This window comes from Heterocephalus glaber, unplaced genomic scaffold (genome assembly GCF_053883595.1).
Source record: "Heterocephalus glaber isolate CG9 unplaced genomic scaffold, H.glaber_assembly_v1.0 deba00000621, whole genome shotgun sequence".
In the NCBI taxonomy this organism is placed as follows: Eukaryota; Metazoa; Chordata; class Mammalia; order Rodentia; family Bathyergidae; genus Heterocephalus; species Heterocephalus glaber.
The window spans coordinates 18,118,011-18,406,368 of NW_028258153.1; the positions used below are offsets into that span (position 1 = coordinate 18,118,011).

The 288,358-nt window shown below is 38.0% G+C and overlaps 1 protein-coding gene across 7 annotated transcripts; it reads right to left on the minus strand.

The window, feature by feature from the left end:
• Positions 1–7,513: 7,513 nt before the first annotated feature.
• On the minus strand, positions 7,514–235,401 carry Adam23 (ADAM metallopeptidase domain 23). Of its 7 annotated transcripts, none has more exons than XM_087206240.1 (26): positions 194,301–194,785; positions 192,941–193,158; positions 157,334–157,410; positions 96,000–96,063; positions 80,385–80,467; positions 79,048–79,111; positions 76,193–76,265; positions 75,279–75,352; positions 73,347–73,412; positions 66,317–66,388; positions 63,638–63,801; positions 62,413–62,497; positions 61,399–61,489; positions 58,959–59,007; positions 56,133–56,232; positions 49,265–49,336; positions 48,576–48,665; positions 47,139–47,240; positions 42,148–42,198; positions 41,418–41,481; positions 40,053–40,158; positions 36,051–36,170; positions 33,919–34,087; positions 30,855–30,966; positions 22,729–22,819; positions 7,514–10,994 (listed from the first exon to the last, which is right to left on the minus strand). In XM_087206240.1, exons 1-26 carry the CDS (start codon positions 194,500–194,502, stop codon positions 10,946–10,948), a joined length of 2,508 nt encoding a protein of 835 aa, XP_087062366.1. In that variant the 5' UTR covers positions 194,503–194,785; the 3' UTR covers positions 7,514–10,945. The 7 variants fall into 7 exon arrangements, with proteins under 7 accessions (XP_087062366.1, XP_087062368.1, XP_087062365.1 ...); XM_087206242.1 differs by having other exon boundaries at positions 7,592–10,994; positions 47,160–47,240; positions 194,301–194,784; XM_087206239.1 differs by lacking the exon at positions 22,729–22,819 and adding an exon at positions 17,949–18,039 and having other exon boundaries at positions 7,592–10,994; positions 194,301–194,784.
• Between the last annotated feature and the right edge of the window lie 52,957 nt (positions 235,402–288,358).

A 288,358-nucleotide genomic window follows, 5' to 3' on the forward strand; every position in this document is an offset into this window, starting at 1 on the left:
GTGAAAATTGAGGAAAGAAGATTGGACAGAGAGATAATTTTCCATACAGGCCCAAGCTCCTCTGGAGCTGGAATGACTTTCCAGAGCTCTCCTGAGATGGGGTGACAGGGGAGGGCCTTGGTAGCCCCATGTTGAGCTCTAGATGAAGCCCACTTTGAGGAAGGCAGTTTTCTTCACCAGAAGCAGCTCTCCTCAAAAGGCTAGCAGCTGATGCTCACCTTCCCATGGCACTCTCAGCAGAACAAGGAGTAAGAACTCTGTCAGTCACACTTTTATATCTCAAAAGCAAATCTGAGCAACCCTCATGGCACTCATTAGCGACCTCACCTCCACCATCCCCCAAGGGGCAGTGGCACCTGTGCTGTAGTCTGAGCATGTCCCCTAACAGTTCATGTGTTAGAAACCTTAATCCTTTAATGTGACAATGTAGGGAGGTGGGGCCTAGTGATAGGTACTTAGATCACAGGGGTGGAGCTCTCATGAATGGATTAATGCTTGTGGTGGTTAAGATTGAACCTGACTGGCTTGGGAGCTACCCACGGAATTGGTGTAGCACACTTCTGGGTGAGTCATGGATGGATAAACTTGGGTACTCTCTCTGGTCCCTGGACCCTTTCTCTCTAGCATTGTTCTCCTGTTCTGCTTCCTGGCTGCCATGAACTAATCATGTTTCCTCAGCCATGTCCTTTCACCATATCTCTGCCTTGGAGTCAGCCAACAGTAAACTGAATCCCCCAAAACTGGGAGCCAAATTAACCTCTCCTCCTCTAAGCTGCAGGTGTCAGGTATTGTGTCACAGTAATGGGAAAGTTGACTAATACAATTGTAAGACCAAGGGCCTTACCAAACGCTCCAAGGAGCTGACTGCAGCGAAGAACACCCGGGAAGGAACACACCGGACAAGTTGGAAAGTAAAACAGACCTTTATTAGTCTGGCCAGACGGCACTCCCAAAGCAAAGTAGCTTAGAGAGGCAACTGGCTCAGAGTCCGAGGCTGTTTTTATAAGGGGTTGCAGGGGAAGTTAGCAAGCAGAACTTACAGAAAAGAGAAAAAAAATGTTGATGGTCAAAAGATGTTTGTAGATTGTCTTATAGATAGCTGTGTCCAGAACATCGGTTTCGGACAAACAAGGAGTTGGGTAATTTACTTAGGAACTCTATGTTTGTTACAGATTTTATCTAGTGTCCCAGAACTAACAAGCACATTTTAACCATTAACTCACAATCAGTCACTATGTTGGGGCTGGGGGAGCTTTTATGATTACAGAGTTATGCGGTCCCACATAATCTTGAGTGAGTGAGTTCTCTCTTGCAGGACTGGATTAGTTACTGAGAGAGCTAGTTGCTGAAAGGATGTCCAGCCCTTATGTTTTGCCTCTTTCACAAGTTTTGCACACTAGCTTTTCACTCTTCCATGAGTTCAACCAGCATGAGACCTTCACTATTTGTAGCCACTTGATCTTGGACTTTCTAGCCTCCAGCAGTTAGAAAAATAAACCTCTTTTATTCTAGTATAGCAACAGAAAATGAAATAAGACAGACTGCTAGCCATGTCTCAGTACCCCTTTCTAACCTTTCTTCAGTAATAATTCTGATTACATTTTCTCACTTCTTTTGCAACTAGATTGCTTAAGTGACTAAGTTCTGACCAATACGTGTGATAAAAAGTGATTGGTATCTAGAGGCCTTCCCCTCCTTTCTCTCCTGCTTCCTGGAAGGCAGCCAGGGTAGTGGGATATGTGACAGCTCATGTTTTTCCATGAGATGGAAGCTGGTGCTATGATTCCACAGTAAGAAGATGGAACAGTATATGGAGCCACCATATTCCACTATGCAAGACAGGAAAACTATCTTGTGTTAAGTCCCTGGCATCATTGTCATAGTCACTTCAGCTGAACCTGAATATCCTTCCTGGAGTATTCAAGTTCAGTTGGAGAAGTAACTTGATTCTCAATTTCCAGATGTCCATAGTTCCCCAATCATTCAGATGCAAGTATAAATGCTAACTTCTTCATAGAAGTGTGCTGATCTGCCCCCTATGCCCCTCTGGAAGGAACTATATGCTTCTGCTGAAGTTCCATTATTCACCTATATTTTCCTAAGTATGACACTTCTGTCATAAATGGGATCCTTTTCCCATTTCTCAGCTCCTCTACCAATATATAGTATCTGGTAAGGCAGCATCTGAGCATAATTCTGACCCACGGTGCCCACCAAAGAAGCTTACTTAGTAGATATTTGCATTATGTGTTGCTCAATGAAGTTCTTAATATGGAATTAAAAGTGGTATTCTTATAATTTTTCATTCATTAGTTTCACTCATCAGAAACGTCAGAAAAGTCCCATTACTTTTCATTCTTATCTCATTATATCTCATTCTCATCCTTGCAGATACTTGGTTCCTTTTTAGGTACAGTGATTTAGGAATTAACTTTCAATCCTTCTTGGTGTCTTGCTATTCTCTCTCTCTCTCTCTCTCTCTCTCTCTCTCTCTCTCTCTCTCAATTCCAATAAAAGGTTAGAATTTACATATATAAGATGAAGTGTTTGCAAAACACAACCCTACCATTGCCTCCCTCTCCTGTTGGTTGGCAAGGAGTAATGGCTCCAGCAGAGTCATCCACCAAGAATTCTCTCTGAGGATCTCCTGCTGCCACCCTCCTGCTCATTTCTTTGTCATATTGCTATGTTCCATATTTTCCTGGGTCAAGAAAAGAACTCAGAATTGGCCCTGCTACACCCTAGAATGGTGATCTCAAGGAAGGTGCTAAGCCTCTCCAAATGCAAGTTTTACCAATTATCAAGTGGGAGTAAAAGAAGGGCAATCAAGTGATGTGAACAGAGCATGAGCTCTGGAACCTAAAATACGGGCTTCATACCAGCTCCACCACTAAGTGGAGTTCCTGCACTTTCAGTACATACTTAGAATGTTATGGACGACTCAGAAAAGATATGATGAAAAGGTAACACTTGAGGTGGTACCCAAATGCATTTGATGGGATTGTGGGAAGGAGAGGAAGGTTTTCTAAAAGTGTAAATAGGTTAAGAGGTTCCAAAGTACTACCTTACCCTAAAGATACTGACCCATCCTTTTCTATTTTTTTTTTTTTTTTGGTACCAGGGATCAAACTCGGGTCCTTGCGCTTGCACAGCAGGTGGCAAAACCACTGAGCTAAATCCCCGGCCCCCATCCTTTTCTGAAAGGAAAACATAGAACACAGGAGTACACACACACACACACACAAACACACACACACACACACACACACACACACACACACACACACAGTGAGCCAGGAATGGAAACAGACTCCTTGAGGGAATCACAGGCTACCTAGCTTTGTAAGTGGTTTCTGTGGTTGTGTGAAAAAACAAGAAATTAAAGAGTGTTGAAGAAATTAACAAAATATTGAGATTATCTTGTGATTATTAAATTGATATAAATTTTCTCCTTTAAATTTTGTTTTCCAATTGTCTCCCAATTTTCTACATTTAAACTTCCATAAATAATCATAAAACAATACTTAAAATAGTTGTTCCTGCTGTGTTTTTCAGCTTCTGTATTTCTTTGTTCAAGTATCCTTTTATTTCCCTTCATCCAGAAAATTATATGGAGAATGACTAATTAATCCCTTTATCCAACTGACCATCAGAGTTAAGCTGGAAAGGGTGTCTTAAGATTTATTTGGATATAGTCAGGTACTTCTGGTTGCCAGGTAGGAGACATCCACAATCAACTACAGCACTGTCATGAGGCTCAGGATTTAGGCAGCAGCAGAGACGACTTAGTGAGCACTGAGACAGAGCCTTAACAAGTATTCAGCAATAAGCAGAGACAAAGCCTCTCTGCTAATGCAGGGTTAGATCATCTCCCACAAATGAATAATGTGGGTACACAGAACACCACCCAAATGAAGTATCTTTGGTAGGTGTTCCTTGATACTCTGTGGCTTTCAGTACCTGCTCCTTAGCCACATAAAGCAACTGTAAATCAGCACTGAAAGTGGCAGGCTCAAGGGACTGCCTGCATGACTCCTGTTTCACATGGCACCCTGTTTCCATGACTGGAAGCAAGGCCATGCCCATAGGCATATTCATTAGAGCTATCAGATGATTTCAGGGACTTCACATGAGAATGTCCTATTATTTTAGGCAGAAGTTAAATACTTGGGGCCAATAGGCTCAATCCTATGTGAAGACAGGGTCCCTTTGCACCATCTTGATCCACACAGAATTTTAAAAGTATGATGGGCTTTGCCATTTAAATAATAATTTTACATAAACATCTGGACTTCTGGCTTCTCTAGAAAAATAAATGGATTGGACATTTAAAGGTCTAACTTTAAACCATGTAGTGTAGTGACAGTTGCTGGAGCTGAGTAAAAGCTGCTTACTTCGGGACAGTGCCTGCTTCCCAGCTTACCCTCACCTCACTTGTCCCATGTACTGACTGCCACTCTGTTCACCTTGGGAACTGACTCTCTAGAAAACTTCGGGGTGTTGTGACCCTTGCATTGTGGCCAAATATGTAGAAAAGGCAATTTAAACCTACTGTGCTTATCATTCACCATCTCTACTGGAGCTACAATGGCTCTCCAAGGCTCTGTCTCTTGCTATAAAACAATGGCTGCCCTGATGTCATTTACAATCCAAGTTGCCTTTTTCTGTCTTCATCCTGTGACCAAGTCCTACTCTGCTGCACACTCATTTACCTCCTGAAGGCTGGAAGCTATTTCAAGCTCCAAAGAGATCTGAAGAACTCTTGATCACTCCGGATGAAATTTTTTTTGTCGTTTTGCCTTTTTTGTAGCACCAATTGATTTACTGAGCCAATTTGGCTCTCAATGACTTTCGGTATGGAAAGTCCTGGAAATGACCAATTAGTCAGATAATTGTTCTTCTAAAGGTGGACTCTGCCAGGTCACATGTATGGTCATTACAGTAACATCAGGGCATGTATGTGCTCATGTGCAATCAGCTGGGAAGGGAGCATCAGAAAGTTCCAGCAGGACAGGTGCTTCATGTGATGAGACCATGTCATTTTCTTTCTCTCCAGAAGTCAGACATGTGACCAAGAGCTTACTCTCCTCAGAGGAGCCAGACCTGCAGATAGGTTTCTGCAAAGGCTGAGGAAGGGTAAACTTCCCTCCAAGGCATTACAGATAAACAAAACCTAACTTTGGTGGGCTGGAGGTGTGCCTACACTTGAAAAATGATTTTCATCCTTCATTAATGAAGACTTACTAAATGATGCTTTAAAGGTGTTTATTGTTCTTATCCACGCTCTCACTCCAGAATGAGATTAGCCAGGAATCTATGCTAAGAAAATACTAGATGTCTGTACATCAGGTCAAGAAGTGGTCTTTGTCATTAATGATAGCCTTGGGCCTTGGAGACTGATTCGCGATAAGCATGGTAGTGGGAAAACATCTAAAAATATAAGGTTCTTAGATCTCAATCTTGATACAAGACACTTAGATATCTGGAGTAAATAATTAGAGATGAATATTATCAGTTGTTCTACTTCCAAGCCATTGATGAATAGACTCCCTCCCCTCAAAGTGAGTGAGCCCTGACTGAACTTAACAACAAGGGATCCTGGTATTGGTCCAATTGCACAGGCACAGCCTTTTGCTCAAACATTACCTCCTCACTGAAGCCCTCCTGGTCCCAAGATCAAAGTGGAAAGTCTTTTTCCTCTCTCCTTCTGAAAACACCTAATACCTACATCTATTAGGGGACTAATCATCAATGAGTCTTTGGAGCCCGGCCGGCATAGTACTGCTGTAGGATTCTAACTGATCAAGTGTTTGTGAAAGGTAGGCAGGGAAGATGGAAAAGGAGGGGAGGCAGAGAAAGCATGAGAAAACAGGCTGAGTGGATCTGTCATGTAGCTCTACTTACCCCCAAGGTCTGGTTCCTCCTGCAGGTCTTTGTACAAATTGCTTCCTGTGCCTTAAGTATGCTTTTATTTTATTACAGTGGGGGAAGTCTTGTTAACGTTCAAGATAGTTCAAAACTCACTTGTTTCAGAAAGCCTTTCTGTATCCTCTCATCTGCCTGTCAGTTCTTTCTCTTCACTTCCAGTTCTCATTTTGCTTTGTTTTCCTATGACTTTGGGATCCGAGATTTTTATTTTTAAAACAATATATATCAATATAATCTTGCTGCTAACCTGTGAGCAATTTGATGACAAGGATTTTCTTTTGTTTCTTCAATTTCTAGGAGTTCCTGGCATAGATTTCCAGAAGGCTTAATAAATATTTGTTGAATGAATAAATTATTGAGAAGTTCCTAACCTTGGCACATTAACCTTAAGGGCACCTACTTTAAATTTTAAGTTATTTAGGAATCCCATCTTGAGCACATAGATTATCTACTTAATTATTCACACCAAATTTTTAACTCTAAGGCAGCTCTTCTATTATCTAGAGAGTTTCTGGTTTCTGTGTCAACTTTTTCAATCAGTTATCCAGGGAGCACAGAGCAGACTCATTTCAATGACAACCTCAAAAAACAGAGTGACTTAAAGGACAATAAGCAAAAAAAGCAGATCACTCCTTTAAAGTCAAATATAAATGACACTCTAATATGCTTTTTGAAATATAACATTCATGCTATTTATAAATGTTTCTGTACTTCCTTTATTACATGAAATGAATTATGGATAATAAATTATGGACCAAGAGTTGATAGAAGATTATTCAGACTTGGGTAGAAGAGGCTTTTTTAGGTGAACTTTAAGTAGCTAAGAAAGGATGAGAGCCAGTGAAGCTAGAAAAATCAACAGGAGTGAGGTCATAAAGGCAGGCAGAACCGTAAGCCACATTACAAAGTCTGGAATGTATCCTACCGGAAATGGAGAGTCCTACAAGACTTTTCTAGAAGGAAGATGTCATCAATTAGCACCTGTGTGTGTCACTGTGGCACCTTACTTTTATACAACATACAGGTGACACGTAAGACCAAACTGAGGGATAGCAGTGACAAGAAAGTCATGAAGAAAGAATACAACACAGTGATCAATTTCATGTGAACACTAAGGAAGTACCTTCTTTTGAATATTTTGATAATGTAATGTGCATAATCAGATTTTCTTCTATTTTTAATAGCTTTTTAAATAATAGTTATAAATGTGATAGTAAGAAAAGTATGGCTATTATTACTAAGTAGCTACCTTTTAAACTCAGAAGAGAAACTTAAAAATTTTCAAATAATAAATAATTCAAAAAATTGATAATCATATGATCCTAAGCTGGTTTTCTTCTTTCTCATTTATAAGGAGCAAAGAATTTGCAATGAATCCAATAGCACTGATTCCTAATCAGGAATGTGTTTATCATTCATCAAAGATTTTATTTTGCTCATTTATTGCTTAAATCTTCAGTAAGCCTTTGATTGAGGCTGGTGTTAAAACCATGATGCTAACAGGCACACGGCCGTTTAACCAACGACGCAAGAGAAGACAGAAAAGGGACGGAAGAAAAAAATGATCAAAGCATAAAGCTACACATTCTACATTAACCGAAGTTTTAATACAGACTAAAAGATGCATACAATGACGACTGAATCTCCATTCAGAGGCAGCCAACAAGATATAAATGAATTTATTAACTTCAAACAAAACTTTAGGTTGTACACTTACAAAATTACAAACCATTTAAAAATAAAAATTAACAATGAAAGCAACAATGACTATAAAACATGATGGGATGATGAAAGAAAGAATTCAAGTATTGTTTGTAAAGTTCCTCAGACATCAGTCTTGAAAAGCGTGTGCATTTCCCATCTTTGCATAGTAAAAAACAAACAAAAAAAGCCCCACACACATCACTTGATAAAACTCCACAGCTCTATGTGACGTATGTTTCATAACATGCACCTATGTGTACTGCTCATTGGTCTAGCAGGAGTAGCTCTAGTTCAGTGGGCTCATGCACTATCCCAGGTGAGTGATGACATTAGCGCATGTCTCCTCATCCAGGTGTCATTGATTATCACAGCAAAAGTACAGCAGGTGAAATGGGAACCTGGTCATCACTTAACACTCTTGTTGGGTAACATTAAACAGTAACATGCTTGTGCTTTGAGCTCAAATAAAAAGGAGTATCTACACCACAAAAATTGGCAAATGAATGTCATATGCAAGAGAAAATACAGCGAAGAGTTTGAAACTACATAACCTAACACCACCAAAAATAACTGTAATCCATTGTTTACAATATGGTTGCATTACCTTTCATATTCACACACAAAGCTTAAAGCTTGTGTATTTTACATATACACACAAATAATTTAACATTGGAGCATAGGTTTGGTTACCTATGAAACTGCCAGCATAATGAAAAGTTACACTGACATTTTTCATATGTACATAATATTTGGGGACCACTGTGGTCTGATTTAAAACATAACATCGCACATTTACAATGTTGTTCATGAAATGCTCAAAAGCTAATAATTAAGATTTATTTTGTAACCACCATGGTTTTATGTCTATTAAGTCAACACGGTGCCTCTGGAATTGAAATGAAATGTGGGTGGTGCAGTTAGCAGCAGCTTCGTATCTCCCAGTGAAGAAGATCCCACCAAGCAGTGCAAGGCAGGGAGAGATACCAAGTCTTCTGAGTTTCCTCCAACCTTCCTCTGAGCTGAAAGAGCCATCACTTCTCAGTAAAGGGATACAACCTGTGTCTTATGAAGCCAAGAGTAAGGCTGATAAACCTTATATATAGCCCTGTTATTATGATATAAACAGAGAGCAAGTTCTAGAGAAAGACTGCATACCTGTGTAGCACCTATTACTCAGAAAGCAATAATAGGATTAAGATGTTACGGTCTATGGTTCCTTATAGAAATTAAAGTTTCTGCTCTATGATCATGACAATCCTATAGTTAAAAATTCCTTGGAAGGGGGGAATACCACCGGTTTAATCAGTATGTTTCAGAACATTATCCTTTCCAAAGTCAAAGAAAAAGGTGTAAAAGTGAAGTCATGAATCTGGCTTTTTTCAGCCACCAATTTATACCACGAGTAGCACAACTGCATGTCTCGCTCCTAAAAAGAGGACACTGGTGAAGTGGGTAGGGGTGGGGAGGTGGAGCTCTCTGGGGCCTTCAATTAAACTCATCTCTGGACGGATGCTTACTGAAGTGACTTTGTAGAAGTCTGTACATTCAAAACAAAGCTAGGACCAAATTTCTTTATTAACTTGTTCACTTGACACTTGAATGGAAGCTATCTTGACCATAAATCGAAGAAATTAGTGAAAGTTAAGGAAACTCAGTGGGACTTGGGAACCTCAAGATTGCATCTGCAAATCTGCCTGGAGGGAATAGAATGTGTATCTGTCCATAGTAGAATCCCGTTACAATCCAGCACAACATTCCAGGGTCCACATAGTCCTGTGGGTCAATCAAGGTTTCCTGGAAACACCGCATACCAAAGTACAGCCTGTTTTCACAACGCGGAGAAGCAGGTTAATTGCTGCTTCTGTCCCATTACCACTTTAACAATGGGGTTCTACCATATAGATTTTGAAGCAGTAAAATGAAGCATGAATGAAATATTGACAATAGATATGAATAAAATGGAAAGCTTAATTTTTTCCAAGCTTTCAACATTTAAAATTTTTTTTTTTATTTAAGGCTTTAAGTTTATCCTCCTTTCACATTAAAGACAGGGAAAGAAAATTGTCACAACCAAAAATTAAAATCATGAGCTTGGCACTTCTGTGATTAATTTGAGAGGGTGTCTACTTTCTTACAGTATATACAGGTTTATGACATTAAAAATTTTAGAGACTTGTGAGTACATCTATTTTCATTTACATAATTTTTTGTTTTTGATATGGGTTACTTTGTTGTTTGTGTCCCCCATTTGTTTATTTTTCGTTTCAAACATACTAACATTAAGTTGCACCTGTTTTGTGCCCAAACTCCCTGCATCTGTGGCCACATTTGTCTTTTTAAACAACAATCATTAGACGTGTTACGAGAGAGGACAGGGACAAAAAAGGAAAGAAAGAACAAGAGGAAAGAAACAAAAAAGATGGGGAGCAAGCAACAAACAAATTTACAGAGAATCTTTACAAGAAAAAGATTTCAATTCAGACAAGTGAAAATGATGTGTCGAAATCTCTTATTTCCATATTTACATTTATAAAAGAACTGTACAATAGCATCATTGTTCAAATTCCAGCTCCCATTTCAAAGATGGTTGGTCCAGGGAAAAAAATAATAATAATGGGGGAAATGAATCAACAAGAGCACAGTCCCACTGAGTTCTGCCATGGGCTGGGCCAAAATGGGGAGTGGGGGTCACAGGGTATGGGGAAGGGGCTGGGGGCAGGGGTGCAGGAGAGGTTCACCAGGCCCAGGCAGTTTCTGTATGTTCATCTGTCATCTTCTCCTACTGAATCCCACTGTAGGTTTTGCGAAGGATTGGCTTGCTAGCTTGTTGGTGTATATATGCCATGCAGTTTTTACCCTTTTGAAAATTGGATCTTCATGCCACTGGAGTTTGTCATTGTTAATAAAAGAAAAAAAATCATGCCAGATCATTTTGAAGACACAAGTGCCAGCAGGCTGAGGGGAAAAATCATTTGCTATTTTAATGGGTCTTTTATTGCACTTAATTTTTTTTGTTCCTTTCTCCCTTAGTTAGGAGGAAAAAAAAAAAGATTCTGAACAGTTCTTTTCATAACACGATCTTTTAAACTCCCCCCGCCCCCCGTACTGACAGATCGTAGGAGGGGTTCTTTGAAATTATTTCCAAAAGGGACAGTTTTCTTTTACCCCCATCCTTGTCACCCCAACTTTGGCTCTGTAGTCATGACCACTCAAAGTTCTGGTTTCAAGACTTAATAGTTCTGGAAACATTGCTGGAAGTAGATCATACCCAGAACCCAACAGTGCAAGGTGGTGAGCGTCCAGTGCAGTTGATTCAGATGGGGCCTTGCTGAGTAGGATCAAATCTCCTCTTCTTGACATTTCTTCCAGAGCGCGTCAAAAGAAGATGCAAGCAGAGGGGAGAGAAATCCACAATATTAATCAGATGATGATGAGAGAAAGGTGATGATAATGACAATAATGCTAGTTTCAGAGCAAAGTAATCAACTCACACAGAGGCAGTCTCCAAAATAACTGGAAACACAAAGACGTTAATGCTTTCAAATGTCTTTACCCCTCCCCACTAGACTGCGCAGTTTTGTGAAGATCAAAAGACATTTCACATTGCTCATTTTCAATCACAATGAAACTCTGCAACCTATTTGGTCTTATTTCAGAAGAAAACGACATCGCGCTAATTCACTAGATGAAAATGATTACAGGGAGCACCCTTACATGTAAGGGGCTTCACGGGAGGAGCTGAGAAGAATTCTGAAGGTCTTATCGTTACTTCCCTCCAATCCCCAGAGCTCTGCGCCAGTGGACTGGCCTTTGCCAATGTGGCAAAAAAAATGCCTTGCTCTACTAAATTCTCTTCTGCCGTGGGTGTGTGAGCTCTTACTCCTCTATGGAACAAGCATTTTTCAAACTAGAAAGTTGAAAAGCAGAGTGCACAGTTAGATGGTACACTCAAAGGAGCATGGACACAGGTTTGGGTTAGTTAAGCAATGCAGCAATTTAGCACAGTTGAAAATAAGCAAGTTAAAATGCCTTTCTCACAGTGTCCAGTCTCCTAAAAAGTGGTTCCTATGTTTGAAAAGAGAAAAGAAAGAACCAGCAAGACACTACAACACCAAAAGTTGTCTGTAACCTCCCCATGGTCTGGCTTCATGTGGGGCATCAAGCAAGGGGCTCATGCATTGGTCTGCATACTGGCGAGTGCAATGCTCTGCCACTGAAGTATCATGCAATGCTGGAGACTGAGGTGTCCCCAGATCCCTCCTTCCCTTGCCCCTCACTCAGGGCCTAATAACCAAAACCTTCACAATAGAGTCCTCCTCCCCAATCAGTAATTTAAAATAAACACACCACCAAAGCTCAAATATGCAGAAAGGCATCCTGCGTTCTTATTGTTCCCAAAATGACCACTTTGATGCTTCTCTTTTGAACTAGCAAACAAACACTTTAAAATAAACTTCTGTTCCCTTAAAAGTTTTCATTGAAACACCTTCAGGAATGGCCTATGTATGTGGTATGAGATGGGTTGACCTACTGGGTAATCCACTGCAGCAAACACTATTTGAAACAGAGCTACTTGTTTTGCTTCACAATAGCCACCAAGTCTTCTTTTGAGTCAGTATTCTTAAAAGCAAGCAATGGTGATACTTGCTGCCCAGAAAACAAGGGGGGCAAATGGGAAGCCTCCCGCAATGTATCTCCCAGTGAGTCAGTTAGCTGTGAGGCACAGATCTGTGTCTGCTGCCCAAACCCATCCTCCCTGAAGTAGATTTTGAGGGCCACGTTTCCCCTTTGTGAGTCAGATGGGACAGACACCAACTACCTGGGCTTGAGAAATGACCTGTAGGGACCAGGGGTCCCTACTTAGTTAGCTATACATTGCTAGAATTCAGGAGAAATGTTAAGCATCTCTTCAATTTATCTGAATGCAGAAGAAAGAGCAAACCAAGCTTGCAATGTGCATGTAGGTGATTATACTGCCTGATCTAAATTTTGTAATCCAAATGCAAGAAAGGTCAGATAAACTGCCATGTCCAAGGTGATTTTTCAATGAAGATATGAAACTCCACTTAAGCCTAACATGACACCCAGGCAACCTCTGGTATGCAAAAGTGTATGAACCTTTTAAAAGGCTTTTGAAGCTTAGACTGCATTTTTTAATAGAGTGATGTTCTATTGGTGACTAGGTTCCTCGGTCAGGCCAAGGAGGCAAACCACCCTGTAGAAACATGTGTCTTCATTGCAAAATATGTATCCGTGGGAGGGGGATGCAGGTCCTTTGCTCTTCCACTGTTGCTCCAGATGGGGAAAGGCATGCTGCAGTCCAGGGGAGAGGAAACAAGTGACAAGGATGGAAAAGGGACACCCTGCAGGAAGATGACTGCCAAGCCTCCCACTTAAAAATGTAGAACCCACTATGGGCTACTGTCTGTCGAGAAGGGCCTGTCCTGATTTTGGGGGGTTTTTTCTTCAATTTTAATGTGAAAGCACAACTATTGTGGGTAGGCCCCTGCTGTCTCCTATTGCTTCTTCTGAAAACTCTTTGCTCAGTAGAATTCTAAAGGCAATTAACTTTCTTATGACCTGTGAGGTATTTCTGGGTCATTATAAAATACTAGCGTGCTCTATAAAACTCACAGTGACACAGTTTTCATCATTTTTTGCTACTTCCAAAGTATCTGGACTTCTGTCTCTAACATATATATTATATACACATGAGCATCTATACAAAATTAAAACTCTAGGTAATAATAGCCATCCCAGAGCTATAAAGCTTCCAGCTCTCCTATACTTATCTACTGCTATCACATTCTCATTTTTCCTATGCTGAATCCCCCTGCCCACTCCCAAGGACCCCTCACCAAATCCCTCCCAGGCCACCTTAGACTGAGTTCATACCCAGGGTGGCTGGATCAAGGAAATGCATTGTATCTTCCTGGCTAACCTAGCACCAACACCACCTGCTAAAGTTGGAATGAAAAAGTGCCTCAACCGGGAGCACAAGGCATTAGGGAATCTGGTTCTGCACTGGAATATGGTCATGGAACTTAGAAAAACAGCAGTCTACTTATCCTCTTTATGGAGAAACCAAATAAAATTTGTTCCATTTTCTAATTGTATAAAAATAAAACATCCTCTCCTCCCCTACAAAGGCATTTGATTTAAATATATATGTATATGTATATATAATTAGCAAAATTAAATTACTTTCTTAGGTACAGCCCTTTAAATTTCATTTTTAAAAATTTTTTTTCTTTTTTTTAAAATTTCATTTTATAGGAGCACACAGACCATCTTTTCCTTAGCATGTCTAACAAAATGGAACATAGGTCAAAAAATAATCTCTTAGAGCCAAAGTCAGGCTAAGTGTGAACTTGTAGCCCTAGTGACTTCTCAGAGAGAGAAAGGAAACCACATATTACTCACATTACTCACAAACTTGCAATAATTACTCATGTAGTAAATGAAGATGTTGACTCTCAGGAGCTGCTCTGGGAGGCCAGCACAGCCACTGTTGGAAGTGATGGAAACCCACTTTGTAACTGGACCCCACAGAGAGCAGCAGTGCGACAGTGGGAGATATGATGGGGCTCCACAGAGCAAGATGTTATAATATGGTGGCAAAGCTCAATATGCAGCCTGGAATCTGCGTGACCTGAACTGCCAACAAACTGACACTGTTAACGTTTTATGTTCTTTTCCTAGCATCAGTAAGAGTTTCTCTTTTTCTATTACCATAAACTATGTTGTTGATAAATATTGTGTGCATAGAAATAGCCACAGTGCTCATCTCTAAATGCCTGTATGTAAATTTGGGAATGTCAGATCAATAGCCTTGCCCAAAGTAATAATATAATCCTGTTCATTTTTAAATACATATATGAAATTCTCATTTCATTTTTCCTAAGCTTTGAGGAAGACACTACTAAAATGATCTATCATCTGCTTGATTTGTTTTAATATCCAGCAAAAACAACGAGCCTAATAGTTTAATTGAGAGCATTATCATTTCACGTTAGGTAGGCATCCAGTGCTTCCATGAGTCAACCAGGACAAGAGGTTAAGAATCTTCTGTGTCACAGACTCATAAATGTATGCTCCGTGTAGGTGATGAAGAGGAAAAGGAGCTTAGGGTGAATAGAAATAAAGGCAGATACAGGGGAAAGGTGGATAAATTGTGTGCCTCGTGCCTATCTTCATTTTCTAGGGATTTCTTGGAGTAAATGTGAAGACCCTAAACATCTGGGAATCTGTATACTAAATCATCCTGTAGTATCCTCACACTCCTGGATTATGGAGTGTGGGTTGCATCAAGGTTACTAAGCTATACCCACCACTTGACTCAACATGTCAGAATATGTAAAAGTATAATCACTCACCAAATAAAGAATTATTTCTTTTTAAAAATTCTACAACCTTCCTGTAGAAGTCTTGTTTGCATTAACCAAAGTTTTTAAGATTCTGCTATTTTTGTTGAAAAGAGGTAACCAAATTTTTAATTTCAAATCACAATAATTGATAAATCATCATCACTTTACACACAAGGGCACGCATTCATACATGCACCCACACTCATATAGTCATGCTTTCTGTCATGTATTTTTGTTCTAAAAAATATCATTTAAGAAAAGAGTTATAAAGAAAGACAGGTAATGTCAGGGATCACAGAATAGCTGTATTTCTATTTATACTTGTGTATTTGAGCAGATCACAGGTGGTAAGCTACTTCTCCCACATCTCAGAGTACTATACCTAAGGAATGTCACATTAAGAAAGAATAATATCTTCTCTGGGCAATTAATAAATTTTGCTTTAATCTAAAAACTTACATGTACTCATATTCTTCAGGTGATTTTGCTCATTTCTCCTCTAGTAATAAAAACACAATTTCAAGATGGATTCCCAATAGCAGTATTTAGAGCAATCTTTGTTACAAACTATATTCACTTCAGATCCTAAAGGAACCTGTTTTTTATTTACATTGAGCTTAAAGAAATACTTAAAGGCTTTCAGTTCAACTAACAAAAAATTGTACTTCCTAATTATCTGTAAATTAATAGTCTCCAAAATTGCCCAAGAGGTGGGCAAACCTAAACACTATCATTCAGCAACAAAAGTCTTTTATTGCAAGGTAAAAGTAATTATTTAAGGCTTAGTACAAACCACACAGCTACCATTAAAGTGTAAAGCAAATCAGGTAGCAATTAATACTCAGCATGAAGTGCAGAGGATTCTCCAGATTCAATACTAAAGCAGAGAATTATTCTTAGTCTTCATTTTTCTTGCTAGGTGGCGTGAAAATATTTACTTCACATTTCCGTATGCCATTCCAATTTCCCTTAAGGTGATCATTAGAGTCAGAGGGCAGGGGCACTGACCTACCTACATAACAATCCCCAAGAGGCAGGCAGCAGAAGCTGGCCCTGACCTTGAGATGTGACTGAGTGCCAGTCCCCTGCCTTTTCTCCTGCTCTTCTGATGATTAGACTCCTCTCTTGGATAAAAATCATCTGTACAGGGCCTAATCCACTTATATACACAGTGATAAAGGCTTCTCCATTTGTCCCCAAAGAAACATGCAATTCAAGCTGTGAGCTAGGCCAGGCCACCGTTTTGAGGTCCTGCTACCGAATCGTGTGCTTTTATCTCCAAATGCCAAAATGGTCAATTTGACCTTGCACATGGCTGTCTGGCAAGGATGCAGAGTGGTTCTGAGACTGAAGTTTCTTACTGCCAAGAAGGCACACACCTGGGCGCACTTAGAAAAAGGGCAAAGGCACTTTATAAAATCACAGAGAATGTTATTACTATAATGACATTAGTTATGGGACACTAAGAAAAGGCTTTGCTGGAATAAGGCCAGCCCGAACAAAACTACAATTTCGATGAGATGCCACACAGGTGACTATCTGGGTGATTTGTCTTGTTGAAGTCATAAGAAATCCAAATATCACTTGCCCATTGTGTGTGTGTTTGCGAACACACTGATGTCAAAACTACTGTTTCACTAAACAAGTTCAAATTTATAAATATTTCTGCAGAAAAGAAGTATCATTTGATAATACCCTTCCAAGTTGAAGTCACTCAAAAAAAGTATGCCTACTCATTAAATCTTCATATGATAACAAGTTAGCAGAAAATGTTGAATTTACTTAAATCACCTGGGGGGGATTTTTTTTTTATAACTTAGATGGAGTGTTGGGGAAGGAGATAGAAAGAGAACTAAGATGTGTTATGTACATGTGCAACTGCCCACAATGAATGTAATCAGTATGTACTGCAAATATGTATAAAATATATATTATATAAATATATATTTTTTTAAATAACATTTTAGCTAGTTTAAATATATTGAATTCAGGATTCCAAAATAAAATAAAGTTCATAATTTAAGACAATTATTCGATTAGTTTAGGACAAAAGCTTCCTCAATTGTGTAACTGGATGGAGGTAAAGTGGGTTTTGAATGTGGCTACTGGTCCTATTTTCCACTTGTTTCAATAGATCTAGTTGAAACTTAATTTATCACAGAATATTTGGCACAAGAGGGCTTACTGACAAATCATCATAATCAACTCAAAAAAGGTGCAAACAAGTGATTATCCAATGAATCTGAGGTACCTCCAAACTAGATAAATCGGTTTTTAAATTTCTAATGATAAATAAGGTTTATTTTCAATTATTTAGCATAGTCTATTAAAGTAATCTCAGATGAGTGATTAATGTGCAACCCAATCTAAAAGGTCACTATGAAAATACATGATGCCTGTCAGTCATGTCAACATCAGCAGTTAATTAGAAAATATTAAGTGTCACAGAGCCAATGATTTCAAATTCGAATTTTAAACCAATTCAGTTAGCTAGGAAATTAATGAAAATATTTTTTATAAATAAAAAAATTTTCAAATCACAAAGTTACATATTACACATGAAAAATAATGACCATCTGTTTACTGAGGTTGTGAAAATTTCAATGGAATATAAACCAGTTTTATATAGATATAAACACTTTTGTTTCCAATCTATATTTCCTTGTCTGAGTATAAATGAAAGGCTCTCAGAAGGCGTGTTCCAGTAATGAGCTAAATAATTTCTGCTTTGTTTTCGAACAGCTGCCTATGAATTTCTTCTATTTTTCATGTTTTTCCACTTGCCTGATATTTCAGACTTCCAGTTTCTTCTTTTCTAACCTACCTCTGAGTAAAAGTGTTTATTTGCAGTTTTACTGTTAAAATCTTGTAGCAGGAACTCAAAACTTGGTTATGTAAGCAGAAAAGAGAAGCGCCAGAACCACTGAGAAGACATGCGGCATTGCTTACTTAAATCCCCAGCCTGTGCCCCCAAGGACAATAGCTGCTACCAGGATGGCACCAGCGATGGAGCCTATTATGAGATTGGTGGCACTAGGACCTGTGACAAAGGACCACGGGAAGAAAGTCATATGAGCCAACCACTTTGGATACCACAGGCAAAGGCAATTTCAGGAAGTAAATACCCTGTTGTACAAGATCACTTAACATTTAAATCACCTTTATTTACTTAGCTTAATCACACTTCAGATGCCAGTCAGTGATTGCTTGGATCTATATCCCTTTAAATCTAAAATTTCTGCACCGTTGACAATCAAGTTCCATTAAATTCATCTTTCACAGAATTTGAAGCAAATAGGCCCCGTTGCCATTCTGTGTGCCTTTTGTCTCTTCCTTCCCCTCCCCCAATATCATAAATCAAACAAGCAAATGCACATAAAGAACACAATTGCATTAGAATTGGCTCAATTTGACTGACAAATAGGACATGAAAAGAGGGAAAATTATTCTTCTAAAGTGCTCTTCCAAGCAACACAAAGTTGTCTGGATGCTTATCATTATTATTATTATTATTCTACATTTGGGGACGGTTAAACTTCAGAAGTCAGAAAGGAAGACCAATAAAGACCTGACCAGAAAGCTTTGCTCTCAAATACTTCTCAGTTCTTAGTGTTAAACACCAAAATGAAATTCCAAAGGCAAGACGTAAAAGAAGCATACAATTAACTTGTGTAATTGTGAGGGGAAAAGAATGCCTTAGATTCAATGAGAATACCTTTTAAATTCTCATTTACTACTACAAGAAATTTGAAGCTTGGTGATACAAAAAAAAGTGGGGGGAGTTAGTAGAAAAACAGCACGAAAGACAACACAGATAGTTTCTGTCAGTTGCCAAATAATTGATAACAAATTCCAGGAACTCCACTCCTCTCCCTGGCTCAAAATTTTAAAATCTAAGAACTGTTAAATTTATTACAAGAATTATATTAAATCTTACATCCTCCAGGACATTAATATGCAGGTACAATGTCGCCTCACCACAAAATACTTTCAGTCCTAACTATATATAAGGTGTGTTCCCAAAAGACAGTGTTTACAGTAAAAAGATTCATTGTCGTGAATCCTCCTCAAAATATCCTCCCTAGCTTGCAGACTTATTCCACCATTTTTGCCATTTTCTGAAGCAGTTCTGGAAGTCTTTTTGTAAGGGTCTTCAGTTGCACTGTTATAGCTGCCTTGATGTCTTGAATCAATTCAAAACATTATCTGTCATGGTCATTTTGACTTTGGGGAAAAGCCAGAAGTCACATGGTGTCAGATCTGGTGAACAAGGTGGATGAGGATGCTGTAATGTTTTTGTGAGCCTGCCTTACTGCTGAATGATCCTTGGTTGCAGCATTCACCATGTATTTTAATCACACCTTATAAACACACTCATGAAAGAGGACTTCCTGAACTGCTTCAGAAAGTGGGAAGAACGGTGGGATAAGTGTGTTCAAACAAAGGGAGAATATTTTGTTTTTTGGGTTTTTTTGGTACTGGGGATCGAACTCGGGTCCTTGTGCTTGTGCAGCAGGAGGCGAAACCACTGAGCTAAATCCCCGGCAAAGGGAGAATATTTTGAGGGGAACTGACGGCGATGTGTCTTTTACTGTAATAAATTTTAAAATTTAAATATTCATCGTACACTTGGATCAGACCTTGTATCCCTGTTCCAGAAGTCACAAGGCCAATTATACTAATTTTCCTAAAATCTTCAAGTTCATATATACTTCCCTTTCTGTGTAAAAAGTTCTCTTTTCTGCTCACATCAGTGCCCTCAACTGTGTACATAAATGGATGCCACTTTCAGCTGCACTAAAACTGTGTGCATGATGTTTATAGCCAGACACTGGGTGTGAGCGGGCAGGTGGAGGATGGCTGCAATGGAGTCCCAGGGATGCAGCTCTCTTCCAGTTCCTGGGCTATGTCTGATATGGTATTAAAACAGAGGTTCTACAGAACTCGAGTCTCAGTAGCCTTTAGAGATCAAGCAATAATAGTAAATAATAATAATCAGAGCAATAAAAGCACTTAAACATCGAATGCTTACTATGCACAAGGGCAGTTCTGAGCATGTGCCATATTTTGTAGCGCTTGATTACCACAAAACCTATGAGGTAGGAATTATGATTATCCCCATCCAACAGATGAAGGAACAGAGGCTTCTAGAAGTTAATAAGGGATGGAGGCAAGATCTGTCTGACTCTAAAACTTATTCTATAAAGCAAGGCTCAGCAAACTACAGCTCATCAAATCTGCACTCACTACTTGTTCTTACAGACATCTGCTTGGAACACAGCCATGCTTACTCGTTTACACACTGTTTGTGGCTGCTGTTTTGCTAAGACAGCAATGTTGGGAAGTTATAGCAGACACCCTGTAGTCTACCATCTGGCCCTTTATAGAACCTTTGCTAATCCTTGCTCTGATGAAACTTTATTCCATTTACACATATTTCCTTCCTACATTTCAACAGGGGATCAATTTTTGAATTAAAAAAATTTTTATCACCATGTATACATACTATACTTTGGATAATTTGTACTTTGTAGCTCAAAAAGATAGATTGGGATGAGACTCATTACATAATCCATGTGAAATAATTCCCGATCCATGATTATAAACTGAGAAGTAGAAATAAGAAAAAAAATTAACCAAGTTTGATCCCTGGTACCAAAAAAAAGAAAAAAAATTAAATCTGTCCATGGAATCTTTAGTGACTAAATGAACATGACACTATCAGCTAATTCAGGAAGTGTTAAGACATTCTATAGTGTAGTATTTGAATTTTATTTTTAAAAAACTATATCTACTTAGCAATTATGAAAACGTGGAATTGTAAGGAAAAAATAAGTAAACTAGTTGGTAAAAAGAGTCTTTAAAACAAGAATGATAATAAATCTTTCTTAGAAAAAAATATTTATACACTTATACAAACTTACCTGACACAACCAGAAATAGCAACAAACCAACAACACCGAAAGAGGATGGATGGAAATGAATGCTGGCAACAAGGACTAGGTTATACAACATTTTTTACTTTGCCCATCTCTAAGGCTTAAAGGAAGGACTTTTAAAACTTACTCCTCCAATTAGCATATTTCAGGACACCAAAATTATGGTCAATAAGTAATATATAAGCACACTGGGGTGGTTTTTAGAAAACTGCCTTTCTTTTTCTGAAGAATTTCATATAAATGTATGGGTAGAATTGTTCCATGGGGAGAAAAGTTACTGTTTTAAATAATCTAGCCAAGAGCCCTAAGGTGATATTTTACAGGACAAAGTTCTTGTTATTTCTAAATAGTTTATCTCTATTGCATACTTTATTCCTAACCAATAAAGAAACAAAATCTCTTTTCCAGTATTTCTCCTGCCTACTAGGTTTACAGTCCATTCTGATGGGCATGAATTAAAAGATTCAAGGCTGGTCAAAGTCTTTCCTTCTAGAGGAGGAAAGATTCATGCCATTTTCAGCAAAATGTGACCTGTCACCTGCTCCCTTCATAATGCTATCCTGGTGCCTGGATCTCCCAACTTCAAGAACGTAAGAAGAGAATCCACATGTTGTAATAAATGGCACCAAGTTGGACCATGTCCATTGCTATTACCATGCCCATGATTTGAGCTGGTCCAGTAAAGGGTATCTGGTGATCCTTAAGATACCAGTATTTCAGTTCTGGTCTACTGTGAATGTTACCACATCACTAGCAGAGTAAATAGAGAAGAGTGTGTGAAGGGCTACTTCTGCCATTCGTAAATGCTCTTTCTATAATTAGGAAGAAATTCCAGTAATTTTTCAGCCTACAGTTGAGCAACCTTGTTAAGTAGTATCCCAGAGAATGCATGGCTACTCTGATGATACAGATCACGTGCAGAGCCACCTAAATAAAGGCAGCAGACTTACCGGGCAAATGGCACTCAGCACCTTTATTTGTACACTGAATATTTTTAAGACAAACCACTATATGAACTGCAGCTGTTCATTTAAGGTGGTGCTGGTCCAGATTAAATGTTTTGACTCTTAATGCTCCTTGCTCCCAAATATTTACTTAAACTTCAATCTGAATTATTAACCCATTTTATAAGAAAAAACAGGTAATATCCTAAATATCTTCTTTTAGAAAACTGAGCTGAAGCCCCTATATCATTCTAAATAAATGGAGGAAAAAATTTAATGGCTATCATTCTTATTATCTTTTAAAAGTGTTATAGCTGGGGCCGGGGATTTAGCTCAGTGGTTCAGCCACCTGCCCCAAAAGCGCAAGGATCTGAGATCAATCCCCGGTACCAAAAAAAAAAAAAAAAGAAAAGAAAAGTGTTATAGCTGTGGATAACTCCTAATTGTATACATGGATTTGTCTGGTGAAGAATAAATTCATTGTAACAAAGAAAACACTCATATAAAAGAATGTTTGCCAATAAATAGTTTGAAGGTTTTTTTAAAGGTCTGTAATTTTAATATTACTTTTACAAATGGAGAAGCAATGGAAGTTTTGGACTATTGCCTTGAGAATAGAACAGAAGCACCCCAGTGTTGTTTTATGCCCCACATTGTTCCAGACAGGAGAAGGTTCTATATTGCACAAGAGAAACACAGGACACAAACACATCCAAACCACACCACAAATTTTACCAGCACAGGAAACACAGTCAACGTGACAAAACATGGAGGGGTTGGGTACCAAGCATCGCCTTGCACACCAGGCACCAAACAAAACACTCTGAAACTCAGAAGGATGCTTACTCTATTCCCCACCCTGTGCCTCCAAAAATCACCCCCAGGGCCAGAATGGTGCCGGCCACAGCCCCTATGAGCCTGCTTGTAGCCATGTTCACTGTGTGGAGGGAAAATGGAGATTTTTTTTAACAGAGGAAAACAACACACTGATTTCACTGACATACAAAATACCCTCAGTAGGAAATGCTTTGAAAGTAAGTTAAATACAGAAATCTGTTTTCCAATCTTGAAATTAAGACTGGCAGATACTTTAAAGATATTTGAGGATAAATTTAAATTTACCTTCAAACTCCACATAGCCTAAAACATAAACTCTTACAAATACTTTTAAACACAAAAATGATCCAATTTGAGTCACATTTCCTACCAAGTATGAGATAAAACTAAAATGAAATTTAAACTGCATAATAGCAAATCTACTTTAATGACAAAAATGATGAACCATTGATATATTTTTCACAAAGTTCTAAAAGTGTAAAATTTACTTAAAATCTTTTCCAAATTCAGAATATCTCATTCAGTTTTGTGAAAATCCTTTGAAATTTAAAAGAGTAGCTTTAAAATTAAGTGCATCTTATCTGTGACCTTATTCAAAGGTACATTTCAATTACTATGTCAAGTTTTGGATTTCTGTCTTAGAATGTGGACACTTAGTTTTTTGCTATAGCCATGCTTGGAGAGAATGTTTGGGTCTCTGGAAAACTGCACCAGATGTGCAGGCTGCCAAGTGGTTTATTGCTGCAGAGCAGGATGCCACAGCTTCCAGATACTGTGTCAGAAAAGAGGCCAGGAATGAGTAGCAGTCTCCGACGTTTTCTCTACACGGATAACATGGAGTTTGGTTTTAAAGGAAGAAGGCAGATTATTTAGGGTTGTGAATGTGTGACTGCACAGATGTGTGGATGCATAGTCCCTTATCGCCTATGCAAATCAACAGTACTGCCTTTAGTCACCTCATCCATGAAAACAGATCTGCTTCACACAAATTGTGCTATAAAACAGTGAAACAAAACAAAGAACCAGAACTGAAACTCGAAGTCACAGTTTTTTAAGGCTTTGTACAGGGTTCATTGACTTTTTTTCCTGCAGTACTGGGGACTGAACCCAGGCCCTTGAGCATGCGAGGCAAGTGCCCCGCTACAGAGACATACGCCCAGCTCTCACCGACCTTCTTAGCAAATTTTCTACCTAAAGACAAGAGAGGACTTGGCTCTCTGACCCCATTGAGCAACTGCATAATAACTGTATTTTAGGGCCAGGGATTTAGCTCAGTGGTGACGCCACTTGCCTCGCAAGCGCAAGGTCCTGAGTTCGATCCCCGGTACCAAAAACAAAACAAAATAAAAATAACTGCATTTTATTAAAGATATAATATGAATGAGAGGCTAGTGTTATAAACTGGGTACAACTTGAATTGTCCTAAAAACAAAACAAAACAAAACAAAACAAACAAAAGATAGCAGATACAACAAAACTCTATTGAACCTATTGAGGGGAAAAGGAAAAAGACCAACATATAAGGAGGACTAATTTTTTCCAAATGTGACAATGCATTATAATTCAAAACAATCCAAACTACAGTTCAGATTTTCAAATTATGGAGGCAAACACTGGGATGGAAAGGTACTCCAAATATAAAGTTTCAATGTTTAAGACCCTAAAAATCATTGCTTTCAGAACCCTAAATTAACTAATACAGATTATTTTATAACGTTTTTTTCCAGTACCTGGATCAAACTCAGGATCTTGCACTTGCAATGCAGGCGAGATGCCACTGAGCTAAATCCCGGCCCTATTTTATAACTTTTTTAGCTTAAGTCATATCCATTAGACTCAGAGCAGAAGCGGGTGAAAGTCCTATTAGCTTTTCAATTTTTATGTAAGCTATATCTGATAAATTGTAGGAAAAACATAAAATGGGATGCTAAATGAATGTTTGTTAATTTTTTTAAATTATAACTACAAAAGATGAAAAATATTTTTAAAAAGGCTTTTGTATGTGCTATGGTATAATTTTTCACGGCGGGAATAAGACAGTTAGGCAGCCCACCCTGCAAGTGTTACAATCTCAGTCAGGGAACAAGAAACTTATCTAGATACTTAAACAGATATAGTCTGTAATCTCCACTGAGAAAAAATAATTATCTTCAAATTCTTAACTGATAAGTACTCCTAACAGAGTAAGATAAAAGAAAGCTGAAAAATAGCTTTTTCAGAAATGCACTCTACAATTCTGCTCTCCCTACCTCTTGCTAGTTTTAGTTCTGGTACACTGAAAACCATGTAAAGATCCATCGGATTCTGTGTCATGATAGTGAACAATTAGTTACCTCTTTAAGTGCTGGCTAAGCATGTTTTTAGTTTGACTGATTTAATTGAGTGGCCTTCAGGTGGGTAGATTTTTAGAGCAGACATACTTGAGAATGGAGGTTGTAGCTATTTTCATAGCTACAAGGATTTATCATGTCACTAAAAAAACTTTCTTGGTTCTGTGGGGGCCTATGATGTAGCTTTACTTCAATATGTGGTTATTATATAATTGCATTTTTTCATTCATTCACTTACTCATTTATTCATTACTAATTGGCTTCTTTTCTCCCAGGCATTATTCTGAACACATGATGATGTACCTTATTTTTCTTCTCATCCTACCAAACCTGAAGACAGAGTTCTTAATGCTTCCAGCTAACAGCACAATCTTCATATCAGGAGTTTAACTTTGCCCTCTGACACAATTGCCTGTCATTATAAAGTGTCTTGTGGACCCTGTAAATTACCTAGCAGTGTTTTCATGTTTATTTCAGTTACGGGTTTATCATTTTTACCCTTGGTAACTGCTCTCTGAGTCCTACTAAACAGTGGAATTTTTGATCAGCCTGTAATAGTAAAATATAAACTAAATTTTCTCTTGTCTAAGATTCTCTATTTTATATGTAGAATTCCTCCACAGACAAGTCATGCTTCAGATATTTAGATACTGCACTCTTTTGAAACTGAGTGGCTGTTTTCTTTGAGTTCCTGAAACAGGATGGTGCACTATTTCATTCATGTGATTCCAATGGTCAAACGTGTCTAAAATCCTGTGTCCCTTAATCTTTCAAAAGGAAGAGGCAACAAAAGCCATCATTGGTCTTTATAAACCAATGGTCTTTCTTCAAGGATTTGTAATTTTGCTAAAACTTAGGATGAGAAATAATACTAAATAAAACTTATACTTCATAGTAAAATACTGGCATCACAATCAGAGATTTTATCTTGCTCCAAATTTCAATATATTAGACATATCTTTGACCTCCTTACTGTTTTCCATGAAATTAAAAAAATAAAGTCCTTTTTTGATATATTGGGACAAATGTCTGAATGGATGGACAATAAATTATTTCATTAAGAATATTACATCAAGGGCTGGTGGCAGAGCTCAGTGTTAGAACACTTGCCTAGCATGCACGGTTATATTCACAAAAAAGAATGTGATTTTGATTTATGCTATGAAAATATGGAGTTTTTCTCAAACTCATAGTTACTAAAACATTTTAAAACTTGGCAATTCCTTAAGTTATTGATGAGACCATGATTAATGAGAAAAATGGCTAGGTAACACATAATTATACACAAACACAATCATATATGATAATCTTATCTAATATACAATATGAATTATAAAATCAAAGATTTGTACACTCACAAAGTCATCAAAAGGACAGGTGCAAAAGGTAAATGTAAATACTAAATACTTGAGTAATTATTAAAATGTAGAAAACATTTTCAAAATTCTAAATTTTAATGATTCTTTAATTCCATATTAAGCATAAATGACAAGTTACTGACCAGTTAATAAGCTTAATCATTGCTTAGTTTCACCCTTTATACTTATCACTGTACCCAAAGAACTAGCAGAATAACTTAATTCAGCTTTCAATGAGGCTGTACGGAATAACAGAAAATAATGTGACAGGCTCAAGCTAAGGTGATTAAATTTTATTTTTGTCTTTATCACTAATTAGCTGCTAAGCCTGATAATTAAGTTAGTTTTCTCATTTATAAAACAATAGGGCTGGACTGAACTGCCTAGAGGGGACTTTTTATCTCTGATTTGATGGCTGTGGTCTTGATTGAAGGGCCTGGCCCAGGCTTCCTAGGGGCAATGTTTCTGCCCATACATATATCACGGAAAACATTTCATGTGATCCAGTTTCTTCTCTTCCCTCATATGTTAATGCCATGATAAACTCAAATGAGAGATGTTCCACTGTATTCCACTATAATCACCATGCAAAGATGTCTATGAATTGCCAAAAATAAAGTATACTGGACATGGATCTACTTAGAGCAAGTGGAAATTCTTTTAAGCAAAGTTAAAATGTATTCTACCCTTGTAGAAAATTTCTTTCAGTGATTTCAGTGGAAACAAGTTGAGAAAAGAGGGATAAGAGAATTTTAATCTATGGAATAAATGACAATGTAGAAAAATGAAGGAAATAATATGTAATAGAAAGTCTTTTTGAAAATTCTTACTCTGGAACCTGGTGGGACAGCTCAGTGGCAGAGCACTTGCCTAGCACAGAGAGGCCCTGAGTTCAATTCCCAGCACCACAAAAAAGAAAGAAAATTTTTATTTATGGCATTTGTGCTTCAAGATCCTATTTCTTGTCTTTTGATAATTTTTGTTTGAGAAGCTGGGGTGATACCCCAGTAGGTTTTACTATGGGTCCACTGTGAACAACCTTAGCAAGTACAATGACTACAGTGGCAATGACTATGTGGATGTTTTGAGTCTCTACCCAGATAGAGAAACTGAATTTCTTATTCTTTCTTTTTTTTTTGGTATCAGGGATTGAACTCGGGTCCTTGCGCTTGCACAGCAGGCAGCGGAACCACTGAGCTAAATCCCTGGCCCTTAACTGAATTTCTTTTCTTTCTGCAACTTATAATTAAAAAGAAATAACCATTTTAGATATCCCCCAATCATAATATAATAATATGATAGAAAGGGAGTCACAGAATTCACCTTTAGTTTTGCTGATTTGATCTTGATCCAAAGGGCTACAGTTCTGTGCAACTGAATGCCCAGATTAATGATTTTTTAAAAAAGGAATATTTTCATTATGTTTCTTCAATTTTTATCCATATCAAGAAAGTGCATTAAATAAGAGTAAGTATTTTTAGTACCCTCTCACTGCATCTGTACAGAATATGTTTGTCTATGGATGTGACTAGCCAGGTCTGCTGAGTGCCGCTTATATGTGGCAAGCACTGGAGAGGGCCCAAATAGTGTGCTGAATAAAGTAAGGGCCACCAAACCAATCAGATCTCGAGAAACAAGATACAGTGTGCAGTTATGGAGAAAAACTTGGGAACTCAAACGCTGCAGAACCTACAGTCAGAACCGTACTGATTGCATCAATACTGTGAGCTCATTACCTAAAGTCAACACAGGAAATAGATATGAATAAACTTCAAATCAGCACAAACATGCAGCACTTCATTTCTTTTACATATTCTCAAATGGAAGTAATGAAATATTTACTGACTGTCCACTATGTGCCAGAGATGTACTCTCTTTTAAATTTTAGACAGTCAATTAATGGATAAAAATAAATGGAAAGTGCATTCTCTTTGCATCTTCTCTTAACCAGAATATTAAAAATAAAATCCTAAAATCTACAACAAAGTTTTAAATGTTTGACTTCTGTTCTTTCTCATTTCATTAGTATATTAATAGGTTTTTCTAAAGAAATGAAAAGATATAAGTAATCATTACTGATGAAACTATTGTTTAGTTATACTAAAACTGCTTAGTTTTTCTGGAAATATAATGACTTACAAAAATTTCTGATCTTAATTTCTATTAATGACTTCTTTTCAACTTAATCAACATTATTAGAAATTCAGAAGAATTTTAACAATATTGATACCAATGGATGTCTTTATTCTATGATTCACTGTCTTCTCTAAGAATAAAAAAAGAAAAACTTGCAAAAGAAAAGAAATACATCAAAATGCCTACATTCACTACCCATGAGTTCTGAAATTAAGGAAGATTATTACTGCTTTTTAAATCTTTTCTGAATTTTCTATAAGGAGCATATACTTTCCTTATGTTTTCTACTGTAGAACTTTTCTGCAACAAATATTTATGACTTGAATAATCAAAAAGTTATTTTCTTAAAGACAGTTTAAAATGCCACCATATTAAATAAGAGAAAACAAAACAAAAGGCAGCTGTGAGTACCCTCTCCTGTAGCACATAGTGTTTGCTTTATGTCCCCAAAGTTAACTTTTCTTGGGACAGGTAGGTGACGGGAGTGGGGAATAGCTAGAACCAGACAATTAATATCCCCTACTGTATCTAAAGAAGGGCAGAGGAAGCACAGGTCTGCACCGGCATCTTTATACATCACCAGAGGGAACTGCATCTAGATCTTTTGTTGTTGTTGTTTTTTGTGGGGTTTTTTTGGTACCGGGGATCGAACTCGGGTCCTTGCACTTGTGAGGCAGGCGACGGAACCGCTGGGCTAAATCCCCAGCCCATGTTGTTGTTGTTGTTTTTAAACAGACATGTATGGAGAGAATAAACTGCTGCTTCTCTTGTCAGAGCCTAAGTCTCCAAATCTAACTTCTGAAGGGGATCCAAGAATGTTTTGTTCTAGTTTTAAAGCAACAAAAGACTAAATGTAAGATGGAATGGGTTTGCTTTCAGAAATAGAAAAAAGAGCAGAAATAGACTGTGAAGCTGTGATAATGATAATGACTCTTATACAAAATTTTAATATCCTGGACATGTTAAGCAAGTTCATGATATGTGGTTGTTTTGGTTTTTGTTTTTTGTGGTACCGAGGATCGAGCTCGAATCCTTGCGCTTGTGCAGCAGGCGGCGAAACCACTGAGCTAAATCTCTGGCCCTATGATATGTGTTTTGTCATATCTACTTTACAGAACAATTCACGTGCATTCAAACAAGCCCACATCTCTTCAGGTACTGCAGCTACCAAGCTTTCTCTGCTTATGGGGTCACTTTCCTATACAGATTACACTTAAGTGCAGAGTTTATTTAAATGAATTTTTAGTCAAAATAAAGCTGATCAACATGATACTATTTCTCATGTGCTTTTCTACCTGAAGGAGGAAAGTATGACAGTTATTTAGAAACTACTGAGAGCAGTATCATGAAAAGGAAGCTGATCTACAATGTCATGACTGTATTTCAAAACTGATTCTGGCTGGGCATGCTGTCATATACCTGTAATCCCAAGACTCTAGCAGGCTGAGGCAGGAAAATTGCAAGTTTTTAGCCCAGCCTAGTGACTTAACCAAGACCTTGTCTCAAAAAGTATAAAAAATGGGGGCTAGAGATATAGCTCAGTGTGAAGGCCCAGGGTTCAACCCCCAGTATCACACAAACAAAACATTTTGTTTCTAGTAATCCTTAGTTTCTCAGGTAGAGTGCTATAGATGCTGTGGTAAGCCTATTCCTAGACATAACAAAGACAGCATGAGTCTAAGATTAGGCTTGTGGGTCGGTCCTGATCCCACTGTGACCTCTGGTTGCCTGGGTAACACATAGTATGTCATCTGACCTCAGGGCCTAAGCGTCCTGTCACACAAACAGAGGGCAGTATGAGGTAGCCACTGAGACTTCTAATTCTACAATTCTAATTTTTCTCCTCTTAATAACTGATTAAAACAAAGATATGGACCGTTCATGTTTTCTCTCAAGAACTAAAGTCCTTCTCAATCAAAAAGTGTTTCTAAGGAGCATGGGAGACTACAACTCCCTCTGAATGGATACAAATATTGAAGAATAAAAAGACTATCTATCAGAAAACTAGCATAGCTTAGACAAAAGTATAAAATCATTAGCATTTGTGATTATGGGAAAATGAAGACATTTAAAGGAGAGAAAGGAAACTGGATTAAAGGATATCTGTATATTTTTACTTCTTAATCTCAGTTCTAGGCTAAGAAGTAATTCAAAAACATTTTTAAAAACATGACAGACATTGAATTATTATTTTTGCAACAAGATGCATTATATATTTTAATGGAAAAATAGATATTCTTTATGTGCCTCCTTTCTAATCTAGTGTGCCTGAATGCAGTATGCAATGGATTAAAACTGAAATCACACAAACCCTTAGGTCCTTCGTCCTTAGGTGGGTGAAGATTCCTAACTGGATCCCGGATGCTGCAGTCTGTCCCTGCCCAGGTGAAGTCACAGATGCAGGTGGCTTCATTACTACACACCTGTGAAGAAAGAACGGAGATTGGGCACTTCCACCGTGCTGTGCAGAACTGCAGTGATCAGTGTAAAGAACACATGGGGGAGGGAGGGAGTGTTACAAATTATCTGGAATTTTCTCTAAGTTTCCATGTTTTTAGCAGTAGACAAGGGGTTAATGATACACAGATCAAACTCTGCATCTTTTTTCTGTTAATTATAGAAAAATATAAGTTAAAATAAAAAGTTAAAATTTGTATCATGCATGATAATATTGTTTATGCACACAAATGTCAGAGAAAGTATTTTTTTAGAAACAGTTTTTTCTGGGAAGATATGTAAAATCATATGTACAATGTCAAGTGACATTGCTGGCAATAAAAGGCCATGAACCATAAATCACCAGCTCATTGGTAAATGACCATGCCCAACCTCAAGCTCATTTGGTGGCACTTTCCCTGCCAAATAAGGAGTCCTGCCAGGCATGGATTAACCCTTCCTCAGTCAGTCAGCCTGCAGACCTTGGAGTGACCTTTGTCTCTGCTCTTTGGGAACCACATAGCAAGCTCAAATGGACTTGTAATTTAGATGAAATAACTAACCATTTGCAAGCTAAAGAGAAGGGTGTTTAAGCCCTTATTTCCCTGTGAAATACTTTCAGAGACAGGTATCAAAGATGATTATCAAATTTAGAAGTTGAATATGAAATGTTTCAATACCATGATTATGGTGTTGAATATGGCTGATTCTGATCTTTTTTTTTGGTACCGGGGATCGAACTCAGGTCCTTGTGCTTCCAAGGCAGGTGGCGGAACCACTGAGCTAAATCCCCGGCCCTGATTCTGATCTTTTTAAAGCAAGATAAAAAGTGGAAGGGTAGTAGGAAAGAAGTAAGGGTCTTTTTATGCATTAAGATCTATGTTTTTAGAGTACTGGAATTCCTGAAAAGCCTGTCCAATGATTTGAAGTCAGCAATTACTGAACATTTAATCTGTGCCAAGTACCTATGCTAAGGACTTTACATAGAGCATCTTACTTAATCCGCACCCCAGCATGCTGAGGACTAAGCAAGGGGAAGTGGTTTAGACAAAGTCACTGCACTAGGAAGAAGATCCTATGATTCTCTCTAGCCCCCAAATCCATGCTCTTAAATCACAATGTTGTGCTGTCTCCCTATGAGCCTTCACTTCAACAAACCCCAAACTCTAGATCATCACCGGACCCACATTTCCTGGGTCTTTCCACCTTCTACTCCATATCAACTGCCTATCTATCTATTTTAGACTGCTTTTCCCTTCATTCCAAGGTGTCTCTATATTATTCCTCTCAGTATTTTTAATATTTCTCTCTTTTCCATTTCTGATGCCTGTATAAATTTTTAAATATCTCAAGTTTATTATTTCATTTTAAAAATTAATTTTATTAGTACATTTTAGATACATACTAATAACATTCACCATATGGAATTTGTACCTGTACATGATATTTCTTTTTTTTTTTTTTTTTTTGGTACCTGGTATCGAACTCGGGACCTTGTGTTTACGAGACAGGCACCAGAACCACTGAGCTAAATCCCTGGCCCAATATTTCTTGATTCTTCTTTTTTTCCCCCTTTCCCTCCTCTCCTTTCAACCCTTCTTCTCCTCATTTACAAAAGCTTTGTTTCCACTTTTTCCTTCTATTAAATAACTATTAAAACTTGTTTTTTGATATAATGCTTACATTTTCTAGTAAGCAAAACTTGCCCAAACACTGTTCACAGAATTAAAGATACATGCAGATGTGAATAGAGACAACATTTTCTCTTTGGCTGACAAGAGTCCAAGCATAACTGTAAATATGTGAATATCATCCATGTTCTAACATCTAGTCTAGTGTGACCTTGCTCACATAGATATTCAGTATGTGCATACTCATCTGAATGGGAGTAACTGAGACAGTTTGTTTTGGGTTATGCACGATAGCCATATGAGGTCTACAGTTCCTTTAAGAACCATATCAATTTTATTCCACCTTTTAAATGTTGTGATGATTAATTTTACATGGAGACTTGGCTTGGCCATGGAATGCCTCATTAAACATTGTTTCTGGATGTGTCTGCCATCTGTGAGCATGGCTCCAGATAAACTGGCATTTGAATCAGTGGACTCCATTAGGCAGATGCTCTTCTCAATACGGGTGGGCGCTGCCCAATCCACTGAGAACCTGAATAGAGCAAAAAGGAGGAGAAAGAGAAATTCACCCCCTTTTTTTTTTTTTCCACTTCACTGCTTGAGCTGGAACATTTCATCTAATGTTCTCCAGCCCTAGGACTGGGATTTATACCACTGGCCCAGCTGATTCTCAGGCCTTTGGATTTAGTCTAAATTTTGGACTTGCTTTCCTGGCTCTCCATTTTTTCTAATGTGCAGTGCTAGAGATGGAACCCAGGGCTTTGCACATGTTTGGCAAACACTCTACCACTGAGATACATTTTTTTTTCACTTTGAGACAGGGCCTTGCTAAATTGCCCAAGATAACTTGAACTTATAATTCTCCTGCCTTGCCTTCCAAAAGTAGCTGGGATTACAGGAGTACATGCCTGGTTTGGCTCTCCATTTTATAGACAGCTAATTGTAGGTCTTCTCAACCCTCAAAATAATGTAAGCCAATTTCTTATAATATATTCCTTTTATAATTATACAGATATATAGATATAGATAGATAGACCTACTGATTCTGTTTTTCTGCAGAATCCTACTACAGATGTTAAATTATATCTGGAAAATGTGGAGAATACAAATAGCCAGTGATATGAAAAACAAAAAAATTAACACATAGTTTATTCTTAGCAGATAAAAGTACTAAGAAAATAATTATAATCAGTGCATAGATACTGGCAATAGTTACTATAGGAAAATAGCAGAAGTGTAATTACTGCGAACTCTCAGGATGCCAGGCAGGGAAGAGTTTGAGCCAAAAGATTGGTGCTTACTTACCCCATGGCCTGAGCAGACTTTACCCTTGGAATCAAGTGGGCAGCTGCTCATATTTAGGGCTTGAATCTGTAGGCACTTTCGATCTAAACACATCATGGATGGGCCACACGGTGTGCCATCTTCTACATAGCCCACATCTGTATCATCATCTAAAACTACATGAGCACCACTAAAAGGAGAAAGATATCCACACAACCATTAGCACTGTAATTATAAATACAACATCAGCATGAGTAAGCTTGCTCTTCATGAAACTGAAGAGCCTGTGTGAGGACAGAGGTTTCTCTTAGCATCCTTCCACTCTTCTCTTCTTTTTTCTTAATAAAAAAAAACTGTCATCTGCACACATGTGTTTGAACTTTTCACTTGTTTTCCAACACCCAATATTAAGACTAAGGGAGAGGCGTTTGTATAAGAACAAAGCAGCAAATCTGCCATTAGATCTCCAAAGCTTCCAGATGTGGCATCATAGAAAAAACCAGATGTTGAGCAAAAACAGCAAATGAAAATATTTTGAAAATTATTATTTTTACTTCAGAGGATTTGACTATTCATAATTGAAAAAATAAAAAAACTAGTTGTTCTCTATTGATATGCCTAAAATTTCAAAGGAGCAACTTGAACTTGAATGATAAACAATGCTATAATTACTAACAGTATCTTGCTGAATATTTTATAGACATGCTAGTTTAGAAAACAATATAACTTAACTAGGCTATTAAAGATAAGTGAAAATGTACACATACAAAGAAAGCTGTGTGCATCAAAGTAACTAACTTTGAAGACTATAAATTTAATCCAAGAATGATCTTATTGTCTCAAAACCTGCTCAGCCTATAAAGTCATTTAAAAAGAGAAGAAAACAGCAATCATTTGTCTAAGACAACATTATCCAATTTGAAATCCAATCAATTTATTAAAATTACTTTTACATAATTCCAAATCTTACATCTGCTCATATAAGATGAAAGTTTGGCATTCTGGAGATACAAAAAATAAAAGTGCAGATGGTGAACACAAAGTTGTAGGGAAATCTCAAAAGCATATAGACAACAAATCTTTAGGTAAGAGAGTGGTATCTCAGAACTACGAAGGGAATGATACTTACTTGGAATAAGACTGCCCAGCTTAAAAAGACAATAAAGCTCATAACTATGAGTCTTGTACTCACAAGATAACTAAATATGAAATATGTGCTGACAACTATAAATAACATTTTAATAAATATTTTGTATATATGATCAGCTATGTGTCAAAGCTATATTCTAAACTAGACACATGCTACATAAAGTATAGCTTAAAACTTTTTTGTCATAAGAATAAAACATATACATCATGTACAAATAGTGACATATTTCAATGATCAAAATTTTAATCATGGGCTAAAATGAATGCAGACTTGGTATTTCTATTAAAAAATCTGAAGTCAGAAATGATCCAAAATCTGAAACTTTCTGAGCACTATTATGATACCACAAGTGGAAAATTTCACATTTGACCATGTACCTCATGTTCACTTAGGTGGAAACTAAAGAAAGTTAACTTGAAAATAAATAATGATTATGAGGGATTTGGAAGAGTTCTGGAGTAGATGAGGAGGGTGGAGGTTAGTTGGTTGTACATAACCAATGTATACTGTATGGTTGTATGCAAACATAACACTGAACTCCATGCATATGTACAATTTATACTTTATGTTGATAAAATAAATTTAAAATATAAATTAAAAATTACCTTCAGTTTTATGTATAAAGTATATATGTATAAGTGTATATAGAATATAAATTAATTTCTAAGATATCTCATATAAGCAAGCATCCCAAACACCAGATCACTTCTGGTCCCAAGAATCTGTGATGAAGGATATTTAACCTTTAATAATTCTGTTTGTAAGATTATGATTTGAAAGAATGCCTCACTATGAATAACTTGCACAATTTTGAGCAAATTTAATTTGCAAGTCAGTACACTATCTTTTTTTAATACACTACCTTTTTAAGTGACTCTCAATATGAAAGGGAAGTCAACTTTTCTCTTGTAATAAATAGAAAAACTTTGATTTTTTTCAAAATTAATTTTTGCAATTTGTAGTTCTTATGTTTTATGAAGTTTTCCAATATTGAATATGTTACCTGCAGTCAATAACTCGACCTTGATGGTAGAAGGAAGTTGGGATGATCTCTCCATGAAGCTGACCAATACGGGGCACTCGAGTGAGATTGGTACAAAGTAAAAATCCGCAGAACACATCACTGAACATGTTTAAAAAAAGAGAGATCGAGACAGGAGGAATCAAGCTCAAAAAATAATCAAAACACTTCAGTTCACATATATTCATAATGTCGAAACATTTTCTTTCCTTTAAAATAAAAACATTTGTTCAGATATTTGGGGTTGGCTATGACCCCCTTCTTCCCGTCAAGAAGTCCACAGTTCAGTTTAGGGGAATTATGCATACAGCCCTGAAGATGGACTATGCCTGGTCTAAGCTAGTCATGGAGATCCCATTTCCTGCACAACCTTTCCTATGCATTCCTCCTCCCCAGTCTCTAGAGCTAAAAACAGGACAGAGCTACAGGGATTGGAGAAAAATTCAGCTAGAGAACTGCTTACCGGTTTTGGTTAATGGATAAAAGATTAAAGCCTAACAAGAGAAAAATCTTTTGCTCCTATTTCTACTTTCTTCCTGTGAATCTGCAGTTTATGCGTCTACTTTAAAATCATGACTTCACAAGCACCAGGAAAAAACTAACAGTGTAAGGATTACACAAGAGTAGAAATCATTTAGGTCCTTGGGAATATTGTTATATGACTCACCCGTCATGAGGACAACTACTTCCAGTCTACTGATTAAGTAAACAATGAGTCTTCAAAAATGCATAAAGAGCCGGGGATTTAGCTCTGTGGTTCCCATGCCTGCCTTGCAAACACAAGAACCCGAGTTCGATCCCCGGTACAAAAAAAAAAATGCATAAAGAACTGAAATATTACATCATTGAAAAGGGAATCAATGCCTGATAAATGTATAAAAATGTGCTAAATTCCATTTAGAACCTGGGAAATGCAAATTAAAACAATGGTAATAGTCACACTCACCAGAAAAGATAAAAGTAAAAAATCTGTGAGAATGTGGTACAACAAATTCTAATATACATATGACTGATGGTAGGATTTTTACCCCATTTTTAGAAAACAGTTTAATATCATCTAGTGATGCTGAAAATATTCACTCCCTATGACTTAGCAAATTTTCTACTGGGTACAGACCTAAGAGAAATGTGTACAAATGTGCTCTACGTTACATGCAGAAGAATGCTGGCAGCAGTATAGCTTCTAATGGGCAACACACAGAAATAAATCAAATGTCCATCAACATAGAATGGAGAACTAAATTGTAGTGTGTTCACATGTGCATGTACAAAAAGGAAATAAATGAACAATGAAAATGAAGAGCATATTATGAAAAAACTGTTAAAGTACTCAATTATGAACAAAACTCTTGAAAGGGTGAACTTCAGAAGCAAAATATAAAATAATACATAAGTATTAGGGATGAAAACTTAGGAAATAAAACTATAGAAAAGCAAGAAAGTAACTGTCACAAAAGTCAGGATGAAGGGACCTCCAAGAAAGAGATAGGGAGCTGACATGGGGAAGGAGACATTATTTCTGGGATGTGGCTGCATTCTAGTACTTGACCCAACTAGGACTTGCATGGGAGTTCACATCATAAATATCTGCAGGAAAGTATACTTGTGTTATTAGTATGGCTTGTGTCTAGATATTCCCCCAAAGCCTCATGCAGTCATAGGTGGGGCTTTTTCAGAGGTGGCTGGATCTAGAGTGTATGATTGCTTCGTGGTGCAATGCTAGGATTAAGGGTGCTCCAATTAAGGGTGTGTGATTACTAAATCAGTCCACTGACTGTTTGGGACTACCCTAATCCTGCTGACCTGGATACAATATAAGGGGCAGAAAGAGGCTTGTCTGGTCTCGCTTACTTTGCTAGCTTCTGCTCACTATGAACTATTTCTCCTCTATGATGCCAGTCTGCCATGGAGCAGAGCCTTGGAGCAAGCCAATATGGACTGAAAATTCTACAAACTGTGAGCTAAATAAACCTTTTCCCCTTTAACTTTAGGTGTTTGGTATTTTGTCTCAGTGACAAAAGAAAAGTAACTGAGACCATTATTCACTTGTCAGTTTATATATTATGTTTCATATTTTTTAAAGTTTCAGAAATATATACTAATTTTCCTTAACTCATTGCGGACTGGATATTCTATTACCAGATATTGAAAAGATCTCTTTCACCATCATCTAATCCAATGCCTCCCAAAGTTAGATACAGGGCAATGAACAGATTTGTCTAAGACATGGAGCTAATGAATAAAGGTAATGAAATTCAGAATGGCCCAACTCACAGATTTTGACTACTTCAATCCTTTCCTACTCCCTGACACCTCAATAACTGAGCATCAACATCTTGGAAGATCTATGCTTTACTTGAAAGACATTAGATGGGAAGTTCTGTCCTCCATTACTTTTATTTAGTTTTAAAGAAACTATAGCCAAAGATTTGTTGCCTCCTAAGGCCTCTTTCACCATCAAAGGCTATACGCAATTGCAAAGTTTCTTAAAGAACAGAGGTAATTAACTAGAAAAATAAAACCTTCCTTAAATCCTTGCATTGCTTCAAAATTGAGAAGGAAATCCTCATTGCTATGGAAAGAAAATATAAGACCTTTGACTTATAACTTAATGGTTCCATAGTCCAAAGCCACTAAATTAAACTGAATAAACTCCTAAACCACAATTATAACTTTCCTCAACCAACCAAAGGGAAACAGAACCAATGTTCTCTGAAAGAGTCTCATTTTCCTGGGTAGAGATACCTTTCAATATTCACTAACCAGGTGCTTTTCAGAAGGGAAAAGTCTCAAATATAGATATCAGATGACTAATATCAAATCAAAGGGGGCCCCATTTGTGAGATGATTACAAATGTATGTCATTTGACTATTAAAAGACTCCAGAAGTGATTAGGTCATGGGGCACTGTATTTATCAGTACAATAAATCCACTGATGCTCACAGTTGAAGGTGCTATTAGGAGGGAGGGCACATTAGAGTTGGGTCACTAGGGGTGTGGCTTTAGTCATCATATCTCTCGATGGCACTCTTCCCTTATTCTGCTTCCTGGCTGCCATAAGTTGATCAACTTTCCTCCAACAGGCCCTTTTGCCATGTCATTTCTGCCTTGGAGCCAGACAACTGTGGACTGAACCCTCTGAGACCATGAGCCAAGTTGTGGTGTGTCAGATATTTTGTCCCGGCAATGAAAAATAATACAACACAGTATATTATTATTTTACTTTGAGGAATCCTCAAAATATTCACTGTCTACATTATTTGCCTTTTAAACTTTGCAAAATAGTACTTTTTTTTCTCCTTAAAACTTTTTTTTTTTTAAATTTCATTGGTACATTTTAGGTATTCAATATAATGACATTCATCATTGGAAATTTGCACCTTTACATAATCTCTCTTGGTTCTTATTTTTCACCCTTCCTCTGCTCTCTCTTCAACCCCTCCATCTCTATTTACAAAGATTTTGTTTCCATTTTCTCATATTAATTCCATTCCCTTCATTCCTTTCCCCTACCCCTCCCATTTCCCCTTCCCCTTTGCCCTTTTCTTCCTATTTCACATTGTCTATTATACCTTTTAGTCCTTATTTACCACATATTCTAGCAAAAGTTGAGAATTAAAACCTAACATTCATTTGTAATACTTGGGCAAAATATGCTTCAAAAGGAGAATCAGGTAACATGGAGCATATGATAAATTTTCTGACTTCTACAGAAAGGGTGTGAGTCTATAGCACAATGACAGTTTACTCTGTTGTCATTTGCCTCTACGTATGCCAAAATATTCTTAAAATATACACTCTAAATTTTTTTTTTTGGTACCGGAGATCGAACTCAGGACCTTGCACTTGCGAGGCAGGCAGCAGCACCACTGAGCTCAATCCCTGGCCCTCACACTAAATTTTTGAATATCTGAGCACTTATAAAACCAGAAGCAGCATTTATTTGGGCTTATTCTGCACTTGCATGCAGGTTTCCCACTCACTGTTTGCTGCACTGGACCCAGCGGTCTCCATCTTTCCCACAGTTGCCCTTCTCGGTGCCTTCTGTGTTCAGCTTTTCATAGCAGAACTTGTCCGACCCTGCAGCTTCTTTTGGAGATGAGCATGAAAAGAAAATTAACTTTAGTTCTCATCGTTATCCAAAACCAGTAAGATGTCACTAAATGTTCTAACAACTGATTCTCTGGGAAAAAGAAAAAAAAATCCTGACATGTACCATTTAATAATTTCTATGGTGTAAATATCACAGGGCTGATTTCAGGCTACCAATGTGAGGTCCACTCAGTTATCAAATCCTGGGAAATTTAACAAATGGTTCTTGTGACCTTACTCAAAAAACTCCAACACAACATTATATTTAATGTGAGAAACAAACTTCCTGCTAATTCTTGTTAGTGGGTATGAGGATGGGCAGTGGTAAGGCTCATCAGCAAGAATCAATGAAGTGACATACAGAACACTTACAAACACTTACTCCTGTTTTACATTAATATTAGAAGATTAATTATAAAGTCTTAGCCCACTGAGATTTTATATTGCTACTTGGGTTTTGATATTTAAATTTTTTTAAAAGACCATATATTTCAATTATCTTCCCTCTATCAAAACCAAAGCATGGAATATAAATCTCACAGATAAATGACACTTGCCATACACTGAAATTGCTTATTGCCAGAGGTTCTTTGCTTTTGTGTGCTTTCTTTCTTTCCCTTTGAGGGTACCCAGCTTCTGCAGCAAGGCTGACCCATTTCTCAAGCTCCCCATCTGATCCTCAAGAACTGAAGCCATTGGTGAGGCATGGTAAATGTCAGAAAGAGAGTATGTGTATTAACATTTGGGGAATGTTCTGAGATTTATGACTGTCTACAGATCTACTCCTTAGGAAGAATGTGCAGAACTGAGATACTGCATGGAAGAATTTTTTAAATAAGTCTAGTATTTTTCTAGGTTAAAGACACAGGAAACTAACTGGTAGGGATGGGAAGGGTAAATGTTAAGGCCAAGGCACAAAGTAAGCCATGCAAGTAGCTAGACGATGAATTTCACTGAGTAACACTCTTCAGTTCCAATGACAGACAAGTCCTTGGGGTGAGGAGTCGTTTTCTAGTTTTTGTGTTGTTATTATTATTTGGCAGCGGAGGCTGAGGATATAATCCACGCCTTTCCTGCACCATACCACTGAGCGGTGTAGATTTTGTGACTAAGAGTCACAGTTCACTTTATTCTCACTCTTTTCTAGATTTCTTTAAATCACTATAAGCTGTGCATTTCTGTCAACAAAGCTGAAAGAGAAGTGAAATGTAGAGGAAGAGGAGCGTGTGACCATCGAGCAGGAAGACGCAACCTACTTGTGCCCCAGATGTACTGACACTGGTTGTCCCTGGTCTTGCACTCGCCATTGTAGCAGCGGCCCTAGGGACAAGAGCACACGTGGAGTGAGGCACATGTGACTAGCACTGTTTTTCTTACAATTCTGACTGTGAACAAGGTCTCCTGCTGGTTGGGTGAGGTAAGGTTTTTCACTCCATACGCCTATATTTCTATAGTGACCAATAAGAACATGAACTTAACAGATGCTTAAGACACTACACATTTAAAATTTAAAACTCAGAACAGATCTCATAATATAGCTCTCTAAAGCCAAGTCATGACCTAAAATTTTAAATTTTCATGGAAAGCAAAAGATGGTACATTTCTTTGATACTTAAATGTTTCTTAGCTTCTTATATATGTGAATGCTGGGGTTATACCATTCAAAAAAAACATGTTATAGCAGATTACCATATTTTCCCATAACAGACAGGCTGAAGTGATCTAAAGATAGTCACAGCTCAGTAAATTAGACTCTGCACTGTGTAACTATTGTATCTCTTTTCTTTTCCCTCATTCTGGATAATTTGTCACCAGAGTTAAATATCTTTAATAATCGGTATGACATAAAACAACTCTGAGTTAGAACTACAATGCAATAATTTACTTGAGTAATTTCCTTCCAAAGTTACATTTATCAAAAAGGAAAAAAAATCTTTCAAACTTATGTTTTTTAAAATTAAATTAAAAATGTAAAGCCTAGAATACCTGATTTTGATTGCAGGCATATCCATCTTGTTTATGAAGATTTGGTGGGCACTGAAAAATATTATCTTTTCAATTAATGTACAGTGTGTCCAGGACTTCCAAATAATGTGCTCAAAATATAAAAATGAGAAAAAGTACAAGCATGATAAATATATAATTAGAAAACTTTTGAATAACACACATAAAGTCCTTAAGTTATCCAAATGAATTCTATCACTGATAGAAATAAATAAAAAAGAAAATTAGGTCCATGCAATGAATGCTTATACTTTTTATTTACCATGAGATGGACTAGAATAACAAATTATATTCACTTGTCTACAGAGATCAAAGTAGAAGGAATTATAATGGACAGTGAAGGAAATGAATCAGCTTGTTATGTAGGAGTGGACCTATTCAGGAACTAATTTACAAGACCTCGCTATGCTCTGTGAAAATGTCAAGTCTGCATTTAACACCATGACACATACCTATGGGTTGCTTTTCTGAAACAGAAGAAACACTCGGCCTTTCAACTCAATGTAATTGCTGTAATAGCCGTGACATTTCTGACCCCTCAAAGTGATGTGATGATTATTTCTTTTTACAGATCCATTTAACAAATCACTTCTTAAATTTTTCTTTTTGGAACCAGAAACCAGACTCAGGACCTTGCGCTTGCCAGGCAGATGTGACGCCACTGAGTTAAATCTCTGGCTTAAATATTTTTTATTGGTATACATTAGTTATACAGATCAATGGATTTAATTTTGGGAGATTTGTACATGCATATGAATACTTGGATCATTTTTACCTGCCCCCATCACTGCTTTGTGCTTCCCTCTCCCTCCTCTTTAATCAAATTAATTTTAAAAATATATCTTCACTTCTTCCCCAAAAGTTATCCTGAATAAGTGAAGTTAAATTTTCTGCACATTTAAGAGAGCTGAGAAAAGGTCAGTTCAAAGGCTCTTGCTACCATGTTCAAAATACAAAGGAGAAAATTTACACAGGTGTGACAAGTAAATGGGAAACAGAAATAAATATGCACTAGGATCCTCCCTCATTCTTCACCTCCTCAGTAAATGATCCTCCATCCTTCCATCCTTCCAGTTTTTCAAGACAAAACCCACAGAGACAGCCCCTATTCCTCATTCTTTCACACTTCCCACCCCATCTGTCAACAAATCCTGATGGCTTCAAGATATCCCAGACCTGACCACCTTTCTCCATCTCCACTGCTAACCCCCTGTCCAGGCCACTGCCATCTCTATCTGTATTCCAGGGGGCTGGCAGCCTCCTACCTGATCCTCTGCTTCCCCTGTGGTCTCACCATAGTCTAGAATTTCACTAGAGTGGTCCCTTTAAGAACTATGAATGCCAGATCACGCTGCTTCTCTGCTCAAAACCTTTAAATGACTTCCCAACTTACTCACTGGCCTCCAGTCGTCATTCCTCGTGATCTGCCCCTCTCCACCTGGCTCTGTCGTCTCTCTGATCTCATTTCCTGCCGCTGTCCCCTCTCTATGTGACTCTTCACGATCGCTAAGCCTACAGCCAGCCCACACACTTGGCCTCTGCTGCCCCTTCAATCTCACCCAGGACTTTCGCATGCTTCACTCCATCCTTTCTTTGGCAGCTTTGCGTAAATATCATCACCTCAAAGAGGCCTTTTCTAATCATGCTTTGTAAAACCACACCTCCCTCCGAGGCTGGCATTCTCTGTTCCCTGTTTTATTTCTTCTCCTTAGCAAGTGGCAATTCATACATTTTACTTATTTATTGTTGTTCCTGTCATCATGTGAGCTCCACACAGGCAGGACTGTATCCTTTGTTCCCTGCTGCCTTCCTGGCACCCAGAACAATACCAGGCACATGGCAGGTGCTCAATTACTATTAAGAAAATGCACGCACCACCCATACAGATGCAACTAACTTATTCTAAAGGCAAAAGATTTATGCGATCTGAAGAGAAACCAGAGTAATTAATTTATTCTATCCTCCACATGTCAGGCAGTTTATCAGGTTCATCACAGAAAGGCAATGGAACTAGTTTAGCATTCCTAAGGAGCAGTAACCTACGAGTGAACACTGCAAGATAAAATGCTGTGGAGTTCTGTGTCATTCTAAAGAATAACTGCCTCTCACACATGCTCCATTCACTGCAGTTTTTCATTCAACCTTTCTGTGAATATTCCAAGGATGCAATTATCGGCACTGAAATCTGAAATACTGGGCCAACGGCATTGCTGCAGAGATCCCTGTGCATCTTTCATCTCTACCCACTCACTCAGAACACAGTCATTACCTCATTAATCAACTATCATTAATTATTCACTTACTCTAAAACTAATGCAACCACAGTAAACAGGAATGCAAACAAAATGGTGCTACTAGAGTAGACACTTCAGAGTCTAAAATTAATTTGTCATATTCACTTTCATAATATTTCAAGCAGGAAAAATGTGTAGAATTCTTCAGTAATAAAAAGAAGTCCTTATAAACTGCCATAGCCATGTGTGATAAGATTTCTAATCAATTCGTTTTTGGTTTAGGCTAAAAAAGCTAGTTGTTTATCACTGAAACATTTATTATCTTATGGGGCTTTGTATATTCTCAAGATTTTTAAAACGGAAGAAGCATAATCTGAGTATTTTGTTCTGCCTGTGAATTGTGCTCAAGTTCCGTCTGTACATGTCATGCCATCCCTATTTTGAGGCAGGCTTCAATAGTGTAGAAGCACTTAAGTGTATTATACTACCCATTTAGATGACTTATCTCACAGCACTAACAAAAACCATTTCCCACATTTTCAAATATATTTATCATATCATCCTACATTTTTCACCAAGGATTTCTCTCGATGTACATGTATTGTTTATTCTGCCATAACGTGAATTTAAGTGGCTCAGGGATATCAGTAAATGCTAATAAGCAAAAACATGCAGTAAAAGATAAAGTCCAAATACTGCCTAGAGACACAGATTTGCAGAGATTCTATATTCTTAAAAATTATTAGCATTAATTGCATTCAAGGTTTACTGTCTCTTACAGAATATAAGAAAATTTTGAAAGATTTACTCCAATTATTTATTTTGGATTCCTTCTGAACATCTTTAAAAATTATTTCCAAGGGAAAATTCTATGCTAATATACCAGTAAGAAATTAACAGTACAACTCTCACCTTATGCACACAATAAAAAGAAAAATATATTTTTCTTTGACAATAAAATAGAATGAACAAGAGTCCCCATTAGAAAAGCCTTATTTCTGATAAATTCCATGACAATTCAAGTGTTAAAGACTGAAGTAAAAAAACTTCTAAAAGGACTGAGTACAGAGAACTAAACCTCACATGTGGATTATAAAAATAATATTATTCTACAAAACTAAAAATATAACTCAGTGAAACAGTATGTCAGGATTGTCAGCACACTTGTCATGAAAGTACAACCCACAATTCTTATACTCTATCATTATATTTTAGAAAAATTGCAAAGAAATTTGTTTATATATTTAAAAGTACTCCTGGGAACGTATCCTCAGGACTAAGGTTAACACTGAATAAGAAACATTTCTAAAAATGCACAAAAGTATTCACTTCCATACTAATAAAACAATGAAAACTGCCAAAATCTAAATATTCACCACTAGGTGGTAAATCAACTAATAAATCCACATGACAGATTCTCATAGGATCAAGAAAAGGATATTTATTTTAAAAACTGTATAACTGTACAAGAAAATGCACCCGCCCCCCATCAGTGCTGGGGATTGAATCAGGCCCTCTAGCATACTAGGTAAACCTCAGGGAAATACTTTTAAAGTAATGTCAAAATGTAAATGAAGGTAGAATGAAATTCAAAATCCTTAGCATGGCCTACAAGCCCTAACCTGCCCTGATTCCTAAAATCCTTTTTGAACCTCTTTTGCTATCCTCTGGCTATTCATGCCTTCATGCCATTTCCTGAAGGAACCAAGCTTCTGCACCTAAGGATTCCTGATTAGCACCCTCTTATTTGTGTCTCTAGTTAGACACTACCTTCTCCAGGAAGACACACCGAATGCCCCCACCGACCTTTCTTTCACATGACCTTATCTTATGCCATCTCACAGTTTTGTTTATTTGTCTTCCTGTACTAGACAGAAGGTAAATTCCATACAAACAAGGCCTTATAAATCTTGTTCCCGCCCACTTGTATCTGGCATTTACAGCAGAGCTTGACACACAGCCAACAAATGTTTGAGTAACAAATACTTAATGTAATATAAAGAAAGAACATAAAAAGTACATGAAGAGAGAATTCTAGAAGGCAACACTAACTAAAATGTTATATTAATTTTAATGGACAGAAAATGATGCCAAACCATAGAGGCCACAGAGCCAGCGCTATGTACAGGAAAAGAGGCAGCAACAGAAACCAAGGGAGGCGGCCCTTGTTTCCAGTCCTACTTCGGTCAGAGCACCGCTGCTTGCTCTTTGTTTTCTACATTGGGCTCCCACTCACACTTTGGTAAAAGCAAGGGTTTGTAGCTTTAAAATGGTTGAAAACAGCTTACTAGTGCTTTATTAATGTAAATGTACTATTTAATATACTGGGGCCAAGAAAAATTCAATTACCTAGATATATATAAATCATATAAAGAAAAGAGGAAGAAGGGTTGGAGGGAGGGGAGGGGGAGGAAATGAAAATGAAAAGAATTAAGATGTGTTATGCACATGTACAGATCCCCATGATGAATGTGATCACCATGTACTGCAAACATGTCCTTAAAAAATAAAATATAAAAAAACGAAATAAAAAAGAGAACTGTTTATGAAGGGGATATCTAGAAGAAGAAGAAGAAGAAAAGGATATAGGTCCAAAAACAACATACCAAACTTTTTCAAAATAAAAGAATGTCAAAGAGGTAGAAATAACCAGAAACCAAAATAAAACCTAAAAGAAATCAAAGCATGTTCACACATGGAATCTATATTGCAAGCTTTAAAATGTGTACCAAGTATTACCTGAGACATAGTTTGCCATACCTGGCCAGAGTCTCCAGTACAATATTCAGTAATATCACACCCGTTCACAGCGTCCCGACATTCATATCCTCGAGGCTGAAACTGCAAATCAAAACCCAACATTAGGAGCTAGTATCAATTAATATTTCAAAAAGTTGTGATTCTAGGGCTGGGGATATAGCTCAGTGGCACCGCACCTGCCTGGAAAGTGCAAGGTCCTGAGTTCAATCCCCAGTAGCGGGAAAAAAAAGCTATGATTCTTATATTCCCTAACAATCCCTATGCTTTCTCATAACCACCACCAAACCTTTTTCATGAATTAGTGAAAGAGGTCCAGAATAGAAACAAAGCCCCAGATGCTGCCTTCTATACTAAAGATGAATTGTCAATCAAGATATTAAATGTCAGGATTCAAAACCCACTGTCTCTGAATATTATTTTAAAATAATTCCAATGTGATGGGAATCACATAAAGAAGAAACACTGGTTTGGTGTAAGACAAAGAAGCAAAACACTGCAATAAAAACATTTAAGATCTCTCTGAAAAATTGACACACATACACAGTCTTCACTAAGTTATCCATTAGCATGAATATTAATCTTACCTTAGCTAAACAGACACGATAAAATGACAGTGAATTCATATAAATCATCTACAGTGATGCCAGTGACTGCCTATAATATGCAAAACATTTTGTTTGTCTGGGGAGAGGATGGATAAAAGATAAAAGCCTCAAGTAATTTATAATCTGCTAAGGGGCAAGAGCAACAACAAGCTATGCTAGAATCTTTTAGAATATCCTAATGTGTAATATCCCTTGGTATAGAAAAATAATAAAATCATGGAATTTTATGATTGTAAGGATTAACACAGATCTTCTATATGAGAAAAACATTAAAAATGCCTTTTGAAACTAACAGGAGGTCACTGCAAATGGAAGACTGTGTCCACACATACACAGACTGTGCACCTAAAAACGTACATAATTACATCTTTATCTAGCTTTCCTGACTTAATAGAGGATTCAAAAAGCCAAGTGGGAAAATATGGGCACTAGCTTTTATGCTCTGGGTCTAGAGCAAGTTTTGAAAAAAAAATGTTAAGAGCAGGTCATATTATTTAAAAGATCATAAAAACTGTTCCTCTCTGACAATTTAATTTGATTCTGTGTTAATAGAGTGACTCTCAATATTTATTTTGGAATCCATATGGTATATTTTCTTAAGGAGGCATTGTAGGATAAGGCAATGGGTAGTGAATAACAGAAAAGGTAAACGTGACCCACAGAAGTTAAGTGAAATTATTGATTCTACAAAATTACCAGGCCAATCAATATGCATAAATTTCTGACAAGCTACCCAAATGCTCAATATGCATACTGAGATAGTAGGCTAATCTGTCAATTAAAAGAAAGATGAAAGTATCAGGGAACTCACAAGGCATGAGGTATTGTTACAGCAAGGCCCGTCACTGCAGTGGGCCCCATTGGAGAGAGAGCATTTCTTACAGCACAATCCGTAGCATTCCTAGAGAAAAAATTGCATTAAGAGTAAGCCAGGAACCTTACCCACTGTTCATTTAACATACTCCATGCATGTGACTTATGTGCAATCCAAATAAATACACTTACATAATAAGCAAATATTTTAGGAAAGAATTAGTCACTTTAAACAATGACAGACTCTTTTCTGTCATATTTCTCAATAGAGTATGATCTAGAAAGGGCACCTCTATCAAAGAATATGCTTATTTCTTAACAGACCTTCCCAACCCTGTTAGCTGTATTACATCCTTAATATCCAGTTTAGTTTTAAAGGGGCAAAAATAATACACAACATTGAAAACTATTTCATGATTTTGTAAAACTTATCTAAGATGAGTATGAGCTAAGAATTTTTAAGAGGAAGAGAATTTGACTAGAGCAATCCAACAGGCTTTTTCAGGCAAAGCTGTAAGGATGTGACTAATCCTAACTTGTCTGAGCTGGGCAGGAACATTAATCAGAGCAATGGGAAAGGAAGGCAATGAGACCATAGTGAATAATACCATGGACCTCTCCCTACTGCTGTTCTTGTTACCTCTGAGAAAGGGTTTTCTAACGGTAGAGAAGGCCTTTTATACCTACCACATGGAAGCCACAATCACATTCCTCCCCAGATTCTACATATCCATTTCCACATTCTGTTGGCTCAAACAGCTGAAAGAGATAAGGGACATAAAAGAAAAATGTTTTATCACAGAAAATAAACAGTCAACTGGGCCACATGCATGGCCCTATAATCAGCTATCTGCAGTGTGGTATTCGCCTGTGAGGTTTTAGTATGGCATCTTACACATGTCTGTGTGAGAAATATTGTGCACTTATTAATAATACTTCCAAAAACATTCGAAAGGGGGTGATATCTCTTGGGTGTTTCATTGATGGTGGGCTCTAGGGATGAATTCTAGCATTAGAGTTAGTTTTTATGGAGACGGGCTGTCAAGAGGAATACATCACTTTTCATATTTGCTAATGGAACTAAAATGCATTGCTAATAAGACGCATAGATATCTCATTTGCTAACTTGACTCAAAGCAGCTGAAAAGACATAAAAAAATGTCAAAAAGATGAATATGCTTCAGTCCCAGCAAAATATGACACATTTAATCAAGTAAGTTTAAATGAACTTAGAAAACAATGTTGCTAGAAATCCAAGCCCATCACTCTCATTGAAAAGAAATCTGGATTATCTGAAGCATATTAGGTAAACATATAGACACATGGATGAATATACTGAAACCTCTCAATCATTGCTGGATTAGTGGAAGAGTCAAACTCCTAATATAATCCACCCTACTAATGCTATGAACTTGCTTCCAGATAAATGTTCAGTTGACTGATTGTAAGAAAAAAGCCTATTTGATAGCACGGCTCCCAGCGCAGAGGAGGTGAGCCAATCCCAGCACCCAGGAGGACGATCCCCGGCCACCATAGCACCACTCCCAGCACAGAGGAGGTGAGCCGCACAGGCGCCAACAGCACACCACCCCCCTACCATCGAAATGAGAAGACACGTACACAAGCCTCAAAAGCAGACTTCCAGATCACCTACAGCCACCCCAAAGGGAAACAAGATGGAGCAATCTGGTACTCAAACACCTGGACTCCCTGAAATGGCAACAAAAGAGGATCTGGAAAAAATGACATCAGAAATAATTTCTCAGATAATAGCAGATATTGTGCCCATACTGCAAGACATGATTAATAAATCTAGAGAGGACACAGATTAAAAAAAAATAGAGGAGCTGCAGAACATGATGGAATCCCAACATAGGAAACAAATGGAATCCATAAAACACAAACAAACAGATTTCCAGGAGATTAAAAACTCCACTGAGGAAGTGGGAGGAGTACAGGAAAAGGAAAGAAGGGAAAAGAAAAAATATGAGGAAAGGAAAAAAATGGAAACAGTCTTTGCAAATAGGGAAGGGTGGAGGGGGTGAAGGGAGGGCAGGGGGAGGGGAAAAAAGTAAGAACCAAGACACTCATGTAATGGTACAAGATCTCAAATGATGTATGTAACTATATTTTATACCTAAAATGTACCAATAAACTTAATGGGGGGGGACTGCATTGAAAGCTTACACAGCAGAATGAGCCAATGTGACGACAGAATTTCAGATAGAGAAGATAAGATTGCAATTAGTGACCAGGAAAAGAAAAATTGCTTTAAAATTGTAAGGGACCACAAGAAATCAATCCAGTAGCTTCTAGACAATGCAAAGAAGAATAACATAAGACTGATGGAGTCAATGAAGAAAGAGGAGAGATTGCAGATGACATAAAAAAACTCTTCACAGAAGTGATCACAGAAAACTTTCCAAGCAGGGGAAAAGAACTTGACATACAGATAAGTGAGGTATACAGGACTCCAACTAGCCTTGATCAAGAAAAACCTACACATAGGCATATAATTGTTAAGATTCCAGAAACCCAACAGAAGAACAAAATTCTACAAGCAGTGAGAGAAAAGAAACAAATCACATACAAAGGAAAGCCCATCAGAATCACAGCAGACTTCTCAATGCAAACCCTCAAGGCAAGAAGAGCTTGGAGTGATGTATTTCAAGCCCTAAAGGAAAACAGCCTCCAACCCAGATTGATGTACCCTGCAAAACTATCTTTCAAAGTTGATGGAAAAATAAGATACTTTTATGACAAAGGGCACCTCAGGAACTTCATGAATACCAAATCAGCACTCCAAAAAATTTTAGACAAAATCCTAGGAAAACAGAACGAAGACCACAATCCCAGGAAGCCCAGCAAAATGAATCCATTGTCCGCGACAAGAAATTAAATGCAAAGGGGGAGAACCCAACAAAAAGAAAAAGTCATGACAAGCATAAGTCAATACATATCAGTTATAACCATCAATTCACCAATCAAAAGAAATAGACTGGCAGAATGGGTCAAGAAGCAAGATCCAACAATATGCTGCATACGAGAAAAACACTTAATTCAAAAATAAACTCATAGACTGAAAGTTAAAGGGTGGAAAACAATACTCTATATGACAGTAACCCCCAAAAAAGCAGGAGTAGCTATCTTCTTTGCAGATCAAGTGGATTTCAAACTAAAATCTGAAACACTTGAGGTCCCAAGAATTTCAGATAAGGGGTAGTCAACTTGTATGCACAAATCTATTGTGAACATGTTTTCATTCCTCGTAAGTAAAAATTTAAGAACAGAACTGTTGGTTCTTAAGAGTAATACAAGGAATTTCTATATTGTTTTCCAAAGTGGTTTTATCACTTTGCATTCACATTAGCAGTATTCAAAAGGTCTAACTGGTTCACACCTAACCTGACATCTGTTCTTTTAAAACTTTTAACTTCATCTCCCTAATGAGTGTATACTACAATCTTGTTATTGTACTGATCAGTATTTTTCTGATTTTAGTGTTGCACACCTTTCCTTGTGCTTTACTGGTTATTTATCACCTTCCTGTGTCTACTTTTTAATTGTGTTATCTATGAATGAGCTGCAAGGGTTCTTTATATATTCTGGCCATAGGTTACATGTATTATAAATATGGTCTGTTTAAGGACTTTTCATTTTCTTAACGATGTCATTTAGAGTTCTAAATTTTGATGGAATCTCATTTATCAGTTTTTTTCTTTTATATATCATGTTTTTCGTATCCTAGGAAATTCTTGTCTACCCTAAATTCATGAACATTTTCCCTTATAATTTCTTCTTAAAGTTTTATAATTTTAGTCTTTCATATTTAAGTTCATAGATCCTTTCAAGTTATCTTTATGTATGGAAATAAAGAGTTGAGGTTAATTTTTTACATACAGATAACAGGTGTTCTAGTACCATTTGCTGAAAACACTATCTTGCCTTTGCTGTTGAGTTGAGTTTATGTTCTATAAAATGTTAATGTTCAATAATCTTTCAAAACTCAGTGGACCATATATGTGTGGTTCTATTTCCAGATTTTCTGTTTTATTCCAATGATCTATATGTCTTTCCTATGCCAACACTGCCTTGATTACTGTAGCTTTAGAGGAAGTCTTAAAATTAGGTAATAAGGGCCGGGGATTTAGCTCAGTGGTTCAGTTGCCTGCCTCGCAAGCACAAGGTCCTGAGTTTGATCCCCAGTACCAAAAAAAAAATTAGGTAATAAATGTCTTCCAACACTGCTTTTTTTTCTTTTTTGTTCTTTTAACTTCTCTAGGTCCTTTGTACCCCTACATAACTTTTAAATTTCAATATCCAATTCTTCATCTATAGCAAGTATACATAGCCCTGAACTTTTATATATACTTTGTGTTTTCTAATCCTGCTAAATTCAAGTACAAGTTCTAGGGGCTCCTAGAGATTTCTTAGTATTTTCTCTGTAGATGATCATTTCATCTACATATAAAGATTTTACTTCTACCTTACTAATCCTTTGTTTATTGTTTCTTTTTATTGGCAGACTATTTTGGTTTGGGCCTAGGTTTCAAAGTTTAATGGACAGATGAAGAGTACGAATATCTGCCCTTGTTCCCTACCTTAGGGAGAAAGCATTGTATCTTTTCCATTCATATAAGTCATTTTTGCTGAAGTATGGAGTACATGTCTTATCCATTGAGAAGGTTCTGTTCTACTTCTAGTCTCCTGATAGCTTTTACCATGAACAGCTGTAGAATTTAGTCCAATACTTTTTCTGCAACTACTGACAGGATCATATGACTTTTTCCTTTCTTCTGTTAAAATGATGACTTTTGGGAGTGGATCTTCCAATGCTGAACCAACACTGCCATCCCTATAACAAAACCACTTTCTACATCCTGCCGGATCTGACTTCTAATAGTTTGTTTTGTTAAACAAATTTTTATCTATGTTCATACTTTTTTCTTCTATTATCTTTATCCAGTTTTAGTATTAGCACAATGTTGATTTCCTAAAATGAAGGGAGACGTGTTCCTTCTTTTTTCTGCTTTAAATGTTTGATAAAATTCATCATTTAAAATGTATATGAGCCTGTTGTTGTCATATAGGTAGGTTTTCAAGCTAGGAATATACCTTCTTTAATAGGTGCTCTTCAAATTTTATATTTCCTCCAGAGTAAGTTTCATTAATTTGTCTTCCAAGGTACTTCTTAACAGTTGTCAAATTTATTTCAAAAAGGATTTTTGTAATATCCTTTCTATATCCTTTTAAATTCTGTAAAAGCTGTGGTAATGTCCTCTAAATTTTGATATTGTAATTTAAAAAATTTATAATTGATATTGTGTAATAGGAAGAAAAGGTCTAAAGGAGTAGGGAAGTGGGAGAGGTAGGGGAAAGGAAAGAAGGGAAAAGAAAAAATATGAGAAAAGGAAAAAAAATGGAAACAAAGTCTTTGAAAATAGGGAAGGGTGGAGGGGGTGAAGGGAGGGCAAGGGAAGGGGAGAAAATAAGAACCAAGATACTCATGTAATGGTACAAGATCCCAGCGAAGAATATAACTATTTTATATCTAAAATGTATCAATAAACTTAATGAGGAAAAAAAAGAAAAAAGCTTATTTCCCATCTCTCAAGGCAGAAATTCTTGGGGCATGATCATCACCCCTGGGTGAAAACTGGAGCAGCCATCCCAACACAAATGCTTCAAGCCATGCCTATGAGAGGGAGAGAAAAGCTCTACCCCAGAAGCTATCTATACCCTGAGGAAAGTTTACCTTCCACTGAGTCCACCCAGGGAAGACTTGATCTTCCTCCTACTTCCAGGGAGACATAACTATTTTAAGAAGCAAGCAAAGTTTCCAGGCACACTGGGTGGGACTCCTGTATAAGAAGTCCAATTAGGGCTAGAAAATCGATACCCTAATCACTATTGCTATTTGGATCAGCAGGAAGGAGAAAACAGAAATGGGAAAGGCCAGCCAGAACATGAGGAGCACTTTGCATCAGGCCCTCCAATCCCTCACTCTTAGAGCTGTCTCCATCCTGAGAGGGGTCAGTACCACAAACCAGACAGAAAACATGGCAGTTGGGAAGATTCCCAAAGCACAGAAAGTGCCCACATAGATACTGTGAACATAACACACATATACACACATGTTCATTGACTAAAAACACTTGGAAAAAAATCTGTTCTCTGACACACAGATAAACTATTCTACTGGGAACCATAGAACTCCTTTTTTAACCACTGTAATATATACTTTAAAAAGGGAAGTAATTCCATATTTACTAACTTTCAAAAATGAAGTTGCCTAGAACTTACTTTGATATAGGATACCTACTATGGGACAATTTTCTTCCTACTCACAGCAAATTTGAGAAATGCAATGATGAATCGCTATGCACATATTAAAACCTTAACCTTTCCAAACCACTCAGTGCTGTTTCTTGGGCACAGTGCTCATAATTAGCTGGTACACTGCAAACTAGGTAAAATTAGCCAGGTACACTGTGCCTCAAAAATGCCACCAGCTAGGGCTGAGGATTCATCTCAGTGTCACCGCGCCTGCCTCACAAGTACAATATCCTGAGTTCAATCCCCAGTACACACACACAAAAAAAAATCCCAGCAGCTCTTATTAGGTCTTTACTACCGATTTCATCCATTTCAAACACTTTGAGACTTTCAGACTTCTATGCCCTGAGATCAATGTCAGGCAAGGTGGGCAGCCTACTTTGATGATGGAAGGTCACTTTCAAAGCCCTACTTCTTTTTCCACAGCTTTACTGAGATTTTACATAGAGGTGAGACATCAAGCTACTGTCTCCTGGCTCCAGCAGTATCACTTAATGAGGAGTATGGAATAAATTATTCTGTCATTTATTCACATTAAACACCGACTTTTTTTAGAAAAGGTTAACATGAATCCACTGCTCTCTCAATTTGCAGAATATTAAGCATTTTGTAAGCAATGAACTATATTTGACCTATGAAGTAGTGTGTTAAAGGAAATTTATGGCATCCATAAATACTTTGGATCATTTTATGGCTGCCTGATACTAGTAACGTTTCCTAGTAATGCTTCCTACCTGGGAGAAGAGACTACCACCACCACCATCCCCAAAAAGGGAGGAGAAGGAGAAGGAAGGAAAAGAGGAGGAAGACAGGAGGGTGAGGAAGAAAAGAAAATAGTAATTAGGTCCCTAGAAAGAGTATCAAGGAGAAATGAAATTTTTACCAGATAAATGGATTAAAGTAATATTTAATCTTAATCTAACCCATGCCTCTTAGAAGCAAGATGAAAACAATCTAGCAGGAAATTTTCAAAGATATTTTAACTGAAGGATTTTTCCTTTGGGGAGGGTTTGGGAGTACAGCTAGCACTGAACTGAATATTAATTTAGAATTTGATGATTCACTTAAAGAGGACTCAATCTTCCACATGACAGAGTTTCTGTAATTAAATATTAATCTGACTGACAAGTAACCAGCTTTCTGAAGCAAGAATCTGATATCTGGTACTGTTCCACTGTGAAACACTGAAGAAAAAAACTACACCTTCTAAGTTACTGACCTTTGTTGGTCTGTTGAAAAGACAGGCTCCACCCCCTCTCTGTAAAAAGTCTCTGTACTCCAAAATGCTACATTTCGAGAATTTTCGGGAATGGGAAACACTGAAAAAACAAAAAATTGATTATGTAAATAAGTTACCAAGAGCAGTCATCAGAGAGGAAAATTAAAACCCCTGAATCAAAACAAAATGTTCGTTCGGAGCCAAATGAATCTACTTGAATTTTGACAAGTCACTTATATCCAAATTGCTAAGCAAGTTTGTTTCTTGGAATTTATAAAAATAGAAATACAAGGAAAAAATCACAGAATTAGGGGCTAAGTTACATCCCCCTAAGTGAACGAGTCCTCTTATGATCTTACTTAAAATAATTTTTTTAAATTCACTATAAAATGTCTTCAACTAAGCTGTATTTTAAAATGTAATCGTTTTTATTTTCCATGTCTCAATAAAAATGAACACTTTTTTGACACTATCCTGAGTCTACTAGACTTGACTCCGGAGGGTATCATTGGAAGGCCTGATTTCTTATAGACTTGTAATTCAGGCTTTGACAATGCAACTCAGGTAAATAAGGAAACCCTAAAGAAATGCGTTAGAGATTATACATATACACATTTGAGGTGTAATCAAAACATATAGCAAATGTTTAAATAAAAAATTTACAAATTTATTAGAATAAAAGTCACATTGTCATGATCCCCCTGAAAATATTACTCTGTGATTCAAACACACCTGTCCCATTGTCCTGCCTTTTTGTGAAGCAGTTCTCAAGACCTCTCATGTGTGTCTTTTTAAGGCTACCTTGATGATCTCAATCAATTCAAAACATTTATGGAGATTTCTGTCAAATAAAAACATTACCATACATCTTCACCTGCCTTATTTACCAGATCTGGCATAGTGTGACCTCTGGCTTTTCCTCAAAGTCAAAATGACCCTAAAAGTAAGCATACTGAGTTGATCCAGGACATCAAGGGACCACGACAGTGCAACTAAAGACACTCACAAAAGCAGGCTTCTGGAACTGCTTCAGGAACTGCTTCAGAAAGTGGCAAGAACAACGGGATAGGAGTGTTCAAGTAAGGGGGAGAATTTTTTTTTTGTTACTGGGGATCGAACTTGGAACCTTGCACTTTCAAGGCAGGCAGCAGAACCACTGAGCTAAATCTCCGGCCCCAAGGGGGGAGAATTTTGAGAGGCTTAATGGCAATGTGTCTTTTACTATAATTTAAATATTCACCATATTTTATCATACCATATATATATATATATATATATATATATACACACACAAAAAAAAAAACACAACCAGAATTAGGGTAAAATCCCATGAATAAGTTCCTTATTCCTAATTTCAAATGCTCTTGAGTGATATTCATGATTTACCAGGAATGTAAAAGTGAGCCTCTGTGATTTACTTAACCAAATTAACACCTCTATATCAGTATATAGGCGCATATTTTACACATGGTCAGCTGAATCTTACATACTGATTCATCAGGAATATTTGTAGTATTACTTGATTCAAGAGTGATGGGCCACTTATTTCAGGATATAATCCAATAGTTTTATGTATTGTCATATATGAGGACAGTTTATGGAAGTAAAACCAGCCACTGTTGATAGTGATCAGAGATCTCATAAAAGAATCATACAGAAATGTATACTAGAAAAAATATACATTAACTTTAAACAGTCTCTTTTTGTGGTTATACTAACCCAAGGTTAGTATATCCTATGAGTAGTCAGATCAAAAACTCATTTAGAAATTGAGAGTTTAAAAAACAAGACAGCTTCCTATAAAACCAAGGATATAAATGGTGCTGCCTTCTGACAGCTGTCCTCAGGAAGCGCGCATATGCCATAAACTACTAAACTGTGGAGCCAAAGTCATGCAACCATGGAAGCTAGGAGTTTCACCTTTAAACTATCTTCCTAGAAAAATGTTCTAAAGTTACACAGACAGATGGCTGACAGTGCAAACCCTCTTATGCCCAGGAACTGGAGTCCTGGGAAGGTATAGTGTAAGAAAAAGGAAGAGGCTCTATACAAATAGGTGGGAGGTCTCAGGCGGCCAAGCCCAGAGGGACTAAGGTAGTACCAGAAATTGCCAAGGTATTGTGCAGATATCTAGCATGAGCCAAAGAAGCAGAAGAGACACATGGGTAAGGAAACCTGTCCCATCTCCTGGGAATGGCTATAGTTAGGAACCTGGAACAGGGGCTCACATGGACCAAGGGTCCCCGGGAAAAGGTAACACTGTCAGGCCTGGGTTCACTGAAGCAAGTTCCCAAAGTATTTCCAAATGAAAAGAGAAGACTAGTGAGTAAAGATTCAAATGCCTACTACTAAAAGGTTAATTTAGACACAATAAATCTGACTTGATAAAAAAAAGCTTTATCAATTCCATAAGAAGCATAGCACAATTTTTATTACTGTAAACACATATAGTTACAAGTTCCTTAAAATGTAAATTGATGACCAAATTATTTTCACTGACTGCTTCAGGCAAGCAAACAACTTTTATTCTGAGTGTACTAAAAAATTAATGTCTCTCCTAAATTTAGAAGCATTTAGTAATGTGCTTCTTTTAAGAGTTAAGAAGTAGCTAATACATTTTACTTTGATCATTAACCTTAAGTAAAGAAAAAAATTAAAATGTACAGTGAATTAGCCCTGTCAGCTTCAAAATATCAGAGAATTAATTATTGAATTTATATTAAGTCCTTAGCCTAAAATGCCAGTACTCAAGAGACCGTGTCTCTAATTATATTTGGCAATTTTAGCAAAGGTCATATATCAAATGCATTCGTAATAAAAACATACCCTGTTTCCTCCATGATGCAGCCACCCCAGGACTCTGTGCAGTCACATTCTAATCCAATGAAATCATAACGGCAACAGAGGAAAAAAGGAGCAACAAAAAAGTCACATCTTTAATTTGCATCACAGTTCCTATAAAAAAAATCTTTATTATCAATTCCACGTCAAATAGATACAGAAACTAAAGCCTCTCAGTGCAAAATGTGTTTCATTTAAGTCAATATTTCCTCTTCCTTTCCAGAAGTATAAGTTGTACCTAAGAAAACAGTTAGCATCAGATAAAATCATGTCTGTCTTTATTATAACTTGGACAACTCAGTGTGGGTCCTCATTCCAACATTTAGTGAGAAGGGCCCTGGGCTAGAACTTGCAATGCCCCAATTGCCATCTAAGTTCTAGCATATGAAAGACTCCTAAAAACAAGTGACAAGGAATCTCTTGGGTTTCCGGTTTCTACTTCTATATGGGAATAAGGTCTCTCTGCTCATCTCGCAGTATGGTCCTCGGGTTCACACACATGGTGCACTTCTGTGCTTGCTATGAATCCCACAAATTATCACTGAAGTCCTTCTAACAGAACACATCAAAAGAGAAGAGAATTGAACTCCCTACAGTCAAAGTCAGCCTTAGCCAGAGACCAGAAGAACACTATGCTAAAAAGTCTCATAAAAGAGAGGAATCTAAAATAGAAGTGCAAGAGCTGGGGATTTAGCTCAGTGGTTACGCCCCCTGTCTCACAAGGGAAAGGACCCGAGTTCGATCCCCAATACCAAAAAAAAAAAATAGAAGTGTACATAGTCACCTAAGTAGCAATTATCAATTTAATGTAGATTAAGAGATTGACATAATGATACTGTGGTGGCTCTTCCTTTCATTTATTTTTCCTGTTCTCTTCTATCATAGATAAAGATGTTTTTAAAGAAATACTTCTAAGTGGTTTTTTAAAAACAGATTTTAGAAGTAATGAAATAGCTAGCTAAACAAACAATTCACAAAGGAATAAAGAATTGTAGAAAGGAAGAAACCACAAGAGGCACTGGGTATGAACTCAACTTCTCACTCTACTCCACTATCCAACTCAATAACCCAAGCACGACCCTCCAGGACTGTCAAACAATGTTATAAATCTAGTGACAACTTCTGATTTGAAGGTATCTATGCCAGCTGACAAAAGTTTACCCACCCTCTTTAATATGGAACGTGTATTTCCTTGGGAAAGCAAATACTCTGAGAAGACAGTAAATGTTAGCTAGTGGGGATCTGCAAGATGCCTCCAGACAGCTGTGATGACTCCATGCTCAATCACTTAATACTCATAAAGGGAATCAAAAAGGCCATGGTTGTACATTTTGTTTAATTTCTATAATTATGCATTAATGACCCAAAGTATCAAATGTAGAATAAAGGTAAAGTAGTTTTTCTTTTTCTTGAGGAGGCTAGAGTAATAATGTCTCATATTGTCTCATATTGACACAGACGGGAAGGGATTTCCACTTAATTTCTAGTTCAGTGCATAATATGAGTAAACATGGCTTCTCATTCCACAAGACTATATTATGACATTTGTAGATCTTCACTTTGCCTTCTGCCACAGAAATTATATTTTCTACTGTGTTGCCATGAAGGGGAATATAACTCAGGCTGGACTTTTTTCTAATTTTAAAAGAAGTTAGAGATTTTCATGGGCCTCTAAAACTATGGTAGGTCCTAGACACTTTGCTCACTGGATAAATCAGTCCTGTCTTTGCATCTCTTGTTTGATTAATGAAAAAAGTGCCAGCTAATTGTCATTCGTCATGCTTTTTAACTGCATGGGGTCCATGGACTCCTGTCTGGACTCTTTCTTGGACCTGTCTATGCATCACAGGAGAATTCTCTCCTTGGCCACCCACCCCAAATTTAAAAGGCCTGGAGGCAGCTCAGTTTAGGCAGTGGTGGTGAACCTATAGCACGTGTGCCACCACAGGTATTTGTTAGCACTGAAAGCTCTAAAAGGTTGGCCATCATTGGTCTAGGGGGACCTTCTTTCACTTTTCTGATGCAACTGAGTAGGTGACTTTAGAGTTTAAATATGCACTTCTTCTTGACTCTAGATCTACCTATTTCCCAATTTACTATTACTAAACTTGTATGGAGCGTCTTCTAGTATCTTGTGTCTACTCTCAAATGGCTAGAACCCAGGGGGCCGTATTCACCCCAACATTCTGCCATGTGAGAAAGAACTAACTCACAGCCTAAGAAACTGGGTGTGATTTCATGGTTTTGAAAGGAAAATTTCTTTATCCCAAATAGATTAAGAAGTACTTCAAGTTTCTCATTTTATAAATCATTTAGAGGAAGGATACATAAAATTAAACTACAATGATTGAGGAATGAAAACTTTATCTACAGGACATGCATTATACAGACAGAATAGCACACAAAGTAAGGTCAATGTACATACTTGGCTTCCTGCTCGAAGGTTCCCATTGGATCCCAAGGTTTTGAGCCAGGCTTTGTGATAAAACTTGTGCCACTGCCATTGGAAGACCATACTGTTTTTCAGAGTTGAAAGTGTGTGGGAAACATTTGAGAAAGTGCACAAAGCTAGTTATTATTTCTTAGTTGTCACCATATATCATCTCAGTTCCTTAAGCAGAGCCTTACTACATCTAGGGATGCCATATGCTCCTTATCACTTCTTCCTCCCAACTGGGCCCAAGAAACAGAAAGCCCCTCCTGTGTGGCACCTCTTGGGACCTGAAGCTCTCACATGGAAACACAAAATACAAGTCACAAAAGGCTGTGCTCCAGTTCAACTTATACCAAACTAAGAAGTTCAGCTTACTATAAATACACCAAGAGGTCCCCACCAATCCATGGCTATTAGGATAACCTGATACAACAAGTCCCAGTAGTAACAAGGATTTAAATAGAGTTGCTTGGGGATTTTAGGTGCTTTTGCCAACTAAAAATTTTCTTTATAAATATAAATTTATTAAAAAATCAAACAATGATTAAGAAATGTTTATTATGACACATTCTACAAGTAAGTAGAAGACTTAAAATGAAAAAATAGATATAGGGAGAAAAATATGAATATCATGAATTCTTTTATTTAAATGAGATAAATCTAATGTGTAGAAGAGCATTGTGACTTTAAAAAACATTATAAGGAATGGATTAATAAACTTATAAAAATTCAGCATCTTATGTCTAGAGCCCTAAAAATCTATGGGCCAATTTTTGGTTTGCATTTGCTTGATAAATATGTAAAACTATCATTATGTTAACCAAGGATACTACCATAAACCCAAAGGACCACTTTGGCTTCTATTTACTAATGCAAGGCACTCGAGCTACATTCTTGATGTCCTCATTCAAAGCAAGCATGAGAAGGATGTAAATTAGGTCATAAGGAAGAAGGAGATAGGCTGCAAAGATAAAGGTCTACTTAAAGAAAATCGATAAAATTTACCTCATTCACACCAACCCCTCTTGTGTGAGAACAGACACCTCCAAAGTAACTTAGGCTGCTTCTCTTATAGTGGAATGTCACACGCCTTAAGAAAAAAAAAGAGTGTTTTAAGAAAACCCAATGTAGGGACCGAAATATATCCACTGTCCTGCACTGAAAAGCCCAAAATCATCTTCTCCAGGAAATCAAAAATTATATTTTAAAGACATTTAAATTTATGTTGTAAATATACCTTTAAATAGAAGGAAATAATGGAAACAAAGCTTCTGTAAATAGGGAGGGGTGGAGGGGTAGGAGGGAAGGAAGGAGAATGGGAAAAAAAGAAGACCCAAGATATAGTATGTACAGGTACAAATTCCTTATGACGAACGTGATCATAATGTCCACCTAAACTGTACCAATAAGCTCAATAAATAAAAAAAATTTTAAGTTAATGTATTAACCTCAGTTGAGCAAGCATTAACTGAGAACAAGTAAGCACCATGCTCTGACACAGGAATTAAGGACAGAAAGATAAACAGACCACAGCCCTTGACCTTTTTCTACTAGAGAATACTTTGTAGTTATACAAAATATTGCTAATTATTATAAACTGATAACAAAAACAGAGAAAAGAAAATAAAGGGTAAAGATGAAAAGGAGGAAGGAGTACTTGAATTGGTGTAGCTTAGAGTGATGTTTGAAAACAGCTTTGCTGTGAGTAGGGAAGGGAACAGCTTATTACAGCAAAAAGAAAACATAATACACCTTTTCCTAGGTGACAGAAACTCAACTGGATTCTGTGATCCATTTGAAAAGACTACATTTCCCAGCACTCTTGCAGCTAAGTGTGGTCACGAAGCTGAGCTCTAGCAAATTATTGGGTGGTGAAATTGTTACATGCAGGCTTTCAGGAAATCTGCTTTACCAAAGTGGACTCAGCTGGGTGGACTTCCCTTTTTGCTCTTCCCCAGCCTGTAATGCAGGTTAGAACACCAGCAGCAGCCCAGACTATGAGGTGACCTTGAACAGGTGAGTTCCGTGCTCTGAAGCTAGAGCTCACAGCCATAGCAACACCAGGATCCCATCTCTGGAATCCATTTCCACGCTTCTTACACAATGCAGAGGGGCCATGGCAATCATGTTCAAGTCACTGTTTTCTGGTATGTCATTTAACTAATACAATAAGGGAATATAGATAAACTTCAAAGCAAAGGCTATGATAAAAGCCTAAACAGGTACATACGAGATGAGATGCACAGCATCAGCGTGCTGCTTGATGCGCTGCCGGTATTTGGAGAACTCATGGAGCATTTGCACAGGGTTGGTGGTGATATCAATATGATCCTTCTCAGTCCAGGTCTCTACAGCCACCAGGACAACCCTGGTATTGAGCTGCTCCTTGTAAATCTGAGGGTAGACAACAGGACAGGTGCAGGAGGAAAACACTGGGTCAAACATGCATCATCAGTGAGTCAGTCAGTGGAAGGACAGGAAGGGGGAGGTGAGAGAACACGGGGTCAGAATTAGCTCATCAGAGAGAATTGACTTCTCCTTTCTCTTTTCCAAGAACGAAAGTAAAAAAGAAAGAACAATCACACGATCCAGTCTCATGTTAAATATTCTCCTGTAATGTTATTTCCACCCTAGGTCAGCACCTTTTGTAGCCTGGCATCTTAAAAGGATAGATAGATCAATAGATAGTAGGGATGTAGCGGTGTTAAGATCAGGACAGAACATAAAGTGAAAAGGATTCAGCAAAATTATCTTTCTAAATCTCACAGGAGATAACAGATTGGGGCCAAGTGTACTGGCTCTAAGAGCAATACAACCAGTTATTCCTGCAGGATTGGAGCAGTTCACCAAAAAAAAGTGGGCTGCTTGCTCTTGGAGCCATGATTCATGAAAAGCAAAATAACACAGAGTCATGGATCTACGGCCAAAGGAAAGAAAAGAGCAGGCTTCTAACGTCCACCTCACCTGCCCACACGGTGGCGTCACTCACAATATTTACACTGTTACCCTTCTGTTCTCCTCTACTTTGGGGCCAGTGACTTAATTTATTCACACAATTAAGCAATTTCAATGAATGCTATTATTCTGTCCTATTTTCAAACCAATTAAGAAAACAATGAGTGATCTTCGAACACACTGAAAAAAGGGACTATTAGTATGCCTAAATCAAACTGTAGCTACAATGTCTTTACACAAAAGTGAGTTAAGCTTAATGTCTTTTAAAAATTAGTGGTCAGCTTAGGAATCTTATATGGTAACACAAAAATTAAATTTTGCAAGACGTGATTCTATTTACCAATGCTGAAATGACTAACACAGAGATGCTACCAAGTAAACAGCTTTTGCAGGAGAAAAGATGCATTTAAGGTTCTCTTTTCTATATTTCCTCATAGCTTTCCTTTAAGATTGACAAGAACTGAAATTAAGGAAAAGATAATAAAACCAGATGTAAATTGGCTCTCAAATGTTCAATCTTAACTTCATATTACATATTCTATGCACATCCACTTATATTATAATTTTGCTCAGCTGTGCCTACCAGGCACATAACATATGCTGGTGCACAAAACATGTTATGAATATTTACATGACTGGTGGTTTGGGGCTGTTTAAAATGCAGAAAGGAAAGCAGCCTCTTGGAGTAAATAAATACCATTTAGGTGTTTGGCAAGTTATAAAACGGGTTTTTTTCACAGTGAGGAGGGAACATTCAATAGATACCAGATAAAAATGTGTTTAGCTGAATAAAATAGCACTTTACATTAGAATATATAAAGTAGTACGCTGTATTTATGTTAATTATTTGTTGAATAATTAGTTATGAATTATTTATTGAAACATAATATATAATATTCAGGTCTATGGAGTTCCCACCTAAGGCAAGAGAAAGGAAGGAAACCTTAACATTCTTTGTAACTCACAAAACAAGAGAAGGAAAAATATATCAATAGTAAAGATTTGTTGTTAGAATACTCAGACTCTGAAGGAGATATATACTTTATTGTTTCATATTTGTTTTATTTGGAGAGTGTACCATTCTAGAAATAAAGCCTGAAACATTCCACTATGGGAACACTAAGATAATAAATTTGCATTCCTTAAAGAAGTTTTCTATCTTATCTATATTCTCAGAACAGTCTACCTGGATCAATTAGTACTTCTCTACTAACACCCTGTATCCCGCCCTGGTACCAGGGACCGAACTCAGGACCTTGTGCTTGTGAGGCAGGCGACGGCACCACTGAGCTAAACCTACGGCCCACTAACATTTGGTATTTAAGAAAAGCTAAACTGAGGGCCAGGGATTTAGCTCAGTGGTGCTGCCGCCTGCCTTGCAAGCGCAAGGTCCTGAGTTTGATCCCTGATACCAAAAAAAAGCTGAACTGTTTTTAACAAAGTCTTATTTACTAAGTATTACTTTCACTCTTTTGGGTAGCTAATTTTGTCCATTATTTTCTGTCCCCCATTGAGCTCTGGTAACAATAAGATATAGTTTAGAAGCAATGTTACACAATTAATTTTAATAAGAATTTTTAATTATTTAAGGAAATGTAAATGCTAACTACCCTGATCTGACCATGATACACTGTACAAGTATCAAATCATCACACTTCATTTCATAATATGTACAATTAAAATTGTAATAAATAAAAATAAATGTAAAAGAAAGAAGCAATGCCAATGACTTTTTAGAATCCTGAGAATAACTCAATAGTCCCTTGAAACTCTGATAATATTACTATCTCTGAAGCCAACTATCCTATAATTTCTTAGTCAGATGAACTAAGGGATTGCATTTTTATTTTTATGCCAGAAATGGCTAGAATAACAAGTGGGCAGATAGAGCTAGGGATATAAACCAGGCCATTTTGGTAAAAAAAAATCGGTTGAAGAAAACCTAGATACTTACAGAATCCACAAGGTTGACCACAGATTTTGCAAAGTTGTTGGTATGTGCATGAGAAGAGCGATGCTTCTTATACTGAAGGAAAAAGAAGATGTACCAATCACTGCCAAAGCTTAATTTGATGGTAAATTTCAAAATTCTGTAAAAGCAGAAATCTCTTAGCAATAGTAGAAATAAGGATTAAAAATACAGAATTTAGTTTGTGCAATACAGGATATGATGGTGCTCCCCCTCACCCCAAAGAAAACCCCCCTCAGCTTACGCAGCAAAAACCTTATCTAAAACATCCACAGTGTTCCAGGTGATGGACAAGGCCTATTGGAATCTGTGGGATAAGCTTTACACCTCAGAAGTAACTTTTTCATTCAGTCTTCATGCGATCCTTTTGCTTTTACTGAAACAGGATTTCATACATCATAAAGGGGTTAGACCAAAAAATAGCCTCCTTTGCACATCTTCCTCACTTTAACTCAACAACTTGCAGATCAGGAAAATTCCTTACACAGCACCTTATGCAGTAGACCATGACATGGAATGCATCTGCTCTGCATTTAGTATATTCCTTCAGAAGAACACCTCCTCCAAACAAAGCTTTTTACAAAGAGGGGACAAAAGGAAAATGAAGTGTGCTGATAGCAGGTGACTGGTTATGATTATTTAGGAAAATTAAGTAAATTAATAGAATCATTCTACATCAACATCTGCAGGGCTATCTTTGTTGTTTTGTTTTGTTGCTGTGCGGAGATAGAAATCCAGGACTCAGAAGTGTTCAGCAAACTGAGCTACACCCTCAGTTGGAGTGCTATGTTTTTAGTAAGAAGACACAGACTTTGCTCAACAAGCCTCTAAGAGGACATTTGAATACTGAAGTCTCCACGGGAAAATCTTGCCCTCTACTGGTCCATGAGGCTATGGTGATTTTTAAAATTGAGGAAAAAGAAAAGCATACCAATTCAGATTTACACTACAAGTCTTCAAGTTTTGACTTCAATTATAATTACTAAATAATGTATTTTTTATAAATATTAAAAATTTTTCTAGACTGGAACATTATATCCTTTTTTCTCATTTACCCACTTTCACTCTATGAATGTGTCAGACTTCTTTCATGTCATTTGCTCTACATTTGTGATGTTTCCTAGATAAAGAAAGTTCTCTTATACTTATATATCTAATGTTCATTTCTTAACACAGAGAATACTGATGACCTATCATAAGCATGTGATCAATTGATTAATAATGTGTTAGTAATAGCATTCATTAATTCAAAAACTATTGGTATCACGTTACTATTATCAATCATGTTGTTGTTATCACTGTGCATCATAACTTGACCCAAACTGTTCTTTTCAAGCTTCACTACAAGCACATAAGTAGGTCATAAAACATCACATTAATCTAAACTATTTCAGGCACCTTAACACTTTTTAAATTTAGAATTATGAAGTTTCTGCAAATAGTTTAGTATTTCAAGTTGCTTATCAAATTCTACAAGTTGAAAAATTTCAGATACCTTTCGAGAATGAAAACAAAAGTCTCCACATTAAGTTCCTTTGGGGTTTTCCACTAGACAGAGGCAACAGTTGCACAACATTGTCAAGATACTAAATGCCACTGGATAATATACATCACAAAAAGAAAAAAATATTAGCTGACGCCTATTCTTAATTAGTATTACATACATATTAAGATGAATTTTATTTAGCTTCTCAATATAAATTTGTCCTTTGTGGGGATATCTTTTTTTACACTATTATGGTCACAGAAAATATGGCTTGTGAATTTAAGGTTAATGAAGTCTTAAAAACTACCAAAATGTTATTTTTTTTCATTTATTTCATATTTGTAATTTTCAAGTCTCTGATTCTCTTTTGGGAAAGAGAACTCTGCCTACTGTGTAGGGAGTGAATCAGAGGGAATAGGAATGCAAGCGGACAGACCTGTGGAGAAATGCTGCAACAGTGCAGGTAAAAGGTAGTGTAGGCAGGATGCTGCAGGGAGAAGAGAGTGGAATCAAACACCATGAAGGTGGACTCCGAAGCCTTGTTGACCTATTAGAGATGGAAAATGAGGAAGGAGAAGAAAAAAGGGAGAAGTCCCAGGTTTTGAACCTGGATAAAGAGTGGTGGAGCCATTCAAAATCATGAGAAAGGCCAGGTGAAAAGCATCACATGGTGAAACAGCAAGTATGCTAGCTCCAGGCTCTTGTCCTCTTCTTATAAAGCCACTAATGCCACCATGGCGGTTCCACCCTCCATACCTCATCTAATCCTAGTTACTTCTCGAAGACTCTACCATCAAATACTATTAACTTATGGATTTGAGGATTCAGTTTTCTACTCAGGAACTTTTGGGAGGCACATTCAAACCACCACAGAAACTTAAAGTTCTGAATCAGAAATGCTAAATGTGAGATGTTTATTCAATACTGAATGAGGTGACAAGCAGGCAGTTGTATATATGGGCATGAAACTCCAAACATTAGAGCTATGGGGCCAGGGATTTAGCTCAGTGGTTTCGCTGCCTGTTGCTCAAGCACAAGGACCCAAGTTTGATCCCCGGTACCAAAAAAAACCACAAAGATTAGAGCTATAATGTAGGAAGTAAAGAGTTTAAAGTCATGATACTACTTACAGACTTGAGCCTGGATGTTGATATTCAGAAAGAGAGAAAATAGAAAGAGAAAACCCAAACCAAAACATGAGGCACTCTTATAATTCTAGGGATTAAATTTAAAAGATTTAAATAAAATAGCCAGTGAGGTACAAGAGCTATATGTCACAGAAGCTGAGCGATGAAGAGAACGCTTCTAAAAAGAGTAGCTGATGGCCCAATGCTGCTGGAAGAGTATGTAAAGACAGAACAATGACTATCAGATGCGTTAACTTGGGGCGCCCTTTAATTGAACATCAAGTCCTAGGACTAGCTAGGTGTTCTACAACAACAAATATTCACTCCTCACAGCTCTGTGAGGTGTATTATCTGAAAATAACTTATCCAAGATCACGTGGCTGAAATTCAAAACCTACTCTAGGTTGAGACAGGAGAGAAATGTGTTCAGTTAAAAATCCTTATTACCGTAAATAGTTTATGTATATTCTCAACAAATCACAATTATTAATGAGAACATATAATTTGTTAGGTATATATAAAATATAGCATTATTTGAGTGAGAAAAACCAAATGAGATTTAAATTGAAAAAGTTTGTGCTTATTGGCTTATACTTAAGAATACAGCAAAAATGTACGCAAAACACCTGCTTTTCACACACTTTACAATATCTCAACAAATTCTCTATTATGATAAGGTTTTAATATTCACTTTTAGCTTAAGAGACTCAAAGAAATGTTTGCAGACTCTTCATCAATGCTGCAATTAGTTCTCAAATTAGGTTCTGTCAGCCAGGTACTAAAATGCTTTCTGGAAAATGGAGAAATTTTTCTTCCTAATTGAAAGGTACCCACAATGTGAAGCTTCTTTAAAATAAGATATGTGCATTTTTCAGGCATCCAATATTAGGTTACTCTGAATTACAGAAGCAAGCCTGAATGCAAATGTAGGCAAAATGTTTCTATTTCCCCCATGAATAAGAACTAATTTTGCAAATAAAGAAAAATGTGCAATCTCTACTTAGGATAAAACTTACCTTCACATTTTCTTATCACTGAAAACAATTTACATTTAAACTGGCAAATTTGTTTTCACTCCCTGAGCAAATAAAATCTTTAAGAAATTTGCCTTTTGAAAATATTGAAATTAAAACTTACTTTCAACCCAAAGGTAATAGTTATCAAAACAACTGCTACCTCACATGGTATAAACATTGTAAGATGTACATTCTCGGTGGGATGATTACTCTAAAGCCCAAGAGCAAATCTCCAAGCATTAAAAAAATAGATGTGCTAGATATTTTAGTTCAGTTAGACTTCTAGCATTTGAATTTAAGTATCTGATTTATGTTCTGATTTACTACATTTTTGGTGTTTCGTGGGAATTATATTTAAATACTATCCTCACTTTATAAAAAGAATACCTCTAAAAAGTACCTTTTTTCAACTCTCAAAAGAAACTTCTTAAAAAACGACTCATTTGGGGCCTGGGATTTAGCTCAGTGGCACTCTGCCTGCTTCACAAGTGCAAGGTCCTGAGTTCGATCCCCAGTGCCAAAAACAAAAACAAACCAAAAATTAAAAAAAAATTTTAAAAATGACTTATTTATTTGGGATTATAATAGACAAAAATATACAGTTACCTGGTCTTTAAGCAAAATGAATATTCTTAGTTCTACTCGTCAAAAAATAGTATTTCTTTATGATAATAGGAATCATCTTAGGTAATTTCTTTCTACTTTAGGCATTGTTGCCACTCAAAGTAAAAGCTTTCTTCTTGTTTTCTCCTTCACTTTTTAACATACATTCCCTTCAAATTTTTTAGTACAAATTACAGTTCTTTTTTTTCCTGGCCTCAAAGACAGATGAATATATCATGGCAAGTTCTCACTCTTTTAACAATAATTCTAATAAGACGAATTACCATGATTTATTGGTTTAAAATGTATTTCTTTAAATTAAAAGATGTGAGAGTCTGAATAAGGTAACATCATCACAGAATATATAGTGCGATGTATGTAAGTTTTCTATATATATAAAATAATATTTTAAGAAGGGTGTTATTTTATTAAATATAAGATGGAGAGGCCTGGGGATTTAGCTCAGTGTTCCAGCGCCTGCCTCGCAAGCACAAGGTCCCGAGTTTGATCCCCGGTACCAAAAGAAAAAAAAAAAGAAAGATGGAGACAAGATTATTTAAATATTTATCAGTTATAAAGGTTAAAAAATAAACTGAAGGGGGCTGGTGGCATAGCTCAGTAATAGAGTGCTTGCGTAGCCTACATAAGGTCCTGGGTTCAATCCTCAATCACCACCCCCCAAAATAAATGAATACATTCAAAGTATATTTAAAATATTTACAAATTATCAGGTTGAAAAATGTATTGTTTCCTGTTTTGCATGGTTATTGGAATCTGTTCTCTGATATCTTCATTTCCTTTCATACATAGTACAATGGCACAAAAAAATTCAGAATTGAAAGTCAAGGTTTGAGAACTGATTCTATAGATTCCTAACTATTTGGAGCACACTTCATATGTTTAAAGGTATGCATATATCTTAATTACTGTCTTAACTACTTTAAAAGTTTATAATGGATACTGAGGAAAGCTTAGGCTTCTAAAGCCATAATTTCATAACATGCTTAGATTTGAGAAGCTGGAAATACATATCAATGTCCCAATCCCCAAAAACAATTCTGATGAAAAGCCTTATTAATGTCCTTCAGAAACTCATATTTTAGCCTTTGTTATCTGGAATCCCTGCCTACAAATTTGGTTTTCCTTCCCACCAGGGAAGCCTACTCTAAACTGTATGTAATTCTGATATATTCTGCTTCTTATTGACATATCTCAAGAAATGTATTCAAAGGCTGCTGGAACAGAAAATAGATTTGCATAGGAAAATTAGAGAAATCTTGAGAAAAAACTTTATATTCAACACAACTGAATTGGTGTTTGGTGATTAATTTAAATATCCATTAAAGGAGGAGACTCAACATTTAAGTATAAATTAAGTTGTCATTTTTAAAATGTAATGCAGCAAGCACTTGAGTAGGATCTGCTAATTAAAATTGCAAGTTGTCATTTTAGCATGTATCACAACTTTATTACTCTATTAATCTAATTTTGGACTCCTGAAAGTATAACAAGGATTTAACAGTACAAGGCAATCTGAATTCTTGCTCCAGTTTTTTTACATGTTTTTCACCCACATTTGACTTTTAAACATTTTTATAGATTCTCACCTTCATAGTCTTTCCAGAAATGCAACTTCATTTTCATAAAAAACAACTACACTTAGCATATGCAATTTTTAGAATTAAATTGCATAACTATGACAAAAATAACAACTAGTCTAAACAGTTTGGAGAGTGTGGCAATAATGTTGAAGCCAGATCTTCCCAGTTCACAAGAGACAACTGGACACATCTTTGCCTACTTCTTCAATTAATGATCTCACTTAGGTAGAGTGAAATCAGCCATAGTGGGAATATTTATACAACTGAGATCAGCAAACATAAATCCCAACCTCGAGAACAGACTGTTAAAATTTACCAGCACACCAACACAGTTGGGCATGGTGGCACATAACCATGGACCAAGACCCTTCTGCATGCTCTAGGCTTCAACCAAGACATCGCACAGGGGAAGGGCTAAGGAAAGTACAGTTAAGAGAGTTTCTACTTTATCTTCAAGAAGAGCAACTGGAGAGGGATGATTTTCATATTTCTTTAGAGTATTACTGAAATGTCACATTCAATCGTATTTTACTTCCACAGGTGTAACACAAGATTAATCATCCATCCAATGTTTAACAAAATAAATCATTGGTTAAAGACAGGCATTCTGCCTATATCTTTATTTTGTGTTTATCTCCTATAATTATATTTGTCATAAATAGTAAGTTAAAAATAACATATTAACAGAACATAGGCATGGAATAAAATTAGGAATCAGTGACCAAACATAGATGAAGAAAAGCAGAGAATGAGAATGTTGAATGAAGACAAATGAAAGATGTCAATTAGCTAAAGCTATTAATTATAATCATTATTTAACAGGGGGAAAATACAGAGTTGTGAAAACTCTACAAACCTCAGTGTCTCTGAACATCAAGAAATAAATCAAGATGTTTAATATTGCCAAAAAATTAAGTGTCTAAATATCTAGGTTTAATGAGTAACAGATAATAAATTAAGGTGAAATATATTCTTTCTTAAGTAAGCTTAAGACATATATTCTTTCTTAAGCAAAAAACCTCCTGATTCTCATGCCTGTAATCCCAGCACTCAGGAGGCTGAGGCAGGAGGATCAACACAAGTTCGAGGCCAGCCTGGGCTACATAGTGAGACCCTGTCTCAAAAAAAACAAAAACAAAAACAAAAACAAACAAACAAAAAACAACAATTCTGTATTCTTACCGTTTTGTGATCATTAACAATCATAAGCTCCAAATACTTCATTTCTTCAAATACACCACGAGATGGCTGAGGAAAATAAAAATATATGATCAGAAGAGTGGATGATATAAAATATCTCTAATATTTCTGTTAAGTTGTAGACCAACATTGAATATCAGAACCCTATGCTGCCTACTTTATAAATACCTCAGAAGAAACATGGTCTTGTGGAAATTGTTTTTTAAGGCAACAATAAAGTATTGAGAAACATTCAGGTATTCAGGCAAGTATTGTGTTTAATTACCTATAACATACTCATTAGGAAAGGAAACCCTTGTTGTTTTTATGGAACATTTATGTGTAAAATTATTTTACAGAAAATGTATTAGCATAATACTATTACATCAATCTCAATTTCTTTGAAAAAAATACCAGTTCTTAACCACACAACTTCTCAAAGGAAGAAAAACTGGCAATTATTATATTCTAAATTCTTCTAAATTTTAATCATTATTAGTCCTTTAAGAGTAAGCACCAAGTATCCTTTTTTTTCCCCTTTTTTCGCTACCAGGAATCAAACTCAGGACCTGTGCTTACAAAGCAGGCGCAGGTGCCACTGAGCTAAATCCCCGGCCCAGCACCAAATATTTCTGTTTTGTAGTTGAAAAAACAACAGTGGCAGCTCTCTTTCCCTTATGTAGAGAGTCACTGATCAGTTCAGAAGACTATGATGAAAGGAAAGTCTATATAAAACTCACTATGACCAACTGGAATTTCAAGAGTAAGCAAAAAGAGATCTCTAACTGAAATCAACAACAAAAAATGTACCCAGAGTCTCATAGAAAAGAGGATGATCTAACCTTGAAGTATGTTTTTTATGTCTGGGATTCTAATTTTTTTACACATAAAAAATACATTCAGCAAAACATTATCTAAAATGTACAATTTCTACTACAATTACTTATTAAGTTATCTAGTAAATTACCATGCAATACATAAGCAGTGGAATTAATTCTTGGTTGGATAGCATTCACCATGTAATTACTAGACAGCCCCCATCATTACAGCTTTCTAATCTATTATAAAAAAGAGCAGGAACACAGCATTAGTTACAAAGCCCCTGTTCTCGCACTAATATATGTGAGGTACACTGTAATTGCTGAGTATGTAACATGATTTTTATTTAGTAACTGTCATATCGCTAATGGTCAGATTCATTCTGTTCTGAAAAACATATCTGGCTTCAAAGGTTAGTATAACCAAGTTTTTAATTTGAAAGAAATACAAATATGTTAGTCAGCATTTCAAAATCTACCTCTTTCCCCTACATTTTTGTTGACAGAAATGCTTCATATGATGCTGCTCTATCACTCTCTACCAAAAAAAAATCCTGCTGTACTTTCAATAGAAAAAAGTACTATAATTTTCATAACAAAACACATTTAAAACAGAGCTAAAACTCTCTCTCTCCCTCTCTTTCTCTCTCTCCCTCTCTTTCTCTCTCTCCCTCTGTGTGTGTGTGTGTGTGTGTGTGTGTGTGTGTGTGTGTGTGTACTGGGGCTAGAACCCAGGGCCTTCACAGTGAGCGACATCCCCAGCCCTGTTTAAATTTTGTTAAACTTTGAACAGGGTCTCACTTAGGTCATTGAGTTGCCCAGACTGGGCTTGAACTTGCAATCCTCCTACCTCAGCCTCCCAGAATGCTGGGATTACAGGCATGCATTACTAAAACAATTCATTCTTTATATGACATCAAGGTTTATAGGACATTGTAATCACTTAAAATAACTAATAGGGGAAGGTGAATAAAAAGCAGTGTGCTCACAAAGCTCAAGTCTTGGGCCTTTTAGTTTGTCATTTTGGTTTGGAGAGATAATTCCCCAAATCTGAGCTGTGCTCAGGACACAGATATTGTGTGGTGATAGACACACAACTAAAACAGGCCACACTCACACTTGCTGCTCTCTTCCTTCTCCTCAGCCACTGTAATTCAGAGAGAAAAGGCCACTGGTCTCTGCTTTCTATACCTGTGTAAGAGAAAAACAACACAAAATGCATACTTGACTACATTCCAGCAGGAGGATGTTGTTAAAATATTCCACAATGGAACAGCAGCATCGATAATGTATGTCACCACAGAACCAAGATAAACTAAGATGACAAATGACACTGGTCATCAAACATTTCATGTTCTCATGGCCACAGAATTCAAATATGTGTCTTTCTTCCAAGCATGATGAAAAACACAAGCTGTTCAAGTTTCAGTCGAACCATGTTTGACCTACATCTACCTAATAATTCCCAAAAGTTTAAGAGAATCCTACTATGCTTAATTAATTTAGAATTTAAGATAATGTATGAGATAAGCTTTTGTATAAATGATTAGAAACTTCGGGCTCTAATCTACAGGAATAGCAGCATCACATACCCCACCAAACCAAAAGAAGTCTTTGCCCACACTGGCATGGGTCAGACATCTCAGAGAGCTCACCAGAGGGCGCAACACAAACCCGCTACAGACCCGGAAACCTGGGAAAGTTTAAGAAGAATCCTGCTGTGCATCACTTTCCAACCTTGGCCACACTCTCTGGGTCCCAAAGCACCTCTACTCTGGGCTGTCAACTACAATCTTTCCAATTTGCCGGGGATTTAGCTCAGTGGTTCTGGCGCCTGCCTCCCAAACTGAGGACCCAAGTTCGATCCCCGGTACCAAAAAAAAAAAAAAAAACTACAGTCTTTCCTGAGGGTTCAGCTCACTGTACCTATTGCCCAGCCACACTTCATACCCAGATCTCAGATCAGTTCCACCTCCTGACAAGCAAGTGCCCACAACTTCAAACGCAATGGCTATTTGAATTAAAACTTACTGAGGTTCTTCATTTGCTTAGAATATTCTCCCACCAAGGTCTTCTGGATTACATGTGGTCGACCTGTGCTTTTCTGCAACACAAACAGTTATAAGCAATGAAAAAGCAACACGTGAACGAGCCTCTATGGAACAGCATTAGAACTTTATTTAATGTCCTTCCCCAAATAGGAACATTTATATGTCAAACTTGAGCTATCAAAAGTAAAAAGTATAGGTCCTATTGAAATATTAATTTTAAATAAAACAGAGCATCCTCCACTTGCCCCAGTTTAAATAAAAGTATAATTTTTTTAGTTATTCTTAAACTTCAGCATTCTTCATGAAAGAGACAGAAAAAGGTCAATAAACTATGAAAAATGCTGAATTGCCTTCAAAATGCAAATTTTTTAAAAAAACAAAGTACCAATTTTTGCCATCCATCAAATTGGGAAAGATTTTAAAAATACGATACCCATAGCCTTATTACAGTTGCAAGGCAAAAAGCACTCTCACACATGGTAGAAGGAAATTCATAGCATAGCTTGTCTATTAACAACATTGAAAATACTCTTCTCCTATGAGCTGAAAATTTTATTTTTAGAAATGATTTATTACTGTTATTATTCTATAGGCTTACATTAGTGAATGCATAGAATGTCCCAGACAGTGTTCATACACTACCTAATTTATTCTTCATAAGAACCCCATACAACGCATATTCATCCCTATTTAACAAGATAATTGAGATAAAGATAATTGAGATTAAAGATAATTGAGACGTAGAGAGATACATTACTGAATTAAATTACATTATAAAATAATGACCCCAAAATTTATTTTAAAATACACATGGAAATATAAATACTATATCACTGAAGAACTGGAAGAATGCATACTAAAAGGTAAAGGGAAGTTATCTTGGGGGATGGAAAAATAGGTAATTTCTATTTAATTATTTTTGTTTTGCTTTTCCAAATTTCCTGTAATATATTAATTTCATAGTCAGAAAAATAGTTATAAAAAGAACCCTTTGAATATACAACATAATAATCTAAAATGCTGTGACTTATTTTTTGCTTGAAAGAAAGTGTGAATTCTCATCAAAAGTATCTCATCCGTATTATTTGACTTATTTGAAGCATACCAAAATTAATAACAATAATGTGAATGTCAAAAATTCTAAATTCAATTACAGTAATCTCTTAATTCTGGTAACAGGTGAAAAGATACCTAGAGAAATGAAATTCTCAACTGGATTAGCAGTACAATATTTAAAACCAACTAATTGAACATTTCAAGCACTGTTCTGGAAGAGAATAAATCATTACGTGAACAAAAGGCAGGCAGTAGGGAGGAAGAAAGGCAAAAAGAGAAGATAATAAGCATATAATAATCAGCCCCTGAACAATATAATTATTTCTACAATATAAAAGCAATTTTTAAACATTATAAAAATAATACTATATATACACATATATATCTTTCAAACAGTTTAACAGACACTATAACATTCATTTAATAAATTCACTGAATCTGCAAAATTGCCCTCCTTAGGGAGGCAATGAAAAAATTACCTTATTTACATTTTTTTTTAATTCTAGAGTCTAAATAATTATTATTTTGGATTGTTTGTTTTGATCTTTGGGATTTTTTTTTTAATAGGCAACAAAGCTATGGATCAAACCCATAATCCAAAGTCAGATCTTTTAGCTGAAGGAATCCAACAACTTTGCTGTAAACAGTTTATTTATCTACTAGTGGAGTAAGAAAAAAAAAATCCCACTTAATCAAAATATCTTAAGCCAGTTGGGTTGTCTTAATATCTGGTAATTTTTACAGTTACTAGTTTTAAAATGATACAAACAGTCAAACAACCATTTTCAATTTAATGACTTTTCTGCCTCAAATTTAAAGTTTATCCTATATTCATATAAACATTGCCCAAAGAGAAAATAAATGTCTGTTCAACTATTGTTATCAACAGCCTAGATAACTATTACCTGTTCCAAAATTTATTTTACTCAAATTTGAAATCTCCAAAGATTAAATACTACTTTCTGCTCCCCATCAAATAATTACAATATTCTGGCTCTTATCATTCTTGGAAATATTCTTCCCATTATCAGCTCTTTTCACTGATCTGACTTTGCTTCTGCCTGTCCATGTCTTCATCTCCTACTATCTTGCCTCTTGCTCACTCCTTTCTGGCCTAAGCAGGTACTCCAGTTCCTTAAACACAGTAAAGATACTTCTGCCTCAGGATATTCCCATTTGCTCAACACTGGAATGTTCTTCCAACTCTGTGATTTCCTTAAGGTCTTTATTCAAAACCCACCTTCTCTCTGTGGCCTTCCCTATCAAAATATAGAAAAGTGCAAGCCTCTTCTCAATTTTCCTGGCTTCATTTTTTTTCATTAGCCAGTGTTATTATCTAAAATGTCATACTGTATGTAATTCCTTACTAACCCTGTGTGTTCTTTACCTGCCCCTGCAGACTAGAAGCTCCATTAAGTCCACACTCTACATCTAGTCACTAATATATACCTAGCACCTAAAATGGTAGCCAGCAAGTAGTAAGCCCTCAATATAATACCCGATGAATATATATCGAATTTTTAATTTGGTTGCATTTTATTGGTAAGCAACAGTAATAGAGTATCTGAATAAGTGTGATGCTTCTAATTGTCCCTTACCGGTGTGTGGGTCTGACAAGTGCAACTTCTGACTTCAACACTCACAGTACCATTCTAAGTTTGACATGAGGTAACATGCATAAATATACTTTGAAATCTATACTTATTTTCTCTTTACTGCTCAAAGGTAAAGATGCTTGAAGAGTCGAACACAAGAAGGAAACAGATGTGGTAGACTCACTTCATCATGAACCAGGTCCAGGGGCTCTATCATGTACACAGAGGTGCTGTCTTCAAACATTCCACTGCAGCACAAGAGACCACACAGGAGACATTAAGAAACACTACACATGGCAAGAAATAGCAAGTGAACATTTTGATTATGTCTTTCAAGCAAAGAGTGCATCTGAACAAATAGCTTTATACTGACTCACATCTAATCCAAGTATCTATATGGACTCCCACTGTGGTCCCAGAACTCTACTACAGAGCCTCCAGGCTAAGAAAAGTGTAAAAGTGTATACCAATAACAGACAAATGATAATTAGTTTTTGATGTTAGATAAACCAATTAGAACATTAATCTGGGACAAGATTGGATTGACAGTATCTTGGGTTATTACAAAACCATATACAACTTTAACAAATTTTCTAGTTACATGTAGGTAAATCCAGTGTCATCTAGATGAAAATAGACAAGTCCTTTGTATAAACATTATCGAAAACCATCTGATTCTAAAGAAATAAACAGAAGTATCTTTATAAGTTGTGAATTGCCAAGGCACAGCATGATTTTATGGCACATAAATCACATTTCATTTTGAGAGACATGAGATTTTTTAATAAAGTTTCAAGATCCTTTTTCAACACATGAAAAAACTAGGTCTTTGCATACGGTACTGCTGTGTTTGTGTCCAAAAGGTGCCTACAGATGTTATTTTAAGATCCTGCCTGCAAATCAATGCATGAGATCCTCTTTGCCAGCCCACCCTTGCCTAGTTAACCGCTAGCTATACTTAGGTCTAATCCAGGGGATCCCAGTGTGTGTGTGTGTGTGTGTGTGTGTGTGTGTGTGTGTGTGTGTGTCTCCCTCCCTCTCTCTCTCTCTCTCGCGCTTCCTGGTTATGTAGCAAGAGGTTTTCTTGCGTCATGGACACCCACCATGATGTGCTACCTCGCCACAGGCCCAATAACAACAGGGCCAATCAGTCATGGACAGGAACCTCCACAACTGTGAGCTAAAAGAACCCTTCTCTCTGTATAAATGATCATCTCAGATATTTTGTTATAGTAACAAAAAGCTAACTAATATGCCCCAGTCCTCTCCTTCCCTTTTACATCTATCAAAATGTCACTTAAATATTAATCTGTGCAATCATTTGTTTAATCTCTGAATCTCTTCAAAACCCTTAAGTGTTCAAGAAGAGACCTTGACTCCTGGGGAACGACTCCATATCCAGTTCCTAATATGGAACAGGGACAGAGGAGTCCCTAAGGTAGTTATGCGGGGAAGGACAGGAGGAGTGAACAGATGACAGCAAGCTTCAAGGGAAGGGGACCCGATGAGAGTCCCACGTACTGAAGTCCATTGCACGTCGACAGAGCCGCCTTGGAATCTCTGACACCCCTGATGCTTCCATGATAGTAACAGTGCTCTCCACCCTGCAAAGCAGAAAGTTTGACTATTTATATTTTATGCATTGTGAGTTTATATATAGTTCTATGGAGCAAAAAAGTGCACTATGTATTAATAATCCTAGAAACTCCTATTTGAAATCATGATTAGGACCACGTAATTTTTAAACATTTCCATAACAACCATATATATATATTAAATTTAATGAAGAAGTGACTTTAAAGGGAATGATGCCAATGTAAGTAATACAATTTATATACATTTCTTAAGCATGGATTATACAAGTAGATACTGGTACTGTTACACAACAGTTTTCTTCCTCCCTCCCTCCCCATCACCAAAACAATCACTTTTAACTTTCCACACTGTTTCTTCTGGTGTTCACCTATGTATTTTGAATAGAATGTTTATACTGCTACATCCTAGTTTATTGGGTTTCAGAAATCATCTTCCTGGTACAGGGTCATGAAAATCCTCTTGTCCCCAGTACATTCCAATACACATCACTGGTCTTGGGTTACACTGCTACTTTTTATTCATATTATGACTCTGCAAATATTTTTCACAACTGTGCTACTATAATCACATTTACTTTTTTGCTCCATTTTTAATTTTTAAGAAGTTTTGCTTGATTTTCTTGATTATTTTTCCATGTAGTTAGCACTTATACATCCCCATTATCTGAGAGTACTCTAAACTCTTCAATAAAATCAAACATCAGGTAATATCTCATGCCTGTTTTGTTCCTGGACACATTCCTCTTGATTCTTTTCACCCTCAGACTTTGGTCTGTCTATTCCTTCAATTCCTTTCATCCTCAGGCTTCAATCTATCTGTTGCTTTCATAGCTCTATGCATAGCCTCCCTCATGACTTCTCAGGAGCATCACTCTGGGAACCCCCTTTACCTGCCTTCTGTATTGGATCCCATGGACCTATATCTTCCCCATCATGACCCTCAACCTTCCTTTTCTCAGAGGCACAAACCCTCTGGTATTTTCATGCAAAAACATTTGTGTAAGATAAATTTGATGAGAACCTGCCTAGAAGGAACATTTCCTTTTCAACCCTCATAGTGGATCCATTAATTTGGGTGGGTAGAAAATACCAGATTGAATATTATTTTCTCGCGTCATTTCAAAGGCCTTATGTACACTCTTCTGGTTTCTAATGTTGCTATTGAAAATTGGAAATTATTCTACTATTAGATATTTTCCATAAACCTTACTGCTTCTCTTTAAGAAGACTTTGGGAGATCTTACTCAATCATTTTCATGAAATCTCATGATGCTCCTTTGTTTAGGTCTTTGCTTCCTCACTGTATTGAGCACTCTATGACACCTTCAGTCATCATGCAATTCAGTTCTGAGAAGTCACCTGCATTATTTCTCTGATAATTCCCTCTTCTCCACAAACTGAACTCCTCCTCCAGACTACTAGGGAAGGAATAACCATCTGCCTAATGGGGTTGGAAGTAGATCAGGGGTTTGGTTACTTCCGAGGAAGATATATAGATATCTATATATAGATATATATATAGTTATAGTTACAGTTATAGTTATGGTTTGTGTCTAGATGTCTCCCCCAAAGCCTCATGTGGTCATAGGCTATTTTGGAGGTGGCTGAATCTAGAATGTGTGATTGATTCATGGGGGGGCTAGGTCCAGGGGAACTAGGATTAAGGGCTTGAGTACTACCTGTCCGAGGTAGTCTGAATAAGATAAAAGGGGCAGGGAGATGCTGTTAAGATCCCTTGTTGGCCTGGGGATTTAGCTCAGTGGTTTCGCCGCCTGCTGCGCAAGCACAAGGACCCGAGTTCAATCCCCGGTACCAAAAAAAAAAAAAAAAAAGATCCCTTGTTGCTTTGCTACCTTCTGGTTGCCTTGAACTGTTTCTCCTCTGGAAACCCTGTCTGACATGCCAACCTGCCTTGCAGCCAGCTGAATATGGACCGAGACCTCTACAAATTGTAAACAAAATAAACCCTTTCCCCTTTAACTTTGGGTGTCAAGTGTTTTGTCTCAGCAATGAGAGAAAAGTTACATATATATAATATATAAAACTTTTAATATATATTATATGTAATATATAACTTTTAAATATATTATATATAAAGTAATATATAAAGTAATAATATATATTATTACTTTATATATTACTCATAATATTATATATATTATATATATATATATCTTTAAACTGCCAAGTAGCTTATTCTGAAGTGTTCCACAAGACAAGCAAACATTTCTAATAAATTTTAACTTGATAAACAAGTGATGTCTTGCAATATGAGTAGTATGTGATGCATAACATCACATGATCACAACTCAGCTAATGGTTCCTCTCTTTCTCTCTCTCTCTCTCTCCCCCTACCATTCCAGGACTATGTGTGATGTCTTCCAACAGCAAGAGGTTATGGAGGAGATCTCATCTGCAGAGGAGGAGAAAAAGGTGGAGAAATCCCTCATTTCAAATGAGATTAGGCAAATGTACAAAATGTGGGAAACAGTGCAAAATTTTGTAGAATAGTAAGGCTGTAGTCATGTGAACAATGAATCTGTTTAATGACAATGCAATGTCACATTTCCACAAAATCCTCAAAAGCAGGCAAAAGCAAATGTCATTAGATAGATTCCTTGCTAAAGTTGCACAAAAAGAAGATTCCATTGAGCCAACAGACAGAAGTGATTCCATTAGTGATAGTGACATCATCCTACACAATAACCCTCCTTTCTTTTCTCCCTCACACCAGCCATGAAAGTTTTTAAAGGTAAGTGGTTAATTTATTTTTCTTTATATTTTGTATTTTCTTTATTGTTTAGTATTATAATCATTTTTCTATGAATATTTTTTGATTATGGAACAAATCATCTGAGTTTCCATTAGGTCTTATGGGGAAATTCACTTTAATATACAAGTGCTTTGGACTACAAGCATTTTTCCAAAATATATACATATATATTTTGTTTTCAAATAATAAATTTGCATTGAACATTGACTTGTATATGATATGCCAAGTTCTATCTGTGTATTTAACTCTGGTACTTAAAAAGACAAATGGTATCACACATCTCATCAATTTGAGATCCAGGTCAATATTCGGCCGTTACATTTCAGACTCTTCACATGCTCCTGAAAACAACCATGGGAAATTGTAAATTCCATCGAACTGATCATTTAGCACTTGTAACACACCAAAAAGCTCTCTATGTTAAGGGATTATTAGAACAGTATGGCAAATATGCCTACTTAACCTTTCTAAGAAAAGCTGAGATACTTCCAGATTTTCCTGAAAATATGCTTTTCCCCATGAAATAGCAAGTCCTTTCTTAGACCTAAGTTTCATTCACTTGCCCTGGCAAATGAAAGCTGATTCCCTCTCGCTATCAAGGTCATTGTTACCTGTTTGAATTAAAGTAGGTTATTATGCAAAGGAAATGGCTGAGTTCCCTATATACTGGAATGTGAATCATCATATTTTTTAGACTGTTAAGTAGACTGAAGGTAACATCCAAGCACTGATGTTTATCATAATAAGAAAGCTTTAATATCTAAAATGTGGAGTTATATTAAGCACCATAAGCAATTTGCTAGTTTCTAATTTACTCAGTATTAGATTTTCTGAGTTTCTTATCAAATTTATGCCAAATTTTTAAGAAATATTATGTAATAATACTATTTGGCAACTCTCCAGTCAAACTCTTGTGAATACCATTGTAAAGTAATATCTTGAGGTATTCTGTATAAAACAAACCCTGAAAAAAATTTAAAAATAAACCCTGAGAGAAAACAGGCAACTCCTCTTGGTGACAAGCATAATAGTAGTGGGCCAGCACAGAAAGGCCACTCCCAGGGGGCCTCATTCCCAGGGAAATTGGATGCTCAGCTCCAGAGGTTTCCACCCAAAGACTCAGCAACCTTAAAAAATCACTATCTGGGGCTCGGGATTTAGCTCAGTGGTTCTAACACCTGCTGTGCAAGCGCAAGGACCCAAGTTCGATCCCCAGTACCAAAAACAAAATAAAACAAACAAACAAAAAATTACTGTCTATGACCTTTGGGAGACAGGCATGAAGTGTTAAAAGACTCTTCCCACAACAGCAAAAGCCCATATTGAATTCTGCATCTTCAGGTTCTCAAGTTAGTGTCTCTTTTTCCAGTTAGAAAGGCTTCTGATCTTTCAGGATGGCTGGCTAGTGTCAACTCCCCAGTGGTGGTCACAGACTCAAGATTAGAAAAATAGCAGGAAGGAGAACCAAAAAGGGCAAATTTGACACACAATGCAAGGCACTGCGAGTCCCCATAAACATCAGCATTTTCAGATCTAAAACTTTTCAGTTAATTACATTCAACAAAAATGAAGAGTCTGGGGCCAGGGATTTAGCTCAGTGGCACGGTGCCTGCTTTGTAAGCACAAGGTCCTGAGTTTGATCTCCAGTACTCCCCCCCGCAAAAAAGGGGAGTCTGATAAGTGGCACGTATTGCCTAGTCAGAGAAAGTTAAAAGTCCTATTAAGTCTGCTCCCTAGTTGTCTCAGCCAACCACTTTCACCTAGCTCAACACTACAAAGTCAAATTATGTGCAAATCCTAACTCTGCTCCACCAGGTTGCCAAGCTCAAAACCCCACTGGAAGCTATCAGGGCTACTTTTCAATGAGACCTGGAAGCTGTGTGCATCTCTTAAAGCACCTCCTAATAAGAAGGCTGGAGGTAGGATTTTGCAACTTTAGTAATAATAACTAGGAGAAGAAAAGAGGGTTCTGCGATCCTACTGATCTCATAATAGGTAGTTCTTGATTCTACTCACTTTAATGAAAATAGAACCATCTCTATTCCTTCTCACTTAAGTAACAGTTATGGAATTAAAAGGACATAAACCCACAAGGACAAAGGTAAGAGAGGAGACAACAGCAGATGAGAGATGTCCATAAAATTTTAGGACATAGAAAAAAAAGCACAGAGATGAGGTACGCTTCTCTTAGGTTGAGTTTTTTTGTGCCCTGCCAAGTCCTTTTGGAGAAAGCCAAAAAGAAGCAAATCGACATTTAATATTTTTTAATTGCCCCAGCTTTGCATCTGTTTAATTATCTCATCTGCCTCAGTAAAGTTCAATCAGTAAGTTTTTATTTTCATAATCTAACAACCTCCCACAAACCTGGGCATTCCTGGTGACCAAGCCCTGATTGATATTTTTCAATTGTTTCCTGAAGGTGTCATAAGCATTTGAAAATGAACTTAGCTAGGAAATGTGTATGACAGAATATCCAGGTTCTGAATAAATAAAAATGATAGTACTATACGCAAGTGATTATTCTCCATACATATTTTTAAATATTTCAAATTTATCATACAATAGGGTGTTTCAATTTATTTTAAAAATCAGTAGCCTGTTAGCAAAAGAGAAGTAGAAAAGGGGCATGTTTTACTGGACACATATACCTGAATTTGAATACTACAGAATAAAAAAATTAAAAATAAAAATTTAAGACCTCAGTACCAATTTAATTATTTATCCTCATCAAATTCAGTGAGAAAAAAAATGTTCTTGCAGTATTTGTTGATAAAGTATTAGAACAGTTGGACTATACCAATGCTACATAAATTTTTTTTTTTTTTTTGGTACCGGGGATTGAACTCGGGAACTTGTGCTTTCGAGGCAGGCGCCAGAACCACTGAGCTAAATCCCCAGCCCGCTACATAAATTTTTTTTTTCCGCTACATAAATTTTTAATAGTTCCTTAAATTATACTGTTCAAACTTAAAATAGCTTTGTGAGGACCCAGTGATACCTGCTATCTTTATTTCATGGTGTCATTTTTTACCCCATGATTCTTTCATACTCTCTAATGTACTCAGAATATTGCCAAGGGCAACACTTTGAATGATTATCAATAATAACTAAAAACTTAAACAACCAATAATTTTGCATCTAATATAAGTAATTTAAGTGTAGATATTCCCTATTATTACTTAAATTGTTTATTTACCCAGTGGTGAGCAATTTTTTTTTTTTTTGATACCGGGAATCAAATTTGGGTCCTTGCACTTGCGCAGCAGGCAGCGAAACCACTGAGCTAAATCCCCGGCCCAGCGAGCAATTTTTAAAGTTATTAATTCGAGGCTACAAAAACAATCCCAGTGTACACATAAGAAAAAGATTCATTTTAATTCAGCATAAAGGTGAGAATAGGAGCTTTAAAGTAGCTAACTTTTTGGTTGGGAACAGAAAACACAAATATGAATTTTTAAATCTAATTACATAGAATGCTGAGAATTGAGATAAATAATCTGAGAAAATTCATAAAATATTAGTACAGGAAGAAGGAATGGGAAAAAGGGGGAAAAACAGAACCAATAGAAGGGAAGAAAGAAAAGCTCTGAGAAGACAGGCAAACATATGTGACTGAAACCCCAGCACCCAACCTTGGCAGCAGCGCCAGGCTTTAATCTGTTGTGGCAATGCCCACCCCTCCTCCTCATGCACAGCTGGCTTCCTTACCCTCCGGTTCAGTATCCTGGGATTAAACCAACAGCAGGCTGAAAATACTCAGAAAAAAAGCAACATCTGTACTGAACATTTATCAACCTTTCTTCTTTCATTATTCCCTAAACAATACAGCACAGCAATTTCCACAACATTTACATGGTATTAGGTGGTGTAAGTCATCTAGAGATGATTTAAAGTATATGGGAGGAAAAGAGAATTAAGATATGTTGTGCATACATACTAACTCCACACAAGGAATGCAAACACTATGTACTCCAAACACATAAGTATATGGGAGGATCTGCATTGGTTACATGCAAATACTATACCATTTTACATAAGGAACTTGAGCACCTATAGGTTGTAGTGGGATCCTGAAAACAGTCCCCTGAGGACACCGAGGGATGACTGTGTTGGACAGGGTCTTGGGGACACTTTTAAATCTCCTCTGCTCTGAACTGATGACTGCTTCTGGGCAGGAGCCATGCCCACAGTGTCCTACCCCACCTGACAACAATCCCTGCTCTACCACTGCCAAGAAGTGGGTTCAGCTGAGCCATGATAAGGATTTGAAAAGGAAACCATTGAGAACATCTCCAGGTTATAGTGATAAAGAAAAAAGCAAAGGTGAGAACAGAAAATAGAACCCTCAGAGGCAGGGATTTGCATCTAGTTCACTGGTATATCTCCAACAGCAACTAGGTCATAAGAGCTAAACTAATATTCTTCAAGGTTTTAAAAATTGTATTTATGGGGCCCGGGATTCAGCTCAGTGGTTCTGGTGCCTGCCTCGCAAGCGCAAGGTCCCAAGTTGGATCCCTGGTACCAAAAAAAAAAAAAATTGTATTTATGTATGGTATACATAGAAAACATGAAATATATATATTCAATAATATATTACTATAGTAAAGCAAATTAACATGTGTTAACACCCCCACAGGGTTACCTTTTGTGACTAGGATAAGGGCTCCTAACATCTACTTTCTTAGCAAATTTTTGTCACACAGTGTAGTATTAATTACTATAGTTCTCATACTGGATGGAAGTATTCATCTTACATTTATACACTACATAACTGCAACTCTGTAAGGACCGTCAGCTCCCCATGCCCTGCCCTTGGGTGGCGGTCAGGGTGGAATATCAACTACTGGCTTTGCAACCTGCCCAGAGGACTGCTGGCACATACTTCTGGGTGTGTCTGGGTGGGTCATGAAGGAGTGAGCAGCACTGGGGTCCAGGTCTGGTCCCTGGGCCCTTCCTCTCTGGCACTGTTCCTCTGCCCTGCTTCCAGGCTACTATGAACTAAGTATCTTAGCTCTACCATGCCCTCTGCCATGATATTGCTGCCTTGGGGCCAGCTGACCATGAGCTGTATTCCCTTAAAATATGACACAAAGTAAGCCTCTTCTCCTTTAAATTGTGGGTGTTAGGTATTTGTGCGTCAGCAATGGGAAAGCTGACTAACAGACCTGGTAATCCTGGTTTTACTGTTTCTGTGTATAGCTTTTTTTTCTTTTAGATTCTACATATAAGTGAAGTAATACAGTACTTTTCTTTCTATGTCTAGCTTATTTCACTGAAGACAAATGTAATGGAATATCATTCAACCTAAACAAAGGAGACTCCCCTATTTGTAACAACATGGGTGGAACTGGAGGACATGTTTAATGAGTGAATAGGAATGGCTCACTCATGAGCCTAAGTGACAACTCCAGGCTAAGGGACTCTTCTTTGTTGAAGAAGGTGGGTTAATAACTCTATCTCCAACCTGAAAAGTGCTCTATTTTCTTTTGAGATATAATTGACAAACTATAAAAGTTATTCTTTTAGAGCACACAATTCAGTGATATTTTAGTATATAGAGTTATGCAACCATTACCACTAATTCCAGAATATTTTCATCACCCCTCAAAGAAATCCCGTACCCATTAGCCTCATTCCCCCATTCCTCTTTCCTTCCAACCTACCAGTCCCTGGCAACCACAAATCTACTTTCAGTCTCTACAGTTTTGCCTATTCTGCAGATTTCAAATAAAAAAACCATACACTATGTGGTCCTTTGTGTCTGGCTTCTTTCCCTTAATATGATGTTTACAGGAGTCATTGATGTCGTAGCATGCACCCTATTGCACCCCTTTCCAGGACTGAATAGTATTCTACTGTGTAGGTATGCCACATTTTCTTTCTTCATTAATCCATTAATGAACATTTGGGATGTCTGCACTTTTTGGTATTACGAAAAATGCTGCTACATTTTATGTACAAGATTCTGTGTAGATATGTTTGTCGTTGACTTGGATATATAGCTAGGAGTGAAATTGCTGAGTCATATGTAACACTATGCTAAACTTTTTGAGGAACTGCCAAACTGTTTTGTGTAAAAGTTCTAAATTCTCCACAATCTCAATAGCACTTATCAATGTCCATCTTCTTAATTATAGCCATTCTAGTGCATGTGAAGTGGAACCCATGCAAGTTTAAAACCAAATGAGTAATACAAGAATGAATCAGAGATGGAAATATCACCTTCTTATTAATAAAGCTATACTAGAGGAGGGGCTGAGTTGAGAATCTAGCAGGCCTGCTAATGCTACAGTCCTAAGTCGGGCAGATTGACCTACCCAGGCATAGCCAATAAAAAACATCCCTCACCTCTCAACTCACAGGGCCTGCATATAAATGAAAGCAAAGAATAGAAGAGAGAATATTCACTTCCTATAAGTAGGTGGATCTTACCCCCAAAAAAGGGGAAGAAATGATGCAGAAACATGCTCAACTCCTTTTCCACTAGTTAATTCATTCTTCCTTTCATGGGCAAAGTGATCAAGGGAACTAAATAAAGCCAGGGTAGGAAAACAGGCCAGGAGAGGACATTTTTCCCATCTAATAATAATGGCGAATACGAAGGTTAGTGGGAAATTGGGAGATTTCAGCCATCTATTCAGTCACACACTGCTGGACAGGTGGTAGTTTCTCTTATACACTGAAAAGAAGCTAAAGTATTAGTAAACACTTAAAAATATGTACTACTGGCTCACCTAAAAGAGATTTAACAGAAGTGTGACTATATCAAACTAAAAAGCTCTGTACAGGGCCAGGGATTTAGCTCAGTGGTTCCAGAGCCTGCCTTGCAAGCACAAGGTCCCAAGTTTGATCCCCAGTACCAAAAAAAAAAAAAAAAAAAAAGCTCTGTACAGCAAAGGAAACAACAAAAGAGTGAAGAAACGGCCCGACCTTTGGAATGGGAGAAAATATTTACAAACCATGTATCTGATAAGGGATTAATATTCAAAATACATAAGGAATTCAACTCAAAAGCAAATAAACAAATAACTCAATTAAAAATGGGCAATAGGTATTTCATAACAGAAGACATAAAATGGCCAATAGGTACATAAAAAGGTGTTCAACATCACTAATTATGATGGAAATGCAAATATAAACCACATTTTTCAACCTCTCTAGTTCCTCTGTTTACTATACATGGAAAGGAGTCTTTTTAGCCCACTTTCATCCAATAAAAATAAAAGCCAGGGTGGGGGATTTAGCTCAGTAGTGCTGCAGCCTGCCTCAAAAGCACAAGATCCAAGTTCAATGCCCGGTACCAAACAAAAGGTAAAAGCCAAGCCAAGACTTTAAACCCTTCCTAGCTAGTGTGACAAGGTGCTGCTGGTAGCAAAGCAGAAAAATCTACACAATTCTCTTCAAAGTATAGATGCATCATTTTGTTCGCAACCAATCCCCAGAATATTTTAAGTGTCCACATTTAGATTTAACTTCAAAGCCAAATTGGCTGCTTGTGACTCCATTCTTCTCCAGTCATGTGAAAAATACACTGTGTGTGGCTCTGGCAGGTGCATGTATTTTGTGCATATATACGTTTTCTATACAGTTGAAGATTTGGGGGAAAAAAAAGTTACGTAGTGTGTAAAAACAAGTTTAACCTAGTCATTCTTACATATCAATTTCCCTTCCTAGTACTCTATACCAAGGTTCTCTTAAACAATATGAAAGGCAATCTTTCTAATTCATTTTTAAAATGCTTTTAAAATTGTGCATTTAATGTTAGTGGGAGTGTGAATTTATGCAAGTTTTTGAAAAGAAAAATTGCCGATATGTGCCAAAAGTCGTTTAAAAATGTACAAATTCTTTGACCCAAAAAGGTTCCATTCTCAAAATTAACCCATAAGCAATTATTAAGGATGTATTTAGAATGTATCTGAAAGGCTTTTCCTTAGGACTATTTGTATAGTGCAAAACAGAACACAATCTAAATGACTATGAGATTTTAAAATTACAACAAATGAATCAGAAAGGCTGGGGGCGTGACTTGGAGTAGAGTGTTTGCCTATTATCTGTGAGGTCCTGGGTTCAATACTTGGTTTCTCCATAGTGCAAAAAAAAAAAAACAAAGGAGGAGGAGGAGGAGGAGGAAAGAGGAGGAGGAGGAAGGAGGAGGAGGAAAGAGGAGGAGGAAGGAGGAGGAGGAAGGAGGAGGAGGAAGGAGGAGGAGGAGGAGAAGGAGGAGGAGGAGGAGAAGGAGAAGGAGAAGAAGAAATTAGAAAGAATATCACAGTTTTTAAAATAAAGGTCTAAAAAATTATACAAGCATACTAAAATATTATCATTAGAAGTTTAAAATCGGGCTACAGAATTGTGTATACTATATCACCATGGAGATTGGGAATGGATATATAAACACAGACACATGAAAAACAGGCTGTCACCATTAACTCATTATCTATTAATCAAGCAAGTTTGGGTAAATGCCTTGTGTAGAGAAAATGGGTCATAAATGAAAGGAAGGGAATGAACACAAAAACAAATTGCAGTGAACACATCTTCTCTTGCCAGAGCTGACATTACCTTTTGTTATAAATTTTCATTACAATCAGTAGGAGGCCTAGATTGTCTTATTAATGATAAGGCCTCCTTTTGGGACCTCAAAAGACCTCTGGAGGCCAATTAGCTATTCTGCTTCTGGACATGGTGAGAAGGTGGGATCAGGTTACTGCAGCCTGCAAGGTGGCTCATTTGCTGAGTCTATAAAGTTCTCGCGCAGTCTCATCTACCCAGCCTCATGATTCAGCATCTGCAGTGTGCAGGGCACTGGCACAGCTGACAGAAGCTATGGTTTGTAGAAATGCCAGGAAGCACCGTCTCCACACTTGATTTAGTGCTGCTACTCACTTTCCACAGCATTCACTTTCAGGGATATTCAACAACCCTCAGGATGCATCCCACAGCAAGAATTGATAAAAAATAAAATAAAACACCAACGTTCTGAAAGCATGGCATACTACTTGAAGGCTGAAACACACTTCAAATTACAAGTGTGCCCTAAAATCAGGAACAAGACAAGGATGTCCACTATCACCACTCTTGTTCAATATACTTCTGGAAACATTAGCCACGGCAATTAGACAAGAGAAAGAAATAAAACGAATAAAGATAGGAAATGAAGAAGTCAAATTGTCATTATTTGCAGATGACATGATACTCTATATAGAAGACCCCAAGAACTTCACCAAGTCTTCTAGACTTAATAACCAAATTCAGTCAAGTAGCTGGTTACAAGGTCAACACACAAAAATCAATAGCTTTCCTCTACACCAATGACAGACTCACTGAGAGAGAAATAGGGCAAATAATTCCTTTCACAATAGCATCCAAAAAACTGAAATCCTAGGAATCAACCTAACAAAAGAAATCGAAGACCTCTTCTCTGAAAACTATGGCACTCTGAAAAGAGAGATTGAAGATGCTATCAGAAAATGGACAGACATCCCCTGCTCCTGGGTAGGAAGGATTAATATAGTGAAAATGGCCATACTTCCAAAACTGCTATATAGATTTAATGCAATTCCAATTGAGATCCCAGCAGCATACTTCATAGACCTTGAGAAAACAATCCAAAAATTCATTTGGATCAAGAAGAGACCCAGAAGAGCAAAAGCAATTCTAGGTAACAGAGACATGGCAGGGGGTATCACAATCCCCAACCTGCAACTCTACTACAAAGCTACTGTGATAAAAACAGCATGGTACTGGCAAAGGAACAGACCTGAGGACCAGTGGAACAGATTAGAAGATGCAGAAACAATGCCAGACACACTCAGCCATCTCATCGTCGATCAAGGAGCCAAACACCCTCACTGGAGGAAAGATAGCCTCTTTAATAAATGGTGCTGGAAAAATTGGGCTTCAACTTGCCAAAGATTAAAACTAGACCTATATCTCTCACCATGCACTAAACTAAAATCAAAGTGGATTACAGATCTAAATATTAAAATAGAAACTCTGAACCAGGTGGAACAGAGGTTAGGTAGAACCCTTGAAGACATTGGTGTAGGAAAAGATTTTATGAACAAAACCTCAGTTGTCCGTGAACTAGCACAAACAATCAACAAGTGGGATCTCTTCTTATTAAAAGGCTTCTGCACAGCAAGAGAAACCACCAGCAGTGTGAAGAGACAACCCACAATGTGGGAAAAAAATCTTCACCTGCTCTTCCTCAGACAAAGGTCTACTATCTCAAATCTACAAAGAATTTAAAAAGATCAAACCTCCCAAATTTAAAGACCCAATCCACAAATGGGCATCTGAAATGAACAGACATTTCTCAGACAAGGAAGTAGAAATAGCAAATAAATACACGAAAAAATGTTCAACATCACTGGTCATTCGAGAGATGCAAATGAAAACAACGCTGAGATTCCACTTCACTCCAGAAGGAATGGCTGCTATCATGAAATCCACCAAAAACAAACGCTGGCAGGGCCGCGGGGAGAGAGGAACCCTGCTCCACTGCTGGTGGGAGTGTAGACTGGTGCAACCACTGTGGAAATCAGTATGGAGATACCTCAAAGAACTAGGACTAGAAGTCCCATTTGACCCCGCTATTCCACTGCTGGGGATCTTCCCCAAAGAATTAAAAGAATCATACCACAGTGATATATGTGCACCCATGTTCATAGCAGCACAGTTTGTAATAGCTAAAACTTGGAAACAGCCCAAATGCCCATCAACTGAAGAATGGATCAAGAAAATGTGGTTTTTTTATAAAATGGAGTACTACTCAGCTATAAAAAATGAGAAATTAGAGACATTTATAGCTAAGTGGATGCACACTGAGGCGATACTCTTAAGTGAAATAAATAGGACACACATGTATAAATACCAAATAGTTTCTCTGGTGTGAGAAACTGAAGTGTAAATAAGGACTAAATGTATAATAGGTAATGTGAAATAGGAAGAAAAGGGGCAAAGGGGAAGGAAGTGGGAGGGATAGGGGAAAGGATAGAAGGGAATGGGATTAATATGAGAAAATGGAAAAATAGGAACAAAGTCTTTGTAAATAGGGAGGACTGGAGGGGTTGAAGGGAGGGCTGGGCAAGGGTGAAAAATAAGAACCAAGAGAGACTATGTAAAGGTGCAAATTTCCAATGATGAATGTCATTATATTGTATACCTAAAATCTACCAATGATTAGAATGAATAATCGATCATGCAAAATAGGAAGAAAAGGTCCAAAGGGGTAGGGGTAGTGGGAGGGGCAGGGGAAAGGAAAGAAGGGAAAGGAAAAATGATGAGAAATGGAAAAAATGGAAATAAAGTCTTTGTAAATAGGGAAGAGTGGAAGGGGTGAAGGGAGGGCTAGGAATGGGGAAAAAATAAAAACCAAGATGCATTATGTAAAGGTACAATTCCCAATGAGAAATGTAATTGTGTTGTATACCTACAATGTACCAATAAAAGAATTTAATTTAAAAAAAACCAAAAAAAACAAATTACAAGTGTGCCCACCATTAATTGGACAATAATAAATACTGAGAAATGTCATGGTCCCCTTCAGCAATATTTACAATTAGGTCACCTATAAATATTGCTGAAAGGCTACAGATGAAAGCTCCTGGTTCTCCCTGCTGCAGAACTCAGCAGGTCCACACGTAAAAGGTGCCACTTTTTGCCTGACTCTCTCATTGGCAATCTCCAAGAAAACACATCCAATGATGTTTCCCCACTTTGTTTTGTTCCCTCTTTCCTCCTAAGCTTATAGTATCCATGGACACTGCTTAAACTCAATGGCTGGCTGGGCACTACCTAAAAGTCAATTTCTTTCTCTAGTCATTCTACAGATTTTCACCCTGACTGGTAGAGATCATTGTCTTTCCTACATACAAATAATCTCTCTATTGCTTTAATTTAAACCTACTTGCTACTTACTGATCCCCCATGAAGAGAAGAAAGCTAATTTCCAACAGAAGGAAATCAAGTGATGACCTTTATGCTAAAACATTTGATTTACCCTCTCTTTGCCTCAATCACCTCCTTTGTAAAACAGCAATAATAGTATGTACCTCATTGCATTGTTGAGAAGATTAGGAATGAGAATACTTCCTAAATCTCACCACACCCTGTCCTTCTTGGACACTAAAGTCACTTGCACTAAATGGTCATTCTAGTAGTCCATGTAGTCTTAAGATTCAGACACAAGAACTGTGAGGGCCCAGCTGAGCGTCCCTAATCTGAAAATTAGAAGTCTAAAATGTTCCAAAACTTTTTGAGAGCTGAGATCATACCATAAGTGGAAAATTTAATGCAAAAAATTATTTTAAATATTGTATGAACAGCTATATGCATAAGGTCGCGTGAAACATAAATGAGTTTTGAGGTTTGACTCAGGCCCCATCCTCATAACATCTCATTATGTTTATACAAATATTCCAAAATACCCCCAAAATCTGGGCCCCTTCTGGTCCCAAGCATTTCAGGAAAGGGATACCCAACCTGTACTTTAAGGTGCTGATATGGAGCCATGCAGCTCTTTATACCATTACATAAAGTACTATACACATAACCCAAATGATATTTATTGTCCTGAATAGATAGAATCTCTGGGGTTATCTGAAACATTTGCAAATTTTTAAAAATTCCTCAATCAAAATAGCACCCTTGTTTAGGTGATCAAGTGACTCTAATGAGATAGACATGAGAACAATGCAGGGTGCACTGTCAGTTCTGTCACGAGCATACTTACACTACGGGGTTTCCAGACACTTTTAAACATACCTTAGAGTACTGTGGTTTCCCATTTTCGTAGTGAATCTCCACATAATCAGAAGACAGCAAACCACTACCAAGAGAAAAAAAAGAGAGTGATTTTGGATCTAACACAGTAGAGATGGATGTGACAAATGGACATGAGGGACATGCAGACCACAAATAGTTTCAGTCCACAGTTAGTACAAAACAGGTTACCATCAAGAGTCTCAAACACTGTCCAGAAAGAAATCATTTCTCAGTCTGTTAAAAGAAAAATAGAAGACATAGACAACTTAAGGGTAACTCCTTATACTCAGCATCTAATTGCTATGAGATGTTATAAAAAATAGTGATTATTTAAAGTTTAAAAATTTATTATAGTACAAGACACGTTGTCACTAATCCCCTGCAAAATGCTGCCCCTCGCTTCAGACACATTTATGTCATAACTCTTGCCGCCTTCTGAAGCAGCTCTGGAAGTCCTCTTTCATGAGAGTCTTTAGTTATGCTCTTGTGGCTGCCTGATGTTCTGAATCCATTCAAGACTTTTACCTTTTATGGTTATTTTGACTTTGGGAAAGAGCTAGAAGTCATACGGTGCCATATCCAATGAATAAGGTAGATGAGGACACAAGGTACTGTTTTTAAGAGCCTGCCTTTCCATTCGATGGCACTTGGCATCAGCATTCTCTGTTTTTTTATCATGTCTTATAAAGATACTCATGAAAGAGGACTTCCAGAACTGGTTCAGAAAGTGAAAAGAACAACTGGATAAGTCTGTTCAAAGCAAGGGAGAGTATTCTGAGAAAGATTAATGGCAATGTGTCTTTTACTGCAATCCTTTTTTCTTTAAATATTCACCACATATTTTGATCAACCCTTGTATGCCAATTAAAATGGAACAAACTAAGCTACAAGTAGGGGAAAGATAGGCCCTATCAAAAAAAATCCTACAATTATACTCTAAATAGTTGAAATTTCATAAAATGTAATCACTGAGGAAGAACAAGCATCACAACTATTTTCAGGGTAGGCTGGATATTAAGCATCTGCAGCTACTCAGATCTTATCACCTAAGAAGCCACAGGCAATATGTAAACAAATGAGTGTGTCTGGATTCCAATAAAGCTTTATTTATAGATACTGAAATTTTAATTCCACACAATTTTAGTGTGTTATGAAATATCATTCTGTTTCAGATTTTTTTCCAACCATTTAAAAATGTAAAGAACATTCTTAGCTTGCAATCTGTACAAAAATAGGTATGGCTGGATTTGGTACTGTGCGCTATAGTTGTCTGACTCCTAACATAAAATAATGGTTAGGAACACAGATTTTGAGACAGACAGAGCAAGACATAAAACCTCAGCCCAGATCCTTATTTGTGGTGTGACCATGGGCAAGTTCCCTGACACGATGGCAAATGAAGATGTTCAAAAGTGTGGGGCCGGGGATTTAGCTCAGCGGTTCCGCCACCTGACTCAAAGTGCAAGGTCCCGAGTCCGATCCTCGGTACCAAAAAAAAAAAGTGTGACCCTTGCAGGACACTGTGAATGTTAAATGAAGCCATAAACATTGAGCCCTTGACCCATAATACAGCACCAAGGGCTCACTATCGGGCACTGTGGCTGTCACTTTCATTCCTTTAACTCAAGCCCTTAAAATGCACATTTCCCTATGTAATGTGGAGAATAAAAATTTGTGTCTCCTGAACGGCCCTAGATTAGGGCCTCTGGATTCCTGTTTGGGCTCTGCCACTGGGAATGATGATAACAAATGATAATTTGCATTTATTGACTACTTACTATGCCTGGGCATTGTCTGAAGAGCTACAAAAGCATTAATTTATTCAATCCTAATGGTAACTGATAGACAATCTCACCTAGTCACATACCCTTATTTTACATCTTTGTTTCCTCTTCTACATAATGAAGGGCTGGAGCAGAAGACTTTTCAAGTCTATTTCCACTCTGACATTCTGACTTTCTATAATTCTGCCTAATAGTAGGTTCTTTTGCTAGGAAACCTGGACACTTCCTCTTTAAGTGAAGAATAGGAAGATTCTATGATTTTGCATCATTTTTCAAGAGCCATACTGAGTACCTTCTAAAATGACCCAGTGAAAAGACCTGGAAAGGGATGAACTGGAACCAGTGTGCAGTTAACTGGAGGCCTCGTGTGTGCAACCAGCAACACAGAGATAAAGGATAAGCTTATACTTAGACGTGCTTTCCTCTTGAAATTGTGAATCAAATGCTTATCAACTACTGATTCTACATCTGTAACTAAATTATAGAGGTCTACATCTCTTTTTTAAAAATCTAAGTAATGGTGAAAGTAATGGCAATACTTAACTCTCTATAATGGAAATACCTGTCAGGGGCAGAAATTTCTCTTACTGCTAATCCACTATACCAGCCAGCAGCTCTGTGAGTGCACACAAATAGGGCTGGGGGTGGGAACACTTCTCTAAAGAAATCTTCTGCAGCACTGCAAGCAGAGAGGTTTCTCCAGCTGTATCCTAACTGCATCTCTCTGTGGGTAATTCATTATTTTCAAATTTTTCAACCACAATCACTGGAGCATGTCTAATTGTTGGAAACAAAGTTATTTAGACCACTGTTTTTGCTTGTCATTGAAGGAAAGATAAAGGCATCCTAACCATTCATTATCAAATCTGATAAAGGTCACTTTAATTATTCTATTTCCTTTTTTTATAGAGACTCTTCACTCATGGCCAAACCTATTTCGAATAACTCCTGCATTTGAGACTCTCGAAGAAAAAAAATAGCTACTTTTCAGACACCAACAGGAGCACAGCCACCCCACCATTCCACTTCCTATAAGGAGCAGACACCCACATCTCCTACATTCTTTCTTTTTGTCTGACCACAGCCATAGCGGCACCCCAAGTGCCTGGCACACTTCACTGCCTGGTGCACAGCAGGCCTATGGCCCATGTCCACCAGTTGAGCAGACATCTTCCAGCACCTGCTACATCCTACGCCTGTACCACATGCTGGGAAAACAGAGTGAAGAATGCAACTCTCTCAAATGGAAACTGAGCAAAATCAGCACATGTACATAAGGCTGGCCATCCCCCCCTTAAATATTGTAATCTCCAAGAAAGTGAATGAATGCCTACTGAAATGTAATCTAATTAATTATAAAAGTGTTGAAGTAATAGGAGTTTTGATGATGGACAAGTAGCACTGAAAAGGAACACTGAAAATGATTAACTGTGCGGTCACGTTTGTCCTCAGCCAGGCAGAAAAGAACAGGTACTCCCTGTCGGTATGTCTGCAGATGAGCTGTCTGGCAATTGTTGGGGCAGATGTTCTGCAAGTCATCTTTGCACTCTTTAGTTTCCCTAGTAGAATTTCCTGTTGGAAACAATATTCTGACAAGCCAATACTGGTCGACTTAGTAATGTGCATGTAAACATAAACTGACATTTTACTTTGTTTATCGGCCAGTCAAATGCTTGGTTTAGAGGAACCCATCAAAGAGACTTTCAGAAGATAACAGGTTTCTCATGCAGGTTCTCTAGGGAAAGACCTTCAGAAGTGCAGGGATAAATGTAGGAGGGAAGTTCAACCAGATGGAAGAGGATGAAAGAACTTAAGTGAGGGAACTGAAATCCACTCACTCTGCACCTTCATGTGAATCTGCACCACAAAGTCATGAAAAAAACATGAACTCTAGATCAGGATAGATGCAATTTTAATTAAAATGTGGAGGATGAGGGTAATTACTTGAAGATGCTGAACTCTAAGAGCAAGAGAACACAAAGACTACTAAAAAATTGCAAACAAGCCAAAAATCAAGTAAATAAAGGGAACTGTGGCAGAAATAATGCTGTGCATCCACCAAATGCCATTCCATTTTTCCCTTTCTGGCAGAATTAAGATCACATTTAGCAGCTTCCTTGCAGTTGGGTTAGAGCAGGGGACTGGATTGTGGCTCTGAGAAATGGGAAAGTGATGTCTGTCCCTCTAGTGTGACCATTAAAATCCCTGCATGACCATCCAAGCTCCTTTTCCATGGCAAACCTGGGCACCACCTGTTGCAGATGGCATAGCTACAAGATGGATGCAGTTTATTCCTCCGACATTATTTGAAGAAGAGCTACCTAGAGGAGCCACTCAATATGCATTCAATCATAACGTGAGGGAAAGCTAAAATTTTAGGGTTAAGTCTCAGATTTCATGGCTAGTACCAAAACATTGTCTAAACTATCCTAATTCCAGGATTTATCACAAAGAAACCATTTAGAAATTTATGTTCATAGAGTTTCATAATCATCAGCAAAGACAGGAGGAGCTGTTACTACATCCGGACTGCTACTATATCTTCACACAATGAGAGAATCCTTGAATTTTTCATGTATCCAAACAAAACAGATAAATCAACACCCAAGTGGTCAAAACTCCCAAAATTTTATATCTACCATTACAAAAAGGCTCATTAAGGACAAGTCAAGAATCTCAGTAACTGGAAAAGGTACTTACAAACATTCTCTAGTGCCAAAAAAAACTTATTAACCAAGAAGGGTAAATAAATTCTAATTTTTTTGGAAAATAACTTGAATCCCTAACTTTAAGAGAAGAAAAGAGCCATATGCTTTCTTTGAGACAATCATGGTTAGGAAAGTTTGAAGGTGGACTAATCAAACAAAATAATTGCTGGGAAGGAGATACCATGGATTGCATCGATCAGTTAAAAAAAAAACTCCTAGGAAAGATGTATTATGAAATGCACTGAACCACAAAGGAAACTATTTGTTCTACATGAATTAAAAATCATTCATTTCCATGTTAAAAAAAAAAAAACAAGCTTCTCTAGAAGTCTTTTCTAGTCCTAAAATCTACGTTTTCTACAATTATTTGTTGAGCCCTCAGCCTGTGTCTAAAAAGGAGACAGAATTAGCTCTTCCTCAGGGCCGCGGGGGTCAATGAGGCAGCCCTTCCTGAGAAAGGGTAGGTACAAGTTTCAGAGAACAGCAGCAAGCACCAAGGCATGACAGCCTGGTGGCCAAACAATGAATCATGCTTCCCAGAGCATTTCTGGGAATGGAAAGAGGCCTATTAATAACTATGCCAGGACAATGGATACACATAAACCAGCAAGGACTGTCCTGGGAAAACTGGGACGTATGGTCACCCACCTTAACAGCCACATTGCAGGAAGGGACACACACTGAGTTCTACATGAAAGGCCAAGCAAGTCTACACGGGAAAACACAATGAGATGCCACTGAGCCAAAAGTCTGTATGTCTCCTCTGTTGCTACTTCAGGGTTCTGTGATTATAGCCACTATTTGAGCACAGCCTTGAGGAGGCACCTTGTTTTTTTCCCCAGTTTGTAACTTCACAATGCAACAGTCTGAGATGGGAGTCAGCACGCTATGGGCCCCTTTCACTGTAAACAACGAGACCATCAGGTCTCCACCAGTCATGCTCTCTGCCAAATAATGTGTTTGTTTAAGTTTAAAAGTATCACAAATGTTCTAATTCAATTCTCAGTGGTTAAAACATATCAGTCTTTCTACATGGATACGGGAATCAAACAAAGAATGAAAAAAGTGAATGACAGCTAGAAACGGAGGCCATGAGTTCCCATTTTCAGGATGCAGTCACCTAATTACCTACCACTTGACAGTGCTTGTTACCTTATTAACACACCTGAATAGCCCATGACCCATTCCCCCAGGATCCCTTGCCAACCTTTCTCACTAGGTCTCACATTCATTCATTTAAGGACAACCAGTGCTGGTCACCATGGAAAGTCTCAACTTTACAGAGCCTAGAACAGGAAGACATTGTGTGATGGTACCACACCCACTCCATCTTTCCATTAAAAAATCTTTCTTTTCTCTTTTATACACAAAAGATATTTTTAATTTGTCAGATAATTACTTTAGGTGGTAATGAAGACAGACATCAAATTTTAACTCAATACATTCATACAAGCATAAACTTGTTACCTATAATGTACTGCTTTTCTTTTGGAAAATACTTATCAGTAAAATGGTTTTTCAATTACTACTTTTCTAAAGTTTTAGGAAAAAGTTTGACTCCTTCTACCTAAAGAAGCTTTTATATCAAAAGTTGTTTCAGCTAGAAAATATGTACTCCTGTGAGTGTAAACAATAAAATAAAGCTTTTAAGATGGGTTTAAAGATTATACCCATGGAGAGGCTGAGATTTAAGAGTGCAGCAATGATATATGAAGTGGCTGAAAGTAATTATAGGTTGAATAGAGGCTTTGTGTTGAGTTAGACAAAGGTGGAATGCTAAGCAAGAGCTGAAGAGTGTGGGCATATTTCACAGGAACAGAGCTTCAGGCAGAACAATCTAGTAACAGTAGATGTAGGGGCTTATGTTTCTTTGGGGTCACAAGAAGAATTTAATGAATTAAACTACATGAGAAATTGCAGCCAAAATTTCAATGTGTAAGCACTCCTGTTTCTCAAGTGATGAGCCATGCACCACAATAAAGCTTAGAAAACCCTTGTATTCTTAAGACACAGGGCTGCAAGTTAGTAACAAAATGAAGAAAATAAGAGTTAGAAGAGGAATATGGGATGAATTTGAAGTGATATTAAAGCTGAGAGTCCTCACTCAATGGCTTGATCAGCCAACAAGAGCCAACTGATAGTTTCTTTTTGAGAACATGGCATCAGACCACAGGAAGGGACTACAGCTTCACTGCTGAGAACACCAGTGATTTTGCAAGAAAACCAGTAATTTTAAGGTTTCTCTATGATAGATGACAGATTTAGTTTTTTCTCCATAAGTCATGAAAAAATATTTTGAACATAGAAAACTGAATCCAAATAAATATGCACATCGTTTGAATCCAGTTACATATGACTAAAATGCTTTAATGTGCAAATTCCTAAGCTAATAATAAGTATTACAGTTTGGTGAATATTGCTAATCGAGGTACTTTTCTGACATGCCTAATATTTGTTAACACAACTTTTAAATCAGGTGTTATACATAGTAAAATTACAGAGAACAAAAGAGGAGGATCCATTATCAACCTTGACCTCTGCTAGCCTTGTCCGAAAGAAGCAACTCACTTCCAAATACAGTTCTTGTCAATTCAAGAAAAAGAACTCTCCACTTTTATCATTTTTCAAACTATTCAGAAAAGCTGCATGTTTGTTTCTACAGCATTATGTTTTCCCAAGATATGCATGAAATAATTACAACCATAAAAAAGGAACCCATGAAAATCTATCAGAAATAGAGTTAAGAAAAATAGTTGGGTACATGACAAATATGCAGAAGGAAAACATAATTCCATGAAAATCAGCAAAAACAATTTAGAAATCATCTAGGGGGCATTTCTAACAATGATAACAAATTTTGTACACATGGACATATGTAGGTGTGTATATATATCCATACATACATGTGTTTACCCACATACATATTTATAGACAATCTATGAGTAAACTTGGGTTTAAATAAATGTGAAGAAATGTACAAATGAAGTTAACTGAAGATCCTTAGTAAGAAACATAAAATTCATCACCAAATGAATCATAGTCCCTGATTCTCCACAGGAACATTTTATATTATAAAAATGTTTATTATCCCCAGCCTACTCTGTAGTTTTACTCTAATTCCAAATACAATCAAAGAAAAATTTTTTAACTTGACAAAATGATTCTTTAGTCAATCTTAAAGGAAAAAATGTTTAAGACTAACTCAAATATTTTCCAAATAAAAAAGGAGTAACAAAAAGTACCTGACACTATATTATAATAACTAAAAAAATAGAACACTAGCCTAATTAGACACTCAGCCCAAAAGGGAAAACAAAAAGTCCAGAGATTCAAGTTCATATCAAAACCTTAATATGTGATAATGAGGTCATCTTATATCTGCAAGAAACAAAAAGTAGTGAAGAATAAATATGTTTCAGATAATTGACTAAACATTTGAATAAAGTTAGATTCCTGGATCACACATGATATCAAACTGAGAATATATGTATTAAGGTTACATCTGTTTTAATAAAGCCACAAATTTACTATGCAAATACAACTGAACATTGGTGGGAGAGGCTTTTTAACATATGGTGTTAAGCCCAAAAGTCATAAAGAAAAACATAGATAAGATTATAAGAGGGACCAGGGATTTAGCTCGGTGGTTGCCTGCCTGGCAAGCACAAGGTCCTGAGTTCAATCCCAGGACCCCCCACCCCAGAAAAGATTATGAGAAACTGTAAGCTTCTACAGATAATAAAACATATGTATCCCATAAGAAAATTTCAAAACAAATACAGAAAAACTTGTAAAATATATGAAAAACAAAGGATTACTATCCTTAATAGAAGATTTTAAAAACAAAAAACAAATAAAAATAACCCAGCAGAAAAGTGGGTGAAAGACATTCACAAAATAGAATACTACAAAGTGCAACTCATGAAAAAACAAGGAATACTAATGGTGATCAATCAAATACAAATGTACAATTGTGCTACACATAAAAGGCCGTAAATTAGAATAACATAAGGGACCATTTTCCCCTATCAGTTTAAAAAATTAAAATGAATGATAATAGCAAGTGCTGTCAAGGATATAGGAAAACTGGTACTCCAGAGGGCAATTTGGCAATGGATATCAAAAGCCTTGTAAGCACAATTGTCCTTTAACCCACAAGTTCTACTTAGAAGGATTTAAAAACTAAATAACTGAACAAAAGCAAATACACACATAAATGTAGATGTGAATAGCTGTATATCTGCTTTTACACACTTGGAAAGATGTTCACAACACCATTCAATGAAAAAAACAAATGAGACAATACTGTGATAATTTTTAAGGTATGTTTATGTGTGTATTTTCACACATAGAAAAATATCTGAAAAAATATCTCAAGGTGATTATATTCTCAGGGCCAAAATGAGACAAAGAAACATGATAAATAATAAACAAACCATCAAGCAGATCCCAAAGGGGAAATGAATTTCAACTAATATCAGGAGTGCTCTAGTGAGGAAGTAGGGCTTAGGCGGGTTCCATGACACAATTTGGACAGGGAAATTTGGGCAGAAAAGAGCAGACCCTACAGTCAGGGACCACAATGCAAAGAAATTATCCTTTGGTCCTTCAATTATTTTGGAAAAGGGTCATGATTTTACATACACTACAACTAATTTCTTTAACCACAGAAAAGTCCAGGAGGCACATTCAGTACCATCAGCCAGAGCATGGTTGATGGGGGGGATGGGGACAGATTTGGGACCAGACAGTACACACATGTAAACAAGGACTTGGGATTTCCAAAGGCAAGGCCACCCTAGGATGGTAACTCGAACATGGAAGGCTATTTATAAAAGCTGAAAGCAAGCAATGCATTCTGTGTCCACAGTGGCTGCAAAGACTAGGGCCTGAGAAGGGCTGAACACAGATAAGGTTCTTTTACTGGGTCAATTAGAGCCATCAGCAAAGTAATTAATGTTAGCAGCAGGAGAGAACAGCAAGAAATCAGCAAAGACGCTAGGAACAGACCTTTCCACATATAAAAACCTGTAGCTTTAACTTTCCTTCACTCATTCAATTAATGGCTAAAGATGGAATGATAGGGAAAAAAGACCAGAATGAAAGAAATGAGTAACAAAGATTTTAATTTTTACCAAAATGTTTCCATTTCTTCAAATACTTTTATTTATAAATTGTAGATGTATACCCTAAAATTTGTCTATTCAAATGCTAGTACACACTTTGCAGTTTTATGCTGTTTAAATAAAGAGTAAGATTTTTGTAGAACCACAACTGTCTTTTCTGTGTTCCTTCCTCTCTTTTTGCTCTTCCTAGGCAGAGTCTAACCCTTGACATCTACTGGGGCCACCACAACTTGTGCAGTATAGCTGGTGGCTTAACCAAGACGCAAGATCCCTCCAAATCAAGTCCCTCAGACACACTGGCTGAAGAGGAAGCTGCATATTCTAATAAAGGTAAAGCCATGGAAACTGTCACCTAGATTTCTTTGCACCATTCAGAAAACAATGTTTGGTGCAATCATGGTCGCCTGCATACACAGACCACAGGGAAGTCTAGAGACAATAGAGTCTCTCCTAATTAGGAGATCTGTTTAAGAAATTGTCACAGAAACATACTTCTGCAGTAATATCAAACATTATGAAAAATAATAACAAAGCATAGCAAAAAGAAGAAGAAAGGGAAGGAAGATGAGAAAATTTTAATGGCTTCTGCATGCAAATATAAAGTTACTATCATACAAAGCAGCACCTATTTTTTTAAATTACCATTTAGAAAAATGACCTTCAAACAAACGAACCTTCTGAGTACATTTAATGGCATCAAAAAAATTACTCACTGGGCCTTCAATTACTTTGAAAAAGGATCGTGATTTTACCTACAGCGCAATTAATTTCTTTAACCATAGAGAATTTTTATTCTCCCATTATGTAAAATTTTAAAATAATAATAAGATAACACACTTCTGAAAATTACAGAATTTATTAAAAGAGCTACCATTCATTTGTAACTATTTTAGAAAAGGGAATTTCTCAACTAGTGTGGATTCTCAAAGTCAGTGTTATTTACTAGAGTGCTGGTGGGACCTTTTTATTTCACTCACTGTTGCTTTTTCAGTCATGGAAGATTAGCTGAACTAAATAAGCACCCAGGAGCTGACTGGCTCTGGGGTATGGAAGATGTCCCTAATACTGTAGAGCAAGCTTTCTCCTTACAAGAAACAAGAATTTTGGATTATAGGATATCTAAGGAAACTTCTGCATCTAAAACAGTGAATGTGGGCATGACTGTCATCATCTCTTATCCTAGAAATGAACCTGTGCTGAGCTGTAAGTTGCACATTGTTAACGTACACATCCCATCTATTTCTTACATGCTTTGTCAAATAATTAGCAGCACTGAGATGACCACAGGACAAGATTTTCCAGAAGTGCTGGAAGAACAGTTCCACTTCTGTTACCTACATACTGTAAAGTAATTCTACATACTTCTGTGTACTTGAACCAAAAGACAATGCCCTAATTCCAAGATATAAAATATCTCTTTCTACAGATTAGATTAATAATTAACAAAAAACTTTACATACAAACTAATCTGAGAGCTAATGATCAAGATTTGATAAAGCTACTATGTATATTAAAATCAACCTATTTAAGTGGCCTGATGAAAATCAGGTAACACAATTATAAAAATCATTACTTAATTATGACTAAAGTAAATTAAAAACCTTAGAGGCATATGAACATATGCTATCACAGAGACACTAAAAACCAAGAACAACAAGGAAAAATTAGTACTCATCCTGTAAATATATCTTATAATAAGCAAATTTGGAGAGCATGTCACTCTGAAATATATGTATTAAATAGTGATTAAAGGTAAATAATTTAATCTACTCCAGTCTAATTATACAGTCTAGACATTTTGCATAATACTGAAAATGAATCTTTATCTTTTTTTTGGTACCAGGGACTGAACTTGGGACCTTGCGCTTGCAAGGCAGGCACCGGAACCACTGACCTAAAACCCCGCCCTGAATTTTTATCTTTTAAAAGTGACACAGACCATTATTTACACTTGATGCTCTAAAAAAGTCTTAAAATCACTTAAAAAATTTATAGGTAGACACATTTCTTTTGTTAATATACATATGGTACGACAATAATAAAATAAAATCAGTGGTGGTAAAGAAAAAAAAAATGCAGAGCAGAGCTATAAGTCAGAGCTTCATGACAATTTCTATAAATGAGCTTTCTTCCTCTAGCCAGACAACTTTCATTAAATGATATTAAAATTTCAGTCCACATGGACAATCTTACAGTCACAAAATACCTCTCAAAGTTTAGATAAAAAGAACAACCTTTATAAGACTCCAGAAGAAGCCAAATCCCAGAGAGACTGACACAGAAAAAAAAAGGAGAAACTATTCTATTTAGGCCTTTCAGGGGGTCTATTTTTAATCTTAAAACCAGACATTTTTAGAACCCTGGTGGAAATTCTAACATTAACTGCATGTGATCCATAGTGAATTTACTAAGCATCAATCTAAGTTCCAGGACCATGAGTGGTTAGGATTGGAGCAAACAGTAAAACAGAAAAGATCCTAATATGCTGACTCACACCCATGAAAGCCATACTGAAGTTGATGACTCATGGTGGACTACTGCAGGAAGAATCCAGAAGCTGGCCATCAGGTAGAGTCAAAACCTGGGGTCAAGAAGACAGTCAGGAGTAGAAATGCCTATAAAATATGGAGATCCTACCCACCTGCACTCACTAGAAAAGCCAATAAGCTTCCCACACCACCATACCACAGAAAGGGTAGATATCACAGAGGCCTAGTACAGCTGCCTACTGGGTGGGCATTCTAAAATGTTTTATCAACAAGGAATGGACAAGTCAGAAGCTCAGAATAAACAAAACACGAGACCAGATGGCACCTAACAATCTAGACAGAAGAACCACTGGAACCTTAGAATCCTACAGGCAGAGTTCAGCTCCTGGTGAGCAATGACATTGTAGCACATGGCCATAGTGGCAGAGTCAGTGAGGTTAAAAGCAGCTCCTGATACACAAGTTGAGTGTACCACACAGGACACTTCCAGCTATTCTTATATCTGACTAAAGCATTCTAGGGGTCGGCACATTGAATATTTCCATTATATATGTTTGAGTCTTTCTTTTTACATTAATTTTAAGTTGAGTAAGTGTATTAGTCAGCTTTGTGTTACTACAATGAAATACCTGAGGCAGCTAAATTTATAAATAGGAAAAGGTTATTTAGCTCATACTTTTGGAGGCTGAAAGTCCATATAGTGAGGAGAGGGTTCTGGTATGGTAAGGGGGTAAGGGCAGATTGTGGAGGGCAATGGCAGGATCACAGGCTGGGGCAACTAGTCATATCATGAGCAAGGCCCATGTGGTATGGAACACCTTACACTGCCAAACAGGAAGTCGGAGAGCGACGGACTGAGAGTCCCTTCAGGGCACACCCCCAATAACATAAGGACCCACCTCCCAAAGGTTCATCATCCACAAACAGCACCACCTTGGGTACCAAGCCTTTAATCACAGTGGACCTTAGGGAGCACAATTAAACAAGTAAGTCATAGCCAGTCTATAGCAGTAAGAAAGCTGGAATGGCTGAAACCATTCAAGGGTATTCCTATGAGCATTCAGTGCTCTCCAAACATTCATATATGGAAGCCTTATTCCTCAAGGGAATAGTATTAGGAGTTGGGGTTTTTGGGAGAGAACTCAATGGGGTCATAAGAGAGGAGTCCTCATGGTGAGACTAGTGACCAGACAGCATGCCATGGCCTGGGTTCAACCCCTGTCCCATAAAGGGGTGGGGACCTCTTCCTCCTCCCCACAATATAAGCACACAGCAAGAAAACAGCCAGGAAAAGGCAAGACAGGGAACCAGAAAAAGGCCTTCGCCAGCAATTAAATCTGTTAGCACCTAGAGCCTGGACTTCTCAGCTATCAGAACTGTGAACAATAAATGTCAATTGTTTAAGCCACTCCATTTATGGTATTTTTTATAGTATCTTCAGCAGACTAAGATGAGTGTGAATCTGCTCAATCCTAAATAAATCTTTCTTTATGGAATACTAGAAATAATCATGCATCTATTCTACTATTACTGAAATTTCTATTGTTATCACTTTTTATCACTATTTTTTACTTTTTGGGATTAAAAAGTCCCAAATATCTAAGCTTTAAGCTGAGAAGTTATTGGAGATGGAAGGTAAAGACATAGGACACACAGAGAGCTTCTAAGATATGAGTTCTATTTGCCAACCTGAATGGTGGAAATACAAGAATGTCCATTTTATTATTATTCTTTAAATTGCACAAATATACTTTTCCTTCATTTATATCTAGATTATATAACTTCAATAAATTAGAGGAAAAGGAACCCGAAATATCTATAGCTAATAGAAACAGAAGAGCTCAGTTCAATTCTGACATTTTGAATTTTGAATATGAGACAAGTAGAGCCAGAAACAGACCGTGGAGAAGGCACCTGGAATTAGAAAGCTGTCACTACTAAGACCAGAGGGGAAAAACTAAAGTACATGTGGGAGGCAAAAGCACAGAGAACAAAAGGCAACTTTCTCCCTCTCCAAAAATAGCAGGCCTCTCGGGCCACTTTTAGATGCCAGAGTGCATGTAGGAGTCCATTTCTATTAAAAGAGTAAAACTTAGAAACGGAAAAGAAGTTCTTGGAGGACAGCAAAGTAAAATTCAGAGACTCACAAAATAACACATCAGACAGGATTTGAACTGCATCTGACTTACTTGCCAAAATAGTTCACCCTCACACTAGAAAGCTGAGGGAGGGGAAAATTAAACCAGTGAGACCAGCAGGCTCCTTCCCACGCGGGTTGCCTGTGGAAGTGTGCAGAAGAGCAGACTGGGTGTGCATGGTGCAGTGCTAAGCAAACCCCACAGAGAGCACTGCTGTGGCAAAACTGGTTTCAAAATACAATGGCAAAGGGCCAGGGATTTAGCTCAGTGGTTTCGCCACCTGCTACGCAAGTGCAAGGACCCGAGTTTGATCCCCGGTACCAGAAAAAAAAAAATACAATGGCAAGTGACAGCGTCTTTTACTCTTCACTGGGAGAACTGATAAGATTAAATTTGATATTTTTAAAATTTTGCAATCACCAGAACTGCCATGGCTGAAAATTATTGATCTGTTGTTCAGACAGTAAATCTAAAATATAGTTTTGAATTTATAATGACAAGAAATGCCATCCCTTTCTCATTCCCACAGTCTCTCGCTGTATTTAGAAATGTCTTTATACACAGGAAGGCAAAATTCATGTATGGCAGCACCACCAATGTGTCCGATGAAAAGCAGCACCTATGACCATGAATATACTGAGATTTACTCAGTAATGCAGCCTAAGCCACTTCCAGGTCCTTTTTGCTCAAGAAGATAAAGCCTTTTTTGGACAAAAGAAGACAGGTCACCAAAAGGTTGTGATAAATGTATGCAAATGAGCATGTTGACAAAGCCAGGTATGGTGGGGCACACCTGTCATCCTAGCACCTTGGGAGACTGAGGCACAAGGGTCACAAGTTTGAGCCCAGCCCGGGCAACTGAGCAACTTAATAAGACCCTGTCTCAAAACAAAACAAAACATTTAAAACAAAAAGAAATAAAAATATAAAGTCTTTTTTAGAATTCCTCTTTCCTCATCAAAGACAATGTAGTACAATGTTGGAATATTAAGAACATCCAAGAATTCTGAAGAGAATTATTCTAAGAGTATTTTTACGTGCATAATCAGAGGGTCCGATCAGTATTACAAATTGCTCTACTTTTATATATAATTTTTAAAATTCTAAGACCACGTAATGGCACTTAATAGCCTTTTCAGATGATTAATAATATCTAAAACCAGAAGACATTTGTGAAATGGCTAATAATTTAAACACCCACATGAAACTGCAATCCAGAATCAGAAAGGATGTGAAAATGGCATAATGAGGCTTTTTTTCCTTTTTTCAGTGCTTCATACCTGATCACTCCTCTAATTCTTAACAAGAAAAGCATTTTAGCTTGCTCATCTTTTAAAAAGATATTAAGCACCTTGTTTAAAAATTTGAAAGATGGGCCTGGGATTTAGCTCAGTGGTTCCGCCACTTGCCTCCCAAGCGCAAGGTCCTGAGTTTGATGCCCCAGTACCAAAAGAACAAAAAATATGAAAGATAACTTTAAATTTTTACACTTGTCTTTAATTGACATATAATGATATATATTTATGGGGACAGTGTGATAATTCAATACATGTTTGCAATGTGTGATGATCAAGTCAGGATGATTAGCATTTCCCTCTTTACTTAGTCATTTATCATTTCTTTGTGTTGGAAATCTCCAAAGTCCTCTTCTAGTATTTTATAAAATACATAAGCTGTTATGAACCATAGTTGCCCTACTGTGCTACAGAACATTAGAACAACTTTCTTCTCCTATCTAAGGGTATTTTGGGGTCACCTTATTCTCACCTACACCTTACCCTTCCTGGCCGCTAGTGATCACTATTCTACTCTTTTCTACAAAGTCAACTTGTTTGGGTCCCATGTATAAGTAAAAAAAAATAACTCTAATCTTTTACACCATTACCACAGGTGATGCTTATTAGCATGTGGTTATCAGTTCTCTTTAGATCTTTGGAGTTGACATATTGTGACACTTCCCATTGCTGCCTGAGCTTTACAACATGTGACATCAAAATTTTTTACAACATGTGACATCAAAAGTTTTCTCTGCCTATGAGGTGTGATCCAAAAATACAGTGTATGTTCAATTAAAATTTTTTATTACAGTATAAGACATGTTGCCATTAATCCCCCTCAAAATATTCTCCTCACTCTGAATACACTTATTCCATCATACTTGCCACTTAAAGCAGTTCCAGAAGTCCTATTTCATGAGTGTCTTTAGTTGTGCTGTTGTGGCTATGTCAATGTCCTGAATTCATTCAGAATGTTTACCTTTCGTGGTTATTTTGATTTTGGAGCCAAAAGTTACACAGTGTCAGATCCAGCAAAGAACGTACGTGATGACAAAACTGTCATGTTTTTACTCCTGCCTTCACGTTGGATGGCACTCAGCAGTAACATTCACCTTATTTTTTATCACTCTTCATAAAGACACTCAAAAAAGAGGACTTCCAGAGCTGCTTCAGAAAGTGGCAAGAATGAAGACAGAAGAGTGTTTGAAGAAAAGGGAACATTGGGGGAAGGTTAACGGCAATGTGTCTTTTACTGCAATACACTGTATATAAAGAGTTACCATATTTATCAATCACCCTCTGTACTGTTGGATAACTCAGTGAACTTCTAGCTAACAAACCCTCATTGCTGTAAGTCATCTATTCTAGAAGCCCAGGGCTATCCAGGAAAAACAGAATGGTCAAAACACTTTCAAGGACTAAAAATGTTTCTCTCCCTCTCGTTGTCTTAGACTATTGTTAACTTTTCCGTATTTAGATTCCTTACATAGATATGTTCCTCCAAAAAAATTTTTAAAAGGAACAAAAAAAATACTGCATATTCCCTATGGAAAGAGATGACTCTCAGTTCAAGCTACTAAAAACTATGAAGCTACAAACCGTGAAGTCTGAACCAACACATGCCTCACAGAACCTGAACAGGACAGAGGACCTCTGGAAGGTGAAGTGAGGGATGATGGGAGAGAAGAGCAGACTGATCAAAACAACAAACCCCAAGGACCTGCGCACCCCTGGCTCATTCCTCCCTCTCTGTCTACTTTCAATCTCCTCCTCACGCTGGGCTTCAGCTAACAGCAATTTCCATGCACAGATGAATTGTAACATAAAGAAGAGAGAACAGGCACTTAGGCCTAGGCATGGACACTGAAGAAGAAAGAAGAAAAATGGCAAAGTCCAAAGGAGATGAAGGACATGCACCACAAAAAAAAAAGGACACGTTCAGATATGAAGGCCTCAAAGAAATTACAGAAATAACCTCTTTTTTAAAAGAAGTTCAGTGGTATATCATAAAAGAAGATAAAACAGGAGCTGATAAAACTCAGGAAAATGAAATAAAAAATAATTACAATGATTATAAATTAGAAAAGAAAAAAGAATGAAACAGTCAGGAATCCATGGTACAATGATACAGAGGTGATGTTGACAAACTGGATAACTTAAGCACACTACTGAAGCTCCTGATTAGAACATTAAAATATTTGGAAGACAAAAAATATAACAATATAACTGCTAAAATCAAAGAAAATCTTGAATTTACATCTCAAAAAGGCAAATCATGTTCCCGGAAAAACTGATAAGGTACCACGAACATGAATGGTGTTATTAATCCTGGTGATATGTTACCGATAAGGAAAAGTTATGTGAACATCTAAGGTGGAAAAGACAAGCTCACTAAAGAGGGGAAATGAGGTTGTCTCAGACTCATTCCCAGCAATTCTCAAGGCTAAGGACAGTGAAGTCATTTCTATAAAGGCCCAGAGGAAGGAGAATTCAAAATCATATCCAGGCAAGTTATTCTTCAAGTATAAGGGCAACAAATAAGCACTTCCTTAAAAATAAACTTATGAAATACAACACTCAAAACTCTGTCTTAGATAACGTACTTTTCAGTTCATTCTAGTTAAGCAAAACACAAATAACTCAAAAGAAATGGAGAAATCACAGTAAAAGAACTCAAACTATGCCTTTTAGGTTATTTTAAGAAGTAATATTTATGGTGAGGATTGTGGCTATTGAACAAAATACAAATCTTATAAACCTTAACAAGGTAAAAAGAATATTAAAACTAAAAAGTATGAAAGAAGGGCCGTGGGTTTAGCTCAGTGGTTTCGCTGCCTGCTGCACAAGCGCAAGGACCCAAGTTCGATCCCCAGTACCAAAAAAAAAAAAAGTATGAAAAAAAATGGAGGAGGTACTAGTGTATTAATTTCTTCTTTTAAATTTATAATCTAGTTGAGATATTTCTTTTTAAATCATTCCACACAGGATCTGCATAACTTTCCTAGAATTTTTTCAGTGAGTAAAGTCTTTTGTTAGGAAGAAATATTTATCTTTCAGAAATGCCTTTAATTTCAGTTATTTTTTTCTTTTAAATTTAATATTCACGAAATTAAAATTTTGTTACATTTAGGTAGCTATATTTAAAATACAATACAGCCATGATGCTGAGCCTTTTAGAGCTTTCAATGATAACAAACAGCCCACTGCAGCAGGTTCACTACCACTGTTATGGAGTAAACCCATTTTTCAACTATCCACCAAGTCTTCTATCAGCATACATAGAGAGTGCTCTAAATTAAGTTTATAAATATAAGTAAGTTACTTCCAAGCTGAAATTATTTTTTTACTTTCCTTGTGCTTTTTCGTATTGTCCTGAAATTTGATAATGAGCAACATCTTTTTAACCAAAAAATACAATATTTCTTTCCCCCTAAAAAATTGCTTTTGATTTAGCAACTATTCTTCTGTGACTCAGAAGTGAAAAGATTACTTTCAATGAAAAAAGAAACTTAAGCATCCTTGCTAGCCGCTTTTTCTGTGATGGTTCAGTAACAACAGGTCTATAACATTGAGGATGAATTACTGACAGCATAGTCGTTGCTGCCATTTTGATTCGCCCTTGCTTTTGGTGAAAATCAACAAGACTGAATCTTATTGGTGAACTTGGTGAGAAAATATAACTCCACAGAGCTACTAAAAAGCTTTTTGTTTCAAGTCTTATATTGTTGCTCACTTCTCGGAAATAAGAAAAGGTCTTTATGGCTCAACTATAAAGACTACTTGTACATTAAGGTAAATGGACAACATTTTTTTAATATTTTTATTGTAAGGCAAATATCCGGCAAAACAGAGCTGGAAGTGATAGGGATGAAAGATATGGAAAGTATAATCACTGAAGAAACTGTCAAACATGGGCATGGCTTCCTGTTATAGAGGAAAGTGATAAACAAGGCAGTTTTTTAAAAAGGGAGGAAAATTACATCTTTATCTCTTCTTCCTCAACCCAAAATACACTTCCTTCCACTAGAAAACAGGAAATCCACGCTGCAAGCTGTGCTCTATAATCCCTATCCCCTCTCAGTTTGACAATGTAAGGGAAAAAAGTCTATCAGGGAAAAAAGAACACTTCTGAAAAGCTTTAAAATGCCTATAGCCTTAAGCCTCTTGGTATACTGCTGAGCCCAAACACAAACATAATACTATGACTTGAAAATATTCAGCACTGGACATTCTGACAAAACCTCATTAAGGGAGTCACGCGGAACATGCCGAATCAGCCCACTGCAGACAGGTAGGTCTGCACACGCTCTACCGAGGTCCCGCGTGTTCCACGCCCAATCAGCCCCACGCCCTGTCAACAATCCACTGGACCCCACCCACCCACCCAGTTCCTCTGTACAGCCACCTGGTTCCACAGTACAAAGACACAGAGGACACCAGACCACCAGACCACAGTACTGAGTCCGACTGCTCCCAGGCAAGAGGTAGAGGCTTCTGAGCCACTGTCCCACTGCTGCTGGTCCAGAGGAAGGGGCTCCCCGGCCACCATCCCTCCTGCTGCTCCCAGCCCAGAGGAAAGGTCTTTTGGGCCACCTTCTGTCCCGCTGCTCCTGGCCCAGAGGAAGGGGCTTCCAGGCCACCATCCCTCCCACTGCTCCCGGCCCAGAGGTAGGGGCTTCTGAGCCGCCATCCTACTGCTCCTGGACCAGAGGAAGGGGCTTCACAGCCACCATCCCTCCTGCTGCTCCCAGCCCCTGTCCCACCTCTCCCAGCTCAGAGGAGGTAATCTGTGCAGTCGAAATGAGAAAACACTTAAATAAGTCTCAAAACCAGACTTCCAGATCACCTACAGCAATCCCAAAGGGATATGAGATGGAACACTCTGATACTCAACCACCTGGACCCACTGAACTGGCAACAAAAGGGGATCTGGAAAAAATGAAATTAGAAATAATTTCTCAGATAACAGGAGAAATTGTGCCCATAGTGCAAGACATGATTAATAAATCTAGAGAGGAGCTCAGGAACATGATGGAATCCCAACATAGGAAACAAATGGAATCCATAAAAGAGATGCAAATAGATTTCCAGGGCATGAAAAACTCCACTGAAAGTCTACACAGCAGAATGAGCCAATGTGAGGACAGAATTTCAGATATAGAAGATAAGACTGCAATTAGTGACCAGGAAAAGAAAAATTGCTTCAAAATTATAAGGGAACATGAGAAATCAATCCAACAGCTGTAAGATGATGAAAAGAAGAATAACATAAGACTGACTGGAGTCAATGAAGAAACAGGAGAGAGTGGAGATGACATAAAAAAATCTCTTCACAGAAATAATGGCAGAAAACTTCCCAAGCAGGAGAAAAGAGCTTGACATACAGGTAAGTGAGGCATGTAGGACTCCAAATAGCCTTAATCAAAAAAAATCTACACATAGGCATATAATTGTCAAGATTCCAGAAAACCAACAGAAGAACAAAGTTCTACAAGCAGTTAGAGGAAAGAAATAAATCACATACAAAGCAAAGGCCATCAGAATCACAGCAGACTTCTCAACACAAACCATCAAGGCAAGAAGAGCTTGGAGTGACATATTCCAAGCCCTAAAAGAAAACAGCCTTCAACCCAGATTGATCTACCCTGCAAAACTATCTTTCAAAATGGATGGAGAAATAAGATACTTTCATGACAAAGAGCACCTTAGGAACTTCATGAATAACAAACCAGCACTCCAAAGAATTTTACACAATATCCTACAAACAGACATTGAGGATCACAACCCCAGGAAGCAAAGCAGAATGAACCCATCTGGCATGACAAGAAATTAAATGGAAAGGGGGAGAACCCAACAAAAAGAAAAAGTCATGGCAATGACAAGTCAATACGTTTCAGTTATAACCATCAATGTTAATGGTCTCAATTCACCAATCAAAAGAAATAGACTGGCAGAATGGGTCAAGAAGCAAAATCCAACAATATGCTGCATACAAGAAACACACTTCATTCAAAAGGAAACTCATAGACTGAAAGTTAAAGGGTGGAAAACAATACTCCGTGCGACAGGACCTAAAAAAAAGCAGGAGTAGCTATCCTCTTTGCAGATCAAGTAGATTTCAAACCAACACTGATTAAGAGAGATGAAGAAGGACACTACATCCTTGTAAAGGGAACAATCCAAAAGGAAGAGATGACAATCATAAATGTCTATGCACCAAACACTAGTGCACCCAACTATATAAAACAAATACTAACAGACATGAAAAGTCATCTGTGTACTAATATAATAGTAGTGGGGGACCTCAATGCCCCACTGTCACAAATAGATCAACTAGACTAAAAATAAGTAATGAAATACTAGAACTCAATCAAACTCTTGAACAAATGAGCTTAACAGATGTTTACAGAGTCTTCCACCCCACAAAATCAGAATACACATTCTTCTCAGCTGCACGTGGGTCATTCTCCAAAATAGACCACATACTCACACACAGAACATGTTTAAGGAAGTGCAAAGGAATTGAAGTTATCCCCTGTATATTATCAGACCATAGTGCGATGAAATTGGAGATCCATAGCAAAAGAAACTCAAAAAATTTCATAAACACGTGGAAATTGAACAACACACTTCTGAAAAACCAATGGGTCACAGAGGAAATTAAAGAAGAAATCAGACAGTTCCTTCAATTAAATGACAATGACAATAAAACATATCGGAATCTATGGGACCCAATGAAAGCTGTCTTATGAGGGAAATTCATAGCAGTGAATGCACATATTAGGAAAACAGAATGAGCTCAATTAAACAACCTGATGCTGAACCTCAAGCTTCTAGAAAAAGAAGAACAGAACAACCCCAGAGCTCATACAAGAAAGGAGAAATCAATGCAATGGAGACTAAGAGAATGATACAAAAAATCAACGAAGCCAAGAGTTGGTTCTTTGAAAGAATCAACAAAATTGACAAAACCTTAGCCAACCTTGTCAGAAAAAGGAAAGAAGAGGCCAAAATCCATGCAATTAGGAATGAAAAGAATGAAATTACAACAGACCCTGCAGAAATACAGAGGATCATCAATACCTACTTCCAGAATTTATATGCCAATAAGATGGACAACACAGAAGAAACAGACAGATTCCTAGATACATATGAATTACCAAAGTTGAATGAAGAAGACCTAAAAATTCTGAACAACCCAATATCAACCAATGAAATTGAAAATGTAATTAAAAACTTATCAACTAAGAAAAGCCTGGCCTGATGGCTTCACTGCTGAATTCTACAAGACATTTAGAGAGGAACTACTGCCACTACTGTTTAAACTCTTCAATGAAACCGAAAGGGAAGCAATGCTCCCAAATCCATTCCTGGAAGCAAGCATCACCTTGATCCTCAAAGCAGAGAAAGACCCAACTGAAAAGGAGAACTATAGGCCAATCTCACTAATGAACATAGATGCAAAAATCCTTAATAAGATAATGGCAAACAGAATGCAGAAGATCATAAAGAAGATCATACACCCTGATCAAGTGGGATTCATCCCAGGGATGCAAGGATGGTTCAACATACGCAAATCAATCAATGTAATACACTATATCAATGGAGCCAAGGACAAAAACCATGATTATCTCCATAGACGCAGAAAAAGCATTTGACAAAATCCAACATGCATTTATGATAAAAAAAAAAAAACCTACAAAAAATTGGAATAGATGGTCTCTACCTCAAACTGATAGAAGCCATCTATGAAAAACCAACAGCCAATATTATACTAAATGGTCAAAAACTGAAATCCTTCACACTCAAATCAGGAACAAGACAAGGATATCCACTATCACCACTTTTGTTCAATATAATTCTGGAAACATTAGCCACGGCAATTAGACAAGAGAAAGAAATAAAACGAATAAAGATAGGAAATGAAGAAGTCAAACTGTCATTATTTGCAGATGACATGATACTCTATATAGAAGACCCCAAGAACTCCACCAAAAGTCTTCTAGACTTAATAACCAAATTCAGTCAAGTAGCTGGTTACAAGGTCAACACACAAAAATCAATAGCTTTCCTCTACACCAATGACAGACTCACTGAGAGAGAAATAGGGCAAATAATTCCTTTCACAATAGCATCCAAAAAACTGAAATCCTAGGAATCAACCTAACAAAAGAAATTGAAGACCTCTTCTCTGAAAACTATGGCACTCTGAAAAGAGAGATTGAAGATGCTATCAGAAAATGGACAGACATCCCCTGCTCCTGGGTAGGAAGGATTAATATAGTGAAAATGGCCATACTTCCAAAACTGCTATATAGATTTAATGCAATTCCAATTGAGATCCCAGCAGCATACTTCATGGACCTTGAGAAAACAATCCAAAAATTCATTTGGATCAAGAAGAGACCCAGAAGAGCAAAAGCAATTCTAGGTAACAGAGACATGGCAGGGGGTATCACAATCCCCAACCTGCAACTCTACTACAAAGCTACTGTGATAAAAACAGCATGGTACTGGCAAAGAAACAGACTTGAGGACCAGTGGAACAGATTAGAAGATGCAGAAACAACGCCAGACACACTCAGCCATCTCATCTTCGATAAAGGAGCCAAACACCCTCACTGGAGGAAAGATAGCCTCTTTAATAAATGGTGCTGGAAAAATTGGGCTTCAACTTGCCAAAGATTAAAACTAGACCTGTATCTCTCACCATGCACTAAACTAAAATCAAAATGGATTACAGATCTAAATATTAAAATAGAAACTCTGAACCAGTTGGAACAGAGGTTAGGTAGAACTCTTGAAGACATCAGTGTAGGAAAAGATTTTATGAACAAAACCTCAGTTGTCCGTGAACTAGCACAAACAATCAACAAGTGGGATCTCTTCTTATTAAAAGGCTTCTGCACAGCAAGAGAAACCACCAGCAGTGTGAAGAGACAACCCACAATGTGGGAAAAAATCTTCACCTGCTCTTCCTCAGACAAAGGTCTACTATCTCAAATCTACAAAGAATTTAAAAAGATCAGCCCTCCCAAATTTAAAGACCGAATCTGAAAATGGGCATCTGAAATGAACAGACATTTCTCAGACAAGGAAGTAGAAATAGCAAATAAATACATGAAAAAATGTTCAACATCACTGGTCATTCAAGAGATGCAAATGAAAACAACGCTGAGATTCCACTTCACTCCAGAAGGAATGGCTGCTATCATGAAATCCACCAAAAACAAACGCTGGCAGGGCCGTGGGGAAAGAGGAACCCTGCTCCACTGCTGGTGGGAGTGTAGACTGGTGCAAGCACTGTGGAAATCAGCATGGAGATACCTCAAAGAACTAGGACTGGAAGTCCCATTTGACCCCGCTATTCCACTGCTGGGGATCTTCCCCAAAGAATTAAAAGAATCATACCACAGTGATATATGTGCACCCATGTTCATAGCAGCACAGTTTGTAATAGCTAAAACTTGGAAACAGCCCAAATGCCCATCAACTGGAGACTGGATCAAGAAAATGTGGGGGGTTTTTATAAAATGGAGTACTACTCAGCTATAAAAAATGAGAAATTAGAGACATTTATAGCTAAGTAGTTGCACATTGAGGTGATACTCTTAAGTGAAATAAATAGGACACACATGTATAAATACCAAATAGTTTCTCTGGTGTGAGAAACTGAAGTGTAAATAAGGACTAAATGTATAATAGGTAATGTGAAATAGGAAGAAAAGGGGCAAAGGGGAAGAAAGTGGGAGGGCTAGGGAAAAGGATAGAAGGGAATTGGATTAATATGAGAAAATGGAAAAATAGGAACAAAATCTTTGTAAATAGGGAAGACTGGAGGGGTTGAAGGGAGGGCTGGGCAAGGGTGAAAAATAAGAGCCAAGAGAGACTATGTAAAGGTGCAAATTTCCAATGATGAATGTCATTATATTGTATACCTAAAATCTACCAATGATTAGAATGAATAATCGATAATGCAAAATAGGAAGAAAAGGTCCAAAGGGGTAGGGGTAGTGGGAGGGGCAGGGGAAAGGAAAGAAGGGAAAGGAAAAATGATGAGAAATGGAAAAAATGGAAATAAAGTCTTTGTAAATAGGGAAGGGTGGAGGGGGTGAAGGGAGGGCTAGGAATGGGGAAAAAATAAGAACCAAGATGCATCATGTAAAGGTACAATTCCCAATGAGAAATGTAATTGTGTTGTTGTATACCTACAATGTACCAATAAAAGAATTTAATGAAAAAAAAAAACAAACCTCATTAAGTGTGCTTTGAATGAAACTGTGAAAAAACCCTACAATAAATCCTACTGTACAAGGATCTGACTGCATCTTATCATGCAAAATGCAACAGCTTTATTCTTTGTCAAAACTTTAAATATACTGTACTTTCTGACAGCTAACGTGAATGTTGAAAGGCAAGAATTCTTAAAACAGATGTGAATTTCCCTTTATCGTAAGACAAAGTACAGTCTGATCCCATGTTTTTCAGATCCCCTGATCAACTTTTTCATTTTTAAACATGATTTCAGCCTTCCTTCTCCTTTTCAGTTTTACTTCTAGGTTTACACATCATTAATTCTGACAAATGCCTGCTGTTTGGTAACAACACACAAGTATAATTAACTGGAAAACAAGATTTTTCTCATTCCACTTAGACAAAATTGAGGATTATAACTGCCCACCTGTGTAAGAACTACACTTTTGTAAATCTGAAAGAAGTTTTTAAAAATGTTTCCACATAATAATAAAGCATAAGAGGGCCAGGGATTTAGCTCAGTGGTTCCACCGCCTGTGCTTGCAAGCGTAGAGTTCAATCCCCGGTACCAAAAAAATAAATAAATAAAGTATAAAAGGTTTTATCCTTCAGACAGCTAATAGCCGTACAAATGAAAAGACCAAATCTGTAATCCTGGAAACGAAAATCCAATTGCTGGGCATCTGTTTACATGCAAATACAGATCTCAAGCTACCGCTGAGAAAATGTTTGAAAAGAGTAATCCCCAGAGCATGGTAACCTAGGAACATTAAAGTATGTTAAAAGCTAGTACTTGAGTAGGTGGATCAGCCCTGGAAAAGACTCCTAAATCAAAGTTCTCCTCTACCTAGCAGAACACCAACCTCTCAACAAAGTTCAGGAATGCAAATCAAGACTCCCACATTACACCTTTCACTTCTACCTGCATTCCCACACTGTTCCCACCCTGCTTCCCCTGCCATCTTTTAGGTTAACTAATCCCTTCCCAAAAGTCTTCTCCTCTGCAAAATGTTCTCAAATATGACAAAACAATAACCTCTGATTGGGAAAGACTCTAGTGGTGAGGAAGGAAATGAATAGCCTACAGAATAGTGGTAAGAAAGTCCATGGAGCCTAGCGGTCTCTAAGAGACATATTAAAGAAACAACTTCTTCTTGCATGAAAACTCTAAGCTTTAAATCTAATTCTTCTTAGCATGATGATCCATTTTATAAAGTGTCAATGCACAACTAAAGAATGGAACTTCCTAGAAATCAATGTGAAGTCACACTGCTCACATAAAACTAATCCTTCTTCCCTTTCCCTACTATCCCCTTTCTCTTCTTCCCCCCCATTTCCTCTTCCTTTTTTCTTTCTCCTTCTTCCTCCTCCTCTTCTTCTCTTCTCTTTCTTTCTCTTCTCTTTCTTCCCTCCCTCCTTCTCCCCAAGTGAAGATCCAGATTACCTCCACACTTACAGCTAGATGGGACTGCCCTTGTAGAAATCCAAGGGACCTCTGGAGCCAGATACTGCTAAATTCCAGGACTTAAATGTTTAAATTTAACATGGGAGACTAATTCTCTCTTGCCTTGGAGCCATCATTTGTAAACAGGTGTTGACAGTAACTAGCTTGCTGGCATTGTTCTCTCTGTACTAGGAAGAGAGAATGGTAAGAGCTAGGGGCTGGAAGTGCAGAGTCCTGGGTTCCAGAACTCAACACATTCCAGGGTGATCTTAGACAAAAGAGTTCACTACCAAATTCTAGGATCTTCATTTGTAAATGGTGCAATTTGGTGGGACCTCTATGAGAGCACATTTCAAAGTATGTGTCAATAGCTACATTTCTAAAGTTATTCTGTTTAGGCATTTAGATATTTGACCCATTTTATTTTAGTTTACTACATTGTGAGAGCTATGGGTCTTGATACAATCTTCTGCATGTGGAAAGCCAGTTTTCCCAGCACCATTTGTCAAAGAGGCTACCAGCCATTAAGGAAATGCAAATTTAAACAACATGAGATTCCATCTTAGTTCTGAAAGAATGGCTATCATCAAAAAAAAAAAAAAATGCTGGCAAGGATGGAAGAATAAAGAACCCTTCTACATTGGTGGTGGGAATGTAAGCTACTACAACCATTACAGGAATCAGTAGAGACATTCCTCAAAAACCTAAAAATAGAAATTCTACCTGACCCAGCTATTTCCCTGTTAAGTATCTTTCCAAAAGAGTTAAAGACATAATATTTCAGTGGTACATAAATATCCATGTTTACAGCAGCACAATTTACAACAGCTAAATCTTGGAAGCAGCCTACATGTCCAACAATAGATGAATGAATAATGAAAGTGTGATATTTATATACAATGGAGTACCACTCTGCCATAAAGAAGAATAAACTTGAGTTATATGTAGGAAAATGGTTGTAACTTGAGACTACAATGTTAAGTGAAGTGAATCAGATACACAAGCTTAAATATCACATGGTTTCTCTTATATGAAAAACCAAAAATACAAATTAAGAGCGAAATAAAAGAGAAATAATAGGAAATGGGGAGAACAATCTTTTACAAAAGGGAAAGGGATCACAAGATGGAGGGAGGAGGTAGAGAAGGAAGGGGAAAGGAATGAGAAAAGAATGAAGATGTATTATGTACATGTACCAACTCACCATGAGGAATGTAATCATTATATGCGGCAAACATGTACTAATAAAAAAAAAGTTATTTAAAATCCTTTGTTTACCAGACTTTAGATTACTGATACTGTTAAGCACCTGGAATACAGTGAGGACACAAATCAAAAAGGCTTATATGGCCTTCAAAATCACTATTTTAAAGGCAGGGTATCTTTTATATGTGGACAAAGGAGACTTCAAGTCTTTATTTAAGGTTACTAAATCTTGAGCTACACAAAATCCTAATAATTTTTCATTTCTTATTCTGGCTCTAACAAATTAAAAGAAACAAATTAGTAAGAGCCAGGCTGAATGACAGATTCACCTCTTGCTTCCAATAAGAATCCAAGAAATGTGATGTCTTACTGGTCAAGCAGAGAAAACAATAACCTTGCATATAAAAAAGTAAAATGACATCTGATATAGTCTATGCAAAAAACAGAAAAGTATCTGGCAGATGTCAGAGGATTTTTTAAATGCCTTTCTAAAAGTTCAACATATTAAAGCATAAACTTTAGACATTTGGAAAACACATTCAATGTGAAACAGTTCATTCCCAGCAGCTCTGTATACATTAAAAATAGTTCTTTTTGTGTTTTAGGTGACAGAAAAAAATAGGTCAAAATTTACATAGTTGCAGCATACACAATTGTGTAAGTGAAGCCATGGTAATTTTGAGTGCATTTTAAATAGAACCTTATACTTTCAATCAAGTGCTCCCATGAGTAGCAAAACAGAAAATAGGATTTTGCTTGTAAAGCCTAACCCCAGTCATCAATAAGGCCAAGAACAGAATCAACTTAAGACAGAATTCTTGCAAGAGAAACTCATTACTGGTCAGGGAATTAAAAGCATAACCTGCCAAAGGAAACAAACATGAGTTTAGTGCCAATTATACAGGCAGGTCCCATCCACATACTGTTCTGAAGTAAGCCCTCTCATTAATCTCGGTTCACACTTCAGTAAACTAAGGCTGAAAGTGGCCCATGACTTCCCCCAGTGGCAGGATCAAAATGCAAATCAAACATTTTTCTACAAATCTAAAGCATCCCTTCCACCACACCACACTATCTGCTCACTTATTACCCAAATACTGATGGAGCCTGTATCTTGTGCTGGACACAGATGTAGGTACTACTTCTTCCTGCTTCCCTATATCACCTCATACCTACTGTCATCTAACCTTCAGACCTGCACCTTCTTAATTTGTCTATTGTAAGACATTATCCTTTCGAATTCATGAATTTTATTCTGCAGGTTTCAGGGCTCTCTTGGCACACTTAGCTTTAAATAAATAAGAATCTAATCCTTTGGAGTGAATATGCTTTTTCCTTTTAATTTTGCCAACTTTTCAAATTGACATCATGATGATGTTGGGCCACAGGGTGCACTGAAGAGTAGATTTCTGTACCCCTAAGGGTCACAATGGCTTGTCAAGATTAATGCAACCCTATGGGAAGTAATTTATACTGAAGGAGGTACTTCTTCACCTTTTAAGGTTTAATCCTATATTTTGGAAATAATTAATAAAAATAAGCAATTAACTTCTCAACATAAAATAATCATGTTCAGAGGAAAAAAAATCACTTGGCCCATCCCACAAACAAAATGAAATTTGAACACCCTACTGAGCATGATGCTTTGCTCACAAGCAGACTGGTGGCCTCTCTGGAAGACAATACTGCATTACTGCACCCAACTGCATACATGCAGTACTCCTGACCCTGAGTACATGCACCAGAGATGATCCACCACGGATGTGTGGTCTATGTGCACACTGGCTCATGCATAACATTATAATATGGCTCATAGTTATAGAGAGCCAAAGAGAATGCAGATTTCTCTCCCTGGGGGAATGAAAGAAAATGGGATGCACTCCATAAGATACTCTGCCACAGTTAGATTTAATAGAAAAACACATACACAGTTACTGACATAGATCTTTAAATACTATGTTGAGTAGAGATCTACAGCATAACACTGTTTATGTGAAATAAAATTCATGTCCACAAATTCTGGGCTGCCATACCACCACCCACAGCACCTAGGAGCAGAGCCACCCCCGGGGCAAAGGAAGTGAGCTGCGCAGGCACCAGCAGCACAAACCCCTCTCCCCCCCCAGCTGAAATGAGAAGACACATAAACAAGTCTTAAAACCAGACTTCCAAATCACCTAAAGCAACCACAAAAGGAAACGATATAGAACACTCTGATACTCAACCACCTGGACTCCCTGAACTGGCAACAAATGAGGATCTGGAAAAAAAGAAATCAGAAATAATTTCTCAGATAACAGCAGAGATTGTGCCAATAGTGCAAGGCATGATTAATAAATATAGAGAGGAGCTCAGGAACATGATGGAATCTCAACAAAGGAAACACATGGAATGCATAAAACAGATGCAAACAGATTTCCAGGAGATTAAAAACTCCATTGAAAGCTTGTGCAGTAAAATGAGCCAATGTGAGGACAGAATTTCAGATATAGAAGATAAGATTGCAATTAGTGACCGGGAAAAGAAAAATTGCTTTAAAATACTAAGGGACCACAAGAAATCAATCCAGTAGCTGCTAGACAATGCAAAGAAGAATAACATAAGACTGACTGGATTCAATGAAGAAAAAGCAGAGCGTGCAGATGACATAAAAAAACTGTTCATGGAACTAATGGCAGAAAACTTCCCAAGCAGGGGAAAAGAACTTGACATACAGATAAGTAAGGCATATAAGACTTCAACTAGCCTTGATCAAAAAAAATCTACACATAGGCATATAATAGTTAAGATTCCAGAAAACTAACAGAACAAAATTCTACAAGCAGAGAAAAGAAACAAACCACATACAAAGGAAAGCCCATCAGAATCACAAAAGACTTCTCAGTGCAAACCCTCAAGGCAAGAAGAGCTTGGAGTGAAGTATAGCAAGCCCTAAAGGAAAACAGCCTCCAACCCAGATTGATGTACCCTGCAAAACTATCTTTCAAAATTGATGGAGAAATAAGATACTTTCATGACAAAGAGCACCTTAGGAACTTCATGAATACCAAACCAGCACTCCAAAAAAATTTAGACAATATCCTAGGGAAATACAATGAGGATCACAACCCCAGGAAACCCAGCAGAACGAATCCATTAAGCATGTCAAGAAATTAAACGCAAAGGGGGATAATCCAACAAAAAAGAAAAAGACATGACAATTATAAATCAATACATATCAGTTATAACCATCAATGTTAATGGTCTCAATTCATCAATCAAAAGAAGTAGACTGGCAGAATGGATCAAGAAGCAATATCCAACACTATGCTGCTTACAAGAAACACACTTAATTGAAAAAGAAACCCATAGACCGAAAGTTAAAGGGTGGAAAATAATACTCCATGGAACAGGAACCTGAAAAACAGAGTAGCTATCCTATTTGGAGATCAAGTGGATTTCAAACCAACACTGATTAAGAGACAAAGAAGGACACTACATCCTTGTAAAGGGAACAATCCAAGAGGAAGAGATGACTATCATAAATATATATGCACCAAACACTGGTGCACCCAATTGTATAAAACAAATACTAACAAACATGAAAAATCAAATAATCACTAATACAATAGTAGTGGGGGACCTCAATACCGCACTGTCACATATAGCTCAACTTGATCAAAAATAAGCAACCAAATACTAGGACTCAATCAAACTGTTGAACAAATGAACTTAGCAGATCTTTACAGGGTGTTCCACCCCACAGAATCAGAATACACATTCTTTTCTGCTACACACAGGTCATTCTCCAAAATATACCACATACTTGCTCATAGAATATGTTGAAGTAAGTGCAAAGGAATTGAAGTTATCCCCTGTATAATATCTGACCACAGTGTGATGAAATTGGAGATCAATAACAAAAGAAACCACAAGAATTTCATAAACACATGGAAATTGAACAACACACTTCTGAATAAACAATGGGTCACAGAGGACATTAAAGAAGAAATCAGACAGTTCTGACAATTAAATGACAATGACAATACAACGTATCAGAATCTATGGAACACAATGAAAGTAGTCTTATGAGGGAAATTCACAGCAGTGAATACTCACATTGGGAAAACAGAGTGAGCCCAATTAAACAACCCGATGCTGAACCTCTCACTTCTAGAAAAAGAAGAGCAGGACAAACCCAAAACTCACACAAGGGAGGAAATTATAAAGATCAGAGCAGAAATCACTGCAATACAGACTAAGAGAATGATACAAAAAATCAAGCCAAAAGTTGGTTCTTCAAAAGAATAAATAAAATTGCCAAACCCTTAGCCAACCTTATCAGAAAAAGGAAAGAAAAGGCCAAAATCCATGCAATTAGGAATGAAAAGAATGAAATTACAACAAACCAAGCAGAAATCCAGAGGATCATCAATACCTACTTCGAGACCCTATATCCCAATAAGATGGAAAACACAGAAGAAATGGACAGATTCCTACATACCTATGAATTACCAAAGTTGAATGAAGAAGACCTAAAAATTCTAAATAACCCAATATCAATCAATGAAATTGAAAATGTAATTAAAAACTTACCAACTAAGAAAAGCCCAGGCCCTGATGGCTTCACTGCTGAATTCTACAACACATTTAGAGAGGAACTACTGCCACTACTGTTTAAACTCTTCAATGAAATTGAAAGGGAAGCAATCCTCCCGAATGCATTCCTGGAAGTAAGCACCACCATGATCCCCAAAACAGAGAAAGACCCAAGCGAAAAAGAGAACTATAGGCCAATCTCACTAATGAACATTGATGCAGAAATCCTTAATAAGATACTGGCAAACAGAATGCAGAAGATCATCAAGATGATCATACACACTGACCAAGTGGGATTAATCCCAGGGATGCAGGATGGTTCAACATATGCAAATCAATCAATGTAATATACTATATCAATAGAGCCAAGGACAAAAACCATATGAACATCTCAATAGATGCAGAAAAAGCATTTGACAAAATCCAACAAGGATTTATGATAAAAATCCTACAAAAAATTGAAATAGACAGTCTCTACCTCAATCTGATAGAAGCCATCTATGAAAAACCAACAGCCAATATCATACTAAATGGCCAAAAACTTAAATCCTTCACAGTAAAAGCAGGAACAAGACAAGGATGTCCACTATCACCACTCTTATTCAGTATATTTCTGGAAACATTAACCACAGCAATTAGACAACAGAAAGAAATAAAAGGAATAAAGATAGGAAATGAAGAAATAAAGATAGGAAATGAAGAGTAAAGATAGGAAATGAAGGTAGGAAATGTCATTATTTGCAGATGACATGATACTCTATATAGAAGATACTAAGAACTCCACCAAAAGTCTTCTAGACTTAATAATCAAATTCAATAAAGTAGCTGGATACAAGGTCAATACACAAAAATCAACAGCTTTCCTCTACATGAACAACACTCACTGAGAGATAAATAGGGCAAACAATTCCTTTCACAATAGCATCCAAAAAACTAAAATACCTAGGAATCAACCTTTCAAAAGAAATCAAAGACCTCTTCTCTGAAAACTATAGCACTCTGAAAAGAGAGATTGAAGATGATATCAGAAATCGGAAAGACATCCCCTGCTCCTGGGTGGGAAGGATCAACATAGTGAAAATGGCCCTACTTCCAGAAATGCTATATAGATTCAATGCAACAACAACTGAAATTCCAGCAGCATACTTCTTGGACCTTGAGAAAACAATCCAAAAATTCATTTGGAACAAGAAGAGACCCAGAAGACCAAAAGCAATCCTAGGCAACAGAGACATGGCAGGGGGTATCACAACTCCCAACTTGAAACTATACTACAAAGCTACTGTGATAAAAACAGCATGGTACTGGCAAAGAAACAGACCTGAGGACCAGTGGAACAGATTAGAAGATGCAGAAACAACACCAGACACACTCAGCCATCTCATCTTCGATAAAGGAGCCAACCACCCTCACTGGAGGAAAGATAGCCTCTTTAATAAATGGTGCTGGAAAAATTAGGTTTCAACTTGCCAAAGATTAAAACTAGACCTATAAAAAAAAAACTAGACCTATATCTCTTACCATGCACTAAACTAAAATTGAAGTGGAGTAAAGATCTAGATATTAAAACAGAAACACTAAACCGGCTGGAACAGAGGTTAGGTAGAACTCTTGAAGACACTGGTGTAGGAAAAGATTTTATGAACAAAATCTCAGTTGTCCATGAACTAGCACTAACAATCAACAAGTGGGATCTCTTCTTATTAAAAAGCTTCTGTACAACAAGGAAACCACCAACAGTGTGAAGATACAACCCACAATGTGGGAAAATATTTTCACCAACTGTCCCTCAGACCAAGGTCTACTATCTCGAATCTATAAAGAACTTAAAAAGATCAGACCCCCAAATTTAAAGACCCAATCCAAAAATGAGCATCTGAAATGAACAGACATTTCTCAAAGAAGTAGAAATAGCAAATAAACATATGAAAAAAATGTTCAATATCACTGGTCATTAGAGAGATGCAAATGAAAACAAGGCTGAGATTCCACCTCACCCCAGAAAGAATGGCTGCTATCAAGAAATCATCCAGTAACAAATGCTGGCGGGGCTGTGGGGAAAGAGAAACACTGCTCCACTGCTGGTGGGAGTGTCGAATGGTGCAAGCACTGTGGAAATCAGTATGCAGATACCTCAAAGAACTAGGACTAGAAGTCCCATTTGACCCAGCTATTCCCCTACTGGGTATCTTCCCCAAAGAATTAAAAGAATCATACCACAGTGATATATTTGCACCCATGTTCATAGCAGCACAATTTATGACAGCTAAAACTTGGAAGCAGCCCAACTGCCCATCAACTGCAGACTGGATAAAGAAAATGGGGTGTTTTTTTTTAATAAAATGGAGTACTACTCAGCCATAAAAAATGAGAAATGAGAGACATTTATAGCTAAGTGGATGCACATTGAGGCGATACTCTTAAGTAAAATAAATAGGACACACATGTGTAAATACTGAATAGTTTCTCTAGTGTGAGAAACTGAAAGTGTAAATAAGGACTAAAAGGTATAATAGATAATGTGAAATAAGAAGAAAAGAGACAAAGGGGAAGGGAAAGTGGAGAGGGGTAGGGGAAAGGAAAGAAGGGAAAGGAATTAATATGAGAAAATGAAAAACGGAAAACAAAGTCTTTGTAAATAGGGAGGGGTGGAGGGGTTGAAGGGTGGGCAGGGGAAGGGGGAAAAATAAGAACCAAGAGAGATTATGTAAAGGTACAAATTTCCAATGATGAATTCCATTATACTGTATACCTAAAATGTACCAATAAAATTAATTTTAAAAAAAGAAAAAAAATACATGCCCACAAAACTATAATATGTATTTTATAAGATTATACACAGACAAAAAAATTGTGTGAAATACCTTAGGATGGATGCCTTATTAGGATATTGGAGGGCCAAGGATTTAGCTCAGTGGCACCATGCCTGGCTCGCAAGCACAAGGTCCTGAGTTTGATCCCCAGTACCAGGAAAAAAAAAAAAGGATATGGGCAGGGAAGATAACAGAAGGACAAAGTAAGACAAGAAAGAAAACATTTAAAAAATTGGGGCCTTGAGCCGGGGATTTATCTCAGTGGTTTCACTGCCTGCTGCACAAGTGCAAGGACCTGAGTTCGATCCCCGGTACCAAAAAAAAAAAAAAAAAAATGGGGCCCTTGCCCAGATCAATGATGTAGCATACCATGAAAGAGAAAATGCTCAATGCAAACGTTTGAACCTAAAGTTCATTTGAAACCTTGAGGGGCACACATTATATACCAAAACATGCTATGTAGGAGTGCTTACCTTCTTTTGTGTTGTTATTCAAAGTCAATGGAAAAATACTACATTTTTTACCATATTTATATTATATATTAAGGTTTCAAAAAGCAGCATGTTATAATTCCAAAAAAAAAATCTTTAAAATTCCTAAAAACAGAGGAGAAGTTTCTGCTGCCTCACAGGTAACACAGGAGAAAATGCATGCAGTCATTTATAAAATTTTTTTCCGTAACAGGTCATAAAATGATCTATTTTAAACAAAAATAACCAAAAGAGCACTTTAAGCAGCAGGTCCTAACCCACAGGTGCCTGTCTGTGTGTGCGTGAAAAACGGAATTTCCAATCAGATTTGGAAGGTACGTGTTTTAAGAATAATATGATAAATAATAAGTCCAACAGTATGATATTTCATGCAGATTGCTTCTATATTGCTTTTTTTATGCACCAACAATTCCTAAAGAAAGTTAGTGCATTTTCAATACTATTCTTGCCCAATAGGATTAGATCAGGTACAGATTAATTTTAGCATCAAATTTGACTTTGCAATAGACTAATATTTTGTCTAAAGAAGATAAAGTACATTTAAGTTACTTGTTCATTTCTAATCAGAATGCTAAAATACTTTCTCACATTTCAATGTAATTTATTTATATTTATCAAACTGCATCTTATATTTCTTAATGGGTGGCTGCTAGCTGCTCTCTTAATGGAATACAGCAAGTTTTTCTCATCTGTAAAACACTGAGACATCAAAAACCTGGCAGAATTCAATTTGAGTTGGCTTTTACCTTGCAGAAAGTTCTTAAGGACTTCAAAATACCCTTTTTTAGACTACAAAAATCTCCTACTGTTCAATAGTACTGAGCACTGGCAAGGAGAGACTATAAATAGCTTCTTACATGTTTGAAATATAGTATTTTTCACCTATTAGAAAAATTCTTTTTATAATGTTCCAATCCTTTCTTCTTGGAAAATGACCTGCATTCTTATTTTGTATTCTAGGTGAATATATATGAACAGAATTTTGGCTATTTTCTTAAGGACAACAGCAATCTCAGGAACCAATTTTCAAACGATGCTGATAAGTGATTGAAGCAGGCTAATATCTAGAATACATGAGAGAATGGCTTTGAAGTACAAAAACTGGGAACAAGGGAGAAAAATTACAGGAAGTCAAAGAAAAGGAACTTGCTGGCAGTTGTCACAGTCTAAAATTCAGGGGCATAAGGCAGGATAAGTTTGGAGAACACTGGATTTCTCCACGGAGGTAAGAAGGGATTAGAGAATCAGCTGGGGAGCTGTCCCACATGGGCTTTAAGAATTTATAAAACACCAAAATTTTGTTTTCTGGGAAACAGAAAAAAATACATAATTATATGTAATTATTTTCACTGAGGTGTCCTAGTTGAAGGTCTTTTCATCAACGCTGCAGTCTTCATAAATCCCACCAACTTCAAAGTGGAGATTCAAAAGCTACAGACTTAAGTCAAAAAAAAAAGGGAAAGTACCTCACCTAACAGCTTCTTTTCATAAAATAAGAGCTTTAAAATGGAAATTTACATTTTGACTTTAAATTTTTTTAAAACACCACAGTAGGAAATATTCTGCAATTAAATCCAACTCTCAAAAGAAAAGTTGGACATGCTTTCAACAGTAAGAAGCTATATCAGGACCGGGGATTTAGCTCAGTAGTTCCACCACCTGCCTCACAAGCTGAGGACCTGGGTTCGATCTCTGGTACCAAAAAAAAAAAAAAAAAAAGAAGCTATATCACCTACTCAAGAATAAAAGTGTGAGGTTGGTACAAGGCCTCTCTCTGTGAAGCAGCTGGAGAGGAAGGGGTCAAGAGGAGGGGGTGAAGCCTGACAGGAAAGCACCCTCCAGGTGGACAGCAGATAGAGCTCCAAGCCACACACCCTCGGGTTCTTGAGGTTCCCTTGAGGCCAGGAACAGAGCTAGAAGGGAAGACTGGCTCTCAATGGTGCACAAAGGACAGAAGATAGCATCTATGCTGTTTCACAAAAGTACTGGTTCAGAGTTGTTAGTCAAATATTACTAATGAAAGAACTGGGATTCCAGACCCAGTATCATTGGCTGCTGAGACAGAGATAATTCTTACTCACATAAATGCTTTGTTTCCTTCCTAAAAGCCACTTTTGGGCACCCATTTTTCATGCATATAGTAACACTTTATTGCCATGGCAAACAACCCACACATCTATGCTACACACATGCTGAGTAATAGTTAAGACTTTGTAGTTTTTGTACTTTGAGAGCCATGTCATTTAACTATTACTTACCAAGAAGTAGCCTTCCAAAGAAAGAGTCAAAAATACTATTTTCTTCTAGATTTCTGTATGGCTTGGCTACATGATGATAGCTACGAGAAATGACACGTGGGTATGAGAGTCTACAGGGTCATTACTATCTGATCAACACAAGTAGTCATTAAGCAAGTCTTATGTCCTGAGCCTCAGAGGAAGAAACAAGAAATTTTTACTTTATAGCTCTTTCTCAAATGGGGAAAGGATCAAGAAATGGAAGGAGAGGGAGGGAAGGATGGGAAGCAAAGGAAAGGGGGTAAAATAGGAATTAAGATGCATTATGTACATGTACCAACTCCACACAAGGAATGTAAACATTATATACTACAAACATGTACTAATAAAAATAAATTAAAATATAGCAGGGAAAAATTTTCAAATAAGTCATGCAACATTTTAATCATAAAAAAGTACTTCCAAAGGCATACCCTGAGGGGAGATACACACTCAAAGCAAGAAAATGTAGTATGAGTGTTTCGTTCACAGTGCAGGGTGCAGGAACTGTCTGCTGTCTTTAAATCCACAGAGCTAAAAACCTGAATGCCTTTATGATAAAGATTGTCTAATGGGGGCTGGGGATTTAGCTCAGTGGTTTCGCCGCCTGCTGTGCAAGCACAAAGACCAGAGTTCGATCCCCAGTACCAAAAAAAAAAAAAGATTGTCTAATGGTTTCTTGCAAGTCGCTCATTTTTCATAGTTCCCCAAGTCAAAAGCACAAAAAGAACCCAGCAGTTCAAAGCTTGATGAAAAGATAGCAATATTTACTTCTGAAAGCACAGCCGACACCCGGCATTTATATTCAGTCATGAGTACATTGATGATTTCACAGGAACAGAGTTAATAGACCTCTCAAAGGAGTAAGGGCAGATATTAATTCTAATTGCAGTTAAAGTATCAGTACTTCGTTTTGGCACTTACAAAACTTCTGGCTTTTAGAGTGTAGCTCAGTGGCAGAGCACTTGCCTGCATATGATCCCTAACACCACCAAAATGAAAAACAAAACAAGCAAAACCACCCCAACAACTTTTTGACTGTTAAAAAGCTGTATTAGGTACAAATACAGGTAAGAAAAAAATGCATAACAGCTACCCTGTATCAAGAGTCCATCATTTGTTTATATCTAGTGAACACTGTCTACCAGACACTGACTCATCTGTGAGAACAGATGCTCAAAAAGTTATTGTCCTTCACCACATCCAAAAATATTACACTATTCATCCCTGAATTATTCAGCCAAAAACTCAGCCCAGCCATCCACTCTCCTGTGTACTTTTCATTGATTTCCTTCTAAATTATAGGCTCCTTAAAGCCACAGCATCTTATTCTTTTTTCCATAACCTACCACAGTACAGAAATCAGGATCAAGGGAGCATGGAAGGGCAAGTGCTAGTAATCACGTAAAGAAGTGTTTTTACCATTGTCTGGATAATGTTAAGAGTGAAACATCTTTTCAGGGTCAAGTACCAGGTCAGTGCTTAAAGAATAAATGCTGCAATAAGGAGCAGGCATCTCAAAGACTATTAAATCTTTAAGAAATCCTTGATTGGCCAAAGGATAAAGACTAATTTCTAAGGACCCAATGTAGAGCGTGGTGATAAGTGAATAACGCTGTACTGTACACTTGAAATATGTGAGGAGAGATTTTAGTAGCCCTTGCCACATAAAGAAAAAGGAGGAGGAAGAGGAAGAGGAGGAGAAGGGAGAGGAGCACGGGGAGAGAAAAGATAACTATGAGAGGTGATAGAGCCCTGGATATATTCATTAACTGGAGTGAGATGAACATTAATTTCACAATGCATACACACATCAAAACATCACAGCATAAATTTTAAATATACGCCATTTTGTTGACTAATAAAGCTTGGGGAGTTTAAAAAATGAAATCCTAGGGATTTATAAAAGATTTAGTCTGTCCTTATGCTGTTCGATCCTTATAGTAACATAGTTTAGTCTGATTTATTGCATGTGTGAAGCCACTTGGGCAAAAAATAAGAGGTAGAAAAGCAGTGTGCATTCTAAAATGGGTTAAAAGCCTATCAGCCTCTTATTTAAAATGTATTCCTGTTTTTTTAAAAGTAAATGCATTTTTAATTATTTTAAATTAAAGGACTTGAAAGTTTTTATAGAAATGGATTTTTGAGCCTATATGGGTTGTTTTGTTTTAAACACCATCTGAAAATTAAAGCACATCGAGGTCATCACAGAAGATGAATGAGACTGCCATTTTGAAGAGAGCACTTTTATAAACAAATCATGACAAACCATAGTCAGGATTCTAATTCACAATTAATTTTAAAAGAGTACAGGAAATGACTCTTAATGAAGATTCTAATCTATGGAATCATCAAAAGATGATTCTAAAAATAACATAATTCTTACTTGAAACAGAAGACAGTTGAGAATCTTAATGAGACATTTCATCTGATCTCAAGGCTCTATATGAATATATATAAAATCAAGGGGAAAATTGTTTGGGGCTAGATTTACACAAGGAATAGGAGTGGTTAAAAAAGGAAGATGTAAAAGACAAATGATACAAAGATTTTTTACTTCTCTAAGGTTCACCTTCATGGAGCTTTCAAACACATCTTCAGTTAGATTTATCACTGAATAGTGTCTGCTGTGGTCTGAATGTACATGTCCTTCTAGCCCTCAGGTTGGAAGGTGGACCCCAAGGTGACAGTACTAAAAGGGGGCCTGTGGGTCATGAAAGCTCTGATCTTATGAACAGATTAACACTTCTACCATACAAAGCTTCAGAGAGTAGCCTGGACCTCTCATCTCTTCCCCCATGTGATGACACATTTTGCCATTATGCCATGTGAGGACAAAGCAACAAAGCGCCATCTTGGAAGCAGACATCTTTCGGTAGACCCCCAAGCTGGCTGGCACCTTGATCTTGGACTTCCCAGCCTCCAGAACAGTGAGAAGTAAATTTCTATCACATATAAGTTACACAGTCTATAGTATTTTGTTATAGCAGGACAAACGGACTAAGACAATGTCTCAGTTCTCGAAGGTTTTGCAAAGAGCAATCATGGGTTCTGGTCTCAGCCATGTCACCATGCTGTATGGTTTTCTTTATCTCTCAGAGTATCCATTTTTCTCTCACTCCACACCCCAGGACTCTTGCTTACCTTCAAACTTTCACCATCTCTTCATCTTCAAACCTTTATTGGGCCAACTCTGATGCCAACTGAGTTAGGTGCCCCTCCCACACAGAGTAAAGGCATCCCTACCATAGTGCTTCTCACTTTTACTTAATACTTGTGAACTCGTCCTCCTCCTCCATTGTTCTATAAGCTTCATGAAGGAAGACCACTCAGACAATTTGACAGTTCCTGGAACTTAGGAGGCATTCAATAAACATTTGGAATGGTTCATAAAAGGCTTCCATTAATGGAAATCTGTCTATATATTTATTGAGGTTAGGAAAAGCTTTATGCACTTGGGAGTCAAACTGAGAGATCCATTTAAATATTTTTCTGATACTTTTCAAATAATATGGTTGTAAATATTAATCATTATGCTACCAAATGTCCCACTATGTCAAGACTAAAGTAATAAATTCCTCCTGACAGGAAAACATCTGTATCTGCAGAGAGACAAACTTCTTCTATCAGATAATGAAAATTATACATCCAGGGCCAGGGATTTAACTCAGTGGTGCCACCACCTCCCCTGCAAGTGCAAGGACCCAAGTGCGATCACTGGTACCAAAAAAAAAAAAAGAAGAAGAAAAGAAAATTATACAGCCAGTGTGTTGTTTTTCACATTTAATTGTCAGAAAAATAAGTTCTAAATTCAGTTAACCTCCATAAATAACATCTCAAACGTCTAGTTAGATCAGATCCTCTGCGCCTTTCACTTCTGTGTCCCGATTAAGCTCTACTAGAACTTTTATACATTCCTTCATCTTCAAAAGGCCAAGAGGTACTTTGAAGAATAAATTCAGTTCAGGTTTTATTTGTCCACATTCTGCGTTGGGGTAAACACCTGAAAAGAGTTTGCTTATATCCATCAGTCAATAAATCACCTGTTTATTCACTAGATACATCTTTTATATCCTAAACAATAAAATGTGAACCCATTGACAATTAGAGCCTTCTGATTCTGCTAGGAATTCTTAGTTGCCATAGTTTTTGTTTTTTTCTCTTTGGTGCTAATGGCTATAGCCACCAGCTCCTCTTTTCTGGGTAATCACAGTCTTCACATCTTCCAGAACCTAGAATATTTAAATCTAGCTCCTATGGCCCTCCTGATTCCCTGGATCCCATTCATCCATAATAACTGTTGCCAAGGGCAAAAAGTGTTGGGGGTAAGAGAGCCTCTTACAAGAGGAAAAAGGCAAATATCTGCTACACTTTGCCATCTAAGAGTTATTCTGGTGTCCATCTATGGAAATCAAGAATCAATATGTAAAGTCTGGGGATATAGCTTACTGGTACAATGTTTGCCTAGCATGCACAATGTCCTGGGTTCAATCTCCAGCACTTTCCCGAAAAATCAATATATAAACATCAGTGATTTGGTTGTGCTTTTTATTTAAATGCTCCTGTTATTGTTATATTCAACTGTGAAAGGCATTCTCAAACCATCTTGAAAACAGATGGACTACACATTTTAAATAAGTAGAAGTAGAACCTATTAAATTATGGGCAGTCTTTATTTTATTTTAAAAATTTTCAAGTGTTTTGGGACCTGATCTACCAACACAAAGAGCAACTATCAAAAGCAAGTAATAGTCACAATATCCAAAGCACCTAGTACAGGTTTAACTCTTCAATCAGAAACGCTCCAGGTCTGATCTAATATGGTAGGCACTCCCTGACCAGAGAAAATTACAAAAATAACCGCTACCTGGTACTCTAGTAACAAAATGTTCAGAACTAGACAAGAAAGGATGCCTGCAGGACAGAAAACCTCACAGCAACTCATCTCTACCAACAGTGGAAAGCTTAAAATAACTATTCTAGGACACATAAAATGCAGCATTCATCCACATCCTAGCACATGCACAGGGGCAATCAATATTTACAGTCACTCTGGCTGGGAAAAAAAATTTAGCAGCTGTTCCTCAGACAAAGGACTATTATCTAGAATATATAAAGAACTTTAAAAAATCAGACCCCCCAAATTTAAAGACCCAATCCAAAAATGGGCATCCGAAAAGAACAGACATTTCTCAGACAAAGAAGTAGAAATAGCAAATAAATACATGAAAAAATGTTCAACATCACTGGTCATTCAAGAGATGCAGATGAAAACAATGCTGAGATTCCACCTCACCCCAGAAAGAATGGCTGCTATCAAGAAATCAACCAATAACAAATGTTGGCAGGGTTGTGGGGAGAAAGGAACCCTTCTCCATTGTTGGTGGGAGTGTAGACTGGTGCAACCACTGTGGAAATCAATATGGAGATATCTCAAAAAACTAAGATTAGAGGTCCCATTTGATGCAGCTATTTCTCTGCTGGGGATCTTCCCCAAAAGAATTAAAAGAATCATACCACAGCGATATATGCACACCTATGTTTATAGAGGAACAGTTTGTAATAGCTAAAGCTTGGAAACATCCCAGTTGCCCATCAATTGGAGACTGGATAAAGAAGATGTGGGGTTTTTTTTATATAAAATGGAGTACTACTCAGCCATAAAGAACGAGAAACTAGAGCCATTTATAGCTAAATGGATGCACACTGAGGGCATGCTCTTAAGTGAAATAAATAGGACACACATATAAATACCGATTAGTTTATCTGGTATGAGAAACTGAAATTGTAAATAAGGGTTAAAATGAATAATTGATAACGTGAAATAGGAAGAAAAGGTCCAAAGGGGTAAGGGAAGTGGGAGGGGTAGGGGAAAGGAAAGAAGGGAAAGGAAAAAGTATGAGAAAAGGAAAAAATGGAAACAAAGTCTTTGTAAATAGGGAGGGGTGGAGGAGTTGAAAGAAGGGCAGGGGAATGGGGAAAAAATAAGAACCAAGATACATCATGTAAAGGTACAAGTTCCCAATGATGAGTAAATGTATTGTACACCTACAATGTACCAATAAAAGAATATAAGGAGAAAAAATATTTACAGTCACTCTGGGGATCTTTGCCTTTTAAGATTCCTTAAAAGATTCATAGAAACTTTTTTCAAAACTACCAAAATAGATCTCACATTCCTAAAGTATCTAAATCCAAAAAAGAACCCCAATTTCTCAAAACAGCACTTGGATATTTCAGTAGGATGATCAGTTATGACAGAGGACAGGTTTACCCAATAACAGGGAAGCACTTCATGCTGAATGTCTCGCTGCAGTAGATTCAGATGATGTGTGTGTTTCTCAAGGGGGACAAGACAAAGTGCCATACACTGGTAGCTTAAACTTCAGACATTTATTTCCTTTCAATACATGAAGCCCAAGCTGGGGATTTAGCTCAGTGGTTTCGCTGCCTGCTGCACAAGTGTAAGGACCTGAGTTCGATCCCCAGTACCAAAAAAAAAAAAAAACCAATACATGAAGCCTAAGGTATTGGCAAGGCTGCTTGCAGACAGACACCTTCTGTGTTTCATGAAGTCTTCCTTTGTGCACATGCATGACTATGTCCAAATCTCCTCTGATAACGATTTCACTTTAACTTAATTACCTCTTTCAAAGATCTTACTCCAAACACAGTTAAATTGTGAGAGTAAGAATTTTGGAGGGAGATACAATTCAGCCCATTACCATTGGTCCTGCTGAACATATAGGATTATTTTAAATTCTGTCAGGGCCTTCTGCATTTTCCTTATATTGTTAAAAATTAAATTGGGCATGGTGGCACCAGCCTATAATTCCAGCTCCTCAGGACAATGAGGAAGGAGGATCATAATTCAAAGCCAGTCTGGGCAACTTAGGAAGACCTGTCTCAAAATAAAATATAAAAAGGAGAAGGGACATAGTTCAGTGGTAGAGCACTCTTGGGTTATATTCCCAGTGTGCTAAAAAAAAAAAAAAAAGGCCACAATGGTCCCATTCTTTTTTTTATCAATTAACATAAACAGATGCTGAATTATTTGAGACGTGCAGAGCTCACTAGTAAATTGATAGTACAATGCTGTGACCAACAGCCACAGTGGAAGAGCCTCCAGGTAGACAGCACATACTGGAGTCCCAGCACGCGACCAAGCCTCACCAGGCCTCTGGTTGCTTATCCTTTTCACGGGGTTACACAAGAAACTTAAATAGGAGAATGTGGTAAAGCGCTGAGCACAGGGCATATATCACTGTTGTCTTAGTTACTTTTCTCCTTGCTGAGACAAAATACCCAACACCCACAAGTAAGGGAGTAAAGGTTTAGTTAGCTCACAGTTTGTAGAGGTTTCAGTTCATAGTTGGCTGGTTCCAAGGCAGGGTAGCATGGCCAAGGGGCTTCACAGAGGAGAAACAGTTGAGGGTGGGCAGAAGACAGCAAAAGCAAGAGAAAATACAGGCCTCTTTCTGTCCCTTATATTGTATCTAGGCTACCAAGACTAGTGCCAAACCAATCAGTGTACTGATTTAATAATCACCTGCGCTAATCCTGGGAGCCTAGATAGAATATAAAAGGAGCAGAAAGAGGCTGCTAAGGTCCCTCGCTTGCTTTGCTACCTTCTGCCTACCTCCTGTGCCATGCCTGTCTTCCATGCCACCTTAGAGCTAGCCAGCTATGAACTAAAACCTTGACAAACTGTGAGCTAAATAAACCTTTCCTCCTTTAACTTTGGATGTTGGATATTTTGTCTCAGCAACAAGAAAAGTAACTAAGACAGAATTTGGTACCAGAAGTCACAGGTGGGGCTTTTTCAGAGTGGCTGAATCTAGAGTGTATGACTGATTCATGGTGCAATGCTAGGATTAAGGGAGGTAGGATTAAGGGTGGGTGATAACTAAATCAGTCCACTGATTGGCTTGGCACCATCCTAATCCTGGTAGCCTAAATAGAATACAAAAGGGGTTGGGCTGGGGATTTAGCTCAGTGGTTCCGCCACCTGCCTCGCAAGCACAAGGACCCGAGTTCAATCCCCGGTACCAAAAAAAAAAAAAGAATATAAAAGGGGCAGAAAGACACTACTAAGGTCCCTTGCTTGCTCTGCTACCTTCTGCTCTCCATGAACTGTTTCTCCTCTCAGATGCCTGTCTGCTATGCCACCCTGCCTTGGAGCCAGCTGATTATGGACTGAAACCTTTACATATTGTAAGCCAAATAAACCTTTCCTCCTTTAACTTTCAATGTTGGGTATTTTGTCTCAGCAATGAGAAAAGTACCTAAGATAATTGTCATTACTGGTACAGTAGAAAGGCTTCCTTCTGCAGACCCCTCTAAATTAGTAAATAAGGCATTTAGCCATTTAATAGCAGCATCTCAAAGACATAGAATCCTAAAATGGAGAGCAAAGTACACATTAACTACTCTGACTTCTTCAGACTAAGGCTCAGAAAGCCCACCAGTGAGCAGCCTCAGGAGCAGAGCTAAGATGGGCAGTTCTGGTTCCAACTCTCAGGCAAGGGCTTTCCTGCTTCTGTCTCCTGGATGTATGACAGGGAAGTTAGCAGGTAGACTGATGGGTAGAGAGTAGAAGAGAAACTGGGGCCCTGCACTGACACAAAGGCCAGTCACCTTCCCTAGGAGTTATCAGGCTCACATGCCTAAGAGGACCAAGATGACAAACCCACACCCTGGAGCCAGATATGGGTCAGGCTGCTTTACACTGTCCCCAGGCCCAGCTCCTCACTCTGGTCCTATTCATTAATGGAAGGAAAACAAGGCATGAGGCTTCCTTCTTCCTCTCATGTTTCTTCTTAAGTTCAGTTCTCCAAATCAGCAGAGTTGAAAAATGGTTTCGCAGAATAAAGCTGAAATCCTCACGTTAGAATCCAGATAACCATTGCAGGAGACTTGTCTTTTGTCTGCTGCTAGGCAGCTCAGGTTTCCTGGAGTGAGGGACTCCTGGGTCTTCATCTCCCCCTGGAGTTTGGCACTGACCTGCTCCGGAACCTTCACTGAGCTGCTGTGTGAAAAGCACCTTTCTCCTCCCCACACCTTCCGCAATCTGAATTGGTTACGGTGGATGGCCTGTCCAGAGCTCTCAGCATCCACCATGCACTGAGGCAGCCACCTGGAAGTACCTGAGACTCTTGGCTTTTTTTCTGAACAGCAGGAAGTAATGAAGTCACTGCCCCCCAAGACAGCCTTCAGCCAACAGACTGGTAGTCAATGCACAAAAACCAACTCCCTGGCCTCTCAGCTGATTAACTCTAGCACAAGCCAAAGAACCCACAAAGCCCCGGACTTCTCAGGGCCATGAGGCCCAGTTGCCACAGAGGTAAGCAAATTGAGACTCCCCCTTTACTAGCTCCTGCCTCCTCCCTGCCTCACTTTGCTATTCTCCTTCAGTTGCTCCCTAGAACCCTTGCCTCAGGCTCTGCTTTCAGGGGTTCAAACCAAGGCTCTCACCAAATCCTGCCTGCCCAGAAACCCTTCCCTCATCAGCAAGAGCTCAAGCCACTTTCCATCATGTTTTGATACTATTCATAAGCATTTTAATTTCATTTCTCTACTGCAGGTTCCTAGAGAGGAAAAGTTCTTTCACACAGCTCTGGATTCCCTGGGTGGCTCAGCACAGCATCTTACACAAACTAGATTCTCAATAAATGGCTATTGGCTGAATGAGTTAACCATGCCAGGCAACATGAAAATTGAGGTCTTTATTTAACCTAATTGAAACTACATCAGTGTGGCTGTTTTCTTCTTTCAAAAGCACTGCAGGAACTACTTTTAAAGAGCAAATTTCAGTGCATGTATATTTCAATAAATTGGTATTTTCCGGATATTTGACTTAAATCAAACACTTCTGATTCCCAGAAATCTGGAACAAAGATTGTTTTCTAAATATGGAACCACCTTTTCTGGATGCATTACCTCAACCTTTTCATCTTTCCATTATTTTTACTTAACTATCATTCAGCCCATCCCTGTCTATGTACCCCTGCACTGAGACCCCTGCACCTTTGAACCCTCGCTCTCCCCCACTACAAGCCACTGTCCTGCACACCTTCACCATGTGCCTCAAACACTGTCTCTGGAGGAAACAACACCACCTCGAGTCAATGCAATGGTCTCTGCATGGGAGAATGTCACAGCCGAGGTCAGTGTACTTCTCTGAACTGGGAGGTTACGCAGATTTTCCTTTCCTGAGATGCTGCTGGCCCAGGGCAGCTATTAGTTTTTTCCCACCTCATCCAGAACAAGTTGTTTCGCTCAGCTCCCATGGTTCCTGACAATGTAAAGTCCTTACTCTCCAACATCCAGTCCATCCCCCAGGTTTAGGTTACTGCCACCTAATGTTGAGTTTGTGCACTGATTTCACCCCAGCAGAGCTCTTTTGAACACTACTGAAGAGAACAGGAGAAGCTTAGACAAGAGAAGCTGGTAAGAGCCCACATCTCTCACTGGAGTAATGTTCTTGTCAGAACGTGCCTTATAAAATAGAAGCTCTGATACTTGGTGCATCCTGAGAATTCTTCCTTCTCTGCACCAGGCAGAGGTCAGAAGGAATGCAGGTTTGTATTACACTTCAAATAAAAAGGACAGCAGCCAACTTGCCCCGCCCACTTGCATCCAGGAGACTGTGAGGACAATCCCCGGGGCAGGCACATGGCTGCCAGTTTGGCCTTGTGGTCAGACGCGGGTAGCTTTGCCCTGCTCCTTCTGGCTTGCCTCATCCGCTTGCATCCAGGAGACCGTGAGGATGCCCTCCCCCTCCCTGCAGGCCCATCGGCCGCTGGCCTGGCCGAGCAGGTGCCGGTAACAACAGTCCCCCCCGCCGGCCCCCGGCCTCTTGGCTGTGCAGCTACCGGGTTCCACACTACAAAGGCACAGGGGTACATAAAGACCACTGTCCTGAGTTGCAGTGTTGAACTGCAGAGAGAGGGCTTCTCTCAGGCTCCGTGATGAAAACTGAAGCCCACTAGAAAAGTGAAGATAATCTCTGCAATATAGGCACACCAGACCACCATGCTTGGTAAGTTGGAGGGATCATCACCTCCCATTTGATCCTGGACTATTTTCAGGGGAAAGACAGCTGGAACCTGCAGTTCGGCCCTGCGGGAGGGTGGGGAGCTCAATTTGAGACTTGCAGGCAGAAGTCTGTCTGAATCGAATCTCATGGGTCAGTGACTGGCTTACTGGGATTCATTGACTTATAACTAACAGTACCAAAAACAAAAATGAAAAGACATTTAAACAAGTCACAAACCCAGGCTTCCACCCCACAAAAAGGCAATTTCTGGGGAAAAAGAGGTGGAAAAGTCTGATAATCAACCACCTGGACATCCTGAACTGATAGCACAGGAAGTAACAAAACAGACAAATGAGGCTCTAGAAAAATTCAAAGCAGAAATAATCTCCCAGATAACTAGAGAGATGGTGAGCTGAGTGAAAGACATGATTAGAGGGTCTAGAACAGAAACAGATAAAAAAAATAGATGAGCTCAGAAATATGCTGGAAGCCATGAATGCCCAGCATAAGAAAGAAATGGAAACCATGATCAACCAACATAAGAAATGGAATCCATGAAACAGATTCAAACAGATATTCAGGAGATTAAAAATTCCACTGTAAGCATGCATAGCAGATTGAGGGAATCTGAAGATAGACTATCAGATATAGAAGACAGGATTGTGGTTAAGGACCATGAAAACAGAGATTTCTTAAAAATAGCAAGGGACCACAAGAAATCAATCCAGCAGCTACTAGATGATGCAAGGAAGAAGAACATAAGACTGATAGGAGTCCACGAAAAAACAGGAGAAAATACAATTGACATTAAAAAACTGTTCTCAGAAGTAATAGTAGAAAACTTCCCAGACAGAGGTGGAGAATTGGACATTCAGACAAGTAAGGCATATAGAACTCCAATTAGCCATGATCAAAAAAAATCTAAGCCTAGACACATAATAATTAAGATCCCAGAAACCCAAAAGAACAAAATCCTACAAGCAATTAGAGAAAAGAAACAAATCACCTATAAAGGAAAGCCTATCAGAATCACGGCAGATTTTTGAACACAAACCCTCAAGCCAAGGAGAGCCTGGAGTTAAGTATTTCAAGCCCTAAAAGAAAATAACTTCCAAACTAGACTGTTGTATCCTGCAAAATTATTTTTCAAAATCTATGGGAAAATTAGATACTTTCAGGACAAAGAATACCTGAGAAATTTCATGAATACCAAACCAGCATTCCAAACAATCTTAAGCAATATCCTAGAAAAAAACACAATGAAGATCACAACTCCATGAGGCCCCACAGAGGGAAGCCACCAGGCCAGGTAAGAAAATAAAGCAAAAGGAAAAAACAACCACAAGAAATAAAAGAATCACCAATAGTAAAACATCATGACAAGGATGAGTCCATACCTATCAATTATAACTATCAATGCTAATGGTCTCAATTCACCAATCAAAAGAAATAGACTGACAGAATGGATTAAGAAGCAATATCCAACAATATGCTGTATACAAGAAACACACCTAACTCAAAAAGAAATACATAGACTGAAAGTAAAAGGATGGAAAACAGTTCTCCATGACACAGGAACCCAGAAAAAAGCAGGGGCAGGAATTCTATTTGCAGACAAACTAGATTTAAAACTGAAATTAGGGCCAGGGATTTAGCCCAGTGGTTCCGTCACCTGCCTCACAAGTGCAAGGACCCAAGTTCGATCACTGGTACCAAAAATTAAAAAAAGTAAAAAAAAAATAAAACTGAAATTAATTAAGAGAGACAAAGATGATCATTACATCCTTGCAAAGGGAACAGTCCAAGAGGAAGAGATGACAATAATAAATATACATGCACCAAATAAAAATGCCCCCAACTGTACAAAACAAATATTAATGGACATGAAAAACCAAATAAGCTCTAATACAATTGTAGTAGAGGATCTCAATACCCCTTTATCACAATTAGACAGATCATCTAGACAAAAAATTAACAATGCAATTCTAGAATTGAGCTAAGCTACTGAACAAATGGACTTAATAGATGTTTACAGAGTGTTCCACCCCACAAAATCAGAATACACATTCTTTTCAGCTCCATATGGGTCATTCTCTAAAATAGACCACATGCTAGCTCATAGGACATGTCTAAGTAAATGTAAAAGAAATGAAGTTACCCCTGTATATTTTCAGACCATAGTGCACTAAAATTGGAGATCAATGACATAAGAAACTGCAAAACTCCCACAAACACCTGGAAATTAAATAACACCCTCCTGAACAACCAATGGGTCACAGAGGAAATTAAAGAAGAAATTAAACAGTTTCTACAAGTAAATGATAATACCAGTACAACATACAGGAATCTATGGGACACGATGAAAGCAGCTCTACATGGGAAATTCATAGCAGTTAATGCCCATATTAGGAAAACACAGAGAACTCAAATAAATAACCTAATGCAGAACCTCAAGCTCCTAGAAATAAAAAGAGCATAACAAACCCAAAGCTCATACAAGAGAGGAAATTATAAAGATCAGAACAGAAATCAATGCAAAGGAGACTAAGAGAACAATACAAAAAATTAATAAATCAAAGAGTTGATTTTTCAAAAGAATAAATAAAATTGATAAACCCTTAGCCAACCTTATCAAAAAAAGGAAAGAAAAGGCTCAAATCCATGCAATCAAGAATGAAAAAGGTGAAGTCACTACAGATCCAGGAGAAATCCAAAGCATCATCAATTCTTACTTTGAGAACCTGTACTCTAATAAAAGGAAAACACAGAAGAAATGGACAGACTCCTAGACACATACAAATTACCAAAGTTAAATGAAGAAGATATAGAAATTCTAAACACCCCAATTACAATGAGTGAAATTGAAAATGTAATAAAAAAATTTACCAACAAAGAAAAGCCCAGGTCCTAATGGCTTCACTGCTGAATTCTACAAGACATTTAAAGAAGAACTATCACCATTAATCTTTAAACTCATCAAGGAAATTGAAAGGGAAGCAAAGCTTCCAAATTCATTCCTGGAAGCAATTATTACTTTGATTCCAAAACCAGGGACAGACACAACCCAAAAAGAAAACTACAGGCCAATCTTCCTAATGAATATTGACACAAAAATCCTCAACAAGATACTGGAAAACAGAATATAAAGGGTCATCAAGAAGATCATACAGCCTGACCAAGTCAGATTTATCCCAGGGATGCAAGGATGGTTCAATATTCATAAATCAATAAATGTAATACACTATATTAACAGACTCAAGGACAAAAACCATATGATTATCTCAATAGATGCAGAAAAGACATTCAACAAAATCCAACACCTATTCATGATTTTAAAAAAAACCTACAGAAAATTGGAATAGAAGGTCTTTATCACAATTTGATTAAGGCTATCTAAAAACCAACAGCCAACATCATACTAAATGGTCAAAGACTGAAAACTGGCACACTAAAATCAGGAACAAGACAAGGATGCCCACTATCACCACTCCTGTTTAATATTGTTCTGGAAACATTAGCCACAGCAATTAGAAAAGAGAAATAAATAAAAGGAATGAAAATAGGAAAGAAAGAAGTTAAACTGTCATTATTCACTGATGATATGATACTTTACATAGAAGACCCAAAATATTCTGCCAAAAGACTTCTAGACTTAATTGACAGATTCAGTAGAGTAGCTGGATATAAGGTCAACACTCAAAAAACAATAACTGCTGGGGATTTAGCTCAGTGGTTTCAGCGCCTGCCTCACAAGCACAAGGTCCCAAGTTCGATCCCCAGTATCAAAAAAAAAAATAGCCTTTTTATATACAAATAATAGACTCACTGAGAGAGAAATTAGGGAAACAATTCCTTTTACAATAGCATCCCAAAAAATGAAATATCTAGGACTCAATCTAACAAAGGAAGCAAAAGACTTCTACACTGAAAAGTACAGCACTCTGGAAAAGGAGATTGAGGATATAAGAAAATGGAAAGACATCCCTTGTTCCTGGATAGGAAGAACCATATAGTTTAAATGGCCATACTTCCAAAACTATTATATAGGTTTAATGCAATCCTGATTGAAATTCCAGCAATATATTTCATAGAACTAGAGAAAACAATCCAAAAATTCTTTTGGAACCAGAAGAGAAACAGAATAGCAAAAGAAATTTTAGGCAACAGAGATATGGCTGGGGGCATTACAATCCCCAACTTGAAACTATACTACAAAGCTACTGTGATAAAAACAGCATGGTACTGGCAAAGAAACAGACCTGAGGATCAGTGGAATAGATTAGAAGATGCAGAAACAACTACAGATATGCTCAGCCACCTCATCTTTGACAAAGGAGCCAACCATCCTCATTGGAGGAAAGATAGCCTATTTAATAAATGGTGTTGGAAAAACTGGATTTCAATCTGCCAAATATTAAAACTTGACCCATGCCTATCACCATGCTCTAAATTAAGATCAAAGTGGACTAAAGATGTAAATATTAGGACAGAAACACTAATTTTGCTGGAAGATAAGTTAGGTAGAACTCTTGAAGATATTGGTATAGGAAAAGATTTTATGAACAAAACCTCAGTGGCACGAGAACTTCCACAAAGAATCGACAACTGGGATCTTATCTTATTGAAAAGTTTCTGCACTGCAAGAGAAACCACAAACAGAGCTAAGAGAAAACCTACAATGTGGGAAAAAATTTTCAGCAACTATACCTTAGACAATGGACTACTATCTAGAATATATAAAGAAATGAAAAAAATCAGACCCTCCAAATTCAAAGACCCAATTCAAAAATGGGCATCTGAAATGAACAGACATTTCTCAGACAAAGAAGTAAAAGCAGCAAATAAATATACGAAAAAATGTTCAATGTCACTGGTTATTCGAGAGATGCAGATGAAAACAACACTGAGATTCCACCTCACGCCAGAAAGAATGGCTGCTATTAAGAAATCATCTAATAACAAATGCTGGCAGGGGTGTGGAAAGAAAGGAACCCTTCTCCATTGTTGGTGGGAGTCCAGATTGGTGCAACCACTGTGAAAATCAGTATGGAGATACCTCAAAGAAATAGGCTTAGAGGTCCCATTCGACCCAGCTATCCCCCTGCTGGGTATCTTCAGAAAAGAATCAAAAGAATCTTACCACAGCAATATTTGTGCACCCATGTTTATAGCCGCACAGTTCGTAATAGCGAAAGCTTGGAAACAGCCCAAGTGTCCATCAACTGGAGACTGCATAAAGAAGATGTGTCATTTTTTATAAAATGGAGTGCTACTCAGTCATAAAGAACAAGAAACTAGAGACATTTATAGCTAAATGGATGCATATTGAGGCCACCCTCCTAAGTGAAATAAATAGGACACACGTGTAAATACCAAATAGTTTCTCTAGTGTGAGAAACTGAAAGTGTAATTAAGGATACACATGGATGAAATAGCCTAATAACATATTTCTCGGATTGTGTTTCCATCACGTGTCATATGACTGTATCGAAATTTAAATTAGGGAGAAGTTTGGCTTATGTGGAGTCTGCTAACTAACTGGAGTTTTTTTTCCAGATCATTATTTGTTCAATGTTGGTTTTGGGGACCTTTCTGAAACAAATCACATCCTCTGGTGTCTTGTTGGTGCTTGAGATGCTTTTTAAGTTATATGGAAAAATGTTTTAAGTGCTTTTCTGTTTTGTTTTGGTTGAGTTCTACTGTATTTGAATATTATTGTAGTTTTTTTCCCCTTGCATTGTTCTTCTTTGAGTGGTTTTAATTTTTTTGTAAGTATGTGTGTTTGATAATAAAGTTATTTAATAAAAAAAATTTTTAAAAAAGGACAGCATGCTGGGGGCCTGGACAGTCACCTTGGAGACAATTAGGTGGCCAGGAAATGTAAGTGTCTAAGTAGTCAATGACCTGCAGTCTGGTCTCATTTCTTTTAAGAGTGTCTGCCAAGAGCCAGGGGTTTAGCTCAGTGGTTGCACCACCTGCCCTGCAAACACAAGGACCCAAGTTCAATCCTCATTATCAAAACAAAAAAAAGTGTCTGCCAAATATATCACAAGTATTTTTCAACTCAGTGGAAGAATGAGACCTGAATTCATGGTGCTCATTTTCCTGAATGTATATCAACCAAGGAGCTGCCAAATCATCACCAGTCTTTGTCTTCGATTCACTTTCAGGAGGGAAAAGATCACATTATGTACCACCCCCATCTCATTTACTAAAGTCAGGAAGAAATACATGGACTGAAACCAAAAGAAAAACTAGCAGTGTTGTGCAAAACTTTGCCCTCCCACAAGGTCAGAAGATACATGACAGGGATGACTCTTCTTCAATGCTGACTCCTCCAACACTCAGTCTGAAGACTATCTTGCTATTATAATAATAATTAATTATAAATAAAAATATTTATTGAATATAATCTTCCAATTAAAAGACATGCATAAATAACACACATTGTGGCATTAACCCTTATAAAAAACCAACAATTTAGGAAAGAAAAGTAAAGCTTAAGCAGTTAAAAATATGTCCATATAATAGTATATTATTTAGATGCAAGATGGATGAAGGTTGAAAACATTAAATAAAAGAGGCCAGTCACAAAAGGCTACACATTGTACGAGTCCATTTATAAGAAATATCCAGAATAGGCAAACCCACAGGACAGAAAGCAGGTTGGTGGCTGCCAGAGGCTTGGGGGAGATGTCTTTTAGGGGGTGAAGAAAATGCTCTCAAATTATTATGTGGCAATAAGTGTATAGCTCTGGAAATATTATAAAGATCACCGACTAGGACACTTCAGTGGGGTGGATTTTGTAGTATCCGTGGTAGTGATTGGGGATGGTGGTGGAGGAAGACAAGGAAGAGGAGAAAAAGAGAGAAAGTAAGAAGTCAAGAAACTTGCCCAGAATTACATGGCAAAGTGAATGGCAGGCCTCAGATTCAAAACCAGGCCTCTTTGATTCTAGAACCTGTGCTCGCAATCACGTAGCTCTGATTATGGTTACTGCCAACATTTACTAAAGACACCAGCAAAGATAACCATAGGTAATGCAGGCTTTGACATCATTCTAATCAGATATGTAAGGCAGACCACCTAGACCTGCTGGACTTCTACAGACTGATACACCTTAAGCATTACTGATCTGATGTCAATCATACCTCAATAAAGCAGTTTTCAACAATAAAAACTTAAAAGATTAAAAACACTGTTTAACCTCCTCTCCCCCAAAAAACTGTTGACCTAGAAATCCTTGTAAAATCTTCTGAAACTTGGAGCAATGGTTATTTTACAGGAAAAATAAAAAGCGCAATTTTAAGAAGGAAATATCCTGAGAGGAATGTAACTAAAGATCTCCTAAGGCCAACACTAGGACCTTGGACCAAATCAAATATAAATCCACCTGTGTCACTTCCACGCTTACTGCCCGCCATGACGGCCTCTTCATGGATAGCCCTACATGATCTCCTCTCTCCTCAGGCTCCCACCACCCTCTAGCTACCCTGCACTCCGGTCACCCTCTGTTCTCCGTACCCACTCCACGTCTCCCTCAATGCCAGCTGTCCTGCTGTCCCAGCGTGTGGAGCCCTCAGACAGTGACACCCAGCACTCACCTACTCCCGGGCCGTCTTCACCCACAGATCTTCTCCGTCACACAGCCAGCTACGTTTTTTTCAATGTCCTTGTTTTTATCTGCTGGCTCAATGTCTGCTTCCTGCCCCAGGATGAAGCGCTAAAGGAGGTGGCATAGGCTTCATCTACCTTATTGCCAGCAGCATCTCACCTACCAGAACCACAGGCACAGAGCATGCCCAGGCCCCTGTGCATCTGTGGAAGCACAGACTGAGAAAAGGCTCTGCTCTCAGGAGTTCACAGACAGCAGGCCTCACACGTGAGCCTTCCAAACCTGGTGAGGTCACCACCATCTCAATCCTGTGGCCACAAAATGGATTAGCTAATAGTGGCACCCTTGTGTCTCTTTCCTTCACATACTGCACCACAGACTTCATATACAACTTTTGCCTGGTTCTCCTCTGAGGACTTAAAATTGAGCCATACAGTGTGACAATGATCACTGTGTGGTGGAAATCAGATCTCTCTTTCTTCAGGGGTTCTTTTGTTCCTCCGTGTGTGATTTAAACATTCTCTTGATTCTTTAAGCTTATTCTGACATGGATCTGACTTTACATTAATTGCAGCCACGATAAATCATTCCAACTAGAGACTCCAACCCTACCCGGGCAACACACTTTATGCTCTAATACAGTCCCTTGTCCCTGAATCAGGCCAGTTTGCATTCTCACTTTGCCCTGACAGAAGAGGACAGATCCACATGGCTGTGACCTCCTGGCCTCCCTCCCACTTGCTGACTCTTCCTTCCAGAATCCTCTGTCTCCTTCCCTTCCACAGGCGTCCCCCACACTCCTCTCTTTCTTCCCAGGACTGCATCCTGATACTCAATAACTAGATCCCCAGTTATTCCACTGTATTCAGTATTCCACATGACCGCTCCCACAGTCCTTTCTCTGTGCTTCCACAAACACTGAGCCCTGGCTCCATACTACAGTCCTCCTCCTTCACACACACACTGAGCAACAATGCACCCAGATTAAAACTAAGAAGAGGGCCAGGGATTTAGCTCAGTGGCACCGTGCCTGCCTCACAACTGCAGGGTCCTGAGTTCAATCCCTGGTACCAAAAACAAAAAAAAAAAACTAAGAAGAAAAATGACATTTTAAAGAACACCATCAGGAAGGAAGACATGAAGACTAACACACAGCACACGAAAGTTTCTAACAAATTCTTTAACTTGACCTTGCTCAGATTCCTCACTCATTCCTTCCAGTGATCAACCAAACTGCCTCCATTTTCCTCTGGCACCAAACCTCTCTCTCTGTCCAGCCCAACCCTGCAGTAGGTGATGCTGTCCAAGCCCTTCTGAGGGACATTTCTTCTGCACACCGTCAAGACTGGCACAGCAGTGTGGACAGGCTGGTTCCCCTGTCCCAAACCATGCACCGCCCCTGCTCTCAGCTTACTCCCTCTGGTCCTGAGCCAGGTCTGCTCCACAGGTCACCTCCACTCCTTTAGTACCTTCAACCTCGCACTCTTACCAGCTCCAGTGCTCAATCTATCAATCAACTTGTTCCATAATACTGAAAAGTTCGGCCTCGATCCTGATGTCTCCTCCTAGCTCTGTCTTCTCACCCAACATCCTCTGCAGGTGCTTGCTATCTTCATGTCGCCTTCTCCATTCACTCTTAGCCCTGGCTTTTGCTCCCTGGAGCTCCATGGAAACTGCAGCCTGCAGATCAACCATTTTTAGTTATTCATTTCAGATAAAGCTCTCTGCAGAAAACTACAAAGAACTGGTTTAAACCATCCAGAATCGCTGAGTCGCTCTTCTAGGTGACCTAGAAGAAACTTGCTCATTTTATACTCATTCTGATGCGAAATTCTCCATATCAGGGGTGTTCCCATCTGCCATTTTTGAACATGGAATGGATGAAGAAGAAAGATCTTGAACTGAGCAAGCTCAGGAATGTGCCCACCTTTACATGTGATGACAAGTCTTTCAATATGAATATGTACATACCCATGTTTACGGCAGTACAATTCATAATAGCTAAATCTTGGAAGCAGCCTATATGTCCATCAGCAGATGAATGGATGAAGAAAATGTGGTATTTATACACGATGGAGTATTATTCTGCCATAAAAAAGGATAAACTTGAGTAATTTGTAGGAAAATGGAAGCACCTTGAGACCATAATGTTAAGCGCAGTAAATTAGACACACAGGTTTAAATATCACATTGTTTCTCTTATATGAGAAACCCAATATATAAATAAAGTGCAAAATAGAAGGCAAACAATAGGAAAAAAGAGAGAGGAAAAAAAGTTATTGTAATCCAGCATGAACAATGCACCTACAAGTGTACCTTGATTTAGTATACTTGCCTTCTGTGTTTTATGTGTCTTTTGGACTGTTAGTCTGAGTATTAATCTGTATGTATGATAATTAACTTCATAAGGACTTATAAAATAAATAAGTGAATCTGAAAAAATACAAATATGCATGCGTTTTCCTAATGAAATCTCTTTGCCTCCTGTGTCTGGAAAGATACTGCTTTGCAGTTATGCCTAGTGCTCTCCTCATTTGCTGCAAGTCATAAACTTTCTTCACTCTTCTCTCTCCTGGCAGTGGTTATTGGCTTTGCCCTCTGCAAGGGGTGACCCCAGTGTGTTCAGGTGCACTACTGTAACATCCCATGTTAACCTCTAGCACAACATGCCTCACACTCTTCTAAAATTACATTTCTACATCAACCTTTCCCACTACACTCTAAATGTCTCAAGGCAAGGACGATCCATAATAGCTGTTCAACTTGATTCATCTGCATCTCAAATATTAGTCATAAATAATTTCTGGTACATGTTCAGAATGCTAAATCCCCTGGACATCCCACATGACCCTTTCTTGGTCATCTATTATTTGACTGAGAGGCTCTGCTGTGGCCTCAATATTTAATATTCAAAATACACTGGAGAGTTGGTTGCTGTGATCACGTTCATCCTGGAGTGACGATCTCCACTGCAGTAAGCATTAGAAGAACAGAAGACTTCAGCAAACTAAAATTAGCAGTATCTTACTACTCAACATAGCCTAAGATTTGGCAAGACAAATCTCTTAGGCAGGCACATGCTGACATAGCATGGTAAGACAAAACTCAACCCAAGAAAACCTGCAGTATCTTTAACACAGGAAATTCTGAGTTCTGCTGAATCAATCTGACTTAAAAGCTACAATAACACTTGAGTAAGGAGCACCCAAGCTGACTCTGCATTTTTTTTCTGCAGAGCTCACAGAATCTGGCATACAAGAAATTTAATAGTTGTTCTATATAGTCCTTTGCAATTCCTCAGACATTGGCTCCAATCACCTACATCATGGTGTCAGATAGCATTAAGTGGCATTTTTTTTTCTTGCCAAGATGCAAGTCTGGTCAAAATACTGATGAAAGCTGAAAATACTGACCAAAGTTTCTGTAACTAAAGAAAAACATACAAGAAATCTCTTTCCCTAACGAGAGGCTTGGTGCTAGCTCTCCTCAGACTCTTCAACCTTGATTAAGGCAACATCTCTTGTTCACACTTTGTACAAGAACATCTGTACAACTGGTTCTACTTAGAGGCAGCATTTAAATATCAACATAAACACATGCATAGAAACAACTGGGTAAATTTCCACCAGCACCAAATTTCTTAGAATCCATATTAGAGCAAATTATGAAACAAAGAACCTTCTCAAAATAGGTACTTGAAAGTCATCACTCACTTTGTTCTTCCTATAGAAGTTATCTGAATTGCATTATAAAAGGTAAAATGGAAGAAATCTCTAGACTGAAGTCTAATTAGACTTTAATCATGCTTCTTATAGTGATAATTATAGTTAACATTTAATTAACTAGCAGTACTTCAAATATTTATTCCATTTTAAATCTTGTAAGTGGTGTATTTGAGATATTTAACATGTTAAATGTCTTTTCTTTCAGGCAAAGGAAATAAAGACAGAATTCACTATTAAAATTTTATATTTTTCTTTAAGTGCTCTATATAATCAGTTGCTTCAACAAGAGACACAATTTTGATTAAACAAATATCTTAGAAGTGAAGTTTTACTGTACCTGATTCTTAAGAGGATCATGACTCTGTACTTACTTGTTCAGTATGAGGTCAAGAATGAATTTGGAGCCAAAGGCTTCAATCTGGAAGCTTGCCTGGGCCAGATGGATGGCCTAGAGATGCAAAAACACAGGAGGAAGTTTAACTTACTTTCCTATCTCTAAGACTGATTATATTCATATTAAGAAGATATTTAACAAGATCAACTTTTTTCTGTGTTAATCTGCTTTTTTTTTTAAGAGAGTAGGTGTGTTGCCATGGCTTTGCTGGGAATATCAAGATATAGAAAAGAATTAATAAAAGACAACCAGTCCCTTAAAGTGAACCCATTGGGATAAAAATCAGGAGCATAATCTGCTGGACTACCAAAGTGATGAAATATGCAAAAGCTGGACTAATTAAAGCTTGATTTCAGCCTATTTGGTGCACGAAGCTAATGTATTCTTTCTGCACACCTAAGTGAAAAATCATGTCAGAGTTCTGCTCTTCAGCAGAGTTGGAACTTTCTCTAAATGATCAGCACAATGTGACAGTAACTTGGGTTAGCACAGTCTTCTGACTTCAGAGCTTGTCCCTCTGGAAACAGTGTTTCCCCTTAAACAATGCAGTTACAAATACTGTCATGAGGATGCCCTAATTCCAAATACAAAGCTAATTTCATCTAAACCCTTTATGAGAGGTTAAAGATTAGGATGGCCTCAAAGAAGCACCTTAATAGTAGAAGTTAACAAATCAATGAAGTGCTGTCAAAGTATTATCTAAGGTACAATTTTCCTTTGTCATCTTACCAGGAAAAGAAGGTCAATGATAAATGCAACCTCTACATCCTAGGCCCCTTGAATCACAAACGTCCTTCCCCCAGCTTGCACTCCTCAGCCAGTGGGAGCCCCCAAGCATCTGTGCCTTCCCCTCCCAGTACCCTCCAACCTCACCTGCCCCCACTACCACGGCATGCTCTTTATCCTCCTCTTTGTTTCTGTTTATGGAAACCTTCCCCACCCTTGAAGGCATCCCAGTTGCATCATTTTCCATGAGGCTCTCCTTCACACACACTGTGGAAATGAACTCTTGGTCCTCAAAGCTTTGGGAACTCTATTTTTTTCCTCCCTGACATCAACTTGAGCTTTCCTTTCATCCCTCCCCAGATAGGTGAGTCCACAGAACATATCACAAGGGTCTTAAAAACAGTTATAGATGAATGACCCTTCCCCTATTATCCAAACTTTCAAGTAATTCACCAGATATTTATCATCAAGACTAGTTTACCATGCCAAACCCATAAAACAATACCACTACACAATGACTTCTTCTTCCAGTCAAACACAACTATCAATTAGGCGTGGGACTAAAAATAAATTTTCACTAAAAAATAAAAAATAAATAAAAATTTAATAGTAACAAATATTAAACTTTAAATACAAAGCCATGAGAGGTTCCTGAAATCCTAACACCAGGGAATACCAAGCCAAACTCCAAACAACCATACAGAACATGCAGTACCATGGGGTACCATACTTGTCCAGGGGTCCCACATCCAGACAACTGCATGAGGTAGAAAGAAATACCTATCTTGTCAAGCGTTGTCTGTATCATTTGCAACAGAACCTCAAATAAGGCAATACAAATATCCCATAGTCTTTAACATTAATTCATTCTGTGTCTTAAAGTATTAATTTTTGCATGAAGATATAGCTAGATAAGATATAGATAGATAGATGATAGAATAATTTAGATAAGGGTGATGTTCAACTCCGAATCCAAAAGGCTTTTTAAATAAAAAGTACGTAAAATTTGTCTCCTAAGAATAAGATAGGTCCTTAAGCATATTTACTCCTAATAATATTACATGGTAGAGAAGAGTTCATTGGTGGCAACCTGGCTTAAAGGAGCTGAAAAATATACCTCCTTGATGTAGCACAAGGCTCATTTTTTTTTTTTTTTTTTGGTACCAGGGACCAAACTCAGGTTCTTGCACTTTCAAGTCAGGCAGCGGAACCACTGAGCTAAATCCCTGGCCCCTACAAGGCTCATTTTACAGCAAATAAGCAATGAAACAAGTATAAACACCAACAATACCTCATAGAAAATAAGGTAGTTTGGTGGTAAACCCAGTACCTTCATTTTACAGAATTGTTGGGACTTTTACTATTTGATAATTGTTAAGGTAAGTTTACACCAAGTCAACATGACAGGCCTCAGTTTAATAGGATTTAATGAAAGAGCAGCAAACAGTACAAGACTTTCTTTTTGTGCTTTCATTCACTCACAGCACCTGCACATACCAAGTTCCACCTTAGGAATAAAGATGGCTGGGAAGGTAACCTAGTACAACCATTATAGAAATCAGTATAGAGATGTCTCAAAGAACTAAAATTAGAAATTCCATATGTTCCGGCTATCCCCCTTCCAGGTATCTATCCCAAAGAGCTTAAGACATCATACCACAGTGATACATGCATACTGATGTTTATAGCAGCACAATTTGTAACAGCTAAATCCTCGAAGCAGCCTGTATACCTACCAGCAGACAACTGAGTAAAGAAAATGTGGTAACTATATACAAAGGAATACTACTTGGCTATAAAGGAGAAATTTGAGATATTTGTAGGAAAATGGATGCACCTGGAAAATAAAATGGTGAGTGAAATGAACCAGAAACACAAGCGTAACTACCATATGGTATTTCACATGTGAGTGAGGCAAACAAAGAGATCAATAGGTGGATAGAAGGAGACAAGGGGGTGGATCTCTGGCAAGTGGGAAGGGGTCCAGGAGATCAAGGGTAAGGGGTGAGGGGGAGCAGAAGAATAAGGAGAATAAAGACATGTCATGTACAGGAACCTAATAACCTTAATGAATGTAAACTTTATATGCCATAAACATGAGCTAAGATTAATGATAAGAATGAAAATCGTGAAGGGGAATTTGAGGAGGAGGGAGAAATGGGGAAGGATGGAGAAAGGGATTAAAAAAAAGAAAGTAAGTTGTATTGTGTGCATGTTCCCACTCCTCTAGATGACTGGAAAATACATGTACTGCAAACATGGACTAATAAAAATAAAATGGTTGGGACGCAGCTCCTGCCCTCCCAGGAGCAGCAGGATCCGGGAAAGAGAAGAGAGATGCCAGCCTCCGTGTCTAATGGGCCACTGGGCCAAGGCTGAGCCACACTCAGCAAAAGAAGGTCACACACAGGCCACCTTGACAGGGGGCTCTTTGAACAAAATCTCAAAAACTGAATGAAAATCCACCTGTGGGGAAGGAAAGCACAAAGGGGCAGGGAGAAAAATATTTACGAAAATAGAGTTAAAAATGAATGTGGAATCGAGTGCAAGGACCCAAGTTCAATCCCCGGTACAAAAAAAAAAGTCAGGCAAAAATGAAAGTGGAAAAAAAAAGTTTTAATTTTTAGAAAGTGACTGTGAGGGCCAGGGATTTAGCTTAGTGGTTCTGGCGCCTGCCTCACAAGCGCAAGGTCCCAAGTTCAATCCTCGATGCCAAAAAAATAAAAATAAAAAATAAAAAGTGACTGTGGCCTGCAGGAAAGTGGATTTCAGAAGAAATGCCGACGAATCTGAAGAGGCGGGCTGGATACCAGAGGGCTTGGGGTGTCGAGCCTAATCTTGTGCACGGTAGCAAATGTACACAAGATATCTGTTAAACAGCCTTGTTTTTACAAGGGCATTCACTATAAGGGGACTAGGGAGGCATACAAAATTTTATAGTCAAAAAGCATGAATGAGCAACAAGAATGAGCACATCCCTGAACTCAGGATTATTGCCCTGAAGAACTGGGAACAGCTGTTGCCTTAGCACTTTGGTATTTTTCTTTTGACTCAGAATCTGGCCCAGAGAAATTGCAGGAGCTCTATAAACAAAAGCAGTTAAACTCAATTATGTACACAAACCTCCTTCGCTGAAGAACAAGTCCCAAGTCCTAACAGTGCGCTTTTGTTTTCCTGTTCTTTCTTTCTCGTAGATGACACCTAATGGTGCCACAGTAAATAATGGTAGAAGACAACTTCCTTAGCCACGCCTTGCCTTGCATTTCATCATCAAGCTGTGCTGTGACATCAAGCAGCTGCCCATTCTCAGCTTTGTGCAAGGTACACTGCGTAAGCTGAACAGACACACTCATGTTTTCCTGATATTTTTAATCTATAATAGTTAATATGGGCATAAAAGTAAAAGAAGATAACTATTTACTTAGAAAAAAATAAAAAGCAGGTATTTGAGCATTTGCATGTTTTCATGCAACCATGATTCACACAGTACTGTATTCTTTACCACTTAGGAAGGATTTGTAAGTTCTCTAGAGTGTTTCTGTAACTGGAACTCAAAATGAGAAATGGAAAATCTACACTTTCCCAGAATCCAGACAATAGTATTGCAGTGAATCTAATTTAGTAGAAATTGAACAATTTGGAGAACCAGGTATCTACATATCAGTCACCATAGCCCTTTACTTTATATGCTGTCCACACCACACATGGTTTGGGAAGCAGAAAAAACTCTGCAAGTAGAATCCCAGCTCTTAAATATATTCCACCTTTTTAAGGGGACACTCATTCAAGTAAAGAAGAAAACGTGCATAGTGCTCTACCAATGTGATAAAAAAAAAAAAACTGCTTTACAAATAGCAGTGACTGCCTGAAGGGTATCAAGCAGGACCCAGCAAACACCAGTCCATGATTCAACTTGGCTTTCTAATGAGGACTGTGATTCTGGGCTTCTAGGAAAGACAGTGCTAGAGAGATCAATACGTGGTCCCAAGAGTTAGATGCCAGGATTAACTGACTTCACTGCTCAAAGGAATCATGAAAAAGTAAAACAGGCCAAAAATTGATTATTAAAGAAATTGCAGGATCTTTTTATTTTTATATCCCTCACCATTATTATAATAGTTTTTTTGTTTGTTTATTTTTTGTTTATTTGCTTGTTTTTAAAAGTTTTTTTTATTTTTCTTGTAGAAGTAGCCAAAATTAAGTACAATGACACATGAAAAACCAGATTTGCAAGTTTTGGAGGTCAAAAGTGAATCATCAGATTACTCATGCATGGATGCTAAAGATGATCCATTATGGTAAAATACATGTTTTCATAACAGAAGAGTGGTGTGGGTGTATGATGATGATGATGATGACTCTGACATTGGCCACATGAGCCAAAGATCCTGTGACAGTGAAATGGAACAAAAATTGACTGATACAGACAAAGGGAATGCAGACCTCCTTGATTCAGAGGATGAAGAAAACAGCAATGTGAGTACATATTTGACTAGTTGAAATGTTGCAAAATGGCCATGCAACCAAATAGAATGATCCAATGTTAGAACTAGGTTCAAAAACATATGAGGGTCTTGGCAAGAATGAAATGAATAGGACAGAATGCCAGCACTGCCATTTGATGTTGGAAACTGTAACAGACAAAATGCTACAAGATGCTGTGAAATACACAAAGGCTGAAATGCAAGTAAAATGTTCTGTATGCACCCTTAGCCACATTCAAAAATGTACTTATTGTGACACCTCACTAGCTGAACTGAAAGCATTATGTTAACTAAGGACCTGTGTCAAAGTACATTCAATGGCATTATGGGCAAAGTCAGTGAAAAGAGGTGTAAATATTAACATATTTATAAAGAGTGGAAGAGCATACAGATTGGAAACAAATGAAACTGTCTCTATTTATAGATGATGTTATTGTCTATGAAGGAAATCCAAAAGGTATCTGCCAGAAAGCTACTAAAATTAATAAAATATGCAGTCACAGGATATAACACCAATGCAAAAAGTCAAGTGCATTTCTATTACTTAACAATGAACTACTGGACTCTAAAATTAAATGCACAATATTTGTACATGCTCAAAAAAATAGATATAAATCTAATAAAACATATAAAGTACTTGTATGCTGAAAAACACAAAATGGTAATAATAAAATCAATAACAATTTCAATAACTGGAGAGGCATACTGTGTTCACAGACTGAAAAATTCAACATAGCAAAGATGTCAATTCCCTTCTAAATCATCAGTATATTTAAGGCAATCCCTATCAAAATTTATTTTGGAAGATAAAAGCTGCATTTAGAATGAGCAGAATATTTTTGAGAAAGAAAAATGAACTGGAAAGAATCAGTTTCAGATGCTAAGGCTTAGCTACATTAATCAAGACTGTGTGACACTGATGAACCAATAGTCATATTAATCAATGAAACACAAGAGAGAACACAAAAATCAACCTGGATAAATATGCTCAATTCGTTTTGGACAAAGGTTCAAAAGCAATTCAGTGGTGGAAGAACAACCTGTTCAGCAAATGGTTCTAGAACAAATGAAGGTCATAGCAAAAAAAAAAAAAAAAACCCTCAACCTAAAGTTAATATCAGATACTAAAATTAACTAAAAATAGAAAACAAACGTAAATGTAAAATATGAAACCTGCTGACAAAGAATGATAAAAATCTTTGTGACTTGTGGATCTAAAGGTGTGGACAATGGCTAACAGAGACATGACTCAGAAAACAGCAAATAGTTAAGAAATAGTATATAAAATTTTAAAATATTAAAAATAATTCCGAGTGAATTATCAAGGTGGCCTTTATTTTACCTAAGACAATTTGGTAACTTTCTCACTCCAAAAATCTCTGAAATTAAAACAGATTACAAAGACAAGTGAAGGCAGCATGTTATAATCATAATCACGAGAGTCACAATTTAGCACTGCCAATCTCTTTTTCTAAGTGTCCTTTGCTAAAATTATATAAATATCTTAGCAATGTTTTCCAGTGAATTACGAATTAGCCAATCAGTAAATGTTGGTAAAAGTAGCTTCAATATTACAAACTGCCCATACCTTCTTTTTTTTTTGGTACCGGGGATCAAACTCAGGTCCTTGCACTTGAACAGCAGTCAGCTAAACCACTGAGCTAAATCCCCGGCCCTGCCCATACCTTCTTACCAAGGCATTTAGCAAGTTTATATTCTTCTAATGATCTGAACTGAACCTCTTATTGCTTTTAATCATTATTTTAACATAGTCCCCAATATTACTGCTAATATTTTTTCCTTATTCATAGAGATCTGTAATTCTAAAAGGCTCCTTCACTTAAGCTACCATTTCACCCCAATTTTTTTAGAAAATTAAGTTTTTTCAACATCTGTATATCTGTAAAAACTTCAGATAATTATAGAGCTATTCAACTTTACTACTACATGCATAATTTTATCTTAATTCCACAGTATGGTAATCAAGACAAATTTTGAAAGTAAAATACATATTTTAAAATGTGTTTCATCTAGGGCCAGGGATTTAGCTCAGTGGTTCAGGTGCCTGCCTTGTAAGCGCAAGGTTCCGAGTTCGATCCCCAGTACCCCCCCAAAAAAAATGTGTTTCATCTGTAATGTTTTTACTCAAAATTTAATTCCAATCACTATATAAACTTGAGTATTATTCTCCAGGGGCATACACTGCTAAGTAATTTGTCCAAATGTCAAATGCAATTTTCAAAACTCCTTTCTACTCCAAAATTTTAAACATCAGTAAAAAGTACTTGTTTTCAGAGTACTTTATATTCATGACACTTGACCTTTTGTTCTACACACCACAAAATTCAAGTTCATGCAAGCAGGAAATACCATGCAAGCAGGAAATCTGATCATTCTTGCAGTAGCCATCTGCTTGGCCAATATCAAATATTAGTTCTAGATTGCATTAAGTCATGTGTTACAAATCTTTTTCAGCAGCCTCTATAATTACTTGTAATTTGTCTATTTTAAAATGTGTTTCTTATAGAACATCTAGCCTTGAAACTTCCACCTTCCCAGTGAAAAAAATTCTAAGTGTCTGGATTGTTTTCTTTTTTTTTTTTTTTAACATGGAGCACTACATAGGTGATATAACCAAATCCAGACTTTTAAAAAATATATTAAATTCCAATAACAGATGATGATTAAATAACCATTTAAATATCACCAAATGTAAATGTAAAATAAAACCTTGTTGCAATATAACTACAGATTCTAAATCAATCTCTCAAATACTGAATGTTTTCAAAATAAATTTTCATAGGAATATAATTTTGGTCTGCTTATTTCCAGAAGTCACAATATTTAAGTTAAACTGGATACCCTATAATGAGTGTTATCATTATGTATGCCTAAAATGTACCAATAAATGTTCTGCTATTTAAAAAAAAGTTAAACTGGATAATACAAGCTTGGAATCAAAGATCTCATAAACTGAAAAAAAATTGTAAGTGCAATGGGTTGATACAAGAAAATATCTATTTAAAACAGGAAATAATTATAGTAGCTCATAAATAACCTTAATTTCATACATATTAAAGTTATATTTAGGACACACTAAAATTGTCTTATGGTTCTTATGAAATAGTTATGTTAAGAATACTTATCAATTGACTTAAAAATGAAAGGTAAATGTTAAATGTGTGCTAAGGAAAAAGGAATAAAAATGAATAACAAACGCACTACTTTTCTACAAGATGATAGTGAAAGCATTTTTCACAAAATGCTGCTGTCCTGACCTATTCGCTTCTTAGACTAGAAAATTTGTGGCAGATTATTTCTCAAAACCAGTAATATACCTTTGCCCAAAAATGAAAGAAAAAAAGAAAGAAAGAAAGAAAGAAAGAAAGAAAGAAAGAAAGAAAGAAAGAAAGAAAGAAAGAAAGAAAGAAAGAAAATGTAATATGAATCAGAGAAGAAATATCTGAAATAACCAGTTTCTGATACCAAAAGTTCAAAAACAACAATGAAATCTGGTGTTGCTAATGTATTTTTATCTTCCCCCCCAAAAAAACCCTCAGAATTTTTCTAATTTAGAAACGCCATGTACCTAAGAATGCATACAAGTCCATTCCAAAAATTCAAAAATATTAATATAAAAATTAGCCTGAATAAGGCCTCATTTCTATTCTGGATTATAGGTAATAAGCCATCTTATATGATGTCTAAAAAGGCTATGACTAAGAAAAATTTGAATGAAAACAACCTTTAAATGTTTTACTCAAATTTAAAAACACCTGTCTATAAATAATATTACTTTAATAGGTACGTAAAAAGTAGATAAGGGGGCAGGGAATTTAGCTCAGTGGTTCTGCCGCCTGCCTCGCAAGCGCAAGGTCCCGCATTCGATCCCTGCTGTATTCCATCTTTTAAGTTTCAAAATGCATTCCATTGTATTGATAGTGATTACCACTGGTGCTGAACCTAGTTTTGTCCATGTACGTGAATCCTAATTCATGAATATGTCCACTTAAAAAAGTGAATGGTAATTTCAGCTCCTTTTCCAGCACATCTAACTTTAACTTGAGCTTGCTGCGAACCACGTCTCCACCCCACAGTGAAAGCTGTAGGTCTGAAGGCTTTAAATTTTAATTTTTAAATTCACACAGCTCATTCAAATTGGGGTTACATAGGACTCCAGCATATTTTAAGGTTACAAGTCCAAGGCAGGCGCCGCCGCCTCCACTGCCACCGCCGCCCTCAGCTGCCACTCCCGCCGGATACTGCGCGGTCTAGTCTTCCTCGGAGTGCCGCTATTATAACAGTTTTGATTCTATAGTTCATAAGTACTGGATACATGTATGTGTGCAATGTGTGTGTGTGTGTGTGTGTGTGTGTGTATGCAGCAATTTTTTCTGGAATATTCTCTCTTGCTTTTTGATTGCATATGGCTCTTTGTTTTTTGTTCTTATTGTTCTTACGGCTTTATAGGCCCTCCAAGAGTTTCTATTCCACAGTCTTTAAATATTGTGGGAAAAGTTCCCAGAACGTCACCACCTTCTTTAAAGAATAATACAGCGAAGGAGACTGAACAGCAGCCCCAAAAGTAGGAGAAAAATCAGGAGAGTCCAATGGCCTAGAAGCCAATAAAAGACAATGTTAAGAACGGGGGTGGGGGGAGATCCTCATCACCTTCTTTTGAGAATAAAGACATTTTATGATGTTTTAGAGAAGACAGATTGGGACATCACTAACTCACAAGATGGAAGGAAGCACAGTCAGCTAGTCAGAGGCTAGAAGGTGCCCACCTTAATTGTAATGGATTGCACTAATGATGTCGTAGGACACTTCCCTGTGGGAAGACTCTGGCAACGTGGCTGCTCGATATGTTTTTCTTTTCATATAAAAAAGCAGGAGAGGGCCGGGGATTTAGCTCAGTGGTTTCGCCGCCTGCTGCGCAAGCCCAAGGACCCAAGTTCAACCCCCGGTACCAAAAAAAAATCAGGAGACACAGTCTCCAGCAACGGAGTTAATTAAATACTCATAAACTCTCAGTTAAAATTGACATAAGTTTGAGTTAAGTTAAGTCACATTAGATTGTACTGACTTCGGTAGATAACTAAGAAACAAAAACTGCAGCTTGTGGATCTGCATAATGCAAAAATCCAAATAAATGAATATATCTTGGGAGTTTTAAGCCCACAGGGAAATATCAACACACCATTTTTAACTGTAATCAGGTTCTCATCCCTTATTCAAAGTTAGCACATTGATGATTACATAAACTTTTGTTATAAAAAATAATGCTGTTTTATAATGTTTTAATCATCTGTCGTGTCTACAAAAAACAAGACATCACCTGTGAAGTTGTTATAATAAACATTTTTTACCCTTTTATAAAAGAAAACCATATTTAGGGCCGGGGATTTAACTCAGTGCTTCCAGTGCCTGCCTCAAAAGCACAAGGTCCTGAGTTCGATCCCTAGTACCAAAAAAAAAGAAATAACCATATTTAAAAGGCACAAAAGGTAAAGTGATGTTTTTGTCCAATATCATAGTCAAAGTAGGAAATATGAAATGAGAACTCCAGCTCAGTGAGAAGTGCCAAGTTCATACCAAAAGTCCTTAAACCTCTAAGCCACAATATTTCCTACTCATTAAAATATGAATAATAATAGCTTACCACCAGGATGTGTGTGATGATATACAGTAGTGTAACAGAAAGTTCCTAGAAAAGGCTGATCAGACTGAAAGAGTTCAATAAATTAAGGAAGAGACAGCAAAGAAGGAGAAATGGGGGGAAAAAAGAGAATATATAAACATTTTGGGAAAGGTATCGGCTCTACCTTAAAATTCTTTCCCAGTACAGCTGGCCACCTTCTATCAAACTTAAATGTCCATTTATACTCAGCAAACTGCAAATGTTATATTTTTATTACTAATTAGCATTATACATTATGTTTTGACCTTGTTCAAACTGTCATTTCTTTACAACAATATGAATCATTTTCCTGAGAAATTAAACATCTGCAAATGTAACATGAAAGCAGTTTGGCAAATTAAGCTAAGTTCTGAACATTCTTGTCAAGCTGCATTTAAATAGGTGGCTCATGCAGGAGAATATCATCACATTTCCTTCTGGTATGTTCCAACTCACAGTATTATAGGTTAACTCATTAACAAATCTGCATTGAATAGCTACCCCTTGTGTGAGCTACTGTGGCAGATGAAAGATATAGGAGAATTAGGATTCATATCAAAAAGTTCATTATCTGGTTGGAGAAATGAAATGAGAAAGGACCAAGAATGAAAATATAATCACCGGGCTGGGGATTTAGCTCAGTGGTTCTGCCGCCTGCCTCGAAAGCAGAAGGACCTGAGTTCGATCCCCAGTACCAAAAAAAAGAAAATATAATCACCAATTAAATAATAATAGTAAATGTTATTTGAAAAAATGCCACATATTGTTTATGCATGATTAATTATTAAATTTGGAGTATGGACAACAAGTGCTTTTGAATTTGAGGAGGGAAAATTCCAGGGGTTGGAGAGGGCTGACAATAGTGTATGGGAAAGTTTCTCTCAGTGTTTAAAGCGAAACAAAATTGAGAGAGTTCTCGGACTGATTTAATAAGAGGAAATTACAAAGTGTTTCTAAGTGTTTACTAATAAATAGATGCATCAGAAACATGCTTCTAAAATAAAACACAGGATGCTTTCCATTCTGGAGTGTTAACTGAAATTTAGATTGTGGTGAGAAATAAAGGTGACAGTTTATCACAAAATAAAACCTTTCCTGAGATCAGTAAGCGGTATGCACTCACACACACCCAAAAATGCTGATGTATTTTGTTAAGCAAGCTTTGGGCTTAAACTAGGTGCATAAGTCGTGTCCTTTGAGAAATATTACAGAAACAAGACTAAAACATCAGCCAAGCACATTCAGTTCACAGGCCACAGATCAGCACCTCCCAAAAAAGGAAGCAGGTCATAGTTTGACTTTGCTCTCTGTACAAATCTAGCCAAGAAAGATGGGACTTCAACTCTGAAAGAAACCTAGCCAATAATTAATTACCGAATCTGATGATACAGGGGAAAAAAGGAAACCATGGCTTTATGGATTTGTGAAACTTCTGACAAATCTTCAGCAAAGGCTCTTTTCTAAATTAACCAATTTTCCAGAGATTCCAATTTATCACTCTCCCTTTTCTTACCAACCCACGGTCTGAAATGCTCTTTAAGTCTGATTCAGACAAAAGGTCAGGCTGAAGAGAAGGAAGAACTCAGGCATTGATGATCCAAATAGAAATTGCAGTAAATAAATCATGAGTCAGCTGTGCTAATTTTTTTAATTTTTTAAATTTTAAAGAAGAGAAGCCAAATTTGAGGAGCTACATTTAATATTATAGATAGCGGGCAGGGGAGTACAAAGGTTTTCCTCACTGATTACAGAGTAAACCTAGAGGATTCTAAACAATGTACTTTGACTGACGAAGCATCTTTGGACATTTACATTAAACATCTTCTACGCATTTACCTTTGGTAATTAATCTTTCCCAGATATGAAACTGACAGTGCCAAATCACAGGCCTTGGAAGCACTTACTATTAAAAAATGAGTAATGCATTACAAGTATCACTAGAGCTGTATTCTTAGCTTTCACATACTTTTCTGAAAGACAAGTAAGAATACAACTATGACAACAGTTACCATGGAAGCAGTTTCTTTGTGCTCCTTTCCTGAATAGTAACATTTAATCTGATGCAATAATCTAGTAGCTGAGGTGTGATTCACCTTGTTCTTTCTCATCAATTCCTACATCTTCCAACTCCTTACCTCCAATGAGACCTTCTCTCTCTGCTAACTTCTGTCAGAATTACTGAACACTGTAAAATAAATTTCAATAAAAAAAAGAATAGGGCAGAGCTGGGGATTTAGCTCAGTGGTTCCACTGCCTGCCTTGCAAGCACAAGGTCCCAAGTTTGATTCAGGGTACCAAAAAAAGAAAAGGAAAAAAAAAGAATAGGGCATAAGTTTTAGAAAGCGAAAGACATCAACCTCTACGCCTAATGTCTGCAACTCATGATCCAACCTTTTTTAAAAAAAAATTGCTTATACAATGATAATACTGTCCTGAAAGATAAAGGAGAACTCCCTGAGGAGCCTAATCTACCCTGATGGTTGGAATATTGGTTACAACAACCTGGTGGAATCAGATCAATTTAAAAATCCTTCCAGGGCGAAGGAAGGTTCTTTAACTTGGGTCTTCATGAGGACCACATGAGGATAAATTAAGAATGAATGAGTCTGATACAAAATGACAATTACGGTCCAGTAATAAAACAGTTCACTTGAGTACTGTGGGTTCTAGCAAACCATAAATGATACAGAGTAGAGACAAATACTAATTCCCATTTCCCCCTCACTAAGAAACTGCTGAAAACATGTAACCGTGGGAAGCTAAGCAAACCTGTCCAGGCTGGACCTCTCTTTTCTTGAAATCCTTGATTCAACTGATCCCCGCAGGTAGATCTCATACTGTTTCTGCCCAGTGATTTTTGTTGGAAACTTTACACCAGACTGCTTTTTCTTTTGCAGAAATTTTTTCAGGCTCTGCTTATAACAATGATCATAGTTCACTATTTGACCTCCTAAGAGGTCTTTGCTTTCATGACCAGTCTTTGCAAGATGCACATCCTGAGCTATGTGTTATGGGGGAAAGACCCTTTTGTCTACAGGCCCTATAGATTTAAAGAGCTGTATGTTCTCTGATCCTCAGCTGAGTGTGGTCTGCTGTTTGCTCTCAATTCTGACCTTATACGTGATCACAGATGGGTTGCATTCTGTCCCCTTTAGATGGAAAGAGTAACTTTAAAAATGGACTTCCCCATTTTACAAAAATGCAGGTGCCAACAGTCCTACTAAGTAACACTCTTAAGGCCAGTTCTTAGACACAGAGGCTCAAAATTACCCGGTGTAATAATTTATTCAAAGCAAATATAATATGGAGTGCATGTACTTCACCCAAAGTTAGGTATGGAAAGCTAATATCAATATGACTTCATGTTCTCTAACACGCAATTTCTACACAAAATACCAACTATTCAACCTATATTCACATAAATCTTTAACATGTAGAATATCAAATATATAGAAAATTGTATTTATTTTAGTAGCAAATGATAGTCTTATGAACTAATGTTTACATTTATCAAAACATTTTATTTCCAAATGAGAACCAAGAAATTACATGGAATTTTGAAGGCCTTGAAAGCCTTCAAAATAAAAAAAAGAGTACTTTGAAATATATCAGTTCCTTCAGATTATATACTATCTCATTGGCTTCAATATCATATATAAAATCATTTATTTACTCAACAAATACATGTTCCTATGGTTTCAAGCAGAAGCTCTTGTTTTCTAGAGTCTGCATTTTAATATGCATTTTAAGGATGGGGAAGTTATAAAACCAACAAATAAATTTAAAGCAAGTGATAAGTGTTACAGATTAAAAGATTAAAGCAGATAAGTGGCAAAGGGAGTTACACAGTGTGTGGTACAGAATGGTGACAATTTTAAATAAGATGATTAGAGAAAGACTCTCTGAAAGATGGCATTTGAGCAGGACTGGCAAGCAAAGGAGAAGCCCTGTGGATACCTGGGGATAGAGAATTCTAGGAAGACATGAAAGCCCTAAAGCAGAGGAAGATTCAGTATGTCAAAGAATAGCAATCAGTGATATTCTAAATAGGTATCAATCACCTGGGAGGGGGGAGGTCAAGGTCTTAACCCAGCCTCTCCAGGAAATATCCCTGACCCTCACCCTTACTGAAAATCCTTTTATGCCTGCTACATGACTTGCTCCCCCATTTGACCCCTATTTAATCAATAATACCTCAGTGACTGTACTCATAATCTTATTGGTTGGTCATGGTCTTGTCCCACCTCATGCCCACCTTGTAAATTTTCATTGGGTCTTATAGTTTTGTCCCACTTTGTAATTAATTGGCTCACCACATGGCTTTCCTGTATAAAACATCTTTGAAAAGTGGGGTGGGTGGGCAACTCACTTTCCAGTCCTCCTTATGTCTCTCTTAGGCAGAAGCTTTCTTTCTCCCAATAAATTTTTCCTGCTCTTAAAAAAAAAAAAAAAGAATAGCAATCAGGCCAGTTTGGCTCAAGGAGAGTGACAGACAGTGAAGTCAGAGAACTAATGAGGAGTCCCTTCAGATCTTTAGGCCACCATAAGAACCATGCCTGCACATTTAACAAAATAGGAGGTCACTGAGGAGTAACAAGATCAGGTCTCCATGATCAAAAGTTCACTCGAGACTATGGTGTTGCCAATGAACTAAAGATGTGAACTAGAGAGTTGGCAAGGAAAACAGCAGAGGGTCCAATCAGAGGCTGCTGCACTAATCCAGGTGGGAGGTGACAGTGAATTGGACTTGGATGCTAACACTGAAGCTGATGAGAAGTGGTCAAATCCTGGGTAGACAGTGACCACAGTCAAGGGGAGTTGCTTATACATTTGATATGAGCTATGGATAAAATAGAGGTGACACAGCAAACTCCAAAATGTTTAGCCAGAATAACCAAAAGGAGAAAGCAAATTAGTGAGCAGGACAATACTGCAGGAGGAGGAGGAGGTGTAGGTACTCAGGGCCCTTTTTGGACCTTCTATATTTGATATGCACAGTAGATATGCAAGTGGAGATCTAAAGCAGGCAGTCAGTTATAAGGCAAGTATCCTTGGTATTAGTGAAAGATACATCTTTTAATTAATGTTCATTGTAAGATTAAGTAAAGTAAGGAGTAACAAACAAGTGTAAATGATTATGAACATGAATGAATGAATATTGCAGATACAAAAAAACCCAGAAAGAACTAAGAAAAGAGTAAATTCAGCAGAAAACTTAATGTCTGATATAGCTAGAATTTAAATGACAAAACTAAGATAAAAGAGAAAAATTACAGAAGTTAGTATAAAACAATCCATTCACTACGTTTTTAAATCAACACTTTCAACTAGAACAGTGTCACTTTGGAATCCAAAAGATACTACACCCTACAAAATCTCCCAAAAGAATTCAAGTCCAAGCCTGTCATTTTCAAGTGTCTTATACATACATGTTAAAGATCACGTAAGAATGATCAGCAAATGGCACTTCTACAAATCACATGGATCATCTGTACATATGTATACATGTCAAATATTCCTAAGAAATAATACAATATTGAACTGTTTTGCTGAAAATCCATTTCCATATTTTAGAAGTTATGCTCTACTAACTGCTTTTAGTATTTCAAACTTGTCATTTTTTAGTCATACATTGTAATATACTCCATTTTAAGAGTTGTGTTTTTTTTTGGTACCGGGGATTGAACTCAGGACCTTGAACTTGCAAGGCAGGCGCCGGAACCACTGAGCTAAATCCCCGGCCCCTTTAAGAGTTTTTTTAAAGGTATACAGCTGGGTGTGGTGGTACACATCTATAATCTGAGCACTCTGGAAGGCTGGGGCAAAAAGATTAAAAATTCAAGCCCACCCTTAGTAACCTAGCAAGACCCTGGCTCAAAATAAAAAATAAAAAAATTTGAAAGTCTCTGGGTCCAAGACTCAGTAACAAAAAGAATTAAAAATAAAAAGGTAGGGCCGGGGATTTAGCTCAGTGGTTCCAGCGCCTGACTCACAAGTGCAAGGTCCCGAGTTCGATCCCCGGTACCAAAAAATAAAAATAAAAAATAAAAATAAATAAAATAAATAAATAAATAAGTATACACTTATTGATTATAATTTACTATCTGTATCTTTCATTTCAAGGGCCTGACCTTAAGTCACAGAAATTAAGTTATATCTCACATCCTAATTAATGTAAGTTTATCAAAGTCTCTTACTAATATAGTAAAATTTATCTCATGAAATACAGGAACAAAAACACTCTCCAATATTATTTTAAAAATCTCTCCTTTCCTACATTTGTTCCCTGGGTTTCTATATAAGTAAGTAAATGACAGGAAAGAAATTTTCCTTGAATATCTTTTTTAAGTCACAATGCTTCAAAATACTTTTAAAATGTCAAAGAATAAGAAAGAAATTAAGCAATTTTTACAATTTTTAATTATTTCAATTGTAGTTATTTCAGGTGATATATTTATTAACTGAAGTAAGCAAATAACTGCATCAGGGCAGTATTTAGTCATAATTACAGAGCACATCATGCCATTAATATTTGATAAGTAGTCCCAACTAAAAACTACTTAGCATGAGTATTTTTCCAAAGATAGAAAACTATAATAAATTTAACACTTTTATCTTGGCCAAAGGATTTTAAAAATCCCATTTATATGAAAACTTCTAGCACACTCTTTTCTTCCTGGCTTTCATTTCAATGAACACTACATTAGCAAGCTTCCTACAAAATAAAAATTGTAGGATCTACAAGAATATTGTAGTATTACCTCAAGGCTCAGTGAGAACATGAATGTAATACAGAAAACAGTGTTAAATGACAGAAAGATAACAGTTCCCACTTTCCTAACTTCCAGGTTTGCACATTGAGTTTCTCACCTTCAGCACCACTGACATTTGAGGCTAGAATCCCTTTGATGTGGGGGCCTGTCCTGAGCATGTGCATTGTGCTATGTTCGGCAGCGTCCCTAGCCTCTACCCACAAGATGCCAGTAGCATCCCATCTCCAGTTGTGACAACGGAAAGTATTTCCAGACATTGACAAAAGTCTTCTGGGGGTCCAAACTGTCCCTGGTTGAGAAACTCTGCTCTATATCCACAGGAGCTACTTGCATTTGGATTCCTCTGGATATGCTGCCATTACATAAAATTTATTCAACTTTATTTTCAAAGATCATTTGCAGCTATCACCAAAGCCCTTGAAACAAAACAGCAGGAAGCAAGTGGCACAAACAGAAAAGGGGAGTCTGGTTCCTTCAATAGTTAAATGTAATCTACCTGAGAAGAAGCAGATTTTTCAAAATTTATACCCATAGAGTCCCCCAAATTAAACTACAGGTCTAAATCTGCCAAATAAGCTTACTCATATTCATCAAAACATAATAAAGAATACAATTATCCACACAGTCCAAAGCTTTGATCTCTCATAAGGATACTTAATATTACTTTCTTTCTTCCCAAAGTGGCAGCTTCCTGTTATTTTCTGAAATGTCATTTGATGACTCAAAAGAAAACAACTGTAATTTAAACAGCAAGAAATGAGAAAGAATAAGTTAGTATGTGGTCTCTGTTTGGAAGTTACTAAGCTGTCGTTCCCCAATTTGAATAATCCTCTCCATGGGTGACACTCTCAGCCTCTAAGTGTCATGTGCTTGCTGATGGCTCCCACATTTCCATCTCATCAGGACCTTCCCCAGGGAAGGGCCAAGGGACTCATCACCGCCCACAGAGAGGTCAGGCCACCCTTGGAAGCTGAGCAGGCTGGGCCTTCTTCAACTCTTTCCTCGGACACATCCCCAGGCTACGTCCCTCCCTGCAATTCCTCAGACACCACATTAGCTCTACCCTGGACATCCATGGTCCCCTCCTAACCGATCTCCTCATGGCCATATTAGCCATAAAATGACTGCTAAAGCAACAGAAAATTCATAATATATAAATAGTAAAAGTAAGGATGTAGAAGAAGAAAATGAAGGAGTTTGCCATAGTGTGACATATTCACCTTTCACAGCAGAAGGCAAAAGATAATATCTTAGGTTGATGGAAATCTAAAAATAGGGCAGAGGTAAATTATTCAATGTTCCAAGAACTAAAAACAGAAATTCGGCAGCCTTTTATGAGTGCTAGGAAAGAGACTTGCTGTTCATTTTATACTTTTACGAACTCTGAATTTTTAGCTCATGTAGATAAATATATCAGAGTAACCACTCGTTTTACACAAGATATTTACACTAATTTTACACGTGTAAGTTATACAAATTGGTCATCAGTTTTTCATCTGTTCATCATTTCTTCACTTTGGTTTCTCAACACTGCTCTGAATTTCCTCACCAGAAACTGCCTTGCAGGGGCGTCTTAGTGATAAACCAGGGGCAGTGTGATCCAGCTAGCAGCTCTTCTATTGAAAATTGTTCCTTAGCCCCTTCTCTACTTGTTTTTCAATAACTCTTTTCTCCTTGAATCACCGCACACCAACCACTCATGAAGCCAACTACTCTTTTCATTTTTAAATAACAAGCACCCACACTTATAATTCCTATTCTGTATCCAACTTGTCCAAATCTCAGAAGCAAGGTACTCCACAAATGCAGGTATTGCTGGGCATAACAAAGGATCCCTAACTCAACAGCCCATAGCCATATTTCACCTGCTCTGGTGAGCATCCAATCACTTCTTACTCGAGGATACTTCACAGAATTGTAGGGCCAGGAGTGGTCCTAGAGAATGAACTCATCCATGTCAAAATTACCAAGACTTACAACAATGCAAATCGCTGGACCCCACACAGACGTACAGTTAAAATATTTTCAACAGCCTACCGACATGGTTTCAAAACACAATTAAAGTTTGAGATCCCCAAATCTAATTCAACATCCTTATTTTTAAAATGACATTTAAATCCAGAGAGGTAAGTAATTTGTCCCAATTTGGCTAACACACAATCAGTTATTCCATTCAGTGTAGTCTTTTAAAAATATCCATAAGATAAAACATAAAAAAGCTAATTGAAGGAAATAACAGCTTAACATCATACTGAATGGTGAAAGACTAAAAGCTTTTCCTAAAACATTATCCTCATTTGTTTTATTCATACAATCAAGTGTTTATACATCAAAGGATATTATCAACAGAATGAAAATTCAGTCCATAGAATGGGAAAAAATATTGGCAAGTCATATATCTGATCAAGAGATTGTTAGAATACATGAGGTAATCTTACAAATCAACAAAACAGAAAGACATTTCTCCAAAGAAAATATACATATGACCAGTAAGTACATGAAAAGATGTTCAATATTACTAATTATTAGGGAAATGCAAGTCAAAAATCACAGTGAGATACCGTTTCACACTCATTAAGATGATTGATACAAAAAACAGAAACTGAGGCCAGGGATTTGGCTCAGTGGTTCTGCCTCCTGCCTCACAAATGCAAGGTCCCAAGTTCAATCCCCAGTAACAAAAAAAAAAAAAAAAAAAAAAAAAAAAACCAGAAACTGATGAGTGTTAGTAAGGATGTTGGAACTGTTGAACATTACCAGTAGGAATGGAAAATGGTGCCACTGTTGCAAAAAATGATATGAAGATTCTGTGACTATTCAAAAGATTAAAAATAAAATTATTATGTAATTTAGCAATTCTACTTCTGGGTACACACTCAAAAGAACTGAAAGTAGGAAATCCAACAGACATTTGTGCATTCATATTCACAGCATCATCCTTCACAAAAACCAAAAGGTGAAAGCAATCCAGCGTCCATCAATGGATTAAATGGATACATGAAGTGTAGTATAGAGAGGAAATGGAATATTATTCAGCCTTCAAAATGAAGGAAATTCTGATACACGTTACAGTGAGTGTACCTTGAAGATACTATGATAAATTAAACAGGCCAGTCATGAGAGAACAATTAGACAATTTCACATATATGAGGTACCAGGCATGCCAGTTCACAGAGACAAAGAGTAGAATGGTGGTCGCCAGTGGCTGGGAGAGGGAGGAATGGGGAGTTAAGTGTTTAATGGGCAGAGTTTTAGTTCAAGAAGATGAAAATGTTCTGGAAATGGATGGTGTAAAGGTTGCACAATAGTGTGAATGTACTCAGCATCACAGAAATGTACACTTAGAAGTTTCGATGGTAAGTTTTATGTTCTGTAAACAAGTTTTAATCATGCGAAAACTGAACTACTTGTCCTCCTTGCTCTCAAACATTATCCTCATTTGTTTTATTCATATAATCAAATCTCAGCTCCAAGTATAAAATCTCCAAATACTCCTGTGAACAATTCTCTTTTCAGTATCTCAGCTTGTACCCACCTTTCTGTGACCCCCCTTTCCCCCTGTGAATCCCCAAACTGCAGTGCAATCTATTTCCTTTCACCTTTACCTATGTCCCCAGGCCACAAAATTCTTGAAGACTTTTATCAGCACGATGAAGCTTCTCTTCTTTGTCCTCAAGCAATTTTCCCAGCTACCAAGAAGTAAGGAAGCATCCCTTCCACAGCCAAAAAGCAAACAAATAAACCAAAAAGCAGTGAGTGGTCCTCACTCCTACCATCGTAGTAAACCTTCCCTTGTTCCACTGCCTGCCAAACTGAGAAGCCAAACTGAGAAGTTCTTCCTTGGTAAGCAAGACAGGATAATCTTTCCCAAGCCACTGACACTTCAGAAGCATTTCTGGGTAGTGAAAGACAACACTGAATATGTCACAGTGTCAATGAACACATTCGGGTGTCATTTTTGTTTTGGTTTTTGTTACTACCATAAAAAATTACCTAATCTTCTTTACTACATAGTCTAAGATTTGAAATTAGAAAAATAAAATTTTCAAATTAAAATGTGAATTGAACAAAAATACGTACGCCAGTTACGTTTTTTGGTTTTGCTTTAAGTTTGGGGGATCAAACCAGTTTGTTTGTTTTTGTTTTTAGTATTGGGGGGAATGAAACCCAGCCTTTTTTTTTGAGACAGGGTCTCACTAAGTCACTTAACTGCCTGGGAAAGTCAAACTTACAATCCCCTCCTGCCTCAGCCTCCCTCAGTGCTGGGATTACAGGTGCACACTACTATGCTCAGCTAGTTTATATAATATATATATATATATATATATATATATATATATATATATATATATATATATAAACTGTCGGGGCTGGAACTCAGGATCTTGCACCTGGGAGGCAGGCACAGCACCACTGAGCTAAATCCCCGGCCCTAGTTTATTAAACCATCAGTGAAAGTAATGGCTAAATCTTATAACATAAAAAGCACTTCCTGCTCTCCAACTCTTAATAACCAGTAACAGCTTAATTTTCTTCAGTGACCACATTACAAGTGGAAGGGCAAAGTCACTCTGAGCACAGGGAAAGCCCCAGGAGGTTGCTGAGCTGAGGGGTGACGTGATCCAGATGGGATTTAAAAGGGTCACACCGCCTGGTGTGTGTAGAACAGACAAGGGCCAGCGTGGGGGGCGGGGGGAGAGCAGGGTGGAGAGTTGGGAAGACACTGTAACAACACAAGCAAGAGGTGACAATGGATGAGATCGTATGGGCAGCAGTGGAGAAGGGGTCAGATCCCAGCAGCTTCTGAAAGGAGAATGAGATCCAATGGCTTTAAAGTGACACTGAGCCTGGAACATGACGTTCCCTTTAGGCAGATGGGAGGTGGGGACAGGTTGGAGTCAGAGACGTTAGAATTAAGAGTCCCAATTTGGATGGGGTAAGCTTGAGTTGCCTACTAGACAAGCACTGGAGACGTGACAAATAGGAATGTAAGTCTAGATAACAAGAGAGCGATTGTGCTCTCTAAGAAAGGGCTAACATTCTTACCATTATATCCCAAGCAAGCGTTTCATTGAAATAAGTCAAATCAGCACATAAACATTTAACACACGAGAATGTGAAAACATCCCAGGGAACATCCACAAAAAACTAAACTGGAAAGACAAATTTAAAATCTGATAAACACACAGGACAGTCTATAAACATAGTATTTGGTCAATAATGATAAATGCATCCATAGGCCTTTTTTTTTTTTTTTTTAGACAGAGTCTCCCTATGTATTTTAAGGTGGCCTTGAACATGCTGTATACCCCAGGCTGCCCTCAAACTGGCAATCCTTCTGCCTCAGCCTCCCAAGTCCTGAGATTACAGACATCTGCCACCATGCTGGGGCTATCAGTAGGTCTTAAAAAGGTTACTACCCCCAAATAAAAAGAAAAATATGGATTGAATTAATTGGAAAGGAAAAAGAATACAAATGCAACATTTCTGAAAACTACTTTACATACCATAATAAAGACATCTTGTTATTACAAGATGACATCATCATTTAAAGGTCCCACTTGTTCTGAAGGGAACACAGGATGGTGTTGTTGCCGCCTGACAGTGATGAATATTCCAACTATAGTCTGATCGCCGTGCAGAGATGGAAGTGCGCTATGTCACCTGGGATAGCTCATAGCAATCATCAAGGTCATTAGTGGGACTTCACTAACTCCTTTTCGCCGTAATGTGTAAGAGGAAGAGAATCAGTGTGTGAACTTTTTCTGGTTAAGATGCACAGCCCAAGATTTTAAATCCTGGTTACAGCAGATTCAATTACTTCCCAGTGTCCAAATAACAACAGAGTTGTAGATCTGCCACTTTTACTCTGTTAACTCTCTTTCTGGTTAGGAGACCTATATACTACTCTTTCTTTCATGGTTTTATCATTGTTCCATTTTGCTCCAAAGGCAGAAAACCATCAACAACAGATGAAAGTACTGTATTTCTTGAGTTTGGTTTGGTTTAGAGAATTGGGGAAGGGGAAGAGAAGTGAACAGATGTCTAATTGGGACATTTCTTATGGAAATTATCGTCAGAATGTACACTAAAGTACAAGTAATTGGGGCCACACCATACCCACACTGACAATTAGCTCCGAGAAGAAAATACTTCACCTTACAATTCTCTAAAACACCTGCTTTCCAAGGCTGCTCCGCAGTACCCTGATTACTGCCAAGCGCCTGGGGAAACTCCTGTTCTCTCCCAGTGTACAAGTACCATGTTTCTATATTCAGCATGGCTCACAAGACTGCAGCATCTAAGGTACCATGCACACCCTGTTCACACAGCTACTCCTTAAATTCTCTGCCACCTGATGTGAATCAATCCAATTCAGTGGCAGCCATAAAACTGGAAGACCTGGAGAACCACCCTCCCCACAAAGATCCTCATGATTACCCTTAAACCTATCTTCTTTTTTTTAATAAAAGAAATCTTGTATTCACAAAAGAGCTGTTCACAACTTGGACTCCCTAGGCCTCTGGTCAATAATTAGTCTCATTTACTGAGTACTTCCAAATGCCAGGCGCTGTGCAAGGCACCCTACGCTGGTGATCCCACTTAGGCCAGCACAGTCTCCAGGGTTGGAACTCTTAACACTGCCTTATTTATAAAGAAGTTGAGACTTAGAGAAGGTTTAGAGGAACTGAGCAACTTGCCTAAGCACAAGTAGCTGGTAACCACAAATTTCTCAGACCCCTGACCCTTAAATCCTAGGCCTATTTCCTCTATGATGAAACAGCAGAAGTACTAAGAAAAGTCAAAGAGCAATCTCTGTCATTCCATACAGCCTAGAAAAAAATCATGTTTATTCCACAAATACAAAGATATATCAGATCACTGAAATGCTGATTTCCTTTGAATTGAAATATCACATCAATGTAGAAACACTGGCTACACTGCATTTTGCATGTTGGCAAAATGGACATTATACCATTTCTTTAACTGGTAAAAACTCAAGCATAACTTAACCAGTTTTTACTAAATTCAGCTTATTTCAAAGATTACTGCATATTCATATACAGTATAAGAAAATATTTTCCAAAAACAGAAAAGATACTTCTAGAGTGGTTCAAATAGCTGACGTATGATCTAGAAAGCCCAAACAGGACCTATCTTGTTCAGTATATGAAGAACATGATAGAGGAAAAAGAAAATTAAGGTAAGCAGATAAGCCAAATATTGTATGAATCCCAGCAGTTTAAGCAAGAAATTTATCTAGAGTACTCTTTTGGAAAAAAATTGAATGGCAAGAAGCCAGGCTGTTTGCAGAGGAATGCCAGGGAGAATGTGTGGGTGTGTACACATGTACATAGTCAGGTGTCACTTGCTCGTAGGTCCTTATCATCAAGAGGAAGGGGATCCAAAAGGAATAGAAACTTTCCTGTTCAACCAAAGGAAGTGTGAGAAGAGAACAAGATCCTGGAAGTCTACAGCCAAGGTCATTCTGGTTATGCCAATAATTCTCAAGGCCTGGGCAACTGACCTGACTATTTAGGATTTAGTCTTCTCATCCAAGCAAAGAAACAATAATCATCTTGGTAGTTACACTGTGAGGACCATGTGAGTCTCTCTCTATATAGATAGATAGATAGATAGATAGATAGATAGAGAGATAGATGACATATATATACACATATGACAGTGCCTTAATAAATCTGCAGATCCAATACAAATGCTATATATTTATTACTACCAAGGTATTGAAGAGTTGCATCGCAGATTAATTTAATGCATCTCACTTAGTTGAAAAAGTAAAGAGCAAGGAAACAAACAGGGGAAAAGGAACTTCTCTAAGCACTGACTGATTTACACAGTTAATGGATTCCATTTGCAATACCACTATTATATGTATGGTATTAGCAGGGCTATTGACAATTAAAAGACAGTACAAAGGCCCCAATTAAGTGGCCCAGACTACAAGATGATACAATAAATTGCTTACTGTCCACATTAAGTGAAAGGAAGCTTTGGATGAGACACTAGAAAAAGATACTCAAAAACCAATTTCTCCATTGTTCTGGAGTGCTTTTTGTTATGCTTAGATTTGACTACTTTTAAATATAATCTTTTAGCCCCTCTGAGGCCAAAGAAGGTAACCTGGAAGTATATGTTACCTTGTTCCCATCTAGAATTAAAAATGTAGCAGGACAGTTCCCTCAGTGGACACTGCCATATGGATAAGCAAGAGGTGAGTGTCCCTAACTATATAATTACAGATCAGAACTCAGGAGCAATAAAGTATACTTCTGTTCATTGGTTTATTTGAACTTAAGCACTCCATAATTAGTGTCTATCAGTAGAGAACTGCTTGAATTTCCATCTTTTTCATCTCTAAATAGGTGGCTTAGAAAAACATTGAGAGTTGAGGTAGATCTTGTTAACAAATATTTCACAATAGAATTGAAAGTAGAGCTCAAATTCATCAAACTCTAAAGTTCTAGATGAGGAAATTAGCCTCTTTCTGCCCACTCTAGCCAGAGGAGACACCTTCATAACAAAATTTCATTCAAAATATCGAGCTAATTTATAGCTGCTCCAGAATGGGAGCCCAGTGATGGAGAATTTTATTCAAATTTTCCATGAATGAGCATGATTGTCTTTAACATCTCATTATTCTGAGTAAAATACAATAACTGATTCTACAATTTTTATAATAAAATTTCTAGCATTAGATTCGATTAAATTTTTACTGAATTTATATAATCTCTAAGCACATAGACTACCCTGTAAAACCATAAAATTCAGACAATCAATGGGCTTTGAATGAATGAATTACATGAATAATGAGTCTCACACAGCTAAAGGGCATCTGTATCAATTATGGACTGAAAGCTGTGTATGAATAAACCCTTTTGATTATATACAATCTTGAAAGGAAGGAAATTTTTTCATTTAGAATACCCAGGAACAATTAATTATTACGCCAATCTTAAAGGTGGGCACGGCAGAATCTTCTTAAGGAGAAATCTAACAGAAATTGGACAGAATTTGTGAGTGAGAACACCCTGGCAGATTAGGTTCTTGACATGGATCACAAGGGTATTCCTCAAGTGGCCCCAGAGTGTGTACAGATACAAATGGAATCCTCCACACAAAACTGCCTCCCACCTTGGATTGACCTTTGGGATAAAGAGGCCTGGAAAAATGCTGAAAGGAGAAGGGAACAGCAAGTGTGTGAAGTGAGAAGGAAAGCAGGAGTTCTCCGGAGAATTTTACACCTTCTCCTCCCCTCTACAAGGAAAATTTACCCAGCTGAAATTCTGCTTGTTGGATGCAGATAAAGGGAGTCACATGATGAGGTAAGGGTTCCATGAAGATTAATCTGTCAGCAGCAGGGCTGATGGATTGACACAGAAAGAGACAAGAGGGAATGACAGGAGCACAATGCAGAGAGGAGGAGGGAGGGATTCGGGGAGCAGCATCAGGACTTAAGGAGCAACTATTTATAGGCAGGAGATGGAGGAGAGAGTACAGTGGAAGACGACTCCAAGGGTCACGCTTGGATGGCTGGGAAGCCAACAGTACTGCCATGAAAAATCGGGAGAATAGGAAGGACAGCTCTCTTCCTGCTGGTCTATCTTCATGCCAGGTGAACCCACCAGCCCTGGGCAATGCCATGGGGTGAAGCCTTATGGGTTCTTTTCTGACTGGCTGTAAAGAGGAGAGTGGCCCACCCTGTTAACTGAGCCTGAGAACAAGTGAACACAGCACACCAGTAGTTCTACATCAGCAAGCATGAGTTGACCCGTGAGCACAAAGAACAGAAAGCAGTATTTAATTTAAGGATCCACACTGAAGCAAGACTTTCAATAACACAGCTCAGCTATGGACTGCTCAAATTAATCCAGGGTGAAATAATCAAAAAGGTGTGAACTTTATGGAACAAAAGATTCAAAGCTCACACTCCAATGCCCACAAAGGCCATGCAAACAAGAGCAATGCAGAGTGAGTGTTTGGCACAAGGTGTCTAGGTCTGTTTTCTGTTGCTATAACTGAATACCACAGACTAGGCAACCTATAAAGAATACATGTTTATTTAGCTCAAGCTTTTGGAAGCTGGGAAATCCAAGAGCATAGTGCCAGTACCTGGAGAGAACCTTGCTGCATTATAACACGGCTGAGGGTGACACGTGGCAAGACAGACAAAGTGTGCAAGCACTTTCCTCTTTTCCTCTTCACATAAGGCCACTAATGCCACACACTACCGCCGCCACCAACACCATCCTCCACAGTTTTACCTTGTCAGTGCCTGAATTCATGTTGGTGATGTTGTCACTGTGTTTGTGGTCTGTCCCCTCCTGCTGGATGGTAAGATCCCCGAGGAGACACATGAGTGGCATTCAATCAATATGTATTCACCTCACCACTGCCCAGGACTCACCATGTGACATGGAATAGATCCAAACCTTTCCTGTCTCCACACCTCCCACCTTCCTTCCTGCTCTGTCAGGGAAAGACCTCTGTTAAAACCGGACCCGGCTGCTGCTTACTAATTGTTAGTCTTTTGTAAAAGACAACTAAGTATAAATCTCAACTGCTACATATTCAAATACCTTTCCCTGGGTTTTTGGAGAATTAAGTTGGATGTTGTTGTTGTTGCTGGCTACAAATGTAACAGCAACTGCCTGACTTTTTGAGGTTTCCCACCTGTGTGGTTCCTGCAGCTGCCCTCAGCCAGGCCAGGCATCTGCAGACCCTGCCTTGCTGTCCTGCGCTTCCTCTTGCCACTTCCTACCAAACCTGTCTTCCAATGGCTCTTTAGGGCCAGCCCAGTTCTTCTTCTATGAGGTTTTCTCTGACTTCCCAGGGCAAAGGTTATTTTCCCCTCTATGCACGCACAGTCTTATAGCCAGTAACTGCACAGACACGAACCACATCACCAGCCGCCTGCATTCTAACACCCCACAGTGAGCAAAAGTAGTGACCGTGTTATGTGTCCCATTTTCCCCATGGCCTAGTGCAGCACTTGTCTCAAAAGAGGTGTTCAATAACTGTCTGCAGAATCAACGAAACTTGAACACCCAACAGAGGTGAATCTGACTGACCAGAAATTATACCAGTGGATAGACACACCTGGCTCCACCACTGAGCAGGACTGGTAACAATGGCAGAAACTAGGACGAAGCTCCCACTTAGCCCCCTAATGGTAGGTGGCAGTAATGGGATCATACTCAGGGGACACATTCCAAGACCTCCACCTCAAACCACGGACAATATCAGACTCTACACAGAGTATGTTTTTTCCTATACATGCATACCTATGATAAAATTTAATTTATACAAAAAAAAATTTTAATTTATTCATTAGACTAAGAGATTAACAGCACGATAAAATAGAAAAATTACAATATATTGTAAGAAAAATTATGTAAATATATTCCCCCCAAATATCTCATTGTACTACATCACTCTTCTTCTTACCCACAACTGACCACAAGTAACTAAAACTGCTAAAGGGAAAATCATAGATAAGGAAAGGCTACTATACAGGTATTTTTTCAAATTCTTTTTTTTTTTTTTTGATATCAGGGATTGAACTCAGGACCTTGCAATTTAAACACTATAAGCATACAGTAAATGTGGCTTATGCAGTACCAAAAATTTAAGACCAAAGCTACCCTTCCTACTGCCCCAGCACAGTGCTAGAAATACATAATAGAATCTTGAGGCTCTTTTTAAATTTTGATTTGATTATAACATGAAATTTTTCAGAAACCATCACACTATGAGTGTTCACTCAACAATTCTTTCAACCAACATTTACTTAATGCCTATTAGGTGCCAGGCTTTGCAAGTAAAACCATTAAAAGTCTGAATTTTGTATACCATAATTTTGTAATGATGGAAAAGCTGTTAACAAATACAAAAGTTTATATTACAATCTAAGCATTGATAATGTACCAAATCTAATCAAGGGCCCTGTGACAATACAGGCTTGTCAAACAATCAAGTTCATGTAAGTAAGGAAAAAGCATGGGCATCTCCACAATATAAACCATAAGATTTTTAAAACATTTCTTTAGCCACAACCTGGGCTTGTGAAAGAAACTTCCAGTGGAGAATTTTTCCCCATGTTCCACAACATGGGACTTTCTATTGACTTCTTAAAATCGATTCCTAACATAAGGGTCATAAAAATATATGCTTCAAAATTTTAAAACTGTGTAAGAACATTTCACGGGAAAGACTGGGGACCCTTGTCCCACACTCCTCTTTCTGTTGTTCCACACAAAGAAAAATGGAGCAGCTGGCTTCTAGAGAGTCACAAAATGTGGAACCAGTCTTGTCCTAGAGCAGAATACAAAGTTTAATCACCATGTTCTAATTTCACTTAGATCTGGGGTATAGCTCAGTGGTAGAACATGTGCTTATAAGCATGCACAACACTCTGGGTTCAATCCCCAGCACCAAAAAAGTAAATAAATAAAAATCAAATTCACTAAACTTCTGTTTCTTTTCACTCTTTAATCTGGAGTGGTGGGGAGTAGATAAGGCCTCTACCTAAAAGTCAGTGCATGGCAGGAGGTAATTGTGTTTGAAAGATTCCATACCCGTCCAAACTCTGGGCCACCTTCCCCCTGTCCTCGGGCTACGCCTCGTACTATACCTCTTCTGTCATTTCCAAATCAGAAGAGAAAAAAAAATCCTAAGGCAACAGGATATAACCCAACTAATTTTTTTTAAATTTATCTTTAAGTTTATTGGTACATTTTAGGTATAAAATAGTTACATTCAGCATTGGGATCCTGTACCTTTACATGATGTATCTTGGTTCTTATTTTTTTACCCATTCCCCTGCCCTCCCGTCACCCCCTCCGCCCTTTCCTATTTACAGAGACTTTGTTTCCATTTTTTCTTTTTCTCGTATTTTTTCTTTTCCCTTCTTTCTTTTCCCCTACCCTTCCCACTTCCCCAACTCCTTTAGACATTTTCTTCCTATTTCACATTATCAATTATATCATTTGAACCTTATTTACACTTTTAGTTTTTCACACCAGAGAAACTATTCGGTATTTACACATATGTGTTCTATTTATTTCTCTTAAGAGTATGGCCTCAATGTGCATCCATTTAGCCTGTTAAATATAGCTCTGGAAACATTAGCCACAGCTGTTAGACAAGAGAAAGAAATAAAAGGAATAAAAATAGGAGAGGAAAAAGTTAAACTGTCATTGTTTGCTGACAATATGATACTCTACACAGAAGACCCAAAAAATTGCTCCAAAATACTTCTAGACTTAATTGACAGATTCAGTAGAGTAGCTGGACACAAGGTAAACACTCAAAAATCAATAGCCTTCTTGTACACAAATAACAGACTCACTGAGAGAGAAATTAAGGAAACAATTCCTTTCACAATAGCATCCAAAAAAATGAAATATCTAGGAATCAATCTAACAAAGGAGACAAAAGCCAACTAATTTTTGATCAAAGGAAATTTTTTTTTTTTTTGGTACGAGGATCAAACTCAGGACCTTGCGCTTGCAAGGCAGGCAACAGAACCACTGAGCTAAATCCCCGGCCTGACCAAAGGAAATTTTTATGAAAAGGTTCCTGAACTTTCCTAGAAGCTGACTGACCTGATTATCCCAGAATGAATAAATAATGCAAAGTATTTCTCCTGATTTTTAAATGTATAGTTTATTTATATATTGCATAAATGGCTAATAAAATGCTTATGTTTAGTATTCACTCTATTCCACTTAGGCTCATGAAAGTCTGTAAGTGAAAAAGGTAAATCCAGATAACAAAGAGAGAAGAAAAATGCCATGTTTTTGCTTCTTCATTATCACACACTCTTGACACCAGAGGTATAGGGTCTTTCTCCCCACACACCAAGCCACATCCCACAATTGACCAATTCCCCATCCCACAGGCTGGTGTCTGCTAATTCAATTCAGTTCTGACACTAACATCTGGAGACTGTCAGATTGCACAGGATGAGGGCTCAGTCTCCTAAGGCTTCAGATGCCCATTTCAGATGCCAATCACAAGACCCAAGTGGGTCCAGTGTTTCTCACAGCCTATAAAATCAGGGCTCCCGGGCCAGGGATTTAGCTCAGTGGTTCCACCACCTGCCTCGCAAGCTAAGGACCCGAGTTCAATCCCCGGTACCAAAAAAAAAAAATCAGGGCTCCCATGATCCCCTCCTCAGAGTCAATTCATTTGCTAAGAGCAGCTCCTGGAACTCAGAGAAACATTTCAATTACTGATTTATTTTAAAGAACATCACAAAAGACAGAAGGACAGCCCAATGGAAGAAAGACACAGGGCCAACTATGGGAGAGGGAGTACACAGCTTCCACATCCTCTCCAGGTGACCACACTCCAGGAACCGCCATGTTCTGCTATGCAAAAGCCCCCAGGCCTTTGGGGTTTTTATGAAAACTTTCACTTTGTGAGTATGACTGGTAACATCAATGGCCATAGGGATCAACTTCATCTTCAGCCCCTCTCAGGGTAAGGGTGAAAGTCTCAACCCTTCAACCATGCCTTGGTCATTCTGGTGGCCAGATCACACCCTGAAACTACCCACAGGACCCCAGCCACCAGTTATCACATTATTATACAGAAGACAGGCACTCGTCACTCCAGAGACTCCATGAGTGTTAGGAGCTATGTGACAGGAAGTCTGATGAAGACCAAACAGATATTTCACAATGTTACACAACACAAAATTTAAATTTTCCATTTCAGGCCCTAATACTGCTATGTGATAGTAAATTAAATTCTTAGGTAGTTAGAAAAACTATAATAAGTCATCAGAAAATAACACTTTCTATAAAGAAATCTGAATTTGGAGTAAGCACCAAAAATCAAAAAACATAGTCACTTAGATCTAAGGTGTCTATAAATTCCTTATCCCTCTGGAATCTCTTGGTATGTGCCATTAACCCAGCATAATTATTAAGTATACCCACTTCTCTCAAAAGTAGCATAGTTTGGACAATTGGTTATATACCACCCCATCTGGAGATTAAAGATTTCTAAACATTCTTTGACAACATGAAAGTTTTTCAGAAACACTAGTTTGTACAGAGGTATTTGGCACAATCTTCCTTCAAACTCCCCAATTTTGAAAGAGTTAATAAACATTTTAACTTTCATGGCTGCTAAGTAAGCGGACTCATCAACACTGAGTATTTATGAAACCTCTTCAGACACAAATGTGGAGGTTGGCTTTGCAACCTATATTTGGGAACTTTGCTCTCCACCTCTACCCCCAATCTAGGGATCCAGGAAAGAGGCAGTGATTCAGCATTTCTAAGGCATTCATCAAAATCTGCTTCAGGGCAACGGAATCAGGGGGAGGAAAACAGATCCACAGTACACAGATATAAAAGTCCAAACTCCTTTTTATAAAAGCAAAAATGATGAAATTCTATACTTTCTCTATGAAACATTTGTAAAGCCTACAAGGGTATCTCTTCTCACTCTTATGAAGCAAGTCATCCTGAGATACAACAGAAATATATATATAGAATACTTTTTGTCAACTTGTTCGAGATACTTAAAAACAGAAGTAAAAGGGAAATCCCAGAACACAAAGGGAAATTTAATGGGAGGGAGTAAATAAGAATGACACTGTTAATACTTGTATGGAAATGTGTTTTTAAATCTTGCTTATGTCATCTGTGCATCTCCTGGATGACAGAATCATGTCTTTTTCATTCTTGCAACCCCTATATCTTATCTGCAGATCCTTAGCACACAGCTTTGCACATGAGAAATGCACAATAAATGTTCACTGAATTAAATAAATAAGAAAAAATAAAAGTGCTCCCAATTATCATTTCTGTAAGAACATTCTTTTCAAAAGTAAAAAAGACACCAAACCACCAGGGTAGGATGGGAATGAGAGGTTGAAGCATGCCAACAGCAAATAAGTGCTCCATGGTGAGAAATCTATTCCACTACTTAAGTGGCAGGTAAAGTTTGAACCTTTTTTATCATAGAAAGTTAGATACACTGCAGTCAAATCACATCCCACAAACAAAACAGTCACATAAAGTTCGACAAGCATTAGTCATAGCTGCAACACCTGAATTAGGAAGAAGTTTCACTGAAATTTCTCTCACATCTTATCTGAGGAGTTGGGAGATTTCTTTAATATAGGCTTTGAAAGCATGGGGTGGAGGGCAGTGTGTACACTTGTAATCCTCGCTACACTTGAGATTAGGGCAAAAAGATCACAAGTTCAAGTCCAGCCTGGGCAACTGAATGAGACCCTGTTCCAAAATAAATTTAAAAAGGACCAAAGATGTAGCTCACCACAAAATCTCTGAGTTCAATCCCCAGTGTCAAAAATAAATAAATGAATAAATAGGGCTTTGAGACAGCTTTTTGTCTTCCTCCAACACCCAATGCAAAGGCGCTACAGTTTGAGAATGAATGTTAACCACCAAAGCCTCTCTGTTTTTTTGTACTGAGGATCAAACTCAGGACCTCATACTTGGCAGCCAGCCACTATGCTGCTGAGCTAAATCCCTGGCCCACCAAAGCCTCTTTTATTAGGAAAGCTATAAAACTGCTTCTTAATGCCTTTCTCCAAGGTAGCCTTAGATGTCTCTTCCTGAAGATAACACCCACTCCTCCTATCAATATGACAAATGGGTAGACATGATGTATTATTAGTCAGACCACTAAATTACAGAGATACTTGTGGCAGAGAACAGAGACTCATTATCTCAGCAAAGGTAGGCAGCAGCCACTTTACAAAAGTGTGAAACAAAGTTAACTTGCCACCAAATTCAATAAAAAGGAAGCATTTGCTCAGAGACCTGTCTTGGTCCTCTTGAACTTTATATTAACCACTTTGCAACCTTGGGAGGGTCACCCCATAGCCTTATGCTTCTGTCTTCCTGTTTCCAAAATGTGGATAAATACTCTTACCACTAAATTATATTTCAGAAAACTAATAAAAATGATGATATAAACCACAGATGCTTCTCTTAAAATCTAGATGGTTAGACAGTTACTGCTCTCCTTAACTGAACAGATATAGTTCAAAATGAATATTTAACAGACAGGCTATATGTCCTGCTCCTAATAAAAACAGAGATACCAAACATTTATTCTGTAAAACTACTTGGGGTCCAAAATATTATTAATTCAAAGAAATAATAGGAAGCAAGAAAAAGGGTCCCTAAACTTTTTGGCTATTAAACATCTTTGTCTTCCATTGAATACCTTTTCAAATATCAGTGCCACATTCTGAATCCACCCGAAGGTGAAACAACTGCTCATAAGCAATGCACATTAAGTCTCAAAGGACTAGGCCAACCAAAACTGGTCTTCATAGTACTCAAGGAACTTTTTTCTATTCTTCATAATCTTTTAGAATGTCAAATTCTTTACCTCCTGAAAATATAACGGCAATTAATTTTTTTTCCTACTGATCAATTCAAGAGAGAAAAACTAGATTTAAACACTCAAGTTCTAAATGGAAAGGCTGTTGGGGATACTGCAGCCAATAGCCTCTTCCAGCAAGCTTCTGTGTACAGACGGAAAGCAGGTTTTCTATGATGGGGGGGAGAGGACGTTTACCCTGCACAATTACATGAAGGCTCACAGAAACAAGTCAGGACCATGAACACATTCACTCTGTTGTTCAGACCCCAATACACTTGAAAGACACATGGGTCATGTCTCAGCTGTCAAGTTTGTAAGGACATTCAAAAATTCAAGTTCCAGTTGAGTCAGAGAAGGGAAACCAACAGCATCCCTATCCCAGTAGATCCCAAGTTAATTCTCTCCAGTTTCTCCCCTGTCATAATATTAATTTCTTAATAAAATGCTGCAGTAAATTCTGTGAAATCAGATTCTGGCAGAAAATCAAATCAAAGGAAAACTCTTCCTGGTAGCCTCCTGCCTACCTTATTATGCTTTTGCTGGTGTCTTGCCTTTGTGTCAAGAACATGATAAGGGCTTTCCGAGTCCTGGTTGATGTAATATATGAGTCTTGAAGGCGTTGTAATTTCTTTCTGCATTGCACTGCTGTAACTGGTATTCCTGCTGCTATTCTGTTGCAATGTACTGTTTTTATCTGCCAGGACTCCCCATTTTTTTTCTGCAGTTTCATTCCAATGCGGAGCTGGGGGGCGGGAAGCACAAACAAACACACACATATACACCCCATAAATACAAAAGTACTAGAGTACATCTTTTCCATTAATTGCATGAAGAAAGTTTTCCATTTATAAGCAGGTAAAAAGTGCAGAAGCAGAAAAGCAAGTTATGGCAACATGAAATGGCCTGGGATAGGTTAATAGGCAATAAGGCTTACACAACCACACATCACAATCATGTATACATTTTCTCAAGTCTAAATATTAGGGGGAGGGGACTAATGGATGTAGGGAAGAGTCATTAAATGAGCATGCTCAGGGGTCCTGACCCTCAATTCTAGCCCTTCTAGGTCTACAAAAGCCCAACTGTACTCTGCTTAGTAGTATCCCATTTGAGAGCTGAGAACACTCCTAAGACAACTGAGTGCTGAATGTCTGCACACAGAAGGTTAACTAATTCATTTCACAAAATGGACAATTCACTTTTCTTTTAACTTTGAAATGAGCAAAATCCCTTTGCCATAGAGGGATACAGATGCTGGCAGCTTTCCAGTTTCTTTTTATCTTTCCTACCAAGGTCAGCTTTCTGCCCTCACTGGTTTCCAATTGCCAATGTGTTGACCACTATTATATTGTTTTAAATGTTCATTATAATGACCAGCATTTTGAAAATCACAACCAAAGGTCGTGAACAGGGTGTGTCTTCTGCACTTTAATTCTGTGGTCCCTAGAGTATGTCTCGCTCACCTTAATCCCAACCGCAGTGAATGAACTCGGTGGAAACCACCCATAGCCATCATTATCATTCCATCCTCCCCGCATTCCTATTAGGGCTCCACCACGCCAGAAGCAACTTGGTGCTTCTCTGCACTTCCCAGTCACTGGCTCCCCCCTCAAGTTGCACAAAGATCGCAGAAGGACCCGCTCAATCCTTCCCAGTGGGACCGACAGTGGTTGGGATAGGTTTTTAGTGAATGCCACAAAAATGGACTTCCAAAAGTGAACTAGAATGGACTCGGGCTTGGAGGTGGGAAGGGTGGAGAGGCGTGCAAGGAGGCACGGAAGGCCAAGCCGGGGACGCGTCCGGAGCGCACGGACCCTGTGCCCTTCGCTTGCCACCACAGGGCCCTCAGGGAAGGCGACGCAAAGGACACCGGGCCATACCCACCGCTGGGCGCAGCAGCCCCCCAAGCGCGGGGCCGGGGCGAGGCGGCGAGCGGAGGCAGCAGGAGAAGGACGAGGAGCAGGCGGCAGGGCGGCGCGCGGGCAGGGGCGCGGGCGGGCTCCGGGCCGGCGGGGTCGCCGCAGGGGCCGGTGGGGCTGCAGCCCGCCAGGAGCGGCCGCTGGGAGCTGCTGCCGGGAGGCTTCATGGCTCATAGCTCCCGGGCGCCGCTCCGTGTGGCCGGCGAGAGCGCGGGCTGGGCTTCGGGGTGGCTGCGGGCGGAGCCGGTCACGCCGGCGGGGCGCGCATGGTGTCGCCGAGGGCAGGGGGCGCGGTGGGCGGCGCGCGCCCCGACTCTGCGCTCAGCCCCTCCCCGGCCCACTGCGGAGCAGCCCCCGGGTCCTCGCCGCCCCAACAACTTGGAGAGTCCCCAAGGCAGGCGCGGCCACTCCAGAGACTATGGGGGCTGCTCCGGGCCTAAAGATGCTGAGGCGGCGCACGGGGGCGCGCGGCACGGGTGTGCGCCCCGCCCCGGGAGCGCGCCGAGCGGGGCTCCGGGTGCTGCTGCCGAGCTAGCCGCGCGCAGGGCGCACTGCGCATGCCTTACCGTAGGGGCAAGGTGGGTAGCGGCAGAGTGATGCAGCAACCCGGGTGGCATCCGAGGTGACGGTGGCACCGCCGGCTATGGGGGCTGGGCAAGGGGAAGAAAGGGGAGTGCGGGGCTCGCAGACCAGAGGCAGGTCCTTTATAGAGCGAGCAGTAAAGGAAATCGATCTGTCTTCTCTACCACCCCAGACTTCAGATGCATCCCCTCCTTTCCCAAGTCTTTCCTGCTCGAACAAAACTAAGGCCAAGCATTTCCTTCTCCATCCTTATTTATTTCCTTCTTGCAACTAAATATGAAGGGTTGCATCCCGGGCGGTAAAAATAGTGCTGCTCCTCATTCAGCTTATCTGCAGTGAGTGGGTTCACAGCTGGGAAGCACTTCTAGGCGTCGCAAACTGGTGGGTGCTGGCGTCCGGCAGGAATCCCCCGCCTGTGCCGGGAACTCAGAAAAGCAGAGGGAGCTGGAAGGTCTTTACTCCAAAGTTCTCCAAGTCTGACGGCGGATTCAGGCAGGACTTAGACGTTCTGGCTGGGAAGAACTACACAGTTTAGAAAACAGTTGAGTAGTAGCTGTCTTGGGAACTCCTCGTTTGGTAACAATGGAGGTGGGAAGATATTTAGGAGGAAAAGTTTCTATTTCTGAGACACAATCCTGACTTCTGCAAAGAAAGAGGGGTATTTTTCTCTTGCTGCTGTAAAGAAATGAATTAAATCCAGCGTCACCGACCTAGGTGGGTCACCAGTTGCTGTATCTGTGGCCTCAAATTATTTCTGCCCCAGACTCCCATAAAGCAAGCATTCCTCTCTTCACTTTACCAGTAACATTCTGGGTAATTACAGTATTGTTATTTGTATTTAAGACGGAACTAAAAACATCTGCTGGGAGCAGAGAGGTAAAGAATTCCATGATTAAAAGAAAGGATGTGGATAAAAAGCACCATGGCCAAGTCAGGACAGTGTGAGCCATCTTCTCTGCCCTCACTTAACCAAACAAAAGTGGGGGACAAAGACAGACACACAAGTTCACACATGCCCAGACCTAGGATGGCCCAGCTATTGGAAAGTCAGTACTAATTTTAGCTCACTCTTTCTATATCAGCACTACAATGTTATCACCACATATCTATCTATTCCTATTTGATGCTTCCCACCCCACCCCATCCCATATGTGGACAGCAAGAGTTTTCCTTTCTGTTCACCTTTTTACTCCCTAAAACCTAGCCCAGTGCTTGAAGTCCAGAATATCTCTGGAAAAATGTGTGATTAATGAATAAACTAGTAGGAGGTGCACATAACACAGAGTCAGGCTTGCAGCAGGCTGGTGAACGTTCCAATCAGCCTGGATTTCTTACATGCAGGTCACTGTTCCTGAGTCATCTCCCTCAAGACTAGAGTGTCCTGGCTACATTTCCCCAGTTTATTTTTGATATCACGTGTATCCTGAAAGGGTGCCTGCAAGGGAGGAAGCTGGAAAGGAGATGAAAAGAGAAAGGTACCCAGACAAAACTTATGTAAAAGGTACCTCTCACAACTGAGTGATAGCCTCTCAGAGCCTGTTCCAGTAAATAAACCTCTCAGCCAACCTGGACTGAATCAATGCTACCAGTCTTAATGTACCATGTCACACAAGGGGGACGGGGCACAGGATGAGGATTCAATTCAGTTCCTAATAAGAAGTGAGGGTGTTTATGTTTATAGAGAGATGCTGCCTTATGCTCTACAATTTAAAAGCTGCATTTGTTTATAGAACTTTAATGTTTACACATGTTACTGAAGGCAAAATAATTATCATTGGAAAAATTTACTGGAGGTTTAATCCTTAACCTGTGCATTTAGTGTAAGGTTAGAAACAGAATGATTAAGCCAGGGATTTAGCTCAGTGGTTCCGGCACCTGTGTTGCAAGTGCAAGGTCCTGAGTTCAATCTCCAGTACCAAAAAAAAAAAAACCAGAGTGACTATTTAATTGGTCAATTTTTTAGATTAGTAGTATTCTCATTATATAGCTTGTAATTTTTATTGTTATAGAATTTCCTTCTGAATAGTTCCCTCTGTACTTTCATAATATTCATGATTTTCTCAATCACTTACACCTACTGCTTTGCTCTGTATTCATGTATATGCATATCATCTTTCTCCTATCAAAAAATGCTGAGAAATTGAGTGGGGATATAGCTCAATAGAGTGCAGAGAGTGCACGATGCCCTGGGTTCAATCCCCAGCACCACACACACGCACACATGCACACACAATACTGAGAGTAAGGCTGTATCTTGGTGTGAAACGGAGGGCATGCCTATCTTGGGCTCAAGAGTAAGTAAAAGTTGTTTGAAAGATATTGCTTTGAGAAGAAAGCCTCAGGATACCCTACTCACTTAGGGACACCTAAGGAAGTTTTTCCAATGGTCAATTGTCTAGACAGTCAGGGACCATGGCCCAAGGGGAACCAGCTATTGTTCATCCTGGCAGCAGAGCTTGGCAGCATCCATGTCATGCTAGTTGTGCAGGTGTGCAGAATGCAAGAGTTCTGGGGTCATAGAATCCACCCAGATTTCACAGGAAGGCCTGGGAGACCAGGCAGTCTGTGAGAGGGTTATAGTCCCTGCCAGGAGCCCCTAAGAGGGCAATACATGAACCCATAGGAATGAACCCAAAGCTGCAATGGAGACCCCAGAAAGTTGGGGAAGTTGCCAAGGAAAGCTGCAGGCAGTGAGCAGCTTCAGCCCAGGAGAAAGGCCATGTGGGCAGCAACCAGCAAGGTCATAGGGGAGGGGTCACCCAAGCCTATTGGAGCTCATATCTCATCATCATTTACCCCGGATGCCAGACGTGGAGCTCACAGATTTAATATTTTCCATGCTCAGTTTTAGTCTAATTTTGGTCTCATAACTCTGTAATCTCTTATTCTCCCCTTTTGGAATGGGAATGTTTACCCTGTGACATTATATTTTGGAAACCTGTAACTTGGTTTTTATTTTTACAGAGCTCACAGCTGACACTTTGCCTTGAGTCTCAGAAGAAAACTTGAAATTTTTTTTGTATTGTTTTTTTTGGTACTGGAGATTGAACTCGGGTCCTTGTGCTTGTGCAGCAGGCAGCGAAACCACTGAGCTAAATCCCCAGCCCGAAAACTTGAAATTTTGAGCAGTGATGGAACTTTTGAGACTCTGGGGACTCCTGGAGATGAAAGAAATGCATTTTGCATGCTGAGATGGACACAAGCCTTTGGAGCTCATGGGTAGAATGTTATGGTTTTATCTTAGAGGTCCCCCAAAAGTTCATGTCTTCAGCAGTATAAATTTGGAAAAGTAATTTGATGATGAGAGTGCTAACCCCATCAAAGATTACCCCATTGTTGAGTTCATGGATGAATGAGCTATTGGGAGAGGAACCTCATTGGAGAAGGTGGTTTACTGGGAGAATGCCTTGGAAGAGTATATCCAGTCCCCACCCTTCTTCCCTCTTCCTCTGTGTCTCATCCTCTTACCCTTCTTTCTTCTTCCTGGATGCCATGAGATGAGCAGCTTTCTGCTAGAGTGCCTTTCCACCATGATGTTTCTGCCTTGGAGCCAGCTAACCATGGGATGAAACTTTTGAAACCATGAGCCAAAATAAACCTTTCTTCTTTTGGGATGTGTATGTCAGGTAGTTTGGTCACAGAGACAAAACACTGTCCAATACAGCCTCTCTTTGCCACAGCGTGTTTCAGGTGGCAGAGCAAAACCTATTTTGAAACCACTGACAAAACTAGGTCTAAACAGGGACAACCAAAAGATAGGAGAAGAAGTATTAGATTTGGAAGGCATTTGACCCAAATGGGCTAAGATCCTGAGGAAGCCTCTGTTGTTGGTACTTTCTACATAGCACAAGAACCAGCATACATTTTCTGTAAAGGGCATAATAATAAGTATTCTAGGTTTATTGGACTATCTTGTCTCTGTCATATATTTTTTCATTTTATTAACAATGCTTTAAAAATGTAAATATTTTATAGCTTCTGTAGGCCCTGGTTTTTCAATCTACTATTTTTAACAACAAAAAAACCATGGTGGGGGCAATGTAATAATTTCATGAAACCCTTTCTCGAAATGAAAAATGAAAGAGTACTGAGAATGTAGCTCAAAGGGAAGGCCATGGGCTCAATCACCAATCACACACACACATATGCATTGTGTGTGCCTTACATATTAATATACATTGAGGTTAAATTTTTTTCATTAATTGCATTATGTCCTGTGCCTGTGGAAAGAAAAAGTAAAGAAAACCTTCCAACAATATACATGGTTCTAATTTCAGAGGAGCTTGCTCTTCCTTATAATTCAACTATTCATTTAATACATAGCCACAAAATTCTTAAAAGATGTTCAGCACATGAAGGGATTCCTAAAGAAAGAAACATTCCTTTTTTTGGACTGATTCTCTTACTTAGATAATGGGAGACAAGTCACAACTCACTCACCAAAAAGATATAGATGAAGAAAGTATTCCAGACTTTTCTTTTGCCAAGTTGTATTTTCTGTTGAGCAGAGAAATGTTGAATGGGTGCTACAGCTATGACAAGTCAGAAGATGGAGTGGCACAGGTAGTGGCAGCCCTTCCTGGAGCCTGTCACCATCAGTGACCTGCCTGCACTCAATGACAGAGAGCAACTTCAGGACAGCGGTGTGCATTCAGGCAGAGTTGCGCATGATGTCACGAGCAATCTGCAAGTTCACGAACAACAAGTCTGTAAGCTTGTGCTAAATATACCAGTGTTTATTCCTAAGAACAGACTAGTTGGAGCTTCAGAAGTCACCGAATGACTGATTCTAGTACTCCTGGGAAAAGAAAAAGTATTTATTGCCAAAAGCACAATGATCACAGACCTTTCCAGTGGAATAGTTGGACAGGCAAAAAACCTATCAGCATGTCAAGTGTGAGACTATCTGAAGAAAGGTAACCACCAAAGAAACCTGAAATTAACTTGTTAAAGGAAATGGATGCTAATTAGAAATCATGACAGACTAGGATAAGTTTGAAAAACAGTTAATCCCCCTCACTTCACAAACATTAGGCTGTTTGTCCCACAGTTCAGTGTGTGTATACATTGGCACAAAGGGCTAAACAAGTATGTCAGGATGATTTGTGGTGATATGTGCTCTGCAAAACTTGGAAGAATTGTGTTTATTAGCAATAATTACTGAGTCAAATGTAATTCTTTCCCCAGCCTTTTTTTCCCCAAGTACTAGGGATTGAGCCCAGAGCTTTTATACTGAGCTACATCCCCAGCCCTTTTTTATTCTTTGTTTTGAGATATAGTCTCTCTAAGTTCCCCAGGCTGGGCTTGAACTTTTGATCATCCTGCCTCAGCCTCCCAGAGTTCTGGTATTACAGGTGTGAGCCCCTACACCTGGCTTGTCACAAAATTCTGAAGGCCTCACTGGGTCACAGAGCAGAAACAGGAGTTTCTGCAGAAGTAAATTATCACAGATTAAAGGGAGGGGTTGGGTGAGGGAACCTGTACTACTTTTAGAGACAATAACTAAATTTTATCCTAAAAGGTTAGAACTACAGAGACAGAATTAAAATGTTAATTATAATCCTTCCCAATAGCATGAAAACAATTGCTAAACCCTATTATGCACCTGCTTTAATAATTACAGTGTGTTTACACATTTCAGACTGCTTTCCTCTGTATTATTTTATGTGATATTCAACCCTGCAACATGGACAGGCCAGTTACTATTACTCCTTTGAGGAGCTGCAACTTGGATACAAGGAGGTGAAGGCTCACTGACTTTTGCAGTGATCCTCTGTATTAGTCAGCTTTTCTGTCACGGGAATAAAATACCTGCCATATGAAACATTTACTTTGGCTCATGGTTGCAGGCATTTCGGCCATGGTCAGCTGGCTCCAAAGCAAAAATCTCATGGCAAAGGGGCCTGGCAGAGGACAGCTGCTCACCTTGTGAGGACCAGAAGCAGAGGGGGAGGGAGTGAGCCAGTGAGTGAGCTAAGGGCCAAGAATAAGAGCACACTCTTTGAGCCCACACCCCCACTGACCCACCTCCTAATGGCACATTTCCCTCAAAGGTTCATGTGTTGGAAGCTTGGTCCCCAGTATGGAATGTTAAGGAGTGACAGTGCCTTTAGGAGGTGGGGCTTGGTGAGTGACTGTTAGGTCATTGGAGTCAAATGCATTCAGAGGGGCTTACAGTTGCTCTCCTGGGATCCTGATAAGTTACCACTGGAGATTGTTATTAAAAAGCTACACACCCCAGCTCTCTAGATTCCCAACTTGCTGCATGATCTCCCCTTCTCACACAGTCTCCCACCAAGACTCTATGTATCCTGATGTGATAAGGGAGACTATGCTGCTTGGACTTTCAGCCTCCAAAACTATCAGCTAAATAAACTTCTTTTCTCTATAAAGTAGCCTGCCTTAGGTATTTCATTAGAGTAATAAACACTGACAATTGCAATTCTCTTCTTTATTAATGGGGGAACTGAGGGTTGGAGAAATTAAATAATTTGTCTAAAGTCTAAGAAGCAGGGCTGGGTCAGGAACCCAGGTCTGTTTGACTCCAAAGCATAAATTTCCACCATGCTGTAATGACTCAAAGACTATCAATCCAGCAAGTGTAATAACAACAACAACAAAATTAATACAAATATACAAAAATGCAATCCTTTACTCATTCCATATTTAATTAGTAATTAATTATGTTTAAAATTAGAGCTGAAAAATACTGATACTATATAATTTATTTGAGCACAGCCCCAAAACAAAACACCTGAAACAGTCTCTTCAAAAGAGCTAATATTTTGAAATCATGCTGTAACTATATAAATATATAACTAACAATAAATATAAATTTCAATTTTTTAATTGTTTGTTTAAAACTACCAACACATTGATCCACACATAGAACTGTTCTGAATTATATTTCTAATTTCACATTAAAGGTTTTTTAATACAAGCATTGAATCAAATAATAGAGACAAATAATCACTTATGCAGAAAGAAAATATAAACTTCAGGATTCTCCAAAGTCCAGTTTAAAGACTTTTTTATTTTCTATTTTGATAAATTAATTGAGGGAAAGAGTGACTCATGGAAAACATTAAGTTTTTTCATGTACTAAATGTTTGGGTGAACTGGAATAAACTATAAACAGATTTTCTGAGGCTGAATGACATGGCCAGAAACTGATAATAGAGTTATAATATCAATAAATATGTTTTGGGAAAAGTAACATAAATTATTTAAACCATTTATATATCTAAAGAGCTATATATCTACCTTAAAACATTATGAACACAAATTAGTATCCAAATTAATGCCAATATCACACACACACACACTCAGCTCTGATATGAGAAATGAAAGTGGAAACTCTATTGACTTTTCTTTAAATAAAACTTTACCTAAAACTTTCAACAAAACAAACTTGGAACCAAATGGACAATATCAAAATTACACCCGACTCTGATTTACAAGCCCTATAAAGAAGCAGATGCATCCCAAGAAGAGCCATTTTAAATGACCAAGCTGCTGCCAGACAAAAACAACCTGAAATGATAAGAAATACACCATGTGTAAACTCATCAAGGAAATTGAAAGGGAAGTAAGGCTTCCAAATTCACTGTGGAAACAAGTATTACTTTGATTCCAAAACCAAGGAAAGACCCAACCCAAAAAGAGAACTACATGCCAATCTCCCTAATGAACACAGATGCAAAACTCCTCAACAAGATATTGGCAAACATTATACAGAGGGTCATCGAGAAGATCATACACCCTGACCAAGTCAGATTTATCCCAGGGATGCAAGGATGGTTCAATATTCGTAAATCAATAAATGTAATACATTATATTAACAGATTCAAGGACAAAAACCATATGATCTTCTCAATAGATGCAGAAAAGGCATTTGACAAAATCCAGCACCCATTCATGATAAAAATGTTACAGAAAATTGGAATAGAAGGTCTTTATCTTAACCTGATTAAGGCTATCTATGAAAAACCAACAGCCAACATCATACTAAATGGTCAAAAACTGAAAACTTGCACACTAAAATCAGAAATAAGACAAGGATGCCCATTATCACCACTCCTGTTCAATATTGTTCTGGAAACATTAGCCACAGCAATTAGAAAAGAGAAAGAAATAAAAGCAATAAAGATAGGAAAGGAAGAAGTTAAACTGTCATTATTTGCTGATGATATGATACTTTACATAGAAGACCCAAAATACTTTGCCAAAAGAATTCTAGACTTAATTGACAGATTCAGTAGAGTAACTGCATATAAGGTCAACACTCAATAAACAATAGCCTTTTTATACACAAATAACAGACTCACTGAGAGAGAAATTAGAGAAACAATTCCTTTTACAATAGCATCCCCAAAAATGAAATATCTAGGACTCAATCTAACAAAGGAAGCAAAAGACCTCTACACTGAAAACTACAGCACTCTGAAAAAGGAGACTGAGGAGGATATAAGAAAATGGAAACACATCCCTTGTTCCTGGGTAGGAAGAACAAATACAGTGAAAATGGTCATACTTCCAACATTGCTATATAGATTTAATGCAACGCTGATTGAAATTCCAACAATATACTTCACAGAACTAGAGAAAACAATCCAAAAATTCATTTGGAATCAGAAGAGACCTAGAATAGCAAAAGCAATTCTAGGCAACAGAGACATGGCTGGGGGTATTACAATCCCCAACTTGAAACTATACTACAAAGCTACTGTGATAAAAACAACATGGTACTGGCAAAGAAACAGACCCGAGGATCAGTGGAATAGATTAGAAGATGAAGAAACAACTACAGACATACTCAGCCATCTCATCTTTAGCAAAGGAGCCAACCACCCTCATTGGAGGAAACATAACCTATATAATAAATGGTGTTGGAAAAACTATATTTCAACCTGCCAAAGATTAAAACTGGACCATAGCTATCACCATGCACTAAACTAAGATCGAAGTGGATTAAAGATCTAGATATTGGGCTGGGGATTTAGCTCAGTGGTTTCACCTCCTACTGAGCAAGCGCAAGGACCCGAGTTCGATCCCTGGTACCAAAAAAAAAAAAAAAAAAAAAAGATCAAAGTCAGAAACACTAAATTTTCTGGAAGATAAGTTAGGTAGAACTCTTGAAGACAGTGGCATAGGAAAAGACTTTATGAACAAAACCTCAGTAGCACAGAAACTAGCACAAAGAATCAACAACTGGGATCTCATCTCAGTAAAAAGCTTCTGCACTGCAAGAGAAACCACCAACAGAGCTAAGAGACAACCTACAATGTGGAAAAAAATTTTCAACAGCTGTACCTTAGACAAAGGACTACTATCTAGAATATATAAAGAACTGAAAAAAATCAGAGCCCCCAAATTCAAAGACCCAATTCAAAAATGGGCATCTGAAATGAATAGACATTTCTCAGACAAAGAAGTAAAAGCAGCAAATAAATGTATGAAAAAATGTTCAACATCACTGGTCACTGGAGAGATGCAGATGAAAACAACACTGAGATTCCACCTCACGCCAGAAAGAATGACTGTTATCAAGAAATCATCCAATAACAAATGCTGGTGGGGTTGTGGAGAGAAAGGAACCCTTCTCCATTGTTGGTGGGAGTGCAGACTGGTGCAACCACTGTGGAAATCAGTATGGAAATACCTCAAAGAACTAGGACTAGAGGTCCCATTTGACCCCGCTGTTCCCCTGCTGGGAATCTTCCCCAAAGGATTAAAAGAATCATACCACAGCGATATATGTGCACCCATGTTTATAGCTGCATAGTTTGTAATAGCTAAAGCTTGGAAACAGCTCAAGTGCCCATCAACTGGAAAATGGATAAAGAAGATGTGGTGTTTTTATAAAATGGAGTACTACTCAGCCATAAAGAATGAGAAACTAGAGACATTTACAGCTAAATGGATGCATATTGAGGCCATCCTCCTAAGTGAAATAAATAGGACACACATGTGTAAATACCGAATAGTTTCTCTAGTGTGAGAAACTGAAAGTGTAATTAAGGGTTAAAATGATTAAAATGAATAATTGATAATTTGAAATAGGAAGAAAAGGTTGAAAGGGATAGGGGTACCAGGAGGGGAAGAGGAGAGATCAGAGTTACAGGCTGGAATCTGGAAAGAATCCATATATAAATTGTGTTTTTTAAACTATAAGAAGAGATGTAAATGGAGACTAGGCTGGAGCTCATCAGTGGGTTGGGAAGGAAGAGTCACTGAGATCAAAAAAGAGAATGGTGTGTTTCCAGAAGAAGCACATACTGATACGGAAAAGTTTTAGATAACCTAATAGATTGAATATTAAGGTAACTGTAGAAGCAAAATAAGTAATTTGCTCTTTTAAGATTTGCTTTTCCCATAACTCCTTGTTTAAAGTGAGGATTATCTTACTCTAATGGGTAACTTCATTAACCTAACAAAGTTACCATGCCAGGGTGAATTCACAATGTATATGGCCTATCTTGTGTCTGTGACTTGTAAATAGGAACTGGAATTGTATTTACATATCAAAGACCACTAGGGATGAGATAATGGCTAAAAAGGATACAAAAAGGGAAATGCTGAACAAAGAGGGCATGGATACTGACCAGACTGGTTTCTGGCATTCCCACCCACTCGCGAGAAGAAATTTTATTATTTTATCCGAATTCTGTGTTCTGTGTATTTCTTTCTGAGATTTCTGCAATAATACAACTATCTATAGTACACAGTACTTGATAGTGTGATAAATGACTATTTCAGGTACTTATCATAACATGTTGTTTTTCATCCTTTAGAGCATAATCCTACTTATATAAAAGAGTTTACTGTAAAACAGTGTGCTGCTATGCCAGTGGTAGCCTCATGTATCTAGTGTTTAACTGTGCATTTGGATAATATCAAGGGGCCATCACAGGTGATTGACGTATACCTTCTCAGTTTGCCCTTAGAAGTTGGCACTCCGTGTGGTACTTTGTGATACATATGGATGAAACTGCCTAATAACATATTTCTCAGATTATATTTCCATCATGTGTCACATGACTGTATTGAAATTGAAATTTTAAAAATTTGGCCTATGTGGAGTCTACTAGCTAATTAGAATTTTTTTCCAGACCACTATTTGTTCAATATTAGTTTTGAAAATCTTTCTAAAACAAATCACGTCCTTTGATGTCTTGTTAATGCTTGAGATTTTTAAAAAATTATATGGAAAAATGTTTAAGTACTTTTCAGTTTTGCTTTGGTTAAGTTCTATTATATTTGAGTATTATAGTTTTTTCCCTTGCGTTGCTTTTCTTTGAATAATTTTAATTTTTGCATTTATGTGTGTTTAGTGAATGATAATAAAGTTATACATTTAAAGAAAAAAAAAGAAATACACCATGTGTCAAGGTACCGAACAGAAGAGGATATTCTCAAAGGCTTTAAAATCACAAACGGTGTAGATAAGATGAGCATAACTATCCAAATCCTGAAACATTTTGATGAAAGGGGTACCATCTGAAATTTGAGAGGGAAATTTGAGGCAAATAACACACAGCACTATACATAGTGCTAATCTGTAGTAGACCCATTTTGGGAAAATGTACCTAGTGAGAAACCCTCCAGCTTTTGAAAATACTTTAAGATCCACAAGGTCATGTCTATACCTCATGGTCTTGCTCTCCTAGTTCCTCCTTAAACCCAGAAACAAACCACTCATTTAGTCAGGCCTCCATCTACAATATTTTAGTCTCTAGCACAGTTCTTTGTGTTATTAAAAGATGTGGATTTGGGGCTAAGGGTGTAGCCCAGTGGTATAGCGTTTGCCTAACATGCATGAAGTCCTGGGTTTGATCACCAGTATTGCAAAAAAAAATTTTTTTAGTTAATTAAAACTACTCAAGTAGTAGTTTCTTAACTGTTAGTTGCAATGTAAAACCTGAACCACTATCATTGTTGAACTATATCACATTAAAATATATGAGTCTAAATGTTGGGTGTAGCTGAGTAATAGAGTATTTGCAAAGCATGGGTGAGGCTCTGCCCATGATCACCACACCAATCAATCAATCTTATATTTAACATATGGTTACTTTGCAAATATATTCACTTTCAATGGTTCATATTTATGATACAATAGTGCCAGATGATATAGTAATGCTTGACTTTATGTAAACTTTATGGTATATCTGAGTCCTTGTATAATCAACACATGCAGATCACCTTATGGAACTGTATTGGTCGCTTTTTGTCACTGGGACCAAATACCTGTGTTATGGCTTGCATTTAGATGTCCCTCAAAGCCTCATGCAGTGATAGATGGGGCTTCTTCACAGGTGGCTGGATCTAGAGTGTGTGACACTGGAACTGATTCATTGTGCAATGCTAGGCTCAAGGGCACCAAGATGAAGGGTGTGAGTGCTACCTGCCCTAAGTAGCCTGGATAAGATAAAAGGGGCAAAAAGATGCTGTTAAGGTCCCTTGTTGCTTTTCCTACCTTTTGGGTGCCATGAACTGTTCTCTGCAGTTCCTCTCCACCAAGCCACCCTGCCTTGGAGCCAGCTGATTATGGACTGAAACCTCTACAAACTGTGAGCTAAATAAACCTTTCTCCCTTTAACTTTGGGTGTTGGATATTTTCTCTCAGCAATGAGAAAAGACAACCTGACACGCAGCTTAAAGGAGGAGAAATTTATTTTTGGCTCATGGTTTCATAGGTTTCAGTTCCTGCTTAGCTGGCTCTCAGGCAGAAAGGGCATGGTGGAAGGGTGTGGAAGAGTAAAGGTGCTCAACCCATGCCAGCCAAGAAGCAGAGAGAAAGCAAGAGATACAGAGAGAGAGGAAAGGGCCAAGATCAAGAATACACCCTTCCAGGGCCAGGGATTTAGCTCAGTGGTTCCGCTGCCTGCCTCGCAAGTGCAAGGACCCAAGTTCAATCCCCGGTACCAAAAAAAAAAAGAATACATCCTTCCAGGTCAGCCCCAGTGACCCATCTCCTCCAACCAGGCCCCGCCTCCCAACAGCACATTCCACTTAGAACTACATAATTGATGGATTCATCAAGGATGAGCATACCGCCCATGATCCAGGCACCTTCCTGAACGCCTCTGAACACTTGAGCCCTTTGAGGACATTCTTGATTCAAACCATAACAGGACCACAATTTATTATCTTTGAAAAAGAAATATTGGTAGCTAGCCTTTTATTTATTTGATCTATTTCATATCTCAAGTCAAGAATGCAACCTTCAATTATAATGTTGTTCCTTTGGGAATTCACAATCCATTTTGTGATGATTTGCTTTATTAAAGGTTTACAGGAAATGAATTTTAGCAAAAATCAAGAGCTGCTAAGAGCAGCAGAAAAGGAGTGTAGTGGCAGGGACATAGAATTCAGATGGAAGGCTCAGAACAGACTTGGGAGGAGTTTACAAAGTGGTGAGCATAGCAACATTCAGTAAACCTGGTCTCTAGGATTAGGGAAACTTGGGAAGTAGTCATTTGTTATATTTTGGAATTTACATTTAGTTAAATGTTTGTTGGTCAGTATAAATTCTTAAAAGGAAATATAAGAAGATTCGCCTATGTTTCTAACATTTGACCATATTTATGCCATGTACGAAAACCATGCTGTCTTACAGACCAGGCCTTGGGACTTATCATGGGTTATAGCCGGTGAAACCCAAAAATGCATACCCTATTTCACATTATGGAGTATTTCCCAAAGCTAGAGCAACGTTTGTGAGCCAAAGGAAGTAAAGCACTACATATACAGAAATTATATTATAGTGGTTTTATCATCATTAACTTGTATATTCCTTGTGAGTTAAAAAGTAAACATCTATTATTTCTTTCCCTTACATATAACAGCAAGGGTTCATCCATTTTACTGGCTTGTGTCAATTACAATAAAGAAATGAAATACAAGCGATACTAAATCAACACAGTCACATGCACACAAAAGCAACCCTCCTCGGCCCCAAACTACACATACAGGAAACAACAGTGTTTGGAACCCTAGTTTGCAAAGCTCCCCCAGTACTTACTATAATGCACCCATGCTTTGCAATATCCTGCCATGCTGACCTCCACCCCCTTGAACATCTGGCTCCCTATTGCTCTTCATTTTGCTCATCTTCCCAGATTTCTGGAGTCTTTTGACTTACATACCCACTCTGGATCAGTTTTCTTTTCTAAAACTGTGGGCACGCACGTTTCTGGCATGGCTTTGGGACCTCCTATCACAGATTAAGTCATGATAAGCAGTTCAATAGGCCAACCAGGAGCTATGCAGTGCTGCGAGCCCATGTTAAATAGTGACAAAGGAGGGCAAGCTGGCTCAACGTCACTCCACAGCAAGTGCCCAAGGGAGCCTCCATTTCCAGAGAGCCAGTGTTGGGAGGGGAAGCCACACCTCCAACAAATTTGGCCACATTCCCAGTTGACCTGCAGACTCTTTTGGCCACTTCTATGCTTACTGTCAAATGAAAATCTCACAAGTTTGTGAGATTCCAAACAAGAAGAAATGTTACTAGAACAATAAAAAGGTATTTAATAAAAATAGTCCATCACAAAAAGGAACCTGGTCATATTGAAGATGAGATAAAATGGCCAAAGGTCATGGAATTAGAGAAACTGTGAATCAAAAGTCATTGCTAGATTTTCTAATTTTTCAAGAGAAACTGGAAATACAGATTTTTGGTGACTTTAAAATTTTTAATGTTAACTATTCATTGTGTTTTAAAATTCTACCTGGAATCAAAGAAAACATTCATATGGACCAGACCTTGCTCATTAGTGACTTCTGTTCTATTAAAAACGTGACTATGGCCAAATATACACTTCAGCAGCTCTAATCCTGAGCTCCTCCTTAAACTGAACCAAACCCTAACCTGGCCTCATTTCCACTTTCCATTACATTTCTCTATCTTAGGGTTCTACCCAGGATAACCTTGCTCCCTGTTCTTCAAATAAAAAGTTATCCAAAGCAATATCTAAGCCTTTGTTACTTCTTAGTTTCACTAATCCACCGATGCTCTCTTTACTCTCCCAACTGTCTTTTATTTATAACTATCACTGGGTTATGCTTTTCTTTAAATTGTTTTCATCTTGCACCTTCTCAGGTACCTACAGTGACAGCCTATGGATTTTCACCTAAAATGTGTCTGGGTCTGACCCACAGTTAGCTATTTAAATAATCTCATTTGTATGTTCTGCTCTAACAAATTATTAGCAGAAAATGATTCTTCTACCTTTTCCAAGGGGGCAAAAGTTTATTATATTCTACTCCAGGCTTCTCTCCCTTTCCTCTTCACCCTTCTAGATTATAGAAATGATTTATTGCTAACTAAATTGAAAATAATTAAACTAGGCATGCTCACATCAGCCTTCCTTTCTCCTACTTTGGAATTTCTTTTCTCCTACTGGGATTAAGCTACACACAGAGAACAAAATTTCTCTTGTAATCCCAGCACTTGGGAGGCTGAGGCAGGAGGATCACTGCTAGTTCAATGCCAGCCTGGGCTACATAGCAAGACTCTGTCTCAAAAAACAAAAACAAAACCAAAATATTTCTCCATCGGTAGCTGAACCATAGAGTTGTTTTTGGCCTCCATTTGACTTTCCATTTGTACAGAACCTAGTTAGAGAACTGGGACCTCTGAAAAATGCAATCCATCATATCTTTTCCCAATTCAGGAGATTCTGAAAGACCACTGATCATTACACCCAAAAGTAACCTCAGAGAATATTTAGGTTAGTATCACCATATATTACAGGTCAGAAAAGGAATCCTAGAAATTTAAGTGACTTGTCCCTAAACTAGCAGTCACTAGTAGATTTAAAACCAATTTTTTTTTTTGGTACAAGGGATCAAACTCAGGTCCTTGCACTTGCGAAGCAGGCAGTGGAACCACTGAGCTAAATCACCAGCCCCTCAAACCAATTTTTTAAAACAGTATATAGACAGTTGAAAAATTTAAACTAGCTACATAAAACTTGTACTGGTGTGTGGTAAAATTCAATATTATCACCCTGAGTGTTATCCTTATGTATATCTAAAATGTACCAATAAATGTTTGCTTCAAAAAAAATTCAATATTATCATCATGGGTTAGGAATTATAAATTTTAATTTAACAGTTTTGCAATAATATGTATATACTCCTACTTATAGAAGAGCACATTAAAGAATTTAAAGTCTAGCAGTTTATTCTTTTTTTTTTTTTTTTTTTTTTTGGTACCGGGGACCGAACTCGAGTCATTGCACTTGTGCAGCAAGCAGCGAAACCACTGAGCTAAATCCCCAGCCCCTAGCAGTTTATTCTATTAAAGGTAGTCTTATGGCCTAGCATTGTGGAGGTATTTATTGCTCAAGAAAAGAGCTATGTTAGAGTCAGGATTCTGAGAAACAGAAGCAATTACAAGGAATTGGCTCACTTAATTTCAGAGGCCAGGAAATCCCACCATTATGTAGTCAGCAAGCTAGAGACCAGTCTCAATGGGAAAAGCTAAAGGCCTAAGTGCCAAAGTGGAAGCAAGGAGCCTCAAGATAGATGCAAGAAAACCAATGTTTCCTTCTGAGTCTGCAGGCCTTGAAAGACCAAAGTCCCTGTTCAAGCAGACGAGCGGTCCAAATTCCATGTTATTGATGGGAAATTCAGCTGTTTTGGTCTGTTCAGGCCTTAAACTGATTGGAGGAGGGGCACCAACTGTAGGGAGTGTCACTGTTTTACCTGCTCTACACATTCAAGTTCATCTCATCCAGAAACACATCACAGACACATCCAAAATAATGTTCGACCAACTATCTAGGTGGCTCATGGCCCAGTCAAGTTGTCTCAAGTCCACCTCAGGGCAACTAGGCACCCATACAAATATCTTCAAGTCATAATTTAATCTCCAAATAAAGACAACAACAAGATCTTAATTCCACCTAACATGATATAACTATTGATAGGTCTCCCACTACCTCAGCAGCTATTATGTATAGTAGCTGCCCTCTTCCTATGGTGCCTTGCCCCCTCCCCTGTGTGACGTCATGCCAAGATGGTTGCTCCCACCAAAGAACAAACCCTTCTTCCCAACATGCCCCTGGTCCCACCTAGAGAGTAACCTAATACTCGCTCACCTCCTACCATCTAGTGACGTCACCGGCTCCTCCATTCCCTAGTCACTACCTCACTCAACCTCACCTCAGCCCCTATAAACCCCACCCCAGTCTCTATAAAAGACTCTCCCTGCCCCAGCCATGCTGCTTTTGTCTCTCCTTTGTTCAGAGACAGCCCGGCAGATCTATTCCCCTAATAAAGGCTTGTTGTGGCCTGGTCTGGTCTTGGTCTTCAGCCTTTTACCTGACGACTATCTAGCATACAACTGAAAGTATACTAGTTCCTTTCAGAAGAAGGTTAAAGTCCTTGAGCAATATTTACTCTTCTTGATATCTCATAACTTAAATACTATAGCATATTTTTTGATTCAGAATTTTGGTAAATAGAGAAATATGCTGTCTGCTAGGTGGTTCCAGTCACCTCATGGCCCACCTAGGTGCCCCTAAAACCAGGAGGCTCAATATCTTAACACAATTACATACCTAAGCATATAATATTGACGTGTCTATGCAAATAAACACTCTGCCTCAAGTTCAGAGACCATTGGCTTAGTTAACTTTATTTCCATAGAATCTAGTAGAGGGCTACAACAACAGAAATTGTTTATTGAAAGACAGATATTAACATGCAATGCAGCCTTCTTCTGACAATAGGGAATGCAAGGTACAGGACTGAAATAGCTGAAGTCCCCAGGGTACTGGCCTGAATATTCCAAATCAGCTTGATCAGAGAAATGTGATATTAATTCTCATCCACCATTCGAATTGATTTTTTAAATAATGATAAAATTCAGGCAATAGTGAGAGACAGCTAAACATTTATTCCTGTTAGAAATGCAAGCCAGTGTCTTTATTCTGGAAATGCAAATCATATTATTATGCTCTTAGACTTTTAGGAATTTTTCCTACGGAAAATTTCAAAATGGCAAACAAAAACTTATACCCAAAAATATTCATTACAGCATTATTTTGCACAACAGAACTTTGATTAACATGTGATGAAATTTTACAAAGTATTTTAAACTTCACTTAAAAAGAGTTTTGGTGACATAGGGAAATGCTTGTGTCAGATTATTAAATGATAGAAACACAATACAATAGTATCTGAGTTATAATTTCATCTATTTGAAATATATGTATATATATAGTATACACACACACACACACATACTTAACAATATTTTAAAAAATAACTAAATAACCACTGACTGATGGAATTACTGGAAATTATTTTTTTTCTTATTTTTACCTTTCTATATTTTCTGAATTTTCTACAGTAATAATGCTTTATTTTAAAAATAATTAAATAGTATATGTAATATGATTACAACTAATTAAGTCATATAAACTCTATATCTATACTAAGAATAGAAAAGTCCAAAATGATAACTTGTGATTGTCGATGGCTAATAATAAACTTTCATTTGCTTCTCTACTGTTCTGCATTTTTTCAATTTTACATAATGAAACTATATTCATTTTATTATGACAGCAACAATACAATTCCATATTTTTAATTCAAAATTCAAAACTTATATGGGTAGAATTTTGAAGTAAAAGATTAACGCTAAATTAGAGGAGGATCTAATTATCATGCAAGGAAGAAATTTCTGGCAAAAACATCACTGAGACTAAAACAGTCTCATTGTATGTTCAAAAAAGAACTCTTTAACTCCATTTTCAGAATCTAATCTGAAGTCACAGCAGTGAGAACAGCAGTTAAACTTTGACATTTCTTTACTATCATAGTGACTTTTCTCTCCATCCCAACAATTAACAGCTAAGTCCATTTTTAACCTTACAGCATTTCTATAAACAAGATACTATTTGTGACATGAATACAGTAAAATATGATGTCTCTTTACTGTCCTTTTAATCTTCAATGTGTTTTACTAAAATTCATTTATCAAGCAGTGGCACATATACAGAATTTACCCAAAAAGGGCACACCCCTTAACATATGGCCAAGGAAATGATTTTCTGCTGATCTGAATTGCGATGAACTAGCAGCATGGAAGTAAATTCTGCCCGATGGCTGTAACGCCTTTCTTACACTTCATAAATCTGACACTGTGCACATCTCTCGCATCAGCACTCCCCTGAATGGTCTAGAAATTAAGCAGTCCCCTGTTGCTAATGACTCTGGCTACTTGAGGGGGTGAGAACAGAAAGGATCCCAGGGGCTCCTGAAATGCAAAATCATTCACTTGATCTTAGCCAAAAGCCCGAGAAGTGATGTGTGCAAAATCATTCAAATGGTGAGATTTATTTATTCTGTTCTTCAGACTGTAATCTTCCAATCACTTTGTATTTAAATATTTTAGGAGCGAAAAGAAGAAATTACTTTGAAGCAGCACTTTCGCTGTAAGAAATTATCAATTTTAAACTAAGATTCTTTTTTCTTTTAACAGTGTAAGACCCAGATGAGACTTAGGCACAAGTAGCGCCATCTTGTTACAGGCCCTCCATCTTGTCTCTGTGGGTTTCGGGTTCACTACAGGACACAGAGTTCCCAGAATGTACTTATTTATCTGTTAAGACACCATGGAATGTACCATGGTTTCTGTGTAAGGAACATCCTGTTTGCTAAGTAAAGAAGATCTGCAACCGCCCCCCCCAACCGTCCCCTAGCCGCAAAAATTCCGCTTCTGTAGTTCTTCTTGCTAAGCACCCCTGCAGCCCCTATAAAACCTTCCAACACCCTGAGCTCGGGGCCCTCTCTAAGCTTGTTTGCTTGGAGGGTGCCGTCTGGCCAGACTAATAAAGGTCTGTTTTACTTTTCCAACTTGTCCGGTGTGTTCCCTCCTGGGTGTTCTTCGCTGCAGTCAGCTCCTCGGAGTGTTTGGTAAGGCCCTCAGTCTTACACAGAGCATTTAGTATATTAGAGAAAGTATTTACTGAGAAACCTTCTTCCGCATATCCCACCCTAAGGTCATAACCCTGAGCCACTTTACCATAAATACAAAGATTCAGAGATATATTAGATGATTGTTCAAAATTTATCTAGACATTTCTCTCATTTTTCTACTCATATACTCTAAAATTAAAGCAAAAAAATATATAATGTACATATAGATGAATAAATGTCAATGGTCATTGGAGTAAAATATGATGAACATAAGAAAGGACATTGTGGAAAAAGATACTAGTTACTGGTAAATGATTTCTTTCTTTTCTGGGCACACAGCAAAACTGCACTTCCCAGCCTCCCCTAAAGCTATGGGGGAGGGGTACTGTGACAGAGCACTGGCCAATGAAAGGCATGCAGAAGAAACAAGCAAGACTTCTAGATTTGCAATATAAAAACTTTCCATTTGCAATTCTGCCTCTCACCTCACCTGGCAATTGAAAGGAGAAGCTCTCAGAGATACTGTTTGTTTCAACTGTGAAATAAATTTTATGAAATGCTATTTACAGTATCACAAATAGAAGACACTCAGGAACAAATAAAAATATGTTCAGGCTGGGAATGTAGCTCAGCGGTGCCACGCCTGCCTGGCAAACACAAGGTCCTGAATTCGATTTCCAGTATTCTCCCTCCAAAAACTGTTCAGACATCTACACCAAAAACTGCAAAATACTGTTTAGAGAAATTTTTATTTATTTATTTTTTTGGTACCAAGGATCGAACTCAGGTCCTTGCGCTTGCGCAGCAGGTGACAGAACCACTGAGCTAAATCCCCAGCCCTGTTTAGAGAAATTTTTAAAGCCCTGATATAAAAAGAAATACAGTTATTCACTAATTAGAAGAGTCACCATTGTTAGGATGTCAATTTTCTCCAGAGCAATATGTAGATGAGTTCCAGTTCAAGAAAAATGCCAGCACACTATTTTACTAAATATCGTCAGGCTCATTCTAAAATTTATATGGAAGAGCAAACAATTTTGATTAGTCACAAAAATTTCAAAAAGAATTACTTGTTTTCAAAACTTACTTTAAAGCTACCATAACAACAATGTGTGGTACTGGCAAAGAATAGTTACATACATCAGTGGAACACAGTACAGAAATAGACTTACACATTCATGGTCAATTAATGTTTGGCAAAGTTTCCAAAACACTCCACTGAGGAAAGAAAAATCTTCCCGACATGTAGTGCTGGAATAACTGACTACATATGGAAAGGGAAAGGAGGGAAAAATAAACCATGACTCCTCCTCACAATAAGCGCAAAAATTGAGACATCATAAATCTAAGTGTAAAAACTAAACTTTTTTATTAATACATGTTTGTAGTACATAACCATTACATTCATAGTGGAAAGATACTTTGAAATAAAAGACAGAAAGAAAAATGAAGAAACAAGGTGGAAACGAACTCGTAGAGGACAGCTACCCGGGATGTGCTTGCTCGTGAACATCTAGGTCGAACTATTGCCTGAGCAAACAACCAAACTCATGTTAAGCCACTGAAATATTCAAGTTGTATGTTTTAGCGGTCAGCCTATTCTGACTACAACACGCATGATTATTGAAACAGGAATCTATACCAAGAGTTTCATCTATGTTATATCCATGATAACAAAGATTAAAAATTGACAAATACTGCTTTCATCTCATAGCTAGGTAACTCAAGTCATTGTTTAATTTAGCAAAACACTTATTCTATAAATTATTTAAGCATTTAAAACTGTTTACATCGCTCAGTGGCCATAAATCTGAGAACTTTACCTCATTTATTATGCATGTCGCAATTAGATTTGGGGAAGGCATCATGGAGCAGATAATGTTTCAGCTTAATCCTGAAAGGTGTGTAAGAGTAAAACTTTCTGGTGCCGAGGATTTAGCTCAGTGGTTTCAGCGCCTGCCTCAAAAGTGCAAGGTCCTGAGTTCGATCCCTGGTACCAAAAAAACAAAAAAAAGTAAAACATTCCATTAGTGTCCTAGAATTTCAAATAAGAAAGAGTTCTTATTTAAGGACTAAAACCAAGAGCCAGAGAAGTTGGAACTTGTCCAGGGTCACATTGCTATACTGTGTACTTGGGTTAGACAAGGAATCCCTTAGCTTCTAGGATGATGTTTCTTATATTTCTCATTTTCCTCTGTATCACCTTACCTAGGAAAGTGTGTGTCCTGAAACATCTGTCAAAAGGCAATGACTGTTTGCATCTTCAAATATCTATTTACCTACACACGTGTACAAAAACAGACTTAGGCGAATGTAGGGAGGTTCCTCACTGAACTGTAGCAGAACTTCTAACACAATCATTTCCATAATTAAGGTGTCTTACCCCAATCTTGCTGTCTCCAAATTGCAAATATCTAGTTGTATACACTGTGTTAGCTAATCTGTAAAGATGGCTCCCAATTGCATGACTCATGGTCTCCACATCCTTGGATAGTCCCTGCTTACACAGACTCAGGATTTCCAATAAAACTTCCAATAAAGAGTGACATAGTACCAATTCCAGCCTTTAAAAGATCCATGTGCCTCTGCTTCTTCGCTCTTGGAACATTCCATTGGGGATTTTAAAGCCACAGTGTTAGAACTCCAGCTACCCGACTACGAACACTATACAGAGAGGCCATGTGGAGAGGAGAGGCCTGGGATGACATGAAGAGAGAGAGCTGTCCCAGTCACAAGGAAATAGAGGGTGGACTGTGGTAGCCAGTCTCCAAGTAGGGTCCCATTTTACGACAACTCTCAAGACTCAGGTTGCTATGGTTTGCATATGGATAGCGCCTCTCAGAACCCATGTGTTAAATGTTTGGATCCCAAGATATTGGTGAAACCTTGTGAGATGGGGCCGAGTGGGAGGTCCTGGCTCATTGAGTGAGCTCCTTCAAAAGTGTTTGCTTACATCCCATCTCTCCTCTTCCTGGCTCCTGATGTGAGCAGTTTAATCATCGTGTGCTCACCCCACGATGGGCCACCAGCATTAGAGCCCCAAAGCTATGGAACTACCTGACTTTGTACTGGAACCAGCAGAACCATGAGCCAAAATAACTTTTTTCTTTTTGTAAGATAGTTGAAATGGATATTTTTATATAGTCACACCAAGCTTATATGTATGTCCTGTATAGTAGTACTCTTCCATTTAAATATTGCCTGGCCTGTGACTTGAGTTAAACACTAGAATGTAGCAAAAGTGATGCCATGCCATCTCCATTCTAGCCTTTACAAAAAAAATGACAACCTTTGCTTCTTCCATCTTTAATACTTGTTTTGGGAAACCATAAGCTGCCAAGTAAGAATTCTTGCTACAGAGATCCTGTGGCATAGCCATAAAGTCAGAAAAGGGGAGGCCTAAGGCTACTTGGAGAATGAGAAGACCCTTATTATCCCAGTCAAATCTAGATAACTCTAATATAGAGAGATGTAACTACCAACTGCATGAATGATCTCAATTAAGATTAGTGTAACTATCCAGCTTAACCCTGGTCAACCTATAGAACCATTAGGTACATAATAAAATCACCAGGTAAACTACCACTTTTAGTGTGTCTGTGATTGTGTTTTCAAAGGAGATTAACACATGAGTCTGAATAGTCTACACAGGCAAGTTTGCCCTCCATGTGTGTGGGCACCATCCTATTGGCAGGGGCCCTGGAAAAACAGACAGAAAGCAAGTCTGTCCATCTATTTCCAGGATCTAACACAGACTCTTTCTCTCCTGTCCTCAGACATCAGAATTCCAGGATTTTCAACCTTTGACATCTAGGACTTATACTAGTGACTCTCTGGATTCTAAGACGTTCAGACTTGGACTGAGGCCTGTACTGACATCCTAGGGTCTCCAGCTTGTCGTGGGATTTCTCAGTCTCCATAGTTGCACAAGACAATTCCTCTAACAAATCCTCTCTCCTCTCTCTGTCCTGATCATGGATGGATGGATGGATGGATGGATAGACAGACAGACAGACAGACAGACAGATCTGACTAATTCAGTCACCATAAGCGAGACAAAAAGAATGTTCAATAGATGTAAACATTGGCTCTGGGTTCAAATGAGGCTCAATATTACCCATATGACTCATCCACCATCCCTGTGGTTTACATACCACAGGGTAAAAAGATTACCAGGGAAAAGTGAAATAACATTACAAGTATGAACCTAAGCAATTCTACTGCCAGATATCCTTTGTCTTCCACCACCTCACTCCCATCCATGTGTTCATCCTGCAAAAGGGTGGAGCAAAGAAATTCCCAACAAAGCAAAGAGAGAAGTGAGCCCCAAAGGCAGGCATCATCAGTGCCCTTGGGTAGGCAGCACAAGCTCAGAAATACAGAGGCCAGGCATCATCAACATGGACAAGCCAGGATGTAGTGGATAATGATTAGTGAGGGAAGACCACAAAATTGAGGCATGGCAGATGGTGGTTGTTGACATAAACCTACATGACTGTTTCACTTTTTTGTAGATTCCTAGAGAGAGGAAAAGTTGAGATGAGGCAAGGAAGCCTATTAATCTAAACACATAGAGATAAACCATAGAAGTCAACATATCTAGGAGTCACAAGCTTGTTGGAAACATCTGGGCTGCATATGTAAATCTTTTTATGGAATTTATGCCTTAAATATCTTTGATCCATGGTTTGCAGGGTCAAGCCTGATACACAGTAGGTCTCATTAAGTATTTGCTAGAAATTTTATGAGAATCAGAACAAAATGAAAAAGTTACAATGACTTCAGCCTGTCAATTATGCATTGCATGAATTTATTTGTTATTATTTACAAAGGCCCTTTATGTTTATGTCGAATTAAAATGCTGTGTGCCTGGTGAAAAAAGTCATTAGTAAATATTAAAAGTAAAATGAGTCATCCGAATTGACATTGATTTTAATTGTGAGCACAGAATTAGTCTTACTTTTGTTAATTAAAGTTATTTCTCAAACCAAAGTGAGAGGGAATGTCCAGAAATACAGTTAGTTGGAGAGAAAAGTGATGAAGGGTCCTCTGCTACAACAATCAATAAACCTCTTCAGTCACCTTCCATATGTGGAAAGCTAAGGGGAGAATCCCATCTACCTATGAAAGTGATAGATCAGACCAAGAACACAAACATATTGAGAATCAGTTTACTTGGTTCAGAAAGGTCTTGTTAATTGCTTGGCTCCTCCTGAGACCTCCCTTAACAAGCACCCCTGAGGTTGCCAGGATAACACCAAGACACCAGAGCCCAGTTTGATGTGTTGAAACTTAGGAAGCCTTATTGATCTCATGACACCCATCTCTGGGACTTGATATTGTGACAAAAACTTTAAGAAATATATCCTTGCCCAGATCACAGTATTTTCATATTTCTTGTCCAAGATCAGTTTCTCCATTCTATCACCATTCAGCCCAAACCCAGGACCATTAACATGACCATTATCGGGAGAGATGGTACAAGTGACTATAAATATAAATTTCCTTCAATTCTATTTTGAGGTGTTTTTGAGGGTGGTAAGTGTTCAGGGGTTATATTTCCTTTTTTCCAGTTTTACTGAGGTCTGATATATAAAAATTATGTGTATATATAACATTTTCATATATATATATATATATATATATATAGTGAAATTGTCACCACAATAAAGCTAATAACATACCCATCACTTTGCATAGTGGGGGGGGTTGTAGTGAGATCAATTAAGATCTATTCTCCTAGCAAATTTGAAGTATGCAATACAGTATTATTAACTATAGCCACCATGCTGTTTATAAAATCTCCATAATTAATTCTCCTTCAATTAAGTTTTGTTCATATTCTGGTGTCTTATCCACTATTTTTCTCCTTTGGAAAGCTCTTGTACCTATTAATTATAACCTCTCACATTCTGGCATTACATTATACTGTATCTCCAACATTAAGTAAGCAATAATTTTGCCATAAATCTTAAGAATATTATTTAACTACATGCCAACCATTTACAAATTATAAGGAGTATCTATTCTTTTTGGATACTAAAATTCATCTTACTTACTAGTATGTGAATTCTTTTTAGAGAACCACTTTTTACTTACTTTCAATAGATGAGCAATTGAGCCTACAACTTGGTTCAGGGGTGGGCATATAACCCAGATTTAGCAAGTTGGAACATCCCTGGCCCAGTGGTAGTTCCATCATCCAAAAAACCAATTGAAACTAATTCTGGACATTTACTAAAGCAAATGAGAGAAGGTCCCCCCTCTCATTTTTCTCACCAAGAAAAGAGAACTTTCCTGAGAAAAGAACCAATGTAGATGAAAGCAACACTGGTAGAGAGAGAGAACATGATGATATCTACTCTTTAATTTCCCAGGTAGGTGAATCAACAAACTTTCCCACATACCTAAAGTCTATGTTAGTTGGGTTTTCTGTAATTATAACTAAAGGTTTTGTGACATAAGGTTTTGAAACATTCTAAGATTCAGGAGAATGTAGACATCACTAAGGATTAGACAAAGGTTGAAAAGGGATATAGGGACCCACTCCCAGAGAGGGTATGAAGTCAATTTTAAGCTAAAGACATTTGAGATTCAGTCAGTGAAGAAAGAACCCTTCTGTGAAAGCAGCAACTCCTGGGAGATGAGGTGCCATAAATTCAGTCCCTGGGAGAGTTTCTTGGCCACAAAGAAGGCAGAAAACCACAAGAACCTACATATACAAACATTATTGCAAACTTTCTAGTCTTCCATTTGTTCTCCTTAAAAATATATTTGTCTTTCCCTTAAAAAATACCTGTTTGTTCTTTCCATAGATCCCATTTTCTCCCCTCTCCCTTTCCCCTAGTGGTTAGGAATGTAAACCCCTTCTGTAGCCATTAGCCAAGCCAGCTGCAGCTTTTGGTAGATCTCGTAATTTTAATTTGCAGTCCCCCATCACTGAAGCTAAAAAGGTTGAAGGAAATTTTATTCTTCCCCCACAAAAGCAAAGGGAAGTGGTTAAAAGTTGAGGTTTCTATATGCTGCCAACTCTGGATAGACAGCAGAGTCGGTCACTTAAACAGATATTTATTTTATTTAAATGATTTCTGAACTTGCTGTTTTACCATTTTGCAAGCTTCAAAGTAAAATGTTTTATCCAAAAGCACACTAAAACATCTATCATTCTTCAGGAAATGGCTGTCATCTGATTCCTGACAGGTCTACTACTCATACTTTGCTGACTCATGGTCCACCCTCCAGCCAAGGCCTTGTACACTGTCTACCGGCCTCTCAACCTCCAGTCTAGGGAGAGAACTGATTACTGTCCCTCTCAACCTTCCAACATTCATATCCCCTAGTGATGAGCTGATCTGTACATTTTCCTTTATTTGAATTCAAAAACTGCCCCAGAAACACTTCTGAGTCATGGACTATCCTATGACCAGCTAGAATTAAAGGTATGCTAACAAAGATCTTGGCACCTTCTCTTGCAAGCCATCAAACTATATACAATAGTCCTCCACAGATCACTAAGGTCTACTGTATCTTCATCTTCATAGGAGGCATTTTTAACTTAGAAAAAACAAAGTGAAATAATTTTCCTGAATTTATGCCAGGTTTTTCTAAATATTTGTCATGGCATAATTCCCCCCTTGAAAAATCATGTTGAAAATTAATTGTCAGTGTGATGGTATTGGGAAGTGGAACCTTTAGGAGGTGATTAGGTCACAGGGGCCTCATGAATGGATTAATACTGTTGTCACAGGGATATGTCAGTTATCTCAGAAGTGGCTTTGTTATAAAAGTGAGCTCTCCTGTGATTGTTTTCGCTCTCACTCCATCACCAGTAGTGGGGGCCCTTGGTTCATTGATGATGGAAATAAAAACTGAGGCAACACATGAATTCACAGGCAAAAGCTTTCACAGAGAAGGCAGAGAAGTACATGAATATTCCACTGCCTAGCCTTCACCCTTCAGGCAAGACTGAGAAGGAGGGGAAGCAGCCTTGAGAGAACGTACTGCCCCCCCTTCCTTGTAGGACTCACCAACCACAGATTAGAATGATCTTTTTATAGATTTTTTTTAAAAGGCTCCCTTTCAAGTTATATAAGAAAATAATTTTTTTTTTTTGATACCAGGGATTGAACTCGGATCCCTCCACTTGCAAGGCAGGCAGTGGAACCACTGAGCTAAATCCCTGGCCCAAGAAAATAATTTTTTGCGGGCCAGCCTGCCCCCATTCCTGTCACTGAGGGGGTTTCTGCATCAACCTGCTGCAGCTCCCAGCTCAGAGGAGGCTTCCAGGTCACCTTGCTCAGCTCCCACTGCAGAGTAAGAGGCTTCCAGACCAGCCTACCACTGCTCCCAGCACAGAGGAGGCTGCAGGGTCAACGTGCTGCTGCTCCCAGGGCAGAGTGGGAGACTTCTAGGCCAACCTATCCCCACTCCCAGCACAGACGAGGCATCCGGGTTGACGTCCTGAAGCTCCCAGCACAGAGGAGGCTTCCAGGTCAGCATGGCTCAGCTCACAGTGCAGAGTAGGTGGTTTCTGGGCCAACCTTCCACCGCTCCCAGCACAGAGGAGGTGAGCCGCATGGGTGCCAGCAGCCCCCCGCCCCCATCAAAATGAGAGGACACATAAACAAGCCTCAGAACCAGATTGCCACAACACCTACAGCAACCCCAAAGGGAAACGAGATGGAAGACTCTGATACTCAACCATCTGGACTCCCTGAACTGGCAACAAGAGGATCTGGAAAAAATGAAATCAGAAATATGTTCTCACCTAACAGAAGAGATTGTCCCCATAGTGCAAGACATGATTAATAAATCTAGAGAAGACACAGACAAAAAAATAGAGGAGCTGAGGAACATGATGGAATGCCAACATAGGAAACAAATGGAATCCATAAAACAGATGCAAACAGATTTCCAGGAGATTAAAAACTCCATTGAAAGTCTACACAGCAGAATGAGCCAATGTGCAGACAGAATTTCATATACAGAAGATAAGATTGAATTAGTGACCAGGAAAAGAAAAATTGCTTTAAAATTGTAAGGGACCATGAGAAATCAATCCAGCAGCTGCTAAATGATGCAAAGAATAACATACGACTGATTGGAGTCAATGAAGAAAGAGGAGAGAGTGCAGATGACATAAAAAAAACTATTCACAGAAGTGATGGCAGAAAACTTCCCAAGCAGGGAACAAGAACTTGACATACAGATAAGTGAGGCATATAGAACTCCAAATAGCCTTGATCAAGAAAAATCTACACATAGGCATATAATTGTTAAGATTCCAGAAACCCAACAGAAGAACAAAGTTCTAGAAGCAGGTAGAGAAAAGAAACAAATCACATACAAAGGAAAGCCCATCAGAATCACAGCAGACTTCTCAGTGCAAACTCTCAAGGCAAGAAGAGCTTAGAGTGAAGTATTGCAAGCCCTAAAGGAAAACAGCCTCCATCACAGATTGATGTACCCTGTAAAACTATCTTCCAAAATTGATGGAGAAATAAGATACTTTCATGACAAAGAGCACCTTAGGAACTTCATGAATACCAAACCAGCACTCCAAAATTTTTTTTACAATATCCTAGGAAAAGACAATGAGGATCACAACCCCAGGAAGGCCAGCAGAATGAATCCACTGGACATAACAAGCAATTAAAAGCAAAGGGGAAGGGGCCAGGGATTTAGCTCAGTGGTTTCACTGCCTGCTGTGCAAGTGCAAGGACCCAAGTTCGCACCCCGGTACCAAAAAAAAACCCGGAAAAAAAAAAAGCAAAGGGCAAGAATCCAACAAAAAGAAAAAGTCATGACAATGATAAGTCAACGCGTATCGGTTATAACCATCAAAGTTAATGGTCTCAACTCACCAATCAAAAGAAATAGACTGGCAGAATGGGTTAAGAAGCAAGGTCCAACAATATACTGCATACAAGAAACACACTTAATTCAAAAAAAAACTCATAGACTGAAAGTTAAAGGGTGGAAAACAATACTCTATGCAACAGGAACCCAAAAAAAAGCAGGAGTAGCTATCCTCTTTACAGATCAAGTAGATTTCAAATCAACACTGATTAAAGAGAGACAAAGAAGGACACTACATCCTTGTAAAGGGAACAATCCAAGAGGAAGACATAACAATCATAAAAATATATGCACCAAACACTAGTGCACCCAATTATATAAAACAAATACTAACGGACATGAAAAAGTATATAGGCAGTAATACAATAGTAGTGGGGGACCTCAATACCCCACTGTCACAAATAGATAGATCAACTAGACAGAAAAGAAGCAATGAAATACTAGAACTCAATCAAACTCTAGAACAAATGAACTTAATGGATGTTCAACCCCACAAAATCAGAACACACATTCTTTTCAGCTGCACATGGCTCCTTCTCCAAAATAGACCACATGCTCGCTCATAGAACATATTTGGGTAAGTGCAAAGGAATTGAAGTTATCCCCTGTATATTATCAGACCATAATGTGATGAAATTGGAGATCAATAGCAAAAGAAACAGCAAAAATTTAATAAACACATGGAAATTGAACAACACACTTCTGAATAATCAATGGGTCACAGAGGAAATTAAAGAAGAAATCAGACAGTTCCTTCAATTAAATGACAATGACAATACAGCATATCAGAATCTATGGGACATAATGAAAGCAGCCTTATGAGGGAAATTCATAGCAGTGAATACACATATTAGGAAAACAGAGTGAGCCCAATTAAACATCCCAATGCTGAACCTCTCACTTCTAGAAAAAGAAGAGCAGGACAACCCCAAAGCTCATACAAGGGAGGAAATTATGAAGATCAGAGTAGAAATCAACACAATGGAGACTAAGAGAATGATACAAAAAATCAATGAAGCCAAGAGTTGGTTCTTTGAAAGAATAAACAAAATCCACAAACCCTTAGCCAACTTTATCAGAAAAAGGAAAGAAAAGGCCCAAATCCATGCAATTAGGAATGAAAAGGGTGAAATTATAACAGACTCAGCAGAAACCCAGAAGATCATCAATACCTACTTCGAGAACCTATATGCCAATAAGATGGAAAACACAGAAGAAATGGACAGATTCCTAGATATGTATAAATAACCAATGTTGAACAAAGAAGACCTAAAAATTCTAAACAACCCAATATCAATCAATGAAATTGAAAATGTAATTAAAAACTTACCAACTAAGAAAAGCCCGGGTGCTGATGGCTTCACTGCTGAATTCTACAAGACATTTAGAGAGGAAGTACTGCCACTACTGTTTAAACTCTTCAAGGAAATTAAAAGGGAAGCAATACTCCCAAATGCATTCCTGGAAGCAAGCATCACCTTGATCCCAAAAGCAGAGAAAGACACAACTGAAAAAGAACTATAGACCAATCTCACTAATGAACATAGATGCAAAAATCCTTAATAAGATACTGGCAAATAGAATGCAGAAGATCATCAAGAAGATCATACACCCTGACCAGGTGGGATTCATCCCAGGGATACAGGGATGGTTCAACATATACAAAACAATAAATGTAATACACTATATCAATAGAGCCAAGGACAAAAACCATATGATCATCTCAATGGATGCATAAAAAGCATTTGACAAGATCCAACATGCATTTATGATAAAAACTCTACAAAAAATTGGAATAGATGACCTCTACCTCAATCTGATAAAAGCCATCTATGAAAAACAAACAGCCAGTATCATACTAAATGGTCAAAAACAAATCCTTCACGCTAAAATCAGGAACAGGACAAGGATGTTCACTATCACCACTCCTCTTCAATATAGTTTGGGAAACATTAGCCACAGCAATTAGAAAAGGGAAGGAAATAAAAGGAATAAAGATAAGAAATGAAGAAGTCAAATTGTCATTATTTGCAGATGACATGATACTCTATATAGAAGACCCCAAGAACTCCACCAAAAGTCTTCTAGACTTAATAACCAAATTCGGTCAAGTAGCTGGTTACAAGGTCAACACACAAAAATCAATAGCTTTCCTCTACACGAACAACACTCACTGAGAGATAAATAGGGCAAACAATTCCTTTCACAATAGCATCCAAGAAACTGAAATACCTAGGAATCAATCTAACAAAAGAAATCAAAGACCTCTTCTCTGAAAACTATAGCACTCTGAAAAGAGAGACTGAACATGATATCACAAAATGCAAAGACATCCCTTGCTCCTGGGTAAGAAGAATCAACATAGTGAAAACGGCTATACTTCCAAAACTGCTATATAGATGCAAAGCAATCCCAATTGAAATCCCAGCAGCAAACTTCACAGACCTGGAGAAAACAATCCAAAAATTCATTTGGAACAAGAAGAGACCCAGAAGAGCAAAAACAATTCTAGGTAACAGAGACATGGCAGGGGGTATCACAACCCCCAACTTGAAAGTATACTACAAAGCTACTGTGATAAATACAGCATGGTATTGGCAAAGAAACAGGCCTGAGGACCAGTGGAACAGATTAGAAGATGCAGAAACAACTCTAGACACACTCAGCCATGTCATCTTCTACAAAGAAGCCAAACACCCTCACTGGAGGAAAGATAGCCTCTTTAATAAATGGTGCTGGAAAAATTTGGTTTCAATTTGCCAAGGATTAAAACTAGACCTATATCTCTCACCATGCACTAAACTAAGATCGAAGTGGATTAAAGATCTAAATATTAAAACAGAAACACTAAACCAGCTGGAAGAGTGTTTAGGAAGAACTCTTGAAGACACTGATGTAGGAAAAGATTTTATGAACAAACCCTCAGTTGCCCGTGAACTAGCACAATCAACAAGTGGGAGCTCTTCTTATTAAAAAGCTTCTGTACAGCAAGAGAAACCACCAGCAGTGTGAAGAGACAACCCACAATGTGGGAAAATATTTTCACCAACTGTCCCTCAGACAAAGGTCTACTATCTCGAATCTATAAAGAACTTAAAAAAATTAGACCTCCAAAATTTAAAGACCCAATCCAAAAATGGGCATCTGAAGTGAAGAAACATTTCTCATACAAAGAAGTAGAAATAGCAAATAAACATATGAAGAAATGTTCAACCTCACTGGTCATTCGAGAGATACAAATGAAAACCATGCTGAGATTCCACCTCACCCCAGAAAGAATGGCTGCTATCAAGAAATCAACCAATAATAAATGCTGCTGGGCCTGTGGGGAAAAAGGAACACTTTTCCACTGCTGATGGGAATGTTGACTGGTGCAACCACTGTGGAAATCAGTATAGAGATAGCTCAAAGAACTAGGACTGGAAGTCCCAATTGACCCAGCTATTCCCCTGCTGGGTATCTTCCCCAAAGAATTAAAAGAATCATACCACAGTGATATATGTGCACCCATGTTCATAGCAGCACAGTTTGTAATAGCTAAAACTTGGAAACAGCCCAAATGCCCATCAACTGGAGACTGGATGAAGAAAATGTGGTTTTTAAAAATAAAATAGAGTACTACTCAGACATAAAAAATGAGAAATTAGAGACATTTATAGCTAAGTGGATGCACATTGAGGCCATACTCTTAAGTGAAATAAATAGGACACACATGTGCAAATACCGAATAGTTTCTCTAGTGTGAGAAACTGAAAGTGTAAATAAGGGCTAAAATGTGTAATAGATAATGTGAAATAGGAAGAAAAGGGGCAAAGGGGAAGGGGAAGTGGGAGGGCTAGGGGAAAGGAAAGAAAGGAATGGAATTAATATGAGAAAATGGAAAAATGGAAACAAAGTCTTTGTAAATAGGGAGGGATGGAGGGGTTGAAGGGAGGGCAGGGGAATGGGGAAAAATAAGAACCAAGAGAGACTACGTAAAGGTGCAAATTTCCAATGATGAATGTCATTATATTGTATGCCTAAAATGTACCAATAAAATAAAATTTAAAAAAAGAAAATGGTTTTTTAAACAAGGAAGAAATTTAGAAAGAATTCCAGACAAGGGCAAAGCCCTGGAAGGTTCTTTTCTTACCAAAACCCAAGGCCAGAGGCCCCTACAAAAAGTAGCCATAGATTGTTCTCTCTCCCTCTCCCCCTCCTCTTCTCCCCTCCCCTTCCCACCCTCTGTGTGCGTGTGTATGTCTCCCTTTAGTTACATCCTACATTTCTGTATCTTTCAGTGATTTATGTCTATCCTACAAAAGCTTTCCTCCCTACTTTCATGCCTATCCTCCTGCTCCCACAAGGACCTTTCCTTCATCCCATAGTCCTAGGATTGCCAGCTCAGGTGGACTTTCAGCTTTGATTACCATTTCTCAGAACACTGCCTGTGGTTCTCCTGAAAAGTCACATTTGCCAAGTCGACAGCACTAAGAAAACACCAGTGTACCTTAGTGAGCCACATATATATTCTTCTGAAGGTAAAAGTGCTTTCAATGATTTTCCTCCTTTTCAACTAAAGAGCAGAAAAACAGTAAAACTATATGCGGGGGCCGGGGATTTAGCTCAGTGGTTTCGCCGCCTGCTGTGCAAACGCAAGGACCCGAGTTCGATCCCCGGTACCAAAAAAAAAAAAAAACTATATGAGGGGCCGGGATTTAGATCAGTGTTTCCGCTGCCTGCCTCACAAGCACAAGATCCCGAGTTTGATCTCCAGTACAGAAAAAAAAAAGCTTTTGGGCCGGGGATTTAGCCTCACAAGTGCAAGGTCCCGAGTTTGATCCCCAGTACCAAAAAAAAAAAAATCATGAGTTAGGCTAATTAAACACAACCTACAATGTAGATATGAAAATATGGAATTCATTTTTAAATGAAATGTTTTGCTTCAAAATATATATAGAAAATATCAAATTTGGCTTAAAACTTTATCAGATATACACTTCAGAAGCTATTTAAGTGAATAAAATAAGACTTTTATTTGTGATCCACCCACTCCAGAACTCCCTCTTTCTTTTACAGTTTCTGCCCCCCCAACATCTATCACTTTAGAAAAGCTATTATTTAATTATTTGTTTGTTTTACTCTTTCCTTTTTCTTTGTTTTTTCCATCTCCGGAAACTGAACCCAAGGAGTGCTGAGCTATAGCCCCAGCCTTTTTTAATTCTTTTGAGACAAGTTCTCGTTAAGTAGCCCAGGCTGGCCTCAAAATTCTGATATGCCTGCTCTCCAGAGCAGTTGGGATTATAGGTATGCAACACTATGCCCAGAAATTATTTTTAACTGTTAACTGTTGTCTCCCCTTGCTTGGTGTACTATCATGAAGGGTAATATTCTTTGTGTAATTCAGTAGTATATCCCATTGTTATGGTTCAGGTCTAAAATGTCTCCCCAAAAGCTCACTTGCTCATAGAACAGACTTTTGGAAGTAATTTGACCATGAAGGTGCAAATATCTAATTTGCTGGGTTATTGGGAAGTGATGGAAACAAGAGGTAAGGCCTACTTGAAGGAAGTGAATGGATTACAAAGCACAACCTTGGGGACTAGATCTGGTCCCACTTCCTTCTTCTCTGGCTCTTTCCCACTCTTACCCTCTCTGATTCCTGGGAGACAGGAGATGAGCGGCTTTTCTCTCACACACCCTTCCACCTCAATGCTCTGCCTTATGACAGGCCTAAAGTAATGGAGCCAGCCCACCATGGACTGAACCTTTGAAACCAGGAGCCAAAATCAATGTCTCCTCCTTTAAGATGTCACAGCAACAAAAAGCTAACACATTCCCACATCTACACCAGTGTTTAGTACACTGCAGATCAGAATTAGAATTGATTGATTGAATGAATGTGAGCATGTACTCTATATATATGGCTCAAAAAGTTTGGGTTTGTTAACTGTTTGTGATACTGGGGGTCAAACCCAGAGCTTTTCTCATGCTAGGCAAGAGCTCCACCACTAACCTACTCTATCCCCAGCTTTGAAACATAATTTTTAAATTTTGTATCTTGCCATGAGCAGATTCATCTCTTGGTTGGTGATTCAAATGACTATCTTTTTAGTGTTGGTTTTCCTAAGGGTGACCTTATGTTTACAGTGGTAGGTTCATCTTGAGTGTGAGTGGATTTTGTTGTTTATGCCTTGTGCTTTCTTTCTGTGCTCAGCCCTCCCTGCCCATAAGTTTTGCAGTTCTTCCACTCAGCCCCAGGGATGACTACTACCCAAATCCAGAACCAGGTCTTACTTTGGAGGAGGGAGCTTCCCACCCAGAGTGATGGGACTACTGTCGATCTAGTTACAGAGAGAAATGTATCCTGCTATGCAGCTTGCTCTATTTCCTCCTGTCCCCTACAAGGGTTCAGCTTCAGAAAGCCATAGCTTCAAGCAGTGATCAGAGCTGCTCCAACCTCCCTTCATGGTCAGGGCAGGCCCACCAGCCTTTGGTTTTCACAGTGATCTGTCGCTGGGGTCCCACCACATGCAGGCCACTTTGGTTTTCACTGCTCTGTAGAAACCACACTCCTAGTGCTGCCTATTTCTGGACCTACAGCCCAGCAGGCCTGCACTGCGGACCCAGCTTTCAGCAGAGAGTTTCCATTTCTAGCCCACAAAAATGTCCGCTTTGAGTTTTGTTTTGGGTTTTTTCTCCCAACATCTGCATCTTTTAAGTTTAGAGGAAAGAGGAAAATTTTGAGGACACACTCACAACACAGTGTAATGGAGAGATCTGGAGAGAAGGAGGATGTAGCAATAGATGAATCTGTAAATCAAGGTCAGAAATTTAGAAACATCACAATTTTGCTTCAGGGTGGCCCTGCTTTCTAAGACAGGATAATCTAATCAGAGGTGGCAGACGTATCTGCTGAGAAATGAGTGGTACTCAGATGCACATCTGCTACAGGACTATCATACAGAGACATTCTGAAGAGGATGAGGGGAAACAGAAAAAGCATCACAGGGTGCCAGGCAGTCCCTGCAGTTGCCCAGGTTCTGTCCTCATCGACCCCATCCCTTTATATAAAAGAAATGTGATCAGCAGATTAATTGTGATACTAAATCCTAAGTCTTGTCCAAAAGCCCACCATACCTCTTCTTTCATGATTCAGAAACTTGCAATGAGTCTCATCAAGTCCTAGAGATTTCTTAGTTCCTTTTCTTTTGATTTGTATTCATTCTGCATATTAAAAACTTCATTTGCTTTTTTATTTATCACCACATTCTTTGTGCTCAAATGCAGAAGAGAGCAGCAGCCACATCTAAGAATACAAAGTGCTCTCTGTTAACAGTGCTGTTCTCTTTCATAAGAGGCATCTCCAAGCACCCAGTGTTCCTGGCCTTGTATTTCCCGGAGTTTCAATTTCCTGCTCTCTCCATGTCTCTGTCTCCCACCAGATAACAGGCTTTGCTGGTTTCTTTGTTTGCTTGAAGTGCAATGATGTTATTTACACTGAAAAACCTTGCTATTTTACACTTTGGAAATCTTCAGTCCTAACAATCCTCTTTCTAGGTTGGATTTCTTCTGTCTCCATATTTGTGCCAGCCCAAAACTTCAGTCACTGACGCATTTCTGGACAGGAGTTACTGTGGGCGACATTTCTCAAGCCTTTAGGGGTGCAGGAAAAAGCAACATGTTGTCACCTATGTAGTTTCTAGCTGTCTTTCAGATCAATAAAATACTACCTTCTTGACCTTTTCTGCAACAGCATAACCTCACTCCTTTCTCATGCCCTATTCAATTTCCCCTTAAGGAATCCTCACCCCCTTCAGGTAGATTCATATTTTTCCCACACTTTTACCTGTTCCTACAGTAGTCCCGGTCCTACTCCACAATATGAAGGCTTACTCTGTTTGTCCAGTTAATCTATTCTTCCCATTATGTTCTGTCTCCACTTGATCTCAAGAGAAAATTCTATTTTAAAATCTAGTAAAAAAAAAAAAAACTAATCCACAGAATTCTAGCACTGAAGGTCCTTGTATTTTCCAAGATTATACATTTGAAGATCACACATTTTATAGAAAGAATCCACTTGAGGGGGAAAAAATTAGATAAATTGATGGGTAGATAGTATTCTTATAACCCTGTAGCAAGGAGCCTTTCTTAAATAAGATGTTAAATGCAAAATTAAAAACAAAAAATGAGAAAAGATTGATTGACTTGGCTACATCAAAATTTAGTCCTATATGTTAAAAAAAAAGTCCCCAAACAAGCCAGAAGATAAGTAAAACCTGTTAGGAGAAAGTGTAGGCAACATATTTAACAAAAGATTGTCTTACAGATTAATGAGAAAGTACAAGCAATATAATGGAAATCTGAACAGAATTACAGACAGATGATTCATAGAAAGTATAAATGGCTAAAAACATGAAAAGATGCTCAATCTCACTAGAAACCAGGGAAATGCAAATTTTAAAAAGAATATACATTGTGTCTCTCCATTAGATTGTTAAAAAGAGTTCTATTTTATTAGTGAGGTTTTGCAAGGTTTGAAAACTAGGTACTTTGAGATCCTGCTAGTGTTGTATAAATCCCCACAACACAGCAACCTTCCCTGTTCAAGAGAAGTTCTGAAACATAAGCACAAGGAGATGCATGTGAGGATGCCATGCAGCACTGTTTCTAACAGATACAATTTAGCAGCATTTAACTATTAATAAAGAAACAACAGATAAGCAATGGTATTATATAGTAGTTAAAGGTATATACTTGAGGGCCAATTTAGCTCAGTGGTTCTGCCACCTGCCTCGCAAGCGCAAGGTCCCAAGTTCGATCCCCGGTACCAAAAAAAAAAACAAACCAAAAAACCCAAAAGGTATATACTTGATACATTTGGATCAACATGGATAAATCTAAAGACACCATGGCTAATTTTTTTTTTTTTTTTTGTACCAGAGAGCAAAATCAGGACCTCGTGATTGACAGGCAGGCTCTGTGCTGCCTGGCCCACAGGGCTAATTTAAAAAGGCAAACAGCAATGATAAATGTAAATGAATTGTATACCTAAAATGTACCAATAAAAGAACAAAAAAACCCCATATCATTAAAAAAAAAAGGCAAACAGCAGAGTAATAAGTGCACATGATTTTAACAATCATACATAGATGATACTAAAATGATATTCTGAAAACTCATAGTACTGGTTACCTCAAAGAGAGGGAAAGAAGCATGTGTCACAAATAGGAAGGGGAATAACAGGAGCTATCATTTATCCAGTGCTTACTAAGTGCCCACACAGAATTTAAGTGCTTTACATACATTACTACATTTAATTCTTAAAACTATATCCATTTTCTAGATAAGGAAATGTAGACATAGAAAAGTTAAGTAACTTGCCTAAAGTGGCATAGCCATATAATTGATAGAGTTAAACTTGCTTCTAGGCATTCTGGTTTCAGCCCTTCACATAACTACAGTACCATAGTACCTGACATACCTGACATATGACATTGAGGCAGTGAGACAGTGCTCAAAGAAAGCTTCTTTCATAAACATGTTTCTTACACATATGCACACGTTATATGTACACACAAAATCAATGAAACAAAATACAACAGCATGTCGACAGTTCTTATTTGAGGCTGGTAAGACTGATCAATTTATTTTCGTTGCATTATATATTTTGTGTTTTTTAAATTGCTGTTACAGGGCCGGGGATTTAGCTCAGTGGTTCCGCTACTGGCCTCGAAAGTGCAAGGTCCAGAGTTCAATCCCTGGTACCAAAAAAGACTTTAAATTGCTGTTACAAACCTATAATATTTTCCTATTAATTTTGTTAGTTTCTTTTTATTAGTATATGTTTGTGATACAAAATAATTACATACATCTTGGGGAACTGAAATATATATATATAGTTAAAGTTTTATATTCAATAGAAAAAACAGTTATTGCTATATGTTAGATGGAATCACCTCCCAAAGGAAAAGAATAAATGAATAAAAGAAAAGAAGGACAGAGGGAGGGAAGGAAAGAAGGAAGGGAAGAAGAGAACAAAAAAGAAAGAGACGAGATAGTGATGAATCTCACAACTCTGGTTAATCAGACACTTACAGGGCTCCAAACTCCCTTCTATTATCAGGTTTTGTCTCATCCCATGTGGAGAAACAGGAGATTTAAAAGGTCGGTAAATATCTGGACTTGTTCTTCCTGTCCACTGTCATGGGAATCTCCAGCCCAAAATCATCTACAGAGAAGTCTGCTTTCAGACAAGCCCTCTGCCCTTGAAATCAATTCGTAACCCACAACATTTTGTTCTGTCTCATTACCCTCAGGATTTGCCTGGCCTGCACACATCTTCATTGCTTGGCTCTAATGGAAGGAATAGGCAATTCCAATCAAACTGCAATTAAAGCAAGGAAGAAAAGAAAAGTTATTCTTGGCTCTTAGTAAGCCTCCATCCACCCATTGTCACCTAGGACCTCCCAGAGGGCAGCAGGGCTCATGGGTCTAACAGCTCGTGACTTCATCATCTTTACTTTATGGGAAATCAGTTTTCCTAAAAAGGTAATCAAGAAGAGAAAACCTTACCAAATGAGCTAAAAAGAAATTCTTCACCAGGAACCACTTTTAACCTTGTTTTCATTGCGGAGACAGCTCTATGCCCAAGCACAGAAGCCTCAGCCATGTTCTTAGACCTGACCAATCCTCTAGGAGCAGCCAACCTCTTAGTGGGTGGAGTAATGGCCGAGGGAAGCAGGATGGGAGCGCCCCCATGTGGTAGAAGCTTTCCACTAACCTTGATGGGGCTAATGGCCTTTGGCCCACTCGCTGGGGTTTCTCAGGTGTATGCCCATTCACTTATCTTCTTTGTATAGAAGTTTTTTGCAGTGCTTCTGGAGTCATGTTTTGTGATAAAAGTTCTTGTCTTATAACATTGATTGTGTTATGATGTGATTGTGGCCAGTGTTAGCTCAGAATCTCTTCTCAATGATAGTACAATCTGCTTATTCCTGCTTTTGTCAACCCACATTACACTTCTCATGTGAACTAATTTTACAAAAGTCCCTCCACCCAGGGAGCTGTGTTACAACTAATTTAGTAGTACTGTATCTGACTTTCCCAACAGTCTGTGACCCAAGAGAGAAACAACTCTAATGTATGCCACTCACCCCAGGGCAGTCCTTAGAAGAGGCCATCCAGCCCTACGAATAAGAACAAAATAAACCCTTATGGGTTGGGTGCTCGTCCCTCACCTCCACATCTTACAAACACGGAACACAACCCCTCAGCCTCAGCTTGTGGTATTCCCTCCTCCTCTGTCTTAGGAACTCCTTCCAGATACAGAGCAAGCCTTGAACTTATGGGTTCCTGTTGCTGCTGCAGCACATCCTGCCATCCCCAAGAAAATATCCTTTCTATGGAAAAGTAAAATGACTGAAATTAAAAGGAAATCACAGCTGGAGAACATTCTGCACTTATATATGATAAAGCATTTATATAAACTATCTGCCTGATTGATAAATAAAGATTGTTCCCAGAAGAAGGAATACTAATGGGCAACAAATATTGGAAACACTTCACTTTTTAAAGATATACAAATTAAAACAATGTAATACCTTTGATCTATGGCATTAATAAAGATGTTTTTACATGCTTGTATACCAAATGTATTCACAGTAAAACTGGTACTAGAAAATTGGCTTTTGAAACAATTTAGAAAAATAGTACTAGAAGCCATAAAAATTCATACCCGTTCACTTCTCAGATTGATGCTAAGAGATACACTTCTCCGATTGATGCTACAACATACAACAAGGAAAAAGTTTTATGCACAAAGATTTTTATTGAAATATTATGCTAGAAACAACCTAAATAATCAATATTAAGAGATCAGTTACTACCAGGTGTTTTTTTTTTATCTTAATGGTTCTCACTTCTGGTCACATTAGACCCACTCAGAATGTTCTATTTTTCACAATAATGATGGCCAATCCTCATATCAGAACAGCTGGATCAAATCTGTAGGACAAGCTGGGCACGGTGATGCATGCCTGTAATCCCTGCACTCTGGGAGACTGAAGCAGGAGGACTGCAAGTTCAAGCCCAGCCTGGGCAACTTAACAACTTAGCTAGACCCTGCCTCAAGATTTAAAACTTTTTAAAAGGGCCGGGTATGTAACTGAGTGTGAAGGCCCTGGGATCAATCCCCAGAATATAAATAAAGTCTAGTGTGTAGAAAAAAAGATCTCTGGATGTGGGACCTGGACACACTTTTTGTTTTTCTTTTTCTTTTTTGGTTCCAGAGATCGAACTCGGGTCCTTGCACTTGCGCAGCAGGGCGCGAAACCACTGAGCTAAACCCCTGGCCCTGGACATGTGTTTTTTAAAACTCTCCAAGTGATTCTCATGGGCACCTAGGGTTGAGACCGACTAACCTAAGAAAAATACAATAGATTGTTACGCAGGAGAATATTATACAGGCAATAAAACTTTCAAAGTTTGAAAAAATTTTCATTTTGAAACAGCTCTAAATCTACCAAAAATTTGCAAGGAAGATTGGCACAAAGAACTCTCATATACCTGTCATCCAGAGACTGTTCGAGTTTAGCTAATTGGCACAGAAATACTCCTTTAACCAACAGAGTCAATGGAAGATTTCACATTGTTCCTAGTTGTAACTTTTTTGACTTTCATGACATTAACTTTTTAAGATTATAGGACATTCAATAAATAAATAAATAAATAAATAGATTATAGGACATTCAGCTGGGTGTAGTGGCACATCCTGGCACTTGAGTGGTTATCCCAGCACTGGAGAAGCTGGGACAGGAGGATCTCTGTGAGTTCAAGGCCAGCCTGGGCTACGTGGTGAGTTCACTGAAGTCTGAACTACATAGTGAGACCCTGTTTTTAAAAAAAACAACACTAGAGGACATTCATTTTTGGAGAAATTCTCTCAATGTGGGGATGTCAGGGTCCTCAACCAATGGTCAACTTTGTAATCAGGCCTAACTCTTGTCTGCACCATGGATTTGTTAGATTTTCTCCTAATTAGACTTAGGTAATGTATTTTTAGCTGGAATATCCCAGATGTTGTATGTTTTTCATTGCCACTATTGGGAGGAACACAGCATTTTTGATATTTGACAGCTGACAGCTCTCACTCTCTACAGCCCTCTCTTTCCCTGCTGCCTTACATCTGGCAGCTGATAAGAAGGCCTGTGTGTTCCTTCTGTGGTACAGGTGGAAAGTTCAAACCACAGGAGCCCTGGCCCACACCAAGGAGCCTCCAGTCTGGCTCCACCTCATGAACCATGTTAAAATCCAAAGCCCATCGCTGCCCTTGCTTTCTCAGGCCTTTTCAGACCTGGTGGTCCCCTGTCCTACTCCCCCAGGAAAGCAGCAATATGTGAGTAACAAATCTCACCTACCCCTTGGTGTGTGTGTGTGGCATCATTTGTCCTAATCTCTGAACTGGTTTTGGTAAGCAATATGGTTTAGATACAGAATTTCCCCCCAAACTCTCATGTGTTCACAGGCAGTGAGCTTTTGGAAAGTGGTGGGATCGTGGAGGTGCTCGTATAACTGACTTTGTGTTAGGAGGTGGGCCTGGTTGGAAGTGGGTCACTGGGTGCGTGACCTGGAAGGACACGTCTCCCTCCTGATCCTCTCTTCTCTCTCTCTGCAGCTCCTCTCTGGGCCTGGCCCTACTACCATGCTGTTTCTGCCTTGGAGCCTGCATCTGAATCTACAATGCAAAAAAACCTCTCCTTCTTTAACTTGTGGGAATCAGGGTATTGGGTCTCAGCAAAGAAAATGACTAAGACAGTAGGGGAAGGGAACTCCATCTCACATGTACATAAGTTCATACTCCAAAGGGTGGGAAGCTACATCAAGTGTAAAGCACTTACCTAGCATAAGCAAGGCCCTGGGTTCAATCCCCAGAACCACATTTTTCAAAATGGGAGGGTGGGGGATAAATATTCATTACTGTAAATACTAACTCCACTTGGTCAAGACATTGTATGCCAGAATTCTAAAACTGTGAAGTCATGTTTCCCCTGTTTTAATCAATAAATATTTTGCAGAAAAATAATCTGAGTCTATGAAAATCTCATTCTTCACCCCACTTTTCCCCACTACTTTGGGTATCCATTAAAATTAATTACTGTGACTGTTGCCAAACAGAAATGTTTTTGTATCTTTAGTCCTTCTGCATTTATTAGTTGGCATTCTGCAGTAAACAAAATTTCTCTTGTCTTCCCTCTTATTTACCCATTTATTCTTTTACTTCTCTCAGTGTGGAACCACATGTTCATATTTTATTCTGTGGTTTATATCTGTAACTATCATTTATTTTGATTCTTAAATTACCAGATTCAGGCAATTTATTCCTCTTTAAAATGGCATCTGAGGGCTTTTGCTAGCCATTATTGTTTTAAGATTTCTTTGCTTTCTAGCTCAAAAGATATTCAGGTACATCTTGTACTTTGCCTGGCTCAACCCTGGTATCAGCTATTTATCCAAGAAGCCCTGATTCCTTTTAGGGATAAGCGAGAGCAAGAAGTCGATATCTTGATTTCTAAGTGTGCTTCTTATAACTGGAGTGTGACAGAGTTAGGATATATATGCATGTATACACACAAACACACACACACAGTCTCTATATATTTCTGTACCTACGTGACATAAAAACCCTATGTTCAAACCAGTACCACAAATTCCAGTGCAAGAATATAGATTATTCTTATTTGCTTTGCTTTTTCTCTGTAATTCTACTGAACTCCAACAATGACAGGACTGGCTTCTATTATCTAAATCCCCTGAAAAATCTATTTCTAGCCAAAACCCTCATATAACCTGCCTCTACAAGCTGCCTAATTTGGTTGGATCTGCCTAATGGTTTTGTTTCATAGCTTTATTGAGCTATAATTGATATACATTAAACTGTTTATATTTAACTGCACAATTCAGCACACATAGTACAGGTAGCACACTGGAGCAATGGGGCCACTCCCCCTCCATCCACCTGAGTTTAAGCAACACCCCAGGGCCAATCCTCCTTCCTTTGTCCTAAAATAGTGATGGTGAATCTTTTAGAGCTTTCAATGATACCTTGCCAAGGGCTGGGGATTTAGCTCAGTGGTGCCACCGCCTGCCTAGCAAGCGCAAGGTCCTGAATTCAATCCCCACTATCAAAAAACAAGAGAAGCAGAAATAAAAGTAACAAGGACCCAGGAGATTTCTAAAGCTCCAAGTCAGAGCATATGTGTGTTACATCTTCTGGCCTGACCTTCACTAACCTTTTCCCTGCTGTAATCTGGTTAAAGGTTCCTACATGTGGGGCCAGGGCTTCAGCCTCAGTGGTTTTGCCGCCTGCCGCGCAAGTGCAAGGACCTGAGTTCGATCCCCGGTACCAAAAAAACAAAACAAAACAAAAAGGGTTCCTACATATGCTGCACCTCCGCACCTCATGTATGATGAAATCAAATCAGAGTAAACTCTGGGAGCAACATTTGTACTGTGGTGCCCCTGAGAGGACTGCACACCCTGTCAATCATCTTATCGCTCTTGTCCAGAGAGCCAATGAGAGGCCCCCAGAGAGGGGCTCACATCTTTTAAAATCCAAAAGCCTGATTTATCTGTATACTTATTTTCCTGCCACCCCCATCACCACTTTTCTGTTCATGCACCTTTTTGTTTTTGTTGGCATAGACCTGCCCTGAGCACAATTTCCCATTAATTTCAATAAATGTAGCTACTTTTTCTTTTACCATTGAATGCACTTGCAATTCTTTGCTCATCATACACAAGAACCTGGAATCTATCTCTCAAATGCATCACAGGTATATACCCATATATACCCATAAAACCATCAACACATTCAAGGTAATTCACCTTAGAAACTTTTGTTTGTGTGTGTGTGTGTGTGTGTGTGTGTGTGTGTGTGTGTGTGTGTGCGCGTATTGGGCCTGTTAATGAAGATTGAATCCAGGGTCTGGTCAATGCCAGGCAAGTATTCTACCATTGAGTTACATCCCCACCCCTTTTTTTCATGCAAGGTCTCACTAAGTTGCTCAGGTTGGCTTAGAGCCTTCAATCCTCCTGCCTCAGCCTCCCAAGTGCTGGGATTATAGGCATGCACCGCCACACCTGGCTCTATTCTTGAGTTTTGACAGTTCTTTTGTACTGAATCTTTTGTCAGGTATGTTTTGAAAACATGTTCTCCTAATCTGTGGCTTCCCTTTTGATTTTCTCACACTGTCTTATGAAGTATAAAATACTTAATTTTGGTGAAGTCCAAATAATTGACTTTCCTTTCATATTTCTTGCTTTTTATGGTACATTTTTAAAACTTTGCCAAGACTGCTAAGATATTCTTCTATGTTTTCCTCTAAAAGTTGTACAGTTTTAGCACTTACATTTCAGGTTATGATTCATTTCAAGTGTACTTTCAAATACGATATGAACTGAGGGTTTTTATTTGTTTTCTTTTGTTTTGTCTTGCAATCTGATTTTTCCAGCACCCTTTGTTGATAGACTTTCTTTCTCTCGATGAATTGCCTCAGCATCTTTGTCAAAAATCAATCAACTCATGTATGGGTATACTTCTGAACTCTGTTTTCTTGGCTTATTTTTTCTGAATATACGCTGACACTGTACTGTGGACCTGGTCCAAATATCCCAGGATTTTATGTACAACAAAGAAAGAATTGGCAAGTGTACACACAGTAGTAGGTAGTAAGCAGCTACATTTCTTGAAGATCATGTGAAACTGTGTTCAGAGCAAGTCTGTGATGACAAAAGATCCAGCACAGACCAAGAAAGCTGCTGGAGTAACAGAAAAGGCAGAGCACATGGCGGCACGTGAATAGAGCATGTGCAGCAGCACATGGATAAAAGCAGGCCTTTGGAATGTAAAGGTCAGGCAGCTCCTCTTAGGTGCCTCCCCCTGAATCTCTAGGTGTCAATGACAGGACAGGGTGCTACATAATCTCGGGTACTCTCAACATGCATGCTCATCCCAGAATTCACTCTGATCTTAATATGTGACATGTAGTGCATATTTATGAAACAGTAATGAGGTAGGAGTAGTGTAGAGGTGACCAGAAGGCCAGGCTAGGAGATCCAGAGTGCATGTTCTCTCTCCCAGAGCAACAGAGATCTCCTGGAGTTTTGTTGTTTTATTTTCTACTCCTTTCAGGACAATGGAATCAGGAAAAACTGTACAATGCTGTTTAGAATTAAATGTGTGGAAAAGAGTGACTACTTCAGCTCCATTGTTTCTAACTCAACTAATACTACAGTTTTAATTATTGTATCTTTATAATGTATTGAAATCAGCCTCCATGCTTTCTTCTCTAATCCAGGTACTTTGTATTGCCATGTAAATCTGAAAATCAGATTATCAATTTGTTAAAAATCCATTGGGATTCTGATTTTTTTAATGGTATAGCAATTTGGAGAGAACCGGCATCTTAACAAAAATCTATTAATTCAGAAATATGGAATATCTCTCCATACGGTTCTCTCAGTATTTTAAAAATAATTTTCAGGGCAAAAACCAAGCACATCTTTTGCTAAATTTATCACTAAAGGGCTGGGGGTATGACTCATGATATGTTATTCTTGCATGTTGTTGGATTCAATTTACTAAAATTTTAAGAATGTTTGCATCTATATTCATGAGGTATGCTGATCTATAGTTTTCTTTTCTTATAATATCTTTTATTTCAAAGTCACAGTAATTTTGGCCTCAAAATAAGTTGTGAATCATACCCTCCACTTCAATTTTCTGGTATCATCAATTTTCATGAAGAATTGGTATCATCTCTTCCTTAAATCCTTGGTAGTCTTGACCAGTGAAGCATCTGAGCCTGCAGTTTTCTTTATAAAAGGGTTTTAAATTATAATAAAGGCTTATTAATGCTGTTAACTATTTATATTTTTTGTGGACCAAGTTTGGATAGTTTGGGTCATTCAAGAAAATCCATTTCATCCAAGTTGAATTTATTGTCATAAAGTTGGTTACAGTATTCCTTTATCACACTTCTATTGTCTGTAGAGTCAGTGATATCACTTGTCATGCATGCTTTTGGTAATTTGTGTCTTCTTTATTTTTTTTTCCTGATCAGCCTGACTAGAGGTTTATTTATCTTATCAGTATTCTTGGGGAACCAACTTTTTTGTCTTGGTACCGGGGACTGAACTCGGGTCCTTGCGCTTGCACAGCAGGCGGCGAAACCACTGAGCTAAATCCCTGGCCCTGGGGAGCCAACTTTTGAGTTCACCCATTTTTCTCTGCTATTTGCTTCTTTTCAATTTAACTGATTTATTGTTATTTCTTTCTCCTGCTTACCTTACGAATATTTTGGTCTTCTTCACTTACCTCTGAAGTTCCTGCAGAAGACAAGTTCTTCATCACTGAACTGGCTAATGAAAACTGGAGAGTTCAGGAGTCTACAAAGAAACTACAGGAGCAGCCACTGTCTCAGGAGCATAAGGGAAGCAAACAGATAGGGGATGATGTGAGCTACAGAATGGCTGCTGTCTTGTTCTGCCCTCCAAATCACCCTCAGTGATCCCTCCTGTGGTCCAGTCTAACAGGAGACATACATGAAAGGGAATTACAGGAAATGTAGTCCAGTCTAGCCAAGTCAACTCATTAAGAAGCCCTCACAAACCTACTCCTTTCTTCATATTGAAAGTTCTTTATGTTCCTTGTTGCTAAAACAGAAATACCCAACACCCACAGGTTAAAGAAGGAAAGGTTTGTTTTAGCTCACAGTTTGTAGAGGTTTTGGGCCATAGTCAACTGGTTCCAAGGCAGAGTGCACAGCAGAGGTGACATCACAGAGGAGAAACAGTTCAGGGCAGGGCAGGGCAGGCAGGAGGCAGGAGCAATGAGCCTTCCTTTCCCTTTTATCCCATTCAGGCTACAAAAGCCAACTGGTTGGTGTCATCTACACCCAGGGGAGGAGGCTTCCATTATCTACACCCAGAGCTATGTTAAACCAACCAGTGAACTGATTTAGTTATGACACAGCCTTAATCCGTATTCATACACCCTAGATCCAGCCACCTCTGAAAAGCCCCACCTATGAGCACATAAGGCTTTGGTGGGACATCTAGATACAAGCCATAACAACATATAGTTGAGCCTTGCTTCTTTTTTGCCGGGGGGGGGGTACCGGGGATCAAACTTGGTTCCTTGTGCTTACGCAGCAGGTGGCGAAACCACTGAGCTAAATCCCTGGCCCCAAGCCTTGCTTCTTTTTAATCTAATCTGTCTGCTTTTCACTGAGGAGTTCAAAACGTTTACATTTAATGTAATTATTGATATCTTTGCATTTACATCTACCATTTCTTTGGGGATTTTTTTCAAGGGGTTCCATCTATTCTTTGTCCTCTTCTTTCTTTTACTTCCTTCTTGTAATTGAGCGTGACTCTGTTTTATGTCTCTTGTTAGTTTAGTAGTCATAAGTCCTTTTATTGTTTTCCTTATTGTTTACTTTTGGGTTTAAATTACACATCTTTAATTTACCACAGTCCATACGCAATATTATACCACTTTTTGTTTGTTTGGTTTTTTGGTACTAGGGATCGAACTCGGGTCCTTGTGCTTGCAGAGCAGGCGGGGGAACCACTGAGCTAAATCCTCAGCCCTATACCACTTTATTTTTTACAAGTAAAACCTACAACAGTACACTTCCACTTCCCCCATCCTTGTCCTCAAGCTTTTGTTGCTATATATTTTGTTTCTCTAGATATTATAAAGTTCACTATACATTATTTCCTTTTCTTTAAACAATCAATAATGTCTTAAAGATTTTTTGTTTTGTTTTGTTTGTTTTTGAAGACAAGCTCTCACTATGTTGTCCCGGCTAGCCTCAAACTTGTGGTGATCCTCCTGCTTCATCCTCCAGAGTTCTGGGATTATAAGCATCCACCACTACACCTGGCTATATTGAAATTTTTTAAATAAGAAAAGAGGATATTTACATTTATGCACATATTTACCATTCCTGATGCTTTTCATTGATTTGTATAAATACCATCAGATATTATTTTTCTTCTGCCTAAGAATGTCTCCTAATGATTAGCCTTTCAGCTTTTAATATCTGAAAAAGTACTTCACCTTTATTTTATCACCCTTTTAAGTAGCTTTATTAAAATATAGTTCCAGTCCCATAAGATCCACTGCTTTAGAATGTATGTTTCAACGTTTTAGCATATTCATAGGACTATGCATCGATTGCCACATTTTGCCTTCTGTAAAAGAAAACTCAGCCCCATTTAACTGTACCTAATGCTCCACTCTCAGCACCCAGCTACTATGAGTCGACTTTCTGTCATTATGGGCTTGCTCATTCTGGATATTTCGCATAAGTGGAATCACAAAACATGTAATTCTTTTCTACAGTCTTCTTTCACTTAGCATATTTTAGGATTTCTCCATGTTGTAGCACGTACTATTACATCACTTTTTTTATTATCAATTAAGATTCCATTGTACGGGTACATAATATTTTACTTATCCATTCATCAACTGATAAATATTTAGATGGTCACTCTTTCCTTTTTCATGCATATAAGCTCCCACATTGCGCAGGTTGGCCTTAAACTATGGGCCCAAGTGATCTTCCTGGCTCAGCCTCCCAGGTAGCTGGGACTACAAGCACATGCCACTGTACCTAGAACCACTTTTTAATTATTATGAAGAACGATGATATGAACATTTGTGTAAAGTTTTGTGTGACTATATTTTTGTTTCTCTTGAGTGGAATTGTGTGTCATAGATATTGTGTATACAATTCACTTCTTTTTGATGAAAGATATGTTTAGTTGTCATAGAATGCTATGTTGATGGGAGTTTTTTTTTCTTCAAGTACTATTAGAAAGTATTTTTTTCTAGGGAGAAGTCTATGATAATTCTTTGCTATTATTCCTATGTATCTTTTTTCTCAGGCTGCTTTTATGTGCTTCATGTTTGTTGGTTGATTGGTTGGTTGGTTGGTTGGTTTTGTTTTTGCTTTTTCCAGCAATTTGATTGTGATGTGACAGTGTAGTTATCTTTTGTTTCTTTTTTTTTTTTTTTTTGGTACCAGGGATCAAACTCAGGTCCTCGCTCTTGCACAGCAGGCATCAAAACCACTGAGCTAAATCCCCGGCCCTATCTTTTGTTTCTTATGTTTGGAATTTGTCAGGTTTCTTGGATCTCTGTTGTTAGAGATTTTATCAAATTTGGAAAGTTTTGGCTGTTATTTCATGAAATATTTTTCATCTGCCTTCTCACTGCCTTTTAGTAGTATTTGGCTGTTTGACTTTGTCCCAAGCTCACTGAGGCTATGCTCACTTCCTTCAATGTCTTTATTTCATCTTGAATACTTTCCATCACTATTTCTTTAAGTACACTACTCTTTCTGCAGTGACTAAATTGCCTTGTTCATTTCATTCCATGTATTTTTATTTCTGTCACTGCCTTTTTCATTTTTAATTTCCCTACAAGTTTTATTTGCTTTAAAAAAATATCTTTTCTGTTTCTCCTTAACAAATTCATGCTCTAATCTACCTTCTTGGACGTAAGAAGTATAATTATGATATGTTTCAATGTCCTTGTCTATAAATTCTCACTTTTATTATTTCTGAGTGTTTCTATTGATTGATTTGTTTTCATTATCACTGATATTTTCCTGCTTCTTTGCATATATGTAATATTTATGTTGGATCCCAGACATCATTAACTTTACCTTGTTGAGTGCTGGATTTTTTTCTGTATTTCTATAAATATTCTTTTTTTTAAGAGTAGAAAGAATTTATTGAGAGAAGGATAGCTTTTGTCTAAAAGAGACAGAAGTGAACTGGAAAGTTCTACAAATATTCTTAACCTTGGTTCTCGAATACAAGTTGCTTGGCAACTGACCTTTTAAGGATTGCCCTCACATTTGTTCTAGGCAGCACCTTAGCAGTTTTAACATCAAACTAATTTATCCCATTTTTAGTCTTCTGAATATGCTATGTGGCATCTATAATATGAGGTCTATCCACTCCGCCTGGTAAATTATGGACTCCTCCAAGCCCCAGGTGAACTTCAGTGATATTTCCTTGAAGTTATTTTGGGTAGCTCTTCCCCAAATCTGACTGGTTTTCTCAGCTTCGCTCGCTGTTCAGTACATGGGTGAAATCTGAAACCAGATGCCATTCAGACCCTCAGGGCTTCTTCCTGAGCAGGCTCCTTTGTTCCTGGGCAGAAGCTCTCCTACCATGGCCTTCTAGGAAGACCCATACCCTATAATGCCATCTTTTCCAAAGCAGGAGCCTCCTTAATGAGATTTGATGTGGGAAAGGAGGGATATTTTAATGCATCTTTAAAATAGCTTACATCTTTAAAAGAAAAGAATGGAGGGCCAGGGATTTAGCTCAGTGGTTCTGCCTCCTGCCTTGCAAGCATAAGGTCCCGAGTTCAATCTCTGATACCAAAACACTCCCCCAAGAAACAAAACCAAAAAAAAAAAGAAAAGAAGAGAATGGAAAGAAAGAGAGGTTTAAAAAAGAAAAAAAAATTACATATAAATTTTTAATGACATTAGGTATACATAATGATCACGTTCATCATAGGGAATTTGTACCTGTACATGATATATCTTGGTTCTTATTTTTTTCCCATTTGCTTCCCTCCCTTCAACCCCTACACCCCTCCTCATTTACAAAAGCTTTGTTTCCATTGTTTCCTTCTTTTCTCATTTTTTTCTTTCCCTTCTTTCCTTTCCCCTGCCCCCCTTCCCTACTTTCCATTCCCATTTGAATACTTTCTTCCCATTTCACAATGTTATTATACATTTTGGTCCTCATTTACACTTTCAGTTTCTCACACCAGAGAAACAATGTGGTATTTACACATGAGTGTCCAATTTATTTCACTTAAGAGTATGGTCTCGGGCTGGGGATTTAGCTTAGTGGTTTCCCCGCCTGCTGCGCCAGCACAAGGACCCAAGTTTGATCCCTGATACCAAAAAAAGAAAGAGTATGGTCTCAAGGTACATCCATTTAGCTATGAATGTCTCAAGTTTATGTTTCTTTATGACTGAGTAGTACTTCATTTTATAAAAGAACCATCTTCATTTGTTCACAAGTTGATGGGCATTTGGGCTGTTTCCAAGATTTACCTATTACAAACTGTGCTGCTACACACATGTGTATTGTGTGTTTATGAAGTTCATGTGGTTTCTTTTGCCATTGATCTCCAATTTAATTGCACTATGGTATGATAATATGCATGAGATAACTTTATTTCCTTTGCATTTACTTAAGTATGTTCTATGAGCTAGCATGTGGTCTATTTTAGATAATGTCCCTTGTGCAGCTGAGAAGAATGTATATTCTGATGTTGTGGGGTATAATACTATGTAGACATCTATTAAGTTCATTTGTTCAACAGTTTGCTTCAGGCCCAGGGATTTAGCTCCGTGGTTCCGCTGCCTCCCTTACAAGTGCAAAGTCCCAAGTTTGATCCCTGGTACCAAAAAAAAAAGTTTGCTTCAGTTCTAATACTTCATTGCTGAATTTTTGTCTAGTTGATCTGTCTATTTGTGACAGTGGTATATTGCGGTCTCCCACTACAACTGTATTAGTGCTTATTTGACTTTTCATGTTTGTTAATATTTGTTTTATATACTTGGGTGCACTGCTATTTGGTGCATATATATTTATAATTATCTCTTCCTCTTGGATTGTTCCCTTTACAAGGATGTAGTGACCTTCTTTGTCTCTCTTAATTAGTCTTGACTTAAAATCCATTTTGTCTGCAAATAGAATAGCTACCCTTGCTTTTTTTCTGGGTTCCTGTCATATGGAATATTATTTTCTTTGTTGTTTTTTTTTTTTTGGTACTGGGGATCGAACTCGGGTCCTTGCACTTACGCAGCAGGCAGCAAAACCACTGAGCTAAATCCCCGGCCCTGGAGTATTATATTCCATACTTTGACTTTCAGTCTATGTATTTCTTTTTGAATTAAATGTGTTTCTTGTATGCAGCATATTGTTAGATCTTGCTCCTTGATCCATTCTGCCAGTCTATTTCTTTTGATTGGTGAATTGAGACCATTAACATTGGTGGTTATAACTGATATGTATTGACTTATCCTTGTCATGATATTGTCCTGTTGTTGGCTCCCTTCCCCCTCTCCCTTTAATTTCTTGCTTTGCAATGATGGGTTCATTCTGTTGGGGTTCATGGAGTTGTAATCTTCATTATCACTTTCTAGAATATCCTTCAGAACATTTTGGAGAGCTACTTTGGCATTCATGAAGTTCCTCAGGTGTTCTTTGTTATGGAAGTATCTTATTTCTCCATCAATTTTGAAAGATAGTTTTGCAGGATACATCAATCTGGGTTGGGGTTGTTTTATTTTAGGGCTTGAAATACTTCACTCCAGGCTCTCCTTGACTTGAGGGTTTGTGTTGAAAGGTCTGCTGTGATTCTTAATAGGTCTCCCACCACCTCAGCAGCTATTATGTATAGTAGCTGCCCTCTTTCTATGGTGCCTTGTCCCTTCCCCTGTGTGATGTCATGCCAAGATGATTGCTCCCACCAAAGAACAAACTCTTCTTCCCAGCATGCCCATTCCCACCTAGAGAGTAACCTAATACTCGCTCACCTCCTACCACCTAGTGACATCACCAGCTCCTCCATTCCCTAGTCACTACCTCAGTCAACCCCGCCTCAGCCCCTACAAACCCCACCCCAGTCTCTATAAAAGACTCTCCCTGCCCCAGCCATGCTGCTTTTGTCTCTCCTTTGTTCAGAGACAGCCTGGCAGATCTATTCCCCTAATAAAGACTTGCTGTGGCCTGGTCTGGTCTTGGTCTTCGGCCCTTTTACCTGACATTTTTGATGGGCTTTCCTTTATATTTGTTGCGGTTTGTTTTTATCTCTCACCATTTTTAATATTTTGTTCTTGTGTTGGATTTCTGGAATCTTGACTATTATATTCCTAGGTGTAGTTTTTTTTTTATGATGGCTAATGGGAATTCTACATGCCTTGCTTATCTGTATGTCTAATTATTTTTCCCTGTTTGGGAAGTTTTCTGCAATTACTTCGGTGAACAGTTTATTTATGTCTTTTGCAATAACTCCTGTTTTTTTCATTGACTCCACTCAATCTTAAGTCATTCTTCTTTGCATCATCTAGCAGCTGTTGTATTGATTTCTCATGGTCCCTTGCTATTTTTAAGAAATCTTTCTTTTTGTGTTCACTAACCACAATCCTGTCTTTTATAACAGATAGTCTATTCTCACATTCTCTCATTCTACTGAGGATACTTTCAATGGAATTTTTAATCTCATGGATACCTGCTTGGATATGTTTCATATATTCCATTTCTTTCCTACGCCAGGCATTCATGGTTTCCATCATTTTCCTGAGCTCTTCTGTTCTTTTATCTGTATCTGCTCTAGAGTTACTAATCATGTCTTTCATATGGTCATCATTTCTGTAGTTATCTGAGAAATTATTTCTGATTTGTTTTTTTCTGGAGCCTCCTTCATTTGCTTTGATATTTCCACTGTTAGCACTTCAGAGAGTCCAAGTGGATGACTTTTGGATTGTTCTACTTCATTACCTCCTGACTTTGCCTTTGGTGAGCTTGAAGTCTGGATTTGCATCTTGTTTAAGTATCTTCTCATTTTCATTTTTTTGCTGTTTTTCTTTTTGGTTTAATTCCTGGATTGATACTTGTAGATTGCTTATAGTGAGTATCTTTATTGCTAGTATTTAGAATCCTTAGGAAATAACTACTTCTCAGAGGTATCTTCCAGGTATATCTGGCTTTTGGGTTTTGAATCTGTTTCAAGATCCTACCTCTTCAATTTATTGGGAATGAAAAGTTGCTGCCTAGTTGGTCTAGCCCCTGGTTCTTTGGCACTGGCCTATCATATTTTAATGACCCTTAGGCAATCTTAGTCTTGGTATGCCAGGAAGAACAATTGTTTAGAACAATTGTGTCACCTTGGCTAAAGCAATACAATCATCATTCACAATAGCATTAAACATAGCCTAGAAAATGACAAACTCTGGTAACTATTAATTTACCACCTTTAACTGTATGAACTAGATTTGTGGTTATATAACAAAATGTAAAACAAACCAGAAAAGTGTTTGCAGTAAATAAGCCCTCAATATAGTGAATTAACCCTCTGGGAAGAAAATTTAAAAAGGAGTTTGGGGAAAATAAAGAAATAGAAGAAGAAAAAATTAGAAATAAGGCTAGAGGACAGAGGAAGATCATGCAAACTTTGAGAAACTGGTAAAGAAGAAAGGAGGGAAAGAGAGAAGAAAGAAATAAAGACAAGAATAGAAAGACAACAACAACCACAAGAAAAGTAGAAACCATGTTCACACTCTTATAAAAATAAGAACAATCAAGAAAACAAAACAGAACAAAAACAAGAAAGAAGAGAAATGGAAAAAAAAGAAAGAAAAACAAATGTCCACTTCAAGGGATGTCTCTGCTGTCACTGGTAGACAATGTGGGCAGCATAAAGATCTGAGTTGATTAACCCCAGCATGCCAGTTGTAGCTTTATGACAGGGTAGTGGATAATCCCAGCAAGCCTGTACCTTTAGTTCCACTGAAGTTCAGGCTGATTTCTGGCTTTGAGGCTGAAGGTGGACCTGTGGAGTCTCCAACAGTCTGTTCATCCTCCACTGGCTCAAACTGAGCTCCCTGACCTCTTGTAGGTTTGAACTCCCACATTGGCACTGGAAGTCACTAGATGGAGCTGCCCACAGCCATTCTGAGTTCTAAACTTGGTTGCCCCCTCTCCAAGATGGCTACCAGCCAATGGTTCTCTCTTGAGGGCCACCGAACCCCAACAACTCACCAATCACTGCAGTCCACTGCATCCACCACTGTGCTCCACTGGTGTGTTTCTCCATGGAGGTCTCTGGGGTCACCAGTAATCACTGCAGGTTCAAGTTGCTCTTCCCCTGGAGCGAGTCTGGGCTCAGATAGGAGGTGCTGCCTGTTACCTTTATTAGGGACTCTCTCTCTCTCTCTCTTCACTCTCCCCATGGGCTTCAATTCTGGCTTCAGGTCCTTTGTGGCTCCTGAAGACCCACTTCCCTCCTTCTTCTCTTCCTCATATTGCTTTATTCCAATGCCTGGACATGAACCTCAAAGAGGCCCTCTCTTTGCTACTCATCACTCTGCCATCTTCTCATCTCTCTCCAGGGTTAATTTTTAAGAAACAAAATTATACATACAATATGGCCTCAAGTATGAAAAAAAAGGAAAGAAGCACAAATTTGGACCAAAACTGAGAAAGCTATTAACAACATACCCCTCAAGTCCAGTACATTTATTATTTCAGTTTTTCTGCACTTTCCAACATTTAAAAAATAATCTTAGGTAGCATGTTTATAATGAATGGGAGAAAAAACAACTTAGATAAACTAGATTCACCTTAAAATAAGAAGAAAAATGAGGCAGAAAAAAAGATAACAAAATGCCCTAAATTTTGTGATTTATTTTAAGCAGGTTTCTGTTAGTTTTCATACTACAAGTAGAAATTCTACTTACCAAAATGTCACCACCCACCATGACCACTACTAAAATATAGACCTTAAGAATCCAATAAACTGGGCCGGGGATTTAGCTCAGTGGTTCCACCACCTGCCTCGCAAGCACAAGGTCCTAAGCTCGATCCCCAGTACCAAAAAAAAAAAAAAAAAGAATCCAATGAACTAGTGACCTGAAGTCTTCAAGGGTAGTCAGTGGCCATGGACCCTCTGGAATTTGATATGGGTACCAGAAATCTGGCTTTGCCTGGGTTCTTTATTTAATGTTTTGCTGCTACAAATAAGTTTTCTGAGTGGATGTTGAACTTTCCACTAATATTTAAAGTCGATAAAATTCAATGAAAAACAAAAAGTTATTTTAAATAATCCAAAGAACTAATGTGTATGGGGAGATACACATAAAAACCTAATTTTTTGCCAGACTTGTGTGTCACATGCTCACTACCACACTTCTCTTCCATGTAAGTACATGCAGTTTTTAGTACATATATTTTTATGTAAGTCAATATTTGTAGGATTTAAAGAGACTCTGTGTAAAAATAGTTGATCTGAGGGAACATAAATAAAATAAAAATCATCTTTCCCCAAAAATGTAAACACTTTGCTTCTTTGTTCATTGATTCCCTAGTAAAATTCAGTGTTTCTTCTTCTATGCAAACCTTGTATGTACTATGGCTAACTCAATTTTCTATTTTCCTGTTCATACATATTAAAGGACTCAATGACATAATCAACTTTGCTTTTCACTGGGTTGCTTAGAGCTTTTTTTAAAAAAGCACAAATACCCACAGCTGTTCTAGGCAATCACGCAGCTCTTTGGGAAGAAAATACAGATATAGAGACAGGTGGCTCTATTCTAAGTACAACATTCAAAATCAAGGGTACAGGGATTCCAGCTGTGTTTCCAGGAGAAAACAGCAGATTCCTAGGATTTCTATGCAAAATGCAGTTGCATGTGGACACCCATGATCAAGGCAGTAGCTGCTCGTGAGTCTTGAATCTCCTGGAAGTTGACTGACTGATATCCAAAGTCTTCCACTATGAATATACCTCAGGGCTTCTGATTGTTTAGTGGAATAGTTCAGCAGTCCAGAAAGGGGACAGTTGGCAGCATGCCGTCAAGTGGTGAGGTTGGTACACAACACATCGGTAGGTCTACCTGCTATTCTGAGAGCTGGCCTGATGGTAATAAATTGACATCCTGGATACAATTCAGCAAAGTCATGGAAACAAAGCAAGGAATGCTAATAGCCCACATGGATTTGGAAGAGAATAACTAAGTGAGTGATATGGTCTGATGCTATCTTTAAAATATAGAACTGATGGGGCCGGCGATTTAGCTCAGTGATTCCACCACCTCCCTCGCAAGCAGAAGGACCCGAGTTTGATACCTGGTTCCAAAAAAAAAAAGCAAATAAAATATAGAACTGAGCACCCAACCTGATCAAAGCTTCTGACTACCACCAAAAGAATGTGAGATCATAGAGGTCATGTTTACTGTTTCAAACACTGGCTGCCCTAACTGCCCCTAGAGTTTGCCTTACATCTCTTTGAATCTCAGCACTCCTGCACAACTGTCTTCAGCTTTATTCACTTCTCTGATTTCTGATATATTGTAGAGTTGGACTAGAAGTCCCTCCAACTCTTAACACTATGATCCACCAACCTGGCCAAGTCAACTTTCTTCCAAATAGTGAGACAATCAAACAGGAGTTCAAATCTCTACCCAGTTTCACCACCTTACATCACCATAATGCCATTTCAAAGTAATCTGGGAAGAAGAGGAAGATGGCAGAGTAGAAATCTGCAGCAAAGTTCAGCCTTGCTGAGACCTAGAACCCAGATATAGGGAAAACTATAACTTGGAAAAAAAATGGGAAGAGGTAGATTTCCAGAAATTGGGAAGAACCCGACAGGAAAAGTGGAAGCTGCAGAGGAATTGGAGAGATAGAACAAGCACAGAGAAAGAATGAAGCAGTCCAGAAGCTTACCCAAGAAGGAAAGTCTGCTTCCACAGACACCAAGGAAGCCCCCAGGCTGGTGGTACTGGTCATAGGAAAGGACCACAACTGTTCCAAAGCAGTGTGGAGTTTTGTGCCAAGGCCACTCCTTCCTCACACCAGGCATCAGCCAGATTTCAAAACTGTAGATACTAGAGAGAAACCATTCATTTGAAAATACAGAGAAGGGAAATGGTATAATGGCGAGCAGCAAAGAAACAGTCTCTCCAATATTTGGATGAAAAGTCCAGCATGAGGAAGTAACTGCTTGAGCTAAAGCTGACTCAGCTTCTCCTATATTGGGAACCCAGACACTGGAATATAGCAATATGAGAAAGAGGAGTAGGGAAATAGGTTCCCAGGACCCAGCAAGGATCTGAAAGGAGAATTAGAGCCCACAAGAACAAAGAGAGGGACTACAACAGAGGAGGGAAGGGGCAGGCTTTCTCCCTGAGCCCCAGCTCCTAGTATAGGAGGGGTGATTCCAACCTACAGAGGCACGATGATCGCTCTTGACCCCAGAAGTTTCCATGGAGAAATGCTCTAGTGGAACAGATCAATGGATGCTGAATAAATAAAAGAGTATCACCTCAATGTGCATATATAGCAATAAATGTCTCTAATTTCTCATTTTTTATGGCTGAGTAGTACTCCATTTTATTAAAAACCCCACATTTTCTTGATCCAGTCTCCAGTTGATGGGCATTTGGGATGTTTCCAAGTTTTAGCTATTACAAACTGTGCTGCTATGAACATATGTGCATATATATCACTGTGGTATGATTCTTTTAATTCTTTGGGGAAGATACCCAGCAAGGAATAGCTGGGTCAAATGGGACTTCCAGTCCCAGTTCTTTGAGGTATCTCCATACTGATTTCCACAGTGGTTGCATCAGTCCACACTTCCACCAGCAGTGGAAAAGTGTTCCTCTTTCCCCACAGCCCCGTCAGCATTTGTTGTTGGTTGATTTCATGATAGCAGCCATTCTTTCTGGGGTGCAGTGGAATCTCGGCATGGTTTTCATTTGCATCTCTCGAATGACCAGTGATGTTGAACATGTTGTCATATGTTTATTTGCCAGGTCTACTTCTTTGTGTGAGAAATGTCTGTTCATTTCAGATGCCCATTTTTGGACTGGGTCTTTAAATTTGGGAGGTCTGATTTTTTTTAAGTTCTTTATAGATTCGAGATAGTAGAGCTCTGAGGGACCACTGGTGAAAATTGTTTCCCACATTGTGGGTTGTCCTTTCACACTGCTGGTGGTTTCTCTTGCTGTGAAGAAGCTTTTTAGTAAAAAGAGATCCCACTTGTTGATTGTTTGTGCTAGTTCACGGGCAACTGATCTATTGCTATAGTGTATTATATTGATTGATTTGCCTATGTTGAACCACCCCTGCATCCCTGGGATGAATCCAACCTGGTCAGGGTGTATGATCTTCTTGATGATCTTCTGCATTCTGTTTGCCAGTATCTTATTGAGGATTTTTGCATCTATGTTCATTAGTGAGATTGGCCCATAGTTCTCTTTTTCGGTTGGGTCTTTCTCTGCTTTGGGGATCAAGGCGATGTTTGCTTCCAGGAATGATTTTGGGAGTATTGCTTCCCTTTCAATTTCGTTGAAGAGTTTAAACAGTAGTGGCAGTAGTTCCTCTCTAAATGTCTTATGGAATTCAGCGGTGAAGCCATCCGGACCCAGGCTTTTCTTGGTTGGTAAGTTTTTAATTACGTTTTCAATTTCATTGATTGATATTGGGTTGTTTAGAATTTTTAGGTCTTCTTCATTCAACTTTGGTAATTCATACGTGTCTAGAAATCTGTCCATTTCTTCTGTGTTTTCTATTGTATTGGCGTATAGGTTCTGGAAGTAGGTGTTGATGATTCTCTGGATTTCTGTTGGGTCTGTTGTAATTCATTCCTAATTGCATGGATTTGGACCTTTTCTTTCCTTTTTCTGACAAGGTTGGCTAAAGATTTGTCAATTTTGTTTATTCTTTCGAAAAACCAACTGTTGGCTTCATTGATTTTTTTATATTGTTTTCTTAGTCTCCATTGCATTGATTTCTGCCCTGATCTTTATAATTTCCTCCCTTGTATGAGCTTTGAGTTCCTCCTGCTCTTCTCATTCTAGAAGCCTGAGGTTCACCATCAGGTTGTTTAACTGGGCACAGTCTGCTCTCCTAGTATGATTATTCAGTGCTATGAATTTCCCTCATAAGACTGCTTTCATTGTCTTCCATAGATTCCAATATGTTGTATTGTCATTGTCATTTATTTGAAGGAACTGTCTGATTTCTTCTTTAATTTCCTGTGACCCATTGGTTATTCAGAAGTGTGTTGTTCAATTTCCATGTGTTTATGAAGTTTTTGCAGTTTCTTTTGCTGTGGATCTCCAATCTCATCACACTATGGTCTGATAATATACAGGGGATAACTTCAATTCCTTTGCACTTACCTAAATATGTTCTATGAGCGAGTATGTGGTCTATTTTAGAGAATGACCTGTGTGCAGCTGAAAAGAATGTGTATTCTGGTTTTGTGGGGTGAAACACTCTGTAAACATCTGTTAGGTTCATATCTTCAGTAGTTTGATTGAGTTCTAGTATTTTGTTGCTTGTTTTTTGTCTAGTTGATCTATCTATTTGTGACAATGGGGTATTGAGGTCCCCACTACTACTGTATTAGTGCTTATATGGTTTTTCATGTCCATTAGTGTTTGTTTTATATAGTTGGGTGCACCAGTGTTTGGTGCATAGATATTTATGATTGTCATCTCTTCCTCTTGGATTCTTCCCTTTACAAGAATACAATGTCCTTCTTTGTCTCTCTTAATCAGTGTGGGTTTGAAATCCACTTGTTCTGCAAAGAGGACAGCTACTTCTGCTTTTTGGGGGGTTCCTGCCGCATGAAGTTTTGTTTTCCACCCTTTAACTTTCAGTCTATGAGTTTCTTTTTGAATTAAGTGTGTTTCTTGTATGCAACATATTGTTGGATCTTGCTTATTGACCCATTCTGCCAGTCTATTTCTTTTGATTGGTTAGTTGAGACCATTAACATTGATGGTTATAACTGATATGTATTGAGTTATCATTGTCATGACTTTTTCTTTTTGTTTGATCCTCCCCCTTTGCTTTTAATTTCTTGTCATGCCTGGCAGATTCATTCTGCTGGCCTTCCTGGGCTTGTGATCCTCATTGTCTTTTCCTAGGATTTTGTCTAAAATATTTTCAAGTGCTGGTTTGGTATTCTTGAAGTTCCTAAGGTGCTCTTTGTCATGAAAGCATCTTATTTCACTATCAATTTTGAAAGATAGTTTTTCAAGGTACATCAATCTGGGTTGGAGGTTGTTTTCCTTTAGGGCTTGAAACACATCACTCCAAGCTCTTCTTGCCTTGAGGGTTTGCATTGAGAAGTCTGCTGTGATTCTGATGGGCTTTCCGTTGTATGGGATTTGTTTCTTTTCTCTAACTTCTTGTAGAACTTTGTTGTTCTGTTGGGTTTCTGGAATCTTAACAATTATATGTCTATGTGTAGATTTTTTTTGATCAAGGCTATTTGGAGTTCTATATGCCTCACTTATCCATATGTCAAATTCTTTTCCCCTGCTTGGGAAGTTTTCTGCCATCACATCTGTGAAGTTTTTTATGTCATCTGCACTCTCTCCTCTTTCTTCATTGACTCCAATCAGTCTTATGTTATTTTTCTTTGCATCGTCTAGCAGCTGCTGGATTGATTTCTCATGGTCCCTTAAAATTTTTTGTTTTTTGTTTTTCGTGGGTTTTTTGGTACCAGGGATCAAAGTCGAGTCCTTGCGCTTGCGGGGCAGGCAGCAGAACCACTGAGCTAAATCCCCAGCCCTCCCTTAAAATTTTAAAGAATTTTTTCTTTTCCTAGTCATTAATTGCAGTCTTACCTTCTATATCTGAAATTCTGTCTTCACATTGGCTTATACTGCTGCATAGACTTTCAATGGAGTTTTTAATCTCCTGGAAATCTATCTGCATCTGTTTTATGGATTCAATTTGTTTCCTATGTTGGCATTCCATCATGTTCCTCAGCTCCTCTATCTTTTTATCTATATCCTCTCTAGATTTATTAATCATGTCTTGCACTATGGGCACAATCTTTCTTTGCTGTTATGTGAGAAATTACTTCTGATTTCATTTTTTCCAGATCCTCTTTCATTGCTAGTTCAGGGAGTCCAGGTGGCTGAGTATCAGAGTGTTTCATCTCGTTTCCCTTTGGGGTTGCTGTAGGTGATCTGGAAATCTGATTCTGTGGCTTGTTTACCTGTCTTCTCATTTTGACGTGCGGGGAGTGGGGTGGGGTAGGGGGGCTATGTGTTCCTGGCACCCATGCAGCTCACCTCCTCTGGGCTCGGAGCTGTGGCCCACCTACCCAGAAGCTTACTCTACATTGGGAGCCACAGCACATCTACCTGGAAGCCTCCTTCTGCCTGAGAGCTGTGGTGCATGGATCTGGAGGTCTCCTCCCGGCTCAGAGCCATGGTACGCCTACCTGGAAGCTTCTTCTATGCTGGGAGCCGCAGCATGCCTACCTGGAAGCCTTCTGCTGCCTCTCAATTTTTTTTTCTTTCTTGATTGTTTTTGTTTTTTTAAAAGTGAGAACATTATTTCAATTTTTTATTTTTTTGTTTATTTTGTTCTGTTCTTGTTTTTGATTCTTCCTTCCATCTTTCCCTCCTGTCTTGTTCACCAGTTCCCAAAGCTTACATAATTTTTCTTTGTCCTCCGGCCTTGCTTCTAATCCCTTTCTTGTCTTCTATTTCTCCATTTTCCCCTAACTCAATTTTCAAAATTGTCATTTTGAGGGGATATTTACTGTACACAATTTTCTGGTTTATTTCAGATTTGGTTATACAACTACAAATCCCATTCATATGGTTAAAGGTGGCAAATTAATATTTATCACAGTTTGTCATTTTCTAGAGTGCTTGATGCTACTGTTATTACTGATTGTACTACTTTAGCCAAGGTAATATAATTGTTCTAATCCATTGTTGTTGTTGTTTTTTCTACTAGGGATTGAATAAGCTAAATCCACAGCCACAGTTGTTCTTCTTTGTATGCTACAACTAAGAGAGTCATAAATAATATTATAGGCCAGTGCCAGAACTAGGGACTATGTCAAATAGGTAGCAACTTCTCATTCCCAATAAATTGAAGAGGTAGGATCTTGCAATAGATTCAAAACCCAAAGCCAGCTATACCTGGAAGACATCTCTGAGAAGTCATTTCCTGAGGGTTCTCAATATTAGCAATAAAGATACATACCATTAACAATCTACAAGCATCAATTTAGGAATTAAAAGAGAAAAATAGAAAATGAGAAGACATAGAAGCAAGATGCAACCCCAGACTTCCAGACCACATACTCGCTCATAGAACATGCTTAAGTAAATGCAAAGGAATTAAAATTATCCCATGCTTATAAACAGACAATGCACAATGAAATTGGAAATCAATGGCAAAAGGAACCACAAAAACTTCATAAACACATGGAAATTCAATAACACCCACCTGAACAACCAATGAGTCATAGATGAAATTAAAGAAGAAACCCTATAGTTTCTAAAATTAAATGATAACGCCAATACAACATACCAGAATTTATTGGACACAATGAAAGCAGTTCTATGAGGGAAATTCATAGCAGTGAATGCCTATATCAGGAAAACAGGGTGAGCTCAAATAAACAACCTAATGTTGAACCTCAAGCTTCTAGAAAAAGAAGAGCAAGTGAAACCTAAAGCATGTACAAAGGAGCAAATTATAAGATCAAAGCAGAAATTAATGCAATTGAGACTAAGAATACAATATAAAGAATCAATGAATTGAAGAGCTGATTCTTTGAAAGATTAAATAAAATAGATAAACTTTTAGCCAACCTTATCAAAAAAAGGAAAAAAAGACTCAAATCCATGCAATTAGGAATGAAAAGGGTGAAATTACAACAAACCTCTTAGAAATTCAGAAGACACTAATACCTACTACAAGAACCTGTATTCTAATAACACGGAAAACACAAAAGAAACAGACAGATTCCTAGGTACATATGAATTGCCAAAGCTGAACCAATAAGATATAAAGATTCTGGGGCCAGAGATTTAGCTCAGTGGTTCCGGTGTCTGCCACACAAGGGCAAGGTCTGAGTTTGATCCCCAGTGCCAAAAAAAAAAAGATATAAAGATTCTAAATAACCCAATATCATTCAATGAAATATGAAATTAAAGATGTGATTAAATACCTGCCAACAAGGAAAAGCCCAGGTTCTGATGGATTCATTGCTGAATTCTACAAGAAATTTAGAGAAGATCTAATACCACTACTCCTCAAACTCTTTAATGAAATTGCAATGGATGCAATACTCCCTAAGTCATTCCTGGAAGCAACCATTACCCTGATCCCAAAACCAGAAAAGGATCCAACCAAAAAGGAGAGCTACAGGACAATCTCCCTAATACACATAGACACAAAAATCCTCAATAAGATACTGACAAACAGAATGCAGCAAGTCATCAAGAAGATTATACTCCATGACAAAGTAGGATTCATCCAAGGAATGTAGGGGTGGTGCAACATATGCAAATCAATAAATGCAATACACCATATTAACAGAACCAAGGACAAAAACTACACGATCATCTCAATTGATGCAGACAAAGGATTTGACAAAGTCCAACAATCATTCATGTTAAAAAAAAAAAACCTATAGAGAATTAAAATAGATGTCTTTATCTCAATCTGATAAAAGCCATCTATGACAAACCAACAGCCAACATCATACTAAATGGACAAAAACTGAAAGCTTTCACTCTAAAATCGGGAATAAGACAAGGATTTCCACTATCACCACTCTTATTCAAGATAGTTCTGGAAACAGCCGCAGCGATTAGATGAAAGAAGAAAAAGGAATAAGGATAAGAAAGGAAAAATTAAATTATCATTATTTGCAGATGACATGATACTCTATATAGAGGACCCAAAAATTCCACCAAAGGACTCCTAGATTTAATAACCAAGTTCAATAGCATAGCTGGATACAAAGTCAATGCTCAAAAAATTAATAGCATTCCTATACACAAATAACAAACTTATAGAGAGAGAAATTTGGGAAACAATACCTTTCACAAGAGCATTCAAAAAATAATGAAATACTTAGTCAACTTAATGAAGGAAATAAAAGATCTTTACATAGAAAACTATGTACTCTGAAAAAGGAGACCAAAGAGGGTATCAGAAAATGGAAAGATATCCCTTGTTCATGGATAGGAAGAACCAACATAGTGAAAATGCCCATACTTCTAAAATTGTTTTGCAGATTTAATCCAATCCTGATCAAAATACCAACAACATACCTCACAGAATTAGAGAAAACAATCCTAAAATTCATTTGGAACCAGAAGAGACCCAGAACAGCAAAGGCAGTTCTGGTCAACAAAGGCAAGACAGGGGCCAGGGTTTTAGCTCAGTGGTGCCATGCCTGCCTCACAAGTGCAAGGTCCTGAGTTTGATCCCTGGTACTGGAGGGGAAAAAAAAGCACTTACTTCAGCAGCACAGATACAAAGGCAAGGCAGGGGGCATCACAATCCCTGACTTGAAAGTATACTACAGGGGCTAGGGATTTAGCCCAGTGGTGCTATGCCTGCCTGCCTGCCAAGTACAAAGTTATAAGTTGGATTCCCAGTACCAAACAAAGTACACTACAAAATAGTATACTACAAAGCTACAGTGATCAAAACAGCATGGTATTGGGGGAAAATTAACAGACCTGAGGGTCAATGAAACAGACTGGAAATGCAGAAACTCCAAACACCACTCAGCCACCTTATCTTTGACAAAGGGGTCAAACACCTTCAGTGAAAGAAAGATAGCCTCTTTAATAAATGGTGCTGGGAAAATTGGCTTTCTACATTCCAAAGACTAAAACTAGACCCTTGTCTCTTCCCATACACTAAACTAAAATTGAAATGGATCAAAGACCTAAATATTAAAACAGAAACACTAAATCTGCTGGAAGATAGAATAAGTAGAACTCTTGAAGACATAGGTGTAGGCAAAGACTTTAGGAATAACACACCAATTGCAAGGAAATATCACAAAGAATCAACAACTTGTATCTCATCTTATTAAAAAGCTTATGCACAGCAAAAGAAACCCCAACATGGTGAAGAAACAACCCACAGAGTGGGAAAAATACTTTGCTAGCTATTCCTTGGATAAAGGACTAATAACTAGAATATATAAAGAACTCAAAAAAATCAGATCCCCACCCACCCAATTTCATGATCTAATAAAAAAAATGTGCATTTGAAAATGAATAGACACTTCTCAGATGAAGAAGTAGTAACAGCAACTAAATATATGAAAAAATGTTCAATATCACCGGTCATTCGAAAGATTCAAATTAAAACAACAATGAGGGCGGGGATTTAGCTCAGTGGTTCCAGTGCCTGCCTCACAAGCACAAGGTCCTGAGTTCAATCCCTGGTACCAAAAAAAAAAAAAAGCCAATAACACTGAGATTCCACCTCACTCCAGAAAGAATGGCTATTATCAAGCAATCAACCAATAATAAGTGCTGGCAAGGCTGTGGGGAAAAGGGAACCACTCTTGCTGGGAGTGTAGATTGGTGCAACCACTGTGGAAATCAGTGTGGAGATTCCTCAAAAAACTAAAACTAAAGGTTCCATTTGACCTAGCTATTCCCCTTCTTGGTATCTTCCCAAAAGAATTAAAAGCATCATATCACAGCAATATATGCGCACCCATGTTTTTCTCAGCACAGTTTGTAAAAACTGCTCAGTACAGTTAGCACAGCACCCTAAAACAGCACAGTTTGGAAACAACCCAAATGCCCATCGACTGATGAATGGATAAAGAAGATGTGATTTTTTTATATAAACAACAAAATACTACTCTGCTAAAAAGAATGATAAACTTGAGACATTTCTAGGTAAATGCACGGACCTTGAGACCATTCTCTTAAGTGAAATAAATTGATCATGTATGTTCAAATTTCACATGGTTTCTCTGGTGTGAGAAAATGAAAGTGTAAACATGGACCAAAATATATAATAGACACAGTGAACTAGGAAGAAAATGTTCAAATGGGAAGGGGAACTAGGGAGTGGTGGGGAGAGAGGAAGGAAGGGAAAAGAAAAATAGAGAACAGACAGAAAAATGGGAACAATGCTTTTGTAAGTAAGGAGGGGAAGAGGATTTAAAGGGAGGGGAGGGAAAGGGGAATGTGTTAGTTACTTTTCTCTTGTTGCTGAGACAAAGTACGGGACACTCAATGTTAAAAAGGAAGGGGTTTATTAGGCTTACAGTTTGTAGAGGTGGTTTGTAGAAGTTTCAGTCCAAAATCGGCCGGCTCTGAGGCTGGGATGGCAAACAAGCATCGCAGAGGAGAAACAATGTGGCACACACAAGGCAGTAAAGGTAACAAGGAGAAATTAACAGCATCCCCCTGCCCTGCCCCAGCCCCTTTATTTTTATATGGAGGATTGAACTTGTGACCTTGCACTTTTGAGGCAGGCAGCAGCACCACTGAGCTAACTTCCAGCTTCACACACTCTAGATCAAGCCTATGACCACATGAGGCTTTGGGAGGACATCTAGACTCAAGCCATAACAGGGAAAAAAGAAGAATCAAGAAAATATGAGAATTTTTTTTCTTTTTTTGGACTCAGTTTTTTTCCTCCTTTTTGGGAGGAATGGTTCATTTGTTTGTTTTTCTTGTTTGCCAGTTTATTGGGGTTCATGGGAGTTTTCCTTTTTCCTTTTCTTTCTTGATTTTTCTTCTTTTTTCTCTTTTTTCTTTCTCTTTTCCTTTAATTTTTGGGGGGTTTTTTGTTTTGTTTTGTTTTGGGTTTTTTTGTTGTTGTTTTTTTTGGTACCGGGATCGAACTCAGGTCCTTGCACTTGCACAGCAGGCGGCATCTTTTCCTTTAATTTTTTCCCTCAGATTTTTCTTTTTTTATTATTCTCCTTGTTTTTTCTTCTTTCTCCCTCTTTTTCTTGTTTGTTCTTTTCTGTTACCTTTACAAGTTCTATTGATATCCTCCTACTCCTTCATAGTACCCTTTGTCTCACTTTTCTCTCATCTTCCATTGTTTAATTTTTCAAATTTTTCTTCCTTCATTCTCCCATTCTCAACCCATAAGAAATAAGATCTTTACTAGTATAACCATTGCTCTTTATTTATCTTCAGATAGCTAACTCTATGTTATTTCTGTTTTGTTCTTTTCTCTTGTTAGGAGAAGTATAGTTTTCACCCTTAGAAGGTACTTACTATATGTCAACATTTAGATTGTACTAATGTTTATACTCTAATTATAGATCTATTTCCTATGGTTAAGGGTGGCACACTATTGGTTCTTATGGTATGTCAATATCCAGCTTGCCTTGGACTACATTATTGTTGCTGATTTAATTGTTATTGCCAGGGTGGCAGAGTTGTTGCTATTAATGGGATTTCTCTATATGCCAATATCCAGATTGCCTCGATGTCATTAGAAATATTGTAGTTCATTCCCAGAGAAATGGATGATGGGCCAATTGCACTGCATCTTCCCTGTCCAAATGAATGGAGGTTGTCAGATCTTCGAACAAAGGCAAAGGACTATAGCTAGCCAGATCCAGATTGCATTACTGGAAAATAAACACTAACTAAAGAGATCTTCATGCTAGCAACAAAGTCTTTCTCTTATAAGCACCTCCAAATCTCACCACAAAACAAAACAAACAATAGAAACCTGAGAGAACAAGACAACAAAATGCCTCCCAAAACTCCCAAGTCTCCCCAAAGCCAATCCATGGGGCATCGAGTGGGAGGAAAGAAAAAGCCACACAGTCAAATTATTTGAAAGGATTAATAGAGGAGATTTTTTTAAAAACAGATCAATACTGTGCCTGCCTCACAAGCACAAGGTCCTGAGTTGGATCCCCAGTACTGCAAAAAAAAAAAAAAAAAGAAAAGAAAGAAAAAGAAAACACATCAAAGGGTGTTCAGTGAGCTCCAAGAAGATATACTCAAAGAAATAATGGATTTAATAGAGAAAATGATCAGAGAGTTTACAGAAGACACTAACAAAAAAAATAGTAGAGCTAGACAAAATGATACAAAACACGAATGGCCAGTTTAGCAAAGAATTAGAATCCATGAAAAAGTTCCAAACAAAAATCCAGGACATTAAAAATTCTATTAAAAGTATGAGCACCAGAAGCAACCAGTGTGAGGGCAGAGTATCAGAACTAAAAGACAGGGTTGTCATCAAAGGCCAACTATTCAGAGGTGCCTGCAAGAGAACATGAAAAATGGACCAAACAGCTGCTAGGTGACACAAAGGCCAATCTAAGATTAAGTGGAATAAGTGAAAAATCAAAAATCAGCAAAATGGCATAAAAAATTCTATTTACAGAAAGAATAGCAGAAAGTTTTCCAAATGCAAGGCAAGAATTAAATATACAGATAAGTGAGAATCAAAATAGCCATGATCAAAAAAGAACCTTTCCAGGGCCGAGGATTTAGCTCAGTGGTTCCAGTGCCTGCCTCGCAAGCACAAGGTTCTGAGTTCCATACCCAGTACCAAAAAAGAAAGAAAGAAAGAAAGAAAGAAAGAAAGAGAACCTTCCCCCCTGCATGGGATGGGATGTGGAGCGTGAGCTCTGGCCAGGTGGTTTCTGGACTCTGGAGGAAGGTGCAGCCCGGAGCCCCGCAAGGAACACCAGTGACAACTTCCAGAGATAACCCACACCAGCAAAAGACAGCTTACATAACATCTTGCCATAGCAAAATGAAATGCAAGGAACCAACAGTGACATAATTGAAGGCAGCAAAATCAAATTGAGATAGGAGGATCATTGGTTAGGAAGACTCTCTGGCAAGACTCATCTGGTCATTCCATCTAGCCTCCTTCTCCAAGCAATACCACTTGGCAGTCATCAGGTTGTCAGCTATGCTTCTGTGTCCTTGTATCACGAACCTGTGATGGAACTTTTTCAGATAAGGTCAAGTTAAACTATAGTATGTGAATGGAAAATAAAGTGAAGCAGTGTTTTATCATGTATTTTTCAGCAGGTCTTCTTGAAATTTAACTAAAAATATGACACCTTTTTCTTCAAACAACTGCTTTTTTCAGTACCAGTTCCATCAAAAAAATCATCCTCTAGATGCTATTTGTCTGCTGTTCTTGATCATACTTGGGAAAATATTATTAAATTATCCTCACATTAGGAATGAGAAGAAAAACAGCTATCAAAATTTTATGGAATGTTTTTATGTTTCATTAGCATTTGTTGATTTTTTATTTTTGGTAAACATTTACATTGTATTCTACTTCAGGGATTTTGTACTTTTAGGTATTAGGTTTACTAAATACCATATCTGCCTCTTTGCTCGAATTATTTCCTTTACTTATGGCTTTTTGTATTATCCAGTCATCTTAATATCTTCTATAGATTATTGCCTGAATTTCTCTAAACTCACCAAGCTTTCATCTAAATGTCAGAAGTCATTTTATTTCTTTGCAGTAGTTTTGATTTGGATTTCAGTCCTTGCTTATCTTTTGGGGGAACCAGCTATCTACCAAAGCCTAAAGGGACAGAATATTTATTCTTACCAATGTCCTGTCTATATCAGCATTCAGAGTTACTGCCTGTCACTTTCCATGATGATAATTTTATTTATGGCTCTTATAACCTCTTGGTTAGAAGTTATGACCTTGGTACAGGCTATTAAAATAACTTCCTATATGAATGAGACTATCATATTTTCCTTCTTCATCTCTCCCTAGTTACACAGTAAACTCTAAAAGAATACTCTTGCCCAAGCTCATTGTGTTTTCTTGGTACCTAGTTACCATTTATACTGCTGCAGGTATTCATTCTTTTAAAGTACAGGTTTCTGCATATATTGAGTTGAACATTCCCTGGTTGTACTTTGTCAATAGTTTTCTCATTGCCACCACTTGTTGGTTTAATTGTCACAAGCTTTATTTAAGAAATACCTCATTACCCATAGATCCATTTGTCAACTGGAAATGCTGCTTCATTCCACTTAACAATGCATAATTTTGGACAAATTGAAAAGCCTATATCAATAATAATTTGTTAATTTTTTGCCATCTTAAAACTAAACCAATTACAATAAAAATCATAATCTTAGAAACAGGAAAGAATGGTAACTCAGGACATAGCAAAAAGTGGAAATAAAGTAAAGCTCTTTTTCCCCTCTAACCTTTTATACTTTTCCAGCATACTTTTGGCGTTATGGTATAGTCTATTAAATAGTGTTTAAACAAAATAATGCCAATGCCTATTCAGGACTACTATATAAATACATTTGTTATTAATACAAAAGCAAAATGAGTTAACATTTGATCATACTGATGTTTTTGTTGCCTAAAAAAACTAGATACAAAATGTTACATAAATCTGAGATTTCACCAATGGTAAAATATGAACTTGAACATTTTATCATATTTAAAAAATAAAAACCATTTTCTTAAAAAAAAGAAAGAACCTTTCCATGACACATCATACTCAAACTTCAAACATTTCCCAACACAGAGAAAGAATTTTTAAAGCTTTTAGTGAAAAGCAATGACTCATCCCTTAAAATTACAGCAGATTTCTCAAAACAAACCTTAAAGGGCAGAAGAGCTTGCAGTGAAGTGTTTCAAGCCCTAAAAGAAAACAACTTCAAACCTAGAATTACATATTCTGAAAAATCATTTTTCAAAATTGATGGAAAAAAGATATTTCTTGGACAAAAAGCACCACAAGAAATTTTTGACTACCAAACCAGCACTACAAATTTCAAGGATATCCTATCAGTAATTATTTTCAATGCAAATGGTCTTAATTCCCTAAACAAAAGACATCAGTTGTCAAGAAACAAAACCCAGGACTGGGCATTTAGCTCAGTGGCACCATGGCCTGCCTCACAAACACAAGGTCCTAAATTCAATCCCTGGTACCCGCCCCCCCCCCAAAAAAAGAAGAAAAAAAAAGAAACAAAACCCAATAATATGTTGTATACAAGAAACATATAATCCCAAGAGAAATTTACAAATGAAAAATCAAAGAACAATATTTCCTGCAACAGGAACCTGGAAAAAGTGGGTGTATCTATGCTAATTTCAAAGTGGAACTGAAGACAAGACTGATCAAAAGAACCAAAGATTCGATCCCTAGCACCCCCCCAAAAAAGAACCAAAGGAAATCTCTGCATATTGATTAAGGGAACAATCCAACAGGTAGATATAACAATTCTTAACATGTATGCACACCCAACTTCATAAATCTAACACTACTGGACATAAAACATCAAATAAACACCAACACAATTATAATGGGGATTTCAATACCCCACTGTTACAAATACACAGATCAACTAGACAAAAATCAACAAAGAAATATAAAAATTCCCCTATGATGAATGTTATCATTATCTGAAATGTACCAATAAAAAAAATCAGAGTTGAACCAAATCTTCAAATAAATGGATTTAGTAGATATCTACAGAATGTTCTACCTAACAATAAGAAAATGCGGAATCAGCCCGTTGCAGACAGGCAAGTCTGTGCATGCCGTACCGAGGTCCTGAGACACGCGGAAGACGCCGAATCACCCCACTGCAGACAGGCAGGTCTGCCCACGGCCTACCGAGGTCCCGAGTCTTACAGAAGACGCCGAATCACCTCGCTGCAGACAGGCAGCCACCTGGTTCCACACTACAAAGACGCAGAGGACAACAGACCACCACACCAAGGTACTGAGTCCCGCTGCTCCTGGCCCACAAGTAGGGGCTTCTCAGCTGCCGTCCCACTGCTCCCGGTCCAGAAGAAGGGGCTTGCTGGTCACCATCCCTCCCGCTGCTCCCAGCCCACAGGAAAGGGCTTTTGGGTCACCATCCCTACCGCTGCTCCCAGCCCCTGTCACACCTCTCCCAGCTCGGAGGAGGTAATCTGTCCAGGCGCTAACAGCCCTTCGCCCCAGTCGAAATGAGAAAACACTTAAATAAGTCTCAAAACCAGACTTCCAGATCACCCACAGCAATCCCAAAGGGAAATGAGATGGAACACTCTGATACTCAACCACCTGGACCCACTGAACTGGCAACAAAAGGGGATCTGGAAAAAATGAAATCAGAAATAATTTCTCCGATAACAGGAGAAATTGTGCCCCTGGTGCAAGACATGATTAATAAATCTAGAGAGGAGCTCAGGAACATGATGGAATCCCAACATAAGAAACAAATGGAATCCATAAAAGAGATGCAAATAGATTTCCAGGACATGAAAAACTCCATTGAAAGTCTACACAACAGAATGAGCAAATGTGAGGACAGAATTTCAGATATAGAAGATAAGATCGCAATTAGTGACCAGGAAAAGAAAAATTGCTTCAAAATTATAAGGGAACATGAGAAATCAACCCAGCAGCTGCTAGATGATGCAAAGAAGAAAAACATAAGACTGATTGAGCTCAATGAAGAAACAGGAGACAGTGGAGATGACATAAAAAAATCTCTTCACAGAAATAATGGCAGAAAACTTCCCAAGCAGGGGGAAAGAGGTTGACACACAGATAAGTGAGGCATATAGGACTCGAAATAGCCTTGATCAAAAAAAATCTACACATAGGCATATAATTGTCGAGATTCCAGAAACACAACAGAAGAACAAAGTTCTGCAAGCAGTCAGAGAAAAGAAACAAAGCCCATCAGAATCACAGCAGACTTCTCAACACAAACCATCAAGGCAAGAAAAGCTTGGAGTGACATATTCCAAGCCCTAAAAGAAAACAGCCTCCAACCCACATTGATGTACCCTGCAAAACTATCTTTCAAAATGGATGGAGAAATAAGATACTTTCATGACAAAGAGCACCTTAGGAACTTCATGAATACCAAACCAGCACTCCAAAGAATTTTACACAATATCCTAGGAACAGACATTGAGGATCACAACCCCAGGAAGCAAAGCAGACTGAACCCATCTGGCATGACAAGAAATTAAATGAAAAGGGGGAGAACCCAACAAAAAGAAAAAGTCATGGCAATGACAAGTCAATACGTTTCAGTTATAATCATCAATGTTAATGGTCTCAATTCACCAATCAAAAGAAATAGACTGGCAGAATGGGTCAAGAAGCAGAATCCAACAATATGCTGCATACAAGAAACACACTTAATTCAAAAGGAAACTCATAGACTGAAAGTTAAAGGGTGGAAAACAATACTCCATGCAACAGGAACCCAAAAAAAAGCAGGAGTAGCTATCCTCTTTGCAGATCAAGTAGATTTTAAACCAACACTGATTAAGAGAGACGAAGAAGAACACTACATCCTTGTAAAGGGAAGAATCCAAGAGGAAGAGATGACAATCATAAATATCTATGCACCAAACACTAGTGCACCCAACTATATAAAACAAATACTAACAGACATGAAAAGTCATGTATGCACTAACACAATTGTAGTGGGGGACCTCAACACCCCACTGTCACAAATAGATCAACTAGACTAAAAATAAGTAATGAAATACTAGAACTCAATCGAACTCTTGAACAAATGAACTTAACAGATGTTTACAGAGTCTTCCATCCCACAAAATCAGAATACACATTCTTCTCAGCTGCACATGGGTCATTCTCCAAAATAGACCACATACTCACACACAGAACATGTTTAAGTAAGTGCAAAGGAATTGAAGTTATCCCCTGTATATTATCAGACCATAGTGCGATGAAATTGGAGATCCATAGCAAAAGAAACTCAAAAAATTTCATAAACACGTGGAAATTGAACAACACACTTCTGAATAACCAATGGGTCACAGAGGAAATTAAAGAAGAAATCAGTTCCTTCAACTAAATGACAATGACAATACAACATATCAGAATCTGTGGGACACAATGAAAGCAGTCTTACAAGGGAAATTCATAGCAGTGAATACGCATATTAGGAAAACAGAATGAGCCCAATTAAACAACCTGATGCTGCACCTCAAACGTCTAGAAAAAGAAGAGCAGGACAACCCCAAAGCTCATACAAGGGAGGAAATTATAAAGATCAGAGGAGAAATCCATGCAATGGAGACTAAGAAAATGATACAAAAAAATCAATGAAGCCAAGAGTTGGTTCTTCGAAAGAATCAACAAAATTGACAAACCTTTAGCCAACCTTGTCAGAAAAAGGAAAGAAAAGGCCCAAATCCATGTAATTAGGAATGAAAAGGGTGAAATGACAACAGACCCAGCAGAAATCCAGATGATCATCAATACCTACTTCCAGAACCTATATGCCAATAAGATGGACAACACAGAAGAAATGGACAGATTCCTAGATACATATGAATTACCAAAGTTGAACGAAGAAGACCTAAAAACTCTGAACAACCCAATATCAACCAATGCAATTGAAAATGTAATTAAAAACTTATCAACTAAGAAAAGCCCGGGCCCTGATGGCTTCACTGCTGAATTCTACAAGACATTTAGAGAGGAAGTACTGCTACTACTGTTTAAACTCCTCAAGGAAATTGAAAGGGAAGCAATACTCCCAAATTCATTCCTGGAAGCAAGCATCACCTTGATCCCAAAAGCAGAGAAAGACACAACTGAAAAAGAACTATAGACCAATCTCACTAATGAACATAGATGCACAAATCCTTAATAAGAAAATGGCAAACAGAATGCAGAAGATCATCAAGAAGATCATACACCCTGATCAAGTGGGATTCATCCCAGGGATGCAGGGATGGTTCAATATACGAAAATCAATTAATGTAATACACTATATCAATAGAGCCAAGGACAAAAACCATATGATTATCTCCATAGATGCAGAAAAAGCATTTGACAAAATCCAACATGCATTTATGATAAAAAAAAAAAAAACCCTCCAAAAAATTGGAATAGATGGTCTCTACCTCAATCTGATAAAAGCCATCTATGAAAAACCAACAGCCAATATCATACTAAATGGTCAAAAACTGAAATCCTTCACACTCAAATCAGGAACAAGACAAGGATGTCCACTATCACCACTCTTGTTCAATATAGTTCTGGAAACATTAGCCACGGCAATTAGACAAGAGAAAGAAATAAAAGGAATAAAGATAGGTAATGAAGAAGTCAAATTGTCATTATTTGCAGATGACATGATACTCTATATAGGAGACCCCAAGAATTCCACCAAAAGTCTTCTAGACTTAATAACCAAATTCAGTCAAGTAGCTGGTTACAAGGTCAACACACAAAAATCAATAGCTTTCCTCTACACCAATGACAGGCTCACTGAGAGAGAAATAGGGCAAATAATTCCTTTCACAAAGCATCCAAACAACTGAAATACCTAGGAATCATCCTAACGAAAAAAATCAAAGACCTCTTCTCTGAAAACTGTAGCACTCTGAAAAGAGAGATTGAAGATGATATCAGAAAATGGACAGGCATCCCCTGCTCCTGGGTAGGAAGGATTAATATAGTGAAAATGGCCATACTTCCAAAACTGCTATATAGATTTAATGCAATTCCAATTGAGATCCCAGCAGCATACTTCATAGACCTTGAGAAAACAATCCAAAAATTCATTTGGAACAAGAAGAGACCCAGAAGAGCAAAAGCAATTCTAGGTAACAGAGACATGGCAGGGGGTATCACAATCCCCAACCTGCAACTCTACTACAAAGCTACTGTGATAAAAACAGCATGGTACTGGCAAAGAAACAGACTTGAGGACCAGTGGAACAGATTAGAAGATGCAGAAACAACGCCAGACACACTCAGCCATCTCATCTTCGATAAAGGAGCCAAACACCCTCACTGGAGGAAAGATAGCCTCTTTAATAAATGGTGCTGGAAAAATTGGGCTTCAACTTGCCAAAGATTAAAACTAGACCTATATCTCTCACCATGCACTAAACTAAAATCAAAATGGATTAAAGATCTAAATATTAAAATAGAAACTCTGAACCAGTTGGAACAGAGGTTAGGTAGAACCCTTGAAGACATCGGTGTAGGAAAAGATTTTATGAACAAAACCTCAGATGCCCGTGAACTAGCACAAACAATCAACAAGTGGGATCTCTTCTTATTAAAAAGCTTCTGCACAGCAAGAGAAACCACCAGCAGTGTGAAGAGACAACCCACAATGTGGGAAAAAATCTTCACCTGCTCTTCCTCAGACAAAGGTCTACTATCTAGAATCTATAAAGAACTTAAAAAGATCAGACCTCCCAAATTGAAAGACCCAATCCAAAAATGGGCATCTGAAATGTACAGACATTTCTCACACAAAGAAGTAGAAATAGCAAATAAATACATGAAAAAATGTTCAACATCACTGGTCATTCGAGAGATGCAAATGAAAACAACACTGAGATTCCACTTCACTCCAGAAAGAATGGCTGCTATCATGAAATCAACCAATAACAAATGCTGGTGGGGCTGTGGGAAAGAGGAACCCTGCTCCACTGCTGGTGGGAGTGTAGACTGATGCAACCACTGTGGAAATCAGTATGGAGATACCTCAAAGAACTAGAACTGGAAGTCCCATTTGACCCCACTATTCCACTGCTGGGGATCTTCCCCAAAGAATTAAAAGAATCGTACCACAGTGATATATGTGCGCCCATGTTCATAGCAGCACAGTTTGTGACAGCTAAAACTTGGAAACTGCCCAAATGCCCATAAACTGGAGACTGGATAAAGAAAACATGGGTTTTTTTATAAAATGGAGTACTACTCAGCTATAAAAAATGAGAAATTAGAGACATTCATAGCTAAGTGGATGCACATTGAGGCAATACTCTTAAGTGAAATAAATAGGACACACATGAATAAATTCCGAATAGTTTCTCTGGTGTGAGAAACTGAAAGTGTAAATAAGGACTAAATGTAATGTGAAATAGGAAGAAAAGGGCCGAAGGGGAAGGAAGTGGGAGGCTTAGAGGAAAGGATAGAAGGGAATGGGATTAATATGAGAAAATGGAAAAATAGGAACAAAATCTTTGTAAATAGGGAGGACTGGAGAGGTTGAAGGGAGGGCTGGGCAAGGGTGAAAAATAAGAACCAAGAGAGATTATGTAAAGGTGCAAATTTCCAATGATGAATGTCATTATATTGTATACCTAAAATCTACCAATGTTAGAATGAATAATGGAAAATGTAAAATAGGAAGAAAAGGTCCAAAGGGGTAGGGGTAGTGGGAGGGACAGGGGAAAGGAAAGAAGGGGAAGGAAAAATGATGAGAAATGGAAAAAATGGAAATAAAGTCTTTGTAAATAGGGAAGAGTGGAAGGGGTGAAGGGAGGACTAGGAATGGGGAAAAAATAAGAACCAAGATGCATTATGTAAAGGTACAATTCCCAATGAGAAATGTAATTGTGTTGTATACCTACAATGTACCAATAAAAGAATTTAATAAAAAAAAAAAAAAAAGAAAATGAGTTCTTCACATGGGACTTTCTCCAAAATGGACCACAAGCTAATCCAGCAAATGAAAAAGAATCAAACTCTCCCACACTTGTTATCAAATCATAGTGCAATGAAACTAGAAATCAATGGTCAAAACCCCTCAGAAACTATGCAAACATACAGAAATTAAACAACATCCACTTGAATAATCAATAGAACACAGAGGAAATCAAGGAAAAAATTAGATAATTCCTAGAATCAAATGATAATCCCAGTATAACATATCAGAACCTATAGGACACAATGGAAGCCGTCCTAAGGGGAAAGTTCACTTACTGAATCTCCACATCAGAAAAGCAGAGAAAGCCCAACTAATCTAATGATGTCTTAGTTACTTCTCTCTCATTGCTGAGACAAAATAACCAACCCCCAAAGTTAAAGGGGGAAGGTATATTTAGCTCACAGTTTGTACAGGTTTCAGTCCATAATCAGCTGGCCCCAAGGCAGGATGGCAGGGTAGATAGGCTTTGTAGAGGGAAAACAGTTCATGGCCAGCAAAAGGTAGCAAAGCAATCAAGCAAGGGGCAACCATAGCTCTTTCTATCCTTGATATCTTACCCAGGTTACTTATAGGGGGTAGCACTCACACCCTTAATCCTAGTACCTTTGATCCTAGCATTGCACCATGAATTAATCCCAGCACCACACATTCTAGATCTAGCTACCTCTGAAAAAGCCCCATCTATGACCTCATGAGGCTTTGGAGGGACAACTAGACACAAATCATAACATGTGCCTCAAGAGTCAAGAAAAACAAGAACAATCCAAATCCAACACTAGTACAAGGACGAAAAGTATAAAGATTAGAGCAGAAATCAATGAAAATGAGACTAAAAGAACAATTTAAAGAACCAATCTAAGAGCTGGTTCTGTGAAAGAATAAACAAAATAGACAAAGCCTTAGACGATTTTACCAAAAAAGAAAGGAAAAGACCCAAATCAATGCAATTAGACATGAAAAAGGCAAGAAAAAAAGGAATTGTGATGTATTCTGTACATGTACCGACTCCACAGAAGTACTGTAAAAATTATGTACTGCAAATAGGCACAAAAATAAAGGAAGGAGGTCAAAAGATGGGTAGAGGGGAAAAGGAGGGAAAAGGAAGAGGATGAAAAACGGAATTGACATGTGCTATATACATATATCAACTTCCCACAAGGGATGTAAACATTATGTACTACACAAATGTACTAATAGGGCTGGGGATTTAGCTCAGTGGTTCTGCTGCCTGCCTTGCAAGCATAAGGACCTGAGTTCGATTTTCAGTACCAAAAAAAAAACAAAAACAAACAAATGTAATAATAAACTAAAATTTAAAAAGAAACACTAAATAAATAAATGTAAAAAAAAACTAAAAATGATGTCCAGATTACTTATTTAAAAATGAAAAAGGGCTTGTATCTAGATGTTCCCCTCGATGCTTCATGTGCTCATAGATGAAACTTTTGGAAGGTGTCTGAATCATGGGTGTGTGATATCAGGATTAAGGTTATATGGTACTGGACTAGTCCACTAATTAATTTATTATAGTTCTGGGTGTAGATAATGGGAAGGCTTGCCCTGAGTGTGGGTGGCACCACACAAAAGCCTTGTATCCTGGATGGGATAAAGGGGAAGGGAAGGCTTGCTGTTGCTGCTACTGCTGCTGCTGCTGCTTTCTGCCTGCCTTACTATGTACTGTTTCTTCTCTGCAATGCTGCCCTGCGTTGGACCAGCTAACTATGGACTGAAACTTCTACAAGCTGTGAGCTGAAATAAACCTTTCCTCCTTTAACTTGTGGCTGTTGAGTATTTTGTTTCAGCAACAAGAAAATTAACTAAGACAAAGATGAAATTACAACAGACACTGCCAAAATCCAGAAGATAGTAATTACTTTGAGAATCTGGATTCTAATAAATTGGAGAATTCAGAAGAAATGAATAGATTCCAAGAGACATATGAATTACCAAAATGGAACCAAGAAGATATAAAAACCTTGAACAAGCCAATAACAATGAAACTGAAGAAGTTAAAGAAACAAAACTATCAACTAAAAAAAAGTCCAAGTCCCAATGGATTCTCTACCGACTTCTACAAAACTTTAGGAAAGATATAATACCAATACTTCTAAAACTCCTCAGTAAAACTGAAAGGGAAGGAGTACTCCCAAAGTTATTCCTAGAAGCTAGCACTACCCTGATTCCAAAACCAAAATAGGACTCAACCAAAAGAGAGAACTACAGGCCAATCTCCTTAATGAATATAGATCCAGATATCCTCAACAAGATTCTCTCAAACAGAATGCAACAAATTATCAGAAAGATCACACATCATGACCAAGTAGACTTCATTCCAAGGAATCAAGGATAGTTCAAAATATGCAAATCAATAAATATAATACATCACATAAACAGAAGCAAGGAAAAAAAATCACACAATCCTCTCAATTCGTGCAGAAAATGGTTTTGACAAAATGTAACATCCATTCATGATAAAAATTCTGAAGAAAATGGTATAGAAGGACCTTCTCTCAATATGATAAAAGCTATGTATGACAAACCAATGGCCAACATCATATTAAATGGGAGAAAGCTGAAAGTTTTCCCTCTAAAATCAAGTACAAAGATGTCTGCTATTACCACCCTTTTAATATAGTTATTAAAACATTAGCCAGAGCAATTGGGCAAGAGAAAGAAATAAAAGGGATATGAGCAGGAAAGGAAGAAGTCAAACTATCATTATTTGCCATGAGAGTATCCTCTACATAGATGCAAATAATTTCACCAAGACTCCTATAATTAATAACCAAATTCAGTAGTAGAGCAAGATACAAAGTCAACACACAAAAATCAGTCACATTCCTGTATGCCAATAATAAACTTACTGAGAAAGAAATTAGGAAATCAGTACCATTCACAATAGCATCAAGAAAAATTAAATACTTAGGAATTGACCTAACCAAGGAAGTGAAAGACCTCTGTAATTAAAACTGAAATACTCTGATAAAGAAGATTGAAGAAGACATCAGAAAATAGAAAGACATCCCCTGTTCCTGGATAGGCAGAATAAATATTGTCAAAATGGCAATACTTCAAAAATTGATACACAGATTTAATGCAATCCCAGTGAAAGTACAAATAGCACAGATCTAGAGAAAACAATTGTAAAACACATATGGAAACCAGAAGTGATTGAGAATAACAAAAGCAATCCTGGTCAACAAGAGTGGAGCAGGAGGTATTACATTACCGTACTTCAAGTTATAGTACAGGGGCCAGGGATTTAGCTCAGTGGTTTTGCTGCCTGCTGCACAGATGCAAGGACCCAAGTTCGATCCCTGGTACCCAAACAAAACAAAACAAACAAACAAAAAACCAAAAAACCAAGTTATAGTACAAAGCTACAGAGATTTTTTTAAAACAGCATGGTGTTGGCAAAAAAACAGACATTTGGATCAATGGAACAGAATAGAGAATGAAGAAACAACTCCAGGTACATTCAGCATACAAGGAAATTATAGCCCTTTCAAAGACGGAAAAACATAAACCAACAGAAACTACCCCTGAAAAATGCCTGATGGCAGGTCTAGTAGACAGACTTCAAAACACCTGTCCTAAAGATGCTAAAAATAGGAAAGAAACATAGAAATATTTGCTTGCTAAAAAAAGCAAGAAATATAGAAAGTCAACAAAATGGAAATATCAATGAAGAGATAGGAAAATTTCTAAAAATAAACCAATTAGGAATTTTAGAGCTGAAGGAGACAATAACTGCAATGAAAGAGAAATTCAAATCTAGAAGGAAGAACCACCAAATTTGAATACAAACCAATGAAAATTATTGACTCCACAAAACAGAAAGAAAAGGAATAAGATTAAAGTGAACAGAACCTGAGACACCAGGGACATAATCCAGCCAACCAACATCAACATTGTATGAGTCCTAAAATGAAAAGACAAACTATTCGACAAAATAATGGCCCAAACTTCTCAAATATCACGAAAGACATAAATATAAATGTCTAAGAAGCTCAACTAATTCCAAGTAGGATGAACTCAAAAAGACCCACAAGGAGACAAATTCTAACCAAACTGTTGAATGGCAAAAACAAAGAGAATTTTAAAAGCAGCAAAAGAAATGCAATACATTACATACAAGTGATTTTCAGTGAGATAATCAAGTTTCCCATAAGAAACTTGGGAGGCAAGAAGACAGTGGTCTGATATATTCAAAATACTAAAATGAAAAAACTGGCAACCAAGAATCTTATATCTAGCAGAACTGCATTTCAAGTACAAAGAATAAATTAAGACCTTCCCAGATAAAAGTCGTAAGAATTGATTGCCACTAGACCATCCCTGCAAGCAGTTCTCAGGAGGGTCCTGCAAGATGAAAATCAAGGACACTAGATGGCAACTAAAAGCCATAGAAACTGAAGAAATAAAGATTACCATGGGCCGGAGATTTAGCTCAGTGGTGCTGCTGCCTGCCTCACAAGTGCAAGGTCCCGAGTTCCATCCCCGTACCAAAAAAAAAAAAAAAAGATTACCACTGAGGTAATTACATATGCAATTATAAAAGCTAGTATTATAGTAACAAAGGCTTATAATCCCACTTCTTGTTTTCCTCATGACTTAAGAGACCAAAATATTAAAAATTACTAGCTTAAAACCTAGTATTATTATAACTTTGGCTTGTACATTTTTTCTACACCATGTAAGAGACATGGATTTTAAAAGTATTAGTTTATGTTTTTGTAACACAATATGTAAAGATATAATTTTGAGGTATTAATATTAACAACCAAAAGGGGAGGGGACGGGGATGTAAAGGGCCAGAACTTTTGTATGTATTGGAGTTAAAGTGGAATAAGTTCATATTTGAATATTACAACTTTGCAATATTAAATTCCATGACATTTTTCACAAAAATAGAAAAAATAATCCTAAAATGTGCTTGGAAGCAAAAAGACCCTGAATACCCAAAGCAAACTTAAGCAAAAAGAACAAAGCTAGAGATACTTGACTACCTGATTTCAAAATAGGTTACAAATCTAGTAATCAAAACAGCATGGTATTAGCAAAAAAAATAGACAGACATATAGATCAATGGAACTGTTTAGAGAACACAGAAATAAATTCATGAATTTACAGTCAGCTGACCTTTGATGAAGGTGCCAAGAACACACAATAGGGAAAGGACGGGCTCTTCAGTAAATGGTCTTGGAATAATAGCGTATCTGTATGCAGAAGAATTAAATTGGACTCTTATCTCACATCATATACAAAAATCAATTCAAAATGGATTAAATGCTCAAATGTGAGATTCTAAACAGAAAAATTATTAAAAGAAAATATAGAAGAAAAGCTTGGTAGGGCTGGAGATTTAGCTCAGTGGTGCTGCCGCCTGCCTCACAAATGCAAGGTCCCGAATTCCATCCCCAGTACCAAAAAAAAAACAAACCTTGGTCTTGGCAATGATTTTGTAAATATGACACCAAAATGACAGGCAACAAAGAAAAAATTAAACTGAATTAAATTTTAGTTTAAAAGCTTCTACACAGTAAGTGACATAATCAACAGACTAAAGAGACAACCCAAGGGAAGGAAAGAAAATATTTGCAAACCATACATATGGTAAGAGGTTAATATCCAAAATATATAGAGAAACCAAATAGTTTGAAAGAAAAAACTCCATTTTTTAAGGCACTTTATTAAAATAAAAGTGCTTACATACCTTTAATGCATTAATCTATTTCCTAAATCACATGGAATATTTAATGTACTATACACCAATTCTGTCCTTCAAAAAACTCCATTTTTTATTTTTATTTTTTTATTTTATTTTTATTTTTTTGGTGCTGGGGATTGAACTCAGGTCCTTAGCATGCCGAGGCAGGCGGTGGAACCACTGAGCTAAATCCCTGGCCCAAAACTCCATTTTTTAAACGGGTAGAAGACCTGAATAGACATTTTTCAAAAGAAGACATACAAATTCCAACGGGTATATGGAAGAAATGCTCAACATCACGAATTATCCGAGAAGCATAAATTGAAACCATAATGAGAGATCATCTCAAATCCGTTGAAAGGAATATTATCAAAAACAAAAAAATAGCAAGTATTAGTAAAAATGTGGAAAGACTTGAACTCCTGTACACAGTAAGCAGAAATATAAATTACTATAGCCGTTTGGACAACAGTATGATTGTTGCTCAAAAAATTAAGAACAGAACTACAATATTATCTAGCTAACCTACCCCTGGGTATATATCCAAAGGAAATGAAATCTTCACCTCATAAAGATATCCGCATTTCCACATTCATTGCAGCATTCATTATTCACAGTCACCAAGATACGGAAATTTCAACACATGAAGCCTTAAAAGGATATTCAAACAATAGCAAAGGCCTACATTATTCATAAAAAAGATCTCAAATCAACAAGTTAACTTTATAACTAAAGGAATTAGAAAAAAAAATCAAACTAAATGCAAAGCAGAGAAAGTAAATAACAAATATTGGGATAGATAAATGAAAAAATAATATAGAAAAATCTAAAAGTCAAATGTTGGTTCTTTCTTAAAAATCAACATTGATGAACCCTAAACTAAATGGACTAGGGAAAAAAAAAGATTCAAATTATAAGAATCAGAAATGAGAATGGGAACATTATTGCCAATTCTATAAAAATAAAAATGATTTTAAGGAAGCACAATGAAAAATTGTATGCCAATAACTTGGACAACCTATTTGAAATAAACAAATTTCTGGAAACACAAAACACCACTTCCAGGAAGATGGCAGAGTGGTGAGTAGCAAAGAAAACCTCTCTGAGATTTGGTGTCCTTACCTGGAATATACCAGCATGAAAGAGGAGAAGGAGGAGGGAAGCGGATCCCCAGGACCCAGGAAGGAACTGAAGCGAAAATTGAAGACCACGAGGAGAGTTAAGAGAGACTTCAACAGGGGCTGGGGATTTAGTTCAGTGGTTCCAGCACCTGCCTCACAAGTGCAAGGTCCTGAATTCGATCCCCGATACCAAAAAAAAATCATAATAAAAACACTCAACAAGCTGTAAACAGAGAAACTTCTTAAACATGGTAAAAGCCATATATGAAAAACTCAGCAAAGAACATACTTAAATGATACAAGACTGGAAGGTTTTCCTCTAAGATCAGGAACAAGGCAAGGATGGTCACTTTCACTACTCTATTCAACACAGCACTGGAGTTCTGGCAAAGAAAGGAAAAAAAGGAGGAAGAGAAGAGAGAGAGAGAGAAAGAGAGAGAGAGAGAGGAGAGAGAGAGAGAGAGAGAAGAAAGAAAGGGAAAGGGAAAGGAAAGAAAAAGAAAGAGGAGGGCCAGGGATTTAGCTCAGTGGATCCACTGCCTGCCTCACAAGCTCAAGGTATCAAGTTCGATCCCCAGTACAAAAAAATAAAAAAGAAAGAAAGAAAGAAAGAAAGAAAATGCAGTCAGGCATAGTAGCACATACCTGTAGTCCCAGCACTCTGAGAGCATGAAGGAGGAGAATTACAAGTTGAAACCCAGTCTAGGCAACTCAGTGACTTAGTAAGACCCTGTCTCAAAATAAAAATAAAAGGGGAGGGGCTAGGGTGAGGGATGTAGCAAAGGCCTGAGGTTCAATCCTTAGTACAGGGGGGAAGAAAGCAGGAAAAAGAGAAAAATAAAATAAAAGGCATGTAAATTAGAAGAAGAAATAAAATTTTTTCTGCCTGAAGATGATAGTAATACTTGTACAGTCTCAAGACATTTTGAAGTTTATGGCACAAGCAAACTCAGTAATATGGATCCTATCTTTATCTTAAAATTTGATATTTTGTTTATCATTGACTTTTTGCTTAACTTTTGATTTTTTAAATATTGCATTAGACTATGATTTCTTTTGATTACTGAATTTTTGTTGCTTCTTTAAAATTTATCTGAAGGTGAAACAAGGTGAATTCCTTGCTTGCCTTATCCTTGTCCAGACCTTATTAACACTCAGCAAATTTCTAGTACATAATCTTAGTCATACCTAAGAATAGAAGGAAATATGTCAGAATGTCAGAATAGAAAGAAAATCTTGCACTAGTGGATAATTTTCCAATCCATCCCGACCCTATCTAGGTCTGGCCCTTAGGTCTGCACATGATGGTCCGTACACCCACATTATTCTTCCCATCTTCACATGGTTGACAGTCTCTCATCCATCTTGAATCAAATATCCTCTCAAAGAAACCTTGGCTGAACCACTCTTTTATATTTTTCAACTATAGAATCTTGTCTTACAACACTTAAAATTTTTGCATTTTTGTCTTAGTTCTTTTTCTACCACTATAACAAAATACCACACACTGGGTAGCTTATAAAGAACAGAAGTTCATTTGGCTCGCAGTTCTGGAGGCTGAGCGGTCTGAGAGTATGGCACCAGTATCTGTTCATATCCTGGTGAGGGCCTTGCTGAATCAACACAGCAGAGGGAATAGCATAGTGAGACAGAGCAAGCATGCCAGCACACATCTCTTCTCTTCTCATAAAGGCTATCTAGTCATTACTTCATCTAATCCTAATGACTACCTCCTCTTCAAGTATCATTATCATATGAATTTGGGGGTTAAGTTTTCAACACATGAACTTTTGGAGGTCATATTCAAATCATGATACATTTCATTTTTTTCTTTGCTGACTTCTTTATTATGTGCCCATTGCCATTACTCTGAAAGCTACATGAGGTCTGGGACTCTTTCTGTTTTGTTCACAATTATGTCATTATCACCTAGCAAAGGGCCTAGTCCATAATAGTTTCTCAATATATATTTGTTGAATGGATGAAGAAGCTAAGAGAACTTAGAAACACCCAGATAAGTTGGGAACTGTCACATGCAGGAAGATTTTGTTCTGCTTTGTGTTGAACATCTGGAATGCCACCACCTGATTGGTTACCCAACATCAACCAGAGACAAAAGCTCCTCCAATTAAATCAAGTAATAGGCATGGTTGGGAGAAGTAACACATAGAGGACTCAGTGACAGTTGAAAGTCTAATGAGAGAGTTATAACTTGGGGCTTTTTTTTTGGTACCAGGGATTGAACTCAGGACCTTGAGCTTGAGAGGCAGGCCGCAGAACTACTGAGCTAAATTCCTGGCCCATTGGTGGGGCTTTTTGAAGGTGACAGGATCTAGGGTGTGTGATACTGGGATTAAGGGTGTGTGACAACTAAATTAGTCTATTGATTGGTTTATCTGAGTTCTGGATATGGATAATGGGAAGCCCCATACTGGGTGTGGGTGGCACCAACCAATAGGCTTGTAACCTGGACAGAATAAAAAGGGAAAGATGGAAGGCAGACTTGCTGTTTCCTGCCTACCCTGCTATGGACTGTTTCTCCTTTGCCAGGCCCCTCTGCTACACCACTCTCCCATGGAGCCAGCTGAAACCTCTACAAACTATGAACTGAAATAAACTTTCCTTCTTCAACTTGAGGTATTGGGAATTTTGTCACAGCAATGAGAAAAATAACTAAGACAGAGGGTTTGTTACAGAAAGTGTCAATGAGGAGAGAAGGTGCACAAAGTTCTTGGGCCAGGCCAAATGAAAATTATAAGCAGACCACAAGGAATTTTCACTAGCACTGGCATGAGGCCCAGTCAGCAGGGAAACTAATGGGCCCTGATCAAGCTAGAGAGAACACACAAATCACAGTAGCAATGGTTTAGCCTTGAATACCTTCAGACCTGGCAGCAACCAGGTGGACAATCAATATCATTAAGGATCCAGGAGATGCTGTATGAACACAAGTTCTCCCCTCTCTTAGTGCTAGAAGGTGATATAAGTAATACTCTAAGACACCCATTTGAGTGAAGCAAGGGGAAAATGTGAAGTAAAAGCTAAAAGGATATTTAAATCTCTGAATTGGGGAAATCTGTTTTTTCTTCTTTCTTCTACCTTGCAAGAATTTGCAAAAATAAGACTACCTCAGTTTTAAGAAACTAATGAATCTGCATTTTCTTAACAGATTCAAGTGATAGTGTAAGAATAGCAAAAGGCTTTGGAGTCTTTTGGAACAATGGAGTGGAAATCCCTCGTAGATTCTGGTTTGAGAAACCAAGCCATGAACTGAGGGTCTGTATGGCTCAATTAAATATTGCCTATTACCACCTTATAGTCTGGTCTTAGAACAGTTGACTTACAGACCACTAGAGCTGGGAGACATTCTAGTGGTCATGTGTTCATCCTTCCTCATTTCACAAATAAGGAAACAGATCTTATCATTTCTTCATCCCAGTTTGGTTCCTTGAAGAAGCCATCCTCACCTTCGTAAGACATGACAGAATTCCTGGGAAAAAAGTCCTCCACCAGGTTATGTGACACCCCCCCCTTCACCTGCCTGCACCCAGTCCAGACTTCAGGCTCCCACCCAGACACTGCACAGGATGTGTCATAGTGTAGTGTCTCCCCTTTGGTGTGTTCTCACTGCAGAGCCTGCTCCATTTCTAAACAGTTGCTCTGGTTTCAGATCTATAGTGATATACACTTATGAGCAGCTAAGTAACCCTCCTCCCAATTTCAGGTAGCCCCCAGGACCTCCTGTCAATATATTGACCAGTTTGCAACACTGTCAGGTCTCTCCTGACCATTGCAAATGAGAATAGCTATCTTTTTTATTTTTAAATATCTTGATCTCTTCTATTGGATTATAAATTTCTTGAAACAAAGAATATTAATCTTCATATTCTTCCCCACACTACCCAGTACAGTTCCTGGTGACAAAAATATTAGCTAATTGATTTAAATTATTCCTTTATTGCCAATACAACCCCCATATCAGATTCTGAGTAAACAGAGTAGGCAGCTGCTGGCTCAATGTAAATTTAGAGTTTAGGAAAGCTCTCTCTTCCAAAGACTATCTCCCTCTGCCAGGATACCTAAAATAATCACATTACTCACTCCTTTGAGTCAAGGCCTTGAAAACTTGTTAAAATGTAAATGTCATCTTGGAAGGATAACATGAAGCTATGGTTACCTATTAATAACATCAAATGTCATTAGCTTACCAGGGAATAAGAAAGATCAAGAATATAGAAAGGCAAACAATTCAGCCCAAGAATTTGGGAACTGGAGAAAATAGGAAGAGCATTTTGGCAATAAGTACATGGGAAAGGTCTTAGAAAACTTGAGTGAGATGATAGTAAAAAGCAAAACAAACAAAAACAAAACAACAACAAAAAACACACCCAGTACACACACACACACACACACATACACACAAAAAAAACATTAATAACAACAACAGCTAATGTGTTTAAGTACATTGTCTCTGCCTGATGCTGTTCTAGGTGCTTTATATGTATTTACTTCCCTTTCTATTTCTTCATCTATGAGACAAAGATTATTCCTCACCTTTACGTAAAGAAATCAAGGCAGAGAAACACTGTGATTGGTCCAACAGCACAGAGCAGGTAAGGGCTAATTCCGGAATTTGGAAAAAGCTGTCCCACTGGGTCTCTATTGAATCCCCACACAAGCTTTGTTTGATTATTGCTTTGTTTGTTTGTTTTGCTTTGTCTTGTTTTGTTGAGACAGGGTCTCACTATGTAGTTCAGGCTGGCCTTGAACTCACTGCAATCTTCCTGCCTCAGCCTCCTGAGTGCTAGGATTATAACTGTGCACCACCACACCCAGCTGATAGTTGCTTTCATTGATGTGGCCTTGATTTTATAAGAAGAAACTGAGGCACAGGAAAATCAATTACTTGACCTAACCCTCCCAAAGTCCCTGTCAATATTGGTCCTGAGATTTGAATTTGCCAAAGCTGATTCTACAAACATTATTCTTATTCTCCATGTGATCCAGCTATGCAGCTGTACTCTAAGCTTCCTGACTTACTTCGCTTTGCTGATCTTTACACCACCCTAAGCCCCCATCACACACAATCCAGAGTGTTTTCTCCTTTCGACTTCACATCCGTCCTTCAAGGCTGTTGATGCTGACACACACCTCAACCACTCAGGCACAAATACAGACAGAAAAAGGCTCTGACTACATCACAAAAAAGAAGAAGTTAAACATTTCTGTGTGAGGACATAAGGCCACACACAGTCCAAGTAAAGGGAAATCTGGGGAAAACATTTACAGTACATGTGACTACAAAATGATCTTCTTAGTTTATGAAGTACTCTTAGCAATAAGTCCCCCATTGAGAAATATGGACATGGGTATAAACAGGCAATTCAGAGGCTTAAATCCAATTTAAGATATTTGAGTTTAATCATAATTAAAGAAGTTATTTGAAACCATAATGTATATTATTTCTGTTATTATATCAGATACAATTTTTAATATTTAAAATTATTTAATATTAAATAATATTTACTAATGTAATAGTCTTGGAGAATGTGGAAAAGGGACTTTAATGGTCAGAAAGTAAACTGATGTGACTTTCCAAAAGACATGTACAAGGAACATGAGACTGGGTATGGGTGGCTTTAAGTCTGGCTTCGTGTCTAGGCCCAGTTGGATGGAAATACAGTGATCTGGGTGCAGATGCTAAGGGCCTGATGAAAACCAGAAAGAAGACTTAGCCACCAACAACCAGGGAAGCAGCAAAGCCAAGACGGGCCTTAGGATGGCCATGAACAAATCCAAAAGCTGAAGGGAAGCTGGTGAGGTTTCTTCCTCTGTACCCACTGAAGACATTGCACATTGTCTTCTATGTTTGCCTGAAGATAGCTGCAAAGTCAGAGGATCCTTGAGTATGTTTTCTGTTTACACAGCTACATGATGCAGAAGTACCACGTACAGAGAGGAAGCATTGGAGTACTCATTTCTTTTACATCCAACCTTTCATTCTTTAAAACAAAACACTTTCCTTAGTTCATTTCTGCTTCCAAAAATAATGCTCCCTTTTCTACATCTAATTGTCATGCTGATTCTCCCACATTCGACAGAGCTGTAATGTCTTTTTGATAGTTCATACAGCCTCAGAATAAATTTCCCTCAAGACCAGTTTAGGGCCTAAAAATAGTAGCTATTTCGCTAGAGCTCTCTTTCAGTTGAGTAAGAAAGGTAATTTTTCTACATCATTTTAAATTGTCCATTTACAACTAGCTAGAACTAAATGTCTATTTTAAAAATCATTAAAGCTTGCTTTTAAATCCAAATACACAAAGAATATTGATCTAAACCCTGATGCTTGGACGTATTAACTCTAATTATCTGCCATAGCAACAATTTACTCAGCCAAAAAGGATAGCAATCATGCCAGGAGGAGGAGGAGGAGGAGGAGGAGGCAGCTTATTTCATGCAGTTTTGCCTAATTTGGTTTATCCTTCAAATCTATGGAAATTTGCCTGATGACTAAAAAAGTCAAGGGGAAACATGCAATATGATTTCATCTGAATAAATCTTCGTGCATTTCCTATCCACCTCTTATATATCTGCTTGAACTGGTTTCTGTCTAAGTGACACTTTCATAAACACTGGAAACACTTATTTTCACAGTTAGCGCCCTCATTCTTGCCTTGCCTGGGATACTACAGAATCTCCTCCCTGTCCTTAATGCCCAGACCTGCTGACTGCCTGCACAGGCCATTGGGGTTAGCTGAGTGAA

Bases quoted from the DNA above. Each gene is read 5' to 3' on its own strand.
- Adam23 (XM_087206237.1), bottom strand. From the start codon at position 194,502: ATGAAGCCTCCCGGCAGCAGCTCCCAGCGGCCGCTCCTGGCGGGCTGC. The intron at 157,411-192,940 runs GTAGGCAGGAGG...TTGCATCTCTAG, and splicing joins ACCAGCAAAAGCATAATAAG to GCCATCCATCTGGCCCAGGC. The intron at 42,199-47,138 runs GTAATACTTGGT...AATATTTTTCAG, and splicing joins TATGGCAAACTATGTCTCAG to TGCCCACCAAATCTTCATAA.